Source organism: Zosterops lateralis, assembly GCF_965231275.1.
Source record: "Zosterops lateralis genome assembly, chromosome: 2".
In the NCBI taxonomy this organism is placed as follows: domain Eukaryota; kingdom Metazoa; phylum Chordata; class Aves; order Passeriformes; family Zosteropidae; genus Zosterops; species Zosterops lateralis.
Window position 1 is genome coordinate 90,833,214 of NC_139763.1, and position 205,822 is coordinate 91,039,035.

Below are 205,822 nucleotides of genomic sequence, written 5' to 3' on the forward strand. Positions count from 1 at the left end.
CCTGGATTGGATGTGCACCCAGAGAGCCTGGAGTGCACTATGGGACAGGGACACTGAGCAACTGCACAGGAAATTTCCCACTTCATGCCCAGTGCTCCCAGTAACTCCTAGTTCCCTTCCAGTAACTCCCACTTCACTCCCAGTTGCTTCCCAGTATCTCTCAGTTCCCCCACAGTTCCCTCCCAGTATTTCCCAGTTGGGAGAGAACTGGGAGTTACTGGAAGATACTGGGAATTACTGAGAGGGAACTGGGAGTTACTGGGAGGGAACCGAGAGTTACTGGGAGTTACAGTGTTCATACAAACACACTCCCCTGGAGAGAATCCAGACAATAATATAAACAGGCCCCCTTAGACAGAGAGCAGTCAGGGCAGACAGAATACAACCAAACCCTGGCCAGGAGCTCTCTGTGTTCTGGTGAAGAAATGTGTTCATCACTTGTACCCCATTGGTTCCTTCTTATCCCAACCGAGCCCATTCATGCATTTTGGAGCCTTTCCCTGATTGGTCCCTTTCCCAATTCCTCTCCCCATTGGCCAGGTTGTTGAACCCCACCCCTGCTACCCCATATAAATCCCTCTGCCCTGGGACCAGGGGCTCTCTCCCTGTGGACCTGGTGGAATGGAGAAGCTCTCCTAGAGTTCCAAAAGGCCCCATCTGGCTTCAACTGCTGCGTCACCCGGGGTGGCAAATGCAGCTCTGCTGCTCAGGCAGCCTCACAGAGGGCAAATCCCTGCACTTGTGAGTGCACCTAAAGGTTGATAACTCTGCTAAGGGTGCACAAAGAGCAAATCACTGCACCTGAGAGTGCCTGTGCCTCCATCAATCCAAGTGTCTTTTTAAAGACACTTTTTTAAAAAGGTGCTGCAACGAGGAAGGTCGCAGCACCTTTACCACCAGACCAGACTGCAACAAGTGGTGCCCAGCATGAGGCAAACACCTCAGTTTCCCCTCAAGCAGCGTCTCCAGCTGGCTCTGGCCACTGCACTTCAAGCCACTCTTAGGTAGTCACTTCCCAAAGGGAAACCAACTGGCTTTTAGTTCGTGCTACCCATGGGGTGCCCATCGGCACCCTCGAGACCATCAGATGAGGACCGAGCAGTTTGGGTGAGCACCCCTGGGCAGTCTTCAGTTGACCCAGTCAGCGCCATCAGGCAAAGCAAAATTGTCTCTCCTCTTTTGGGTCTTTTATTTGTTTTTTTCCTTTTACTGCCAAGTGGGGATTGGAGATTTCAGAATGGGGAACGAGCTTAGCAGATCATCCCTCACCCCATCCAAGCAAGATGTTTATATCCGAGTTCAAAATACACTTGTGGTGGGAGATTTTAAGTTTAGTAAAGGGAACCTGAAACATTTCATTCATTGAGTGTTTAAGTTTTTTCCTTAACGCAAACCCTGATTCAGTTCTTTCTGACTCCTTTTGGGACAATGTGGGAAAGCAGTTGAATGTCATGCCATTTAATGGGGATCTTTCTGTTGCTAAATTTTCCCCGTTGTTTCAGTTAATTGTTAAAGCTTTTGAAAAAGAGGGAATCAGTTCTGGGAAAAGTTTGGAAGTTTTAGGGAGTGTTAATGGGCCCCTCTTAAAACCTCTTCCCCTCTCCCTCTTCCCGTGTCCCTAAACCCTTTTCCCTGCCTGAGAGTGGGTTAGCAGGCAGTTACACCCGGGTTGCCACCATCTCCTGGATGTCTCCCAATCCCTTTTCTCCCCTTGCAAGGACGGCACTGGCCATGCTGCTCTGGATTCTCCCCTTTCCCCGTTTCTGATGCCCACCTACCTGGTTTTCCCCATTTTGCAAAATGGCAGCAGCCACATGGCCAAATTTCTTCGTGCCGAAAACTCAAAATGGTGCCGACCACGTGGTTGATTTTTTGCGCCAAAATTTCACAAAATGATGCCAATATTTTTCCTTCTTCCCCAAATTTTCCCACTGCTATGCCTCACCCCTCCTCTTCCCCTGTGTTGTTGGGTGTAACTACCACGTGCCACTCCCCCTGGGAGGGTTTCCTGGGAACACCCCACCCTGATGTTGAGAAAACCCCTTTTGTCCTGGGTTTCACCCTCTGGACCTCCCCTTTGGTCGACTCTGCCCCTGAAGGTCAACCCACTTCCGATTACCACAACATCAGAACTGAAATTGGGGGTGGTAGAAACCGGAAGGAGGCAATTTAGGTCTTCACTGCCAATATCAGGCATCCCCAGTATGCTCCAAGCAGCCTCACCCTGTGAGCAGGCATCCTCAGTCCTCCTCGGAGGATGAGAGCAGTGACTCCTCTAGCTCTGGTTCTGAGCGTAATGATCATTGGGCTAAGACCTTAAGGAAAGCCACACAGGAAGGAAACTAGGAATTGGCTGATAAAATCACTGCCTTTCCTGTCAGATTTAAAAGGAGGAGAAGGACAGGGACACGTGCCACCTGGGCACTAGTCTCATATGGGCAATTAAAGGAGCTGTGCAAAGCAGCAAAGGAACATGAGCGGGGATCTCATTTCTTTGAAAACCTTTTGGAAGCTACCTTCTCTGTGCACACACTAATTCCACATGATATTAAAAACATAATTAGTTGCCTGCTTTCCCCAGTAGAATACATGTTGTGGGAGAGACAATGGAAAAAACATCTTACTACACTGCTAACCACCTATGCAAATGATCCAAATAGGCAACATTCAACCTTAGAACAAATAGCCAGAGAAGGTAACTCTCAAACCCAACGATCAGACAAATATCCCAGAGGCTGCGCTTTTAGTTATTTCCATAGCTGCAGAAACATCACTTCACCTTACTCCAGATGATTCAGTTCCAACTCAAAGCTTTACTGCCATCAGGCAAGGGGTTGATGACAGCTTTATCAAATTTATTGACTGTCTAAGGTAGCCCTTGAGAAGCAAATAGAAAGGAAAGAAGCAAGAAAAGGGATGTTAACAAAGTTGACTCTTAAGAATGCCAACACAGAAAACAAAACAATATTGTGGTCTTTGCCCCTTGAACCTGAGCCCACCATTGATCAGATGGTAGAAGCATGTGTTAAACATTCCTCTACAGAAAACATGGTGGCTCAGGCTGTTGCTAAAGGTATAGCTGAAGGAGTTTCAGGTGCATTTGCTGTAGCAGCAACCAAAGAAAATCAAAGGTGCTTTAACTTTGGTGCTTTAACTTAACAAAGGTAGTGAAATTGGACATTTTATAAAGGATTGCCCAGAACACTTGCCTGGGATTCAAGACAATAGGCATGACCATCAGTGGCTGGGTGCCAACCCCAATGCAGGATGGCAGCAGGACAGCCTTGCATGATGACACCAAATGCTTGGCTGTCCCATTTTGCTCGTCCCATCAGTACCTCGAGCAAGGGGAAAAATGATCAGTTTCCCCACGGGCCCCAGATTCCATCTCCCAAGGTGCCCATTGAAATGAAACAGACCCATTTTACACTGAGGTACAGGTGGGAACCCACCATCAATTGGTAAGCAATCTATCTGGTCAATTTGAAAAAGATGGAGTTTATAAAATTCTGATGGGGAAACGCACTGCCACTAATGGTCCATTCAATATCCTCCTTACTGCAGACCCCCTTAACAAGCCCTCAGAAATTTCTGTTTTCCCAGAAGTTATTACCCCTGAACCCAGGAAAGAAATCTTTATTTCTGTCTATTGTGTCGGTCCTCAATATTTTCTACCAGCAGGTATCCCCTGTGCTCAAGCCCTTTTATTGCCCAAAGACTTGCCTCAACAAGTGCCTCCAGACCTGACTGTCACATGAGTCCAGTGGATGGGGGCAAACAAACCTGTTGTAAAACGTAACTTGTTCTCAAAAGAGAAAAGGATATGGAGGTTCTGTATGCTGGACACAGGGGTGGACATGGCCATTATCACCCTCTCCGAGTGGCCAGCAGACTGAGAATTAGAACCAGTTTCTGGACTTATACCAGGCATCAGGAGAGTGGTGACCTTGCGGAGGTCCAAAAAGAACATCGTCATCGGAGGGCCAAAAGGAAAAATGGCAACTGTGAGGCCTTTTGTCATGAGGGTTCTGATCACGTTGTGAGGCTGGGACGTGCTAGTGTAATGGGGAGCCTCCTTGCAGATCAGCTGCTGGGATTTCTAGTCAGAGCCACCAAGGAGCGCACAATTGACACCATACGACTCAGCTGGAAACAAGACCATCCAGTTTGGGTTGACCAGTTGCCTCTTCCAGAAGAGAAACTGCATGCCCTAGAAGCAGCTTTCCAAAGAACATATCATTCTGACAAACAGCCCATGGAACACCCCAGATTTTGTAATCAAGAAACCGGGAAAAGACAAATGGAGGCTCCTCCAAGATTTGCGCAAAGTGAATGATGTAATTGAGGAGTTCAGCCTTTTACGATCAGGAATGCCCTCACCAGCCATGTTTCCCAGACATTGGCCACTGGCCAACATTGACATTAAAGATTGTTTCTTTAATATGCCATTACACCCCCACCATGCCCCCTGCATTGCCTTCTCTGTTCCCTCATTAAACCGCCAGGCCCCTTTTCGTCATTACCACTGGCTGGTCCTGCCTCAGGGCATGAGGAACAGCCCAACCATATGTCAGTGGTCCATCACACAACTTTTGTAACCAATTCGAGAACAATTTCCGGACTTTTACATTTTGTACTAGATGGATGATAACCTTGTTTGTGCTGAGAATTCTACCAATGTAGACTGTGTCCTGAAGAAGACCATTGGAGCAATTGAGAGCGCTGGCTTCGAAATCTGAGAGGACAAGATTCAGCTTTCTGCTGTTAAAATTTGTTTATACCAGGTTTGAGTGTTATTCAGTCTGTTATTATGGCTTTTACTGGTCAGTTGTTCAGTGTTCTCTTTTTTATGCATTCTGATACCCATGGGTTGTGGCCGTACAGGCTGTGCAGTACGCAGAACTGTTTGGGCTTTTCTGTGTTTTCTAGGAGTTCTTTAGGCCTCTTGATATCTTTGAGCTTGAGTGGAAGGTGGAAGTTTTTGGGGACCTTAGTCCAAGTGGTGGATGGACTCTATGTCTTTTTTCTTTGTGGAATGGTGTTGTCCATCCTTGCTGTGGGATGCTGTGTGTCTTCTCAGCTTTGGATTGGGTTTGTCAGTGCAGTCTCTTTTTGTTTCCATCCTGTTTTTCAGATTCCAACTCATTTGGTGAAGGAGCTCATAATTTTACTTCCCTTTTTGTTTCATTTTACAGTTATAAACATCTGAATCTTTGGAATATATTACCTCAAACTTTTCAGATAGTTGCAACTGATATATATTTTAGGAGAGGGAGTTAGGAAGTCACAGACCTCAGCCCTGATAAGTCACAGCTGTGTTATGAGAATGATAAAAGAAAGGGTTAGCTAATCAGAGGAAGATCCTGAGGAAGAAGGAATTGAAGGTATTGCAGGGGCAGTTTGGGAAGACTAGAGGACTGACCAAATGGGAGAGACACTGCTGTGAGAATGCGGAAGATCAAGAATGGGACATCCCACTATGATTAATATGATCAAAGTGAGCTGTTTATTGCAAAACTATACTCTCTTTTATACAGTTTTTACCCTTAATCACGCGTTACATGCTACTTCACAATTGGTTGCACTTTAGAAGTACACGTTAGCCTTTTAGCCCTTATTAGTTGATTGTTCTTGCATACACAGCAGATTACACAGTCTTTTTCTGGTTCTCATCTAGTTTTCACATCCTGGAGTTGTTTTACCGTCTTTTATTTTACCTTGTACGTGACTTCTGCATCTTGTTCTGCTTCGTACGTGACTTCTGCATCTTTTGTTCTTCCTTGTACATGACTTTTGCTGCCCTTAACATGGTTACAGGCCTGTTCTTGCAGATAAACTGGATTGGTCACATGTCCCCATTTTTGGAAGAACTCATCTTCTACATGAGGAATCTGCTATGAGATCAGTCTGGGTCTGTAGTGGGACCCTGTAGTAGGACTTTTGCAGTCATAGTGAAGAGCTAGGTAAAGGCTACAGTCAGAAGTAGCAAGGAAATACCATATTCTACTGTCATAGTCCTACTAGAATACAGTCATGTTCTAGTAAGAAATAACCAGCAGTCAGAGTCTGCAAAAGGAACCCTACAGTGGGAGTTTACTGCAGTCAAAAGTCAGTGAATAGTCAGGATCAGGATGGCTGAATTATAGAAAAGAATAAACCAGAACCTTTTCACATTTTTGGACAAGAGTCTGTAGTTTGACCATTTCTATCTCAAACGTGAGGTCTGAATACTAATTGTATGGTGTGAACTTACTGATATGATGATAGGCATTATTCATAAGTTGATATTATTGTGTTATAGCCAGCTTCTTAGAAAACACATGTTGTTTCAAGATTTTATTTATTTTTTTCTTTAATTGCCTTAAGTATTTCATAACTGCTATTGTTAAGGATCTTGTTTTAAAAATGTGTTAAATTGTTCTCTAGCTGCTTATGCTAGTTTCTCCACTAGCTCAGTGGTTTGACCAAGTGCTGTCTCATAATTTTTAAGCATTTTTCAGTGTTCCAAGAAACGATATCTGGACTTCGTTGAAAACCTCCTTTGACCTGACAATACTGTGTTCTTGTTACAGAAGCACTATGACAGTTTGCTGTGTTTAAGGCATCCCTATCCTGAGTGAATTTCAGAGGAGACCAGTTATTAGATGGTTCAGTTAGGCTTTCACACTAAGATTTTTAAGGGCCTGTTTTGAAATATGTCTAGGGAATTCTCTTCCAGTTAGAGCTCAGGCAGTGGCCAGGCTTAGCTCTATGTGGATGGGAAATTTGCCAACACACCCAGGTGTTTTCTGCCTTAAAACAATATTCAGGTCGCCTTGACTTGGCAAATTGACCCTATGGATATGACAGCTGGACCTATCTTTGACAAGAGCTTGGAGAATCATTATCCAGAGAATGATTGTCCAAATCTTCACTGATTTGTGGTTTATCAGCTGTTGCAGACTCCGGGATGATGGTACAGTATTTCAGAGATTGCTAATTACCTAATTTCACATGTGTGTATTATCTGAAATATTCCTAATTGTTGTACCTGACTTATTCCTGATTGCTGTCAGTTTCTTATTTCACTACATATATCATTTTGTTTTGTTATTCCCTTCATGTTCTTAGCAAGAGCTACGCATGCTGTTTTTCACACAAAAAAACCAAAAACAAACAGAAAAAAAGGGAGGGAATTAGTGCCTTAAGAAGGTTGAATAATGCAAGATGTCCATCAGAACTTTAGACAACAGATGATTTTGAATAATGCAAAAGTCATACCAGAAAGTTGGAAAAAGAGTTATCAAATCTAAATTTCAATTTTGAGCTCATATCACATCTGCAGAGGCTCTATGTGTTCAGATCTACCAAGTTTTGGTTGTAATCTACATGCAGTTAGAAAACAAGTAAATGAAAAAACACATTGTAACCTAGCTGCATGAAGTTTCCCAAAAGAGTTTCCAGGCTTTTAAGTGAAAATCCACTTTATCAATATAGCAAATTTTTTTCAAAATATTTTTTCCAATTGACTCATTTCCTTAAAGAGGTGCATGTGCTTTTATCATCAACAGGTGATCTATAGGTAGTCATCTATTCATTTGATCAGATATCAATTGCTGCTGAGAAAATGAGGCCCAGTGAGAAGAGAAATGACCTGACCACCAGCCAACCTTCATAGCCACAAAAGAGCAAAAGTAGGACTGCCAGAGCAGGGCTGTGTCTGGAGAATTACTGAGGAACTTGTCAACAAAAGCCTTATGTCATCATGATGGTATAGTGTTCCTACTAACCTTCTTCAGCCTGTTCCAGGCTCCCAAAAAGACATTCAGTGATGTCAAAGATCAACATTTTCAGCTAATGGACTTTCTCCTGTCTCAACTATTTGGGCTTTAAAACAATGGTCATTTATCTCAATTTCCCCTAGAGACACTGGACTTTATTTTTCTCATACTGCAAGACTCTGTGACATAATTTGATTTAATAAGTTTTGCTGATTGTGATCAGTTTTTTATGTATCTTGTGCCGTATTTAATAGATAATTGGTAACAGCCTTAATAAGATGCAAATTGTTTTAACATCAGAATATATGAGCTTTTTTAAATTAATAAAAAAGGAGAGATGTTGTGACAGGCGGATGAATTATAAAAGAAAGACCCCATAAAATCAGGCCAGCTCTATTCAAATTAATAGCTAGCCTGTCATCTCTTCTAACTGTAGGTAAGCAATTTGCAAATTCCCATGCAAAAACAATCTTGGTAGGAAAAGTTCCTTAACACAACCACCTATTCTTCGGTTGAAAAAGAAATGCATCTGTGTAAACAATAAGATCTGTTCCATGAGAACCTATAAAGAAAAAATGTAAACAATGTAAATCTTAGCATGTACACACAAATCACCTTCTGACCAAAAAATGAAGTAGTAAGAAAACTACCAGCCAATAGGTGTTGCACACCTGTGAAAAACTGTATAAAATAAGTGATGTTAATAAAAAATTGGTTTTACCCCATGAAGGAAATGGAGTCACAGAGAACTTATTGCAATAATATTGAACACCTTTGCTCAAAGCCCCAGCCTGCCTACCAGTGGAATTCAATCAAAACAATGTTGGTAAATTCTCCGTTGTGCTCTGGATTTCTGGGCTCAGGATGCACATGGGCACTGCCCAGACTGAGTCACAGATCTCCTTTCCTGTCATTTTTGCCTCCCTTTTGCAGGCTGTGCTCTCTGGGTTTAGCCCTTTGCTAGTAAATGCCAAATAGACCTGCCCCTGTATGTGTTTTCACACACATGGACCCTCAGCAGGAAAGAGCAGGTACCAGAGAGGGAAGGCCATGGATGACCTATGAAACTGCCTGAGGCTGTGCAGAGGGACACTGTTTGAGCTGCAGGGATGCTCCCCTTCATCTGTTTTCATTTGCCTTGCTGAGTTTCTGAGCTGCCATGAGAACTGTGTGAAATGTCGTGTCAAGGTAATCATGGAAGTTCCTCAATCCCCATGTGCTGTGGTGTGTACACAGGATATGGCTTTGTCAGAACATCAGATTAGAGCCTGTGAAGGCCCCTCACCAGTGTGGGAGGTGCCTTGTGCAGGAGGAAGGTTGTGTTTGTGTGTCTGTGGCCACGCTGGTAACGGGCACCCTTGGAGAAGAGTGATCTTCTTGTACGGATGATGGATGACCAAAGGAGAGTCAGTCCTGGAACTGCAGGTAACCCCCAAACCTTCTTTCCTTTCTGTCCTCCTGTTCAAGGAGCTGGGGGAAACACAGGGCTGGCATGGATCCTGGGCATGGTGTGGTGGCCTCCTACCAGGACATGGGGCTTAGGACAGGAGCAAAGCAAGAGATGAGGGAAGTGGACAGTGGCCAGGCTGACAGAATGACCTTTTTCCTAGAGCCAGGGGGAATGGAAGTCCAGGCAGACCATGCCCTGCTATTCCCTTCAGTGGTTTGTGTGTAAACAGTGGGGCTGAAGGCTGCTGTCCTTCTGTCATTCCCCTGGTGCAGCTCTCTGCATCACACTCAGCACAAGTCCCTGCTCCCATCTCTGGTGTCTCGAAGGACAACCCAGCCTGGGCTCCCCCAAGAGTTCCCAAGTGCCTTTTCCCCTGTGGAAGCAATCCCTTCTGTGTGTCTGGCTGTGCACAGCCTCAGCTGGGCTGTCACTCCTTTGGGGGACTGTGCCATTGCAGAAAGGGGCTCAGGGCACAGAGGCAAAATACAGGGAGTGAGGGAAAGAAGCTCTAAAGAGAGAGGAAGAGCAGGGAGATCCAGAAAGAGCATTCAGGGACAGACAGGAGTAATGGAAGGCAACAAGGAAGATGTGTTGAGGAGAAAGGAGGTCTGACAGGACAAAGAGGGAGGGAGGTTTGGGCAGAAGACAGGCAGGCAAGCAGGGAAGTAATAAAGCAGCCTCAGGGCAGGCCCTGTGTTACTGCACTCTGTGGGTCTGAGCCCCTGCTAGTGACAGGCAGCAGGACCTGCTTCCAGCACCTCTGGGGCTCCCTAATCCTTGCAACAAGGGACCAGCAGGGTGTTGGGGTACAGAGCCCCCTGGGTTATCCCATCCCCAACTCTGGGCTGGGAAATGCTCACTCTTGTTTTGTGTTTTTCAGCCCCAGCAGAAAAGAGAAGCTGCCCCTGGCTCAACATCTGGCTCTTCCTCATTATTGCCCTTGCAATCAAAGCTGCATTTATGACCATCTGCCTTGGTGAGTTCCAGCGTCTCTCAATACCTTTAGGATGAAGGGCTCCGGTGACTGCCTTTGGTCAGGTGGAAATCCCATATCCTTGTCCCTCTGCCAGCAGGCAAATGCCCTTCACCAAAACACAGGTCAGGGATCCTTCTGAAGCAGGCTCATGTTCTGTGAGACTGTATCTGTAGCTTTTAATCCACCATTTGAGTCTCTGGGCAGAAGGCAGGTCTCTTGGCTAAGCTGGCTGTGCAAGGAGCTGCCTGTGGTGGCAGCAAGGCTGTCAGAGCAGTTTGCTCTCAGTCTCTCAGTCTGCAGGAGCTCAGAGCTTGGACAACCCTGCTCTGATGGAAGTGTTTCCAGAGGACCGGGAGCCAATGATTTCCTCTCCTGCTTCCTCAGGAAGGCTGAGCCACTGACAGTGTCTTTCAGCAAACAGAGCTTTCATGGCTGACTGAGAAAGACACTGACCCCTTTTGATCCCTGCAGGGATGAACAGTTCCACAGCAGCTCAAATCCCTCCGCTGAATTAAACCAAGAGTCATCTCTCTTCCCATCCTTTCTCTTTGTGTAGGGAGAAGGTCACCTTTATTGGCAATGGGGGTGCTCAGCCAGGCACTGCCCTTGCCCATCTCCTCTGAGCCTTCCTCCATTACAGCAATTCACTAACCAGGCACTGGAGCCACTATGAGTGCTCTGCTCAGAAGTAAAAAGATTTCCAAATTAAATGATCAATGAAAATAGACATCTGGATTGTCAAGCACACCCTGATCAGCTTCTAATCCATACTCCTGAGTGTCTGAGTTACTAGTTAGTCCTTAGGATTGTGGCTGGGGCCTGTCACAAACAATGCATTATTCCCCACAAACTGGGAGCTGGAATGTCCCAAGAGTTTATGCTGCACCCTAGTTTCAGCAGCTCCAGCTGTATGGGATTACCTTCCCCTGGACTGTGTGTTGCTGATGGAACAGGCCCAGCTGATGGGGACTCCTCCAAATGCCTGGTGATGTGGAGTTTAGGAAGAGCCCCCCTGTGCCAGTGGGAGGCTGCTCTGTAGACTGGCAGCTGGGCTGTAGGTGTGTGCAGGGCAGAGTGCAGATTGCCTGGCTGGGATCAATCCTGCCCTGTGTGCCATGTGCTTCCAGGGCTCCTTCTGCTGTAGGACTTGGAAGAGGGTCTCCTTCTGCCTGGGAAGGAGCTGTGCCCCTGCTTTGGGCCAGGAGAGGTGACAGCTGGGACAGTGCTGGGTGGGGAAATGGTGGAAGGAGAGTCAAGGGGCCAGAGATGCTGTGTGGGGAGCTGGGAGGAAAGGGGTAATCCTGCTGCCTTTCCTCTCCCTTGGCAGTGGTTCCCTTCCGCCACTGCAGTGACCAGCCCACAGCCCTGCAGCAGCAGCAGCAGCAGCAGTTCTCCAGGTGGGAGTGTGACTCAGTGGATCCACAAGGGACAGGTCAGTACTGGCAATGTCCCCTCTTCCCTGGGCTAAAGGCCTCAAGGGGGCTGTACCAGGACCAGTCAAACCCCATCACCCAAAGAACTTTCACCAGACCTGAGATCCCCTTCCAAGGATTACCACAGCTCAGGGTACACAAAGCTCACTGGTCATACCCCAAAACAGTGGGGAAAAAAGTCTGTACTATCCCTGTCTTTTCAAGCACATTCTCTCAGGAAAAGGCACTAAGGAGGACATGAGCACTGCCCCTGGAAATATGGGATCTTTGCAGTCACCATCTCTTGTTAGTGGCCTTCATCTCTCTGTTCTCTCCCTGCACAGACCGAGGCTGGACGTGCTGCCCAAAGAGCTGGAGAAGGTTTCAAAGAAGCTGCTATTTCCTCTCCCTTGATATGATGAACTGGGCTGAGAGTGAGCAGAACTGCACTGGGATGGGCTCCCAGCTGGTGGTGATCAACAGCAAGGCAGAGCAGGTGGGTGCTCAGGGCTGAGAGAGGGACCCAGCAGGCAGAGACACAGGGCTGGGCCCTGGAGGGGACTCTGAGCCCCTCCTGGTCCTGCAGGGAGGGGGAATGTCCTGTCTGCACCTCTGCAGCACCAGCCCCTCCCTCTGCCACCAGCCCCAACCCCACAGGGACTTCCGTTGCCTCCCTGTGCTCAGTCCTGCCCCTCATGGATGTTGCACTCTCTCTGATTGCCAGGTTTTCCTCTCTGAGCAAATAAAAAAACCTCCTAAAAGAGACAATTTCTACATTGGTCTGTTTGCAGAGAAGGTGGGCCAGTGGCAGTGGGTGGACAAGACTCCATATAATGGGACAGCAGCGTGAGTATCTCTGGATGAAGAGGGTTTGATGTGACTCCTGGTTAGGAAAGAAAGTAGGAGAGATGTGAGAAGTTCAGCTGGTTCATGAGAGGGGGCTGTCACCCAATCTGTGAGAGATTGCTTCCTTGTGAGAGATGAAAGATACAGCAGGAGAGGGCTGTGTAGGACACCAGGTTCACATGGCCCCATCTGTGCTGGTTATTGGTTATGAATTAACTCCCTGTGACTTGGAAGTCAATGATGGAGGCACAGAAAAAGCTTCAACTTGCTGGCAGCAAGAGCCCTTCATAACCCTGATGGACCAGCCTAGCCTGACCTCCATTCACTGCCCTTGTATGCACAAAATGGCCTCTGGTGAACTGCAGGGAAGGAGATGGGGCACAGGGAGAGAGCACCAGGACTGTCCTTGCTGTGTCTTCTTCTGGAGAACACACTTGCCCTGGAGGCCAACACGGGCCTCTGCTGGGTGTGAGGTGCATGGGGTGAGTGCTGGTGATCAGGTCTCCAGCAGGATGGAGCAGGGCCTGTTGTGCTGGAAGGCTGCGGGAGGGAGTCAGGTTTCCATGTGACACTGGTGCCAGTGGGATGTGGAGTGGGAGCAAGGGCACTGCCTCTGTCCATCAATCAGCATTGGGAATTTCTGTCTCTTCCCTTCAAGTCTTGCATCCTGCTGTGTTCTTTTCCAGCAGTGGTATTTGGGAGATGCTGGGGAGTAACAAGCCTGTCTCTGTCCCAGGTTCTGGCGAGGAAGAGAACCAAATTATCTCTATGGTGAAAACTGCACTGTAATGCACGTGGTTGAACAAAGTCTCAGCAACTGGAATGACGTCAGATCACATTTGGAGCATCATCGGATTTGTGAAGCTGCAGCAGTCACTGTGTGATGGAAATATCCCTGTCCTGAGTCAAGCTGGGAGCTGAGCAGTGACCTGGGAACTGGGCTGGCTGGGCTGGGAGGGGTGGGGAGCCCTGACACATCTTCACTGTGTGGGGTGGGACCATGTGTGTGGAAATGAAATGAGCTTTGTCCAGCATTCCCAGTGCATGTGGTGGCTCAGGGAACACAGGAAGGCTCTGGCTCATCAAAGCAGGTCCTGTGTTCCTGTGTCCTCTTCTCTCTGACTGGGTCCAGGAGCCTCTGGCTGGAAAGAGATGGACTTGTCCAGGAGGAAGACACAGGAATGGAAGACAGATATCCAGAGATTCAATGTCCTTTGTCTCCTTGGGCAGAGCTGTTTGCTGTTTGTTGAGTCACACACAAAATGTCCCCTAGCTGTACTGGTTTTGCTGAACAAATTCTGAAAACTTAGACAAGAGAAAATACAACATTACACCAATAGGAAAGAAAAAAAAAAAAACCAAAACTGTGCTCTGTGTGCATTTCTCTCTTTCCTTTTGCATCCCTAAACTGTGGTTGTATAATCTGCAAATCATGCAATGGTTTGTGTATGGAACCATTTATGGATAGTCTAGTTTCAAGCCCCCTTGGTCATAGGCATGGACACCTTCCACTAGACTAGGTTGTTCACATCCCATCCAGGCAGGCCTTGAACATTTCAGGGATGGCACGTGGCTCCTATGGGCAACTGATTCCAGTGCTTCACCTACCTCACAGTAATGTATTCCTTCCTAATACTTAATTGAAACCTGCCCTCTGTCAGTTTAAAGCCATTCCCCTTTGTCCTATCTCTACATTCTTGTGTAAGTCTCTCTCAACACAGCTATTTTCCCTGCTGTTGTATTGACCCTTGTAGGGATTTGACTTCATTCCACAGGACACAATCAATAACACAAGCAGATGTGAAGAAGTGTCCCAGGCAGCTGTGAGAAAGCATCACAGACATCATCAGCAGACTCGTTGTGGTATCAAGGAACTGGAGCAATGCAATGCTTCAAATATCCTCCCTTCTCTTTCCTGGTGTCCCAGTCCTCTCCAGCTTCACAGTGCAGATGTGTATCTGATGCAGAACTAATTCCTTCTCTGATGCCACTTGAGTTAATGTTCCTTGGTGTCCCAGGGTGGGAACATGACCACTATGCTCTTCTCAGCCTCTTTGCAGCTGAGATGCTTCTCCCCTCTTCCATTGCTTTTTTCCCTGTTTCAAGTCTCACCTTTCCTCACAACTCCTACTTCACCTACTTCTTTACACCATTTTTCTCTCTGCCTCAGCCTCCTTCCATTCACTGTTGGTTCTTTGTAAGCCCAGTGCTCTGGCTGTGAGCACAACAGCACAATTTCCTTCTGTCCCCCTAAGTCACACATGTAGACCCAGAGTCAATGTGCCTCCCCTGGAGACCCACTGCCAGACAGGTCTTCTGTTTTAGGGAGTTTCTTGGGTATCAAGCTCGTCCCTGCAAAGCAGCATTCTAACCACTTCCCTCAGAGTTTCTTTTTGTAAGTATTATTTTCATTTTCACGGTGACTTACTTCTCCACTGTATATTTGCCCACATCTGCCTTCCAAGGATTTAGTCTTTTCTGGTTTTGAGTTAATTTCTCTAGATCCCAGATCACTTGTCGTCCCGGCTTGTCTCCTGGTCTCTTGGCTTGTCCCTTCAAGTTTTCATGGTAATTTCTGCTCTTTGACCGGCTGTTAACTTTTCCTCCCCATAAGGCTGTCCTTGCCTTAGTGGAATGAAACAGTCCATGCTTTGCCTCCTTCTGAACACATCCTGAAAAACAGGATAGGGAGCAAAAGAAATGCAATGGTGCTCCAACTTGGTGATCCAACTGTGTCCTCTCACTTCATAGAATGGCTCTCCATCTTCCGTGAGAGTTCTTCCTGCACAGGAGACCTGGGGTGAGACTTTCTTCCTGAAACATGCAGGAGATGATCCTTCACAGAGCTGGCTCCTGCCTGGCCTACCATGCTGTCATTTCAAGAAAGGGTAGTAGTGCCAGCACATCCTCCTGGCCCTGCAACAGAGGGCCTCTCCATCTGTAGCCTAAAAACTGTGCTCTGCAGTGCACAGCTTCTCCCAACACCAGCCTGGGATGCTGGCCTTGGGTCTGCCCTGAGACCTCCTTGGGACTTCCTTGTCCAGGGACTTTACCACCATTCCCACGGGTTTCTGGCTTTTGCCATGCAGGACTCCTCTTTAGGCCTCCCCTCTGCAAGAACTCTTAGCACACAAGCAGGACAAGGAACACATTTCCTCTCTCCCCTCCTCCAGACAAGAGCCATCCCAGCACAGGAAGGTTATGCCTGCACTGGAGAAGCCCAGCTGGAGGTGCATAGCCCCTGAAGGACAGAGCTGACCAGCAGCTTCCTCTCCTGGGTGTCCACTCCTGGGCTCAGCCTGCAGTCAGCAGCAGCCCCTGCTGGGTCTGGACACGGCCCCCTTGCCTGGGCTGTAGGAAGAAGGCAGGATTCCATGTAGGATTGCTGCCCTAGGCACAGAGCAGGAGGAGAACAAGGGTGATTCATCCTGGGAGTTTGGGATGAATTAAGATCTGGAAGAGTCTCTGTCCATGTCCCTCGGAGGCCTGAAACCCCAGGTCCTGGAGCTCATCACTCCCTGCAAGGCTTGACAACATCCTGATGACCAACATCTCCGAATCACTGCAGAAAAAGTGGACCTGAGCCTCTACATCCCCATCAGTTCTGCCTCATGGGTGAGAGTGAGAGCCACCAGAGTCCATCTCATCCTTGAGTCCTCCACAACCACTCTCAGGAATCTCCATGATGAGGAACCTCCAGCGTTCTCCTGGATTGTTTCTACTTTAGTGCTGAAGACACATCTCAGAAACTGCAGCACAAGTTGCAGAGCCTGACAGCTGCCTCTGTGTGCTGCCCTCACACACTGCTGGGGCTCAGGGCTCTGGGGCTGCTTTCCAGGCTGTGGGAGGGCAAAGCAACCAGGCACAGAGGGAACAACTTGCTCTGGCATTCATTCTCTATTCCTGGATTGTCCCTGCTGCTGGCACTTCTCCTGTGTTTTCTGCCTTCCGCTTTGTTAGGATTTCCTTACAGGCTACTTGCCTTTATGTCATTGCTGCAGAAAAGTCTTGCCCTGCAAATCATTTGGAATTCAAGGAAACTGGAGAGCAGGACTGTTCAGGGGATTCAGGTTGATGGAGAAACTGCCATCAACCACTGGGAATGGGACAACTTCCTCCACCAAGTTAATTTCTGAACAAAAGCACACTTGCTGTTCTTTGTACCTGGAACCCTCTCCAGCCTCACCCATTGCACTCCAGGTTGGTCAGATGGCCTGGACAGCAGCAAGTGATAAAAAGCTCACTCAAGGCACTGAGGGGGGCAGCAGGCCCAGAGCCACAGCTCTGCAGTGTGACAACATCACCCTGTGGTTTGACCTGTGCTGCACAGGCTGCTGGCAGAGGTGTGCATACACACAAACCCCACATCTCCAGTGGGAAGTGTGTGAGACCTGGGGAACCCCTGCTTCCACAAAGGGGATGTGTTCTTGCAGCTGCACTTCATGGGGGGCTGGTGGGAGGCTGGAGCTTGCACAAGTCCTGTGAATGTGTTTTTATGTGGGCTGAGACCTTGTGAACATTAGTTGACACAAAGCTGTTTAGAAATGTAGGATCTGACCCTGCCTGCAGCCTGTTGCGCACAAAATGACAGAATCACAGGATCTCTTCTACACTGAGCTTAGGCTTGTCCTCACTTGAAAGCACTTCTGTGCCCTGATCTGCTGCTGCTTCAGCTGCAATGCCTGTGCTATTGCTATGAGCTCTCTCACTCCTGTGTCTCTGCATCCATGCATTCCTCTCCACAGGGAAAAACCCTGTGATGGAACAGGACCAAAGGCTGTGTTCCCATCTCTGTTCCACCTCTGTCTGCAGCTTTTGCAGTCACAACTAAGTGAGACTTCATGATCTGTCCTGCACACAGACTCTGGCACTGCCCAGTGATCCTTTTGCCCCCCAATACCTCGTATTGAATCCCTTTGCTCAAAGTCCCAGCCTGCCTACCAATGGAATTCAATCAAAACAATGTTGGTAAATTCTCTGTTGTGCTCCGGATTTCTGGGCTCAGGATGTACATGGGCACTGCTCAGACTGAGTCACAGATCTCCTTTCCTGTCATTTTTGCCTCCCTTTTGCAGGCTGTGCTCTCTGGGTTTAGCCCTTTGCTAGTAAATGCCAAATAGATCTGCCCCTGTATGAATTTTCACACACATGGACCCTGAGCAGGAAAGAGCAGGCACCAGAGAGGGAAGGCCATGGATGACCTATGAAACTGCCTGAGGCTGTGCAGAGGGACACTGTTTGAGCTGCAGAGATGCTCCCCTTCATCTGTTTTCATTTGCCTCAGTGCAATAAGTCTTGGGTGAAATGTCATGTTCAAGTTAAGATGGAAGTTCCTCAAACTCCTGGTGCTATGGGGTACACCCAGGATATGGCTTTGTCAGAACATCAGATTAGAGCCTGTGAAGGCCCCTCACCAGTGTGGGAGGTGCCCTGTGCAGGAGGAAGGCTGTGTCTGTGTGTCTGTGGCCACGCTGGTAACGGGCACCCTTGGAGAAGAGTGATCTTCTTGTACGGATGATGAATGTCCAAAGGAGAGTCAGTCCTGGAACTGCAGGTAACCCACAAACCTTGTTTCCTTTCTGTCCTCCTGTTCAAGGAGCTGGGTGAAAGACAGGGCTGGCATGGATCCTGGGCATGGTGCGGTGGCCTCCTACCAGGATATGGGGCATAGGACAGGAGCAAAGCAAGAGATGAGGGAAGTGGGCAGTGGCCAGGCTGACAGAATGACCTTTTTCCTAGAGCCAGGGGGAATGGAAGTCCAGGCAGACCGTGCCCTGCTATTCCCTTCAGTGGTTTGTGTGTAAACAGTGGGGCTGAAGGCTGCTGTCCTTCTGTCATTCCCCTGGAACAGCTCTCTGCATCACACTGAGCACAAGTCCCTGCTCCCATCTCTGGTGTCTCGAAGGACAACCCAGCCTGGGCTCCCCCAAGAGCTCCCAAGTGCCTTTTCCCCTGTGGAAAGCATCCCCTCTGTGTGTCTGGCTGTGCACAGCCTCAGCTGGGCAGTCACTCCTTTGGGGGACTGTGCCATTGCAGAAAGGGGCTCAGGGCACAGAGGCAAAATACAGGGAGTGAGGGAAAGAAGCTCTAAAGAGAGAGGAAGAGGAGGGAGATCCAGAAAGAGCGTTCAGGGAGAGACAGGGGTAATGGAAGGCAACAAGGAAGATGTGTTGAGGAGAAAGGAGGTCTGACAGGACAACAAGGGAGGGAGGTTTGGGCAGAAGACAAGCAGGTCTTGTGATAAACAGGGATATAAGAAAGCAGCCTGTCTTGGTTTGAAAGACAGGTATCCACTTGGCAGGGGTAGGGCTTCCCTAGAAATGCAGAATTTAAATCCCCTCCCTCTATTTTATTATAATTTAGAAAATTAAAGGGGCTTTCAGACAGAGGTATGGGAATAGGAATAACAGTTTTTTACTTGTATATATAACAAGGCAAACAAACAACAAGTACAGGCATTAATAATAAGCAGAACCAGGAAGCTCAAGGGGCTTTGTTTCACAGAGGCAGGGGCAGTGTGATCTCTTAGAACTCTGAGAGTACCAAGCTGGAATGGTGGAAAATCCCAGGCTGGTGGAAGAGATCAGAAGCTCTGTTGGTGGTACCTAGAACGGTGGATATGTCCGGGCAGGGCAGTGCAGTGCAGGGCCACAGAGTAGCAAAAAGTCTCAAAGCATTGCCGAAGAAAGGGTGGTGGTGGGACAGGGCCGGCCCAGCAGGACAGGGGGAGGCGAGCACAGAATTCCTGTGCCCACAAGCAGATGATGGTAAATTTCCCACTATCAGACCCAGGGGCGACAGTGAACTCATCTTGCAGCAAGCAGCAGCCTGCCCGTCCTCCTCCCAATGCTGAGAGCAAGAAAAGCAAAGCTGCCCCCAGCCCTTTGCTTTTTCTGCCCCAAAACTCACATTTTCTCCCTCTCCCAACTTTTGGCCACCTCTGTTTTGGTCAGCACCCATAAGCACCCAGTTCTTAGTCTCCTAGCAACCTATGGAAGAAAATTCTGTAAGTAAAAAAGGAACAAACCTAACCCCCACCACAGCCTCAGGGCAGGCCCTGTGTTACTGTACTCTGTGGGTCTGAGCCCCTGCTAGTGACAGGCAGCAGGACCTGCTTCCAGCATCTCTGGGGCTCCCCAATCCCTGGAACAAGGGACCAGCAGGGTGTTGGGGTACAGAGCCCCCTGGGTTATCCTGTCCTCAACTCTGGGCTGGGGCAGGCTCACTCTTGCTTTGTGTTTTTCAGCCCCAGCAGAAGAGAGAAGCTGCCCCTGGCTCAACATCTGGCTCTTCCTCATTATTGCTCTTACATTCAAAGCTGCCTTTATGACCATCTGCCTTGGTGAGTTCCAGCGTCTCTCAATACCTTTAGGATGAAGGGCTCAGGTGACTGCCTTTGGTCAGGTGGAAATCCCATATTCTTGTCCCTCTGCCAGCAGGCAAATGCCCTTCACCAAAACACAGGTCAGGGATCCCTTCTGAAGCAGGCTCATGTTCTGTGAGACTGTATCTGTAGCTTTTAATCCACCATTTGAGTCTCTGGGCAGAAGGCAGGTCTCTTGGCTAAGCTGGCTGTGCAAGGAGCTGCCTGTGGTGGCAGCAAGGCTGTCAGAGCAGTTTGCTCTCAGTCCCTCAGTCTGCAGGAGCTCAGAGCTTGGACAACCCTGCTCTGATGGAAGAGTTTCCAGAGGACCGGGAGCCAATGATTTCCTCTCCTGCTTCCTCAGGAAGGCTGAGCCACTGACAGTGTCTCTCAGCAAACAGAGCTTTCATGGCTGACTGAGAAAGACACTGACCCCTTTTGATCCCTGCAGGGATGAACAGTTCCACATCAGCTCAAATCCCTCCACTGAACTAAACCAAGAGTCATCTCTCTTCCCATCCTTTCTCTTTGTGTAGGGAGAAGGTCACCTTTATTGGCAATGGGGGTGCTCAGCCAGGCACTGCCCTTGCCCATCTCCTCTGAGCCTTCCTCCATTACAGCAATTCACTAACCAGGCACTGGAGCCACTATGAGTGCTCTGCTCAGAAGTAAAATGATTTCCAAATTAAATGATCAATGAAAATAGACATCTGGATTGTCAAGCACACCCTGATCAGCTCCTAATCCATACTCCTGAGTGTCTGAGTTACTAGTTAGTCCTTAGGATTGTGGCTGGGGCCTGTCACAAACAATGCATTATTCCCCACAAACTGGGAGCTGGAATGTCCCAAGAGTTTATGCTGCACCCTGGCTTCAGCAGCTCCAGATGTATGGGATTACCTTCCCCTGGACTGTGTGTTGCTGATGGAACAGGCCCAGCTGATGGGGACTCCTCCAAATGCCTGGTGATGTGGAGTTTAGGAAGAGCCCCCCTGTGCCAGTGGGAGGCTGCTCTGTAGACTGGCAGCTGGGCTGTAGGTGTGTGCAGGGCAGAGTGCAGAGTGCCTGGCTGGGATCAATCCTGCCCTGTGTGCCATGTGCTTCCAGGGCTCCTTCTGCTGTGGGACTTGGAAGAGGGTCTCTTTCTGCCTGGGAAGGAGCTGTGCCCCTGCTTTGGGCCAGGAGAGGTGACAGCTGGGACAGTGCTGGGTGGGGAAATGCTGAAAGGAGAGTCAAGGGGCCAGAGATGCTGTGTGGGGAGCTGGGAGGAAAGGGGTAATCCTGCTGCCTTTCCTCTCCCTTGGCAGTGGTTCCCTTCCGCCACTGCAGTGACCAGCCCTCAGCCCTGCAGCAGCAGCAGCAGCAGCAGTTCTCCAGGTGGGAGTGTGACTCAGTGGATCCACAAGGGACAGGTCAGTACTGGCACTGTCCCCTCTTCCCTGGGATAATGGCCTCAAGCAGGCTGTACCAGGACAAGTCAAACCACATCACCCAAAGAACTTTCTCCACACCTGAGATCCCCTTCCAAGGATTACCACAGCTCGGGGTACACAAAGCTCACTGGTCATACCCCAAAACAGTGCGAAGAAAAGTCTGTACTTTCCCTGTCTTTTCAAGCACATTCTCTCAGGAAAAGGCACCAAGGAGCACATGAGCACTGCCCCTGGAAATATGGGATCTTTGCAGTCACCATCTCTTGTTAGTGGCCTTCATCTCTCTGTCCTCTCCCTGCACAGACCGAGGCTGGACGTGCTGCCCAAAGGGCTGGAGAAGGTTTCAAAGAAGCTGCTATTTCCTCTCCCTTGATAAGATGAACTGTGCTGAGAGTGTGAAGAACTGCACTGGGATGGGCTCCCAGCTGGTGGTGATCAACAGCAAGGCAGAGCAGGTGGGTGCTCAGGGCTGAGAGAGGGATCCAGCAGGCAGAGACACAGGGCTGGGCCCTGGAGGGGACTCTGAGCCCCTCCTGGTCCTGCAGGGAGGGGGAATGTCCTGTCTGCACCTCTGCAGCACCAGCCCGTCCCTCTGCCACCAGCCCCACCCCACAGGGCCTCCTGATGCCTCCCTGTTCTCAGTCCTGCCCCTCATGGATGTTACACTCTCTCTGATTGCCAGGTTTTCCTCTCTGAGCAAATAAAACAGTCTCCTGCAAAAGAGAATTTCTACATTGGTCTGTTTGCAGAGAAGGTGGGCCAGTGGCAGTGGGTGGACAAGACTCCATATAATGGGACAGCAGCGTGAGTATCTCTGGATGAAGATTGTTTGATGTGACTCCTGGTTAGGAAAGAAAGTAGGAGAGATGTGACAGGTTCAGCTGGTTCGTGAGAGGGGGCTGTCACCCAATCTGTGAGAGACTGTTTCCTTGTGAGAGATGAAAGATACAGCAGGAGAGGGCTGTGTAGGACACCAGGTTCACATGGCCCCATCTGTGCTGGTTATTGGTTATGAATTAACTCCCTGTGACTTGGAAATCAATGATAGAGGCACAGAAAAAGCTTCAACTCGCTGGCAGCAAGAGCCCTTCAGAACCCTGATGGACCAGCCTAGCCTGACCTCCATTCACTGCCCTTGCCTGCACAAAATGGCCTCTGGTGAACTGCAGGGAAGGAGATGGGGCACAGGGAGAGAGCACCAGGACTGTCCTTGCTGTGTCTTCTTCTGGAGAACACACTTGCCCTGGAGGCCGACACGGGCCTCTGCTGGGTGTGAGGTGCATGGGGTGAGTGCTGGTGATCAGGTCCCCAGGAGGATGGAGCAGGGCCCTGCTGTGCTGGAAGGCTGTAGCAGGGAGGCAGGTTTCCATGTGACACTGGTGCCAGTGGGATGTGGAGTGGGAGCAAGGGCACTGCTTCTGTCCATCAATCAGCAGTGGGAATTTCTGTCTCTTCCCTTCAATTCTTGCATCCTACTATGTTCTTTTCCAGCAGTGGTATATGGGAGATGCTGGGGAGTAACAAGCCTGTCTCTGTCCCAGGTTCTGGCGAGGAGGAGAACCAAGTGATATCCTTGATGAGAACTGCACTGTAATGGGTGCGTTTGAACAGAGTATCAACAACTGGAATGACGTCAGATCAGATCTGGAGCATCATCGGATTTGTGAAGCTGCAGCAGTAACTGTGTGATGGAAATATCCCTGTCCTGAGTCAAGCTGGGAGCTGAGCAGTGACCTGGGACCTGGGCTGGCTGGGCTGGGAGGGGTGGGGAGCCCTGACACGTCTTCACTGTGTGGGGTGGGACCATGTGTGTGGAAATGAAATGAACTTTGTCCAGCATCCCCAGTGCATGTGGTGGCTCAGGGAACACAGGAAGGCTCAGGCTCATCAAAGCAGGTCCTGTGTTCTTGTGTCCTCTTCTCTCTGACTGGGTCCAGGAGCCTCTGGCTGAAAAGAGATGGACTTTTCCAGGAGGAAGACACAGGAATGGAAGACAGATATCCAGAGATTCAATGTCCTTTGTCTCCTTGGGCAGAGCTGTTTGCTGTTCGTTGAGTCACACACAAAATGTCCTCTAGCTGTACTGGTTTTGCTGAACAAATTCTGAAAACTTAGACAAGAGAAAATACAACATTACACCAATGGAGAAAGGCTCTGTGCTGTGTCTCTGTATCTCTTTTTCTCCCATATGTAAGCTGGAGAGGTATAGCCCTAGAAGCATGGAATGGTTTGCGTTGTATGGAACCTTTAAGGATCATGTTTTCAGCCTCTAGGTCTTGAGCAATGCCCCCTTACACTAGACCAGGTTGCTCAAAGCCCCATGCAGCCTGGCCTTGAGCACTTCCAGGGATGACCTACACACAGCTTCTGTGGGCAACCTGTGCCAGTGTCTCACAACCCTTACTGAAAATAATTCTAAATAATTTCTAAACATACCCTCTGTCAGTTTAAAGCCATTCCCCTTTGCCTTATCACTACATGCCCTCGAAAAAAGTCCCTCTCCAGCCTTATTGGAATCCTCTTGAAAGCCTGCTATAAGACCAGCTTGGAATTTCCTATTTCCCATGCTGAACAATCCCAATTCTTTTCGACTGTGCTCCAATCCTCTGTCTCTATCCTTATTGCCTTCATCTTTGTGGCCCTCCCTTTGGACTTGCTGCCATATCCGAAACAATCCACACTGGGCCTTCAGAGCCACCTGGAGTAAAATGTCCTCTTCCTGACCCAGAGCTGAGCCCAGGCTCCCCTGCAGCAGCAGCATTCCTGCAAAGCCCAATCCTCAGTGGTGCCTGTAATGGCATGGCCTGTCCAGGCCACATCATGCTGCAGAAGAGGCTGAAGAGACAGGGCTCCTGCTGCATGTGACATCCCATCCAAACATCCCTGCCTATTGAATTGCCTTCATGCTGCTGTAGACCATTGGACACCATGGATCTTCCTTTACTCCATCTCCTCCCACTTCCTGCCTCCTGTGTCCTCACTTCTCTTTTCTCAGGAAACACCAAGTGCCTGAGCTGCCCTGACCAAACAGTGCCAGCTGCCCACAGGGACTGCAGTTGGGTGCACAACTCCTGTCTGTGCACCTCTGTCCTACCTATGAAAGTGAATCCACTCCCTGTGTCCCAGAGATAGGGGAAATCCTACTGGAGACAAGGTGCCCAGGAGATTTGGCTTCCTAATCCAGTGGGAGCAGTTGGATGAACAGCAGTGTGTGGTGGCTGCAGGTGCACATGCACAGCTGGAGGCAGCAGTGAGACACAACATGTATGGACAGTAGGTTTGTATCTAGGGACATATGGATGAAAGAGGACATAGACATGCAAAAAGCCAATCAGCACAGGCAGAAAGCACTGAGCACAACTCCAACAGCTGCCTGCTCCTGTTCCCCTCCCTGGATGCAGCAGGATCAAATCCTTCTGGCAGAACAAATGTCTGTTTACACTTATACAATGTGACACTGCAAGTGAGGGTCTCTCCACCTACGCCTAGAAACCAGGCTCTGCAGTGCACAGCTTCTCCCAACACCAGCCTGGGATGCTGGGCTTGGAAGTGGCTGGAAAGGCCTGACATGTCTGGGGTCCTTAGCACCATTCCCATGGGTTTCTGTTTTTTGCCATGCAGGACTCCTCTTTAGGCCTCCCCTCTACAAGAACTCTCAGCACACAAGCAGGACAAGGAACACATTTCCTGTCTCCCCTCCTCCAGACAAGAACCATCCCAACACAGGAAGGTTATGCCTGCACTGGAGAAGCCCGGCTGGAGGTGCACAGCCCCTGAAGGACAGAGCTGACCAGCAGCTTCCTCTCCTGGGTGTCCACTCCTGGGCTCAGCCTGCAGTCAGCAGCAGCCCCTGCTGGGTCTGGACACGGCCCCCTTGCCTGGGCTGTAGGAAGAAGGCAGGATTCCATGTAGGATTGCTGCCCCTAGGAACAGAGCAGGAGGAGAACAAGGGTGATTCATCCTGGGAGTTTGGGATGAATCAAGATCTGGAAGAGTCTCTGTCCATGTCCCTCGGAGCCCTGAAACCCCAGGTCCTGGAGCTCATCACTCCCTGCAAGGCTTGACAACATCCTGATGACCAACATCTCCGAATCACTGCAGAAAAAGTGGACCTGAGCCTCTACATCCCCATCAGTTCTGCCTCGTTGGTGAGAGTGAGAGCCACCAGAGTCCATCTCATCCTTGAGTCCTCCACAACCACTCTCAGGAAGCTCCATGATGAGGAACCTCCAGCGTTCTCCTGGATTGTTTCTACTTTAGTGCTGAAGACACATCTCGGAAACTGCAGCACAAGTTGCAGAGCCTGACAGCTGCCTCTGTGTGCTGCCCTCACACTCTGCTGGGGCTCAGGGCTCTGGGGCTGCTCTCCAGGCTGTGGGAGGGCAAAGCAACCAGGCACGAAGGGAACAACTTGCTCTGGCATTAATTCTCTATTCCTGGATTGTCCCTGCTGCTGGCACTTCTCCTGTGTTTTCTGCCTTCTACTTTGTTAGGATTTCCTTACAGGCTACTTGCCTTTATGTCACTGTTGCAGAAAAGTCTTGCCCTGCAAATCATTTGGAATTCAAGGAAACTGGAGAGCAGGACTGTTCAGGGGATTCAGGTTCATGGAGAAACTGCCATCAACCACTGGGAAAGGGACAACTTCCTCCACCAAGTTAATTTCTGAACACAAGCACACTTGCTGTTCTTTGTACCTGGAACCCTCTCCAGCCTCACCCATTGCACTCCAGGTTGGTCAGATGGCCTGGACAGCAGCAAGTGATAAAAAGGAGGGTGAATGCAAGCAGCTGTGTCAATTGAATAGCTGCAACTATTGGAGGGGGCATTTGCCCCCAAACCACTGCTGTTAAAGAAGAATATGACCACCAACTTAACAGTAACCAGGGCATGAGGGAAAGGCTTCTGGGGCACAGAAGAAACAGTCTGAAAACAAAGATTAGAAGAAGCAAGAAGAGTTAAAGAGGGAGAGAAGAGAGAAGTGGGAAAAGAAGTGGCCATCGAGCTCAGGGTGCTCTGCAACTCGGCCACCTCTGTCTGTAAGGAACTCCTGGCAGCTGAGTGCTGTGGGTGACCCCACTCAAGGCACTGAGGGGGGCAGCAGGCCCAGAGCCACAGCTCTGCAGTGTGACAACATCACCCTGTGGTTTGACCTGTGCTGCACAGGCTGCTGGCAGAGGTGTGCATACACACAAACCCCACATCTCCAGTGGGAAGTGTGTGAGACCTGGGGAACCCCTGCTTCCACAAAGGGGATGTTTTCTTGCACCTGCACTTCCTGAGGGGCTGGTGGGAGGCTGGAGATTAAACAAGTCCTGTGAATGTGTTTTTATGTGGGCTGAGAGCTTGTGAACATTAGTTGACACAAAGATGTTTAGAAATCTATGGTCTGACCCTGCCTGCAGCCTGTTGCGCACAAAATGACAGAATCACAGGATCTCTTCTACACTGAGCTTAGGCTTGTCCTAACTTGGAAGCACTTCTGTGCCCTGATCTTCTGCTGCTTCAGCTGCAATGCCTGTGCTATTGCTATGTCCCATTCCTGTGACACTGCATCCATGCATTCCTCTCCACAGGGAGGAACCCTGTGATGGAACAGGACCAAAGGCTGTGTTCCCATCTCTGTTCCACGTCTGTCTGCAGCTTTTGCAGTCACAACTAAGTGAGACTTCATGATCTGTCATGCACACAGACTCTGGCACTGCCCAGTGATCCTTCTGCCCCACAGTGCCAGGTCATACTGTGTTGTGACAGGTAGAAGAATTATAAAAGAAAGACCTCATAAAATTAGGCAAAATTATATTCAAAATTATAGCTAACTTGTCATCTCATCTAAGTGTAGGTAAGCAATTTGCAAGTTCCCATGCAAAACCAATCCTGGTATGAAAGGTTCCTTAACGCAACAACCTATTCCTGGGTTGAAAAACAAGTGCATCTGTGTAAATTGTAATATCTGTTATATGAGAACCCATAAAGGAAAAATGTAAACAACTTGAATCTTAGCATGTATACACTAACCACCTTCTGACCAAAAACTGAAGTAGTAAGAAAACTACCAGCCAACAGGTGTTGCACACGAGGTCTGTGAAAACTGCATCAAAGAAGTGACGTGAATAAAGAATTGGCTTTTCTCGCATGAAGAAAATGGAGTCTCGATGAACTTCTGACAATATCTGATGAGCTGAGGCAACGTCAGGAGACAGCGGCCAAGGCCACCTCAAAACAGGAAACGGACCAAGGTGAGCTGGGAGTCAAGAGACAGAATCCACCTGTTCTGGGTTGACGGTGCCTCCTATCCTATCCAATGTAGTATTGTGAACTACATTGTTATGTCTAACAGCTGCCCCCCTTTTGGCGGGCTGGTTTGCCACGGCGAGGCTGCCTCTCTCCTGCTGCCTCTGTTGCTGCCTCTCTGCTGCTGCTGCCTCTCTCCTGCTGCCTCTCTGCTGCTTCTTTCACTGCTTCTGGGTTTTTTTTCTTTTTTTTTTTTTTTCCCTTTTCTTTTCCCCCTCCCCCCTGAAGATTTGGACTGGCTCCGGACCTGACCTGAGAAGTCTGGAGATCTCCGGGGCCCGCGAAAGAAGCTCTGCGCCCTCCCTTCACAGTAACTTGAGTATTGTTTTCCTTTTCCCTTGTGTTGGGGAGTGTTTTTCATTTGTCAATAAACCGGATTTTTCCACTATACCTCCAAGGAATTCCTTCCCAAACCCAGGGCTGGGGGGAGGAGTGGTGGAGGTTTGATTTTTAGGGGACTCCTTTTGGATGTTCTCCCCTAATTTATCCTAAACCAGGACACCACCAAGTGGCGAACGCACAGCCCGCAGCGAAAGGCAATTCAGGCAGAAAATGCACAAAATAGCGAAAGGCTGCACCTCAAGGCGGTCACGGGACAGCCCCAAAGGCACAAAGCCAAGCAACGGAGCAAGAGGAGAGCGGGCAGTGCCCGGGGCCATGGAAGGTGCAAAAAGCAACAAGAGCTGGTGGGAAGGCGGCGCATGGAGCGAAAAATGCACTGCGGGAACTGAGACGAGGGGAGGGAGAGGGTATGTTGTGTGTGTGATAGCAGAAGTTTCGCGCCGCGGAATATGAAAATCCGCGCCTGGAGCATTTACGCACCAAAGTCTGCATGCCTGAGGAGGCGCGGCCGCGGGGCAGCGTCCAGAGTGGGAGGTTAAAAAAGAGGGAAAAGACGGAGAATCCTAAAGCCACAAATTTCAGCTGACGAAAAAGCCAGAATATGTGTGTGGGCACGGATTCTGTGCAAATGGAATAAAACAGGAGAAAAGGAAATTGCGAAGTTTATTGCTATGACATAGAGAACAACGGGAGAGTAGATGGATGAAATGCCTCTTTTAGCGAAAGGTGAGATGAGTCGGGGCAGTTTTTGTGGGCAGCGGCCATAGGGCAAGAGATAGCAGCCACAAAATCGTTACCTACGTGGTCTTTTCTTAGAAATTCGTCCCAAAAATCACAATTTGCTGAAGGGATCGCAGCTGCTGCGGCAACCTCCCCCCCCCCCGTGGGCTCCAGAGACCTCTCGGCCAGCACCTCCCGTGTCTGGAGGTCCTTTTCTGTTCCCTCTACCCACAAACGATGGAAACGTTTGGAATTCCGTTTTTCATCTTGAAAAGCCCATTAAAAATGTTCTGGCCACTTGGAAACTGCTTTCAACCCAAGGCACATGCAGACGCCGGCAGCACAGGGAACCCAACAAAAAGCCGGGATCTGTGTGCCCACGCCTGTGTCCAGTGGCTCCGGTGGGACACACACAGTCTCCGCAGGGGCAATGCGGCCCGGCGGCTCCGCTCCCCAGGAAGCCGTGGTGCCGGGCAGGCAGTGGCTCTGCGCAGGTGACTTGGATGCTCCTGAAAACCCCGAGCCCCAGGCACTGCTCGCTCCGCAGCTCCCGAGGGAACGTGCCAGCTCTGCAGAGGGCAGGAGCCAGAGCACATTTCCTGCTCCCAGCTCCTCCCCACACTTCCAAGGCTGGTCCCTCCCGAGCTCTGTGCGGCATTTTCACAGAATCACAGAATGTGTAGGTTGGAAGAGACCTTCAAGATCATCGAGTCCAACCCAGCCTTAACACCTCAACTAGGTCATGGTATCAAGTGCCACATCCAGTTTCCTTTTCAACACATCCAGGGATGGTGACTCCACCACCTCCCCGAACAGAATATTCCAATATTTAATCACTCTTTCTGTGAAAACTTCTTCCTAATATCCAACCTATATTTCCCTTGACAAAGCTTGAAACTGTGTCCTCTCGTTCTGTCAGTTGCTGCCTGGAAAAAGAGACCAAGCCCCAGTTGTCTACAACTACCCTTCAGGAAGTTGTAGAGAGTGATAAGGTCACCTCTGAGTCTCCTTTTCTCCAGGCTAAACAACCCCAGCTCCCTCAGTCGTTCTTCATATGGTTTGTTTTCCAATCCCTTCACCAGCCTTGTTGCCCTTCTCTGGACACGTTCAAGCATCTCAACGTCCTTCCTAAACTGAGGGGCCCAGAACTGCACACAATACTCAAGGTGTGGCCTCACCAGTGCCCAGTACAGGGGAAGAATGACCTCTCTGCTCCTGCTGGCCACACCATTCCTGATACAGGCCAGGATGCCATTGGTCCTCTTGGCCACCAGGGCACACTGCTGGCTCATGTTCAGCCGGCTGCTGACCAGAACCCCCAGGTTTTCAACAGCCCCGGTGGCCCTGCTGGGCCCAGCCCTGCACCGGCAGGAGCCACAAGCGCTTTGAGCCTTTTTAACTTTTTCTCTATTTGTTTGCGGTGCTTTTCCCCTTTTTGCTACATACGGCCTTTAGAGGGTTTTTTCCCCCAGCTCTGGTGGTGTCTCGAAGGACAGTAACTCCCAGTTCCCTCCCAGTAACCCCCATTAAGTCCCAGTTCCCTCCCAGTCCCCTCCCAGTTGCCTCTCAGTAACTCCTAGTAAACTCCCCGTTCCCTCCCAGTAACTCCGAGTTTCTCCCAGTTCAGTCCCTGTAAATCCCAGTTCCCTCCCAGTAACTCCCAGTAACTCCCAGTTCCCTTCCAGTAAGTCCCAGTTCTGTCCCAGTAACTCCCAGTTCCTCTCAGTTCCCTCCCAGAATGGGAGTTACTGGGAGACAACTTGGGACTTACTGGGAGTTACTAGGAGGGAACTGGGAGGAGACTGGGAGTTATTGGGAGGGAACTGGGAGGAGACTGGGAGTTATTGGGAGGGAACTGGGAGGGGACTGGAAGTTACTGAGAGTTACTGGGAGGGAACTGGGAGTTATTGGGAGGGAACTGAGAGATGCTGGGAGGAAACTGGGAGTTGCTGGGATTGAACTCCCTGAACTTCCAGTTACCCCCAGTTCCCTCCCGGTAACTCCCAGTCCCTCCCAGTGCTCCCAGTTCATTCTGAATTCATTCCCAGTAACTCCCAGTTCATTCCCAGTCCCTTCCAGTGCTCCCAGTCCCTGCTTGTTCATTCCCAGTCCATTCTCCATCCCTCCCCGTCCATTGCTCACCCCGGGGCTGTTTCCTTGCCCGGCGCAGTGCCGCGGACCCTCCAGCAGGTGGCAGCACTCGCCTCTGTGCACAAGCCCCATCCTTTCTCTCTTTCCCCAGCAAGCAAAGCTGCTACTGCCCCAACTTTCCTGCCTTTTCCAGCACTGGATGAGATTCTGCTATAGTTTGAGTTGTCCATGTCTACAGCAGCAAGAGCAAAGGCGTTGCTGGCTCGTTGCTACTTTTCCAGGTCAGAGCTGTCAGGAACTCAAAGCTCCATTCTGCAGAAAGAACACTGCTTGCTGCTGGGAAGCAGAAAGCCCTGGAGATACTGGAGCATGTGCAGAGAAGGACAAGAGAGCTGGAGAAGAATGTGTAGGACAAACCCAGTGAGGAGGTGCTGAGGGAGCTTTACCCAGAAAAACTGCAAGCTCATTGAGGGACCTTCAGACAGACTCGCAGAAATTCCTAAATGTCCTTGAATGGTGAAAAAATAGGTTCACTTTCTTAGAAAAAAAATTAAGTTCAATTAAAAAAATAGAAAAAACAACTAGGAGACAGAAATAAAGCAAGAAGTTCTCAGCCGAGGGTGCCTGGTGAAACTCCAGAGGGCACCTTGCCCCTTCAGACCCTTTGTGTTTAAGGATCTGTATGTTACATATTCAATAGACCCTAATGCAGTATTCAGACATTCCTTTGAGTTCAGATGTTCTTTTGGTTTTGCCCCCCCGCAACCTGTTCCATTTCACCAAATTAACATTTTATTACTCCTTGTAGATAAAGTTCTTGTTGGCACCTTTTGGTTGTCCTGTGTCCCATTGTTGTGATACCAGGAGGTCAATCAATTCCTTCCTGTAACTTTGGTTCACCCCTATCTTCATCTGGTTAATTCAGGAATGTGAGAGGATCTCCTCTACCTTCTGCTCTGGCCTTTACTTTTAACACTGTGTTACAACCCCAAAAATATACATATTCATCACATCACTATTTCTAAACCCTGTTTAAAAGAAACTAGAGACAGAAAAAAAAAAAAAAAAAAAAAAAAAAAAAAAAAAAAAAAAAAAAAAAGCTTCTCCCATTATACGTCTAGCATTCATTTCGATATTTGCCAAAAGCCAACTTTATAATATGCATTAATAACAGGATAAACTGAGTTCCCTTTCCTCTCCACCTTTGCCTCCTGGCTTAGTGTGGTGTTTATCCTCAGCACACTGGGATGCCTGTTGCTATGTCAGTCCCAGATCACAGTAACCCCTTGCCTGGGCTGTGACAGTGGTGTACATACAACATACAAAAAGCAAGTGGGTTTGCTTTCTGCGTGTCCCTCAGGGTCCTGAAGTGATCCCATAATCACACTCGAGGTGCTGCTAAAACCTGGAAATTCCAGCACAATGGAAAACTCCCTTAGTGCTAATGGGTGGGAGAGGTGCACCTTATGGTCTGTTCACACGGGGTTGATTCCGCACTTTTCTGATGCCTTTGGAGAAGGAAACAGCAGCAATTCGTACAGAGCGGCTCCCACGGGTCCCTCCCGCCCCTTTTCACCTGGCCGTTCACAGCTGCCCTTGTCTAGTGACTTTTATAGCCAGCACTGAATTTTCCATGCTTCTATGCCGATTGGAGCAGCTTCCCACCCCCGTAAACCATCTGCTGTTTTTCACACCCGCGGCATTTCCAGCGGGGCTGTTGCACTTAATGGGCAGATTAAAGGTGATTCCGAGCTTATTGTGGAAACCAAACCCTCAGCTTGACAGTTTTTAGATGGTTTCTGTCCCTTTAGCTCACGGATGACTCAGAGTCATAAAACCTAAACAGTTCTTGTCAGGACTCAGTCTGCACGTTTGGAAAACGTGCAGTCATTTTCAGAAATTATTTGGCTCAGTGAAGTGTGAATGTGCCTCCAGAGCACTTGCAAAGCAGAAAGGATATTTTGGCACTGTACATCTTATTGTGTATATTTTTCCCTTGAAAGTCTTTGCTTTAAATCTTATTTTTTTACCCAAGTCTTGCAAATCTCAGTGGCAAGAGAGACCTGCATTGTTCTGCACAGATCCTGCATTTTCCAGTGAGTCTGGAGTTGTGACAATTTACCAGTTTTGTTTATAATTGAGACATGTGAAAATGTAATGTGACAGTGAAAAAAACCAAAACATTGAAATGCTCAGGATACTCACTGCTACTGAGATGTTTCCTTGCTTAATTCTAAGATGCAAAAAACTCCATTAAACCAGCTGAGCTGCATTTGGTTTAGGCAGTGATAAACACTGGCCTGCCCTAGTTAAGGTGGACACAATGCTTTCCTCTGGAAGGTGGCCAGGGAGGCAGTCTGTGCATGTCATAACTGTGCATTTTATCATCCCTCCCCACTGCAGAATTAAAAGTTCCGATAAAAGGTTTGTTGTCTTGTTTTAAGCCATCTTCCACCATCTGCAGGCTCAAAAAGGGGAGTCTCCTTAGAGAAGTGTCTTAGTGTAATTAGGAGGGTCATTATTCACCTCAGCATGGCCTAGGGCATTACAGTGGTAGAGCTGTAGGTAAAACTGAGCTGTGGTGCTCAGGCACTCCTTGGCCACTGGTACTCTGACAGACCCTGTGTTCTCTCAGTGGCACTGCCATCAGATGTCTTAAGTCTGACCATGGACAGGTGACTCACAGTGTCTGGGCTTTCCTCTTCTCATTTGCCCAGGCTGAGTTTGGAGCAATTGCCAAGGCAGTGACAGATAAAATTCCTGGTGGCTGCTGCTCTTGTTGTGTGTTGTGTTGATTTCCTAACTGGATGCTGTTGGGAAGTGGCAAGAAGTTGTGGATGAAGTAGTCAGAATGTCTACAGGCCTTTGAGCAGGGGTGAATTGATAGAGTCACAGAACAGTTTGGGTTGGAAGGGACCTGAAAGGTCATCCAGTTCCATCTCCCCTGCCATGGGCAGGGACACCTTTCACTAGACCAGTTGCTCAAAGCTCCATCCAACCTGGCCTTGAACACTTCCAAGGATGGGGCATCCACAGCTTCTCTGGACAGCCTGTCCTTGTGCCTTGTTTGCCATGTACACTTGAACCTGAACTTTTTCCTGTTTATTTTCCTGTGCTCTCTTGCTCACAAAATCTGAGGATGAAAACAGAGCTTCTGAGTTTCGTGGACATCTCTTCCTCAGTGGTTCCCTGTTTTTCCTACTGCAGAGGCCTCTGTTGCCTCAACTTTGCAGTGAACGAGCCCTTCTCCCCAGCCTGTTCCTGAGCACCCCTGTGGCTGCAGTGCTGCACAGGATTAGCATCCTGCTGCTGAGAACACACACTCCATGTGAAATTAATTTAGATGGTTCTGTTGTTCAGGAAGCTGATACCAGCCCTTCTCCCCTGTCAAACTGAAAAACAAGAGCAAAAGGAGTTATCCCCTTTCCTTGGCCCCTCTGGGATAAATCTCCTGTTACATTTGTGACCAAGCAACCAGCTAGTCCTGGTCTGAAACTTGTTTGCACCTCTAAGTGTAATACAGGAATTCCTGACTATGTTGATCCTGGCTAAATAGGAACTGATCCCAGTGACTTCTGTTAGCAAGTGCAGTCTTGGGAGAGTAAGGGAATTGTTTCAGCTGTATTTGGGGAAGAGGGCAAGAAGAAAACTACCTGGAACAATTCAATTTGTGATCCTCCAGTGCCAGGGAACTAACACCAATATATTACCAGTACTCCTACAGCAACTGGCCCACTGGATTATCTTCAGCCTCCCCAGGAAAGAAATCAGAGGGATGAACAACTGAGTACAGAGACCACCAATGTGCAGTGTCCAGCCTCAGCACTAGGCCAAGGTGAGGATGTGGGTGAGCTAAAGTAGCCCTGAGCCATACTGGACATACTGGAGCATGTAGAGGCAAGCAAACCTGCTGTAGGTGCTGTATCCTTCCAAAGTGAAATGAGAGGAAGATGTTTCATGCCTCAGTATTGCCTTACAGAGCCTTCTTTGCTCATATGCTTAAAATTAAAGCAGTGTGTGAGGTGGTGGGGAGGGTGTTCCTCTCTGGTTCCAGAGCTGATACAGCTCCTTCCTCCAGGAGAAGGAGGGAGAGTGCTGTGTAAAGGTTAAGGACTGCAGGGATTAAAATGCTGCAGCCGTGAGCCCTCTGCAGCATGGCCTCTGCCTCTTGGAGCACCAGGTGGATTTCTGATAAGCAGTCTACTACTTGAATCTACAATCCCCCTGAAATGTTTTAAGCAGCAAAACCACTCTCAATATGTATAACTGAAAAAATGCCAAGATTCCTAATGCAATTTAGACATAGCTATGGAGGAGGTGGCTTTGCTTGGAAGGACATTATGTACAGAAACGAGGGGAAGGGGATTGTATCAGATGATCCACAGCAGCCTGTCTGCCAGCACAGCATCTGTTTTTAATCGCTCCATCAGATCCTGTTTGAAGCCTTTCTCAGCTGTGCTTCCCTTGAAAACCAGATTCCTCATCCAGATGTGGCAGGACTGCTTGCCATTACAGTGTGGTTAGCACAAGAGCAGCAAAACTCAGAATGTTACTGCATGCTCAACACTTTCACCAAGCTGTTAGGAGAAGTCCTTGCTCCAGGGAAGATGTAGGTACCAGAGCCTCTTCTTCATTCCTCCCATCATTGTTTATTCCTCTCCTATTCTTAAGGAATAAACAAGGAAGGTTCCTAAATTCCTAACTTCGTGCTGTGGAAGGTGCCAAAAAGAGTTCAGTGTCCTCTGATACTGATGCTTCTGAGTGGAGCTGGTTTTGGGAGCAGGATCTGGCTTTGTATCCAGGTAGCCAGTAATGGCAGGAGTGCCCTGGGTACAGGGACTACAGAAATGCTCAGGATAGACAGTTCCTGGACTAGAACCAGTTCTGCACTCTGTCAGTCACTGTGGTCCTGACACATCTCAGCCTGGTACCTGCAGCTCATTTGCTGCCTGCACAGCAGTGCAGAGCTTTTACAGTGATTTTCAGATCCATCCACTAAGGAAGCTGTGGGCAAATATGATGGGCTTAATCTCAGTCCATTGGGATGGTCCAGTAACTCACTGAGAACTGACATGAATGGCAAACAGAGGAAAGGCTCAGCATGATGATTCGCTCCTGTTGCATTGTTATTTTTCAGAAAGCAAAAGCAATTTTTAAGTAGTTGATAAGAAAAATCAATTGTTGATGTTTTAATGAAGCACTGGAGTGATGTACTCAACACCTCTGCTGGGACCAACTGTGTGGCCTGTCACAGAGCAGTAGGAGTCCTGTGTTTTCCATCTTTTCCCAAAAATCTCCCATGTACTTGGTACCTTCAGGAATGGGGATTCTGGGTATGACTGAGGAATGCTTTGGGTGATAGGATCCTCATGATTGCCACAAACCTGAGCTGCTGTCCAAGCTGCAGTCCTGGCCTGGCACATGGATACTGCATTGTCAGAGGCCTGTAGAGCTACTTTATCAACAGGAGCATTCTCAATTGAGTCTTGTTTGTAGGTTTGGTTTCTAGCATGACACCATAAGACAATGCTGCACGGGAGCAGACAGAAATATTGCTATGTGCGTGTCCTACCCTCAGGGTAGGTGCTCATCCCACAGAACAGGCCCAGTGTCCTCCATCAGTTTATTGTGCTTGTTTCAGTGAGAGAGATGTTTACAAACCCTGGTTCTCATTCTCACCAGAACGCTTGTGCAGCAAGGAGCTCGTAACTCCTGTGGTTTAAAGGTTTAATAGCAGCACCTGGCTGTTGTCACAGCTTGGACACACTTAGGCATTGCTAATGGTTTGGCTGGAAAAGCCATTTTTACATCATCTGAACAGGTTTACTTATTTACAAGCAAGATGTTACCCTGTCTGCCCAGAAAGGACATTTCAAAGGTGGTTTTGCTTATTGAAGACTAACACTAATGGACATCTCCACAAGAACCAGGAAGGTGAAAAATGGCCCCATGACTGAATTAATAGTGGCAGTAAGGGAAAGGCCTGGCTGGGGTACATTATCTCTGCTAGTTCTCTGGCTCACTGATCCATTGGCATCCTCTTTGTGGGATGAAAAGGGTGCAGTTTGGGGCAGGTGAACCCACAGCACTGGGAACCTGTTCTCTTCAGTAGCAGCCAGCAGCAAGAATGAGTGAAGCATAATGCAACTGCTCTCAGAGGAGTGTACATCCTATGTGGATTTAGGAGTTCCTCAAAGTTTTTGGACCACCTCCTCAGCAAGCTGCAAGGTCCTAGAGGTGAACTAGTAATGGGAGATCCCAAAAGAGAGTCAATGACCCAGCCTGGCAAGTGCTGACCTGAGCACAGAAGAGTGGAGTAAGAAACTGCACATGCTGAGGTCACTTGAACCTGATGTAAAGCCTCATCAATCCAGCCCATCCAACCCTTGGAGTCTGCCAGCAAGGGGAAAACAGAGAAAACTGCTGGGCATGACTGAAAATCCCTGACAGTGCTCTGCATTGCAGGCCAGGAGCAATCCCTCTGTTTTGGTCCCAGTGGATTTCAGAGGGTTCTTCCAAAGGTGCTGAAGTACATTTCAGTAAGGTGAGCCTCTCTGATTTGTTATGAAAACACATACAGCAGCTTGCACACACTGTCAGTAGGAAAGTGGTAAGAGGCTGCTGAGCAGAGACCAGCTAATGGTCAATATCATGGTCTGAATGATAACATTGAACAAGATTTTTTCTAAGGCCAGAGCCATAAAGGAGAGAGCACTAAGCAGAAGAGCTGTTCTTTATGAGACCAGACAAGAGCATGTGAAAAATGCAGACATATTTTATGGTAATGGTGGGATAGCTTCTTTTGGCAGATCCCAATGAAGTACTTGCATTGAAGGGAAATGCTCCATGTCCTGTTGTGGTGCCTTTGTTTGCACTTGAGCATCTCTTTGAACTGAACTCTATTAAGCAGTACACCAAAACATATTTGAGGGGCTGATCCAAGAATTTAGAAAATAATAATAACAAAATATGAAACCCTCAGAACTCACAACCTTGAAGAAGAAAATGCAGAAATGTTCTGCTGCCTGGCTGGTGCAGTAGCAGCCATCAGTGGGACCTGCTGATGTGCCAGCTCAGGACAGCAGAGCCCAGGGGTGTGGGATGGGTGCTTTGGCCACCAGAGCATACTGAGACACAAAAGAAATGGTGGAGCAGGTGGAGTTTTTGCAGATGGAGTGGCCATAAATAAAGATGCCTTTTTAGACATTTTCAGAGCCACTGGTGCAGTTAGGCAAATTCTCTTCTGCTGCATCACATTTAAATGTCTCTGTGCATTGTGATCATCACTGCTACCATTAGCCAGCAAAACTGGTTACACAGTCATTACAGAAGCCACAGCACAGAAATAATTCATAATCAGCAATGAACTTTCAAAGTGAGTTACTAAAAATAGACGTTGGGGCTGCCTCCCTGCAAAACCCATTGCTCCCTCCTGCCCCATCTTCCAGTGGCCTGCTTCCAAGGGGCTCAAAATGCAACACTTTTTCAGCAAGTGGTTTGGAAAGGCCTGACACTGTTTGCTGATGGATGTAAGTTATTTTATTGATTCAGAGTGGTAGCAAGCTGTAAAACTAGGAATAGTCCTTACACCTGTGGAAAACACACTGCAGGCAGCAGCAAGGTTTTCTGATGCAGGACTGCTTCCTTAGGCTGGCCTTGCAATACTCCTCAGCCTGAGGGAATTCACCACAACCCTGGAGCAACCAGCAAGGATGACAGGAGCAGCAAGCAGTTCGTGTCCCCCCACCCACAGCTCACTGCAGTTTTAAACCATCAATGTTGAATCAAACATGCTGACTCCAGACACTTCTTGAGGGCTCTCAGCTGGGGTTTTTGGGGTGAGGAAGAAGAAAGCCGTTTAGGAGCCCCCTGGATGCTCCACCTGTTCTTTGATGCATCACGGCACCTGTGACTGGAGCGTGTGCCTGCACCTAGGCACTGCTGGGGAGGTCAGTGCCGTGCCCATGGCTGCTCTGCACAGCTGGCAGCTCGTGCTGCTCCCAGCCCTCCATCTCCAGCTGCCAGCACCCCATGCAGTCTAAACAGCACAGAGCTTGCTGTGTCTGAAAAATCCCAAGAGCAGAGCAGCTGCAGCCACTCCAGGACAGCGGCGAAGGGACGTGCACATGAATCCAGAGAGAATTATTCTTCTCTCCTGGCACTACAGCAAGCCCTAACAAGAAGCAGCCGTCACAAGCTTTTGAAGAATGAACTCACCAGGAGACTCCTCTGCTCTGATCAGCCTCCAACCCTCTCATCTGCTCAGGAGAAATAATAAACTGGGACATACGAGTTGTTTTCATATGCACAGTGGAGTAACCTCACATGGGGAGGACTGGCAGGGAGGATGGGGGCAGTGTTGGAGTTGCTCTCCCAGGGATCAGGCAATGCAACAATAAGCAGAGCCCACAGAAGCCTCTCAGTCCCCTTGGAAAGATGCAGGAGGGGCTCAGGAGAATGAGATGCTCTGTTTCTTAAGGCCAAAAGAGCTGTTGTTTTTAACCTGGGCTCAGCTCTGGTTCATGCAGGCCGATTGCCCCAGGACAAATACACAGTGTGGCCAGGCACATCACAGGTCCTGGACATCTTGTGACTGCCCAGAAAAAGAGACAGAAAGAACAGAGTTGTCTTCAACCAAAGAATAAACTTTGAGGATATTATTTGATGGCCCAAACTGTGTTACTGATGATGATTTCCTTTTTTTTTTTTAATTTTAAATATTTCACTTTTTTAAATCTTATTATTTTTCCTCCAGCACTTGCTTTCCATTGGTACACCATTTTTTGAAAGGTCACATCCGTTTAACTTCCATCCATCATACTCTTACTACTTTCCAAGCCACATAATGAGTAATTAACGTTTTATTCTGGGAAACAAATTTATAAATAAAATTACAGGGGTGGCCCTGAGCCCAGCTGCACACAAATGCATGCAACTGAAATTGCCTCTTTTTTCCAAGACCAAGGGCAGCAATGCAGCTGTCTCCCTTTTCCCCCACAAAGTTTTAGCAACTAAAGCTTCGTTCATATTTTGCAAAAGCTCCTCAGCTGAGAAAAGACAGTGATCCAACAGGCACAAGCTTTTCCAAAGAAAATTTCAATCCTTCCCAAAAGATAATTCATGTCAGCTAAGCTGAAGTGTCCTCCCCAGGTAGAAAAGGGGCTCTTCCTATGGAGTCAATCAGCCCTTTGCTAATGCAGACAAAGTTAAGGGGTGACAGTCTCTTGTGATTTCCAAAAGGTCACAGGCAATTTGTGGCTCTGGTGAATTTGAGGTGGTGTAGAGCTTTTGCTTTCTGGTATATAAAACTCCCACGGTAGACAAAAAGGGGCTTGGGTTTGTTTTGGTGTTTTTTTTAATAGAGATTTTAAAATATATATTCGTTGTTTAATCCTGAATTGAGCTTTCCTTGCACGCTCTGCTTACACCAAGATCTCCTGTCTCACTCCTGTTTCCTGCAGGAAGATGGTCAGATAAAGATAAACAGAGATGGAAACCTTGTCCATTGCTAGCTGAAGCAGTGACCACTTTTTGAATTTTCACATAAAGTGCTTCTTGTGACCACTTGCCAGATATCTGAAGACAAACAGCTGCTAAAAGTAACCAACATAAAACATAGATGTTTTGAATTGTTTGTTTGACTAAAATATTTTTGAGCCTCTTGGTTGTTCTTGTTTTTTCCCCTTGCTTGAATTGTGTCAAAAGTCTTCCAGGAAAATGAGAACAATCAAGATCTAATTTCCTAAATGTAATAAAATTAAAATTAAAAAAAAAAAAAAAAAAAAAAGAAATAAGAAATAAGAAAAAAAAAAAAAAAAAACAAGTCTGCCAAAGTTGCAGGTATTTGTATCTGCTTCTAAAGAAACAAACATCCAAAACCATCCCCCAAACACAGCAACCACCCTCCCTCCTTCCTCTCACAAGACGGACTAGAACTTCAATTCTCTTTTCCGGTTTAATGCCACTTTTTCAAGAGAAAAGAAGTTTCCAAGTTAGAGACAGAATGAAATGGGCTCATTTATGCCAGCAATTTGTGCTGAGATTTCCAAAAGCTTGCCCACCAGCTTACAGAACTGTAGAACCATAGGGCTTAAACCCCTACCTGGCAAATCTCCAAAGGGAAAAGATAAAGGATAAGCAAAGACACATTTAGAAAATTCATAAACCCGCTGACTGCAGCCTGGAACGCCTGCTGCAGAGCAAATGCCATCATCCCACAAATTCAACAGAATGGTCAGCTGAGTCAGCCAAAAATTGACTAAAAAAACCCCCAAAAACACCCTGGTTTGGACTTTTGGAGGTTTTTAACAAGGTCTTTTCTAAAGTAATCTGCAGATACAGTGTATGGATATAGGCTTGTAAGTATTTTTTCTTTCTATCTATTCTGCCTTGTGGTATTTAGCTTTAAGATCATTAAAGGAGATATCAGAACCTTCCTTGCTGGTGCCAGGCCATATGGACCTGTTGGCTCCTATGCTGTATGTTTAAGAAGTAGTGAAGACCAGAGAGTCCTGCCTGCTGTGGTAAAAGGGGAGAAGTTCTGCTTTGGAAACCAGAAAAAAAGGGGAGAAATGGACACAAATACTTGATCAGGTTTCCAGGGCAGTGACTGAGATTAGGGAGCCTAAAGATGAGGTTGATTTGGTTTGAGGCTGGCAATGAGCGTGGCTGGATGGACACTTCCCTGAAAGCACCACACACAGTTTCTCTTCCACCACACCACAGGGTCTCCCATGCTTCCATAACTGGACTAACCATTTCCTGCCTGGGAACAGCAAACAGCAGCTCACTAAACCCAATTCTTTATTGATTTTGGCCCACTTTAACTGATTGTCCTAAATGTCAGGGTCAGCAGCACCTGCCCCAGCAGCCTCCCCAGCAGGTTCTGCCACAGGAGCAATGCCTGACAACACTGGCAGAGCCAAAGCACCCATCCTGGGAACTGCAGGCACAGCTCGAGATGCCAGTGCCCAGAAGAGGGCTTAGTGCCATCACTGCTTCCCTGGGACACAGCTTCTGCAGCATCTCAAAACATGCTGTGACTCTGGAGCTGCAGCACAATCTCAGGGATTTTTTCCCTTTTCTGAGATAAATTCCCAAGTCACACAGGTCTGGGGGTGCAGGTTGGGGCAGCGAGCACTGCAAGCAGCTGGAAGCTCCCACCCAGGGCCTCTCCAGAAGGGCTGTGGCTGGGACAAGGGTCTCATCTTGGCATGGAGCCTCACCTCACTGCTTCCTCAAGGCCTTTTTGGGATCTTTTCCTGCAGGACAAAATGTCAACAACCTGGCGCACAGCTGATGTTTAGTCTGACCTCACTGTGGTGTCTCCAGTGTGCTGCCGCCTCGCAGGGATCGCTGGCTCTCAGGCATTTTGCACTGCAGAGCTCTCAGAGAGTGACTGAGCAACGGAGTTACAGCAGCTCCTCAGCACCAGTGAGGGGTGCAAAGCTGAGGGGCAGCCAGGAACACTGGGCACTGAGACCCAAGATGGAACAAAGTGGACAAGAGGCTCATCCAGCACCATGAACTCCATGAGATGCACCACATCTGCCACCCACAGCTGCCAAACTCCATGAAAAGCTCTGACTTGCCTTCAAAGAGTCCTTTCCTGTTGCAAAACACAGGTATTGGCCAAGGAACAAGTTATTCATTCTATCCTTGTGCTCTGTCACTAAGACATGGGAGCACAAACCCTTCTGGCATCCCAGGGACCATTTGATAAGGATCACACATTCCCAAAGGAACAAGCACCTCTGGGGACCACACACTGATTTTTCAGATCAGTTACTGAGGTGGACTATGAATAGCTCAGAACCTTCCTAAGCTGGGGACCAGGTTCACCCAGACATTGCTCCTCCAGGGTAGATGGGAACATCCCCACCCTGACACTCAGCAGCCTCAGGCTCCCCAGGATGGGATGGGGATGAGCACAGGAGCTCATGCTGGGGGTGGCACTGGGCACTCATAGGACTGGACTCAGGGCTGGGAAGCAGCACTAAGGAGCTGTGCACGGAGCAGGTGCTGTATGAGCCACAGACCTCATTGCTGGGCACCACTCCAGTGCCATGTGCTCAGCTTGTGCTGGGATCCTGGTCCATCAATGGGCTGAGCCAGGGAAACAGCAGCACAAACAGGATTTTGTTGGTGTGTGACATTTTACTTGCAAGTCACCCCCAGCTCTTCCCCAAGAGCTGGGGGTTTGAAAGCATCATACAACACCTCTGCTTAGAGACCCTCACCCAACTCAGTCAGGCTGCCTGAGTATGGATCAATATGCCTGTGTTGAACACTGCAGGTCACCACACTTACAGGGACGGATGGAGGTGGAGTAGAGTTCTCTGCTATGGGCTCCATGGTGGCCATGGCCTCCACCTACCTACTGGTGCTCAGGTCAGAGCACAAAAGCAGGGGCAGGAGTGGGGTGTAGGAGTGCAGGAGAGCAGAGGGACAAATTCCTTTTCTCAGGTGCAGAGAGGAAGCTTCAGTTGCCATGCTGTCTACTGGCAAGAGGGGAGAAGAGGAGGAAGATGGGGACCAAAGCATCTTGCAGAAATCCACAGGGCTCACTCGTTCAGACACCCAGGAAAAACCTGCTTTAGGCACTTGGCTGAAAGTCTAAGTGCATGGGCAGGAGGATGCAGGAGGTTTCTCTCTCCTTTTATTATCATTAGCAGCACCTGGGACACTATAAAAGCTTTCATGCTGCACCTGGCCCTCCAACCTCATCCCATTTTAGCTGCCATGTCCTCTCACAAAGCTGCTGTTTTGAGTCAGAAAAGGCTATTGAGAGAACAGCTATTTCCAGCCACAAGCCCTGCTGCACCTCCACCCAGGGTCAAAAGCAGCCAGCACAGATGATGAAGCAGGTCAGGAGAGGATGATCCAGCTTCACAGGATGCTGACAGCCCCCAGGTGTCCTGGCTTTACCATAACCTTTCCCTTGTGGCTCTAAGCCAAGCATATGCAATATCTTCAACAGAAAGGGTCTTCTCCTGGGACTGCTGATGTTCTGGTGGTCCCAACATGAGCACAAGCCAGCTTTTGCCTAGATGCAGCCCTAAGAGAGCTCTAAGCCTGGCCCTGGGTTCGAAGCTTTCCTTTTCTGTTTTCTCAGGCCATGAGTGACACACAGGTAACTCATCCCAAGCCATGCCCAAACCCACAGGGAGCTACAGGTGGCTCTCCTCATGCAGAGCCATGTCTGGGACAGCCCAGGAACAGGAGCCCATCTCTTCCAGCAGCTCTCTGGGGCTCAGAGAAACAATAATGTATTGGTGGGAAACACAAGCATAACTCCCTATTAACCCCATGTTAGCTCAGAAAGCCAAACCCCACCCAGGAGGGGATGTATTTCTCTGCTTCACTTTGCCATAGTGTAGGTCTTGTCCTCAGGCAGAGGTGAAGAAACACACACTGCTGGGCAGTGGCAACCTTCCCCATAACATCTTCCAGAGACTGAGAGAGACTGAAGCCACTCTGGCCCATGTCATGCCCCACCAATCCAACCTTTCCCCTCCATGAAAGCTGTGGCCAGACCTGTCAGAGAGGCCAAGAAGAGGGGTACAGCCCCTCAACTCCTGGCTCTTGAGCTAGCTCCAAAGCTGCTCTGAACTGCCAGCTGGGATCATGCTTGGCTGTTTCTGTAGCAGCAGCAGAGGCAGCAGTGGAGATGGGGAGGAGGTGGGGGCTCTGCCAGAGGTGAGGGATTTGCATGGCACTGGACACACTGCCACGCAGGGCACGGTAAGGCTCCTGCCCTGCATAGCAACAAGGCTGCCTGTGACAGGCTGTTCTGCTGTCTGAAGTCTAAATTTGGCCCTGTGGCCAGCACCAGCTTCACTGCTGAGAAGCCAAGGTAAGGGGAAGTGAAAGCCACAGGGGCTGTGACACCTGTTCTGCCTCGCTCTTTGGCTTGTGTCACTCTCGGGAGACCTTGGGTTGCTATATTTGAGCACTGATTACGTCCCAGCTCTGCTCTTATCCTTGTTTGTGAAGTTTGACTGAGTTCACACACTCTTGTGTACACAATGTGCCACCCTCTGGCTGCCAAGGAGCACTCACAGCTGGCTGGGGTTCCCCCCCTCCACCACAGGGACAGGGGCTTCTGAGGAGGATGGAAATGCTGTCCCCAGGCCTTCTGCACCACCAGCATCCCAGTGCACATGGGAAAGCAGAGGGAAACCAGAGGGGAGGTGCTGAGAGCCCAGGCTGAGTGTGGGCCTGTGATTTGATCCCCCATGGCAAGAGATGGTGGCTACTGCTCCTTGTCCTGCAGAGCAGAGCACCCTCTGGAAAAGCCAGGACAGCTGCTACAGACATGGGGGAGTCTGCCTTTAAAGAGGGAGAAGATGGGGACCTTTTTATTCCTGAGGGTGAAGATAATGATTCTTCCAGTCGAGGAGAGCTGCCAGCCTGGGTCACACTGTTCCACAGTATGACCCCTCTTCCCTTCAATTCCATCCCATGGCAGCTTTTCATTTCCATCTCTTCTTCTACTGTTGAAGGAACCTTTCATTCTCCTGGGAGTCAAAGACCACTCAAAACAATTCAGACTTTCAAGCCAACCCCCAAAACTCTTCACCCTTCTTTTTCCCAGCCAGAGGGCACACACTGGAAGGAGGCAGCTGAGTCCTCTGTGACTGGGGGCACTAGCACAGCAGGGCACATACTCCAGTCAGAGCTTTCTCAGGCAGACCAAGAAAAGCCATCTGTGTATTCTAACTCCTTCCTTCCACTGGCATTTCCCTGGTCAGGCTGATCCAGGCATGACCTCCCTCTCCTTAGTTAGACACTCTCCTTGTGATATTTTCTTTCACACATTGCTATCACACTCTTCCATGCAAACATCTGCAGAAGAACCCATACAGCATGGCCTACCCATTTCTTTTCTACCACATGTCAAGGGGATTAGAAGTTACTAGTTAAAATCCTGCCCAAACTGTGCTGCAAGATTCATAATGTAGTCTCAGGCCCCAGAGCAAACAGTCTGAAACAAGGTAGGGAGCTCACACTGCAACATAGAAGAAAAAGGAGGAATCTACTGCTCAAAACGAACATCCAGGTAACTTAACAATTCAAAACTGAACATCCACTGCCTTTTGAGGGCTCTCAGCTGGCTGGAAAGAAGTCTCTCATGGTTTTGATCAGCATCCACTGAGTGTAAGGTGGGAGCTGAGGTGGGAAAGCTCTTCTCACATTTGTTCTATCATAGTCCTAGACTTGAGTTATCTCTTCTGTGCAGCTGTCTGCTAAAGAAGATTTGCCTGGAGACTGTTTGTTTGTGCTTTTTGAGAAAGAAGCAAAGAAACCCTTGTGAGCCCATGCTGCAAGAGAAACTGCTTCACGGGAAGTGTAGAGGTGAGCCTGAATGGACACAGAATAGCAAGATCCAAAAAAAAGGGGAACTTCCTGTGTGACTATTTCCATTTTCTATTCTTTCCTTCTCTTTTCAGCTATCTTTCAAATAAAACTCAGTTTAGAATAGTTTCTCTTCTTGTGCTGAAAGGCAAATTAATTGGTCCTTATGAGACCCTGAGAGCGAAAGGATTACATATAACAGAATTAACAATTTGTGGCTATGGAACTGCTACATATATACCATAGCTGTGAGCATCATGGAATATCCTGAGTTGGTAGGAAGCCACAAGGATCATTGAGTTGCTGGCTGCACAGCATTTGTACAGGTGACAGGTCCAAGAAAAGCCCTGAGAAGATTGGACATGAGGCTCCATCTGGAGCTGAAGAAAGAAGCTATCTTCTGAAAGACTGGTGGGAATAGCTCCTGGAAAACAGGCTCTCCCTCTAGAGCCTTCCATTCACACCAGGATCTCATGGAACATCCATCTCCTTGTCGCTTAACCACCCCCACAGCTTCTTTGCCTCATTTTTTGGAGATTTCTCCATCAAACGAGGGAGCTCCTAAAAGAGTTAACAAGCTCTCTTAATTAAAGGTTGTGTGCAAGACCCAGACATCCTACACACACAAACACACGCATATATATCCCCCAGACCCGTCCGTGTGACCGCGGCAGCCTCGGGGGGCCCTGCCGGTGTCCCGGGCTGTCCGGGCGCTGTCCGCGGTGCTGAGCGCTCCGCGCTGCTCCGCGGGGCTCCAGGGCCACAGGGACGTGTCTGCTGCTGGCTGACAGGGGAAAAAACCCAACCGGCCAACAACAAGGAAAAACAAAATTAAAAACCTAAACTAGAATTTAACACTGGAAAATGAGTTTGATGCATGTCTTTCTCCACTCTCTACCAGTTCAGGGGTGTCATCATCTTCCAGTCTCATTGAGTTTCATTATGGTGGCTTTTAGATGAAGCTCGTCTCTCTTGCACACACAGCTTTGTCTATCTAACACAGTCCTCCTAAAGAACTTTTCCCATTTAATTTTTTTTCCTATCCATCTTCCTCAGAATTTCCTCCTGTTGAGATATTAGAGATACATCACAATATACCAAACCACTGGTAGGAATACTCTGTTTCCTATCCTAAAAGTTCTCATTTGGATACTCCAAAACTAGCTTCCAGACCCGTGAATGCCTCCCAGCTGAACCAGTCTCAGGTGTGTGGTCACCAGCAGAGACTCAGAACTGACTGGTTTTCTAATTCTGGCTCCTAAATGGTTCATAGCCATTTTCATTTGGAAATGAGGGAGTTCATGGAGCTGACAGTAACTTTATCCAGCCAAAGATAACTGGAGAAAAATGGTTAAGAGCATGGACTGGACTTGCTTTAAAGATGTGAATTGTTCTGTGATAAAGCTCTGGCCTCTGAGTCACACTTTTCCCCTGAATCTCAGTTCCTGCCATGGCAGCAGCACTTCCTGCCACATTCAGACACAGAGCTAGGACAAGTGGGTCAGTCAGCTTCACGTGAAAAGATGCAAAGACTCCTTACCCCTGCAGGAGACATCTCCACCCTGACCCCTGCAGACCTTCGGGTGAAAGAATCGCTACCACCCAGCCTGACAGGGAGCAGAGCAGCCTGCAAGAGCAGACCCACGTCATTATCTCAGAGCCACAAGAAAGGGTGACATATCTCCACCGGGCTTGAAAGAGAATTCCTGGTATTTTTTGTCGTATTTCTGGCAGTTTGGGATAAGAAGAAATGATGTAAAGGTTAACCAGAGGCTGAGTTCAGATCCCAGATAACCCAAAGCCAAAGTGCCAAGGAGCAGAAAAGCCCCAGACAGGTTTTGCAGCCAGGCACTGACACCAGGGGCTGCCTTGACTCACAGGAACCCCTGGCACAGGACACAACGCTGTGAAATGCCAAAGCAGCTTATTTTAGGTGGCTGTAAGTCAGGAACCCTCAGCCAAAATAAACCCCTAGGCACCCTTCAATGCATCTCTTTAAAGAAAAGAATTTACATAAATACTCTTTTGTGAAAGAAAAATACTGTTGTGAGTCAGTACAATATTTTAAGAGGGTTTTGGGTTTTTTTTAATTATCTTCACTTTGGAGCATAAGAAGTAAAACATTAGCCTGAATAACAGTAATACCTACATTTTGCTGTTCTTATCATCTGTGACAGGAATCTCCATGTGATATCTGGGAGCCAGGCTACAACCAGCATCTACCTGAAGAAAAATGAAAATGGCAACTATTTAATGAAAGTAAGATTTTAGCTCTTCAAAGGTATAATAAGTGCCTAACAAAAAATAAAACAAGTAATAGGGGTCCTCTGTACATTAAAACACACTCTTTAAATATTTGTTTACAACATTTATAGAGCAGTTACACCTTGTTTACTCAGTGCTTGTGTTCTCTGTTCACTCAAGACTGCGAGAATAAGGATTTGCCTAAAGTCTAGGTAAACTGCCAGCACTCTGGCATGTCTGGATTCCTAAGAATCCATTCCTACGGAAATAAAAAGGAAATTAAACCACATGAAAAATTTAAAAAGTATGTTAGGTTTCTATGGAGTCTGATTGAATTTGGGGGCAAAGTTTAACTTGCCACTTAATTCACATCATTAGGAGGTAAGGTTTAATTGACACTTACTTCACATCATTATGCAGTGACTGTGGCAGGGCACTGAAGGCTCCTGGGCTGCTGCTCAGTGCTGAGCAGCACCCCAGGCCCTCTCTAAAATGCCCCATGCACAGAAATCCTCTCCTCAAGAGGCACTGTGGGCACCACTGCCTATCAGACAGCTCTGACCACATGAACACTAAACACCTTTCTGCAGTTTGTCAGTCCTCTGATACAATTTTTAAAAGTAGTGTCATTTCAATGGATATAAAATTCAGCCACTCACACTGTTTCAAGCAGTACCATGAGCCAGTGCTATTACAGCAGCCTATTTGTGATGTATTACAATGCAATGTGTATAGAAATGAACCTCCTCCTCTGAGATGGACCCTCTCACAAATTAAACATGACTTGCAATCTACTAAGCTTGCCTGCAACAGCCTGAAGAACAGTCAACATTTAAAAAAAAAAAAAAAAAAACAACAACAACCAAACTAAAGAAAATACAACCCCAACAAACAGCTCTGAATTGTTTTTTCTGCAGTTTTTCTCTTATTCAAGTCTAGACCACTATAGTGCATTGTAACAGCACTTTTCCATAAGATCTGGGATCTGGACCTTTTGGATGTAGTAGACATAAATTCCCTGATGATGATCTGGTATTATAATACTGCAAATCAGTCAAATGATCCCTGATATGATCTAGAGACCCTTTCACCATTCATCTATTCTTTATTAGCAGTAAGTAAAACCAGCAATCAGATAGCAAACACCAGCAAACACTTTTCAAAGTAAAAGCTTCTGTTTTGGACTTAAAAGTCATAACTTCACAAGCAGTTTAACAAGACACTTATAGTCAAGTATCACATTGGTAGTAAATGAACTCTTATTCATGAAAGAAATTTCCTTCTTTAAAAAAACTAAATGTTCTCACCTGGTACTTCAATTAAAACAAAAATTCAAGTTCTGGTCAACTGAAACTTGTAACTGTAGTTGCAATTATACATGCAGAAATCTTTTATTTCTAACTACTCAACAAAGTCTAGCTGAGCATTCTGAAGGTCACAGTTCACACCAAAGGTGCCCATGTTCACACCACGTGTAACCCATGATAACAGAAGAGCACAGTTTATGTTGCAATTGAGTATTGCAAAAAGTTACAAATTGTAGAGCATCCTAAGCATGGGGATAACACAGCCCCACTGCAAGTTCTGCTGGCACGCTGCTGCACTTTGAAATCAGACCTGCTTGTAAGAAGATGGAACACCTCCCTGTCAGCTTCCTGGTTCATCTCTGTGGTGGTTTTTTTTTTTTTTTTTTTTTTTTTTTTTTTTTTTTTTTTTTTTTTTTTTTTTTTTAACCTGAATCCTTCTATTTGATTTCTGAAATGTCCCAATACCATCCAGCCTCCGTTTCCCTTCCTGCCCCATCAACAGCAGGGCTTCCACTGTTCCAAAATATCCACTCCTGGCCCTGCCAGCAGATCCCTCTGTCATCAGATGTAAAATGTGCTTTTTTCCTCTCTTCAGAGCCTATGGTCTGGGAAACAGTATTAAACAGGAATCCTCCTTCTACCAGAGAAGTGCTGCAAGGAAGGAGGCCAACCACCAATTTGAGGCATGCACATCTTTAGCTGGAACATTACTCCACATTCAAATTTTCCTCTGCTCCAAAGCAGACGCTGGGAGTATTTTTTCCTGTGAGCAGAATTTCTCTGGAGTAGCTTCATGAATTTGATGCCGGAGGCTGAGCTCCATCTGCACATGTTGCTTCCAGTGATCAAGCAGGGCTGGAGAAGCACAGCCCAGTACAGCTGGGCAGCAGGACAGCTGTAACACAGGAGCCTGTGTCACTCAGGTCTGCCAGGCTGTTAGCAAATCCCTCACAGCACTGGAAAAACTCCCACTGGTGTCACAGGGAATCTGGACTGTGCCTATGGCAGGCTCTCAGCCCCAAAATAACTCACTTTGTCCCAGCCTTAAGAAAAGTTGGCCAGGAGGACAGAGTGGAAGGGAACTCATAGGGGTTGAGAGATTTACATCAGTCCTGGCAATTAGTCAGGGCTGTACAACACTTGGGGAGCCCCACACGAGCAGCAAGAGAGGCAGATGACTGTGATGAGTTACAGATGTGATGGCAAGAGCAGAAACATGGAGCTCTTAGCTCTTCACTTCAGTTGTGCCAAACCAAAGACCCTTTGACTACTCATCTATTCCTTATTAATAGTAAGTAAAATCAGTAATTAGATAGTCAGCCTCAAGGACACTTGTAACTGCAGAGTTTTAGATGTGAGGGTGCAGAGGGAAGGACTGAGGAGGTGCTGTTAAGCACTGACAGAATATGAGCTTTCTTTGCTGTCTCTACTCTGTATTTGCAGAGCAAATAAAAACTCCCAAAATAACCTGTGTCCAGTACCTCTGTGGACTTTGTGCTGACACTGGTTTTAAACCACCTGCAGGTTTCAAAGTGCCCACAACCACGTCATGTGCTCTTCAGTATGCAAGAACAATGCAAAACTGTGAGAACCACGCAAGACTGAAAACAGCATGGTAGTAAACAATGAAGATGAGTTACTCTGTCCATCCACTTTGTGAGAATTTGCCCATAGAATTCAGACAAAATGTTTTTCTAATACTCCCAAGTACAAAGTACTACATCTGGAAACCAGGAGCACAGATGTTGTTGATAGCAGATGGTAGAGGCTGCCTCAGAAAGCAGCAGATGGAATTTGAAATCATTGTGGATAACTGACTCAGCACAAGACCTGGCACACCATAATGCCATGGTAAAAATGGCAGGCAGAGGTTGTGGACACAAACATCAAGAGGTTGAAAAGCAATCTGAGCACCATTTTTTGGGCTAACAGCTGGTGCTGGGTCACAAGAAACAGGAACAATGAAGCTACAGAAGAAAACGTTTCCAACTCCCAACTCCAATGTATACAACATAAAGCTTCAAGTGCCCATTTCCTCAGTTCATCCAAGAACTGAAGAGATTAGTGGATAGCAGGAGACTGTCTGGAACTTCTCAGCCTGGTTGGTAAGGATGCAGCAATCCACAGGCTGAAGATGAAGTTCAAAGCTCAATGTGAACATGCAATTGAAATTCTCAGTAATGACCACAATAAATATTAGAACAGGTTCTCCCAATACACAGTGAATTGCCACTATCTTTAGGGCAAGCTTAGGGCACTAACTTTCAGGGGGGAACATTCAGATATAGCTTTCAGAGTAAGTTTTTCAGATAAGCAATAGAGAGGGGGCTGGGAAGGGAATTGCTGCAGGTGGACAGTCAGTTCTGAAGCAAGAAGGGCACCCACAAAGGCACCAGTCTGTGGGTGTAATTCACATTTCCCGTATCTGGCACACTCAGGTTTGCCTTGCTGCATGGGGGCAGTGACTAAATTAGAATTCTCACATTTCCACCCTTCTCTTTCAAGAAGGGACATTTTTCTCTTTGCTTGAGGTGCAATCAAGTCTTGGGAGTCTCCTGAACTATGCAGGAGCTTCTGCAGAGGTTTCTCAGTGACAAAAGGTTATTGACACAGACTAGACCAGCCAGTCTTGGCCAGACTTCTTCCAGAGTTTGCATTACTCCATTCTCCAAGCAGTGGGGTGACATGGACTGTCCTCTAATCTACTTACCAGTGACAAAAACAGCCCAGCATTTTGCAGCACAGCCCAGGCAACTCATTCCTGCTAGTTAATTAGCCAAGAGTCAATGGGATAACACTAACAAATGGATAGGATTCCTTAATGGACACACAAACTGCCAGCTTAGGCTCTAGCAGCTGCTTTGCACAATTTTTGTCAAGACTCACTTTTTCCAGCATGATGACTCAACCCTTTCCTAGGAGGAAAATCACTAAGATTTGGCAGTGTAAATACTCCCTTGGCTGGGCAGTCTTGCCTATAGATGTGGAACTGGTTGAGATGAAGCAGAGCAGATCTCAGCACTGCTGCTGCAGCAGAACATGACTGCTATGTTTGATACCCATATTCAAGTGGTATGTGCTGGATAAATAAAAATGTTATTTTATTGCTGAAAATGGCAACTGGAGGTACTTAATGTATTGATGAACTGAATACATTAATATGTAATAAGCAATATTAAATAAGCAGGAATTAACATTTTTCCCCTCTCATAGGGCCAATTATTGTCACTCTAGGGGAGCTTTGAATAATCTGATTTCAAAAATATTAATTATTCCATCACAGAAGAAAGGAGAAAATAAGTACACCTGACAGAATAATGACAATAATACAGAATACCATGTGTCTAATTCCTCACAGCCCATGACAACACTGAGCTCACCTTGCACAGCATGGAGAAGGCAGAGTTCTAGCAGATACACCAGAACAGAACATTTATTTTCACTAAATATACAACTGCAATAGAGAAAAACCATCTTTCTTTAGCTCCTTGAATGTTTACCATTATATAAGCTCTACATGGAACATACAGAGTACTCTGGCATCACTTGCCTAAGCACAGATATTTCATTGTTTCACTATCTGGCCCTGCAAAGCCAAGCTTGGTATTCTAAAAATGTAAGGGTCATAACCAAAATAACTCAGAAGTTTTCATGGTGTGACAAACAGGAGTTAAGGTAAGAGAGCTTCAGGTGACAAGCAGATGGTTTGTGTTGCCCAGCTGCATTATCAGTTCTCTATTTAAGTTCATAGGCAAGCAATCAGATTTGGAAACAGGACTACACAAGGCTCACGATTGCTTCCATGGGATCACACTGCCTCTGAATTCCACAGAAGTTTCCACTGCAGGTGTTACAAGGTCCTGGAGACTGGAATTTCTCCAGCAATACTTAACTGAGGCTAGAGTTTGTCTGAGCTCTGGAGGAGATTAGAAGCAAGCACAGTTTTTAAGAACATTTATTCTTTATTCTAGAGCAGAAGCAGCAAGTGGACTGCCATACAACCCAAGCTTGTACTTAGCTTTGACCTGCTCAATTCTCACTGACCATTGGTTAATAGTAGCATCAGCATTTAGGACAGTGTGAAAGCAAAGGCTTTCAACAATTGTAAATTACCTGAAGAACAACTGCTGTCTTTGTTTCTTGCCCCCTTGGGTTGTGAGTTGAAGTTCACAGTAGCACATAAAATGGAGTGTGTCACAGAACAGACTGGCTCAGACCGGACCCTACCTAGCAGGTGCAGGTCTGTGTTTCACCATGTCTTAAAGTTGAGACCAGATGATGGTCAGACAGGGAAAAATGGTTCTCTAGAAGCTGTCTCTATAATGAAAATGAAGGATTAACCATGCCTCACTTAACTGACTCATCTTCAATAAGTTGAGGTAGATATAAAAAAAATGTACCTTGAATAACATCTAAAGCAAGCATGACTGTGTACCCCACACTCACAAGTGCACCTGCACAGCCATTGGACAATAAGCTCCACAGATACTTTGTCAGCATTACTGAGATGCAAAAATAGCTTGAGGCAAGGGTTGTTTAGAGTAAGTTTATTTGCACAAGAATTTCAGCATCATTAAGGTCCAAACCCCAGTTTCCAAGGATGACAAGTGAATACCACAGTGCAGAACAGTAGACAAAGTTACTGTGACCAATCTCACATTTGGGCTCATCACAAATTCAAATATTTCTAGTTCCCTGTTTTGCCAGCTAAAAAAAGAGGGAGGGGGAGAAAAAAAAAAAAAAAAAAAAAAAAAAAAAAAACCAAAAAAAAAAACACCCCAACAACTCACTTCTTCCAAAGAGGTGAAATACAGGTTTTCCGAGAGCTGACTTCTTTTAATAGTAAAAAAAAGAGATAAACATAGGGAAAAAGACCTTTTAAATTTCAATGGGAAGTGCAGTTTTATTCAGAGAGACAAGCCCAATCCAGACATTTAAGTGAGAAAAACCAGAGTGCTCCAACCATTCCCCCCAAAGTATCTATTATAGACCAGTATCCCACTCTATATCTAGCTTCACGGAAAATAAACAACATTTATGAAATACACTTAACTGTATTCAAGAAACAAGTGAGTAATAACTTTGATGTGAGGGCTAGAAGTTTTATGTTAATTTGGCTCTTCCAGTGCCCAAATTAGACCAAGCTGTTGGTGGCTGTGGTCAACTTACTTCTTATTCCTGTGCCTAACAATTACAGAATCCTGACAGCTGAGTGAGAGGACTAGGAAACAAATACCATCAGTACACTGACAGTTTAGAATTAAGGCAATTTGTCCAGGTTCTCTTCTAAGAGGCCTTTTTCCAAATGCTCATCTAGTGACAAGCAGAGATCACTACCAACATCGGTGGTTATTCTAGGAATCAGGAACCTACAAAGCCTAGGCACAAAGCAAATGCTTAACCCCAGAACTCAAGTCCAAAATAGGAATCTTGAAGTTTTAATAAAAAGCTTTAGGTATTCGGACTAGATTTCAATGCTACCTACTGCTTTGTAAAGGGGGTGATTAATGTGAAAGCATGAGGATCTCTTGAAAAATGGTTACTCAGAAGCAAGCAGTAGTCTTAAACTCCCAGCTTAGTGGTTGACTGACTGAGATGAGGACAAACACAGCAATAATTAAATCTTTAGCAGAGTAAGCACAAACTACACTTTAGCTTGTCACAGTGACCATGGATCAGCACAGGGATTTTACCAAAGTGACTAAAACACAGTCTTCTACCAGGTCTCCTTGGTAGCATCTCTATCAAATAAAAAAGTCTATCTTACAGTGAGGAAGTCACAACAATAAACTGTAAGTCAAGAGGAACTTGGCAGTAAATATTGTCAGTAGGTGCTTAACCTCAGACTGGCTTTGTCCAGCAGTGGTTATAAGCCACACAAAGAAATCAGCTGTTTTACTACAGCCCAGTTAGTAGAAGCTTGATCCTGAGGAATGATGCACTGACTGTTCCTGCAGCTTTGTTTTAATGCCACAGCCCAGAGGGAATGTATCAGGTAAGAGTCTGAAGTACAGTAGTGTCTCTCTAACCGCCACATGGCGCACAAGAGGTTAGAACAGGTTTGCAGAGGCATTATTAGTGCTGAGGGGTGACTGAATCAAGCAGGCATCCTAGACTTGGCTTAGGATCATCACTTTTACTTGGTGCTCATTCTCAAGTTACCCCTTGCTATAGGGGTCACCATAAACCTGAACTCAAAGCAGCTAACCCACAGCAATTTAAGCCACTGCCACCTGCACCATCAAGCTGCCAGGACAACCCAGAACAGAAAAGGGTAGGCTGCTTGCAGCACAGTGATGAAAAGCTACTAAGTACCCCAGCTCTACCTGCCAAGCCAGGATTATTTCAAAGGCAATGGGACAAGCAGAGCCTCAGCAATCCCTGGTACTGCCAGGTCAATGCAGCAGGTAGTGTGCAGCTTCAGGACACAATTTAACCATCCAGAGTTTAGTATCTAAGAGCCAGACTACAAAGCATCAGTATTTCCCATGTGCCAGAGCACCTTAACCAGACAGGGAACACAAGAATCCTGCAATGCTCAAACCCAGGCACTCAGCTGTTCAGAGAGCAGCAATTCAACCTGCAGCTTTCTCAGAGGCCTCAGCATAAAGTTATTGTGCTTTTGCTGATGTACTTGTGGCAGGAAACTTACCTTCTCCATAGCTCTATCTCACTAGGAGTCCAACTCAGCCTTTTTTCCTTCTCTAGCATTTCCTTTTCCAGGAGATGCACCTGGCCTACGTTCAGCAGCCAAGGCATTAAAGACTAGTAAAACGAGTCTGTGTTTCCAGCTTGCCAGGACTCCTCCCAAGCATCTCGCCTCTTCTTCCACATGAGCCAATGTACAAAAACAGCTCCTAAAGATCAGCCATGATATTACAGAAGGCAGATACCCAGGTCTAAGCCCCTCTAGGCAACAGTTCACCCCTGCAATGGCTATAGCATAGGTTGGCTCCAAGCACATCTAAGCAAGAGATGACAGCAATTACAAATTACCCTTAAGTCTTCTTTCTAGTGACACTCTATACTAGGCCAAGTATTGCTTTGCATGCAGGAGTTATTCTTGCCTAGGATTGCGTTCCAGCAGTGAGCTTGCACTATGTTTAACACATACAACAACACTGGCATCATGTTAGTTTTTAAAAAGTCAAACTCTTGGATGACAGATGTCTTGTCTGTAAACCACACCAAATCCAAGCCACAGTTAATGAAAAAAGCTGGGTTTGCTTTCAAGTTTAGCTCCTTTGGCTGGCCAATCAGGAAGCCTTTAATGAAAAAAACCCACAATATAATCCACCAAACTATTTGTGTTTTTGCTACCGACATTACTATCAAAATTGTTCAGGAAATTAAGCTAAAGTCTGCTTGGCCACGTACAGTCCACTTTGTAAATTGCATCTTTCCCTGCCTTCCTAAGCTAAATGAAGCCTGAACAGAGAAGTAGCCTCACTGCTCTGTTGAGAAAGTCTTTATGAAGCACTTATGAAAAGTGGAAAAAACTTGGTCTTATGAAGAGCAGGAAACTTTTACTGTCATTTTAAGCACAGCACTGCTGCTGTTTTCCACCTTGAATAGCAACCAATACATTGGTGTTCCACCTGCTTTCTGCTTTACCTTCTAAGCCTTAATCATTTGTTGGATCAGGCACTTTGGTCTTACAAGCTTGCAGAAACAACAATAAATAGTTATAGAAGTAATAAAAAAAAGATTCAATGAACAAGCATTCTTGAACATTGCACCAGCACATAATAAATAGCTCTAAGATTTGCCTTTCTAGTCTACATCTCTGGTTAAACAAAAGGAACTCAAGACCATTGCTATATGTATTTTACTATTATAATTCAGGGAAAATCATCTGGTTAATAACACCACTATATAAATAACTACCTTCCTTATAAAGCCCAGGAGTTTCAAAGCAGCAAGTTCATCCCCCTGTACCTCCAAAGGAGTGTACACTGTTCCAGAGACTATTCTGAACTCAGGCCCAGACCTTCAACTCATACAGCTTCTCTGAGAGAAGAGAGGAGAGCTCTGCTTAGGGCTTGTACACCTCTTCAAGTGAGGTTTAAGAGTGGCAAAAAAGAAGAATTTTACCCCAATCACTCAAAATTCTGTCTCATGCAGTGACCAGGTGATAGTGATAACCCAGTAAGCTCAACCCTTCAGTGGTGACAGAAAGGCAAACCTTCAGGACCTGCCTGAAGTTGTACACTAAGAAATTCATTTCAGGAGGCACTTTCAGAATTTCAGTACCGTGGCAGGAGTGCACATAATCCTGCAATTTACAGTGGCCTGGGATTTTTGTTGGTTTTGCTGTGGACCTGTGAGGAAGAAAATCTGGTCAAATCCCAAAGTAAGAGCTGTGCTACTTCCCAACTGTGCCAAAACTGTTTTGAAAGACAGTCAGAAAGGCTTTAGCTTGATGCTGGACTCAAGAATATTTTTCCAAGTTAAGTGTTCAAACTGTGGCTCCAATTCTATTTAAAGCTTCAATTCCTCATTTCAAGGGCTTTTCACATTACCAAGTTTAAGATTGTGTTTTGGTGTGCTTTTAGAAATGCCACCTTCCAAGCTTTTGTCGTCAAGAAAAACTTAACCAGCTTATGCTTTATGAATAGACTTACTAAACTATCTTCAACTTCCAAGAAATGAATCTTGAACTCAAGGCAGGACCATATATCCATAGGGACTACAGGAAACATTTATGTCCTCTACAAGGCAGACAGTATCCATAGCAGCTCTACACAGACACAAAGTAAAAGAGACCCAAGCATAACATGAGCCCAGTCTTGGCACAATTCGTTCAAGAGAAATGTGGCCAGAACTTGGACTGAGGAAGAGTAGTGAGGTTAGGGAACAGAAAGCAAAGTTTTGCTGCTGCTCCAGGAGCAGCTTTTGCTTAAGGCATTTTACAGTCAATTAGCCAACCCAGTTTACTGAATACTTCACTTAGATCACATGTTGACTGCCACTTCCAGAGCTAGTACAAAGTTTCTTAACTGGTCCTCTCAACGTTTAGCTGCTGGTTCTCTTCTCCCAACGAAGAGGTAATAAGGCTTTTTGGCATTTGTAGAGATACACTGAAAGGTTCATAGCAGGTCACCTGGCTGCATAATCCCGCTGCACACCAGGAAATGGACAGTCTGATACAGTCACTTTTCCATTAGAGAACATCCAACTGACAGTTATTACTTGTCTATATTTACACTCAGCCTCCTGGCTTTCAGTAGCCTCCACCCTGGGGCACTCAAGGGAAGCAATCAATTGCAAGGCAACCAAGTGGGGTAGGACTGGCTGTACAGCACAGGGGCACTTGCAAGGTAGTAGTTGCTGAAGTTTGCATCACTGACATAAGGTGCTGGCTGGTAGTAACAGGTTACATTAGTGGTATTAGGGATGACGTTCTGTTCTGCCAGCACCTTGAGCGCCAGCAGAGAAATCAAATTGAGAGTCTGCCTTCGCTCATGTCCCATGAGGCAGACGGTGCTCTCATTGACCACCCTGCGCAGGATCATGAGGTAGTCGTACTTGCTCCTCTCTTCTTTGGAGAAGTGGTTCTGGAGGTAGGTCTCCAGCTTGCGCTGCTGATCCAGGATGTCTGGGAAGTCTATGAAGAATCGGGAGCACATGTAGCGCTCCAAAGTTTTGATCTCGTCCTTATCCATGGGCCTGAAGTCTCGTACTAAGAGGTTACTGTACTTCAGTAGCCCACCACCTCGGATCTCTTCAGGGTTTTTGGTGGCTATCAGCTTGTTCTGGAGATGATCAAAAGCTGCTTCAAAGTCTCCGTACATGCTCTCCCCAATCACGGTTGGATGGAAGTGCTCCGACATGGGCGTTTCTGAGTAGTCATAGTAAAAGAGCAGGGAGTCCAGAATGATCTGGAACGAGTCCACGCTGAACTCAAACTGCCGTCGTATGCAGTCCACAAACTTCAGCTCCACGTTTTTGCCGTGCTTGTTGGAAAGCGATATCAAGCTCCAACGGTCAGTCTCCGTGTACACTTTGACCAGCTTCTGGATGTAGGCTTCCTTCAGCGTTACGGGACTGATCTTCAGCTTGCTCACTCCTTCCGGCAGGAAATTCAAGAGCGATCTCAAGACCACGTCTCGAACCAACTGAAACTCTGCCTCGCTTAGAAGAGAAACTTGGAAGATGAGATCCAGGTCTTTGCATCCCAGCCCGTTATCCTTGACCAGGACATGACCAGCCGCAGAACCATTCAGCCGGACATCGTGGACCACAATGCCCGCTTCGCTCAGCCGGCCCCGAACCGTCTGGACAATGTCCTTCAGGGTTATCTTCAGTGTCGGGAAGTTCCCGCGCCCGTGGATGGGAACCACCTCCGTCAGAACCTCATGCAGACGGCTGACCTGATCCCAGTTCAGTACACTGCAGGACATGGAGTCTGCTCTGCCACTTCCTTTGCCTGCCATCTCAGGGCTTCTCTTCTCCAAAGAAACTGTATGGAGGTAAAATATGAAAAGAAAAAGACAAGTCAGAGATTCTGTTTGTGCTTCCTAGGCTCTGTTCTTTTGTCCATCCACAGAGACACAAACTAGAAAGAAATAACTATGTATCAGCAACCCTTTCACCTGAAATGAAACACAGCTTTTTCTATTGGTGCAGGCAAAAAAAAAAAAAAAAAAAAAAAAAAAAAAAAAAAAAAAAAAAAAAAAAAAAAAGATTTGCTGTCATTATTCTTTTTTTTTTTTGGTGAGGTAGAGTTACTTCAGAAGAGTCGTTTGTGTCAAATAGAAATTACCAAAGATGGCACAAGGTTTACCCAAGGCTAAAGTCATCAGCAACACCAGCTGAAGTGAGATGAGCTGCAAAGCACTTCTGAAAGTTAGGTTTTGATGTTGTTTCATGATGCATATAAAGCTCAAACTGCTGTCTCCAGCTAACACAACCATAGAAGACCCTCAGGTGTTAGTTTCAGGGTTAGACATCCAGTCCACTGACAGTTCTTAAATGACACCAGAGATACAAGATTTCTTCATTTTCATAGAACTCCTTCCATTCTGAATGATCCAGTATCTATCACTCACAAAATAAAGGCCAAGTACATCTTGCTTCTGCAAAAAACTGCAGCTCTGCAACATCCTGGGCAGAATTTCAGCTGCAAAGTCAGGTAACAGCATTCAATGGGTAAGCAACTCTTTACCCTTCTTCAGAGACACTGCCTAACCAAACTACCTTTCTGGAAATATTCATACTTTCCCAAGTTCTGCTCATTTGTGAAAGGCAAACAAGCTTGTAAGATCTGGAATAAATTCAGATGATGCATATCAAGTTCATGTTATTCTTTTAACACCCAGAATCTCACTAACCAGACTTGGTCACAGCCTTGTCTGAACATTTTAAGCACAAGAGAATGATCTGATTAGCTGTGACAAGACTTCTTAAGTCACTTGTCTTTTGTAGCATGTAGATACTTACAGATGTTCTACAGTCATGCAACTCAAACTGATGTTAATAACCCTTTTCTTTTTTTAAGTGTTCCAGGTTTCTGTGGAGCCAGGTGCTTCCTGACAGCTACAGACTAATTGAGGCCTCACCTTCTCCTGCCCCAAGTACTCCTGAAGACTGCAGCTGCCAGGATCAGACTAGTCAAACTTCAGCAAAATAACTCTTTCCTACCAAGAATGAAAAAACAAACCCTATAGTTTCCTAGTGTGCAACAGCACAGTGCATGGAACATTTTTAAGCAAGTTTCAAAGAACAGCTATTGTCATCTCAGACCTCCTCTTTTCCAGCTTTTCATTTTTGAGCAACTTATTTGACCTGCCACCTCTTTAGATGAAGAGAGCCAAATCCTAGAGCAAGTACACAGCGAGGTGAAAATGCTTCTGGGGAAGTAGCTTCTGTCCTTGGGCATTATAAACTTGCTGCATTACAAACTGTGCTGCCATAGATCACATCAGCACCAGCAGGCACGAAACAAACCTGTGATCTGCAAGATGATCAATCTAGGACAAATCAAGAGGTTCTTCAAGCTCAATCCTTAATGCTCCAACACAGCATAAACACAAAAGCATCAAGCCTGCCAGCAGTTGCTCCCAGGCAGTTGGAGCACATTAAAGTATATTTCCTTCATAAACTCACTGTATTTCCATTAAACCCTCCAGACCACTAAAGAACACAGGTGACTTCTAACTGAAGTTAGAAGTGCTTTCAGCTACTATCTGTGAAACTATTTCCTCTCCTCCTTCCTTGTAGCCTTCCCTTGCAGCCAAGGCAACACACACAGCTCACTCACCCGGTGACCAGAAAGGACTTGGACCAGTGCTCCCAGCCCCAGCACACACACTTGGTTCTGCTTGGTGACCCTCACCTAGGAGAATAATGCACATTGCTGCCCTCGGGGGGAGGAAGACGAAGTATTTAATTTCCAGTTCAGTGGAGAGCTTAATTCTCAGGCTGTCAACCTCCAAAGCCTCCCACCCCCAAACCACCTGTGTTTGCTTACTCGGTGAGGTTTGTGTTAATGACGACAGATTCCTAGCCACTCCAGTGTATTTGGGATGCTAACAGCTCACAAGCCTCTTGCTTCACTGCCAGCCATTCCCTTCACAGGATCTGACACCTGAAGATGCTCCCTCCTTGGGAAGAAAACCACTACGGAGGCAGGAGACACTACCTATATCTTTAACACCGAGCGTAAAGAGCATTGAACACAACACTCAAACCAGAGGCAAAAAAGAGCGAGGGCTGCACACCTTCACCTCGGTCACGCCGAGGCGCGTTGTCCTGCAGCACCAACTTTCTCCTATAAGAGATATAATTTGACACAACGCCCAGGAAAGCTCCAGGGGCCCGTCCCCGCGGGGCCCGGCGCTGTGAGGGCGGCGGGTCCGGCTCCTTCATCGCCTCAGCCGGCGGGGAACTCGCCCTCCGACACCCCCAACACCCACAGCCCTGACAGAAGCGCTGCCCCAGGAGAGCCCGCCCGCCCCGGGGAAGGGAAAGGAGCCCCGGGGAGGGGAGAGGAGCCCCGGCCCCACCGCTCACCTCAGCCCCGCCGCTCACCCCGAGCAACCGCGCCAGCCCCGCTGCTGCCCGCGGCCGCCCTTTATGGCCCTGCCCGCCCGCCCCGCCCCGCCCCGCCCCGCCAGGCCCGGCCCGGCCCTCCCGCCTCAGCGGGGGCGGCTCTGGCCGCCGGTGCGGGCCCGGGCGCGCTGCCCGCGGAGCCCCGCCGTGCTCGGGGCCGGCAGCGGACGGGGGCGGCCTCCTGGGCCTAGGATCCCCCGCCCGGCCCGGGGACTCGCCCCGAGCTCCACAGGCCGCGCCCCGGCGGCCGCTCCCCCCGCCCGTGTAAATATAAACTCCTCAAAGGGCCCCTCAGTTCGGGAAGGACGTTGAGGGGCTGGACATTGAGAGGTTCCGAAGAAGGGCGACGGAGTTGGTGAAGGATCTGGAGTGCAAGTGCCATGATGAGCGGCTGGAGGAGCTGGGGTTGTTTAGTTTGGAGAAAAGGAGGCTCAGAACCAGAATCAGAATCATTAGATTGGAAGAGACCACCAGGATCCAACCCCAACCTCAACTCAACCATGGCACCAAGTTCCACGTCTGCTCTTTTATTAAACACATCCAGGGATGGTGAATCCACCACCTTCCCAAGTAGATAATTCAAATACTTTATTACTCTCTCTGTAAAAAAACTTTTTCCTGATGTATAGCCTGTATTTCCCTTGGCACAGCCTGAGACTGTGTCCTCTCGTTCCGTCAGTTGCTGCCTGGCCACAGCCACCTTTCAGGAAGCTGCAGAGTGTGATAAGGTCACCTCTGAGGCTTCTCCAGGCTAAACAACCCCAGCTCCCTCAGTCATTCCTCAGGGAAGAGACCTTATTGTTCTCTACAGCTGCCTGAAAGGAGGATGTAGCCAGGTGGGGATCAGTCTCTTCTACGCAACAAGTGACAGGAGACAACACAGTCTTAAGCTGTGGCAGGTTCAGGTTGGACATTAGGAAGAAATTCATCACTGAAAGGGAGATTGGACATTGGAATGGACTGCCCAGGGAGATGATGGAGTCACCATCTCTGGAGTTGTTTAAAGGAAGACTGGATGTGGCACTCAGTGCCATTATCTAGTTTGGTCATAGGTTGGACTCGATGATCTCAAAGGTCTTTTCCTAACTAGTCTTTCCTAATTGGTTCTGTGATTCTGTGAATCTCTGGGTTACGATGAGGAGCTGACTGAAATACAACAGGGCTTTTCCGAAGGCACCTTGTCCCAGACAGAGCAGCTGTCAGCAGAGATCCCAGACATCCAGCTCTGCCAAAGAGTTCTCCGTGGTGCCCGAGTGCAAAGAGCCAAGCAGGCTCTCATCCAGAACCTACAAGGATGGGCTCACGAGGATGTTACAGCAGTGCTGAAACAGCGTGCTACTGGAAACTGTGGCTGATGGGCTGTGGGAGGCTCTGCACACACGGACAGGATGATGGAATGACTGGACAGGAATCAACTTGGAGATGCAGTGTCATAAAAATCAGCTGGTGGTTAATAGTGCAGTGTGCTAGATTGTGCGTTCTGGGGGCAAAAGGTACAATTTCTGCTGAGAACACAACATTTCATGAAATACAGGGATATCTGCCTTTTGTTAGGATAATCAGGACTCAGTAGAAGGGGAGGGGGAGGAAATCAACACAACCTAGGACAGGCCAGCTGACATAATCCTAGCTGAAGTAAAAAAAGTACTTATAAAGCATTGGAAAAAAAAAATTCACCACTACATCTGTTATACTGTTTGGCCATACACAGTCAAGAAAGATGAATTAAAACCTGCACACATATGGAGAAGAGCTGGCCTTGAACGAGGAAACTGGAAAGCTCCTTTTTGCCCAGGAAACACAACAGACCTGCCATGCTTCACCAACAAAGCCAAAGATGAGCAGGAATAGGGATGGGTTAGATAATTATTTATTTTATTCCAATATTACCTCGCTGAGATAAATAACAGGAAACAAAATAACTTATTTAAATTATAGGATAACATTGACACAAGAATCAGATTTGAGGCAAGTTACTATCTTGTTGTCCAAATCATGATTTCAGAGCCTTGCAGGAGGGAAGGACATAAAATTAGGTTTAAGATGAAGCTAGAACAGAAAATATGTAATATGAATTCCTGTGGTGGTATGGAGCTGGACATGAGGATCCAGATCTCTCTCAACACTTTTTCCCTATGTTTCTAAAATTAGAAAGAAATAGGGAACTCAAAGAGAAGGAATAGCACAAATGAGAGAAGCATAACCACTTGTAAGGAAATGTCTCACTTGGAGATTAAAACAGTGAATGATCTCACCTCCTAAGAATATTTCTTTAGCAAGATTTCTGTCTCAAATAATATTGCCTTTTGACAATAACTGATAATTTTGGGCAGCATATTTTCTGTTGCAATGTGGGAAACAATTAAAGTGCTTAAAGTACTTACTTAAAAGAAATATTTTCTATTGGGAATATTTTTTAGATACCAATATAGGCAAAGATAAGCTGCAGCACATACTGCTATTACAGATGTTAAACTATTAATCAAAGGTTCATCACTTTACATTGTTTGTTTAAAAGTTCTTTTTTCACAAAAACATTTGTAAGCACAAAGATGTATCTCAACTCTGTTTTGGGGTGTTTTCTTTATCCTGCCACTTGCAGACCTTGGGTATTTGTCAGGGGAACAGTACACTGCACAGTATTCTCTGCAGTGAACTTAGACCTTCTGACAATAAACTCGTTCTATTTAATTGCTTTTTAGGGGTGCCACACAAAGGGTCCTTGGGATGGGAATTGGAAATGCTATTAAAGCCGGCTGGACCTGGCTCCTAAGTAAACTGCAGGAATAATGAGCAATGCATCTTTGAGTAATAAACGAGCCCATTTACCCCCAAGGAGAAGCTGCCTTCTGCTACCCATCCACCTGTGTCTGTGCAGTGGATTATGGTGACATGAGGATAGAAAACATGGAAATATACAGCCCACTGCTGAGACAAGAGATCAAAAACCATGGGCTACTGCTCAGGTGCTGTGGCTGCTGATGTGGCTGACACAGGCCCAGACACAGCTCCAGGGTACAATCTTAATGTTTAGCAGTTATTTAGGACTCTCCTGCTGCCAGCTCTAATTCTGAGTCTAGGGAGAAGTAATGGGTGCTCCCAATCTTTGCAAACTTTCTCCAAGAGTGACTGGGATCAAGCTAAAATCCTGCCACAAGACATTGAGTACTGGCAGCCACCTTGCCCCTCTGCTCTTGGACAGCTGTAATTTCCCCCTTCTCCCACAGCTGCTCCATCCCTCATCTCTGCCTGTTGCTGCAGTGATTCCTCCCAGCTTCCTCCCTCCTCCCCTCTCCTGGGGTGTACCCTTCTTCAGGATACACCACACTGGACGTGTTTCAAAGGGTTTTCAGACAGAGGATGGAGAATGAAGAAGGATCAGCTGGCTCCTGGGAAGGCAGTGTGACAACGGGAAAAGAGTCTGTGAGCTGCCAAAACAGCAGCAAGTATGAAGTTATATTAAAAGAGTGCAAGTTGTTCATTTTTATCCAGTAAATAGGGCAGCAAATCTGGCAGAAGAAACTCACTTAAAAGCCTTTAAGTCAGCTCAGTGACCTGGCACTGTCAGATTAGTTTCCTTATGTGATGCATTGCTGAACGTAATGTGTCATCATAAATCTTGGGTGCTACAGCTGTTAAAGCCATAAAATGAAGCAGAGTTATTAATACCCAGTAGTAGTAGCTGTCGGGCTCCATTCTGTAATTGAGCATCAGATCTGCAGTTGGAAAACTCTTCTTTTTTGTCTGACATGTGGAGTAACTGTGTGTCTGCAGATGCTGAGAGTGGAGACAGGTAGGAACATCCCACCCACGCAGGGCTATGATGAAATCCTCCTGCAGAGTATCAAGAGTGAGCCTCTTTCTCTGTTTTTTTTTCTCTAGCTGCCTCTGCAAGTCTGAGGTTTCCTGCTGGGAGATTAGGCAATTCTTCCTCCTGATACATGGATAAAGGTAAACATGTGAATATAGACACACAGTGTAGTTATGCAGGGAATAGCAGCCTTTCAAAAATCAGAAGTTAAATTTGCTGCTAGAAGCACTGTGACTGCTGTAAAGTCCCTGCTCTAAGGAATGGGATCCTACCAAGGACTTCCCAACTCCCACAGAATTCTGAGCTCAGCAAAACACCCTTTCTCCAAGAGGCAAGAAATGGTACCAGGCCCTTTCACCAGCAGGACAAAGTAAGTTCCTGCTGCATTTAGGTGTGAGGAAGACACAGAAATCCAGAGCTGCTGTCTCTCACGTATGGCTTTTTGAAGATGTCCCCACTACTTTGCTGTGTGACACCCCTGGCAACCCGGGCTGTGGGCTGCAGACTCTTCTCACAAATCCTCTGATGTACAGGCCCCAAACTACCCAAAAGCCTGAAGGAACAGAGCCACCCCGCTGTGTGATGAAAGATGCAGACAAATTCTTCTAGGAGGGAAGAGGGTGTTATGCCTCTGCCCAGGCCTCAGTGTTTTTGCTCCCACAGCAGGAAAATCAGTTTTGTCAATCTGGTTGTGCTGTGAGGATGCAGAGCAGGCAGCCCAGAGAGGCCTGGCATTTTCCTTTCCCTTAGGAAGCAGCAGGGCAGACACACACAGAGATGGAATGCACTTGCTGGAACGAGTGGGCAGCGGCCCATCATCTGACCGGCTCTTTCTTTGCACCTGAGCTCACCCCAACTGCTTAATTAGTCACATGGTTTCCTGGAACCTGGGGGAGAACATCACAGTTTTCGGTGGTAGAGGAGAAGATGATGGGGGGAGGCGGAGGTGGGGGGAGAACAAGGGTTTGCAAATCAGACTGAAAAAAAAAATATTTACTCTAATTTGGGAGTCATGAGCAAATTCAGGACACATCGTCCCAGGCTGCAGGTGGCAAACATAGCAAAGGAGGGGTGCAGGGGAACAGTGAGGTTTAGGGAGTGCAGTTTTGGCTGTGTGAGGCCATTAGGTACCGAGCTGTCAGTGGGCTCTGCCCCAAGGACTTTGTACTTACCCCACTATAGCTTTTCAGTTTGAAATCACATCTTTTTCACATTCCCTCATTATCCACAGATTTAGAAAGCAGCAGAGAGGACTGTAGTGCTAACACTACCACTAGACCAACCTCTTGGGATCCTGCATCAAGCCCTGCCTGGTTTTGGTTGCAGACAGTACTGCTTGCCCCTGCATATTCACAGATTTGAAGGTTAACAGATATTATTAACCACCCCTTAGTATTCACATAATACCTGGATAATATAACCCTGCTGTAAAACTCATAGCCCCTTCAGTCACTTGCAGTTGTCTGCAGACGTTTTCAGATCACTCAAGAAATGAATAATCTGGTTTTTCCCCATGGTAGTTTGCTACAATTGTTATCTGCTTTCACAAGTAAAGGTCCATATACAGTTTTATCTGGTTTTAATTTCCACCTGTCTTTGTTTTCAGTATGCTTTTTTCCCCCTGCTGTTACTGGAAAGTTGTCTGTATTTTTAAATGCTTTTTCAGTAAACATTTAATTTCTTGCTGGTGTCAATGGAAGAGGACATTTTGCACACTTATGTAGCTTAAAATAATCTAAATGAGAGCTGTCAGAGGCTCCCCATACTCAGATACACAGGCACACTCTCTGGGTCACGTTTATGCGATTTAGAACTGATCCATCCAAAGAGGTGATCTGCCTTTCCCTGGAGCAGCTTGCCAGCTGGACTGCTGCACAATCACACAATCACACATGCACCAGGGCAAGCACAGGAGGTGAGGCAGGATGGCAGCGAACTTTAAGCAGTGGCCTTGCACCCTTGGGGCCTATCTCAACTACAAAGAGTTGTCTCAGTCTGCTCAGTGGGCCACCAGCAGCACATGGAAACTCCAGAGCTCTGGAAGCTGCTGTTCCACTGCCCATCTCCCAGCAAGACTGGCAAGTGGTGCCTGCTGTCTGCTGGCACTGGTGGGCAAGTGTCTCATGGGCAGCATCCTCAGCAGCATCTCTGTGGTGGCCCATCCCTCCTGCAGCACGACAGCTGCTCCACACTACCCCAGCTCCATCCGCCTCTCCTGCGGGAAAGGGATAACAATCTCACTTCGCACCCGGGTTCAGTCTCACCTTATCAGGTCTGAGGTGGCTGCCAGTGTCACCTCCTCCGTGCCTTGTCAGCATCCTGCAAAGATGCCCGAGGCCCCTGCAGATGTTTTTGCAGCAGTTTTGCCTACAGCTGTCTCACACTAGAACAATTCCCCCCAGTGACAGTAATTAGGGCCTTTAAGCTCTTCTATCCCATATAGTGGAGACAGGGTAAGGTACTGTGTCTTAGCCATGGAGAGAGCCTTAGCACGGGTCTTTATAATGAAATTTGGCAGTTTGCCATGATAAAAAAGGTGTAAGGAGGGAGGAGAGGGGACCAAGAAGATGGAGCCAGGCTCTTCTCACTGGTGCCAGCCACCAGGACACAGGCAGAAACCGATGCACACAAAGTTCCTCCTGAACATGAGGAAGAACTTTACTGCAAGGGTGACTGTGGACTGGAACAAGTTGTCTGGAGAGGTTGTGGAGTGAGACAGAAAACAGCTGGCAAACAAACTTTCCAACACAATTTAAAGTATTCGAAAGCAGGGATTCTTTATTATGAGCATGCTGGACACCCAGAAGATATCTTCTGTAGTTTAGGTGTATCCAGAGTGAAATTCCATCATGACCATACATATTCATTGCAGTGTGCTTTCTAGCTAATACAGAAACATCGCCTTTCCTAGAACTAATTTGTATGCATCCACCTCCTGGAAGTCCTTTATGGTCTTAGAAGGTCATCTAAAGGGTTCTCTGGTGGTCATACTCACCGAGTGCCCCTGAGAGGAAAGCTAATATCTTCACAAACAATGTGATGGGTGAAGGTGTGGGTGTTAATGTCTTTGAAATGGATCTTAATGCGTCTGCTTAATTTGGGCAGCAGGTTTGTTGCAGCGCCCAGACAGGCTCCTGAAACAAACAAGTGGGTCTGCATAAGCCTGAACTTCTAAACTTTGGGGTAAAATAGCAGGTTTAAGTGGGGAATATGTGGTAGGTGGTTCGGGAAAGCTGTACCTTCCCTGTACCTCAGCAAAGGAAAGGAAGAGGGCAACGTCCAGCCGGGAGTTCAGGATAAAAGGAGGCTGCGCCCTCTGAAACCTCGAGGGAGAAAACCCCGCGGGTGTGTGCCCCAGGGGACTCTCTCCCTTTATCCGAATAAAGTTGCAGGACTCCTGTCTCCTATATGGACGTAAACCTCCGGCGTTTGTGGATTTTCCTGACACCCTCAATGCTGCAGATGACCTTGGTTTGCACTTCTCTTAGGGCATGCACTGCTGCTTCTTGTTACGTGGCTTCTGCCACAAAAGCCATTACATTCCTCATCATCTGTTTATTCACTGGTTGCAGCTACATTTAGCATGCTGTCTGTCTACTTTTATACTCTTTTATCTATTTTGCTAGTTAGTATTTAAGCTCTATTTAGCAGCTTCAAGGAGAGCTGAATATTTCTATTCTCTGTGTTGCCTGTCAGGAGTCTCCCTCGCTGGAGATACTCCAGAACGGTCTGGACACAATCCTGTGCCATGTGCTGTGCCAGCCTGAGGAGGGAGAAGGAACTAAATCACCCACTGTGGTCCCTTCCAAGCGGACCGATCCTGTGATATTTGTTTGCTGAGCATTTGTAAGGACACAGAAAGGTGTGGGAGGGGAAGAGGCGAGTTCAGACAGACACTCGTGGGCGCAGCGAGGAGAGAACGGCACCGGGACGCGCAGCGGCGTGACCATCACCGCAGAAATCCTTCCTTCCTTCCTTCCTTCCTTCCTTCCTTCCTTCCTTCCTTCCTTCCTTCCTTCCTTCCTTCCTTCCTTCCTCCCTCCCTCCCTCCCTCCCTCCCTGCTCCAAGGGAAGCGGAAAGCGGGGCCGTGCCGGGGGCGGCGCTTCCCCCGCCGCCTCCCTCAGCCATGGCGGCCCCCGGCGGGCCGGTGCCGGTGCTGCCGGGGCTCTACCTGGGCGCCGCGGGGTCCTGCTCGTCCCCGGAGGCGCTGGCGGCGGCGGGCGTGGTGGCCGTGCTGACGGTGGACGCGGAGGAGCCGCCGGCCGTGCCGGGGCTGCGGGCCATGCACGTCCGGGCGCTGGACGAGCCCGGCGCCGACCTGCTGAGCCGCCTGGACGAGTGCGCGGCCTTCCTGGGCGCGGCCCGGGCGGGCGGCGGCGCCGCGCTGGTCCGATGGTGAGCCCGGGGCCGTGGCGGGGCCCGGCGCTCCTCCGCCGGTGAGCCCGGGGCCGCCGCTGACGGGCCACCCTTGCCTTGCAGCCACGCCGGGGTGAGCCGCAGCGTGGCCGTGGTCGCCGCCTACCTGATGAAGACTCAGGGGTTGGGCTGGGGAGAGGCGCTGGCCGCCGTCAGGGCCGCCAAGCCGGACGCGCAGTGAGTGCCTGGCCCGCGGCCCCCGCGCCCCTCAGCCCGGTCCCCTCAGCCCCCGTGTCCCCTCAGCCCCCGTGTCCCCTCAGCCCCCGTGTCCCCTCAGCCCCCGCGCCCCTCAGCCCGGTCCCCTCAGCCCCCGTGTCCCCTCAGCCCCCGTGTCCCCTCAGCCCCCGTGTCCTCTCGCCCCCTCAGCCCCTGTGTCCCCTCAGCCCCTGTGTCCCCTCAGCCCCTGTGTCCTCTCAGCCCCCGTGTCCTCTCACCCCCCTCAGCCCCTGTGTCCCCTCAGCCCCTGTGTCCCCTCAGCCCCTGTGTCCTCTCGCCCCCGGCGCAGGGTGAACCCCGGCTTCCAGCGGCAGCTGGAGCTCTACGAGGCGATGGGCTGCGCCGTGGACACCGGCAGCGTCCTCTACAAGCGGTACCGGCTGGAGATGCTCAGCGAGAGGCTCTCCGGTGAGTGGGAACATGGCATGGTAATTAAGTACATTTTTCTCTTCCCAAGGAGGGGAACGGGCTGTCCTGGAATGAGCGCGGAAAGCCCTGGCAAAGGGGGTTGACTTCCAGTGTTGCCCTCAAAGCAGCCTGGCCTGGGCTTGGCCAGGGCAAGCATTCCCATTATGCCAGCCCTAGAGAATCCCAGCTCATCAGTGGGGGAAAAAATGTGTCTTTGAGAGATGTGATCTGTAAGCAACTGTGCTCTTTAGCAAAGTGCAAAAAAGGGTAAGGTCAATTTGATACTCGTCGTGATTTTTACATCCCTGGCAAAGCAAACAGCATCCTCAGAAAGGATGGCAATGTGATGAAAAAAGTAACATGCAAAACTTGAGATACAGCTGAAATTCAGGTAATTTCGTACTTTAATTTGCAAAAGATACGTGTGCATCAGTGGAATTTTATAATAAAATAATGATCTGTAGCTTTTCTTGCAAGATCTCAGTGTTGCATACTCAACATGACAGTACTGTTGCCCTTTATCTGTCACTGTCCTTAGCAGTTCTCTTTTGTAGGCTGACTTTCTGTATTTTGGACACTGAAACATTGGCACAACTGCTCAGAAACCTCCTCTGCCTTTACTTTCTAAGTAAGAACATAAAGCAAAATATAATTATTTTACCATGGTTGAGGCCATAGTCTAGGTAATGCAGTTCCTTGCATTAAGCAGATCCCAGTCTTAAGCATGGCAGGATGAGGCTCTTTTGTTTTTAGCTTAATCTATTGGAATTGGTGAGAGAGCAAATGAAAGGAAAGAAGGTGGCTCCTGCAGGCTGTGGCTGGGGCAGAGGCGCAGTCCTGTCTCATTCCCAGGAATGCAGCGTGGCTGAGCTGATCCGATTCACAACATGGTCCTGACCCCTCTGCAGAACCTCAAGACTTGCCCCGAGAAGTCTTTGCCGTTGATCCTACCACTGTATGTCAAACTGTGAACACAGAGGTTCTCTACAGATGCAGGAAATGCAGGTACTTTATATATATATATATATATATATATATATATATATATATATAATATGTATTTTTACATATTTATAAAATACTTTATATTTCTCCTTAAAACATCATTGTGAGATACACTCAAGAGAATAATATCCAGTATAAATCAATGGGTGTGCCATTGTCAGGTCAGGGGTCAGGGATGAACTGTTCCCTGGAGTGGTGCTTGTGAACCTTCTAGACTAATCAAAAAATGTAGAATTTGCACTCCTCTTTATTTAGAGTCAGGAGACCCACATCCCTATTTTCTATTGTCTGTAGGTTTGTCCAGGTTAAAAAAAAATAGTTTTACTTCCTTTTTTCCCATGTCCCGGGGGGCAGACGCGCTCTGTTCCGCAGCTCCAGCATTTTGTCCCACACGGAAGGGATGGGCCCGACAGCCTTTGCCCACAAGAGGATAACAGACTCTGCACGGCTCTCTGGGAATGGCCAGGAAAAGTGCACCTCCTACTTCATTGAGCCCGTGCAGTGGATGGAGCCAGCACTGCTTGGAGTAATGGAAGGACAGGTGAAGCTTTAGTCTTTGAATTTTTGGGGTTTTTTTTGTTGCAAAGGCAGAATTTTGTTTCTTCCCTGAAAGGAAAACCCTCACAGCAAAGTGTAAATTTTGCAGCTTATGGGCAGGTTCTTAAATGTAAAATAGTCTTTCACAAGGAGATGAGCTGGTGCTCTGCTTGAGCTAACACCAGCCAGGATGTTGGACAGGGTTTATTTGCTGTTTGTTTCTTAGGAGAAAGATTTGTGGGACTTCAGAAGCCTGTTGTGATCTCAGGCTGACCAAGTCTTTTGGGCCCTGGTAAAACTGTCTTGGAATCCCACCAGATCCCAGCAGCTGCATTTTCACACCCTCCCTTCTGCCAGCACAGCTGCCTGCTACACCCCAGGGCTAAAGAGCCCTTCCAGTTTAGCTTTTTGGCCTGTTTTTAACTAAATCCACATGAAACGTCTTAGACTGAGTCTTGGGTTTTTCTTGCAGCTTCTGTGTCCCAAATGCTCGTGGAAGCTGGGATCCTTCAGCTGGAGGGGGGACCAGTGCTCCTGTGGCCGCTGGGTGACACCGGCCTTCCAGATCCACAAAAGTCGAGTGGATGAAGTGAGGACACTGCCACTTGGGAACTTCCAGACTGCCAAAACCTGAACTCGTTGCTTCACTTGATGGATTTCTTAACATCTTCCAAGAACTACTAGACCATAGTTGTCAGGAAAGGAGCTTATGACTTCCACCCCTTTGTGAGGTGGTGGAATTACTTGGAACACCTTCAGCTTGCTGTATCTATTAATATATTCTATGAAATATCAGAACACTTTCTTCAAAGAGGTGTTAACAGAGTGGTCAAATCTACAAAATGGGCCAAATGTGATATTTTTAGTGTATTCTTCATTTACGTGTTGCTGTTTACAGAAGGTCTCAACTCCTTATTCAAAAGGAGTTGCTGTGGCCAGCAGTGCTGCTCAGCTTCTAATCCAAAGTGCCCTAAAATGGTACAAGAACAGTTGTTTTGCATGCATGGCAGCAAAAGGCAAACTTAGTTACACTGTTATTGTATTAAAAGCAATCCTAAAAATACCTGCCCTAAGAGTATTTACTACTTTGTAACTTTCACATGTGTGAGGAGATGTGCAAGCTGTAATAGAATGGGAGAACTTAAGTAAAGAGTCCATGCCAAATTACTGCATACAGGTTTTAAAGAAATCCCTAAAGTAAGTGATGTAATAATTTTTTTTAAGCAAGCTGTGACCTTTCATTATGGGCTGCTGTGTACAGCACTGTGGCATAGGTTTGGTTTGGCATGAAAAAATAGGACAGATAAAACCTAATTTAAATCAATTTTATTTTCATTGACTTGAACAATTTTTTTAATTTATTTTTTTACACAATTTCCAGCAACATACATTATGAAATATATAAGATAAAGTAGGTGGTGGGGTTCTGCCCATGTTGTAATTCCTCCCACAGCTGTGGAAGGAAGACTTGCAGGACACAGTGAACATCAGAATCTCAACACTGAAAACAGACACAAAACAAAAAGGACAAAAATATATATGAAACTTTGAACTGGTCACACTTCAGGGCCAGGTACAGCACAATAAATATTAGAACTGCATTATCTTAGACATCTTCTGTAAAGTGTATAACATCCTCTATTTAAAGAGATAAGAACATCTGTTTTTTAGCATGAAATGCTACATTGTACAGTGGTGAAGGGTACAAACGATGAGCCCAGCAAGGGCTTGGATGGTGACTACTCATTCACACATGCTCATTGATAAAACAAGCAGCATACACCAAAAGTTTAGTGAGCTGTAAACTTAAGCGTTCACTACCAGAATATCAGCTGGAGGAGCAGTTTCTTTTCGGGAGAACCAAAAATAGTCAATCCCTCTAAAGTTTCAGCTGGGCTCTCCCCTGACAAACAGTGGGTTGATACCATAATGGAAGTGGCAGCATTTGGTCCGTAGCACAAGATCCCTTTGCATCACTACTGTTCAAAGCTGGCGCCGGTGGAAATGCTTCAGTGCAGAATTAACGCTCACGTAGGCACGGTGTCACCAACAACAGGTGCTGTCTCAGGACTAACAAAGCAGTAGATGGCAGCTGGAGCCCAGCTGGGCACAGGATGCCACCTGTCACAATCAAGAGGGAGAGACTGGAGAGGATGCCAGCATCTCTCTCTTGCACTCTGGAACAATGGGATGAGTGCTGGTCTCGGGGAGTTTGACAGGAAGGCTGCGCTCTGCTCATTCCTCATCTCAGTCTAGTTTTACCAATAAAAAAGCCCAAGAGACAGCAGTTTCAGCTGCTTGACAGAGTGCTTCCAGAGCACAGAGCAGAACACCAGAGCCACTGGTTTCTCTAGCATCGTAATCAACAAGGTAGGAGTAAATACATTTTGTACTCGTCAGCCTTCCCCATTCATCCCCCGCCCCCAGCTGAGCATCATACATTCCTCTTACACAGGAACTGGGGACCTTCTGTGCCACCACCCAACAGGCCATGTGGGCACAGGTGGAGGAAGGAGGCTAAGCACGTGCTTTCCTTTCCTTGGCATAACCTGGGCATTGCACTGGGGGCAACTGCACTGGCAGAGCACCACCAAGGAAGGACCACGCTGTGGTCAGCACATGTGGGATCACTGTACCTTGCCAACCATGTGCAGTACATGGCAGCAGTCACAAGCTTCACAAAGTAAAGCAGCTTAGTGTCAGGAAATTTTACAAGATGAATGGGAGCCAAGAAGGTAAAATTCTGCTGGAAGCTGAGCACCTATGGCTTTGATTTTAGCTGATGCTGAGTCCAACAGTCCTATCTGTATTAAACAGGAAGATAAAATTGTGTTTCTCCAGTGTACAAAATTATACCAGTCGCTTGTATATGCTCATCTTCTAGTTAGTCCTTTCTTGGAGAGGACCAAAACTACCACATTTCAATACCAAAAGACTCAGCTGAGAGACTCAGAAATGACAGAGTAGTGAAGAATTTTTGGTTGTATCAACATGTCATCAGAATATGGTCAAAAATTCTGTTTGAGAACAGGGAGTTCTACGTCTGATAGTCACTTAGCAAAGTACCAGGTGTAAATGCCCTTCCCACTGCCAGCTCGCAATGTACCGCATGACTGCATGAAGACCTACACCTCCTCTGCCACTGCAGCTCAACTGATTACACCCCGAGGTGAAAGACTGGTTACCAGGAGAGCTGGGAGAGGAAAGGTAAAACTTTTCCCACCCTAGAAGTGTACAACAGCATTTCCTCACTCAGCCAGGCCCATTCACACATCACTCACCACTTCAGACGCACAAAGCAATGCCAAATACAAACTAAGAGGAATGTTTTTTGTAAAGACACTCTCTGAGTATGAACAGGGGAAACATACAGTTATTTATCAACTCAAGTACTGTTGCATCATTCTTGTAAGGTAGGGAAGCAGAGGAGCTGAGATGAGGAACTGAGAGGACAAACTGGAGTGGTCACAGAGGTCGAGTCTAGTCTTCCAGACTGCGAAATGCATTCTGCATATCCTCAAACAGCTGAGCATAGTCCGCCTTGATTTTTGTTTCACCATCTTTAACGGGGTCCTGATAAAACACAGCAAGTAAAAAGATCCATCAGGAAAAGCCCATGGGACTTAAGTCAGCCCTGGTTTGCCACTGCTGTAACCTCTTGACCTCGGGATTAACACTTGCCAACTGCAGAGCAGGCAGTGTAGCTCTGTCTTCGCATCCTGTCTCACCAACAGCCGGAGGGTTTAAATCTCATTCTTTTCTCACATTAGTGAGCAGGCAGAATGGGTATTGGAAAGAGGGTTTTTTTCATAAGCAGTGGTTACTGCACTGAAAAGCAACTGATTTGGAAAGCAATCAAAAATACTGAGGGTCTTGGTTAATGCTGTGTGATTTAAGAGCTGCAGTGATTAATACCAGCTGCTATCCCTACACCAAATGCAGTGCATCCCCAGTAAGTGGAAGAGTTACTCTGCCATTAGTTAGAGGTTGTTTAGTTAAAATTAAAATACATTGTGTAATCATAAAAGTCTCAAAAAAATTTTGGTACAGCTTCATTTTCTCAGAATACTTTTCATGAAAGACAAAGGCAAAAAATGTAACTATCAGCTTTGCTCTGAGGCTGCAAGGTTTTCTCTGCAAGATGCATTAACTGTCAGGCTGTGAAATCTGTTCAATGTTTTCACCATTCTCCTCTAAGTGCTAAGATCCTCTGGGTCAGTGCAACTCTTGGTAAACACAGAGGCCTTACATGTGTGGACTGCTTCTTACATTGTCCTTCCAAAGTACCCAAACTGCAGGATGCAGGACATCTGAATCCTATCACCTGTCTCACTGCTATCTGGGGAATACAATTTTCCTTTCATAACTATTAGAGATCCAGCTCCACCTAACACATATTCACACTCCGGATTCCCTTTTTCAGCCATGCTGTCCCTCTGCTCTGCTAAACTGCAAGTACCTGCTGGTGGGCCAGGGTTTGTAGGGAGTGTTTTAACTATCCTGTCTCTACATAACCAGCTCTCAAAGAAGCTCATGTCCCCAAGGGCATCTTGTTATGTTCTTGATGCTTTGAGAATACATACCAGGAACCCACTTACTGCATAAACAAGCCAGTACGCTGCAGGAACAGAATACATTGGCATGGCAGAACATTAAATTCTAAACATATTTGATCCAATGCTACTTGTTCTCCGAAGATTTGCCAGTACTGACTTACGTGAGTTTTAACAGAGAAAGCATTATATTTTATACAGGATATCAATCAGTATCACAGGTTACTACTGTCCTACCAGTAACTGCTACACCAGCATGCTCTGATGAGTTAGTAAAGCTGTACCCTAAAATGACAGCTACTGAGGTTACCCAGAGCAGGTGCTCCAATCCACTTGTTTTGTCTTAAGCCTATGCTGAAGTTACTCCTCCCTTCCTCTCCCCACTTCCAGCAATCTCTTTTATATTAGAGAAAGGCATAAGCAGCCTGAAGTTTAAATCCAGGAAAAACTGAATGATAGAAATGTTAACTGAGCTATTTTAAACAGAAGTTAAGGAAAGAAATGTTCCTTTAATAATATATAATGTATCCCATGTTTGACTTCAGGCTGCTTCTCTCTAATAATAGTCTCCTTAGAACATGTTATAATATTTTTACAGAATTTTATCACGAAACCCCCAAAGCAAACAGGAAAAGGTGCTTGTACTGTTGCCATGATTATATGTAACACAAAAGAGACTGCTGAAGGTTGGGTTGCCAAGGCTGTGCTGTCAGCATTACCTGACTGGATTTCTCCACTGACCATTCCTGTGCTCACCATCCGATTCTTTACTGTCTTCAAAATGATGGCAAAGAGTCTCTGTTCACAGACCTTCATCAAAGGTCTTTCAGAGGCCCTGGAAGCTCACAGGAAGCAGGACAACCCACTTCCTTACAAACATACCTTGAACTTCATGGAGGTAAGTCTGTAGAGGATTTCACTCATGTTCTCTCGGATGATGGACCACGTGATCTTATTGTCACTCTGAGCTGTGGTTTCTACAGCACGGCGTGCCATGTCATAAAATGCAATCATGTTGGAAAGCATTCCCACTGTTTTATAGAAAGGGCAGAACCTGATGGAATAGAAGAGGACCTGTCAGGCATCTTGCAACAATTAACAGCATTCTCCCCTGACAGAAAAAATGCCAGCCTGCTTTACTCTAGAGATTTTTAATGTATACTGCCAAAGGAGAGGGGCTGCCTCAAATAGGTCCTGCATTTTTAAATAGTCAGATTGCAGACCAAGACAATCATCCTGAAGCTGATTGAAGTTGAGGTTTCTGAAGCAATACCCAAACATTCAGGCAAAACAGGAGCGAACAGGAACTGCTGCTCTGCAAGTCTCACATTTCAATCTGTGCCAATGCTAACAAGTGAAGGAAAACAATGAGCAGCCAACAGAATTCCTCCTTCCTGTTTTGTCCATCAAGGGAACAGGCTTCCTTTCCTCCTAAGAGCCTGGGATGACAGCTCTGCAAGTTTCTTTGCTCACAGGAAAGGGAGTTACTCTGTGACAAGAGCACTTCATACAGTTCCATTTTCAATGGGTAGGTGAGTGCCATAAAAGGTACCTCATTATTATTTATGTGCTACTTCCTGGGCTTCCTATAGCATACACACATACCTGCCCTAGTAACCTGATCAAAGGCACATCCTGTTACAAAATGATGGATGTCTACATTTTTAGTGATGAAGTACGAGACTCCCTCATCTACCTGGGCTGGGGAGTGAGATCAAGTACAAAAAGGCCCCTTGTCAGGCTGTTAAAACACAAGGATAGCATGGAAAGAGGAAAAGCAGAGTTCACTGGGGAGAAAAAGAGAGTAAGGTTTTTTTTGATGGATCAAACTTACTCAAGAATTATGCAATAGTAACTGAAAGCAGATTCTTGCAGTCCCCTGTGTATTGATGGAATAAACAGGAAGACTTTGGATGTTGTCTGTGAAAATAAAGCAGTCCTGTCCTCCTCCTCAAACATGCTACAGTGCAGAAACATTGGCTAACAGAACAATAGAGGAGGACCTGGGAACCCTGAAGGGTTCTGCTTTCAAAAGGGGTCTGCAACCTTTGGTAAGACAATGTGAATGCATTGAATTAGGTAGCCCAATGTTGAATGGGCTACCTAAGCACAGTTCTCTCACTTCTTTAGGGACAGTAACATTAATTTCTGGTCAGCTTCCATGTAAAATAACTGTAACAATCCAGACTGCACAGGACTAAGAGGGCAGAGTGGCCAGTCAGATCTCACCTGTCATAAGGCGTGTAACCATTCTGCTGCAAGAAGTCATCTTTTATCAGCTTAGCAACCTCCAAGGTAATTTTATCTGTTTCTGCCAAGGAAGCCTAGAAAAGTAAGGTAAACAGTTAGTTTAGTACTCAAGTCCATGAAGACACAGTGTGTCCTGGCCAAGAACAGCTGTCTTTGAATACCTGTCTTCTTCCTACCCTCCTAAGACAGCATCAAGTAAAACTCTGTCTTTTGGGTATTTCTCACTCTGTGCTACAGAACAGCCAATTTAACTGATTGCCAGATTAAGATGGGCCAAACAGTAAGTCTGCTTTAGGTCTATCTGATGATGAAGGGAACTTCCTTCCCATTGTTTAAAACCATGGAAAAGCCATCAGACACTGAAAATGCACATGGCTTTGCTATGAGATACATTGAAATGTCACCTTCCTACATAAAGAGAAATTCATTTTTACCTTCCTCAATCCTTATGGAAGAAAGACTAGATCTCAGCATGCTAGATCAAGAAGCAAGCCAAAGGATTTGATACTAGTCTGCACTGTTACCAATGTCCTTTTCCCACTTGGCATCCAAGAAAAGAAAAGGAGTTGATGACAATGCCTGTCATACTCCACAGGACAGCCACAACCCTGCTGCACACTGCTGCTCTTGGCACCACAGGTTGCTCTTCTCCACCTTCATCATCCTTTTGCCAAAGGGGCCTGATTGAGCTTTAAGTAGCCCAACTTGCTTTCTAGACAGGAAGTTTGGACCTTCTTTCATGAGGAGACTAACAGAATTCAGAGCTAAAAAAGAAAAACATACACTGACTGTACTTCCACAATTCTCCCTTTCTAAAGGTTTGTTGCAGTTGTTAGCCAAGCCCAGTCAGAAAGGAACTGTCAAAGCTAACATCTCTGAGAAAAAAAAATCACCAGTTCCAGTACTTCTATCATGAGAACAATGCCTAGTCACAAGTACTGGCTCATCAATATCTCTTCCACACCAAGAAGCCAATCCTATCCTGCTTTGCAAACCAGTCCTTTAGAAGATGGTCTTGTAAATAGAGAACTGCAGAAAGTCCTATGACCCCCTTTCCTTTTCTTCAAAGACACATCAAGAGAAGAGAGCTCTACTAGGCAAGATCTGATGAAAGGTCTCATGTTGGTTGGACTAGAACATCAGTGAAGAGCACTGTGAACAAACTTTCTTCAAGTAACTATATTTAATACATATTACTACATACTACTACAGCTCTGTAAATCAAAATAGCTCATCTGAACATCAAAAAATTAAACTACTATCAAGTATGTGCCAGGAACCTGCCAATTATTATATTTATGTGCTAAGCTGAAACACAGTTCTCACTAGGTCCTTTCTGAGAGCTTTCAATGGAAATTTTCCTGTCCAAGTTTAGCTTTCTCTTCAAAACATTGAAGTGAAAAAAGGAAATTAAAGAATGCCTGCAAAATGGAGCCATATGTCACAGGTTTCTAAGGAAAAAACAGACAATCACAAGTTTTTTGTAAAGCACACTTCACTTTGCTTCTACAGGCCAACTTGTAAATGCCAACACCTCTGTCCTGCAGCTGGCAACATGGTTTCTAATAAACTGTAACCCTTCTGATGACTTCAACAGCAAAGATGGGTTTGCATAATTTCTCTACAAAGACTGCTTCCAGTGGAACAGTACTTTGAGTAGCAGCAAAAGGCATTTCAGCAATACTAGAACACTGAAGCAAATGAACTTTAAAGCAAGCAGTAGATGTCCCACAATCTCATTTACATGAGGAAAGTAGCACCAAGCCAAGGTTTAGCAAATCTGAAAAACTATTTGTCATTAAAAGTCAAACAACATGTAGGAAAGTTGGAATAAAACACAGTTTGAGGTGAGAGAGTCTGACATCTCCCAGTGATCTTTCATGTGCAATGCAGTATCTATCGGGTCTGCTCTAAGACATGGTCAAAAGCCTGCACTAACCATAAGGAATTGGAGGATGGCTCAATGACACCACATCTCCTCACTCACCTTCCCCACAAGCTGCACAATCTCTGCAAGGTCCTCTTCCTCCTGTAGGATCTCTTTGGCCTTTGTCCTGAGAGGGACAAACTCTGTGAAATGCTTGTCGTAGTACTCGTCCAGGGCTCGTGTGTATTTGCTGTAGCTGATCAGCCAGTTTACAGATGGGAAGTGCTTGCGCTGTGCCAGCTTCTTATCCAGGCCCCAGAAAACCTGCCAGAAGTCAGAAAGGTCAATCAGCTCTCCAAATCAGAAGTGAACTAAAATAATTGAAGGTTATTAAAAAAAAAATACAGAGAGCAAGTCGAGCAAGTTGGAGTTAATGCAGCATGGCAAAGGCTTTACAAATGGGAGCCTGTTAACTATAGCAGTGACATTCAAATAACACTTCTCAAAAAATGATGCAACTTTTAAGCTGAGTTCAGGTTTATTCAGCTTGAGGCTGCTCATAAGGGAGCAGTCAGCTATAGCAATATCAATATTGGAGTCTAAGTAAAGTGGAGACTGAATAGATGCAACTGCTTTTCCCAAAACTGCAAACAGCTGCAAGACACTCCTAATCAACTTCTCTGAGGATTTTTTGTGGTTTCAATGCACCTGATTAAAGAGTAGTCTGGTTTCCATCTCAGCTGGAACACATACATTTGCAATGCAGCTCAACAGGCAGCACTTAGAAAGCACACAGATAATCCCTGAGCAGGCAGTGTTGGAAGGAATTGCTGCCTTCACTCCCTCTTCCAAAGGGATCTCAAACACATCAGTTTGAGACCATCTCACAAGGTCACCTTTTACAGTGTTAGAACATTTTCCAAAACAACTACAACACTGTCTGTGTCAAAGCTCTCTCACCCTAGCCACTGGCACAAATGTGCTGAAGTACAACCATCTGGAGACTAACAAAGTGGACAGGAGAGCTGCAATTTTGTGGGACGTACCTGAACAATGCCCAGAGTAGCAGATGTGACAGGATCAGAGAAGTCACCACCTGGGGGAGAGACACTGAGCAGGAAGAGATAGGGAAAAGTTATCAGAGTTGCTTTCACAGTTCAAACTGAAGTACTGAACATATAACTGGCTGCACAGCTAAGTGCAGAGAAACCAGAAAAATCAACATGATTTCAAGTAAATAACAGATTGCAATATGTTTGCAGAAAGTGCTTGATTACCCACACAGGGGTAATATCAAGCATAGCATAAAATAGTTACATCAGTGACTGATTGACAGTATTAAGGTGTAATTTCAGTCACATTAGCTCCAGGTAGTAACTCCAGCTTGGATCAAACCTGTCTCAACTGGAACAGATTCAGCAAGAGTGCTGATAGAACATCATGAATACATAGTGCAGTGATTTTACAGGAATTTGAAATTATTTTTGATATTCACCTATACAGTAACTACTTCATTTGTGCTTGACACTCCAATACATGCCTTTCCAGAGGAAAGAAACAATAGTCTTCCAATCTCAAAAGCAGAAAGCCCTTATATACACATGTTGTGAACAGCAGAGCTAAGCAGAGCGAAAAATCAGCTCTGGATGTTCTTGCAGATGCCCTCCTGAAAATACAGGGAATCCACTTTGCCCAGGGTCTGATACACAAACCAGTATCACCTAGGAGAATGCCTGCGGACAACATGCTTTTCACAGCACATCACAGCCAGAGATAAGCTGCTGCATGGAAGTCTACTCTATTTGAGCATGAGAGTCATGATTCATTATGCCCCCAAGTGCACACACTGCTGCTCTAGCTGCCCCTTCTTTCCTGCTCTGAGCATGGTTTGACATACTTTTCAGAGAGCTCCAATGACCTTCTCCCTGAGCCACTTGATCTGATTGCTGTGCCTGTGATTCCACACATCGCAGAACTACCTGTCCACATTGATTCCTTCTGCCCCTATGAACAATTTAGCAGCAGTTCTGGGTGAAACAGACACTAAATATCTACCTCCTCATTCCCATGTTTTTATGTTCTGCAGCTGCACAGAGCAATGAGACCTTTTTGTCTGGAAAAAAAAGTTACTGTGTCATACAAAACCAGCGATGAAGAACTGCAGCCAGCGCAGAGGCAAAGCAAGGCAACACTCACGCTCCAACAATGCTGACGCTGCCTTCCCTCTCAGGATTCCCCAGACACTTCACCCTCCCGGCTCGCTCATAGAAAGAGGCCAGACGGGCACCGAGGTAGGCTGGATAACCACTGTCTGCAAACACCAACACAGGGATTCAGTCAAAGGCTCAGACTTGGAAGGGCTGCAGTTACAAGACTGGACTGAGAAAAGACTACTCACCAGCTGGCATTTCAGCCAGTCGCCCTGAGATTTCCCTGAGGGCCTCGGCCCATCGGGAAGTGGAGTCTGCCATCATACTGACGTGGTAGCCCATATCCCGGAAATACTCGGACAGGGTGATTCCTGTAACAGAGACAACAGCGTGCTGCAGGACACAGTTCAGAAAGGAATTCTATGCTCATATGTTGTCAGAAAGATGCAAATGAACCAAATTATTTGAGTTTACATTTTGATGGAAACGGACAATGGAAGTTACTCTTTCTTCCTGCTTATGTCCCCACTGTCTTTTTTTTTTTGCTGTTGCTATTTATTTTTTCTCACTCTCCTCATTTTTGTTTATGAACCACACAGACTCATCTTACATTCACGTGTATTTCTTTGAAGAGACACTGCAATGTCACTGATGCTACTCTTTCCCTCACTGAAACCATGAACAAAGACACTTCTTACTGTAAAATGTCTCCTTCCCTTTCAAACCACGAGAATACAGGAGTGAGAAAAGGTCATGATTTATCTGAATTTTCTGACAACTGTTCATAAAAAAGAACTTTAAAAAAGCCTTTAAGAGGCTGCAAAGGAATGAGTAGTCTGCCAACTCAGAGAATACTATTCCTGTCCATTAAGTGGCTGTACCTGTCAGCAAAAAGCTAGTCAAAACCTAAAGCTTACAGAATTAACACATGCAGAAAACCTACACAAGTGCTAGCACAGGATTTTCACCTTATAAACAAAATCTACTCAATATTCAGAAATGGCAATTATATGCAAGCAAGTCAGACTCAGTTAAGATCCTAAGACTTGGTGCAGGCAAGGTCTGAAAGGGTTTACTTCTGAAACTAGACAGGCTTTTTGATATGGCCATCTTAGGAACTGAAAATACTAGAGCATGACAACTTGCTTTATACACAACTTTCTCTATCCTCTTGTCAATCTTACCAGTATAGATGGAAGCTTCTCTGGCAGCCACAGGCATGTTGGAAGTATTTGCTACCAGAGCTGTTCTCTTCATGATACTTTCTACCTTGCCATCAACTTCCATTGTTAACTAAAATGCAAGAAAAGGAAAAACACCCAAACTGTAACAGTAGCAACTTTTTTGTTAATTTTTCACTGCTTGGTCTTTTTACTGTTCTACTTGCCTTATATCGGGAAACTCTCCTCACAGCTATTCTACCAAGAGCAGAAATGAAATTCAAAATTTTAGGATATCTTGGTTTGTCTTTCGGACTGCACACAGCTTAACTTTTTAATGCACATGCTTCAGCCTCACCTCATCTTCTGCAACTGCCAAATCCCTGTTGACCTCATTTAAATAAGTAACAGCAAACCCACTGCACAAGGAAGCACATTGTCCTCTCTCAGATTTCCAGGCTGAAAGAGCTAAAAATTCTTATACTCCTGTCATAAGTCCATTAGGAATCAGAGCTTTTTCCCCTATCTACAAGAAGCCAAGTTAGTATTTGACAACTGGTAATAAACCCACATTTTTAACCTCAGTGAAGCCTTACAAACAACTGAACAACAGAATGCACATCCTGACACTTGTCTAGAATTCCACTTAGGAATTCCCTGGGATTTACCTTCTTCAAGGCCATCTCAGCTTGATTTTCCCACCTTGTCACCAATCAACACACTCAACCCTTCTTTCTGACAGTGAAGTTTCCACCTGACAGTTCATATTACCTGACCCCGGCACAACAACTTCAGTAAAACATAGTAACAAGGATTGGTAAATATGTTGCTTGGTTGTTGCAGTTTGCTTTAATTAAAAGGTATTTTTCTAGTTCATTCAAAAGGTATTCCAAAGCTTAATATGTCAAAATAATATTTGGTACCTGTATCAGCACCCTGCAACTTGTAAATGGATGCTGCATTTCCTATGTATGGTCGAGTTAGAGACATGACTAGTGACAGGTAAAATGTTTGTAACTGTGCTATATTCTTCTCTGACATCCATTCTGGCCTTATTTTAAACAACTTAGAAGGTACACTCAAAAAACTAGTCCAGATGTTTATTGAAATAATTCTTGAACAAGCCAAAAGGGATGTTTGCCAGAGCTTCGAGGCAGGCAAGATGATTTTTTGAAATCACTCTACCAACACGATATTTTACTCAATTACAACACCAGTATGATAGCAAATCTTCCAGGAAGGTTTACTCTCCATGAAATCTCCATACTAACCTCAGGGAAATCTCTCAGTACTTCAGACATTTCATTTCCTCGTTCTCCACAGCCTACATAAATGATGACATCACTGTTGGAGTACTTTGAAAGAGACTGTGAGATCACTGTCTTTCCACAACCAAATGCCCCAGGAATCGCTGTTGTACCCCCTTGTACACACCTGTGTGAAGAAAAAGGACTGATTTGCAAGGAACTAAAAAACAGTTCTTTCCCATTTTAGAACATATTTTCCACTAGAACTCCCTCATCAAAAGCAGAATGACAGGAGTCATATTCAATGTTCTGGGTGAGAAACACAGAGGTAATTTCACTAAATCAAAACATCAAGGGATTAAACCATCCTTTTCTTCTCCTGTCCTTGAGGTATGTGACTTATGCTGATACAACAGCATGACTTCTGGGCTTGAAACATAGCAGTTTTCACAGCTGGAAGCAGCAATGGAATGTAAATGTTAAGAAAAGAACAACTGTACTTAGCTGTGCCTTATAGAATAAGCAGCACAACATTTTAGGACCAAAATACTGAATTCAGTGTCTTAAAACTTAGCTGCTAAAATAAGCAGTTTGTGTTACAGTTAAGTGCAACAGTTTTCCTAAGTGGCAACCTCAAAATCATTGGAAACTACACATCCTCAAGACCATGGAAAGATATCCTACTCATGCATTCAAATGAAGATAGCAAGCTTCAAAGTTCTAGCTTTTCTGCAGATGTGACATGGTTATCTTAAGTTTATGCATGTCCAGTCTTTTCAAAATTAATGCGCTGGAACAGTTTGTTAAGCTTTCTCTTTCCACCAGTGGGTTCCCCTGCCAAATATAGATGAGAAGTTCAGCTAAATATTTTTTATGATTATGCTGTGACACATAATGAAAGCTTACCCTTAAAAAACCCTAAGGCTTTAAAGCCTCCTGCCTCTGTTCCACCCTAAGAAAGTAAATAAAATAAAAATTTAGTAGAAAATAAAGGAGGCACTTACGGGAAGAGGGCATCCAGGACTCGCTGGCCAGTTAATAAAGGATGATTGGCTGGTAACTTCTCGGTGACAGGACGGACTTGACGTACAGGCCACACCTGCACCATGGTGAACTTCTCCTTCACACCTTCAAACTCCAGCTCTAACACAACATCCTAACAGAGACAGGTGAAATAAGCAAACAGCTGCACGCTGCACCAGCACACAAATTCTCAGTTTAACTATTCTGCACAGGCCTTTGGTAACACCACAGAGCTCTTAGAACCTTAACATGCAATCATCACCTCCCAAGGGAAGGCTCTTTCCCATATTTACAAGCCACTGGGGGAAAACAGTGCATACATTAAAAATATGCTTTTGAAGAGCAACTGAATTTTACATATTCATAAGATACTGTAGATCCCCACAGAGGTCATCAAACATGGCATAGTGAAATGCCATTGGGAAGCCACATACATAGAAAGTAGCTGCACAAAGTAATAATGCAACCCCTGCAGGCAGGGTAGCAGAAGTGATCATTAACTCAGACACCTTGTTGCATGAAACACTTTAGCTGGCCTCATGCAGAACAGAAAGAGTACACCAACTTTATAAAAGAGACATGGAATATACCAGCAACTGCTGTTTGGGAGACTTACTGAAGTGTCATAGTTTCCTGGAGGAGCAATGTATGTAACTGTACCCCTATTCCGTGGGGGCAGCATGATTTTGTGTTTGATCAGGGAGTTTTCATTCACCACACCATAAATATCTCCACCAGTGATGTGGCTGCCAACCTAAAATCAGAACAGGTCTATTAGTCATAACTTTTAAAAAAGAATCTTGACAAACTGTAAAAAATACTACAGCTATTAAGTCTAGCACTGTGATTACCCCTTTTAAAAATTCCTTGTTACAGCACAGTAGCTCATTTACATAACTCATTACTCCAAGATCATTGCTAGCAACACTACCTGTGCTCAAGTGCCTTTCAAGGCTCAGACAGGAGCAATTACTGACAGACAAAAGGAATTTTCCTCGTTTCTTTTCCACCTCTCAACCTAATGTGCTAAGAAGAGAAAGGATAGCATATGCTAAGCTGCAGGGTTGGAAAAAGACACTGCAAAGGGCTAAAGCCATGACATTTTCCATCTCTAAGGCTACCTTCACCATTTGCAAAATGTGTGCTGCAGTCATTCTTTTTTGCTTAGGTAACACCTGCTCCTGCTAATGCTTACTGCAATTCCACCAGTTTCTCATGGTTTGATAAATACATTAAAACTCTCTAAATTTCTCATATGCAGCAGCAACACACCATAAATCATATCAAGTAAGTTTTGGTGATCCCCATTCAGTCTCATACATCACTACCACCTCCTAGCACTCCTTTTTGCAAACTTCAATAAATGCAGCATTAACCACAAGTCCCAGCAGTCACTCCCTTAGCACACTGCTCCAGGTCTGAGTTCTGGGGCTGGAGGAGCAAGAGGGGAATGCAGGATTGTCAGAACCTACCCGCAGATTTTTGGAAGGTGTGAAGTCCCATTTGATATCTCGGCTCAAAGCTGACACGTTGACACCTCTAGGGATATAGATACTTTTGGTCAGAGTGCTGATGTCTGAGAGAGGTCTCTGGATACCATCAAAAATGGCTCCCATAATGCCAGGCCCCAGTTCCACTGATAGGGGCTTCCCAGTACGGAGCACAGGATCTCCTACAGAGACACCAGCTAAAGATGTGCTGAGGAAAAGTTCATCCAGAGCGACGGAAAAACCAGGCAGAAGTCATCAGGTTCATAAGAGCATACTCTCAAATCCCTTTTCTGACTTTAAGGTAATACTATTCCTATATTACACATCGCAATTTGAGAAGCATGTAGGCTTTACTCTAAATTCTGAATTTGATCAAACAGCAAACTTCACCATCCTCTAGAGAGCCAAAGGAGTGACAAATATTCTGCTTTACAATAATTTGTTCAAGTCAACTGTTGTTGGCAACTAATGTCAACTGATATGGATGAGTTCACTGGAGTGCCAGGCAGTGGGATGACAAAACATCACATTTTTCTTACTTCTCCAAACCTAGAAAACAGATTAGGCTGTTTAAGTCAGATAATGTTATGAAATATGGAATTTTTCATTTCAGAATTTGTTTAGACACCACAACTGTTTTGATCTGTTGAAAAAAGCCCTACACAGCTTTTTTCAACAGCAGCCTAATTTTAAAAGGAGTTTGTCTAAGGCCAGCACTATTGCCCTCCCATCTTGTATCAACTTGTCAGGTCTATACACTACCTAAGCTCCAAAGATGCACAATGGGACTTTTCTCTGTAAAGGGTCAGCACCTTGGCAGAAGGGCCTGCCAGAACACAAAAGAAATTTCCAGAACTTATACAAAACTCAAAAAATTAAATACAAATTGACTTTAGAGAGGCCTGACTTTCCGCTCAACAGGAAATTAAAAGTAAACTATACTCAAACTTTTTCCATGTACTGATGGAAAGCTACTTGATACTGTAACAATGATGCCATCTAGAATGATAAATTATTAGGCAGAGACAGCAGTTTATCAGCAAGCTCCTCAGAACCAAGGTTTGGGAGCCAGCACAGCCTTTTTCCTAGGCTCTACAGATACATATAGCCTCCTTGGGAGGGGGAAAGAGGCCTGGCTTCAAGTTTTAGGACTTTTTTTCTAACATTCTCTCATATATATACATATACATGTAATAAAAATATGTTTTAAGTAACCTAAATTTTAGAATATATGCTGCATCATAGTTGGACCAAGATGCTGTAAGCTCACTGCAGAAGAAAGTGTAATCTATTATGCTTGGCAAAATACTCTGTCCAGAAGGCATTGTGCCCACCTTACATTTCTTATTTAAGCATTATACAAGCACAGTTATCAAAAGCAAAGAAAAAGATACAACAAATATTGCTTAGTTTTGCCATTTATGATTGACACTTGTCAACTGCCTTAACAAAGAAGCATTAAAATGCACTTGAAATCTAAGGTACACTTTGACTTCCAGTTAAAAAAAGTTTCCTCTCCACACAGCCACAAAAGGTAAGATTCACCTCAAAACCATCAGCATTTACAAAATGCAGAACAGATGTCCTGCCAGAACCCAAAGTATGGAGGGTTTATTTGTATCCTCTTTACCCTAACCACCAGCACTCTGGAGCCTGTGGTGTGGCAGCCCAGAGGGAGCAGCGAAAAGGATACATGTTTCTTCATAAACCTGCACAGTTGCCAGATCACCTTCCAGGCGGATGATCTCCCCCACCAGCTCACTGTGTCCCACTCGCACCAGCTCGTACATGGCAGCACCTGCCATGTTGCAGGCTGTCACCACTGCAAAAGACAGGAATATAGAACAGTTATTTTTCCTGCAGATCAGGAAATTTAGCCATCACAAGCCAATAAGAACTGCACAGCATAAACCTGGTATTCACCCATATCAGACACACACTGACTTCACGAAAGGATGCCACAACTCCTGGTGTTTCTAGTTTAAAAGTCAAAAGAGAAAGTTTGCCTCCAGTTTTCACTCTGTCCTTTATCCAGAATAAGAGGATACTAGGAGAATGTAGTCATTCACAGGACAATTCAGGCAATTTCTCTTATCTTCCTTGACAGATTGCAAACGTTCAGGGTGTGAGATGCTGTGAACTTTGACAAACAAGTTCTGTAGGCACTTCTCCCTTGCAGTGAGCTGGGCCACATTCTCATCTGACTAAACTAAAACACGTAAGAAAATGGCAAATAGTTACATAAACCTGTGGTTGGGGGCCAGCATTTTCAAGTCACTTAAACTTCTGTTTACCTTGGTAGCATCTGGATGCTGACATAAGCATGGATAGATCAAGCCAAAGCACCTGCTAAATACCCTTGAGATGCCTAGAAAGCTTTTAAGAAAACACTATTTTTGCTTTATTTTGTAGAAAAGCGAGATCTATGTTAGGGCACTTAAATAACTTTCAACAGATGAAGACTGTTGTGCAGCATGTTCTGGGTCTGAAACTTCCTGCTGCTTTGAGTTAAGATTTCAGGAGGTCATGTATAGAGCCCTGCCTGCTTTAGAACAAAATGTATTATGTCTTGTATATTATGATCACAGAAATGCACACAGGATTCACATATTTACACAAAAACACCCACTTCTTGGGAAAGAAAGCTGTGTCGGTTGAAAATTGTTTCTAAGAACCACTTCTGCAGTTGCAGAATTTGCAGTTAAAAAACTTTTGCCTATTTAAATAGGGAATTTCTTATTCATCAAATACATTGCATTAACAAAAATACTTGCTAATCTTTTGGTCTCACATTCCCATCCTTGCCTTCAGCTCTTGAAGAGAATGCAGAAGGGAGCAGAAAAGCCAGCAGAGTCTGCATGTATTCAAAAGCTGTTGCTATCAGAGCCTAAACTATTTCAGCTGATAAAGATGAAGGAAGAGTCCTCCTTCTCCCAGCTGCACTATCACTACATTCTACCACCTTCCCTGACTCTTGTGGCTCCTTGCTGAGCTCCCCCAGCCCACGGTGCAATAAACAGAACAACTTGACACTGACAGGTAATGAGGATCTCAGAGAGCACAGGGGCAAACTTTCAGTGAGAATGGACTGTATATTTCATACCCTTTTAGAGAAGCTTAGCACACTAGGCCCTGCAGATTTCTCACCAAGGGGCTTTATCTCACACAGAAAACTTTCCTTTTGTTATTATTATTGTTGTTTTTTTTAACTGCCTGCTTCTGCTCATTACATTTTTAAACAAGGTTAATTAATAGTAACACCTTGTTAGCAATTTTTAATAGTTTATCAGACTATAAGTTAGAAATCCTTCTTGAAGTCCCCCACCCAAAAAAAAAAGGATGAAAACCACCACCTAGAGCTCTTTTATACTTCTCTGCTTTCAAGTGAAGATTAACAAGATCCTAGATAAAACAAAATTTATTACTTCCTTTACAAAGTAATACCTACCAGGTCCTGAGACTCCATAAACATAACCAACAAAAGCCTCTCTGTCCTCATCGCGGATTTTGGGGAGTTTGGAGAAGTCCATTTTGCCTGTTCAACTGAACAAAAAAAAATAAGAGTCAGTCCTGAAGAACACACACATGTAGTAAGTTCCTCTTCTTCCTTCTGCTTTCTTCTTATTTCCAGTAAAAAAGAATTTTGAACTCATAGCCTGAAGAACCTTAACCACTATGCTGTTAAAGCTGTAAAAAGTGAAAAACTGATTTAAACAAACAAAAGATCTGAGACTCCTTATTGCAGAAACACAGTGGTAGAACATCACTTCATAGTATGCTCCACAGAATGCCAGTGAATGAAAAAGACGCAGTGCAACAATGCCCCAATACTGTTGCACTGTTTTAAGCTTGGTAATAGGATATCTAAACAACAGAAAATCTCTTTTGTATTCCACATCTCACTACCCTCCTTCAAAATATGGAGTTTTCCACGATTCTGAGTGAGCAAGAGAATGTTCTGGGTCTGCTTTACTGCCACCAGTCTCTAAAATGCAATATTACAAATATTAATTGTATTCAAATTCAATTTCTGTTATCTTAAGGTGCTGAATCACAGTATTTAGAGGAAGAAACACAGATTTTCAGAAGTACCAGCACACAAACACATGAGTTTTTTCTATATGTCTCACAGCTACATATTACACAGTCTTTGCTCTCAGTGAAACCCACGGAACATTACACAAGAATTGTGCTGAATAATGGCCAAAACCCCCAATTTGCAACAGTTAAACAACAGGCTGTCATCTCTTGCCAGTAACTGTTTAGCAAATTTAAACAAGTGGCGCTGGAAAAGCTGTTTTATCACCAGACTTCCTCCATCCACGTTTGTCCTGTGGCCGACAGTTGGGCTGTCCTGCTTCCGGTGCGGATCAGAGGATTTAATGGTTTTGCTTTGTGAGCCCTTATCGTGCCGTGTGTTACCTTGGAAACTGATGGGTGTTAGAGAACTGTGAGGCCACACTCTTCCCACTTCTCCTGCACAGACACACTAAGGACACAGCACTGGGGAAGGGTGCACTATGGCAGCCACAGCACAGAGGGGCTAATCTACAGCAAGGCCCCTGGTTTGGTGACATGAACTGGGAAGCCTCTGTTGACACTCACATTCAGTCTTTGAGAGAAGCCAAATCTAACCCAGCATCTTCCACAAGGCAGCAAATACAAAGTCATACTCGGGCTTAAAAACCTGCCCCATGTACAATAAGCAAGACAACATTCCACTGCCACCCTTTCCAGCACAATTAAAGGATACATTTTTGCCCATTCTTTGGGAGCAGTAGCTGACTTCTGCTATTCTTCTGAAATCCTACAGCTGTTTTCCAGCTTTTTAATACAACAATACAAGTCCTCTGCCCCTCTTTACTGATCTGTAAGTTTTAAATTGGTGGCACTGTCTGTAAGAGAAAGATCTCCCACAATTCCAAACCCCTGCTCATCCTGAAGGAACAGCTTCTTCCAGGCTCCATGTCTCTGTGGACTGTACTGTCTATCATGGCTGCCACTGATTTATTCCACAGCAGCCACCACAACAGTGGATCAGACACCACCAGCTTGGAGCAGACCTGCTAATGGGTCTTGAGCCCAAAGGCTAAGCCAGATATCCATTAGATCCCTGTAGCCTCCTCAGCCATAGGTTACCTTTCACACTTCCCCATGTTTAGACCCAGGAGACAATTTTAATTTCAGTTTTTTTGTCAAATGTCTCCTCTGACAAATGGCAGAGGGGAGGTCCTCGCAAAGCAATCTGCAGTTCCTGAGCAGCTGGTATGAGCTGGTTCTGATCTGACTAACACAACTATCTCATCTTTTTTGCTTTTAACAGCTAAAGACATTGCAAAACTCAAGCAAGGCCAATTGTTGTTCGTACCGAAAGAAGCAGCTGGTCTTATAAATCCAAATTAAACATTTACTTCAATAAACCATACAGAACAACGTCCAATGTCCTACTACCATCATCTTCTCTAAAAGCACCATAGAGTTAAACCACGTTCTCATAACAGAATTAGTGACACACCTGGGCAATTAGACAATGTACCTTATAGAAGAGTCAAATTACAAAGGCAAGGAAAAGCAGAAACACTGGGCCAGTTTCAATTTAAATTAATTTTCTTCATAATCAAAACCTGCTTGAACAGACTGTTTATCTTTTAGGGAGGCAAGTAAGAACCTCAGAACAGCCATTCTGCACTTAAATGACAATATCCTGACAGCCAGCACCTGCCTCTCTTGCTCCTGTGGCTGCTCTGCTCCCTCTCTCCTCCTACAGCCACCTTTCCAAATTACTGGCCAAGCCAAGTAAAAGAGCAGGAGATTCCTCCACTAGACCACCTAGCAACACACTAATAAACCCTGTACTTACCATGATCTCTACCATCTGCATCAACAGCTTTTAAACACATACCTATTAATTATTTCAAGTGAAAAGGTGTGAATTCTTTCTCACCTTTGTTTCACTTCTGCTATACCTCCAAAGTACAGTCTACACAAAGCCCACCCAGCCAGCCTGACCTCTTTTTTAAGGGGCTACATACCTCTTAACACTGAATACAAATGAGGAAAAAAAAAAAAAAAAAGGCGAGCAAGCTGTTCTTTATTTCTGCATCATTTTCTTGTGCTTGTGTACTAGCAGTACAGATTTTCAATTTATATGGAAAAATCCTTGAGGGTCAAAATGCTGCCTTACCTTCCTACTCTGTTAGATTTTTCATTGCCAGTACTCAAAGAAAATGAAATTCCCTAAAGCATGTATGCACCCCAGAAACCACGGTGGCTGACCATTTTATAAATCTTCAGAGCTCCTGAGGCCTTCAAAAGGCCTCTTGCCAACACAGGATATTAGGCACTGTATGTGATTCCCTCCTACAAAAGTCCACTGGCACACCAACATAGGATATTAGCTAAATTTCAATTCCCTTATGAGTGAAGATGCACCTTGTATCCTTCACAATTTATATCTTCCTTACCTAAAACAGTTCACCAATTGATTTCAAACGTGCTCTTAAGCTCTAGCAGTCATATTCTGATTAATAGTGCCAGATATCAAAGTATTACTTGCAGCAGAATCTTCTCTGACTAAAAGGTGATTTATTACACTGATTTTAAAGTCCTAATGAAACAAGAAAGAGCCCATAACCTCAGCTTTCTATCTCGTTTTCTCCCCAGCACAGTAATCTGGTTACACAGTAGCCCCAAAAACGTAATTGCCCTGCTTTCAATGTTGGAAAAACCCATTTTTCTTCACTGTTTCTGGGCTTTGCATCTAACATTTGATCAGATGCAGAATTTACACAATGAACTGCCTTAACACAAAGATATTTTCGAAATCCAGACTCCGGTGAGATTTTTAGAAGGAGCCTTCTTGCAGCAAGGAAGAAGATCTATGACACATTTTGTCACATAAACACAGATCCTTACCTTATTTTGCAGAAGCAGGGAGTACCAAAAACCCACAGGCCCAATTCCAAAGCTAGAATTCAGCAGTGAAGCATCACTGCTGGGGAAATAATCGTCCTTCTGGTGCCCCTCCACAGAGGGATGAGAGAGGCTGCTGCAGAGGGGAAAGAGATTTCTGACACACAGCAGAGGCACAACCACCTGACTTGATGAGTCATCAGTCTCTCCCTCTCTCTCCCACCAGCGCCGAGGAATGCCGCAATAGCAATTCCAGCCACCTCGAGCCCAGCTGAACTCCCATCTGTGCCCTCCCTACTGCACAGCACCGAGCAGAATAAATCAAAAAGCTTTGGCGTTAAGGGCCTCCTACAAAGCCGGGAATCCCAATGTCCCGAGTGGTGCACACAACTACTGGAAAATCCCTGAAAGAGGTGCGTGTTTTCTGCTGGAATCCGTTCACCTGCCAGCCCCCCGGTGTAATACAGCCATGTCAGTGTGTGCTGTGCTCTGGAAGAGCTTAACAGAACAACTGTTTAACAACAGACTGCACAGGGAGGCGCTGAACGCACTGCAATACTAATTGCTGGAGCATGATGAACAATATTGATTGCCTCCAGGAGTCTTGTGGGGCTTCCCTATGCCCAGAAGCCCTTCCCTGTGCTGGAGGAACCATGAATGCAATTGCATGACACCCAGCACCTCAACAAAGCAGAGAGCCGTGCCACCCTGAGTGACAGCTGCTGGAATCTGTTTTCAGAGATCGACAGGAGCTGTGTGATCCCTCCCTAAGAACCTGCATGAAGCTGAAGAGTTCCCTGCAGTCTTCACAACTTCTCAAACCTATCTTTGCAAGTTCTAGGATTACCAACATTTCAAATGTTGTATCAGTAATTTGGAAGCAGCAGTGTTACATCAGTAAGTCACCAGTGCTAGGATTCATTCTGTGGGAATAACTTTTAACTTGAAGGTCATAGATTTTAGTGTATCTGAAACAGACTAATGTGTTTTGATTTCCAAGGGTAGAAAAATGGAGTCAGAATATAAGCCCTTACATACGATATCCAGGAAAGCTTAATAGGCACCAACAGTAAAATGTAGCCAAAGGAAATAACCCTCCTCTTAGTAAAAACCTGGACATGGCAGGATAGTAAAGATCACCACCCACACTGGACAATCAGCTTAGTGTCACATTGGAGTGATGCTTCAGATTCAAGACTGCCAACATTTACTGTGTTCACCTGAGCGGACTCTGGCACAGTGCATAAATCCCAGTGTCCAGCTGCCTGAAGATCTGTTGCAAGGGCCTCATAAACAACAGGATAATCACTGCTACAGATTTCCTCTAACAAGGACAGCTTATACTTCCCCTTCTAACAGATGATATCTTTAAGAGGAAGTATTAAAAAAAAAATACAGTGCCTGAATTACTAGAAAATGCAGAAGTTTGGCAGCATTTTCGTATCTAAAATTTGGGATATTGTCCCACAAAAAACAACATGCCCAGAACTCTAACACAGGTCACTGGGAAAGGAAGCCCCATAGTATTCTCAGGAACCTTGCTCCTTCCTACTATGCAGTTATAATTTTACTCTAACACAGCAGGGAAATGATTACTCCAGAGTTCTCAGTCAATAAACAACTGAATTGCTGAGGTTGGAAGGCACCTCTTGCAATCATCTACTTCCAACGCCCTGCTCCACACAAGCTGATGTAGGCTGCTCAGGGTCACAGCCAGATGCATTTTGATTACCTCCAAGGATGAAGACACCACAACTCCCTGGGCAACCTGTTCCAGTGTTCAGACACCCTTGCAGTAAAAAATGTTTTCCTGTGTTTAAAGGGAATTCCCTGTATTTCTGTTTGTCCCCATTGTGTCATGTTACTTCAGCAGGTATCAATGAGAAGAGTCTGGCTCCATCCTCTTTGCTCCCTCCCATTAGGTGTTTATATACTTTACAATAAGATTCTCAGAGCCTTCTCTTCCTGAGGCTATATAATCCCAGCTCTCTCATCTGCTTTTCCTACCTCCAAATACTTATCAGTCTTTGTGGCCCTTTTCTGGATGCACACCACCAAGCTATATCTTTCTTCCACCGGAGAACCCAGAACCAGACACTCTAGATGTGGTTTCCATCAAGTTTAACCCAGGTGAAAAAACACCTCCATGAGCCTGTTGGTGGGATTCTTCCAAACACAGCCCAGGAAGGTGCTGCCTTTGGCATAAGGGCACATTGCCAGCTGATGTTCAGCTTGGGGACCCTCAGTTCCTTTCAGCACTCAGTCAGTCCTCAGCCTGCAGCAGGGTATGTGGTTATTGTGCCTCAGGTGCAGGACTTGGCATTTCCCTTTGTCAAACCTCATAGGATTCCTGTCAGCCAATTTGTCCAGGTCCCTCTGTATGGCAGCACAATCCTCTGCTATATCCAACATCTTCCAGCTGCATCATCTGCACTCTACTGAAACCAGACAGGGGTCACAGCCTGTGCTCAACACAGCCATGTGGCTCAGTCTTCTCATGACACAGACATTGTGAAGAGAACAGCACCAACCTTCCTGCCATAAGCTCTGAGCTAGAATGGTTATTTCTCAACTCAACAATATGGATATTTTTCCATTTAGTTATTCATACAATTTCAGTTGTCACAGAGTACTTTGAGCAGAGATAAATCCAGAACCTGCTTAAGTGATGCTCAGCTACATACTGTGGACTCATCTGCAACCCTACAAGACCATTTGTCTTTCACATAACTTGTTCCTTGGATTCCTACAATCCCCTTCCTCTCACATGAGGCTTGCTTTGCTCAGCACAGGTACACATAAACCCATCTCTATCCAAGGGAAGAGATAGGAAAGAGAATTATGCTGTCACTGTCACTGCAGCACAAGATGGCTACAAAGTGAGACCATGTGACACTGAATTCATTAAGTTCACCATAAGCTCCTACTGTCCTCATCCTAAAAACAGATGGGGGCTTACCTGTGGGCATGCCAATACATACAAGTCTGATACTTCAAACAAACATCATGCCTTGCATCCAAGCTAAAGACATAACAATATATTTATATTTGATACATCTATACAAAAAGTTTATATTCCTAAAGCGAGGGTGTGAAGTCTGTTTATGCAAGATGTACCACCACCACAAGTTGTTACTCAACCACCCAAGCTTTTATTCAGCAGCTTGGGAAATTCCTGCAGTTAGCCCAGAACAATACTAGAACAAAGCTGTTTGAACATGACCAAGAAGTCAGCAGCAAAAATAAAACTAGGTAGAAATAACTGCTTTGACCCACTGAAGATCTGCTCAGCTCAGTAGATAAGCTGATCCAACATCAAACACAGCTATCATGCTGTATCTAGAATTGATAAAGATCCTAGCTAAATCCATTAAAATACTCCTGTGACTAGAGAAAACCACATTGTCCTTGTGAAAAAATGTTCATCAACTGACTCATATGCTACAGTTTTCCATAATAGGGTTTTCTATAGCAATTCTTTCCTCTCAGCTGAGGCTTCTCCAGAGGACAAAATTGATGAGCCTCTTCTTAGTTCTTACTTGCTACACTGCTTCACAATTTTATTACTGTGAAAAATTTGACATTCCTTTCAGCCTGCTACACATTCTGCCCTTTCTTTGGCTTGATAGACTTCCACACAGAAGAAAGATCTAATGCAACTGAAATCCAAACCATAATACAGAACACTAATACAAAATTCATTTCTGTGTTCTACAGTGACCTTCTTTTCTTATCCTGATCCTGTCATCTAGCTGCTAGGGCTGAAAAGTTCTGCAGCCATCTGCTCAGTGCAATGCTCAGTCATTTCCTCTAGATGAACAGTTTTCATTAACCTCACTAACATTACTCCCAGACTAAATCCCACCCTAGCTTTTATTAAGTAAAAGTCAATCAATTTTCAGGTGTATTTGGCACTGTTACTTGAAATACTTTTTGTTGCTCTAACCTTTAAGATGACAAACATGAAAATAAAATTAATACACAGCTGTAAGCAACCATACCAGCAAACTTTACTACAGTTCAGCAGAGGCACTTCTGAAGAGCTGAAGATCTTACCTCAACAGACAAAAGGTATGCAATTTTACAAAACAACTGCTGCTAGATTTTTAAGTCAGGCTCAGTTTTAAGTGCAGAATCACACGACTTGTTTGGGCTCATTAAAACACACTGTCTCCCCTTTAAGTCTCGCTAACCCCTTCTCCCCAAGTGTAATGGCTAAATACTGAGCATGAGTTTGGAATAAGCATTTCATCATTAGACTTAAGTTTCAGGTCACCTTTAAAGTTAGGATATTATGGAATCTTCAGTTTATTATACAAGGTATTTGACACCTAATCTGAAGAGCTGAACTAGGAGTGAGTCTTCATGAAACTCTTTGAGAAAGATCCAACATCCCTAGCAGATAGAAGTACTCTTTTACAGCACCTCTGGTATAATGAAACACCTGGTTGGAACCACAGCACACCTATTGGCACTGGATTCCAGTAAAAGGAAATTAAGTTGAGGTTAACTTTTCCTGTAATGGAAAACTGCATCTTTATGTTTTAAAGCAAGTTGAGCTACAATTGGAAATTTTATGTTCAATTACCTGAAGTATTTACAGCTTCTTTAGAACAGCCAGAGGCCTTCCAACATATTAAATTTTAACATTGTTTAAACTACAAATTGTGGTGGTTGTCTGAATATCTACCAGCTCATGCAAATTTATCTTGTGATAACAAAACCCTCAAAATCTCAAGGATCTACAGGCAATTCACATAATAGACTTGCCTATTTAGACATCTTTATCAATATAGTCTGCAGTTAGTCTGAAATACCATCTTAAGGTTTTTTCTGAAGAGCTGCTTTTCAAGGTCTTACTTTCAGAGTGGAAATAAAGTAATGATACAGTGTAACAAGAACAAGGACCAAATGTTTGTCCCGCCAACTGAAATTCTTGGAAGATGCAATTTCTTTGCTGGGATATTTAAAAACTGTCAAGTCATTCTTCAGGCTCTTACACAAAACTTGCATAACTGAAAGTTTTTGTCCAGCTATAAGTCATTCCCATAAAGGCACAGCTCTCTCTCTATGAAGTCCATGGCTTTTCCCATATCCTCTCTACACCTCCTCACACCCAACCATCCCAACCATAACAGGACTGCTCCTCTTGCTTAGGGCACAGAACACAGACCAGGATCACAGACATCCAAACCACCCCTCTCTTACATGAACCACCACAAACCACTTCAGTAAGCAAGCACAGCTTACAGCAGCCTTAAGATGGGACACAGCATCCTCAGAGCACCCATCCTGGCATTTTTCAGGGGATGCTGTCTGGCAGAAATACAGTCGGGCAGACTGGTCAGCTGAAACTCACCAGAGCACCAACATGTCAGCTTGGCTGTGAGAATCCTTACAACACAAGGACTTTTCAGTTGATTAGGAAGGACAAAGATAAGGCTTTTCTATTACAGAGACCCTGCAGAACACCACTTCTCTCAAGCATTTGCATCTGCAATGGGTCTGTTTCCAGCAGGCTGTTTAGTTCATTCACCTGTTCAGCATAATGAGTTTTGGTTAACTGGGGCAGCTTCCCATACTAGTTTTGGTTCTTGCTGATTACTTCTGATTTGAACATAACAAACTCCCCAAAATGGTGTAAACTATGACAAAATTTTAAAAAAAGGGGCCACTGTCAGATAAATTATTTCTGAACAGAGTGAGCACTGACACTGAATTTTACCATTACACAAGCTCAGAGGAGTGGCCAAGCTGATGAAGGGAGCAAATAAATTCAGCAGCTAAAACTGGTCTTTATCTGCCATTTGGTGAAGTGATAGTAACAAGGTCTTTCAGGATCTATCCATATACATCCTACTGGTTTTCAAGTAAGTATCATTTCAGTAAAGCCAAGGCTTGGAAGACAAAGTCTGTTAGAACAGCCATATAACATATATATATGGCCACCTAAAAGGATGGCAGCAAATGGTCAATGTTTCTGAAGTATGGGGCTGTTGAACTTGAGAGCTTGACAAACACAAGAGAAGTAAATGCTTGGATGAAATAAAGCAAAACCAAAAAATATTGATGAGAGTGCAGAACTTGGTGCCATGAGAGATCACCAAAGCCAAGAATGTGGTATAAGCTCAGCTGTCCACTCCCAAAGGGAAGAATGGAGTGAGCAAATCAAAGACAAGCAAAAAGCTTTTTATACCATAAAAGAAGATGCAACAATGACAAACAGAAGATCCAGTCAAAACCAGTTTTGCACGTTGGAAATTTAGGTGAGCATTGGCTTATTCTGTACAGGAAAAAAAAAAAAAGGCTGAAAAGTTTAAATTAATTCTGCTTTTTCTGCTAGAGTAGGACCCTGTTCCTCTCTGCCCAGCTGGAAGGATAAAAAAGTCACATGATTTAAAATGTCAAGCAAGAATGAATGAGTGTGATATTCCAGTTGACTACATGGTCTGTCTTCCTTGGTAAAATTCCAGCCTAAAAAAAAAATCATGCGGATACTATTGTTCAACAATGTCTCAACATTTCCAAGTCTGAAATCCCCCACTTTTTTAACCAATGAAACAAGCACGGAGAGAAGAATATATTTCAGGCAACATAGCATTGGGTTGATGCAAGGTTTGTGTTTTGCAGGGTTTTCTTAAAAAGACAGAGACAAAAAAAAGAGGGATAACTACTTGGTTATCAGTGGCTTTCAACATTTTATGGTCACCATCAAAGTAACCAAAGACCCCAGCTAGGTTATCCTGTAATCCTTTTACTCCTCCTACAAGAGTAATTAGGAACACAGCCACAGCTCACAAACATGCAATTTAAAAGCACGAGGGAAACCCATGAGTAGGAACTTTCAGAACTTGAGAACCCAAAGACAAACCATTATGGCATCAAAACAAAAGGGGGCCTGGGAGCCCAAAGACACACTATTATGGCATGGAAACACAAGGGAGAATGCACAGTGCCTCTAAAAGGATCTTCAAGGGAATCATCTGGAAACCTGCTGGTCTCTAGCAGCTTTGGATGACAATGTGTAACGCCAGCACCCATGCAAGTCTGGAAGATAAATGCATGAAGTCATACTGGGAAAAAATTTTAGGCAACGAGGTCACTTCACGCCCACAGACTTTAAATCAGGGTCAATGAGGCATAAAATGGTTAATATATACCCAGAGTAAAATAAATGCTGAATTGAAGCTAATGCTCTATAAAAATGAAGCAACACTAATCACTCATGGCTCAACATCTATTAGCACTACCTGTAGAAAATAATTCTTGATTTGGAGAATGACAAGGCAGCATTTACAGGAAACAGAGATCTTGTGTTACTATTGCAACACAAAACTACAACCCCCCTTTGAACAGTCAGCTGATGCCAGCAGCCATTTTCCACTGCTGCCTTCATTCCTCCTTCCCTGTTCTCTCAAGCTGATGTCCATGGTGATTTAGTATTTCTGAATGTCAGACTTTGCCACCTGATCACAATTAAGACTCATTTTTTCCCCAGATAAAAGCATAAAGCTTTCCCAGAGGACTTTGCCTTACAGACTGACAGGCACAGCAAAAATAATCTGCAGTACTTTTGGTAATTCAAAGACCTGTAGATTCTCATCTCACTTTACATATTCTTAGATAGAAAATAATAAAATGTACATATTATTAAATATTTATATTTGCTGGTCATTGAAAAGGCCTTTGAAAGTAACACACAGAGAAGGCAAGCATCCAGCTGCTGCAGATCTGCACAGGGCAGAAGTCAGCACAAATACAGCACAACTTACAACACACTGAAGATCTGCCTCAGTTACTCAAACTTCCACTTGCAAATACCAGTCTGTATTTGCCGTGTTCTTGCTAATAAATCACTTCTAGCAGTCTGTCAGCAGGTTTTCCTATTTTTCCACCCCCTCTGCACTTCATCAAGTAGAATTAGCATTTGAAATACCATGCTAGATCAAATAGCCAGTGTACTTTGCTGAAGTATTGCATTACAATGAATAAAACGATCACTAAATTGCTTTTATGCAAATTCTCTGAGAGAAGACAGTAAAATCTTAGGAAGAAAGACTTTACTTTCTCCCTAAGAAAGTAAATCACTTTGGGCAACTGCATGGAATGGATGGACCTTGACACATATGTGTCACATACTCCAATCTCACAGCTACCTGTAACACGAACAATATCATCCAGAATCCAGTCGTGCAAGAGTTATTTCTTGCCTTTAAGTGAACGCCAAGGGTGATGACTGGAACACCTCATCTAAGGTAGAATTTTGTCACTGGCTACATGAATAGGAAGCACATTTGATGTGCCACCAGGATATTCAACTGCAAAACAACAGGGGGGCTCTTCTGCCAGGGATGGGCTGCAGTGAGAAGCCCGCAGCACATTCCTCTGCCATACCCCTGCTGCTCGCTCTCTGCCGGGCTGCGGTCAAGGCACTGAGAGATCCAGATCCACCCACTCAAGATGGTGGGATGACCCGGCACTAAAACCCAGCCGCTATCGCCCCATTCCTTTTCTGCAGGAAATTCTGGCATAACCCTAAAGCATCTCATTGGGCGTCTTCGAGGAGCACTCAGCAGGTTTTTCATTCAGGGGCTGCTTCGCTTTCCAGGTCTCTCCTCCCTAGGAGCAGAGCGAGGAGGCGCAGGGCCGCCTCCAGCGGGCTGTCCTGCCGGGACACCGGGACACGGGCCGGTGAAGGTCGGCTGCCCGGGGCCCGGCGACACCCGCTCGGCAGAGCCGGGGCCGCGCTGCCTCTGGGGGCGGCTCCGCGGGGAGAGCGCGTCCTCCCTCCCGGGCAGGGTCCGAGCGGGGCGGGGAGTGGCGAGAGAGAGCCGAGTCCCCTTCACCGCCGGGGAGGGCAACCCCCGTGCGCAGCTCGGGAGAGGCGGAGGCGGCGGCGGTGCGCGGCGGGGGCGGAGGGGGCAGCGCGTCTCACCTGGGACGGCCCGGCGCGCCCGAATCCGCCCGAGTCGCTCCGGCGGCGGCGGCAAAGGAGGCGCTGGATCAGCTGACGCCGGGCCCCGCGCGCATGCGCCGTGCCGCACACCGGAAGCGCCGGGCGCGAGCCGTGCCCAATTCCGGGCGGAGCTTCGCTCCGCCCCGCCCGGGCCGCTTCCGCGCGGGAGCGCGCCGGGAGCAGCGAGGCGCGCTGATTGGTCGTTTTGCGTCACGTGGCGGAAGCGACGCCCCGCCCCCGAGGCGCGCGGGCCCCCTCCATCCTCCCCCCGGCCCGCGGGGCGCGTGCGCGTGCGCGGCGGGGGCGCGCGGGGGGGGCGGGGCGGGGCGGGGCGGGCGGGTCATGGCGGGCGGGGCGGGGGCGCGCGCGCGGCGTGAGGTGAGGGGTCACGGGGCGGGGCGGGGCGGGCGGAGGCCCATGTGGAGCGGGAGCGGGATCAAGATCAAGATCGGGATCGGGAGCGGGATCGGCAGGAGAGCGAGCCGCCCGTGCTGAGCACGGGGAGGCCGGAGCCGCACCCGCACCGCCGGGTCCCGGACGCAGCCGGCGCGGAGGCCGGGCAGGCCGCGCACGCACCATGAAGGGGTGAGTGCGGGGCTCGGCCCGCGCCGGGGCCGCCCGCAGGGGAGCGGGGAGCGGGGCGGGCCCGGCGGCGCGGCGGGCGGGAGGCGGAGAGGGCCGAGCGGTGCCGCCGCCTCCGAGCTCGGCGGGTGTTGCCGCGTCCCTCCCGCCCTCCGGGACGGGCGGTGCGTGCCGGGGAGTCCCTCCGGGCGAGACCAGCCGGCGGTGCCGCCGCGGGCGCCCTTCGGGCTTTTGGGAAGCTCCCGCCCCGTCACGTCGGAGCGGGGACTCCCCGCGCTCAGCTCCGCGCCGGAGCGGGCGGGACCGGCGGCTCCTCGGGCTCGGGGGATCCCGATCCCATCGGCAGGGCGGGCGGGGATGCCGGCCCCGCTGTCGTCCCCTTCTGCTCCTTACCTGGCGGTGGCAATGAAGCGCCGCTCGCTCCGTGCGAAAAATCTGCCGGCCTCGGATGTGTGTGGTTTCGCGGTGCTATTGTGTGTAACGTCCTCTTAGCACTTTTGTTGGTTTTCTAAGTCTCTAATTGCTGCGCGGAGGCTGCACAGCGTGGATGGATGGCAAACGAGCTGTGTTCTGTGTCGTGTTTCTGTAGCACACCCGCTGCTTTGGGCCTGACATCGCTTCTCTCTATCTCCTGAAAACTAGAGATTTCAAATCTGGTTGGCTGCAAACACTGATTTCCTGCTCAGTGGAGGCAGTGAGGTGCAGGTTTTGCACAGGAGAGTGGAGGCCTTTACACTCACAGTTGTGCTTTGGTGTCAAATGACCTGCCTGACCTTGTCCGGGTCACTTTGGGACAGTTTTTTCAATGTTGGCTAAACCACCTAATGTTTATTAATTTCAGCATCACTTGTGCTCCACAAAACGTGCTCGTTCCAGTTCTGTGCCTCAGTTTCTTCACGGGCACAAAGGAAGCTTTGCCCAGCTGTTTCTCACAAGAGCATTAAACCAAGTGCCCTTGGAACTGGTGTTATGCAATGATGGGTATTATTATTCCAGTTTGGCAGCTTAAGGCAGGGTGAATGGAAGCTGAATCACTTAAGCTTTTACTAAGAAATGGTAAGGGGTTTAGCTTATTAGCAATAGGGGTGAGGTCATACAAGACTGCTCGATAACAGACTCTTAGCTGGCTCTTACAGCATGTAAGCAGCTTCAGGCATGAAGGGCTGGCTGGCAGGTGTCTGTAGAAAGAGCTTCAGGAGTGATTGCAAATAAACAAAGTCTCAGGTGACACAAAATGGGTGTGTTTGGGGTATTGGACCACCCTTTATCCACTTGCACCACCCTACATAACAAAACAGGGCACCCCCAGTTTTCGTCACCCTGTAACGAGTACGGCGGAGTTTGCGGGAGGAGCAGCGGCAGGATCAGCCAGGATGAGGTGGCAGTTGATGGGATCCTCGTTCCGCAGCGCTCCCGACAGAACTGGGTTTCCTTTTATCCTTTGTTGACCGCTCTGCTGTTGGCTCCAGCTTAGCCTTGCCTTGGTTGTGTGTCAGGCGTGGGATGGGGTTACTGGACCTGGATGTGTGAGTGGGAGAGTGGCCCAGCAGTGCCGGGCTGGAGCTGTGGGGATCTCCTGGCAGGGCACGGAGCCGTGCCCAGTGCTCCCCAAGGGACTGAGCTGCCTTTGCTTGCTCTGATCAGGAGTTCTCATTTCATGGACTTTTTTTACTTCTCGTAACTTTTTTTTTTTTTGAATAAAAAGCTATGGAGAAAAAACCTGCATTCCACTCTTCTGCTTCCAGAGCACCAAACTTCATTTCTGTTACTTTACTTTTACTTACAGGTTGCTTTATTTCTGGTTCAACTTCAGGGCTTACTGTTTTGGGTTCTGTACTTGGTATTTCTGCTCTTCTGGTACACTTTCATCTCTTTGAAGAAGAGCATATTCCTGTCTTGCCAAAACACTGTTAGCACTACACAGCAAGTTCTGGTGCAGAATAAATTCATATTCCTATGCAGATTCTCATATTGAATCCAGGTGTTCTCTGGAAATTCAGATGGAGGCAAATATGCCGACAGAGCTCAGATTGAAAAATAACCCCATTTAGATACAATGTGACTCAAAGGACTAGAGAATAGTTCAAAAGGAATGTGTAAATTACACAGGACTACTTTGGAGCAAATCCAAATTGTTTTTTTAAGTTACAAAGATCGGTGAAGATCCCTAAAGTACAAGTAGTGTCAAAAGATGGATCCAAAACCAGATCTAAAGCCTCAGCTCCCGGCATACAGAAACTTGAAGGGATTTGGTTTGTCTTCAGTATCGAATCCAAACTTGTGGACAAATCCTTCTGAACAATCTGACTCCATCTGACTGATTTTTCTGGGGATATATGCACTGCATTGTAACACACACCACAAAATGCAGAGGTGATTTTGGAAGCGCTTAGAGCAGCTGATGTTTTATCAGCTGTCATTATGAAGAGTCTACTTTGGCAGAGAAAGAATTAAAAAAGAAACTATCCAGATCATTGGCATAAAATTTCAGATCTAAAAGGCTGTGTAGTCAACGTATGTTGCTTGCAGCCTTCTTTCTTAGCTCTGTGAATTCAAAATAGCACATAGATGTGTGTTGTAATGCAGAGCAGGTTGTAGTGTCTCTGTCATCAGGGTGTCTGAGGTTAGGTGGCCTCTTCTACCTAAGACCTCTGGTTTCAGAAATAGCTGAAGATTTTTGTGCTTTCTCAGGTGCTTGCAATTTTGTGGGTTATCTCTTATTTGATGAGTTAAACACCATCTTCTGAACTGGGAACTGCTGTTAGCTTCCACCTGGTTTTGTGAGACTTGGCTTTATGTTCACTCTATCCTCACCTTCTGAATAATTTTAATAGATTAGAGTCACATTGTGTTTCCCTTTTTTCTTAAATGTGACTTGAAAACTGAGGTAATTCACTGTTGTGTTAGTGATCCTTGTGATTCTCTAGAGAATAATTTTTCCTTTATTATATATTATTATTGTTAGTTCTGGAATTTAAAAATCTGTTTTAGAACTGTGTTTACATGAGGAAAAATACCAGTGGAAGGAACTCTGGTTCCACTGTCTGTAGTAATCTGGCTGTTTTTATGGAGCAGATGTAAATAATACTCCCTGCACTTTGCTGTTTTCATGGTGTTGATTCACTTGTTGCTCAGTGGTTTTGTGTTTTCGTTACTGGTTTTAAGGAGAGAAAACTGAAAGTCTTTCATTGATTCTTGAGCATTTGCTGATTGCTATCTTTGACATATGATATTTTAAAGTAAGGGCGCATTTCTGACTTGCTTCAGTTCAGATGAAACCTATAAAATAAGGCATCCAGCCTTTCCCTGATGGCCTTCCCTAAAAACCACATTACATGAGGCTGTTGCAGGACCTGCTGCTCCCTCGTGTGCGTGTTCCTGCTGTGTGACCAGGACTGTCACATCCATGGCCCTGGTGCTGCATGTTACAAACAGGGTCCAGTGCCTGTGATCCTGTGCCTGTGTTATTTTGTCACATTGACCAAATCTCTCTCCAGTTTTGATGGGGAACACCTGGGAGATTGTCATGCAGCAGCACATCTTGAGCCATGTGGTGGAAAACTGACTGAAACAGGGAGTAAGTAGAGTGCTCTGTGTTAAACCAGCCTTAGAAAGAAGCGTGCACTGCCTTTGGGTAAGACACCCCTAGGAGGTTGCCTCTCTACTTTGTCGTGTTTGCAGCTGAGCTTCAGGTTTTGTAGTTCCCCAGGGTCCTCCTGACTTGCTGTGGAAGAGTCTTACAGGCTCCACAAGAGAGAACTTCCTAACCCTGAGACTTTCCTTGTGCTGCTCTGGCTGCCTCTGTAGGAGAGACATCACAGCTGGGGGGAACTGAACAGCAGAAAAGTAACCATATTGTTTCTGAAGTGTGGGGAGTCATTATGGGTAAGCTCTGATACCTCTGCTTGTTTTACCCAGATTGAAGGAGGAAACCTTTCAAGGTCCTGATGCTGATCATGTTTCTGAGGAGAACAGGGAGGGATTTTTCTCTCCTGATTTAGTGTGACAGAGTTTGTGCCGAGCTGCTGAATTGTTTCCGTTTGCTCGGCACAGTGCTAAGCTTAACATATATGGGAGGAAGTTCCAAGTTTATGAGAAAACTGCTGAATGGTCCTATGCACTGGAGGCAGGACAAAAAAGGTAATTGAGCTTGAAAATCACTTTATTTTTAGGCCTTTTCTGAACCTAGAAATGTCCAAGTGTGAGCTACAGTCTGCATTTATTTTCATGGATGGTAAATTTAGACTTTGCCTATATGCAAGCTTACAAACGGCTTAACAGCTTCTAAATGAGTTTATAAAAAACTCAGTGCAGTTTATTATAGGTACTTTAACCTGATTTATAACTCTGACCATTTTGAGTTTAATTCCATAACCAGATTAAGACATTCCACGAAGTAAGGAAGGATTGGGAGGGTGGGAAGGTAGCAGAGGGGTTGTAGCCATTTTACTGCAGCACTTTAGAACCCAGTCTTGTGTTTTGAGTATTGTTTGACCATTCAGTTCTTTCTGCACGTGGATGTGGCTTGGAAGTTTGGGACATTTCTGTGAAAAATGTAGTAACATTAGTTAATCACCAAATGCCACAGACTCTGCTGCCATCTCCTGAGGACAAGAAATGATGCATCCTCCTTTGCCACACTAAATCTCTTTTAAAATGGGGAATAATGGGTGATGGTTCAGCCAGAAAAAGACTTTAATCCAAGTGGAAATCACTCAGAACTTGAAGACCCTGCCCATTTGGCAAGCATTAGAAGTGTTCAGACCAATAATCTGAGAAGGCAGTAGATATTTTTATCCAGAAGAGGAAAGAACATAAGGAGTTGAATGTTTATATTTGTTTGGGAATTGATAAAGAGAGGAGTGCAGTACATCCTTGCATCCCTTCTGCTCTAAGTCAGGCAGGCAATGTCAGGATTACTTTCTACTCCTGGCTGGAAAAGGGAAGAAGTGACCCTTGTGGGAGTTAGTTGTAAAGCAGCAGAAGTTTGTCAGGAGGGAGTTTGAGGTGGGAAAGGCAGGGAGGGGTAGGAGAGGGTCTGTGCACAGAAGAATGAATCCCTGGTTGTTTGGAGACTCTTGGCCTTGAAGACCTGAGAGCGGAGAAGCCCAGCACTGAAATGGGGTAACTGTGTATTTGTGTCAAAAGTGTTGAATTAATTCATTATGAGAAGGAAATTATCCTTTAGGCTTTATTGAAAATAGACCAAAACCATTTCCACTGTCACTAGTGACTATGATTAAGATATTTGACTTCTCCTGGGGGCAGAGTATTTCTTTCTTTAATTAATTGAAAATACTGTACTTGATAGTAAGATCTTTGTGCATGAAGTACTTCCTGAGCTCACTTGGCCTTTCTTCTCCCTCTCCCTGTTCTTTTCCAGGCTCCATGTGATTTTTGGCCCTTAGCAGACTAGAATCAATAACAATCAATAACCCTGAAAAAAATTCTGATTTCCACTATCTGAGCGTTGTATTTATGTTCTCTTGAGAGTATGTGATGAGACCCAGGCAGCAGCTGAAGGCTTGTGAAAGTTTTCTCTACGTGGCACTTGGAATTGTCAGCAAAAATCACAAATTAGGTTGAAAATTACAGTTAAAGGAGATTTATTTGTTTTTAGATCTTTGGCACAAATTTTTATTTGAGAACAATTCATTCTTAGTGAAAATTAGGAAAAGGACAGAGGAAAATGATTGTTGCCTTAGAAGTGTTTTTAAGGTAAGCACATAAAAGTGCTAGCACATTCAGTTAATTTTGCACAGTATGTTATTAATACAATGTGTGATTTGAACACCTTGCAAAACCCAACTCTGGGACTGAAGTCCAAAGTATAGGTAGGAAACCCACAATGAACTGACTTTTTTTTTTTTTTTTTTTTTTTTTTTTTTTTTTTTTTTTTTCTAATGGACAAAGGCATTTGTAAAGAAATATATTTTCAGTGACCTATAGAAATAGTTTGTGTAAGGCAGAAAAATTATTTTCTCCTGATATGTCAGTTCTGTAGTTTGTTACCTGTGTACATACAAGAAGTGCCCTCAAGCTGTATTTAGGTAAATAAGGTGCTTTGTAAGCATAACTTGTATTTTGAATTTGAAGGGAAGCCTCTGTTCTTACCTGATGATTATCAGGTACTTCATGAACACTGATTAGCAAAGGGTCATGATCTTCTACAGGCAAGTGATTGTTAGATCTGGGGACACTGAGGGTGTGGAAAGGAGCAGTGATCTATAAGGTGTCTCAGGATATAATTAGTTGAGGCACAAAACTAATTTTGAGGGAAGCTGTTTCAAAATAGTGAAGTACTTTTGTCTAGCAATCATGGATCAAAATCAATGTTCTTGTAAGCTTACTTGACCAATAAGGAAAAGTGGTTAGAGCAGCAAGGAAGAGCTGGGATTTCTGGCAGCTCTTTATTTGCTGTATGATTGCAGACAAGTTGTTTCATTTGATACTGATGTACCTGGGATAGGCTGATGAAATATTTAGGCCTTAAGCTTGTGAGGTGCTCTGGAGCAGCAGAATTTTCTGGACAGGTAAGTGATGTCTGCCTTTCTGTTCTAGCTGCATTTATTTTTGCTATTTTAGAGTTTAAAAATTCTGTCAGCTGGGCATGATGATTCCTGCTCTTTGTATCCATCTGCAGAATGGGATAGCTTACAATTTTCTTAGGAAAGTTTATTTTTCACTTGAAGATTTAAGACCTAGACATGTTTCAGCTGGAAAAACTGTGAGGCTATTGGAGCATAACTTTGCTTCTTGCATGTAAAGACTAGCCAGTCTTTTGTATGTGGTCAGGTTTTCTAGGTTGAAGCAGAGTAAATTATATGATATCCAGGTATAATGAAGAAACATGGCTGTTATGTGCTGTGACTTTTTTTTTCCTTTTTTTTTTGTGATAAAGGGAGAGGCAGCTTGGATCTGATGTATGTCTTGGGAAATTGTGATGCATGAAACCTATTCACAGTGAGATCCAGTAGGCTTGCAGGTCTTGAATGAAGTCTTTTGTTAATTCTGATTCTAAAATTGCTTCGTACCTCCAGCAGGGTATCAGGTGTCATGCAATACATGTTTTCAGTAGAAAGCAGGACTAAAGAAGATCAGGAGTCTCAGAGCAAATTTTAAGACTTTCTGCATGCTGGGTTTGTACTTATCCTCCTGTTTTTCTGACAAGCAAAGCAGGATAGATGTGCAGCCCACAGATCTTTGAGATAATTGAAAACATTCTGGTCTACCCACAAGAAGTAGACTAACTTGTGTGTGTAACAAGGCAGCTCATCTATTAAAAACAAAACAAAAAAAAACCACCTAAACAAAAACAAACCAATCAAAAAACCCCACAAGAATCCCAACAACTCCAGACCCCAAAACACCGGAGAGGCTCTTTTGGCCTTGGAGTAGTATCTAAGCAGAGCCACACCCTTCAGGTCTACAGCCTTCATAGTTCTGGTTTGGTTTTATTTTATGAGTGGATTATCCTGTCTAGACTCCTGCTTTGACTTGGAAGCCAAAATAGAAGCAATAAAGCTAACTGACCGCTTAGCAGGTGACAAACCTTCTCTGAAGTCCTCTTAATTTGTTAGGGCCCATTTCTCCGTGCTGCCTCTCCTGACTTACTCCTCAGTAAGTTTTGCAAGTTTCAGATACAGCTCTGCTAAATTTAGCCTACCAGATGCCTTCAATAAGCCTGAGCCCAGCTATCAGTTACATGGAGATCTGTTTCAGTCAGGCACATCCCTCTGGGGAGAGACTTGCACTATTTAAAGTTGAATGAGACTGAGATTCTTACAGCATTAAGAAAACTCAAAATTTGCCCTTTTTCTCCCTGATGTTGGTTCTAAACTAGTGTTCGGCACTTGGCATTCCCAGGAAGCGAATTCGTGTTTCCTCTTGAACTGTAGCTGGAAATTGGCTGCCTCTTGAGCTGCCATTCTATACAGCAGGTCTCCTTCAGTGTATGTTGAGCAGTGAAAGGCAGTCCTGGCATAAGTAACACTAATGCCTGTGTAGCCTGTGTTACTTCCACCAGTATCAATGTAAGACATTGTAGGAAAAACAGACTGTTCCAATCACGGCCCTGGAAGCTGCAGTGCAACCCCAGCAGGACTAACTAGGTTGCATTTGGTCCTACAAAATGTGTGAGGATCTTAGGACACTGGCATGCAAGAGCAGGAGTGTTAATGCCAATGTTCTGGGCACACATCCAGTTTCAGGAACTGATGCCTGTCACCTCACTGAAGTCACACTTCTTTTCAGATTTGGTGGATCACTCTTCACTTCCGCTCTTACATCGCTGGGCAGTGTTGCTGTGCACTTTTCACAGATAGCAGCCTGTGCCCCAGGAACCAATTCCCTTTACCAGTGAAATCTCCAAGTATTTTTTCGCCCAGTGACCAAGCCATGGAATGTAGCAGTTGTGAGAAATGCACATGTAGTCCTAGGATATGTCAGGAAAATGTTTCCAGTAGTGACAGGAAAAACTTACTGCCATTGGACAAGACAATAGTGTTTGGGCTGCTGTAAGCAGTTTTGGTTAGGCATGTTTAAGGAAAATCAACTTCAATTGGAAGGAATGTAAGGAAGAGCTAGTATGACAATAGTAGGAATTAAGAGCCAGTCTTACAGGAAGAGACCAGGAGCTTGGCTTTAGTTAGAAGAAAGATATGAAGAGATCATGATTAACTCTCTGAAAAGGCCTGTGCATTAGTACCCATCATCTCCAGACAGCATAGAGGTACATTTGAGTACACTGGAATAACTAAGGAGCATAATGGTAGCTTGGGAACAATGGAAGATGTTTAAGTGGTTGGTATTTCATTGAGGAAAGTGTATGGATCTGTAGAACACTGTAGTAGTAAGAGGCATGACCTGATAAGCTGGGAGTCCCTCACTCCTCTGTGCTACAAACAATTGCTTGGGACGGGGTGATTGGCTTGTCCCAGAAGCTTTGACATCTAAGATGGAGTACAGCTGGCTATTGCATCCTCCATGGAGTGCCATTTGAGCTGTAGGGTGCCAGCAGTAAGTGTGGATCTTCTTGGGAATATTACTGGCATCACAGAGTCAAATAATTTGTTAAAGAAGGGCATGTGCCTTCTGGGCACTTCGGGTTCTTTACATGGGTTCTTTATGTTCTCTCATATGCTAATTTGAGCTTGTAATTTAATTTTTTTCTTTGCAACAGCAGAGGGTGTTTCTGGTACACCTTCTACTAAGCTGGAATGCACAGGACTGGCCTAGTCAGATTTTAGCTGACAAAGTAGTAAACTTACTTAAGTTATTGATTTGGTTGAGACTTCACTTGAAGAAGCACTCTAGTTGTAAACAGCTGTTAAAAACAAACAAACTAACAAAGAAAAAGACTCCACAAAGCTGCTTGCTTTAGTGTGGTGAAAAGAAGGGAGTGATAATTTTAAGTCCTTTGTTACAGGTGCTTTGTCTTGGCTATTTGGAGTAGTTTTTTTAAGTCCTTAGGATCAAAGTGCACGTTGTTCCATGAATGATAAAGTGTAGCCGAATATCTCTGGACTGTGTTCACAGATGTACTGGATAATCCACATCCCTGTCCTCCTCTCGAACAGTACTTCCAGTTTAAACCGAGGTGAGCTGGCACTTCTGCTCAAGAACCAATTAGTTCTGCCTTTGACAACCTTTTTTCTCTTCTTTGTGCTAGCAGAGGACTTGTGTGGTGAACCCAGTCAGGGGACTGATGTGGGTTAAAATTAAACTTTTCTTTTTTTTGTCCAGGTTAGTTTTAATGTGTGTTGGTTTGCCACATTGTTGCACAAACGTTTGTGCCAGCAAGAGGATGGAAGTGAGTGGCTTGGGGACAGCAAGACTGCTGCTTGAAAGCTTTCCCCTGCTTTTACTCAAAGCTCTTTTGCCACACTGTCCTCAGGAAAAATGATGAATTCTCATTCTGTGGGTCTTCCTTTCCATGTTCTTATTTAATTTATGTATTAAATGGTTTTGTGCATAATAGATGTGGTGCTGATTTAATCAGCCAGTGCTATACATTAAAGTAATTTATGGTTTGAGTCCACGCTATTTAAACAGATCTATTTAGCCTATTGATTTATGCTTCCTACAGTGCTTCTCACACCTCTTTCATATTATTCTCCAGGATAAGATACTGTCCCTGGTGCAATTCTTGTGAGGACAAACCAGATAGTGACAGAGCACAGGAGACAAGCAGCAGGAGATGGCAGGAGGCAGCAGTGAATGTGGCAAGTGGTGAGAGATAGAGGGGGGAAGTCCAGGGGCTTGAGGAAATGTGTCACCAAGTGCCTTTTAGCCATCTACTAACAGAGCTCATTTCTCTGGCCTGATGCCAGCCTCAGAGGTGATGTCTTGGCCCAGCAGCTCCCAGCCTTAGACTCTGCTTCTGCATTTATTTATTTGTTCTCTGAAACCTTGGTGAAGATCCATTTTCTGGCCACGTTCCCTTTCTTAACCATCTTGTCCTGGCTGCCTGTGGTCATATATCTTTGTCCTGTTGCACTGTCATCATAAATATTTCAGAGTTAATGTCTTCTAATGCCTGGTTTGTTTGATTAGTAACTAATCAATCTTAAAATAATATTAGAAAACACTACGTGGTAATGGTCTGTGTCAGGAATTTTTGCTCAAAAGTAGATGTGGTGTATAGCAACTTTGTGAGTTCAGCAGTGCTAGTACATTGCTGATGTACTGAAGCTTGAAACTACTGATACTTTTTGTATCACTAAGGTTATTTATAGAGTGTTATTTGGAGAAGAGGTCTGGGCTTTCAGTAACTGAGTATGAATGAAGAGGTTTCTTCCCTTACTGACCTCCTGCACTGCAGCTCATCTGACCTAGCTGGGCAGTCGAGACCTGCTCCCTTTGGTTTCTATTCTCATGCAACTGCAGCAAAAGGGGCTCTTCAGTCTTCTCTTCCCTCCTAGAAGGAGATTACTGAGGTGCCCCACTCCAGCAAAACTCTTTCACAGACACAGGTGTACCCAGGAACCCACACGGCACAGTTTGACCCCTGCCCTTTGTGAGGAAAAGGCAGCAGCACTGCTGGCTGCAATCAGAACTTGCCTTCTGTGAGCCTGAGGACACCCTGCTGTGCTGGGCTGAGCAGTTGTGCCAAGCTGGGCATAAAACAAGTACTACAGTTTCTCCACCATCTAATAACTTTGATTGCATGCTTGTTTACACTGGGAGTACTTGTGTAATGTGAGAACATCATCCTTCTTAGCTCGGGACTTACTTTGTGTTGGAATATAATTCTCAAAGGGACTTGTGCAAATGGCCATACATGAAGAAAGGAATCTTGAGAGCAAACAGTGTCTTTACTGCTGTTTGGGCAGAAAACAATCTGCTTGCCCATATCTATTCAGTAAAACAGGGCTGATATGAGCCTAGAATTGTGTGCTTTTCTAATTCCATGTGCATTGGCTTTGTACCTTCCTACATATTCTGCTGACTGTTTGGGAAAAGATTTTATTATCTTGGTCTTTTTATTTTTCATTCTTGTAATCCTTGTTAAAACTGCTTGCAATCACCCAAGGGTAACTACTGTCTTTCTTTCTTTATTTTTTTTAATTGTCTTCTGTGTGTGGATTGTTTCTGTCAGGAAGTTAGTATTAGAAAAGAGAGAAGCTTGGTCTGTTTCTTCTCAGTGTAATTCAGTGTATTTTAAGGTTGTGGTTCTGCTCTCAGCAGGAAGACAGATTTCAGTGATGATCAAAGTAGATGCAGATACCACCTGGAGAAGGGCACACTTGCATATTAACAGGCATAATATATTTGTTGCACACAGTACTGTTGGTTTTTAGAGACAGATGTCTAGTAATGACTTTGTCTAAGCAAAAGCTTCATATTGATAGGTAGTAAAATCGAGGCTGGCTTTGAAGCATGGATAAGGACTTCATTTCCTTGGTCTCTGTTCTAGCTTCCTGTTTTTCCTATATTTTCTTTGGTGTTTTTGTGGATTTTTTTTCTTGTGATCTTGATGATTAGAGGGGAAATGATTGGGATAATTTTAAAGCTAATACTTCTACAGAGATCCATGTTCTTCTGTCTCCCAGCCAGTAAAACCATAAAAATAAAATAATTACTCTTAGGTGTCCTTAACGCTGTTGCAGTATGTCAGATGTTAAGCATGTTTTGATTTGTTCCAGTAGCCGGATCGAGCTGGGAGATGTGACGCCACACAACATTAAGCAGCTGAAGAGGCTAAACCAGGTCATTTTTCCTGTCAGCTACAATGACAAGTTCTACAAGGATGTACTGGAGGTTGGCGAACTTGCCAAACTAGGTACAAACGTTCTTGCCAGTAATTGTGGGCTGTGGTGGCAGAAGTGGTCATCATTGCTATCCATAGTGGTTTTAAATAGCAGCTCCTTCTATTTAGTTTTATATCATGACAAGTAACTGTTTAACAACCTCAAAGAAGCCACAGAGGGTCTATGTTCTAAGTAGATGACGTCCCACTGGGAATAGGCATGTTTTCTATTCTAGAAGAAAACAGCTGTGCTTTGCCATTTTACCTCCTGATGTCATTGCTGGCTGGTGTGAACGGTGATAAGCAACCACTGTGTCAAAACAGCACTGGTGACTTCATTCCATGTATGGGTCTGCAATGTGTGTTATTTTATCTGGATAGGAGAATTAGCAAGAGGGGAGGGAGGGAAGAAGGAAGATACAGGGTGTAATGGAAGAGCTGTACGTGTAGTTTGAGACTTGTTACTGATGAGCCTTTGTTTCCCTCCCTGGCAGCCTATTTCAATGATATTGCAGTGGGAGCAGTGTGCTGTAGGGTGGATCACTCCCAGAACCAGAAGAGACTGTACATCATGACACTTGGATGCCTGGCACCCTACCGAAGGCTAGGAATAGGTAAGGAGGGCCTTCTTTTCTATCTGAGGCATCAAAGAAAACAGATTGCTGCCCAGCTTTCTAAATGCTCTTTCAGATTTTTAACCAAGTTAGTGCACTTGGGACTACAGATTCCTTTCCTCTTTTGGGGGAAAGAGTATGATTTATCGTGCGCTCATTCTTCTCTGCCTTTCAGAAATGAACCTTTTGTAGAAACTTTTAATTTAGAATGTCAGATTATATTAATCTTAATCATACTGTGATGTAGATACTCTGCTTCTATGGATGTGAAAATTGTTGCAGAGAGAAATGAAATAATTTGTCAGAGATATGTAGCCAGCATGCAACTCATATCTAAGTAGAACACAACATTCCTTCATTGGCTTCTCCCTTCACTCTTCTAAATGTATGGGCTTTCTATTTATTTTGTCTTTGTCACTACTGATTATTGCTGCTCAGGTGTAGTACCTGTTTTTTGTGTATACTTTATTTAGTTCTACATTGCAAACCTACAGGACAGATTAATGAAGACCTATAGTAACCTGTTTGCTTTGGCAAACTGGATTGAAAAGATAACTTTATCTTAAATTATTTCACTAGGTCCCTAGTAGAAAAGCTTACCAGTGCCCTCACTGTTTTATGCAGTGTTTTGGCTGTATTTTGAGCTGAGTTTGAGGCCTTGAAACTAGCATTAAAATAAGCTGATTTATACATATGTTTCTGGGCTGCTGTGATTTTTATTTCTTCTTCAAAGAAACAATGAATTAAGGTTTATGAGCAGTCAGAGAGTGAAATACCTGCACATCATGTTTTATTTGCCTTTCCTAGTTTTCACACTCTATCATTTTAGTCTATAGTTTACCTTCCTCTCCTCAGGGAAGCACCTGGCTAAGTACAGATTTAATGGTACCCTTCTAGTTTTCTTAAGTATCTCTTTATCTTTTGGCAGGAACTAAAATGTTGAATCATGTCTTAAACATCTGTGAAAAAGATGGCACTTTCGACAACATCTATCTGTAAGTAAATGAGTTACATTTGTGCATTTTTTGAGAGATGATAGAGGCAGATATGGGAGCAAAGGGATGAAGATCTAACTGTGGATTTAGTGTATATTTTAGTGGGATCATGGAACATCTTGTAAGTGCTATCAGGAAAGCCACAGGTCATATTTTGGGCTTGTTGTGTAATGCTGAGAAAACTAAAAGTGCTCTTGCTTTAGAAAGTTCTGCAGATTTGCTGAATTTGAAAATAATTTAGTTACAAAATTATGTTCTAGAGCAAAATTCCACTTTAGGACAAAAAAACCTTTTTAGAAAGGATCTTATTTTTATCATACAAGGTCATCTTCAGAATGGAAGATACTGCAAGTTTTGATGCATTTGGTTTCTGTCTTTTATGACAGCACTCTGTGGGTTAGAATATCAGAGATGTTTGCAAACACTCAAAGTTTACATTCAGTATTAAGACCCAACTGCTATTCCCATTCTTGCACACTGCCAGGTCAGCTTTTTGTGCAGCAACACAATAAACTAGATCAGTGCCCTGACCCAGCTGGGGAAGCTGTTGTCAGTTTTGTTCCTGGGTGTTGTTTTTTCGTTCTAGTGTTTTTGTGTTTTGGGAGTGGTTTTCTTGTGCTTTGTTTTGTTGCTGTTTTTTTTTTTTTTTTTTTTTTTTTTTTTATCAACTGCATATCTGCATAAGCACTTGTCATGATGCCGACAAGAGAAGAGCCTTGTAGAAGGGGTAGAGGACAGTCACCCCAATAGTTCCCTGGAAACAGAGTCCGAAATCCATAAATGCCAAAACTATGCTTTTCTTTTGCTGCTGGTTTCACACTTGTGCTTTTTCCTGTGCATTGGTGTCTGTGGTACCAAGTGAGCTGATGCAGTTTTTGGCCTGATCACTTCTCTGAGCCAACTCCTGCTTGTCCCTCACTGCCGTGGCTGTCACACCAGGGCAGGCACAATGCACTGCTGGGGATAGGCCCACAGCAGGTACAGCTTGGATGAACTTCTGCCACAGAACTACACCCTGAGTACTTGCCAGGACTGTGGAAGATGCTTTGTGAGGAGCATTTCATACCCTGATATCACTGTAAATGGAGTGACTTTCTCCTCAAACTTAGTCCACTTCTGGCATAGAGGTGTGGACTCTTCCATGTACTCTACTGTTGTTGCTTTGTGCCATCTCTGTAAGAGGAATGTGTTTAAAGAGGTGTCTGAGTAAAACTGCTTTTGGCTCATTATTCCTGCTTTCCTGCCTCAGAAGGAGTGGTCATGGACTCTCTGAGATGCCTGCTAATGGGACAGGGGATTTCCTTTTTACTTTTGCACATTACTGTGTACACAGTGAAGAAACTGTTTGCTGGTTCTAATGCAAAAAAACCCCCAAATCCTTCATAATCCTTCTTTACACTTCCCAGACTAAGGATTCTGGCATGACAATAAATAGCCCCCAAAACTGGGCTAAAGTTCTTTTAGGGGCCCATTGATTGTATTACTGTGTCTATTGCTTGTGCCTCTTCTAGATGAATGAATTATGCAGTTTAGCACCAAATTTGGTATCAGTGCCCAAATTCATCCTTATTATAAAGTTCCCTTTTAGCTTTTTGGTACTTATTGGACTTAACACTAAGATCTTTTGTTTTGTTCTGATGTTGCTTCCACAGTTACTTTGGTTCCATGGTCATGCAATATGTTGTCATGACAAAGTGATTCATGAACTTCTGCAGCGTCCACTGAATTTTGGGAGTGTTTAATGAATGCCTTTTGTTGAGCCAAACATTTTTCTTTCTCGCTTTCTTTTTTTTTTTTTTTTTTAATGAAACTTGTGCAAATAAATGTCCTAGTCACTTAGGATAAAGAACAGTGAAACTCTGTTACATACTTCCACTAAATATCTGCATGTTGCTTTATTGAGATGAAGAAAAATTGAAATTACTGAGGTAGCAATGCTTCAGAATCTCTGCTATTTTGTGTTCCTTGAAAGAGTTTTACTAAGGGGAAACATTTACTACTACTGACAACCATGGGCCATCCAGGAGCTGAGTGTTAGCCCAGAATTGAATTGGGAAGACCAACACTTCCAGTCTTGGATTTAACATCACTGTTCCTGACTCTGTCTAGACAGCTTGTCTTTGTCCATTTTCTTGTCTTTGACCATTCTGAGTAGAGAGGCAGAATACTGACCCCCGTCTCTCTGTGCCCTTCTCTGCCCCAGGCATGTCCAGATCAGCAACGAATCTGCAATTGACTTCTACAGAAAGTTTGGCTTTGAGATCATTGAGACGAAGAAGAACTACTACAAGAGGATAGAGCCCGCAGACGCTCACGTGCTGCAGAAAAACCTCAAAGCCCCTTGTCTTGGCCAGAACGCAGATGTGCAAAAGACCGACAACTGAACAAAACCCCAGCGGACACTTTCTTGCACTTGCTTGTCGCCAAATAAGGAAAGAGAGGCCTCTTTTTTTTTTTTTTCTTTTTTTTTTTTTTTCTTTTTTTTGGTTGGTTGGTTGATTGTTTTGTTTTGTTTTGTTTTACTACACCCCTACATCTTATTTTTTTTTTTCTTGACCTCTCTCCAACAAAATGTAATGCTTCTTCCAAGGATTGTCCAATCACATTTGGGGTCGGGTTTTGGTTGGTTTTGGATTTTTTCTGTTTTTTTGTTGTTGGTTTTTTTTGGTTTTTTTTTTTTTTTTTTTAGCTCTCATTTCTAGTGTTTTGTTTTGTTTTGTTTTGAGGGTGGGGGGGCTGGTTTTTTGTTGACTTTTTTTTTTTTTTTTCTGTTGGGGTGGGAAAAGGTGTGCAGATCTCTTTTAAGTTTGAGGTGTGGAGGGCTTGAGCAGGTTATCCTGATGACAAGTTTCCTTCAGAATTATTCTTTCAGTAAGCAGAATGTAAACCCAATGGGGGGGAAAAGGCAAAGCAATATCTTGTCCTTTGACTCCTACATTATTGTGTTTTTTATAACCTACAGGGTACTTTACTCTCCCCAACCTTTGAATGTTACTTCAGTACTTCCCACTCTTCCTCTTAATCCTCCCACCTCAAAAAAGTATATTTAGTTCTTCCCAATATTTTTGAGTATGGCTTTTTCCTCCATCTTTTGCTGAGAAGGTTGGGCTACTTTACCATACCTTTTCACTCTGCCTGGGCTGATCTTTTTGAATGCTTTTTTTAAATACTCCTCACCCAAGCTGGTGCTACACTTCTTAACTGACTGAGAGGAGGATCTAGAGTGGTCTTAGTTTTCTCTTATTTTCATTTACCCAACTCCCAGCAGACTTTTGCCAGACTAAGAGCTAGATCTGGTGTTGGCAAGAATAACCTTGTAAACATATGAATCCTGAGGTAACACCCTTGCTTTAAAAATGGGTGAAATTCTGCAGGGCTCATTGCAAGAGTTAAGTTTTATCTGTGTTGTTGGGATGGAAAAAGTGACTGTGACCACCTGACCAGGTTTGAGAAATAAGGCAAGCACCTGTCTCCAGATGACTTTGTTACAGCTACTGAATCTGTGGTGACAGATGTAAGGGTTGAGGAAACCAGGCAGCAAGGCTAAGAAGGCAGACATGAATCTGACCCTAATTACCTAGCTTTGCAGGGTCTCCTGGATTTGCTTGGGATTGGCTTGACTTGCTGTGTTTATGAGCTCCTTTGGAAGGAGGTGGTGAAGAACTGCGCGGTTTTGCTCCTTTGAAGATGATTTTCCCCTTCCTCCGTTCAGTAGTAATAATGCAGTTCTCCTCTGGTGAGAAGGTGTTGGTGGAGCACCGGAGAAAGCAGCGTATATTAGAGCATTTTATGGGTTCAGAAAATAGGCTGGCTGGCTTCTTCCTAGTACTGTAACTTTGAGGCTACAGTAAGCTGTACTAAGCTCTGCTTTGCATCCTTTCATGCTTTGTTTGCGTGAATACCAGTGCTCCTTTCTAGGCACTGTTGCCAGCAATTTTATGTATGCCAATATAAATACCAACTTGAGCTTGGACTCTTCTCCAAGCATCTGGGAAAGTGCACTGAGCTGAGACAACACCAACCTGCCCCATTCCCCATGTAGATGCTGAACTGTATTCTTTTCCTGTTTTTTAAAGTTTAGATCTGCATCTTGAATTCTTCCGCTCTGAAAGCCTCCAACCTGCAGTGTGCATTGCAGCATACATCTGGTTAGTAGGTGCTGTCTAGTCATTAGAGGGTAACTTGAGAACCAAGGATTCCAAAACGGGAATTGTGGTGAGGCAAGGGATGGCACCCCTCGCTGCACGTTATGTGGTCTTTGATACCCCAGGGGTGACTATAGGAGCTGCTACACAATTACTCTTGCTTTGACAGAGGTGTGTAGCATTTGTTGGAGTGCATCTCGACAGATCTGCACTGGAAAACGGCTTCTTCATTTGCTGAGTTTGCACTAATGGAGTCATGGAGATGGGCAGGCGGCCAACACCAGCCTGTCTGCATGGCCTGAGCACCTGTGTTTGCAACACTCGGTGGCAGACTCTGGCTAGAAAGATGCAAACGGTTCCCTTGGCCAGAGGCAGCCTAGTTTGGACAAAAGCTTATTTTCAGTACAGCTAGGACCTGCTCGTGGTGGTTATGTTGGCAGTCCGGCATCTTTCTAGAAGAGGATGCATCGAAGCACAATTAGCTTGTCATATGCTAACATAGTTTCCCTGGCCATCTGTAGACCAAACCAAGAGAAGTATGTGGAGGGAGTGAGAGAGATAGTGTTGTATTTGAGGATGTTCGTGCAGCACAGCTGTAACTCAGACCATAGCTGCCTCTGGTGCCAAGCAAAGTGCTCTTCATTCTTCTAGAACTAAGTGGTAAGTGTTTGGGTTGGGTAGATGGGTGTGGGGATATGAACTCTTAGGATTTGCTGTTGTCGTAGGCTTCCACAAATCAGTGTGTTTCACAGACAGTTTTTCTTCAGGTTTAAAAGTACAAGTCTGATGTCTGAACTTACTTGGATTAACCTTTGTTTCTGTCTCTTTTTTGCTTTGGGCTGCCATCATTCTATGAATGTATCCATGAGAACAATTCTTAAAGCTCCTATTCCACAGCAGACCTGCCTCATTGTAACTTCTGATAAAATGTTTCATAGGAGGTGGAAGAGAGAATAAATCTAAGACTCTTTTTTTCCAGGCTATTAATCCTGGAAAACAGTTGTTGAATCTTGAATACAAGGTTTAATCTGAATCTTAAGAAAACTTCCCTGTACATGGATAAGGGCAAGTGAAGCTCAGTAGGTCTGGATGACAAACAGTTGTATTTTATTAGTCTATCAGTTGTGTTGAGTGAGGGAGGAGATGCTGTATCTTAGTGCTGTTCCCCAGAGACACTGAACTTGTATGAAGTATGGGCTTACTGCAGAAAACTTCAGTTACTTTGATTGTTGCTGCAGGAGGACATCCTTCTAGCGTGAAAATAACAGCTTGTGAACAACTAAATTTTTCCAAAGTTGGGAGTTTCAGTGGGGGTAAAAAAACCCACTAGCACCTCCTGTTCTGGATGAAGATCTAGCAAGAAAAATGTATGTGACTAACAGCTTTAGAGTGTAAATTGTGTATATACGAGTTATTCCTGAATCTCTGCAACTGGCTTTGTCATACATTGGTTGAAGTATGAAGGTATTACCTACAAAAAGACTCCTGCTTGAGGAAACCATGGTACAGGAGGAAAAGAATCATCCAGAAGAGAGATCCCTCATTTTTGGGAGGGGGAAGGGAGAGAATGTATTTAGTGTATACAGGCTGAGTTTACATGATGCAGCTAATGGTTAAACCTGCCAACTAAATATGACATACTTTTATAATTGAAACAAACTTACGTGATATTCTGTTAAATCTTGATGGTGCCCTGTGTCTAGTAAAGATTTGATCCCCCAAATTGTTTTATTCTCCCCCATGTTGTAATCCAGGGTCAGCTGCTATGCACAATGTCTGTGTTTTGTAAAGTGTTTGCTGACTTGGATGTTTCTTTTGAATCTGCAACTGCTTCCTGATTAATTTGGCAAAGACCACCCCTGGTCTCTTGAGTTAAGATTTAGTGAAAGGTATGCTGTATGCAGTTTACAGATGCATTCTCAATGTTACAAGTTAAGTTGCAGGGGGAGCAAATTCTTTACAATAAGATGGTCCATTTTTAATCTATATCATTGCCCTTGTTGTACATCAGGAGCATGTTTTTGTTTTTCTCAAACTCTTTAGAAATACCGTTCAGAATAAACGTGCACTATTTGAGTTACGTCATTTACAACTTGTCCTGTGCATTTTTTTGCTGTCCAGCTGTTTCCGTCTGAAATTTGATATAGACTATTCCTCAGATGTTTCCTAAACTGTAACTCAGAAGATTTCTAACATGAACTGTGTGTTGGGCTGCTGTGATGAATGCCAAGGGTGTCTGACAGCTTTGCAGAGTGAGGTCTGTTTGTTTGTTTTCCCTGAAGTTATGAGCCTTTCCTCAGAAATCCTCTGTCTCAGGTAGGAGGAAGAAGAGGCAGAGCAACTGTTCTGTAACAATTTTGCACAGATTAGTGAGCAGGTCTGGAAACAAACAGACCAGGTGTCAAGAACTCTGGTTTGGGCTTTATAGGTTAAAAAGTTTAAAGTATTCAAATTAGCTGCTAGTTATTGCAAATCTTGACCACAGTCTTTGAAAAGCTGTGGTCCATACTTGTCAAAGTGACTGGTCTTAACATGCAGCACTACTCTTTCATACTGACTTTTCTCAGGAAGGTATTTAAGTAAAACTCAACTCTCTTCTTAACAATTCCAGTCTCTTCTGTTAAAGCCATTTTTGTCTGTAATTTCACTGTGCTGCTCTCTTGCTTTGAAGTTCCATTTATGAAGTGATGAAGTTGCACCGTGGCCCAGGTTCTGGAGGAAAAGAGGTGTTTCCCTAAATATTCTATAGTGTATTCTATTCACTTATTTAAGTTCCTCTGGAAACTGCTTTATCAACAGATGGACTTGCTGCATTCATTAGAATAACGTGCAAAAGCAAAGCTCAGGCTCTGAAACTTGTCTGTAGTCCTGAGTGGCTGCTTCCAGCTGTCTTCCCTGACCTCTGCTGGAGGGCCTGGAAGGCACAGCTGGAAGTGAACTGCTACCAGAAGTGCAGCCTTCATCACTCCAGCCTCACCAGCAGCTGCAGAGACTGGAAAACCTTTGCTGTATTTAAATTGCTGCAGCTGTTCTCCAAACCACTGGGCTTTTATTGTTTTGTGTTTCTTTCCTTCTTCCCTGTTCCAGTTGCCTCTTAGAACAACCTGTACAATACTAGACAACTGAATTATCCTCTACTGGGAAACTTGCAGGTATTCCTGATCATTTATGTTGCCCTTTCCCAAAGCAGTGCTGGTTCTACAGGCACACCCATTCCCCTCACTGCATTCAAAACTTGGATATTTATGGCGCCTCTGTAATCACTCAAGGTGTGCTGTTATCTCTTATTTGTTACAGGTACAACTGCATGAAGAACAGTTACCACACCAGGATGAATGGTCAGTCATTTACTTCATGTGGAACACTGGGATTGCTCTGTCTTTTAATCAGTTCTCTGCCCCTGTGAGGACATTATCCTCTGATCCTGCAGTATCTTAGATTACTTTACTTTAAAAAGTCCCTGTCCAAAAGCTCTTATGTGAAGTGCTTTTGAGAATCTACCAAATCAATCTTGTCAGGTGAGCACTGTGATCTGTTTCTGGCAGTATTACTTTCCATAGGGGTTCTCTAAATCTATTCAGCCCATTTAATCCAGATGCTTTGAAAGGGACAAATGACTTGCCTTGTGTTCTCTTCTCTTGTCCCTAAAGAGGGATCAATTCAAACAGATAATGAAAAGGTTACTCTATCCTTCTCACTTCATTCTGCCTTCTTTCCTCCTCCCCAGTGCTTTAACACTGTAAAAGCATTCAGCTTTGCTACCATTCTGCCTGAAGGCATTGTGGCACCACCAGCTGAAGCTCTCTAAACTGCTGAGTTGCCAGCTTTCTTTCACTCCCTTGAATGTACATGACCCATAGTCCAAGAGACTCCTGCACTGGGAAAGATGCACTGACCTGTGTTCTGATTGCCTGTCAGCTGCTCTATCACATCATACAAACTTAGGCAGTACTGTTCACTGAATTACTGAACCCAAACCTGCACTACAGCAAAAAAAAAAAAAAAAAAAAAAAAAAAAAAAAAACCACCCCTCAAATTCTTGCTTAAGACTGTCTGCAATAAAGCTGCAAAACTTCTTGTCAAAAGAACAGCAAATGCAATGTAAAGCTTTTCTTCCAAGTACTTGTACAAAAGCCGTTTGTATTCTTTTAACCATCTTGCCATACAATTGTAAATTTATATTCTCCAAGAGAAACAGGCTACTGTTCCTGTACAGGCAGGTTCCTGTTGTATGTGATTTCACATGTGGATTTTTGCCACAGTATTTCAGATACTTAACCCTGCACTGGTATTGACCATTTATGAACTCAAACACACTAGAGAGCACAACAAGAGTGTCAGAAGGTAAACTTGTTTTGCTGCTTTAGATGGGGGGGGGGTGCATATTTACTGAAAATCTTCACCTAAAAAAGCACACTACCCTTTAGAAAAGAAATCTCCTTCCTCAGTTTATTTTGGAATAAACTGATGGAGCAGTGGTATTTCAGATTTCGCTTGTCTTCTAATTTGGTTGTATCATACCAGAACCAAAGATGATGAAAAGTGAAAAAGTACATTTACATTCCTTCTTTACACTTTCAAGCTGGTATTTATAGTAACATTAGAATTCCTCTGCAAAACCAGCTAGGGCCTCAATTTTCTTCATAGCTCGCAAATGGGCTTTTCACTTCATGTCAGCTTGCAAGGTTATTTTGCAATTGGCAGCTACTCAAAATAAAAAGGTTTGGGTTATTTAACATCTGATTGCTGCTATGACTCATTTCAGCAGCAGAAGAGTTCTTGGACACTGCTTCAGAAACTTGTCCCTGCTCTATTATATTGTAAGAAGGCATATGGATACAAGATGCTTTCTCAGGGAAGCAGTTGAGGCTCTAACTGGGAACTGGCTTATTATGGATGATAATTGAATTCGGCATTAGCAGGCAGTAAAAAATGAGGTGTAATGGGGAGTTATTAATGATCCACAGCCCCTCACTTCGTGCATAAAACAACACTTTTCCTAAACTCTGTTTAACTCATGAGGAAGACGGATGGAGTGCCTTCTTCGCCAGAACTAAGAGTGAGGAAGTTAAGGAAAAACGTCTATTAAACATCAGTCACAGCACAGAAGAGTCACAGGACGCGGCTGGGCTCCTCGCGAACAGCTCCATGTGGCAAATCTTTCGCCAGCCTTTCCCTGTGCTCTCCGTTCCGTTGCAGAGCGCTGAGTGCCGCGGGCAGGGCAGCAGAGCAGTGCCCGAACGCCGCTCTGCACTGCCGAGGTCTCACATGCCCCGCGGGTCAGGTCGGCCAAGGGCAGCGCTCGGGTGATTCTTGTTTCACCTGACAGCAGCACACACCAGACAATGCGCGGTCCTTTCTCACACACGCTCCTTTCCCCATCCCCGCGCAGAACGGACCCAACACCACATCCCTCCCGTCCTAGCGCGGCCGCTGCCCCTTTAAGAGCAGCCGACCGCCCCTCCGCGCGCCTCTTCCCGCTGCGCTCATTGGCCGCTCGGGACGCCGCTCCCCGCCAGTTCCTGTTTCGGCCACCTTACCTTGTTGACGCCAGTCTCTGCCTCTCTGCCCTCTGATTGGCCCGCGCTGCCAATGTTTGTGGCGACGATTGGTCCGCGCCCGCTCCGCCCCGCCCGGTTGAGGGCGAGCGACGCCTTCTCCGGTTTGACCCTTGTTGATTGGCCGCGAGGGCTCGCCCCGCGCGCGGCGATTGGCTGCGGCGCGAACAGCAGGGTGGGCTGCGCGGGCGGGCAGCGGCGCGGAGGCGGCGGCGGGGCTGGCGCGGGGTGTCCGCCCGGCGGAGGATGGTCCCGGCGCTGGGGCCGCCGCGCAGCGCGCCCGGCCCGACCGTGAGTGCCGGCGGCGGGACCGGGGACGGGAGCGGCAGCGGGAGGACGGGGACCCGCAGCGGCCGCGGCAGCGGGGCCGGGGCGGTGCGCTGGGCCGGGGCCGCGCTCACCCCGAGCTGCCGGTGGGGCCGGTGCCCCTTTGTCCGGCCCAGGTGTGCCCGGCCCGGCCCGGGCAGGGGCTGAGGGGCCAGACGGGCCGGGGCGCTGCTGCGGAGCGCGGGCGGCCCTTGGTGCGGCCCGGGGCGGTCGTGGCCGGGCTCTGCTCTGCTCTGCAGGGGCTGCGCGGCCCCGGGGGCTGCGGTGAGCTAAAGTCGGGGGAAGGTTCCGAGAGCGGCGTGTTTGGACGCTTTGCGGACTCGGTGCTGGGAGACAGCCCACAGGGGGTCAGCTTGCCTCAGAGCGTGGTGTGCCTGCAGGGACAGCTTTGTAAATCGGGGTCCGGGCACTCGTCGGTAGCGTTTCTAGCTGGGCGTGTTATAAGCTTGGTCTCCTAAGGAAGTCTGAGGGATGTGTCAGTCTGTTCCTTCTCTGCCTGCGAATTTCAGCTCTCTGGTCAGTTCCAGTCAAATTTGGAAGCAGCGGAGGCTTTAAAGAGTTGGAAGGTTTCAGTTTCGTGGAAATCAACATTGACAAGCAGGGAAGGGCTTGTAACTCGCAGTTAGTGCTGGCACTGAGGGCAGGGCACAGATGAACTGTCCCGGTGACAGCACAGATGAACTGAGCCCATTGACAGCTGTGGTTAGACACACCTGTGGCACATGAGGCCCGTTGTCCAGGGAGGTCTGCAGGGAAAAATTGGAAGCAAGGCAAAGAAAAAGGGAATAGTGATGTGTTGAATTTCTGCCCATAAGTACAAAAATCACAAAACTGTATTTTTGCTTTTCGCATAAATAGCTTGGACTTCTATTAGACTTCATGTGGACGTGCAGTTATTAAGTACTTGTGGCAGAGATAATGATGGCACAGTTAAGCATCCAGAAGTCAGGTAATGTAACAGCTTGTTTTAGAGGCATGGTTTTAGCTTTACTTTTAATATACAGGTCATTGGGACTATCTCATTGGTATGATTGTGTTATGTAGCACTTTAACCAACTGCAGAGCCTTGTTTGTTGCTCCTGAATTGTGTGCAGTAATCAGACAAATGGGAAGAAACTTCCCATGAGTAAATGCTTATTATTCTAAAGATTTAAAACTTCCAATTTTTAATTTTCAATTAGTGCCATAACAATAAATCATAGGTACATTTTGGGGTTAAATACATTTGAAAACTGAAAATTTGTTTGCCACTGAATGGGAAATAAGCTTAGAAAAATGATCGTGTGATAAGCATGATTTTTAAGGTGCTTGTATTCAAAATACCGTGTCAGGTATGTGAAACAGTACAAGAACATTGCAAATTTTGAAGTGTTTGGAAATTACTTATTCCCTTAGGTTATGGATACACAGGAAGATTTTAATGGAGTAGATGAAAAGTGGTGGTGGATCCTGGAGGAATCTGACAGCTGCAAAAAGATAATTAGGATGTAAGTTTTTGATAGTGGCTTTGCTGCTTTGATGCCTGGTGTTTCCAGTAGTGTTCTGAGGAGCTGGCCAGGGACAGAGTGAGGTGACTGTCACTTGAGTGGCCCTGGGACACGTGCCTGGCCCACACCTGCTCTGTGCATTGCAGACTCCCATTTGTAGCTGAAGTTTAGCTGTGTTCTGAAATGTCAAAGACATCTCGGGAACAAGAAGGCAAAGGTTCTGTGAATATGTTCTGCTGGCTGAGCTGATCCAGCTGTTTTTCACCTCAGCTCTTCTTAGGTGAATGTAGGGGATGCTCCTGACTCTTTTTAGGCAGCAGAGTTACAGAGGTAATTTTTTGAGCATCATTTGGTTGTTGATGGTTTCTCCCCATGTGCCGAAGTTGTAAGAACACCTTTGGCTTGCACATATCGAAGTATAATAAATTAGGCTACAGAGAGATTGGGGATGGTGCATTCCAAAGATTTAAGCATGCTTTTAATTTGCAAAATGCCTTGATACAAAGTGTGACATTTTAACCAATCATGTCCCACTTAGATCTCAATTAATACAATGTATGAGTTGAAGCTGGATGTTGTAGAAAGGAGGAAGTCAAGGGCTGGATGACATGCTGGATTTGACAAGAGCCATTCTGTAGTTTAATTTTTGTACAGTAGTGCTTTTTCAGGTCTTAAAAATAACTTTGTAAGTGACATCTGGCTGGGGGGAGGTATAAGAAGCATTTAACATGAGGGGTTTCCCAATGAATCATGGTTTGTTGTGTCACAAGAACTTGTGAAAAGTACCACAAAGTCTGTGCTACTTTGAAGGACAGTGATACCTTTCAAAATAGGAAAACGTGTTCCTGAGGGATTTCATTTGATTAAAGGAATCACAAACACAACTGAGATGAAGAATTATAAAATGACTAGCAATACTGTGGATGGACAATCCATCAGGCTGGAGGCAAATACACTTCTTCAGAGCCCTGAGGTTTATAACTGGAGTTGTTATGAAAAGATCAGGAAGATTAAAGCTGTTAGATGGTATGCATGCACACATTTACACATCCATTTTAATTTAAAAAACTGTGTTGTATGCACAGCTTCACTGGCATTTTCATTAGGGACGTGGCTCAGTTGTGTTATTGAATTGAAAACTGTCTCATCTGAAGCTCTGGGCTGTGATGTGTGTTCAGTTTTAATGACAGGGAGTGTTCAAGTAGAGTTTGAGTTATTTCAGATTACAGTAAAGCGTGTAAAGGTCTCAACTCCTTGATTAGGAGTGTTGTGCAGTGCCCAGTTTATGTAATGCTGACTTAACTTGCTGTTTAAAATACAATTCCAGCTTTTATGTGTGGATATAATGTGTCCAAAGTGTACTTTGGTTTGCTGCCTTACCAGTGCAGTGCTGTTGTCATGCTTAGAGTAAGCATTGCATTGGTAAGGTAGCAAACCAAAGTACAAAGACAAAACAAAGCACTTAGAATAAGTGGTTCTGCTGTGTGCACAAGATTGACAAATTGTGTGTAAGCTGGGTTTGTTTCCTGTATGAGAAGCTATGGCTTTAGTCCTCTAAGGTGAATGAGTTACTTTTGCAACCATGACTTATGATAGCAATCTCTTACATCAGCCACGCTGGGTGCCTTTGTGATTCAGATAAAAAGAAAGCACTAGGCTGCTAAAAATGTTCCATACTTCCTGGTAACAAGTGCTTTTCTCACTCAGTTACCTGAACTTCTGTTGAGTTACCTGACCAACGTGAAAACCATGAATTGAAATCAATTCCATCTAAAAGCGCGTCTCAGTCATGCTGATATTCTGATACCTGAATGGGTTCCTTGTGGTCCATCTCTAGTGAGGCTGGAATGATCCAAATATGGAGCTATTAACTTTTAGGTCTAAATCCAGGTTCCTCAGAACCTATTTCCATTTTCCCACCTTTTGGTGTGATGGGCAGTGCCATGAAAGGATTATAGAAAATATTGTCCATTAGCCTGCTGACACACTTAATAGCAGTGTAAGGGTTTTATGGGGAGAGGAGATCTTAAAGATTTGTTTATTCTTCAAGTAACTGAAGTTTAAGTGAAAATAATATTGTCTATTTGGGGTGTCTGCCTACATCTGTAGTCTGTAATGTGGTTGGCTTCAGGAACACTTAATTCATGCCAGCCTTCAGCCTTTGAAGCTGGACTCTGCTTTGCTTTCATGCATCAGTGAAGCTGTTAGCTAGAAATTGAATGCAGTTCTTGTACAAAGCTTCATGCTACACCTCTTCTTGCTCATTTACTCCAGTAGTAAAAGGGTGCTCCAAATCAGCAACAAGAAACATAATTTTTTCACTATTAGAGTATCCCTAATATTCAGAGATGCTTTAATTCAGAAATATGCAAATATTAGGCATCTATAGCTTAAATCCCTCCTTCTTCCATGTAAGTCTCTCACCTGCTGGAAATTCTGGGACTTCTTGTGTAATTGGTGAAGCTTAACTAGTTTTGGCATCGTCTTGGGTCATAGTTTCAGAAATATTAAGCCAGCACTGCCACCATGAGAAGCAATCTTGTTGTTTCAGTGTACTTATTTGGGAGTGTGGGGTGTCTCTGTGATCCTTTTGCAGAGTAAATTTTAAGTTGAAGTAGTGTTCTCATCTGGACTCCTGGGTGAGGAGTGCCAGTGAATCAGGGGAGAGGCTGCATCTCTCAGTTTTATTTTGAAGGAGTTGAGACAGTAGGGGAAGATAACCATCTCAAGGATTTTCCCATCATTGCTAGGAGAAATGGGCTGACAGGGATTTCGTGCAGTTCAACAAGGGCAAAATCCTGCACTTGGGGAAGAACAAATCACTCCACCAATATGTAGAGGGGGCTGTGCAGCTGGAAAGCACCTTGGCAGAAAAGGACCTGGTGGACGCCAAGCTGAACATGAACCAACAAAGTGTCCCTGTGGCAAAGGCAGTGAATGGGCTCCATATGACACAGGAGTGCCAGCGGGATGAGGGAAGTGATCCTTCCCCTGCACTTGGCACTGGGGAGGCTGCTCCTGGCATCTTGTGTTGAGTTTTAGGTTCCCCAGTTCAAGAAAGACATGGATGTTCCATAGAGAGTCCACTGAAAGGCCACAAAGACAATTAAGGTACAGGAGCATCTTTTGTCTTGAGAGACCAAGGGAGCTGTGATTGTTCAGCCTCGAGAAGAGAAGGCTCAGGGAGAAGCCCACCTGTAAACTGTCTCAAGAGGCTTTACTTAGTGTTTTTTCTCTTTTGTTCTGGGCAGGAATGGGAAGACCCTGTGTTTCCTAGCGTGGAAATACTATATGTGTGAGCTTTCCCTTGCTAAGGAATTCAGTAGAATTCTCCCACTCCTAGTTTCACTTAAAGGTAATTTTGCCAAGTCAGTCTTAGGTGGCAATAGAGAGATGATTTCACACAGTTATAGAAGAAGATAGAGTAGAGATAAGGCATCCATTCCTTTCAGACCTATGCAAAGTAGTAATATGGAAATCTGGTTTTAGTTTCTTCTCCATTGCCAGCACTAAATTTCTATTGGAGTCTTATTTGCTTTTCCTAATGATTTCAGAACCACTTATTCACCCTGGATAGCTCATAGGCAGTAATTCTCCTAAGCTAAATAAGTAGTTTCTAAAGTGGTGGAATCATGGAATTCATGTTTTCTATGGATTTGCACCTAGTAGTTGCATTTTCTTGTGTCTAACGTGCATTGATTTTGATTTTAAATTTCCTCTTTGAAAGTTTTAACAAAGTGTGCTTGCTTTCTCTGGTCATCTGGACTCAGATAACTTTAGTTTGGATCTCTCTGTTAAATATAATTAAAATAATAATTGGCAGGTTTATCCCTGCCAATACTATTCAAAACTGTAAAACATCCAGATTGCAAGGTAAGTCCTTTATTCCTGGATCTTAAGTAATTGCCCAGTGCACCCACTTCATGGGTCTAAGAAAAAAACTTTGAAAAGCAAAGGTGTAATTGCATTAAGGTTGTGAAAGAGAATGAGCCACCCTCTGTCCACTAAAACTTTTTTATCTGCCTATAAAATGTACATTGCAAAGTTGTGGAGGTTTTGTTTGGTTTTCCTGGGTTTGGAGGCAGAGTGTGTGTGTGCTTGTTTTTGAAAGCACATGGAAGTGTAATTAGTGAGTTTGTTTGATGAGCTTATACATTAAAACTGAAATTCTGTTTTATGGTACCTTCTACCTCAGTCATTTTTGCCTTTAGCCCCATTAAGATTCATAGGGAAATCCCTTGGCTCTGGAAGGAAAGTGTTTGTAGCAGGATCTCAGGATTGATCTCTTCTGTGTGTTGTAGTGGAACTCTGTAGTGCAGGCCCATAGAATATTGCTTCCTATATTATCAACCCTTGATGAGTTCTTAGTTTGTGTCAGATTTCTCAAACCCCAAGCCTATAAAATATTTAAGAACTTGTCTGTGTAATCCTTTGTACTGAATGACTCATATCTACAAAGATGAATTAAAAAATTTGACACATAAACTCTCTGGGTGCCCTGAATATTTTGGTTCTAGGATATTTTGCACTACTTGTTAGTTAGGGTCCTCAGGAGAGAGCAGCAAAGAAGTTTGGCAAGTGTCAGAAAATGCCTTGATACCTCCTTGAGACTGTATGTGGTTTTATAAACAGACTATGTGAGGATCCTTTGTAGTTGCAGAACAAAAAGAGCACAGCTTAAAACCAAAACAGTGAGGCAAAGAATATTGCTCTGGCTAAATCATTGTAGCCAAAATGAATGTTTTAATGTAATTCTAAATTGATTATCAGGCTCTGTGACAAGGTACTGCTCTTTGGATAGACATTGCATTTGTGGATAAGGTCACATGAGAAAGCAGAGTTGGTTCTTGCTGGCACAGGTTGCCCAGGGAAGCTGCAGATGCAGCTTCCATCTTTGGAAGTGTTCAAGGCAAGGCTGGATGAGGTTCTCAGCAACCTGGTCTAGTGGGAGGTGTCCTGCCTATGGCAGGGACGTTGGAATGAGATGGTTTTTAAGGTTTCTTCCAACCCAAGCCATTTTGTGATTCTATGACTTACAATTTCTACATTTATCCACTCAGTATTCAGTGTTTCAAATACATATACTTATATGGATGTATTCCCGAGTTATAAATAACCATCTTGGTCACAGCATTTGGAGATCATGATGACTTGTTCAAAAGTCATCAAAAACAGAATTACTTGTTCTTTAGGCAACATGCTGCTGCAGGGCTGGGCTCACCGACAGCTGCTCTTGCCCAGGAGTGAGTGGGAGAGCACTCAGCCTCAGCCTGGTGCAGGCAATCTTTGCCATCTGATACAGGTAACCTAACCCTAACCCACACACAGGTGATGACCTGACTTAGGAGGAACTTGCCTGCAATTCACTTTGTAGCCACTTAAGCTTTCACCATCAAAACACACTTGTGGCTCCTTTGTCAAGTGCAGCATAATTACATGTCTATCTTAGAAAATCATTTTGTTTTGAAGTGCACCACAGATCATTGGGCATTGGAAGCCAGGGAGAGGAGCACTGAGATTTGCAACATAGAGATATTTATCACACTTCTTCACTTCCTTAGTGAAATTGGTATGTGGTTACTTGTGAATTTCAGCACAATACATGGAGAACAGGGGATCAGGAAGATTTCCCTGGTCATTTCTTTTTGATTTCCTAAAGAAAAGAGTAATATTCCCCTTACCTCGATCTAAAGTAGCTGAAGACATGCTTTAAGGTGAGAGCTCTGGTCTTTGTGATTCTGGCTTGTGCACTGGTTGCATAATTACAGCTCTTTGGCTCCCAAATTCTTGCTTTCCTATAACAAAACCACAGGAGATAGTTCCCATCTTCCTTTACTTGCACTGTGTGCACTTCAGTTTGTTTGTAGTACCAAGATCATCTGCACAATGTGTGAGGGTGGCAGCAGCTCATCTGGGTGCAAAATGTCCAGAGATACCTCTCCTCAAATATTTTGCAGTGAGTAAGAGACTTGGTTCTGTGGCCATGAGCTCTCTCTCTGCCCCTCCTCTAAGGTGTGAAAAGAAATGATGCTGTACTTAGGTAGACTTGGGAGGGAACAACAGTAGACAAAGAAGAATAAATGTGAGAAATAAATCTTCAGGTGATTAACAGGAAAGTTTTTTGTTTGTTTAGGGGGGGTTTTGTTTGTTTGTTTGTTTGTTTGTTTTTGTGGATTTGTTTGTTTGTTGTGGGTTTTTTGGGGGGTTTTATGGGTGGTTGTTTTTTTGTTTTTTGGGTTGTTTGTTTGAGGTTTTTTGGTTTGGTTTTTTTTGGTTTTTTGTGTGGGTTTTTTTTTGTTTTGTTTTTTTTTGTGTGTGTGGTTTTTTTTTTTTTGTTTTTGTTTTTTTTTTTTGTTTTTTTTTTTTTTTTTTTTTTGTTTTTGTTTTTGTTTTTGTTTTTGTTTTTTTTCTTAGGAAGTTTTCTTAAGCAGATCTGGTCAGGATTTCTCAGAATGAACTTTACACCTATGCTGTCCTGAAGCTGTATGTTACTAAATGATCGGTACTTTTGCCATTGATATTTTGAAAATTACAAATGGAAACAAAACTAACATAGACTTAAGGGAATATCACTTGAGTAATTACCCTTTCTCTTCCTCCAATGCTATTACCAAAAAAATTCTTTCTAGTTCTCTTGCATGTTCTTATATAAGAGCCTTACTAAAACTTTATTGCTTTAAGTCAGCAGGAGGAAAATTGCTAATGTATTTGAGTTTAGATAATACAAACAAAAGAGGCAGAGTAAAAATATCTGAAAGCAGTGAAGTTTTTTTTCTATCTGTTATTTGCAAGCACCTTAAAAATAAAATAAGTTGCCCCATGTAACAAGTTTTAGCTTATTTGCTTTGGTTTTCTTTCCTCAACTTTTGCAGAAGCTCTGGGAACAGTTTGGTTGGTCTGGGAAACTCTCAGGTGGTTTGCATCAGGAATATCTTCCTCAGCACAAGGTGGCAGTGCCCATCTGAGCCAGCTGGTCAGCCAGCACATCCCTGCTGCAGAGCTGCTCACAGACCCAGCTGTGTCCAGTCCCTTACCTGACCTCACTCCTCCTCTGCTCATTCCCAGGTTTTTGTAAACATCTGGGAACTTCATCTCTTTGATAGGTTGCAGTTAGGTCACTGAGTGGGCCCAGCTGTTGTGAGAGAGTAGATTAAGGGACACAGTAACAGGGAGGTTTCAGTTTTTTCTGAAACCAAACTGATAGATTTATTGTTTTTCCTCCTATCAGGAGAAATAGTATTTTTCATTTTCCTATATGATAGTCTTACCAGGTTGCTTTGAGAGGCCACAGCAGTTAATACACACAGGTAACAATCACAAAGGTAAGCTTTGAGTTACGTTTCCTGCAGTCGTTTCATTAGGCAAATAAAATTAGAATAGAACCATTCCAAGAAGGAATAAAGAAAGTGCAGTAAATTGTGTCTCTTGATCTCAAGGGCACGTTGCTTGTCATTAAAAGCTTGGATTAAGTCCCTGATTAAAGCTAGCCTTGTTCTAAAACGTGCTTGGAAGATGGGAGAAGTGAGCTCCAGCAGTTGCTTGGATGAAGAAGACACTCTGTCTCAGGAAAAAAAAGCATTTGAGTAGTTCTTATCTATGCCTTGGAACTGATCTTAGCTTTACATTAAGGCTAACTACATGAGGTGTACAAAACAAGTAAGAACTCTGAGGTTGCAGCAGTGTAACAGCATAAGCTTGCTCAAGGATATTAAAGAAAGATTTGCACTGCTGGTAGGTTTGCCAAATATGTCATTTCATATAAAAAAGATTGTTTCTGCCTGATGCAGAAGAATGGAATGGCTTTACTAATTTGAGGAAGATTGTCCTGTACAGCCAAAGATAACAGATTGGAATAATTACTTTCTTTTTTAAAATGAATATTAAGTTTGGAAACAATTCCTAAATAAGGAGTGAAAAATAATACCAAATAAAATAATCTAAATTAATTTTTTCCTATGTTTGCTGAGTGCATGTTTTGAAGAAGTGATTTCATAAAATTTGCTGCATAATATCTGGAAAGATGGGTGGTAGACAAAATATGTTTAAATAAACTTGTTTTAAGTTTTATACCTTATATTTCAGAGAAGAGATTAAATGATGTTAAACTTAAATCTTCAGAACACAAAGTATCCTTTAATTTCTGAGGATGACATTGCATTTAAATTAAAATCAGTATTTTGGGTTGACATTGTGAAAGCTGTTGCCTACATAAAGCTTGAGGGAAGCTTGGTACTAAATAAATATAAATGATGAGTTGCTGCTTTTCCATCTGTTTTAAGAATTTGGATTTTGCTTCATTTTCTCTGCAGATGACATTCAGCTGAGTTAAGTGAGCATATTTCATGAGTGAACTTAAAATACATTTATCTCTGAGCTTATGGGGCAAATACATGTCTTCTGCTTTAGAGAATCCGTGAAGGGATCTTGCCATGAAGAAGCAATACCCTATGTGGAAGAAGTAAAGGGAACCCCACTGTCAAAGCTCTGCTCATACAACAGCTGAGGGGGAGAAATGGAGACAGTGTCAACTTTCATCAGCCCTCAGAAATCTCCACCTAGGCAGTATTTTTATTTCCTTTTTAATTCACAAAGCCCATATTTTCAGCAGCCCTTAAGAAACCTCCTCCCCAGTATTGCCAGCTTGAGCTGTTTCGTGGAGTGTCAAGTAAAATGCAAAGGTTTCTTATTCTGTCCTTACAGAATAAGAATGGGAAAAAACAACTTCAGTTCACCATATTTCTCATGGTAAAATCTATCAGTAGAAAGCCCAGAGTTTTATATAAGGGTTGTTTAACAAATTTAGCCACCTCTTTTCAGTGAAGCTCAAAATAAACTAATTGGTTAATTAGATAGTGTACAGCCTTGCTTTTTCTTATTGGGACCATGAAAGTGGGAGCATTGGTTGAGTGGTAAACTGATAAACTTCACCTGAAGTAATTCCACAGTAAAGTGAAATTAGGATAACAGTCACAGCATTCATGTGCCATTTCATATAGCCTCCTCTATGAAATGGACTGCAGATCCCAGTGGAACTGAAGCATATCAAGTACAGCCTTTAAGTTTACATTTGTGAGGCTTATACACTCAGTGTGGCAGCAAATGGCTTGAAATATGCAGGGAACAGCATCACTTGGAAGAGGCTTACTGACATGATTTTTAAAAAATGGCAGAGGAGGAAGAGAGAAGCGGGGTCTTTGACATGTAATAAAGATCTTCTGTTCTTTTTCAGATCAAAAAGTGGTTAGAAATTGTATTAATAAATTACAGCACAATTTTTCACTAAGGCCTTTTCTATCTATCTTCCAGAATCTTATATACAATGAATTGCTGAATCATTTCGGCATCTGCTCAGCATGAAGAGATAAGGCAATTGGAGTGTTGTATATAGCATGACTCTGGGAGATGGGGATGGCTGCTGTTAAGAAAAAGAACTTTGCTGAGTGGACACAGAAGAAGCCAAAAAACAGGAATACGGAGAACTCGTGTCAGGAGGGAGAAGCGGATGCTCTGACTTAGGGCAGGGGGAGGATGGGGTTGTGAGTGTGTTCTGGACTGTGCAGCTGGAGTCAGAACAGTTGTGTCTCTTCTGGGGAAGGGGATGGGTGGATGCTTTTTTACACCCTTACCCTCACACAGTTGAGCTTTTATGTACAGCCCTGCATGGTAGCTGGCCATCTAAATCCACATTAATGCTGTGTTAAATACACTGCAATACAGAAATAGTCCTTTGGGTCTCAAGCCGTATAAATTTGCAAGATTAAAAAAATACGGTTGCTTGGTGAATACATTCGTCTTTCAAAAATGTTAAGTTCACCAAAACTAAGACCTCTTTTATCTTTTTGCTCTGATATCCAGCATATTTGCTATGGTCTCATAATGCCCAATAACAGACACAGAAGCTCTGTCTTTATAGGTGGTGCAGAAATCAAGAAACAGGGGGTGTGACTGCCACACGATACAATCCAGCATCTTCCTTTTACTAAGCATGTTTGAGAGCTTTGCTTTACCAGAACTATGCCCATGTGCTCACATCCTCACTGAACAGGAACAGTACTGTACTAAATTGCTGTACACTAAATTAAATTACTTCTTTGCCCCCTTGAGTAGTTATTTCACTGCTACACAAGGTGCTGCCTCAGTGATGGATGTAAGAGTGTAGTGTCACCACGCAGCTGCTCTGCTTCTGTCTCTGCTGGTAGCCCTAATGAATACAGATTCTGCTGGGCTGCTTTGGCACCCTGGAAACTCTGCTGAAAGGAGGTGTGCCTCAGTCACTCCGTGTTCACCTGAACATCTCTGGTTGCCAACAGCATCCAAGATGGCTGGGCTCTAACCAGGTTTTATTTTTTTTTTTATAATCAGAATCGCTCATCTGCTAAAGTCTCCCAGCTAACCCCTTCAGCATCACCTGGTACAGTGAATGCAGCTAGAAGCAGTGAGTAAGTACTACTGACCATCAGCTGTATGCAGGAGGGATAAGTTATAGATGCCTTGGGTGGGAAACTGGCTTTCCTGGCTTTCAGAGTTTGAGTTTTTACTAACTTGGACAACCTGGGATAACAACTGGGTTGATCTTACTACATATAGATTCAAATAAATTTGTTAGTGAAGTAAGCTAATTGGATTCAAAGGAGAAGAAATCCTGTTTTTAAGATGAGATAATTTGTAAGAGCATGCATAGAAGTGCTGAAGTTGCACCAATGCTTTCTCCCACAGTAAAAGACTCTTAACTCTGTCAGGTGTTTTCATAACTTATGCAGGGGATGGTCAGTGAGCACGGAGAAAGCAAAGTGTGTGGAGGGATATAAATAGAAAGTGATGTGCTCCCTTTGCTGGGCTGGAGAGGACTGGTGGCTGTGTTTAGGTAGGCTGTGTGTAATGCCCTGTGAGGGAATGAATGCTGTAACTCATCTCAGAGAGGATTGTGTCCAGTTCTGTAATGGTGTGAACACTGTTATGTAGGTGGAGTTGAATTATGTTCCTGAAATCTTCAGGCACTTTGAGTTTCCTGAGTTGGATCTATTCTTAGATTGTTTCTTGTTTGCCTTGTTATGGTTTGCCAACATCTCCCAAGTCTTCCCTGGAACAGAGAAAGTACTTTAAGATTAGAGTGGTAAACAGCGTCAGCCCTAATGTTTCTCCACCTCTAATCTTTACTGAATGCACTACATTCAATTAACTTCTAGAGTATAAATGCTAAAAAGCAGTATCTGAATTCAGTTCTGGTACAATACAGATTATTTCTGTTAGTTTGACGCACACATACACACAGGTGTGTGCACAGAGCACTCTGTGAAGCGTGTGTGCTTCAGTGCTTTGGGAGCTCCATAGGCATCTGGCTTTCTGGTTTGTAAGGATATTATTTTGGGGGTTTGTTTTTGATGTCAGTGCAGTAGTGGTAGACTCAGTTTACATTAAGAACTGCTCTGTGTTTAAAGTTATATTATAAACTACCCCCACTTCCTTGCAGTCCAAACAAACAGACAAAAAAATACCCTAAAGACATGCAGCCTGTTGAAAGAAGCCAGTGAGCTTTCCAGGAGGAGCCAGGGAAAGTTGAAGCCACAAGGAGTTTTGAGGGCCCATGGGAAGAGTTGCAGAACAGGCTGGTTGGTGAGAGAGAGCACGGAACTGTGAAAGTAAATACGGAGCTCAGACACATCAAAAAGCAGATCTATCTTTTCCTGTTGTCATCTACAGTATACTTATGTCACTTGCTCTCTAAAACTCATTTCTCTGGTAGATAGGTGTTCAACCATCATTGACTTAATCTCATCTTTTGTGTATTTTATAATTTTTTTTGTTTGTCTAAATACAGGCTACCAATCTATTCAAGATGAGGACAAGTTAGGCACAATTTATTAGGCTGTTATGTATAATTCATTTCATAACTTTAATTTTAACTGAATTTTACATATCTGAGAATCTAGGGGTGTCATTTTGGGTCACTTTAATCTGTACAGTAATATAATAGCAAGTAAGTTTTGTAATCTGCTGCATTAAGAGCACTCTAAATTTGTAGTTAATGAAATGTCCTCTTTGTAGCTTGTTCTTTGCTTAGCAGTCATGCTTTATTTCAAACTAGAGATTGAGTGCAGATTCAGTGAGGAAGAGCTGGTAAGAGAGGATTCAGCTGTTCCTGCTCTCATTTGAAAAGCAGTCATATACTCTTCTTTTCTTGTTTGCTTAAAGTAGTTGGGATTGTAATAATTCTTATATTTAAATGAGGAAATGGAAACCAGTCCATTACAGACAGGTTTTGCAAAACATCCCAATAGGTAACATACTTGATTTTTAATGTCACAAAATCAACTGCTCTGGTTCAAGGGGATGGACTTGTGCCTACACTGTAGTGGAGCCCCGTCCTTGTGCTCCAAGGCAAAACCATGTAAATGTTGTGGGCTAAGAAATCAGAAAAGTGAAGGAGTTGTTAATTCCTTCCATGATTTTTCCTCAGGCTCTTTTCTCCGAAACCATGCCAGAGATGACAGAGAATGAGACACCTACTAAGAAGCAACATCGGTGAGTTTCTGTGAGAAAATGACTGTTTCATACTTCCGTGGTCTGTGGTCATGTTGCAGTTATGAAGTTTCTAGTTAGAAGTTTGGCAATAAGGGTATGGACAAGAAGTTCTGTGTGTTCATCAGGGTTGATTCAAAAGTTTCTCTCTTGCTCTGTCTATGCCAAACTATTTGTTAAAGATGTATCCACCAGGGTCACCTGGGCAAAAGAAAATCTTTAATTACTTCACTGACTGTTCTGATGTGTGTAAAACTGCGTTGCTGCCTTGGTTAGAGCACAGCCTCTATTTTTGTGCAGGCTCCTTGTAGATATTGGGGGGTAACTATAGTAATTTTTACAGGGTAATTTAATTTAGATCTTTTCCTCAACTCCCAGTGGAATCTGGATCTTAAATCTCTGCTGGAACTCAAAGTAGACCTTCAGATTGTACAGTAACACTATGACCAAAATGTGTAACAAAGTGACTCAGCACTCACTAGAACTTTTCCAGAGTTTTGTTCCTTTGTATTAACATGGGTGATCTAATTCCTGATTGGCAGGGGAGTTCTTCACTTCTTATACTTATTCATCTTATACTAGGTAACCATGTAGGATATGAGTTATGATCAAGAAAAGCTCAGAGAGAACACTGATTTGTCCTACGGAAAGTTATTCAGTCTTTGCAAATTTCGTGACTCTTTCTTGCCTGACTAATAGAGTATTTTGTGTTCTATAATGGTAATGTCAAGCAAAGGACAGCTGGGTCTCTCCAGTCCTTATATTCTTGGGCTTATTTAGTATTAATGATCATCTTTAAGCATTATTTCTGCCTCTGGTCTGACCTGCAACGTTAACATTCCTGTCTCCTAATCCTTGTCTAAGTTACTCTAGGTGCAGATTATCTTTAGTGAGTTTAGTGAGTTACCAGAAATAAGGATCAACTCAAAGCATAAAGGATATACTGTGCCTCATAGTAATCACACCTCTTCCACATGTATCCTGCATTCTTACCTCAGATTCCTTGTTATATCTGGACTGTTCTGTAACAGACAAAAAGGACAGCAGAAGATGCTGCTCTGCTTTTTGCATACCCGAGCAGACATCTAGACTGAGAGTGTGCTGCTGGACAGAAGTTTTTGGAAATTGTTTTTTGCTGGAATCTTGCTTTTTCCAGAAAACACATGCTTTGCTTTATTGTACTTCCTGGAAGTATTTGTCTTAGTGCATGTGTATAGTACATCTTATTTATATATGTAGAGTATATATTTGAAACTTATTGACTGCCAGTAAAGCAATGTGGGGCATTGCACAATGATTGTAGCTGTCAGTCCAGTAGTCCCAGGTGAACACCTGAAACCAAATACAGCCCTCACATGCCCAAATCACACCTGTTGAGAATTTTGAGACAGTAAAGAACAGCAGCTGCAGAGGATCAGTATTTTTGGTTTCTCTCACAAAGGAAAGCCTCTTTGACACCAGAAGCTATGATGTTTGAAGGCAATGTGGCCGGAAAATCAACTTGCATGGTAAAGTTTTCTCCTGTTTCAGTGATCCAGTGAATGTAAAAGCAACATTTCAGAAAAATACTTAACTGTCTTGTTCCTCAGAAACAAAACTAGTTTTTTTTAAATCTTTGGTTTTTTTGAGCACTGCATAGTGTAACAGGAACATAAAACCCCAGCTTTCCAGTATAAAAATATGTACCAATAATCAAGTGGAATATTACACTGTGCCTTGTTACATTGCAATTGATTTAAGTCTGAACAGCAACAAATTTTTGTTAGAAACGGTTTAATACCAGTTTCTAAGAACATCTGATTGTGACTTCTGCTGTTCTAGTTCACAGAATGCACTATAATATTGAGTATTTTTATCTGTAAATATTAAAAGAAGTATTTATTTGTATGCAGATCTTTAACCTTCAGCTTCACATGAGTCTTTTTCCCTTTATCTTTCACAGAAAGAAAAACCGGGAGACACATAATGCAGGTAGGAACATCATGCTTTGCTGTTGGGTCTAGAAATTAGCACAAATACTTTGGAGTAATAAAACATACTTTGCACAGTGAAGGTTCCTCCATAGGAGTTTAATACACTGAAAAAGCCTCACTCTATCAAACACTCAAACATCTTTGTGTCCTTGCAAAAAATATCTGTGCAAAACCTAGATTATTTCTAGTTTGCTGTTTTCCACAGTACAAAAGCTAGTAAATAAAGAAGTAAACTATTTCAGCTGTGTTCAATTCCATAGGAAAACAACTGCACAGGCATTCACATGTAGTTAATATCAACCTCTGTCAAAACAGACAGGTGCCCTACCTGAGAGCTTTAGAGGCTCCTTGGATTAGAAGTATTTCTCTAGCCTATTCCTAAGGCACCCACTAGGATGTTGGCACCCCAGAAATTCTGTGCAAATGTTGACTGTGTTGCAGGAGTCTCATCCCTTGGGCAGCACCCAGTCAGTGTGTAGTGCCAATGGCATCTTCTACAAGTAGGAACAGAAAGATGGACTAGCGAAGAGTCTTGGCAGGCTTTCGCCTGGTTTATCTAAAGAAATTGATTACAGTTCTTTTACTGAACAGCAGTATCATGTGGTCTTCACAAACTCAGCTGGAAAAACCCCAGAGCAGTTTCCATGTGAAGCCTGTGCAGTGTTGTGCTTGTTGAGTGCTCTCAGGGTGTGGCCAATTTCTTAAGAATTCAGAAGAATCAGGAAACAGTCTTATCAAGTTTACTTCTAAGATTGCTGGCCTCATTGGAATTCGCAGTTCCTGTTTCATTTGTTGACAGCTTTCCAAAATCTTTATCACCTGGGCTGAACTCTGCAGTATGTGGGGACCAGCTCCTTCCAAGCCTATACTTGTCATTAATACCTGGAAAAGCTGAGGAGAGTGTTGCAATTATTACCAAAACAGAAGACTAGCTCATCTGCAGGTCCCAGTTTGTTTCTGTGTGCCACCAAAAGCAGAGCAACTGCACAAATCAAAAGGTTCATTCAGCACCATGAACGAACAATACAATGGTTTGAGTCCTGACAATGCCATGACAGAACTTTTTCCATTTTTTTTAAAGACATCTAATAGTTTTAGGTTTGCATAGAACATGAAAATATTTCAGTTAAAAAAAATAGCTACATGAGAATTCATTGTATTTGAAAGAGGCTGCCTGTAGTGGATAGAAAAGAGATACTGTCTGTAAAAAACATGCCCAGAGGTATTTACTCTCCTAGACTTAGAGTGTAGACCCTTTCTGCCAATATTCAGACATACTGAAGAGGTAAATGCTATCACTAGAAGAGTATAAATGAAACATTTTTTGACCTTCTCTAAAATAGGTAAATTCATTGGAACTTCTTTCCATTCAGTATTTCTTTACTCTGAGTCAGTTAGACCTTATGGAATAGTTAAACCATTGGACATAGAAAAGAATAACTGATAGTCCATATACCTAGAGCTTCAGCTATGTTCAGTGTTGGCTGACAGCTCTGTCAATATAAATTTAAAATTAAGCCTGAAGACTGATAAAATCTACATTATTTCTCTTTTGGTGCTAAATTTGACGTTAGAATTTAAGAGGCATGGGTTTCCTTCCCAAATCTGAAATTGATTCTTTCCATAATCTTTGTTCATTTGCTTTCTGTATGCCCAAATTTAATCAATCTGTCTTATGAAGAAAGTGTTGTAAAACTGTGTTAGAAAGCAGTTTCAAAACCTGAATTTTGAGTTGTAGGAACTTGACTTTTCATGAAGGGGTCAAAAATATCCCCACCTTTTAAAGGTATAGCTATTTATGTTACAGCTCTTTGATTCCATTGAGTATTAATTTGATAACTGAGGTTTATTTTAGAGGAACTTTTTTCCTCACTCAAGTTACTCCAGGTTCCAATGTGTAAGGAAATAATGTATTTATGAGCCATTACACTGCTATAGTTGTGCTGCTGTTGTGCTGACTTGCCCAACCAGATGACACAGTACATATTATTTTTGCTTAGTGGAGAGACATCGAAAGAAGAAGATTAATGCTGGGATAAACAGAATTGGAGAACTTATTCCCTGCTCTCCAGCACTTAAGCAGGTGAGTGCCCATCCAGAGCTGCACACAAGTTTCCTTTCAAGTGTTCAAATGTTTCTTTGTCTGTAGAGATATACTTATTTTACTATTTGTATTAGCAAGGAGGCAAAACTGTCTGAATTAATATACTCGAAAATATCACTAGATATTGGTATTTTAAAAACTACTTGTAATAGAATCCTATTTGGAAGTGCAGGGTAACATGAATGTAGTTAGATTTTGAGCATTTTATCTGGAAGTGTTGCAGCTGACTGCTTATTTTTGTCATCCTTCATATAGTGGCTTGAAAGCAATTCAGAGACTGAAATTATAATAATAGTAATTTAAGACACTCTCCTTGCAAAAGATGAAGCAAGACAAATGCTCTGAGGTTGATGCACGGAAGCATCTTTTTCAAGATAGAGGAATCCCCAGCAGAGACTGTTCCTACTGAGCAGTAGAAGAAATTAACAAGTGAACAAAGGTTTTGCAGGCAGAATAAGCATAGTTTCATAAAATATGATTGTGGATGGGTTATTTTCCCATATTCCCCAGTATACTTTCAAAGGAAAAGTAGTATACTACTTTCAAAATTATGCATATATCTCCCTGGATAGTTGTTCCATGTTTATTTCCTTCCTAATAAAATATTTACAAGGCAGTATCCTGGAAATTTCATGTGATGTGTATGTTTATTAGTGAACATGAATTTTAGGCTGATCAGCAGGAAAGGATGCTGGCTGTTCAGGATCTACCTCTGGGCATCAGAAAGTATCAGCTCCAGCACTGAAAATGTTATTCTGTAAAATTTTATGGCATTTTATGGTCAGTATCACTCACAAAACCTGTAGTTTCATCTTAAAAAAGCAACCAAACCAAAAAACAACCTCAAAAAAACCCAACCCAAACCAAAAGAAAACAAACCCTACCCAGAGATATTCAGAGCATGTTTTTAAAGACCTCTTGGAGTAAGTGCAGCCTCATCACTAATGGATTTTACAATTCTAGACCTTTCTGCTAATTTTATGTGTGTTTTCTTTTACAGAGCAAGAACATGATCCTGGACCAGGCCTTTAAGTATATAACAGAAATGAAAAGACAGAATGATGAACTTCTATTAAATGGAGGGAATAATGAGCAGGGTAAGTACAGATGCTGCTGGAGGCTCTGTAGTTTCTGTCCCTCACTTCTGCTGTGTCTCTGTACTAACAACAAAGCCTGGAACCACAAAGAGGAATCCCAAGAAATTATGCACATACAGGAAAAATACAGCTGCTTAGAATATCTTGAAACAGAAAGCCAACAGAATGCCCAAGTGAGTGTTCTGGCAGGTAGCTATGAGATAATGAAGCAATTGCATTGTGATGTAAACTAATTACAGAGCTTTTAAGTGATGTGGCATCATCTGGTAAATTCTGCCCCAGTTTGTTCTACTGTAGTGACCAGAATGATTTCTGACAAACTTCAGTTAGATTTTTTTTTCATTGAAAAGATGAAGTTTTCTTCATTCAAAAAGCCTTTTTTTTTTTCTTTGAAAACCTGTAAAAGTTATAACAGCTCATTTTATAAAAATATAATGCATCATATAAAATTTACTTGAATCGGTGTGTAAAAATGCAGTAATGGAAGTATGACAGAAAAAAATCTCAGAGCTAATGTTGTGGTTTGTGATTTTTATTTCTGCTTTATTGTGATTTTCCCAGTTTGGTGACCCATGCATTGCCAGTTTTTGTGGCTTTACATGAGTGCTTTCTATTTCATTTTGCCTGTAATTTTTAGATGCAATGAAACTTAATTCTTCTGGAAAGCTGTAAGATTATCAATTAAAACAGTTTTGGTGTTTGCAAAAGAGCAGGAAAAATAAAAAGATTAATGTGCTTTCCTTCCAGAATGAAAAAATTTAGATTAATTCAGTTTCATCTGAGTTAGTCCTAATGTTTTTTCTGAAGTAATTTGATATATCCTGCTGTTGGTAATGGAATAGTCTGTGAAATTCATTCACTTTCCCATTCAGTAGAGAGACTTACCAGGATAAGAGCACAAAGGTTGTGCTAACCATTTGAAAAGAACATACATTATTAACAATTTATTCAATTTATTTCTACAAATTATTTCATTATTACACAGTGTTTACTCTCTAGATCATGTGGTAACATTATTTCATTATTTGCTCTGGTGCTGATGTAATGGAGTGCTCTCCCTTTTTGTAGCTGAAGAGATAAAAAAACTCCGGAAACAGTTGGATGAACTGCAAAAGGAAAATGGGAGATACATCGAGCTACTGAAAGCAAATGATATTTGCTTGTATGATGACCCTACAATCCACTGGAAAGGAAACCTCAAAAATGCCAAGGTCTCAGTTGTTATTCCCAGTGATCAGGTTCAAAAGAACATCATTGTCTATTCAAATGGGACTCAACCCAATGGAAATAACCAGGGAGCATCTGTGCAGGGAATAACATTTAATGTTGGTCATAATTTGCAAAAGCAAACAGCCAATGTTGTGCCAGTTCAGAGAACTTGTAACCTAGTGACTCCTGTGACAATTGCTGGTATTTATCCCACAGAAAATAAGCCATGGTCACAACCTACAGTTTCTCCACTGGCATCTGCTCAGACAGCTCCAGCAGGGAATGTTCTTGAGCTCTCCACCCCAGAGAATGAGCGAGGTGTGCCCACCACTGCTCCTCCCAGCTCACAGAGCACACCTCGACCTGCAGCAGAACAGGAACTACAGTGTTCTTCAAGTAATCCACCACAGAATGAGCAAAATCCCCTCAAAAGTAAAAATGATGAGGAAGGCACTAAATCAACAAAGAAAACACTCCCACAAGGAACCAGCCTTCCTTCCAGTGCCTCCGTGGAAGCCTCCCAAGTTCAACAGGGGAATGCAACTTGCTCAAACACACACAATTCCAGGAGTGACCCCCAGGAGAGCTGTGCCATTTCAACCACGGACACAGCTTGTGTGCCTACTGTGCGACTGTCTACTGCAGAGAGCTGCTCTTCTGCAAATGTCCTCAAAAGTACGGACGTGGTCAGCAGTGCTGGGACACCCGTGACGTCTGCAGCAGAAGGAGTTAAGGCTGTGACAGCAATAAGCACTCTGGCTACCAGTCCTCTGGAGAACTGCTGGTCTTTTTCAGGCTCTTCAGGTGTTGGCACTTCAGACTTGAAAAACATGAGTAGCCTTACCCGGATGCCTTCAGCTGGGAACACACAGACCACGTGGACGACTTTGCAGCTGGCAGGAAACACTGTTCAGCCGCTGAGCCAGACGCCATCTGGGATCATGACTGCCCTCCTCAACGAGCCAGTCAATGGTGCTGGCACTGTGTCTTCTGCCCACAGCAGGCCTTTGACTACAAGTATCAGTTTGCATGCTTCTCTGCCTGGGGATGGCCAGGCAGCTGAACAGATTGTAGTTACCTTGCCCTCGTGCCCACCCGTACCTATACAGCCTTTAATCAGCCAGCCACAGGTTAAAGCTCAGGCTGCAGGAAATATCCTTCCATTAAACTCAGCTATGCAGGTGATTCAGATGGCTCAGCCAGTTGCCTCAGCTGTGACAGGAGCAGCAGCTAACCAGAATGTCATCATTCTCCAGCCTCCAAACCCTGCTCCGTGCCCACCCATTGTGAGAGCAGAAGTTCCCAGCCAAAATGTTAGTCAGCAAATTGTAATTATACAAGCTGCAAATCAGAATCCTCTTCCCCTCCTCTCTGCTCAGCCTTCTGCTTCTGTAAGAGTTCCTGTGAATGGGCCGACTGCAGTTGCCAACTCCAGTGGCTCCATGCAAAATGCCTCTCTTCCACAGACTTTTGGAGGGAAACACCTTGTCCATATATTACCAAGGCCATCTTCTTTGCCATCTTCTAGCTCTACACAGACATTTTCAGTGACAATGTCCAGTCAACAGCACCCTCAGACTATCTCATTAAATGGGCAGCTTTTTGCATTGCAGCCTGTGATGTCTTCATCTGGAGCTTCAAACCAAGCCCCTATGCAAATTATTCAGCCCACCACCAGCGAAGATCCAAATACCAACGTTGCCCTCAATACATTTGGTGCTTTAGCTAACCTCAATCAAAGCATATCGCAAATGGCTGGACAGAGCTGCTTGCACTTGTCTCTCAGCCACCCCACCAATCCTGCAACTGTCAATAACCAGATTGCCACAGTCAACTGTGTGTCATTGCCAACTTCTGTGGCATCTTCAGTGCCTGCAGAGGTTTCGGTATTAACCACTGCATCTAATTCCATAAACGCTTCCCCGCAAAAAGCAGCTGCTGGCTTACCCTCCAGTGCAAAGTCAAAAAGGACAAACAAAAAGCCAAGCACAAAGAAACATCAAGCAGTCAATAATAAAGTGTCCTGCCCAGCAGTTCCTTCCAAAGATGCAGGGAAGGTGGACTGTGCTCCTGTGGAAAAGGTGGCAAAGCCTTCAAATGGTGAAGGGCCACCGGAAAACGCCCCGGCAGTGCCACAGGCTGTAACCACATCGCAGGCGGGCGGCGCGGCTGCACTGAGTGCTGTCAGCATTTCTGACTCTCCTTCCAAAGAGGCTGTGAGCTCTGAGCAGGCAGTGAAAACCCCCTCTGCTGCAGAGCCCAGCTCGGCAGAGGCTCCTGCTTCCTCACCTCTGGAGTCTGCAGTGTCAGAGCAGCTGCTGCTCCCTCCAGCACCGGCCAAAGATGCTGCCCCTCGCCAGCAGGCCCAGGGATCTCAGAGCCACCCACCAACTGCCTCTGTCTTGTCAGAGTCTCCCAAACCCTGCAAACCCCCTGACACCTTAACATCCTCTCGTAAAGAAGCACAGGTGACACATTTGCAGGTTGCAAAGGGGACCTCAGCAGTACAGAGCAACACAGCAGGTCATACTTCCAAGGCAACAATGATTTCGGAGTCCTGCAACGTCACGCAGGATTCCTCAGTGGTAATGCAAGGTGCAGACTTGTTAGAAGGACAGGGTCTAACCAAAATGCTGTCTGATCTCACAAAAGAAAGAACAGCCGTGGAAAAACCCTCTTCATTTACTGTTCAGGGGGAGCATTCTAATTTTCCTATGGAAAACTCTAAATCAGCAGAATCAAATGTTGATTTGCCTGAGAAGCAGGAACTCTTGCTGATGAACACGGAAAGTGACGCTCTCTCCCAGCCTCACTCCTGCATCTCTGATCAGGAAGTAGTCAGTGCTTCCCTTATCACTAGCAGGCAGGCAGACTCCCCCATGTCAACCAGCTCTGGCAGCAGTCGAGGCTTCTCAGTTGCGTCTATGTTGCCAGATACCACCAGAGAAGACATCACAAGCAGCACCTCAACCAGTACCTGTAACAGCTGCACATTTTCAGAACAGACTGACATTGTAGCTCTTGCAGCAAGAGCTATTTTTGACCAGGAAAGCCTTGAGAAAGGTGGAGGGGGAATACAGGTTAACACGAGGGATGCAATCTCTAAGTCTGAGGTTGCACCTTTGGAGAGAGAGCAACAGCCTTTTAAACCTCAGTCAGTGAAAGAAAACAACACAGGGCCGCTGGAAGCACCACTGAACAAATTCAGTGCTCGTGAAACAGTACAGACAAATGTCGACAGGCAGGTTGAGAAGCCAAGCTGCTCTGTAGGAGGTGTGGAAACATCAAACACTCCTTTGCAGATTTCCACTTCCCAGACACCCAGCATAACCAGTCTAAGTGTGAATAATCTGATACACCAGAGCCGCATTGTCCATCCCCTGGTGAGTTGCTCGGGTTTATCCCAGTCTTCAGAGCCTGCAAGTGTCCCTGCAACTGTGAGCCTCTCCCTTCCATCCAGCACGTACATCAGTCCATCTCCAGGACCTGCTCTGATGAGTGAATTTGCTCAGGAACAACTGAATGCAATCAGGGCAAGCACCATGCAGGCTCCCCAGCTGCAGGAATCACACTTAAAACAGCAAAACCATGAAGGTCGCAAAGACTCTGCCAAGAGGGCCGTTCAGGATGACCTTCTGCTTTCCACAGCAAAGAGGCAAAAGCAGTGCCAGACAGCACCCATAAGGCTTGAGGGGATGGCGCTGATGAACCGACCTCCAGAGGGTATTGCTGATCAAACACAGATGCTGGTTAGTCAGATTCCTCCTAATTCAGCCAATCCAGTGGCACCAGTGAGCAATCAAGGGCACGCTGATGGCCTCAGTAGGTTATTCCCACCCAACAGCAATTTCATAACACCGGCTTTGAGACAAACTGAAGTTCAGTGTGGTTCTCAGCCACCGCTCTCAGAGCAGCCGGGCCAGGGAGGGCAGCACTTGCAGCCAATTCAACATGTCCCTGCCCAAGGCATCTCTCACCTTCACAGTAATCACCCGTACTTGAAGCAGCAGCAGGCTGGGCAGTTGAGAGAGAGGCACCACTTGTACCAGCTGCAGCACCACGTCACTCATGGGGAAAACTCAGTCCACTCTCAACCCCACAGTGTTCACCAACAGCGAACGATACAGCAGGAGGTGCAGATGCAAAAGAAACGAAATCTCATCCAGGGAACACAAGCCACACAGCTTTCTCTACAGCAAAAACACCATGGAAGTGATCAAACACGGCAAAAAGGTGGTCAGCCTCATCCTCACCACCAACAAATGCAGCAGCAGATGCAGCAGCACTTTGGAGCTTCCCAGCCTGAAAAGAACTGTGAAAATCCTGCAACAAGCAGAAACCACCATAACCACCCTCAGAGCCATATCAATCAGGATATTATGCATCAACAGCAACAGGATGTTGGCAGCAGACAGCAAGGTTCCACTTCAGAACACGTGTCAGGGCACAATCAGATGCAAAGACTTATGACCTCAAGGGGCTTAGAGCAGCAAATGGTGTCCCAGGCCAGTATCGTAACCAGACCGTCAGATATGACCTGCACCCCTCACAGGCAGGAAAGAAACAGAGTTTCCAGCTACTCTGCTGAGGCTCTCATTGGGAAGACACCCTCTAATTCGGAGCAGAGAATAGGGCTATCTCTTCAAGGCCCTAGGGTTTCTGACCAGCTTGAAATGAGAAGTTATCTTGATGTTTCTAGAAGTAAAGGGTTGGCGATTCATAATATGCAGGCCCGCTTGTCGGTCGACCACACAGTTGGCTCAGATGTGCAGCGTCTTTCTGATTGCCAAACATTTAAGCCCTCTGGACCCAATCAACAACCAACAGGCAATTTTGATGTGCAGGCTTCAAGAAATAGTGAAATTGGCAATTCTGTGTCATCCCTCCGGGGCATGCAGTCACAAGCGTTCCGAATCGGTCAGAATGCTGCGCCGTCCATAGAGAGGCAGAAGAGACTGCCCTACCAGCCATTACAGGGTATTCCAACAGGGAATACCCTGCCATCAAGGGAAAATGAAAACACATGCCACCAAAGTTTCATGCAGAGTTTGCTCGCCCCTCACCTTGGAGATCAAGTCAGTGGAAGCCAAAGATCAATCCCAGAACATCAAAGGAACACGCAGTGCGGTGCCTCCTCCACAATCGAGTACAACTGTCCCCCAGCACGCGAGAGCGTCCACATCCGAAGGGATGGTGATGGCCAGAGCAGGGAAAGCTGTGACATGTCCATTGGAGCAATTAACACAAGGAACACTTCATTGACTATTCCTTTTTCGAGTTCTTCTTCCTCAGGAGACATTCAGGGTCGCAATACAAGCCCAAACATCTCTGTGCAGAAGTCCAACCCCATGAGGATGACGGACAGTCATGGAACTAAGAACCATATGAATACACCCGTTTCCAGCAATATGCATGGAGTTGTGAGGCCAACTCACCCTCACCCCGCAGTTTCTCATGGAAATGGCGAGCAAGGGCAGCCTTCTGTTCGTCAACCAAATTCTTCGGTCACTCAGCGCTCAAGGCATCCTCTGCAAGACAATGGAGGTTCTAAAATACGTCAGCCCGAAAGGAATCGATCGGGAAATCAGAGACATGGAAATGTCTTTGACCCCAGTCTTCCCCATCTTCCTCTGTCCACCAGTGGCAGCATGATCCTTGGGCGCCAACAGTCCACGATAGAAAAAAGAGGAAGCATTGTCCGATTTATGTCTGATGGCCCTCAAGTGTCCAACGATAATGCGGCCCCTGACCAACACACTCTCTCGCAGAATTTTGGATTCCCTTTCATTCCGGAAGGTGGCATGAATCCACCGATAAACGCTAATGCTTCTTTCATCCCACCGGTCACTCAGCCTAGTGCCACTCGGACACCAGCTCTAATCCCAGTTGATCCTCAGAATACACTGCCATCCTTCTATCCACCTTACTCTCCTGCCCACCCTACCCTCTCCAATGACATTTCTATCCCTTACTTTCCCAATCAGATGTTTCCGAACCCAAGCACGGAGAAGCCGAGCGGTGGAGGTTTAAACAATCGATTTGGATCCATTTTGTCTCCTCCCAGGCCTGTTGGTTTTGCTCAGCCAAGTTTTCCTTTGCTTCCAGATATGCCACCAATGCACATGACCAACACATCTCACTTATCCAATTTTAATTTAACTTCTTTGTTTCCAGAAATAGCCACAGCTCTTCCTCCAGATGGCTCAGCGATGTCGCCTTTGCTTTCCATTGCAAACACATCTGCCGCAGATTCTTCCAAGCAGCCCTCAAACCGCCCTGCCCACAATATAAGCCATATTTTAGGTCATGACTGCAGCTCAGCTGTATGAAAACTGGCAGACTGACTTCTGGTCTGATCTGATCTGTTGTTTATATATTTAAGAAGAAGGAAATGGATCTTAGTGGCACCCCTGGAGAGACCATTTATAGCATCACTGTTTATTTGCCTAAATGTATGTATATGGTACTTTCCATATTTAAATGTAAGTCATATTTCCACCCACCTTACTAACTCTAAAGCACCAGTGCCTATAGCAATGCTTACTTACTAGGAAAATGGTAAGGATGCAACATTGAGAGCTGTGCAAATATTGGTTGTTGATTTTCCAACAATCAAGTTTGATGTCCCATTGTCCCAAGGTAAGGGCTGCCCTCAGTTACCCATGGAGTGAGAGCATCTGTATGGGAGATAGGAAACAAGTGCTACAGGTGTTGGTTTGTTCCTGATCTGTTTACCTGAAACTGCATAGGAGCTTGGAATGGTTTGGGTTTCTCTTTTTCCTTTGTAAAATATCTTCAGGAGCTTCAACACAAGTCAAGTCTGTGTTAACCCAGTGCTAATTGGAAAAGGCATTTTTTGTACAGCTTCGGTCTGTCTCAAGCTTGCCACATACATTTGACTAAGGCTGACTTTACCTGGTGAAAATTGCTGTGTGCTCCCATGGTCAGCAGTTAAAAATACTGTTTTAGAAAATTTAGATCTCCTTAACCCATGACTTTCTGTTTCTTAGAATCTTCTTTGGATCTGTTTCAACAGTGGCTTCAGTTACTGCTGAACTCAGTCAATGTTTCAGTGTAGCTCATGACTCTTAGTGCAGTCAGCAGAGACAGCAGATGTGTTTGTTGCCATGTCATTGTTGATTGCTGCAAGTTACCTCAGGGTGGGTTTTGTACCTTGTTTAGCACCTTCTTTATGTCTTTTTTTTTTTCCCTCTCTACTTACCTTTGGCCCATGCTCTAACACCAGCTTTCTGCTTTCTGTGAGTGGCAGCCCTTTGTTGTACCAGGCAGCACATGGGAGAGGACTGAGCCTGTTGCATCCCACAAAATGAATGGAGATTTCTGGGGGCACAGTTTTTACTTGATATTGCTGATAGGATTGAGCCTGAGTTAATATCAGTACTCTGCACTTGAATGCACCTTTTAATCTAAACCTGTGTGATTGTGGCTGAAGGAGGAACATGGATGGGTTGAGGGTGAAACACACAGGAAGACATTGGGATTTGAGGAAGGATGATGTGTTTGTAGATGCATGAGAGATGGAGTGAATGTGTGTGTGCTGGCTGAGTCTCCAGTACTTTCACAAATTTTGGTCCTAATTCTTTTAAAGGAAAGGGAAGAATTAGGTCAATTTTATTTATTTAATGTCTCTGCAGTGTGCTTTTTCTTCTAACATGGCAGAAATACTTGTCTTTTATGTGTTTGGAAGTACCATTCTGGGTTTAATTCTTCAAACAACATAACTTTAGGTTCCCAGGGGTGCAGTCATCCTGTGCTTGTGTGTTGCTCACCAGTGCATCATCTTGTTGTTCCTGGGACCTGTCAGAAGCTCCTGGTGAGGACATGGGCAGGAGCAGGCTCCCTGGGATTTTTTGTTTTGTTTCTTTTTCTTTGAAAGGGGGAAAGGAAGATATTCCTCCATGTTCAAAAACAGGACCCACACAGAGGGACCTAGAACAGTTTTCCACAACTTGACTGCCCAGACTTTGGTTTTACTAAGCCCTATCAGTGTAAAACTGATCCAGGAAAGTAAGGAGGCTTTAACATGAAAAATAATCGGGCTGTGTCTGTTGTTTGTCCTCACAATGTCTTTTCTCTTGTAACCTGCAGTCTGGTGTTTTCCTGCAGGTGAAGTAAAACAGTTCTGATCCTGGTTGGAAATCACAGAATGAACTAGGTTGGAAAAAACCTTTGAGATCATCAAGTCCACCCTATGACCTAACCTAACACTTCCTCATCAATTAAACCATGGCGCTGAGTGCCACATCCAGTCTTTTTTTAAGCATGTCCACGGATGGTGACTCCACCACCTCCCTGGGCAGACAGTTTCATTGCCCCGTCAATCTTTCAGTGAATATTTTTTTTCTGATGTCTAACCTGAACTTCCCCTGGCACAGCTTAAGTCTGTGTCTCTCATTCTGTCAGTTGCTGCCTGGAGAAAGAGACCAAACCCCACCTGGCTACAGCCCCCTTTCAAGAAGTTGTAGAGAGTCATAAGGTTACTTTTGAGTCTCCTTTTCTCCAGGCTAAACAACCCCAGCTCCCTCAGTCGTTCCTCACAGGGTTTGTGTTCCAAGACCCTCACCAGCCTTGTTGCTTCCTCTGGACACGCTCAAGCATCTCAATGTCCTTCCTAAACTGAGGGCCCAGAACTGGACACAGCACTCAAGGTGTGGCCTCACCAGTGCCCAGGACAGAGGAAGAATGACCTCCCTGCTCCTGCTGGCCACACCACTCCAGACACAGGCCAGGATGCCATTGGCCTTCTTGGCCACCAGGGCACACTGCTGGCTCATGTTCAATCAGCTGTCAGGTCAGCCCAGGTCCCTTTCTGCCTGGAATCATGATTTAATTCAGGTATAGCTTATCTTAAGACACTAAATCTAAGTGGTGCATCAGTTCTCTGTTTCTTCTAAGCAATTGAGTATTTCAGTTCACAGCAAGGCAGTTTCTCTCTGCCACAGAGCAGTCACCACATGCAGGGGTCAGGAATGAGTCAGTTCTCAGCCTCAAACCAACTAAGCCAACTGCAGGACTGGGTGTGCCCTGGTGGGACTGTTGACCAAAGGGGTGTCTGTAGTGCAGTAGGTCTCAAAGGGTCTGCCTCAGGTGGTGAGGTGAGTTCCACAACAGTGACTGTTCCATGGGTTCTGGATGGTAAGGATGGGGATTGAAGCAGCAGCTACTCTGTGCATTCCACACTTGTCTGGTCTTTGAGGAGGGAAGCAAATGCCCCCACTCTTGCTCTCTTTAAATGAGATTGTGTGTGCAGCAATGGGGTTGGCTTTCAAGACAAGCTAGTGAAAAAATACGCCCTGGCTTCTGGGACTTTATATAAGGATACTAATCCTGCTCATCATTCCAGACATTCACAGAAAACCATATCAGTTTCCTCTGCTGGGAAAATGACACTACTTTATGATGTTTATGAAAACTGGAGAGAGCTTATAAACTTAACACTATTTGGAATGCTTGAATATCCACAGATCCACTTGGCCAGATAGGATTAATCTCAGAGTACTGGAGGAGCAAGCAGGACTCCACTCGATCATCTACAGAAGACCTGGGAGTGTGGACAGGTCCCTGCTGACAGGAATGTAGCCAGTGTTGTTCCAATCTACAGAAAGGGCACAAGGGAAGAACACAGGGAACTACAGACTGTGAGAGTCTAGGTTCCTGGAAAAACTGTATACTGAATATTATACTGGGTACTGTTGAAATGAGTTTAAGGAATAATGCAGCCATCAGACGCAGGCAACATGGGTTCACAAAGTTAAAGTCCTGTAATTTTATACTCTTCTGTGATAAGGTCACCCACCCAGTGGGTGAAGGGAGGGCAGTGGATGTAATTTTTCTGCATTTCAGTAATGCATTGGATACTGTCCCTCATAGCATCCATCTGGACAAGCTGTTGAGCTGTGGGATTAATAAGTTCATGGTGTTTTAGGTGAAGAATTGGCTGAAGGGCAGAGCTCAAAGGATTTAGAGTGAATGGGGCTACATCTGGGTGGCACCTGGTCACCAGCAGTGTTGCTTGGGGCTCAGTTCCAGGGCCAGTACAGGAGTTGAACACGCCATTGGCAAGTTTGCTGATGGTACCAAACTTGGAGGTGCAGTTGACAGATGCTTTGGAGAGGGATCTGGATAGACAGTCAACCTCCTTGCTCTCTGCAACTCCCTAACAGGGGAAATGCAGAAGGAGGTGCGCTGATCTCTGCTCACTGGAATCCACTGACAGGACACATGGGAATGGCTCAAAGGGGCACTTAGGGAGCTTCAGATTGGACATTAGGAAACATTTCTTTACCAGGAGAGTGGTCAGACATTGGAGCAGGCTTGCTAGAAATAGAAAGGTGGTTGATGTCTCAAGCATGTTTAAGAGGCATTTGGACAACATGCTCAGTCCTGAAGTGGATGGAGGCACTCCAGGCAGCTGGAGTGGATGATCACTATAGGTCCTTTTCAACTGAAATACCTGTTCTATTTTCTTATTCCTCCATTTTTACTGCTGTTGTCTCAAGGTTAAATGCAGTCCTGAATATTCACGATAGAGTATGTCAGCTGTGATTTTATTTGGGTTTTTTTTATGCTGCACATCATTTTCTGAAGAGGCAGTAACTGTCACATCCTCCCTTTCTGTTCACAAAGACAACCAAAACCAGCTCCTCCTTGCTCACCGGATGCCTGCAGTGCAGGGAATCACAGCACAGGCATTTCAGCCATACAAAGACTGTTGGGATTTTGCAGGAAATGCACAATTTTGCAAGACCTGCACGATTTTGCAGTGTGTGGCTGAAAAGTACTTAGTGTCTGACCCTTGATCTTCTCTGGAGGTTGTATTTTGTTGTGACAGGGCACTTTGTCGTCCTTCTCAGGCCTCTTTCTGAAATCTGACAAGACCAGGATGGAGAAATATAATTTCATTCCCCTCCCTGAACATGGCAATTTCTGTTGAAGCTCTGTGTGAATCTCTTTACATGCTCTAAGTGATGCTAAATGGTCCTGTGGTGTTGGTGTGGGTTCAGGAGATTGCTGTGACAACAAAGGTAGGCAGACTTCTCTGTGAGGGCCTCATATCAACACATTTATCCAAATTCTGATATTTACACTGCTGACTGGCCTCTAGGTAACTTTAATTTAAAAAAATTGGATGGTTTGTAGCCTTTTGGTGTAATTGACTGCCCAAAGATGGGCTTTGAATGTTGAACCTGGCCTGGTCCTCTGGTCTGAGAGCAGCTTGTGGGTTTCAGCTTCTCTCATGTTCATGCTGTTTTGCCTTTAGGAGGAACAGTGAGGGACTGGATATTTCACATCAAAAGGGAGGAAATTAGGTGTTAAATTTCTGTTAGTTTTTGATTATTAAATTGTTGGTGTTTTCCTTGTCACTGTAAACCAATCCCCCCTGCTGTTCCACAGCCACCAGGCTTCTTGCACTTAGTTTTGTAGGTCAGTTGTGGCACTGCCATGTTGGTGTCTCAGTCCTTCCCCAGGGCCTCAGGCTCTGCTCTCAGGAAAAGGAGAAAATGCAACATCTTAGGAGTCCTTCTTTTCTTCAGTTTTCCTTTCCCCTCCCATTGAACCATTGTTGTACTTAGCTGTCAGGTTGATAAGGCTCACCTTACCTTGATCTGTGCTTGGAATGGGCATTTTGAAAAAGGAGCTTCTGCAGATGGAATGATTCTGGTTTACTTGTTATGAAAACCATTTGACAAGCAAATATTTTTTCTTCAGCAAGCATCAACGACATCCATTTTCTTTTTCTCCTGAGGACTACCCGGCAATTAACAGTTCTTTGTGTTTCAAGATATACTTGGAAAAGATTTTGTGGGTTTAGCTGCGGTTTGTTAGCTTGAGAATGGCATTTTCTCTTCCATAATACTTTTTTTGACGGTTACTTACATGGGGTTTTTATTGGCTTTGAAGGAAGGAAAAATTACCCAGTACTGCTTAATTTAGAAAAACCAGCAGTGGAAGGGAAAGGTTGGGCACTAACTGGGGTGGGACTGCCACAGCTGACAGGCATTGCATGGCTGTGGGTTCCAGCTTGGTCTAAATGACTTCAACAAACACTAAATAATATTGGGCTGGATTGCATGTATGTCAGTGTAGTCCATTTTAATCCCTTAAACAGCCTAGGAGAGTAGGAGCAGACAGAGACTAATTAGAAAGCAGGCAATAAAATAGGAATGTGTTAATATTTATATACCTTTTTCTTGAGAGAAAGGATCTCACTTAGGAACAGTTAAAGAAAACAAGAACTGAAGTGATTTGAGCTGGGGGCTGAGCCTTACTGGAATGGGTTTTCCAGCTCATACTTCCAGCTTGTCACTGTGCTGATGCCCCGCTGGGAGAGCACCTCTTGGAAAAAAAAAAAACAAAAACCAAGCGCAGTGCTAGTCCCGAGCCTCTGGAACTTTGCACAGATTTCCTACTGCACTTTAAAGCTGTGCTGCTGCTGCTACTGTGGTTGGTGTCTGTAGTGCTGTTGCAGGAAACAAGTACTGTGGCAGGGCAACTTGCAGAGGGCATGGCTGGAGAAGAGGGGCCATTTAATTATTTCTGGTCTCCTGTTGTCTTTTCACCCTTTCTGAGGTACTTGTGCAGTCCTGGCTCAAGGACTCAGTCAAACTCCTGCTGTTTCTGGATGACTGAGTGTGCTAAGAGCTGTCATCTTTTGCTGCTCCTGTATTAAGTTTCATGCTCCTCACTTTAATAATGATCCGACTTATCCTGGCAAAACAGAGTAGCACTAATCTGTTTATACCAGATCAGTCATTTTTGTTTTGTTTTCTGATACAGTGCTGTAAGTAGATCCATTCTTTGCTATCACCTGACCTGTTACCACATACTGCTGTTCCCTTCTCCCACTGCCATGGTACAGCTTGGATAGTAGACACAGGTTTGTGTAAGAGTGTTTTCAGTCTCCTACTGCTTCTGTAATGTGTAAATTGGAAACCTCAGAGCACCAAGGCTTTATTTATTCCCATTGAGAGAAGGTTACTCTGGGTCCTGACAATACAAATTCATACTCTGCAAGCAAGCCCCGCTTGGTTACACAGACACCAGTTATTATTTGCTGATACCAGTTCTTCTGAGATTTTTTTTTTTAAAGGGGGGGTTTTCTGCCTCACCAGAAGTATCTTTTATGAGAAGGTTTCCAAGTTTGCAATATGTGCTGCTGTTCTGGCAATCACAAGTGTGAAACAACAGAGTTCATGGGGGGTTGCACCCTGTTCCTGCCTGCTCACTGTGAGAAGGGAAGCAAGTATGGATTTTGCCACAGGAGATTAGTCAAAGATGCTGTTGCCCTCCACAATGTAAATTATTTATATTCAGGCCAGAGTATTCTGCTGTGCTTCTGTTTTATACAGCTGTAAATGACTTGGATACAGTCCCAGTGGAAAGTCCTTACTATTTTGTAATGGAAAATAGGAACTCTGCAGTAGAAATCTATAATGAATGAACAGGAACATCATCTTCCAATTGTAAATAAGATCTTGCTCTGTTTATTTTGACATCTTTTTACAAATGTGTTGCATTCAGGTGTAAATATCCCAAACCATGATCTTGTTCAGAGTTCTGAGATTTCTATTGTTAAATGTAATACTTTGTTTAATAGTTGTAATAATTATTTGTATAGATATGAACATGATAGTATTTTATTAAAAAAAGGAGAAAAACACTCTGACGATTGTGTTCTTGTTGGTACAGCTTCTTTCCCCACAGAAAGCTATGCCATTCACTCTTAAGTAGAGGTAAAAATAAAAGCTTTGCACTCAGTGTTTCCCACTGATGGACATTCTCTGCTTATACCAGAGTAATGCACCGTATTAGTTGGAAATATAAAACTATGTAATTCAAAAGAAATAATACTGATTGTGTAGTATCTAAAAATTTCATGGCAGGTGCTGTCTCTGCCCCAGTGACAGTGATCACTGTTGAGATACAACTTCATTTTTTAAAATGCTTCTCTCTCATCACAGTCCCCTGGTGTTGGTTTGGAAGTGGTCTAAGACAGTTGTTTTGTCACAGTTTGAAGCTAAGCAATGTGGTTTGGATGAGAGTATAGAGACCCTGCAAGGTAAGTAAAGGCTTTTTTGGGAAATTGCATGATACTGAAGTTGACAGAATTACTAAGAAACAATTCTTCTCGGGAGCTTCAGAAAACGTGGTTTGTAAACCTTAAAATTCTTGTAAGCATGGAAGTTGCCTTTAGGGAAGGTCTTAATTTAAAAAAAGGCTGAAGTTTAGTATTAAGACAGAGGGGCTTCTGTTCCTTCAGTGACAGCCTGTGTACAGTTCAGTCACAGCAGAAGGGAGGGGAAACAGGACACTACTGCCTTCCTCTTTCACATTGCAGTGCATTGCCCCTGCCTTGGCCCTTCTGCCAGTCCAGAGGCTCGAGGGGGAGCTGTAACAGCTCGCATGACTCTGGTAGTTTTCCTTACCTCTGAGGGGATATTGGTATTGTACAGAAGCTGTTTCCTTCTCCTTTCAGTTGTACTGGGCAGAACAACTTTACCTACATTTCCTGAGAAAACAGGGACTATACAGAATGTAAGGAGGAAGTTTTACATGAGAATGGTAAACACTAGAACAGATTGTCCAGAGAGGTGGTGGATGCACCATCTTTAGAAAGGCCTGGTTGGATGGGGGTTTGAGCAACTTGTTCTGGTAGGAGGTGTCCCTGCGTGTGGCACTGTTTGTTTCCCTTTCAGGAGTTGTGACAGCAGCTTATCCCAAGCATGGGCACAGCAGGGGGAAGCAGGGACTCCACTACCAGCCCGTGGGCAGCAGAAAGGCCCCCTCACCTCCCAACACAATTCCATGGTGCTGCTCTGCTGTTACCCCTACACATCACCCTCTGTGAGCAGAGAAAGGAAACACCACCACAACCCCTGCAAATCAGGGCATGACAGTCCCCAGCAAGCTGCTCTTCCTGCCCCAGGGCAGGGGCCTGGAGAAGGACAGCAGCACTCAAGACAAGCTGCATATCTGGGGCAAGGACTGCAGAGCCAAGCGTGCCTGGGACAGCTGGGAGCACAGAGTGCCCAGCCAGATCCCCAGCAGCCACAGCCATGGAGGGGTCAGGCAGCCACTAGGTGGGAGAGCTGAAGCACAAACCAGAGCCCAGCAGGCAGGGCAAGGCTAAGAGGAAATTTTAAAAATTGATGCAGCAAGCTGGAAGCACAGAAGCAGCAGGGAGATGATTCCAACCCTTCCTCCCATTTCTTAGGCTTGAGGTGCCTTTCCTTGTATTTAATTGAATTCTCTCATGGTTTTCTGTTTGTTCTGTGCTGTTCTCCAGCCTCCCTCTCCCTCCCTGCTACCACCTTACCATTCCATACTGTGCTCATCTCTGCTCAGCCCAGCAAGCCCATATGCTGTTCTACCTCCTACACTGAGCCTTCCAACTGGTGTTCAGCATTATTTTTTCCTCACTTTTCAATTTAGAGAAGATAACCAGCTTCCTGTCTAGAAATAAACACAAGCTTGGAACAAGGCCTGAGACTACAGATTATGAAAACACAGGGAGAACATACATTATATAAAAATGTGCCCCCAGAACTGGAGAAATTTGGGGGCACAGAGTCCTCCTTCAGTCTGGCACAGCTATCCTGACACTCTCCAGAGCAGCACAGCTCTGCTTGGGAAGATAAAGGCTGCCAGCCTCTTGTGTCATTCCTCCTCCAGCCCTCTCCTTACCCTGCCCAAGGGACTACAAAGACAAACAAGTGTCTGTTCTTTACTCTGTGTAGCCTCACAAAGGCAATTTGGTTTAATAGAACAAGCAGGTCATGCACACCTATGCTCCAGAAATGCCTGTGACAGTCCCAAGGATGACAGCAGCCATGTGACACCACTGGGCACCCCTCTGCCCTGCCTGCTGTCTCTGCTGCTGCTGCTGAGAGCAGGAGCAAGAAGCATTCAGATCAACCTGCAGAGCAGGGAACCAGGAACATCCATTTTATTGATCATCTCGACAAACTCCAACTTAGAAAAAATAAAAACCAGCTGCTGGCAAAACTCTTTAAGGAGATACAGACTCTTGAAGTAAAACATCACCACAGTCACCTGCTTTAGTAGGCAGAAGTGGAATGAAACCTTTGCATCACTGGCTACATTCACATACACCAAGGTAAAAATGCTCAGGCAGACAAGAATAAGGACAGCAGGCCTCAAAGAACAATTTTTAATTGCAAATTAGCAAAACAGGTCCCACTTCAGATGCAAGGCCTGAAATAATTCACACCTTATTCTTGTTTTTTTTTTTAATAACTAAGAAACTGGAACAAATGCAGAAGCCATTAAAAACCTCATTTCAGATTCAGACAAGTTGGAGAAGAAAATTTGGTCCACATCTTCAGCTAAAGAGCTCAACACCAACTGCCCCAAAATCTCCTTCACCCTCCCAGCCCATAAGGTTATGGCTGGCCAAGGTTATCCAAGGCAAGCTCATGAGAGGAGAAAGTCTGAGACTGCTGGAAAACGTCCCTGTTCCACCCTGCCCCTTTGGCAAGGCACACAGCAGGAGCCAAGGGCTGCCACATGAGGCTGTGGCTTTGCTGTGTGGTCTCTCTCAGGGTTACCTGAGGAGAGCACTTGTGGTGCTGTGACAGCAGCAAACTGCCAAGTGCCAGCACCAGAGCTGCCAGGGGAGTGTGGCTGTTCAACAGGAGAGGCTGCAAGAGAGCAAGGTAGGAGGCTCTGAGGCTGGCAGAGCCCTCACATGCAGCTCTAGTTCACCACCTCCCACCAACGCTGCAGCCTTGGTACTGTGGCTCCCCACCAGCTATCGAAGGAGTCTCTCCAACAAAGAGGAAAAATGAAAACACAGTCCCCCCCCTGCCACCTCAGTTTGGAGTCTTTTGCTCCTTTGGCTGCTGCAGTACAGGAACCAAATGCTCTCCCTGTGCTGCTGAAGGGACTCTCAGAGGGCAGCAGACTGCAGGGTGCAGGCATTAGCTCCCTGTGCAGGAAAACTTGCATGGCACTTCTCAAGCCTGCTCACCAGAGAGAGAGTGGAGCACATCAGCAGGAAGGAAGGGAAGCAAAGGTCTCTAACATGCCTCCCTCCTGTTTCCTCCCCCCTCACTGGCTCCAGCACCCACTGCACCCACAAGCCAGAGGGCTGTGCACTGGCCTGGGCCTCTGGATCAAGCCTGCCCCAGAGCATGCGGCGGGAAAGGAGTAACATCGTCTTCCCTCCTGGTCCCACCTCAGCTCCCACAGCGCCCCTTCATGCGGGATCTGGTTCCCCTGCTCCCACTGGGCTGCTGGCCATGGAAGCAGGCTCATTCTCCACAGGCACCAGCGGCCCAGTGCCTTTGGCTGAGCAGGTTGGGACACCTCTATGCCCCTGTCCCCGGGGATTCAGAACACTGGGATCTTGTCCCTGCGCACCGTATCCAGGTCATCATCCAGGGTCAGCAGGACCTGAGGAGGAAAGTGCAAGCCAGATTCAGCTCTTGCTGGCCAGGGAGGTCTTCCTTTCAGACCCTCAGGCCTTGCCTTTATGGGAGGTATTCACAAATCCATGAGTCATTGGTCACAGCATCAGCCCCTCAGCTTCTCCAACAACTGTGTGACCCACAGCCCCAGAGGGAATTGGAGGCCAGGAGGCATTGGGAGAGAAATAAAGTAAAGGAGAAAGCCTGATCTCTGATCCCACTGACAAGGAGCATCCCACTGTGAAGGATGTCTGAAGGTAGAGCCAAGGTGAGGAGTTGGGGCACTTCTGTGGAGTTCTGGAGCAGTCACAGCTCCATGTGGATAGAGGTGAGCAAGGTGAGAGGAGAGGGTGAGGCCATCCAGCAGAGTGGGAGGCTCAGCAGGACTCACCAGGAAGGAGAAGAATAAGGCAGCTGCTGAGAGGAAGTGCCAGACATCGTGGTCATCAAAGAATCCCAGCAGGATGCATGGCCGGTTCTTTTCCCGGGACTCTGCTGGAGTCTCCTAGGAAGGCAGGCAGAGGGTCAGGACCTGAGATCCACTCCTTCTGGGCCCTTGCTACACCCTACAGGGATCACCCTGTCTTAACCCTCCAAGCAGGATCCAGGCCAGAAATGTGGCAAGGGCAGGCCAGAAACAACATTATACTTGGACCTCAAAATGGATCTGGGACCACAACCCACATGCAAGGGGAACCCTCTGTCTCCACATCTGAGGTCCTGCACAGTGCAAGTTGCACAGCCTCCACCAGACCACTCTGCAGCAAGCCCCTCACTTCCATGGAGATGGATCCTGTTAGAAGGCACTCAGTCAGGATTTAATGGCCTCCCAGGTCACCAAGAGCCCTAACAAGCCCAGTAAAGTTGACCTGGTTGACCCCAAGTGGCCACTAGCTTCAGGGATGTCTTCCACCAGCACTGGTCAGGATTTTCCCAGTTTTCCTTCCAGATCTCCAGCTCCTCCTTTGTCCCTTAGGAAGGACCAGTCACGTCCATATCACCTGGTTATAAACAGCCTCTACACTGCTATAGTCATTTTTGGCTCAGCACAGCTTCCCATGCCCCCTTCACAAGTCTGCTGAATGAGTTGAACCCTTTCAAACTCCCCATGAGCAGCCCAAGACTCTTCTCCAGAGTCTTTTTTTTTGTGCAAAACAAACACCAGGAAGTAAAGTTGATGAGAAAGAGATGGACAGAACACCAGTAAAAGGGAAATTTACCTCCCAGCTGCTGAGGGTCTGGAAGAAGAAGTAGAGGGCAGCTGCCCACACCACTGCTGTGGCCACGATGCAGAACATGGGGATGGGCAGGAGCTTCTCAGAGCTGCGGAGCTGCAGACAGGAACACACCTTGAGTTCTTCCCAGGGGACAGAGGCTCACACACCAGCCTGTACCATCTGCATCTGTGAAGGGCTGCCCACCCCGCCAAAGACACAGCCCAGCCACTCCCTGAAATGGCTACACACCATCCATTCCAAACACCCTGTCCCACCCAGAGCCCCACAAAGGTCCCTCCACATCCTTCTGCAGCACCACAGGAACCCAAACTGCAGCCAGAAAAAAGACCCATCCCTTTCCCCTTTGGAGACAGGGGCCTCAAAGACAGCTATAGCTGCCTCCTGTTACCTTCATGATGATGTAGAAGGCCAGATACAGCAGCAGGTTACAGATGAAGATTCCCAGTATGTAGGAGGCAAAGTCTCTGGGCCGATACACCAGCCCAAAGATAGCACTGGGAGAGAGGACAGAAGGGACATCAGGCAGCTTCTCTCACTGGGGACAGGACCACCCCCAAACTGACATCCACACACAGTTCTAGTCCCTGACAGGACTGCAGGACACAGCACCAGTGCCACGGCTTCCCAATTCCCTGGAGAAAATGCACTGTTTGCCTCTGCTCCCAGCCAAGGAAATTTAGCCATGGTCAACTGCTGAAGCAACTGGAGACCCCAGAGGACAGGCAAGGACCCTGGACTGCTTCCACTCCGTGGCCAAACACATCTCACTTGGTAGATTCTGGCCCTGGGCCTGTGCCTTTGGTAGAAGGCATGTCCCTGAGAAGCAGCTTTAGTGAAAAGCAAGAGCCTGGGGCAATAATTTCATCCAAGAGCTGATCCCTCCCATGCAGTTACTGCTCAGCCAGGCTCTGTGACTGAGTGTCTGCCAGGTCTCCTTGCGCCTTGGCTGTGCCAGAGGTCTCCCAGCTCTGTGGGAAGCACAACACAGCAGCACAGTACCAGGCCACCCTGCACAAGCTCCCTCAAACTCAAGCCATGAGACACCCCCAGCTGAAATGCTGCACCTGCATCCCATGGATCTGCCTACCACCCTCAGATCAACCTGCCTGCCAAAACATGTCAGAAGAGCCCCAGCACAGGATTACTGCACAGACACTGATGTATCTCCCCATCACTCCAGACCACCCGTGTCCCAGTACCAAATCCTGCTGCCCACATGCACAAACACACAAAGCACCAACATGCCAGTACTTACAAGGACCAGTTGACCAGGTTGCCAACAATGAGCAGCACCATCCTGTCCTGGAGAAAAGACACTGATGATCATATGAAATGAAAAGAGTATGCAAAAAGGCCTTTGCCTCAGAAATTCAGGAGAGCATTATGTGAGGATTTGGAGTCTGGTTTCTGCAAGCACACATGCACCTGGCTCTGTGGGAGCTTTTATCAGATGGAAACTGCCCTGACCTTCAAAAATTTTAAGAAATGTTGCAAGGAGACAAAACATCTAAAAAAAGGACAAGCTCAGCACTTAAGGGATCAACCTCAGGAGGTTCTGCGAATCCTTTGACTGCTTCTGCTGTTTTTCTAGTTAGATTCCTTCCCTCCCACTGTTTTACAAAAGAATTACTGCAGAGAGCAAGGACATGCTTGAAAGTTGTAGCAGGGGAAGCTTTGTACAGTATCCTGCATATATTCAGGAAGCCTTTTTTGTCTTGCCACCTCACCATTAGCTGGGGAAGCGCTGAAACAACAGCAGGCAGAAGGATTATATCTGTGGGGCATGTGCATTTATGCTTACAACTGCTTTCATGATGTAGCTGTTTCAGGCTGGCCAGGCTTACCTAATGCCTGAGTGGACTAAGTTTGCTTACTCAGAAATGGGAGAATAAATAAAAAATTAAGAAGAAGAATGCTCATGGATAAAAACTCCATGTGGCTTCAAGTCCTAATTAGCACTCTTTGCTATGGAGAAAGCAATCAGTGGGACACAAGGTAACAGCCACCTCTTCTTAACTTTTTGCTATCTGCCCTGAGATGCTGCAGAAATGGCAATTTGCTTTTGCTTAAGCCACAGACTCAAAATAGCTGCAGCCTTCCCCAGAGAGGCTGCACTGTACAGAGCCTCATAGCTGTTTCTCTGAATGGATGCTCCCAGAGAGCAAGTGCAAAGGCAAATCCTGTCATGCTTGTATCACCTTTGCCCTGATGTTTTATTCACCAAGGCTGAGATCAGGAGAGGCCTGGAGGTAACCACTCCAGCAGAGACCTACACTTACCCAGCCATTTTGGGGAAAGGAGAACAAGGGAAGCCAGGACCATCACTTTTTCAAACAGCCCCACCTCTTTCCTCTGCACATTACCTAAGGAAGTGAGGACTTGCTGAGAGGTGCTGGGGTGGGAAGTCACCTACCATGTACATTGGTCGGCTGCACTGCTGGATGCAGTCCGTGTACAGCACCATCACTGCTCGCCGAAACATGCCCACATCTGTCAAAGGAGAGGATAAAAAGCCAGAACAGCCAGCACAGTGAGCTCTAAAATGCCTATGAGGAAGAAGCTGACACCCACAAGCTGACAATAGAGAACCCAAGGTGTCAGTGGATTCATGCCTTGCCCTCTGGAAGCAATCTGTGCTGTGGAAGGGCATCCACCACAGGATGTAGATGTCAGTTGGCCAGAACAACAGGTTAGGACAAAAATAAATTTAAAAATCTCCTCTACACCAGCACTGCCCAGAAGTCACACAGGCCCTGCCTGTATGTGTAAAGAGGCTGAAACCCCATGTCTGGAAGAAAGGTGTGTGTATGTAGGAGGGGGAAAAAGCACCTTCCATGGAACAAGTTGCCAGAGCAGGGAAACAGCAGAAACAGGTCCCACAGGCTTTAGAGAGTCCTAGAGGGCAGAAACACCCAAGATACTCCTGCTCTCAAAATCACTGCAGAAGCTTCACTGCAGAGCCGTCAGTGGCAGTGGGGATGGACAAAATACACACGTTCCCCTTTAGCCACAACACAGAGCTCGAAAAGACTCCTGCATCAAGATCCGAGCTCTCCTGTGCTGGATCACTCCCTCCCTTCCAAGGAACAGGACTGCCAATGCTGTTGGCAAACTGGTTTCACTTCCCAAAAGCTGACCCCAGGTGGCACACGATCCTGCCTCCCCACACACATCCAGGCAATCCCTGGCTGCTACACCTCAGCACAATCAGTTCAGCAAGGAAAAAGGAAAGCTGTGGACAGTTACCTGAGTCAGGGCCCTCTGAAGCAGACGGGGGCAGAAGAGGAAGAAGAAATAGTTTTATAAGCAGAGCACAAGAGCCAGGCTCCCCAGCAGACCCTGTTCCCCCTCATCCCATGACAGGGTGTAGGTCACCCCTCTGAGCACAGCACTGGGGGGAACTGCAGCTGAAGGGCAGCTCCCTCAGAGCCCAGCAGAGCACACAGCTCCTGCTGATTCCCACTGCTCCAGGAAGCAGCAGCACAAGGACTTCAGAGGCCAGGAAAGCATGAGAGGGGTGAGAGGACAGGGTAGCCCAGAAAAGGGGCCACAGGACTGTGCTGCACAGGCAGGTGAGGACAGGACACACCCGGGAGGAGATGGCTGGGTCACAGCACTCACCAATCTTGAAACGACCCATGTAGTAGATCTGGGTGCTGAGAGCCAGCGAGGCCAAAACGTGGATCATTGAGAAAATAACCCAGAACCACATGTCATTTTTCCCAAACACCTGAAAGCAAAGACATTTTTAAAGTAAACTGAACCTTCTTTCAGCAGGTCAATCCTTTCCTGTCCTCAATCACCATGGGACATTAGCCTCCCTGAACACAAAAAAATAAACCCTAAATCTTCCAACCAGAAAACAGACCTATAAATTCAAAACAAAGTCCAGAGAAGCAAGAGGAGCTCAGCATCCTGGAGAGGAGACCATTCTTTCTGAATGCCCCCTTTAGACGAGACTGGATGGACAGCTAGCCCAGAGAGCAGAAATGCAGGGACTCCAAGGCCAGGCAAACTCTCTCTGTTGAGCTGGGTAGCAGCTCTCTGGCCAGGAGGTGGATTTTTACAAAGGCAGCCAGGGATCCAACCATTACTTTAACAGCTCTACTGAAGTAGACCAAAAAGGACAGAACTGCTCTGCAGGCAATTGCTCTTACTGTGCATTTTCATTTTATTTAAGGACGGGAAGTAACCTGCAAGCAAAGGTTAATGCTACATTAAAATCATAATTTTTCATTCATACACTAAGGAGTCCAGAAACTCTGATCTGCCATCAGGCTGTGACCACTTCCCTACCCTGAGGCAAAGCACTCGCCTGAAATTTTCACTTTGTGTGGACAGAGAAAAAAACCCACACACCAAAAAACAGGCAGAAAAGCCACCTCTCTATGAATGGAACAAGGGAGACATGCTGCTTTCAAGCTGCACTGAACAGCTTCAAAGCATCCCACAAAAGAAGACAGAGCAATCCATAATGAAGTCTCAGTGTTTTGAACCTTGTCAAGATCAACCACACCTATCAAGAGATTCCTGGGAAATCCCAAGGTCAGCAGCTCCTCCTGCATGCCTTATCCCACAGACAGTCTTGTACAGAGAGATCTCTGCATTATGTGGTAGTGATAAGCTAACAGCCCCCTGGGATCTAGCTGCTAGTTCAGAGCAAGAATTCCATGGATTTTGCCTGGTTACTGTTGAATGAAAACGAGTCCTTCAAAAGAAGAGAAGCAGACACCTCCAAGGTAGCTTCTTGTAGCTTCTGCTCCAGTGCCTTTCCACAGGCAGGTACACCAGGAATTTTCCTGAGAGCCCCCCAGATATTATCCTAGCCCTGCTCCTCTCCAGAGATATGAAAATCAACTGCAAGAGTTGTGACAAACAACATGGTGTATTCCAAAGCAGAGAAATAGGCACAAGCAACTAGGTGTAAGATACCTGTCTTGGAAGCCCAACCTGCCTCACCCCTCTTTCCTCCAGCGTGAATCACGCCACAGGAAGACCATCTGTGTGCCTGGACATGTACATCTGCATGCATGAATTTCTCCTCTTGAGAAGGATGACAAAAAGCCCCCCAAAAAAGCCCACCTAGAGGCAACTGTTCTGCTCTTCTACCTGAAAGCTCAGGGGAAGGAAGGAGGAAAGCCCAGCAGAACTAAGTCAAATGCTAACAGCTGCTTAACACATTCTTATCGTACTCTGCTGCTTTCCCCAGACATTTTCACACCTTAACCATGTTCCCAGCCATGCCACCTCCTTCCCAGAGAAGCAGCTGAGTAAGAGGGAGCCATACCACTCCAAGGACAGCCAGGGAGATGACCACAGCAAACGAGGCATAGGCGGAGTAAGCACTGGCATTGATGTCTGGGTGCCGCGTCTGGTAGAGCTTGAGCATGCACAGTCCCGCGATCATGTACATGAACGAGGTGTCTGTGGGGGGACACAACAGAAACACTGCAAACAGCTACTGCCAGTGGCCCCAGAAAGCTGCTCCAAGGGCACACAAAGCATCAGGGATCTGTGCCTGCCTGCCTTGGGTTTGGCCCTGCAGTTGCACTACACAGTGCAGCACTTTGTGCTTTGCCACCTTGCAGCAGCACATCCTCCATGCTCTGGGGCAACAAAAACTAAAGGGGATCAGAAAATAAGTGCCCATGGGGCATCACAACCTCCTGATTGAGCTTTGAAACAGGCAGGCTCCAGGGAGACTTGCAAGGGTAGAGAGGTGGGAAACATCAGCAACTCAGCAAGAGACAGAACATGGCAAATCCTAACTCCAGCTCAAAAGGAGAAAGGAAACTCAGCTTACCAAACTGGAAATTGGAGTAATTAGGGCAGACGTGGTAACAGGCACTGAGCACCCCTTCCATCATCAGAGCAATGCCCATAGCATAAAAGAGACCAAAATGCTTTGGGATCCCATAGTCCTGGAAGAGAGCAGAGCTGTATAGTGAGTGCCCTCAGTGTCCTGATCATAGGAAAGCTTCCATTCTCCATCACTTCATCCCTCCTAACTCCTAGACAAGTCCTCCAGTCACCAGTGCAGCACAGTGTCCTGTGTGCAACCACACGCTCTGGATTTAGACACATGGCATAGCTTGTGAATCCACAGGCACCAAACCTAAGCTAATCATGCTGGAAGTTCTGATCTGAAGACCTCAATGTCTTTGGTACTGACAAGATGAGACTGCAAATCTCTGTCCTGCGCCCCATACCATGCCATGTCCTGCCCAAAACTGAGAGAGAACTGACCAGAATTGCTCTTGTGGTCAGTAGGGCCTTAGAAGCACCTGAACAGAGTCAGCCAATGTGAGAAGGCATTTCCATCACAATTCCAAGATTTCACCTGAAAACCACAAGCAGCACACCCTTACAACTGCTAATGCCTTTACCTGCTACCAAGCCCATGAGAACAGAGCTGTTCATCTCCAGAAACCACCATCACCTCTGCCCACAGGGTTGCAGATTTCTCCACCCTCTCCCACAAAAGACTACAGAAGCTCTGGCTACAAGAAGCTCTGCCTCAGAGACTGAAGCAGTCAAATTCTTCTGAGTTACCATAAGCAGCTCTTGTGTAAGACAAATCAAACTTCACTGTAAAGAGAAGCATCTTGGGACACTCCTGCTGTCCCAGTTCCTCCACAGCAAGTGCTGCAGGAAAAGCCAGAGCCATGGGGGTCCTTCCTCTATTAATCTCCTTTGTCTTCAGAGGCCCAGGCTAGGTCAGTGAAGTATGGACATACTGTAAGCAGTAAAGCTCTGGGGTGTGCAGGAATATAAGCATCCCACCTTGACCCTTTTGCACAGGAGGAAAAAAGGAGGATTCAACCCTCCAGCAAGGAAGACAAGGGGAAACTCATTGTGTATCACTCTGGTTTTTGAGTTCACTCCATCTTCCCTGCCTCCACTCAGCCCCAGGCAATCATGCTTCCTACCAGGGTGTAGATATCTTTCATCTCCATGGCCCTGCGGTGGAGGATGTCCCTGCGCAACACAATGAGGAGGAAAAGAAAGCCCAGCATCATGTGGCCCACGTTGCTGAGGATGTTGTTGAAGGCACTGCAGGAAAGAAGAAGGTTTAACACAAAGGCAGCACAGCAGCAGGAGGCTGAACCCTGTGTTGTGATCAGCTGAATCCATTTTCCTCCCCCCCTCCACCACCTTCCACCTCAGCAGCTGCAGAACTGCAATTTTACTCTCTAGATGACAATTTCAGTTTGAATAGTTCACCTGCCCCAGTTAATTTAACACTTCTTCTGTGAGATTCCCAATTCCAGGCTTTCTTTGCACTCACACATTAATTTAGAGAAATGCTACCCTGGAAGGACTGATCTGAACTTCTTTGTTGGAGACAAGTGGCACACCTCATTGCTGTGCCAATGATTTGCAAGGGGCACTCAGGTGCCACAAGTTCCAGGGTGCACATGTCTCACTGCAACAGAGCATCACTGCTGAGCAAGACACAGAGTCCTAAACTCCCAGGGATCTTATCAACATTGCTACTGTGAGCCTGGCAAGCATAAAATCCTGACCTGGGCACAGCACAAACACTCAGGAGGCAGGAGACAAACATGGAGTGACAGAAGGCTTCACTCACCTCAGCACTCCAAGGGGATGAGCACACAGGAAGTTGTAGTAGCAGATGTCCTGATTGCCTGTCACATTCACTACCTGGAGAGAGAGCAGTTGGGAGGCCTGGCATCAGCAAATCCTCCTTGCCCTGTGGGGCTTGCCCCATGCAAACATCACACAAACACAAGGTGTACCAGGACACAGCCTGGCTCTAGCACTGGCACAGGGCAGTAGTGACCCTGCAAGCAAAGCTTTTAGGGTGGGACACAGTGCTGTCACGGGTCACAAACTTGATAACAGTCCTCAGAAGAAACATTGTGTGCTCTCAAACACCACCCCCAATAGACCTGCTTGCAGATATCTGCATAACAGCAGGATAGCAAAGACTGGAGAAGGGAGGAAAAAATCACAGCTAACACTATTTGCTCTTAGAGATAACATCAAATTCCTCCTGTCTCTGAAATGAAACAGGACCCAAATGAGACATCAGTTGAGCAGGAAAACAGCAGCACTCCCAGTTCCCAAGCAGAAAAAGCAGAAGTGAAAGCCTAATGAGCCAAGCTCACTGTAACGTCAACACAGTGCAGTGAAAGTAGTTAAGGTAAACTGCTCCTCACACAGAGCAGAACTCCTGGGTGATCCCAGATTCACTGTGACTGTCATCTTTGCACAACACAACCACAGGGCAAGTTTAAAGCAAGAGGGGACAGCCACAGAGCCAAACGCACCGTCTGGTAAGTGATGACGAGCTGGATGACCGGCAGGGCATAGAACACCGCGATGGTGATGATGTTCCTGCAGAGGGGAGACAGCAGCAGCTGTTACACACACACCAAAACCAGGGCTGCACACCCAGAAGAAAGCCCCACAGTGCTCGTGGAGGAATGTGCACACTTCACTGCTCTGGGGTTATGATCTCATTGTGACCCCGTGAAGCAGAGTAGCACATGTGCTTGCGCACATGGGAGGCAAACAAGAGGCAAATGCTATGGGCACAGGAGAAGTCGAGATGTTGGCCACAAGCTTATGTGTTTGAGTGCCAGTTTCTCCCCCTTCCCATCACGTTCCAGTGCACTGGTTGTTACCATGTTTAAAAGCAATGATGCAAAACAGAATCCATTGCCAGGATCATGCGTGCTCTGGTACACAAATATCCTTACTTGAGGTATGTGGGATCTGCAGTTACTGATTGGAATAGGGTCAGAATGGGTAACAGAATAGTTCAGAAGTAGTTCAGAAGAAGGGCATGCATTCAGACTCCACAACCAGAGACTCTGAATCCAGAGTTTGGGCCTTACCAGTTTGCCTCCTCCTTACCAGAAATAGATTTTATATTTTTTGCTGACAATCCTTCGGTCTTTCCTGGACAAGTCGGATAGATAGAGGAACACCTAAAACATTAGTGGGTGGGGAAAGAGGGGAGAAAACATAAAAGAACCAATGTAGATTACAGATGCCAGTAGAAGATCTTGACATTTGCAGCTTGGTGGTATTTGGATTGGTTTTACAAAGTGAACTCAGTGTGTTCCTTGATTCTATGGGAGTGAGTTCTGCAAAATCCTCTGACCTCCAGGAATGGCTCCAACCACACAGAGCAGTGCAGGATGACAAAAGGAGGCCGTTTGAGAGCTGCTGGCTTAAAACCCCTCTGTACATACACAGTAGTCACACTAAATAGCCACCTACTGTTGCAGATTATTTTCTCCCTATCTTCACATCTCCTTGAACTTTCTGGGGCACTCTCTGGGCATTTTCCTCCTTTCTCAATATTCCCCAATACATTCTGATTTTCCATATTAAAGCACCCACTTCAGCAGCACACTTATCACAGCGGGAAAACGTTCAGTGACTGAAAAAAAAAAGACTAAGAAACACACTTGGCTGTATTAGGTGAAATCCACCCTGGAACAGGATTTCTGAGATTTTGCTCAAGTGACCAGTTCTGGTCCTGGCCCAGCAGGAGGACCACAGCTGCAGGAGCAGCCATACCTTGGTGCGGATGATGTTCTTGTCGCTCTCGATCTCCGGCATGGTGTCGAAGTCACTCTCCTCCTCCACGGAGCTGTCCGTGTCTGACCCGGCCGGGGGCCGGCGCTCCGGGCTCGACAGCTGGCGTCCACCACTGGAGCTGGACTCGTCTGGGCCAGAGCAGGGAGAGGGAGACAGGCAGGGTAAAGGCTCAGCCCCTCTGTGCACTGCAAGAATAAAGCTGCCCCAGGTGCTCTGGTGCTTTGATAAGTTGATATGGCCAGATCAGGGAAAAAAATTTTCCATGATCCCAAACCTTCCTTAAAGTTTTAGGTGATCAGCTAAAAGCAGTTTGAAGGACCATTATCTTCCCCTCTCTGCAGTATTTTAGTTTTCACTCTGCTTTTATTCTATTACTTTTCATCTCTTTCATCTCTTATATTTTTTTTCCCTCTCTACTAACCTGGGCTCTGAAATCTGGAACTCTGAGGTAAGACAAATACCTCTAGAGAAAGAAGCAGACTGCTAGGGTTCAAAAACACACTCACCTAGTTAACCTTCAGATTTTATGGAAGCTTTATATATATCTAAGCTTTTTTAAAAATACTGTAGAACAAAAGACAAAGAAGAAAGTCGATTTTTCAAAGCAGGCAGAGTACCAGCTTTGTTCCCTTTGCATCCCAGTACTGGTCACATACAAGTCAGCAGGACCTGCCTGCACTTCCCACAGGCTGGACAACTCCTAGCTCACTGCCCACATCGACATGGGCAGAACACAGGCTTCTTCCTCATTTCCCAAATGCTTTTAAAAGATTTCTTTGGAAAAAGGGGAAGGGGGGGTAACATGGTCATTAAGCCCTCAGGAAGTTTTTTTCTCCTCTGCTGCCAGGGCATGATTTGCCTGCTGGCAGTATGACATTATTTCTTCCCTAGTGAAACCCCTGGAGGCAAGAAACCTTGATTGTGGTCTTGCCTTATGGCACACAACCCTTCAGCCTCCCAGGGATAGGCATGCTTTAGTTTAAAGGCAGGCTGTGAGATAATAGCAGGCTCCTAGAAGCCTTCTAAGCAAGGGACTTTCGTCAGTCACTAGTAAATATCCTGTCTGAAGCAGCATTGTCACCCACAGCTCTTAGGTGACTGTAGCTTTGTCTCAGACACATTTCCAAGGACAGTCTCTTGGGGCACCTCTTTCTGATTTGCCACTTTTATTATGTAGATGCTTTTCCCTAAAGTGCAAACCTGAACCTGACAAACTGCAATTTGGTTGTTTGAGTTAGTTTTTTAATAGTTGCAAAATGCTCCTAAAGTAGCTTGCAGCTTTATTCTCCTCTGGTGTTTAATCACCCTAAAAGTGCCTTCCTCCACTCCAGGGAGAAGCCTGCCTCCCTGTGCCCCAGTTCTGGAATATACTGTACCAATAGCACCGTAGCTGCTTCCCTCAGGAGTGCTGGCTGAGATGGGGTGTGAAGAAGTCATCATCCCGGATCCTGCCATGGAAACAGACCCAGGAGGGACAGTTAGTTTCATGACAGTGAAACATTCATGTCATTCAAAACATTTCTGAGGTGAATCCAAACAGCTTGAAGAGCTGAAGGGGCTCGTGAAAAGGAGCATTTCTCTAAACAGATGGCAGCCTCCCTCTAGAGCATACTGTGCAATAGGGAAACCCTTGTTTTGCAGTGTGAAGGAAACCCATTCCCTTCAGCCTTCCCACACAGGGTGCCAGTGAGACTGGCAGCATGAGCCCCCCTCCAGCACCCTGCACAGATCCCACTGTGGGGCTGCAGGACTTGGTAAATTTTAGAGCAAGTCTCATGATGTTCTTAGCAGCCTTCTGAATTTCTACTTCTTTTCTTTCTCCATCTCATGCAACTCTTCAAATCTCTTCAAATACTGCTAGCTTCAGCTATCCCTAGAAGAGTCACAGACTTTGGCAGGACAGCTGCTACATAATTTTAACTAATCAAGGAGAAACAAAAGAACAACAACAAAAAAAAGCTTTATGCAAAAAGTATAATGATCTCGTGCTGATGACAAGAAGGGCAAGCCTTTGAAGGCTAGGAACATCCTGCCCACATATATGAAGCAAGGAGGAGTGCTCTCCTGTCTCCACGTTCCATCCTTTTGCTTCCAATGGTGGAGCTCAGCATCTGACCTGCATGGCAGGAAACAAAGCCAGCTGAACCCCTTCACTGAGAGGTCAATCACAAAAGGGAGGGAAGCAAGGGCAGCAGGAGCAGGACCATGTTTTCCAGTAGTGACAAACTGTGAGACAGGTTAAGTTGCTTTAAAGCTTCACCCCTGCAACAATATCATGTAGTCGTCAGCAGCAAAGCAATGCAGAACATGGCATAGTATTGAAAGGCTTACTGCAGCCTGGGAATGGCCTGGCTTCTCAAGCTGCATCTCTGGCTTCCCAGTACATGACTGGTTTTAAACTGACAGGCACAGGCAGAGTGCTCTTTCCAACTGGAAATTCTGGGCATTTCCTTTACATCTTGCATAGGGTTTTATACCATTTTTGTTAACCACAAATGTGTAGAGATCTAAAACTTGTCCCTGACTGACCCAAAGTCAGGGAAACACCCATAAGGCAATGATATTTGATACTTCAAGTCTCAGTTAATGCTTTTTCTTTGGCATGTCTTCTGTGCTTGTTGGGCTGGGGGCTAAGACTTGGTCTCAGATTTCAGCTCCTTTAAGCTTCTGCCCCATCCCTCTAACAGAGAAAACAAACGGCTCAAAGGAGCACCAGAACATGGCATGGACTGAACACCAGAGGCAGGGCTCTGGCACACTGCAGCCCCCAGGTGACAGCCCTTGAGCCCTGAGCTGAGATTGGCAGGATATTGCTGTTGGAAAAAGATGCTGCTTCTACTCACCACCTCCAATCCAATCTCCCTCTCTCATGGAAGCTTTTCCTGTTGCTTTAAAAGTCATTTGGAAATCCAGATCACTGGGAAGAGGGCAAAAGCATTTCCCTATGTTCACAGCAGCAAGCCACAAGCACAATTCTTAGGGCTGTCAGTCCTGTTCCACAAGGATACTCCCTCCTAATTTTAGACCAGGCTTTATTCTCTCAAGTGACCTGTCAACCTTCTCTCCCAAGTTACCGAAGATTTAAATCCAGACAAAAGCAGCCAAGCCAAGGAGAAAAGGCACTCTGTCCTGTCTCTAACAGCCACTTTGGACCCAGCTCACCCACTAATTTCCATCCCACTTCCCACTGTGAGAGTGAGTCAGCAAAGTAAATGTACCACACCAGGCATGGTTCCTCCAGCTACTACCTCCACCAGATAGTGAGGATGTGGAAGGGAAGGTGTGCCATGGGATTAAAAAAAAAAAAAAAATGAACCACAAAAGCCAGAAATAAGATGGATAACAAGAGCAAAGAGGCACATGGAGTGGCAGGACATTCCAAGACCAATGGCAGACACATTGCTGAGCACTTCCATCCAGTTCCCTGGTGGGGGAAAGGAATGGGGAGTAATGAAGCAGGCAAGATCCAGGGGTACTTGGGAGGGAAAGAAATTCCAAAGGGTGGGAAGGGGAGAAAAAAAAACCCCAAACCCAGAAAATGATAGTGTGTCCACTGATGTGGAAGACAGGGAAGATGCTAATCACCATTTTGTAAGCATCAGTCAGACACACCCTGAAGAGACTAAAGATGAAGAAACAGCGCGTGGGTAGGACATGATTCCTCCCCAGAGGAAAGGATGTGGCTGCAACATGCCGTGCCAGGTATATGCAAGTGGCAATGGATTGCAACGGAGAGGACAGGTCACAGAACCAGTAGGTGCCTCTGGGAGGAAAGCTGTGAAGGAACTGTGCTCCTCTCTCCCTTCACAGGAATACTGTTCAGTAGTCCCCCCTGCTTAGCAACCCAGTTCTCCACTCTCCAGGTCCATACTAAGTCCAGCATCTGTGCCTTGCAGCTTCTTTGGGAACTTTCCAAACAGCAGATTTTAACTTCCCCTTCTAAGCTGCCTTTAGCACATTAAACCTCAGCTGCAGCAGCACTCCCTGGGACTTGTGGTCTCACCTGGCTGAGACTGTGCCTCCTTGTATTAGACAGTGATTCCTTGTCAGCACCCTGGAGCTCTTCCACAGCCTTGGAGAGATCCCTTCAGCTTACCCAATCTCCCCCACACACAGGCCTTTCCCATTTCTCCAGTCCTTAAGACCTGCTCTTGTTTTACAGCAGGATCCATCCCAAATGATATAAAATTAGAATATATTAATGGACATCTTTACAATTCCCCTGTTCAAAAAAAACCCTTTCACACATATTCCAAATACAGGGATACATGTGGGTCTTGGTGGCTGACAAAGCAAGTCTAAGAATTCAAATGGTTCTCAGCAGAAATATTTAGCCAATTAATGCCAATCAGAGTGAAGTTCCACTGCTGATCCTTTAAAACACAGCTCAGTTATGCCACCATGCTTATCTGATGGTATGTAGTGGACCAGAGAGACTGAAAATGCTCGGCATCAGAAAAAGACTAACATCAAGAACCTTTCACTGCCGCCAAAGCAATGTCCTCCCTTCCTCCAGGAGAGAGGTACAAATGACCTCAGCACCACCACTTTGAACTACTTTGCAGGCACTAAATATTTAATCAAAATTAAAAGACTCCCACACTTCAACAGAAAGCAGGAACTCCCAGTGCCCCCCATCCACATGACAAAAATTCCATCTTTCACTGGTGGCTTCTTAGATGCAGCTCTGTTTTTATAAGGCAGAAGGCTGCAGCTTGTAGAAATGTGGGTGCAGCACAAAGTAAACTGAATCCAATGCCAACACAAATATCATAAACACCACTACCTAACTCTGTTAGTCATTCATTCACCTGGCTTCCAGTGAAAAACAATTTAACATTTAAATTCAATTAAGACATTTAAAGACCCCCATGCTTAAACCAGGCAGAGGAATTCTTAAAGTGTAAGAGCTGACAAAAGTGCCTTGTTTAAAAATCAACAGACCTGGCATCAGGAACATTAGCCTGTAGCCAGGTCTAGGCAAGACTTGGCCTTCCTCCACCCCTTTAAAAGGCAGCTCCTAGGGGTAGGAGTCAAGACCAGGTTCAGGGCAGAGAGGAAGCTCACATCTTTCCTCAGCACCAGAGACTATGTGAGCTACCAGGGAAGACAGCTCCAGGACAGAAGGTACTTGATTGAGAGCCTGTCCTTTGCCTGGCCTAGGGCCTGTGCTGTTCACTCAAAGCTGTCACACAACAGGGAAGAGACCTTACCATGCTCAGGACTCAATCTCCCAGCTGAAGCCTTCCTCTGAACCCTGCAAAGCAACAGACAGCACTCAGGAGACAGCCAACAAATCTCATCACCTGCCAGCCATGGCAGGATTATCTAGGACACTAATAGGAAATATGGTGCAACTCTAAAAAACCAAATAAAACCAATAAAAATAAGCACAAAAGAGAAGAGAAAAAAGAATACTGTTTGGACTAGACACAACTCAGCCATGACTGCCTGCTGTCCACCTCTCTAACTTCCAAAGCAACAGAGGGGTTTTTTACCCCCTCAGCTATCCACCAGAGGCAGGACAACCATTTTGCATTTCCATGACTTATCTCATCCTTCGCTGCTCAGTATGTTGGGAGAGACCCTCACACCACCTTTCCAAACCCATCTTCCGTGCTCAGGGGACCAAGCACCTATGAATCTACTGAAGGGGCAGCAAGATCTAGAGGCGCTCCTTAGCATGATGCTTAAGAAGGCCACATCACCTCTGTCAATGCAGATGTCAAGCAGAAGATGGTAAAAAAAAACAACAACAACAAACTAACCCCCCCCAACATATTCCCACAACACAGAAAAATACCAGCAAATAAGAGCACACACTTAAATAATTTCATTGAATTATTCCAATGAAATGTATTTTCATTGATGTGTCTTGAAGTTAAGCCATGCCCATGCAGACATTCTTCAACATTCTGCTTCAACACAAGCCCAGACACTGGCCACACAATGTTTGGGGCAGGGGAGGCAAAGAAGGAGACCAGCACTCTTGGGACTCCAAGGCCCTATTTGTGTCACTGCCACTTATTGCAGTACTCAGTCCAGCATGCTCTCAACACTCCATACCCCAGACTGGTCTCCTCACAACTCCCACCTGCTGCCCCAGTGTCCTTACACAAGAAAACACAGGGCTGGGGCACAAGATCTAGTGGGAAGCCCCTTGGATGTTCATCCTTCCCATGGTCCCCACAGCAAAAGAAGTATTTTCTGGCTGATGGTCAGTAGGAGCCTACTGAGTCGTCATGGACTTCTTCAGCTGCTCTGCTTAGAAGCTTGCCATCCCTTCATCCCAAATTTTCTGCAGAGTGTGGTGTCCCTGATGCTAGAAAACAGAAAGGCTGTTCTTTTATAACCCCTAGACTCACCTAATGTAGTGCACAAAAGCAACAATCACTGAGCCCAGGTAAAAGGAGAGGAAACCCAGGAAGCTGAAGAACATGGCCTGGACATAAACAGACTCTGAGGAAAGAGAAGGGATCAGTCAGCTCACAGAGCAGGAACAGCACCTCTCAGGGTCAGCATTCTTCCCAATACCACCTTGTAAAAATGCCCAGCCCCAAACAGCCCTTCCAAACCCATTTGCTTTCTTCAAAAGGAATTGACAGAACCTGTTCAGCACCATCTCTCCCCACTTCTTTACCCCCAGTGCTAGCTGGTGTTCCACAAAGCCCTTCCTGGAAGGGAGCGGTCTCCAAGGGGCTCTGTCTCCTCTGCTGGTGCTTTCTGCACCATTCCTTCAGAGGCTGCTGGCCCAGTCATACCCCTCTATTCAGAAGTGTAAAGTTGCACTGCTCTGCCCAAAGACACTGACTTTTAATGGAGGGCACAATCGTCACTTGAAGGTTCTTTGTCCGCTGCAGGTTCCAGGTACGGTTGACGTTCCCTGTGAGATGCACAGTGTACAGAAAATATAAAAACAATCATTAATGATTTCTGGCACTGGTCTTGGTTCTCTGAACTTGCAGAAACAACAGGGTCTGGCTTTTCACTGAAATGTGTGGGTGGATTTTCTTTAAACTGTTCTCTGATCTGTCAATACACAGCCTTTCCCAAATGTTTCCCCTTTCATCCCTGTTCACCTGTTTTCAGACTAGAAATCCCTGCTTCAGCCTTCTGCATATTGCTTAAGTCTGGATGTCTGAATCCCAAAGGCATCTCATCTCCTATTCATTTGATCCTCAAAGGAGAGATTCTCTCATTAGAGGTAGTGGGAGGCCACTTTTACCTTTGGCCAAATCTCTGTGAGTAAAACACTTCTGTGCAGGATGTCACTCTAGAAACTCGCTCTGTTTCTGCAGGGCTTAGCACACCTGGGCTGTACAGCTCTGCTGACAGCATTGGGATGAGAGAATGACACCCCAAAGGGCACAGTTCTTTTTTGGGGGGGGAAAATTGCAGCAGAAAGGTGGCAGGGGAGTAGTAAAAAGCTGTTGAGGGAGCCAAATCTATCTGTTGTTGCAGTCTTGCTTCTTTTACAGGGAGGAAAATGTGAGGCTTTGAGAATAGGAATGTTCCCACTCGAGTTACAGCCACCACATGACTTGTGGAGATTTTGCTTTTACCACTGCCCAGCATGTGGACACCTTGTCTCCCAGTTCAAAAAGACACTAGAACAAGCCTTTTATAAAATTATTCTCCCAAAATTACCAATTTTTCCTCTTCTCTCAAGTTCAGAGCTGTCCAAGATCCCAAGATAGCAGTAGGAGAAGATGCTCTCTGCAGGAACTGAGACTCCATGGAGTCAAGGGGATAATACACAACAGGGAGCAGAGGTGAGAACCAAACAAAAAGCTGTAGGAAGCATTGCCTGGGTGTCTCTAGTGTCTCCCAAGGCATCAGTGGAGCTGCTGAGAAGCACACAACACCAGTGTGCCAGGCACTGTACTACCCAACCACCTCCTGCATTTATCAAGATTTTTAACCTGCCCAACAATATCAAATTGATACTTCACTCTTCCTCACAACTACCTGGATAAGATGGAGCTACATAATCTCCTGGTGGCATCCCACAGGAAGGTCCCAAAAGACACCCACTGCTCCATCATTCAGATGCAGCAATCAAATCCACCTCCCAGAACAACTTACCATGAATTGAAGAAGGCACAGAACCCCCACAGGCATAATCCTCTGGCTTGATGACGAACACAACGAAGAACTGCTCACCTGGGAAATCTTTTCTCTGCACAGAAGGATGCAAGAAGACAGAAAATCCATGAGACACAAAGCCTCCCTACTCCAATAGGCCAGAGATCAGGTTTGAATTGCTACACAGACACCAGAAAACACTGGGACACAAATCAGCATCTCACCTGCACTGTTATGGCTGCCTGTTTTGTCATAGACTGATAAACTCCATTGAACTCCACGTTATGGTCCAGGTCATACACTGGGCACTAAAACAGACAACTAAGAGTTAAACCAGGGACAACATCCAAATTATTTTCAAAATAAGCCAGCTGGAAAACACAGCACAGAACAGCAAAAAAGGGTCCCAGTTGGAGTATCCAAGGGAACAGAATATCCTGCATCTCTGTCTGTTCCTACACTGCAGGACCCTGCATCATTCAGGGAGGTGGGAAAAGAAAATTACTATGGGGCTATTTCCTAGCTGCAAGCAACAGCCAACCTCCATGACAGGGAACACCCCAGGAAAGAGGAAGAAATCTATAGAAAGGAAATTGAACTGGAAAGGAAGGAAGACATCATATCTGAAATAGAAATTCCCAAAGCTTCCTTGAGTCAGGGGAGAGTCAAGTGAGCAGCACTGTTCCCTCCCTGAGCCACCAACATTCCTCCCAACACCCTCCATGGAGAGACAGATCCATATCATGGGGCAGCAGAGAACCTCACAAGGGAGACATAAATCCCCTATGTGGAACATGTTCCCTATGGATAGGCTAGAAAGGAGCAGCTTGTTCACCTATTCACAACAAAAGTCTCTGTATGAGCTGCTTGAACTCAGCATCTCTGTCTTGGCCTCCTTCCTACAGAATTTTAGTTCCTTTTTCAGGGGCTCCCTTCACCACCACCAGGGCAAGTCCTGCCTTGGGCCTTTCCCTCTGCAGGGCACAGACCCCTCACAGCAGGACACAGCTCCAGCAGGCAGCTCCTCACCCTTCTCTGCTCACTTACCACAATATCCTGGACAGAGACAACTGAGCATGGGTAGGCTGCATCAGACACCACATTAATAATGACTGAATCGACATCCTGAGGAAATCTGTACAGAAAATACTGCAGAGAAAGCAGAGCACAAGAGTCATGATCCAGAAATCATCCTTGACAGTATCTTCAACACCTTCCTAAGCTACTTGAACAGCCCTACAAGGGCTTTGGGGTTAGATGTGGATGGCTTTCATAAAAAAAATCAGATTTCAAATATTAAGACCTTACACTACAGAAGAGCAGATTAAATATATACAAGCAACTGTCCCCCTTGCACAGTATGCTGTTAGACACAAACATCTTCAACATGCAAAATACAGCAGAGCTTCTGCTCCCTTAAGCTTTTTTCCACCTGATGAAGCTAAAGTGACTTCATTTTACACCCCATTCCATTTTATGTTGATATGAGCAATTTCCAAATGTTTCCATACTGCTGGCTGTACTTTTATATATGGAAAACATCACAGAACTTTCTCAAATTGGTTGCCTCACAGACAGACCATGAATAGTATTAGGTCAAATGGCTGAAACTCTGTCAAGAGTTCCATAAATAAATGGTTAATATTAGTTGTAGGATTTAGGGCTGTTTGTTTGCTTTGATGGCAAAGCATAATGCAAGTTTCGCTTTGCACTTCAGCTTTGAAAATAATTCAGCTGTGACTCTAAAAAAATTTGTGAGACATTAATATCTGGAAATATTCCTACTTTTCCTGCTAGGGGAAGGAATGGCATCTCCTTCTTTGAGCAGGCCCACAGGACAGTTTGTGGGGTTAGAAAAAGCTGGGGTTTTTTTTCAGGTCTGGGTAAAATATGTCCCAGGCAATATCATTATTTGTATATCTGTCCAGTAAAAATTTTGATGCACTACGCCAGCCAGCTGCTGGAGAAGTGGGGTTCCTGTGCCTGCCCCAGCTTGTTGCAAGGGCTCCCATCATCCCACCTGGAGGCCAGAGAGCTCAGGCTCCATGCCATAGCTACCATGAGGGGCTGATGGGCACCTCACACCCCCTCAGAGGGACACAAGGCTGAGGAGTGCCACCAGCCACCCTCCTCCCTTCCATACGGTCACCAGGCAGCCACTGCTGCCATGCTGGGAGCTGCCACCACCCCTGCTCCAAAACCATCACCTGAGACTTCCCCAACTGTAGAGCTCCCTTTCTGGCACATCAATTTTAGTGCTGAGCAAGGGCCAGCTGTTTCCTATTTCTCTTACCCCATGCCATTCCCAGGAATTATGGCCCCCAAGTAGGAGGGCAGGGATAAGCAGGAAATCACCCAAACCTTTTCCAAGTTGCCCATTTTTACTAAAGCATTTATTCCCATCACCCCTCTCCAAGCAGGGTCCCTTCCCTGCTGAAGGAGTGCTGGCTCCAACCACCAGTCCCTAGAAAATGCAAACTCACCAAGCCAGTTTTGTCTGCAGCAAGCAAGGACACGGGCAAGACTGAGCTCCTTGGTTTCCCAGGGGCACTTTTTCCCCTTGGAAAGTTTTAGCTGCATGAGGACTCTTCTATAATTTCCTCAAAGCCTCGCTTGCACCAGGGTACAGAAATAACACAAGGGCATTGAGGCCAGCAGTCCTCTGCTGCACACACTTCAAGTTTTATAAACACATCCAGCCAACATTTCTCACCTATATAAGCATATCCAATTTCTGCTACTGCCCTCAGGCACAAGCTAGGTTCCAGACAACATCTCCTTCAGTAATGTCTTTTTACAACACCCATCTAGATTTTAAATCATCTTTTTTTCTTCCCCCTGTAGACTGCTTAATACTCCGATTTACAAAAACCTCAACATTATACCAATCAAGAAGCAGTCTTCTACTCCATACATCTGGTTATTAATTAAAAGTCATAGGATTCTATTATTAATTGTGACAAAAAAAAAATCAGACCACAGTCACATATCCTAAACACTCTATATTCGAATTACAAAATCCTAAGTAATGAGCGCTTATTAAGAGTCACCCTATCATTCCCTATGCTTCTATAGTATAAAATACTGCATGAAACTGCAAACCAGATTAAGCCATCTGACAGCAAAAAAGGATTAGCTAGGATGCCTGGTAATACAAAACCTAAAATTAATCGTGTTATTAACAGTGAAAGCAACAACAAAAACAGAGTTCTCAGATAGCCTGGGTAAATCACACACCTTCCTAGCTCTACAAGTTCCTGTATCTCTACAGTTGCTGCCAACAGCATTTTCATTCAAGAGAGGATTGGTATCTGCAGGGCTCTAAGCAGAGCTGTTCAGCTGGAGATGCTGCCAATATGTGCTTCCTTCTGAACAAACAGACATACTGATACCTTAAGTTTTAGCTTTCATATTTTCTAGATTTTGTACTGCATTAGCATATAACTCTGAACTTCACATAAAATATTAGCAAGTTCTCCTCACAGTTCAGTTAGACAAAACAATCCTTTTTCAGCCCAAGAACCAAGGACACCATTGCAGTTCCAGGCCCAAAAATATAAACAACAGCAAATTGAGGAGACCAGATGGGAGGATGGGACTTCATAACCTGCAGCTGTAACTGCACAATTAATCCCAATATGCAAATGGACCAAAACTTCTAAAAATGTGAAAACTGGTGATCCATCATCCATCTTGGGTGTAATCTTGACCAGGCTCTTGTACTGCCTGTGATGCGTCTTGTAAAGGCCTTTTAATAAATACAATAAATACCTACTTTATCCCTTTAACACTGTCCAGCCTCTGTTCCAGGTAGCCTCTCAAGGCATTAACATCAGGCATTTCCTTTATCACCTTTCAGGCTGACCTGCTGCCCCAAGCAAGGAATAGCAGTCTGAGTTCTGCTGTCCCCTTGGCAGCTTTACAGCTTTGCAGACCTTTACAGCTTCTTTACTTCTGTGTTTACTTCTTCCAGTAAAGACTGCATCTTGACAAGTTATGCTCAGACAAGTAAGCCAGAACTGGCAGGAATACAACACTGATGTGTATCACCTCACAGATGTGCAGCAGTCCAATGGCCTCTGGACTTCTGGATTTCCTGAAGTACCAGTACCATTCACTTCCTCTGCTCATGGGTTTTGGGAGGACCCAAATGTGTCACTAGAGTGACTGAAGCACTGTTACCTCTTCACTGTACCCACAGAAAATTCAACAGTATGGAAGTTTCCCTGCATCCTAAGAGGGAAACTACCTAGTCATAAAAGACTTGCTATCTCTAACAAAAGATCACATCAATCACCTGGATGTGGTAAGACATACAAGCAATCTACAAAGGATTCCTCCTTACCTGGGGCTGGGAAGGGCTGGCAGTGAAGTTAAAGGCTTTGTTGGTCCTAGAAAACAAATGCCAGAATGTTGAAGTCTAAAACTTTCAGAGCTGGAATGCACACAAAGTACCCTCAGATTAAACAAAATAATTTAATTTTTTTTCCCCTAGGAAAGAAAAAATAAGGGTAAGGCAGGCAGACGGACCAAATCCCTTAAGTGATGTTCAAGTGATACATGAAAAAGTTGCATTTGTGTTCTCACATCCCAGCTTACTCAAGTTGGAAGTTCTCCAGCCTGGTGACTAGCAGCTCATATGCGATATTGAATGGTGCCATGGAAGCGACGTCCACAAATATAATCTGGTCAGAGGGTCTTGTTTCAGGGGTTGGCTCAGTGGGACAGAGGGTCCGACTCACTTCTTGGTAATTATAGGTCCTCTGATAGCTACAACAGCCAGGAGAAGGAGGGAAGAGAAAGTTGGATGGGAAAGAGAGAGAGAGCAGTTAAGAAGTTTTTCAGCGTTACTAAGAACGGTATCATTTTTCCCCTGCTTGCATAACTGAAATTCTCATCTGAAAGGCCAGGAGCATTCACTCTTTTATTCAGCATTCAAGCTCCACCTCTGTTGCCTGTTGCAATTTGCACAAGGGACTGGTCATCCTCAACATTTCACTTCCCTGGGGGATGCCCACAACAGCTGTGGATCTCTAACATCTGCCATTTAGTGGAGGCAAAGAGAACACTGACAGCCACTGCTGTACCCATTGTCTGCATCAGGCAAAACACTGCAGGATATCTGCTGCTGGCACCAGATCCAGTCACAGAATGAAGCTTCACATCTTAATTATCTAAGGTGCCTGAAAATTCTCTATTTGCAGCCCAGTGAGTTCTGGGGTTAAAGAAGATACAAAGCAGCATTGCTTTCATAAAGAAACAGCCCCAAAACAACCACTCCCTAGAGTAAACTTAACTTAGATATTCCTGAGGTGAGAAACAAGCTCTTTTTCCCCAAATGCACTGTTACACAGAAGTTACAGTGCTTTTTCAAGAGCCTGCCCCAAACCAGAGCCCAGGAACTACCTGCACACATGGTAGCAACTGTGGTAGATTCAGTGACTGGTGCCACAGGCAGATCTCCTGCACACAAGCCTCCTGGTACTCTGTGCACATATATGAGAAGATAAGAGCCAAGAGCAGGCTGCCAAGTAAGAGGTTACCCATCAAATCCTGGTCTTCCTACACCCAGCTGGCCGTGAGCAAGAACTCTCTGCAACCAAGCCCTGCAGTCTACACAGGTGAGAAGATGTAGCAGGTGAGGGAGGCTGCTGATGAACACAGCTGGTAGAGGAGTGTGCCACAAAGAAGAGACTCCAGTACTTACAGTCCTCGAAAAATCAGTGGGACCTGCCATGAGAGCACTCCCTTCTGCTGGCGAACTACAAACAGCACGGGGTACTGGAGGTTCTCAGAGCTGCTGTTCACGTACACCCGCACTGCATCCACCTGTGGGAAAAGAGAGTGTAAGCTGAAGGTAGAGAGCAAGGCAGCTCCAAATCTAGGTGGGAGAAGCCTTTCCCCCTTCCTCAATCTGACCTAGGTGCTGACAATATGCACAGGGAGAGCAGCAGTGTTTATCACTAGACTAATTATTCAGGTCCAGAAGTCATTTACAAAAGTGCCTCTCTGCTGATGCTGCAGTCCAGAATCACAGCCCTGTGCCCAGATCAGAGGTGACTGTCAGACAAGATACAGTGGACAAATGCAGAATATGTAAGAGTTCAGTAGCTTCTGTTGGGAGCAGCCTACATAACTTACCTTACAAAAATTAAGCAAACAGATGTGGACACATAAGACAAAGACCCAAAGCTACAACTAAGAATTTTCTTGCTGGGACTCTTACATACCCAACTCAATCAATGCTACTGGGAAAGTCACAAAGATGGTATCAATAGCCAAGGATGAAAAAGCATATTAGCAATTGGTTCTCATGTAAACAATTCCAATATAACCATAATCCCACCTAACAGAACAGAAATACACTGCTGACTGCCCTCAAGTGGACAAGAAAGGCTGCTTGTGAGAAAGGGTTTTAATGCAGCCCACCACACCAACAACTGAAATTTCTCCTTACATTATCACTGGCCAGCAAATGGTTGCAGAGGTAGGACATCTCAGTGTAAAACACCCTCAGTTCACTGTTTGAGAAGCAAGAAGTTTGTCTCCACCACATGGAAATGTCACCATTTCCATCTGAAAACAGCATCCCTTCAGCTCCCTCTCCAGAACTGTGGACACTGATCAAGAATACAAAATACAAGAGTGCATAACTCATCACATGATAAAACAGTCCATCTCAATTAGAGGCCTTGAAATAATGAAAGCATAATAAGTAGATAATATATACACATTTTAAACCTGCCACATCCTGAAAGATCATAGTGGACTCTCACTAGATCAGTAAAAGACTTTTCACAGATATTCTGACTTTATACCCTCCAAGAAGAGTAAAGGTACAAAGAGGTAGCACCTTCTGAAAAGAATATACAAAATTAGCAAGGTAGAAGAAGGAGAGTTATCAGAAATGCAGCTTATTCTTACCCTGAGGACACTGGTTTCAGAGAAATTACTTACATTTGCAATTCCAAGTCAAAGAAAATTTCCTACTTATTCTTTTTTTGGTGATCCCAGGCTCACATGGGACTTGAGTCTAGTAAAACAAAGCACCTTCCTGAAAGCCATAATAATTATCAGTTTTCCTGACATTATCACCATAATACAGAGGCGACAGCCACCAATTCCTAAAAAATTAGGTCTTCAACACAAAAAACCCGAAAAACCAAAAAAAACCCCAAACACCCAAATAATTTAATTAAAACCCCCTTGAAATAGAAGGGCAAAAATTAGAATCTTTTCCCATCACCTCCTGCCTTCTAAAACTTTGCAAAGCTCTTCTGGCCTGCTTTCCAGTTTTTTCCTTCCAGTCACAAAAACTACATATGCAATTTTGTTTCCAAGTATATTTCACTGTAAGGTGCTAAAACAAAGTTAAGAAAAAGAAAAAACAGCAGCACAAAGCAAAACACAAGGAGCACCTGAAGGCTGCTACCACAGGCAGCTCTGGAAGGTAACTCAGTGGCTTCCTTAGTCCCTGTAGCAGCCCTGAGGAAGCAGAGCCAGCACACATTGGTATAACTTGGAAACCCAGGGACTGGGCTGAACAAGCTTGTTTGTTGGTGTTTGCTGTGACAAGGAATGAGGACATGAATGAAGCAACTGGAACTGAACAAGAGAACAAATCTAAGAAGCATGAAGACACAATGGTCAAGCCAGTCTCCTGTGAGGAGAGGGAACAATTCTCCACCCATGGGAAAAATAACTATCACTGCAGAAAGGACACAGTTCAGCTACCTGTCCAGCAGCTTTTTGCCCATGAAACAGTTCAAACAAGCCCACCTCCACAGGGGAAGTGATTCTCACTTGCCTCAGGTTGGACACAGCTATGTGAACCCTCCAGGGCACAGCACATCAGCTCAATGCAATGGGGAGCTCACATCAAACTCACAGCAAATAGCAGCACTGGCTTATGCATCCTCAACTACCCATAAATACAAGCCAGAGATTGGGAAATTCTCTTCTCTGTTGATTTCACGAATGCAGACCATAACCCAGGACATGAATTATGCACATACTGCAGACAGTCAGGTTTTCTTAATTGTACATGAGTATGTGTGCATTAAACGAGTACAATTCATTCCCAGCTCTCAGCCTCTCCTTATAGGACATGTATTCCAGTGCCTTCATGGGTTTTGTGGCTCTGCACTGGACTCACTCCAGTAAGTCCACACCTTCCTTATTCTGGGGAGACCAGAACTAAACACAAGCAGGATCACCTTGAGAGCCAGCTGACCATGGATGGACACTCCACAACCTCTCTGGGAGACCTGTTATGATGATTGACCGTCCTCAGTAATGAAAGAAAGTTTCCCATCTATCCTAGAGAAGGACAAGGGAAGGGAAACAGAAGCACTAGTGATTAATGCTCTGATAGAGAAAAGCCTGAGAAGTGGGAGAAAGTCCTTTTCTTCTGCTGTGATCCAGCAACCAGACACCTCATTTTGTTTCCCTCTCTCCACAAAACTAAGCTGATTATACACCACCTACAACATTTATTCAGCTTTGCTGCTAATTCCATTATCTTATAATACGTCTAGGAAATAGGAATATCAGGAGAGGCAGGTAATAGTCTCAAGAATCAATACTCTTTTAAATCTAAGCACTTATTCACATAAAAACTGGTATATGCCATATTACTACCATAATTACTTCTCTGCATCCTTACTGTGCTCAGCACTCTGTATTTGCTCTCAGTAACAGCTGGTTATAGTTCCTTTACCCTGCTCCCCTAAAAGTCCATATTCAGGTGCTTTGGGCTCTTTTTTGGTCTGGTAATATCTGGGGCAACATCCATCTGCATCAAGGCAGGATCATCTATGGCCTAAGTATGGGCTCATAGATGGGATCCCACTACACCTCTTTCCCCCCTCTCACCTTTCTCTCTGCACTCTATACAGGCAAAGCTGCTTCCCAGGCCACATTCAAACAGGGTGCCTCAAACAGAGAGGAACATCAGAAAGTCAGAAGCAACAGTTACAGAGCAGCTCATTAAGAAGATCCCAGTGCACTTTAAATTTCATCTCAATATACCAACAATTCACTTGCAATGAATACCTCTGTTCCTCCTACATTTGCACATACCCAGATCAATCAGGAGCATCACACTGCCTTACCCCATCAACATCTTTATTATAAAGCCCAGAAAACAAATAGGGTGACTAAGAAGCTGGACAGATGGCAATTGAGGTTCCAGTCCATCTAGTTATTTATCCTGCTGCCATCACCACAGCAACACAGGGCCTCTTGTGGGCAGATCCTGCACTTCCGGTGGAGGGGCCAGATCCCAATCCTAAGGTGCATCTCTGCTCTCCCCTCACAGGATCTCAGAGACACAGCAGCAGCTCCCAACAGCTTTGGCTGATGGGCATCTTTCTTATACAACAGCTATTTCTGCCAAACACTGCAATAAAACAGGTGGGATTTGCCTGCTGGCCAAATCTGCACAGGAAGTTCCCAATTAATGGTTGAAGACTTGGAAATAAGCTTGGGCGTAAGTCCAGCAAAATGTAGGTGCAATTATGAGAAAGCTTGGAAAAGTGCAGAAAGAATTACTATTTAACTGAAACCAGGGCATCTGTTGTCACTCACTCTCCAATTTAGTGCTACAGATTAGAAGGAACTCTAATTAAAGTCTCGGAAAAAGACATTTTCCTCAGCAGGATGAACTGTCTAGCAGGAACATCATAAGGGACCGGGACAAAAATGTAACACTTATGAATGAATGTTCATACTTTTTTTTAGGCCTTCTTCTATCTGACCTACCTTAAACTTTTAATCCATGCTTTGCTTCTAGATTCTCTTGCCTTGATATAGACAATATACACCCTTTCATGCTACAGATTTAATGAATTCGCTATTGGGCCAATGCTAGTAATCCCATCCTTCCCTTTGAAAATCAGTATTTGGCATTTGTCTTCAGCAAAATATTTTTAGAAGAGTGAAAAAAACAGGAGGTAAAAAAAAAAGGTGATTTATTTATTTCAAACATGCTTCCCCCTCCACATCTTTCCAAAGGTTATTTCATTTTAAAAACAAGCAGTTCTAACTCAAGAACCCTTCCCTGCTACAGAACTACTGCTCCCCTCACACATACTTTTTTCCTTCCAACACAAAATTTTACGTAGAGACAAGAGGAACTCCAGTGAAAAAGCAGTGCTTTAATTTAAAATTATAATCATTGCAAAGACTATGTGCCTTCTCTGCATCCATCCCCACTCACTCAGCACTGGTGAGATGAGGAGGAAGTTTTGCTTGGACAGTAACAGGCCAACCAGGCTGCTGTCACTCCTACATTGCCAGCACTGCTGAGGGACTTCATTTTGGAGCAGCTCATCACCAGCCTCACAGAAAACTAGTTGCACCTTCCCCTTCCTTGTACATTCACGGCAGGAGGTTGGCTATATCGGTATTATAATACACTGCTAGATTTCATCTGCACCCTCCAAGCTGAAACCCTCATCTTGGGAAACAAACTTGTGGACCAAAGGCTCCCTTTGACAAGGCAGGCCCTGCACAAATATTTGTCAGCAATAACCATACTGCTTGCCTTTTGTGCTGTGGGCTGAGGCAGGGTCAGGACTGCTCCAGAGACTTCTGCTCCTCACATTCCCAGAGCCAAGGCTCTGCCATGTGCAGGGGCTACTCACCACCCACTCTCATGACGTTCTGTTTCTCAGATGACCGACCTTGAAGTTTCTCCTGTGTTTCAAGGTGGACAGAGCAATAAGACAGCTGAATAAAGAGAGAGCTCTCAGCACTGTATAAAAACGTGTTAGACCAGGAAAGACAAATATTTGTACTTCAGTTCCACCACCACCATGGAGATAGGGGGAGGGAAGAAAAGAAAGGAAAAGAGTACAACTGAATTCCATTCTCTAGATGGGAACAGGCAGAAGGAGCTGGCCCCAAATTCACGCGGCTGAACAGAACCAACATAGCTGCAAACCTTAAGCAAAATAAACCAGGCTCTTGTTGACATGAAAGAATCCTTGGACTGATTGTTAAATCTGCATTTCCCACAGAGATTACACATCATCCTAAGACTGTGGGGATGTGAATTTCAGGGCAAGGCGGGAGGTTGCAACAACAGTTTGTGCTGTAAGCAAAGGTTTTCAAGGGCTTTACCATGGATCCCTTCCCAAAAGCTCTAGCCAAGCAAAGCCTTTGAGTCACACCAGGGCTCCACCGCGCTCCCCACCGCACCCACACGCCAGCCGCTCCTTGGAAGCCTCTTGGGATTACCAGCCCGGGTTGCAACAGCGCTTGGTCGTGGGCCTGCCAAGGCACCGGGCCAAGCCCGTGGGCAGGGAACACATCCGGCAGGCAAACACACAGACTCTGCTGCTGCTCACACTGAAAGGTCTCGGCGCAGGATACGTGTACAAAACACACTGAACTGCTGCTGCTGGCTGTTGCACCAGAAAGAGGTGTTTCGCTTTATATAAACCCTGAAATTAAGTGAATCAAGATTGAGCCAGGTGGACTAGAGCAATCGAGGCAGTGAATGAATATCCCATCAGCACTGAACTCTGCTCATCTTCCCACTGACAAGGCAATAGGGGAAGCTGAGACCTGGAAGGACAATAGTTGAGACAGTGACAGGTTTTAGAGAACCTCTCTTCTGCCATCTCATGAGAAGTGAGCACAGCTCCTGGCTGACAACAAAACAAGTGGAGCTCAGAGGATCATTCCCTTTCAGCCTTTTTCTGTGTCTGCGCTCCAACGTCAATAAGTGTTAACTGCCAAAAGCAATCTGTCAAATAACCTCGGCCCACAGTTTTCTTCCAGCATTTCTGCCAGGAGTATTAAACACCCGAAGCAGCATAAAAAAGAGACAGACTCTGGGTATGGCAAGAACAGCCTTGGACACATTAATATAATTGCTCCAGGATTAGTATTTTTCATTTTAAACGTTTCACTCTGTGCAAATGTGCTGTGTGGACTTACAGCCTGCCATGGGCTTTCCCATGAGTTTACTTGTTTGCAACAGTAGCTGTGAAGCATAAATGGAAGTAAGACAAATATAAAACACGATAATATTTATCTTTTTCCATTTTTGAAATGTTGTCCTCTAACCAATGTCACTAGGGAGTCTCTAGGACAGCCAGAAAGAGAAACTGGGAGTTGTCATGCTGGATGAAGTAGGTACATGTTTCAGAACACTGTCAGACTTCAGGAAGATGTTAAAATAAAAGAGCCTATTTTGAACAGTAAGTTAAGGAACAAACTACTCTGCAATAATTCCATCTTCCTAAACCACAGCAACTGGAACTCTGGGCCAGGGCACCCTTTGAACAAAAAGCTTTATAATCTTTCCAAATTATAACCACCTAACTCTGAGCTCCTGGTAGTAACTCCAGCGATTGCTGTCAGAACATAGATACCTCACTCTTTCTTGGCTCCCAAGTTCTTCACTTCAGTAACACTTCAGATATGGATTGAACTATGTCTTGTAATGCATGATGTCTTTTTTTTTTTAAACCATTTCCCATTTATTTTAAACTACACTGAAGTAGCTATTTCTATGCTCAAAGAAAAACATCAGTGTAAAAAAGTAAGGAAGGCTGTTTCTGAAATCCTCTGTGGTTCTCCAAGTATACACAGCACAAAATTATGTTTGCTTATGCAAATGTACTGAACTATATTCTCAAACTGAGCAGATGGCACACCCTTCCAATATACCTTTTACAGTCTGCACTTTGATTCTTTAAATAGCCCCTGAAACAGCACATGAGGTCCATACAGAAAAAGCTTACCTCCCTACCAACAACTTCTGCACAAGTTATTTGAGGACATTTCAGCCTCTACTTACAATGCAAATGTATAATAAATTGCTGCACTGTTCTTGGAAAGAGTTCAAACTGAGCAGAGGCATTTTGATGAAGTTCCTCTTATTCAGAATTTGTTTTCTTTTTTAATTTAAACATCTTGGGGCTGGGAAGGGAACAACAAAACCTGATCAGCTTTGATTTTAAACATGACAGCCCAACAAGAAAAGAATTACTAAGATTTAGAATAACATTCAAATTCAAAAGAGATGCTTTAGTTCAAGGACAAGTTATCATGCTTGACAGCATTAGCTTACACATTAGAAATGAAAATAAAATTCTTGCCAGCACCGCAGTCACCATCTGAAGGTCCGTGGGCTACTCTGCAAGAAACCAGAGCAGCTTTCATTTTCTTCCCCTAAAGCCTGCAAACTGATAGCCCCTGTCAAGACATACTCTCTTTTTGCTTCCTAGGCAGAGAAACCCACAAAGTGCAAAATCCTAGAAAGATAAAAAATAATTTAAGGTGAGGAGACCTCGGTTGCTTCTATCTTCAGCCCAAAGCAAAGCCACGTCGCACTCCATTCTTTCACCTAAGATACCCCACTTTTGTCAGAGTTTTCAAGACTGATTTTCAAGACTATTTTCGGATGCAAAAAACAACAGTCAAGTTTGAGTTTTTAGTAGATCTCCATCCATTTTCTCTCATAGTTTACTTTTGTTTTCCTCTGTAAGCAAAAGCTCCTTGTGTGACCCTAGACAGGGGAAGGAGTGTTCAAGAGAACCCACTGAGAAGCAGCAAGCACATTCCAAGAGCTGTGTGCTCTACACTGCCTACGCTGTCACCTCCCAGGGCTGGCTGTTTTCTTTAAGAAATATAAATTATATACACAAGTTACTCCAAAGGGATTATGTTGAACCCTGCTTGGCTTCAGATATCACATACTATAATTTGCTTTGATGTTTTTTTGGATTTGACATTGTGCCTGCATTCCTGTCACATAAGGCATTTTACTATTAGGTTCCAGAAATGGTGTGCTGAGGCTCTTCCAGTGTCCTGTGGTGAACAGACTGGAGTCAGCAACCAAGAGCAACAGTGTTCAGGCCCTGGAGATCCTGCAATAACAGCAGCTCTACTGAATCAGGAAATCTTCTCATGCAAGCATTTGTAAACTTCCCAATTTCTTTGATTTTTTACCTGCGTCTTTGTGGCTAAACTGGTGGGCTTCCACTCAGCATTAAGGAAAGACAGAAGTTAACCTGTTGTCCTCACTATAGCTCAGGCTCAGCCTTCTCCAAACAGTAGACTGAAGTTTTATTGCATGCATGGTGTAGCTGCAGACTGAAAGCTGGGCTGGAGCCAAGATTAACATTACAGAGAACATGTGCAGGACACCATGGGAATACCTCGAGGTAGTTTAGTTCCAGCCTGAAGGGTCCTACATGTGAAATCCAAAGCCAGCTCAGAAACAAGAGGTGAAAAAATTGCTCTTAGAGTTGTTAAAATAGACATAGGTGCTGCTGGAGTGAGACCTACACTAGCATGTCAAAAAGCAGAGAACAGCAAACACAGATTTGATCACTGCCACTTATTAAACCAGGTTGCCCTGCGTAGTAGATCAAGGAGTTTTCCTGCAGCTAGGACAGATGGCTTTGGTCTGAGCAAGTGACTCATCACACAATTCCAGAGGAACATATGGGTGAATGAATTCCCATTCTGGCTGCCTGCCTAAAGGAAAGCAAGTGCAACTACCATGCACACCTAGGAAATGAAACCCATTCACTAGAGGTCAGAGAACACTGAGGAATGCATCTTGCTCTTTGGCTGCAAAAGGGCACTTTTGGTCACAAGATTTAAGGCATGTAATTGGAAGACTTCTGATCTCCTTGCTAGCGTTGATACTGCACTTCCTTTAGGACAGTCAACTTTTTTCTATCTGCAACTCTGAAAAAAATTAAGGGTAATGATGGTAGCAACCCTCCCTGGTGGCACATGGCCTCTCACAGACTGAAGGTAATTTTTTTACCCATCACTCCTCAGAGAGATTTCACAGACAAGACACTCATTCCAGGGCTACACATCCTCACACTGCACAACTGCTCAGCAGAGAAGCCACAGCTTAATCAACTGTCAATCACAATTTATGGTAAGTTGGGCCATATGGGAATTGAGACTGGGGCTCTGTTCCTAGTCCTGGCAAGGGAGGAGGAGGGAAATAGCACCCACTCTTTCTCTTAAAATAGGTGCAGCCCACTGCTCAGCCTTGGAGCTCATCACAATCAACATGTACTGCATGAATGTCCAAGAACTGTGTCTAGATTGCAGCAGCTTTGCCTACAAGCGGAAAGTTGGAAACTTGTTCTCTTCAGAGATACTTGGTTTTCTAAATATAGTCCAAGTATTTCCCAAATCATACATTCAGCTGACCTGAGTTCCAGTGAGGAAAAAGAACTTCTGTTGTCCTCTTCCTCATGATATTCTCCTGGACCACTTACAATTTGGTACAAGACATACCAACCTGCACAATATGAGTGTAATTTATGCTTTCAGCAGATTAACCATTAACAACTGCCAGATCTTACAGTGGTGGAAAGTCTCATTCACTTTGAATTCCATCAGTACTCATACACACACTTCTTTTTGAAAACCCTGGTATTACTGCAAACATAGAACTTAAGCAGGTTCTCTTACTTGTCACATAAACTTTTCTGCGGTTCATGGTAAGTCCAGCAGAAACATTCTACAGCACTTTCAGTCTTCTGAGCAGGAACACACTGCACATGCAGCTCCAGCAAATCAGCAAAGGTCTCCTTCCTTTCTCGCTCCCAAGTAGGGACATGTTGAACATGTGGATGTTTTTTTTTTACCCCCATCCTTGATGTCTCCAGTGTAAATGATCCTAAAATAAAATAACCCTGTTTGTCCAACTAATTGTTCACCAGCCTTCTATCAGTGCACATCTGCCTTTGCTGTTAGAGCATGAGGGCATAGCAACAAGTGACACAGTTGGGTTTATTACTATATTTTTTTACACCTAGAGTTAAAAATAAAACAAACAGCTGTACAGGGGAGGAAAATTTCAAAGAGCAGAAAGAAGGGAAAAAAGGCAATTCAAGGAGCAGTAAGACTACTACACCACAAATCAAGAGTTTCCACCATGAAGAAGGAGTTTGCCATGTCCCTTTGCTCACAGGCCAACTCTTGAAGACCTTTGCAGCAGAGGTGGCTGTGCTTCTCCTCAGCACAGCTTTACTTTCATAGTCCTACCTCAGCAATTAAGGCCTAAATCCTAGTACATAAAAGACTGTCAGCTCTCCTGCTCAAGACAAGTGTTTATGCACAGCACATGGGAAGGCTTTTCTCCCTCCACAGACAGAGAGAAGAGACCTGGCAATGTATTTACAGACAGAAGTTTCAGCTAGGTGATTTGGTTCACATATAAGTATCATCATTTTCATTTACCCACAGATTGTACAGAGAGGAAGCCACATCCTCAAAGCAGCTCTGCTGCAGAGCCCTGAATTGTGGTTTCTTCACCTTGTATATATCTGCTTGTGAATATTCTCATGGGACTCGCTTTTTCCCTCCTGTCTTGCAGGCATTCCAGTTCCCCAAGGAGTAAGAATGATGATATGAATGAAGAACATCCTCTGATATCAGGCAAGCACAACACTTTTCAGAAAGCAGCAAGTCTCTAAAGCACCAAACAGGAGAAAAGGTCTTGTTCCCTCCTTTCTCTCATCCATCATTCAAGCACTGCTCTATTCAGCTGCATTTTCAGATGTGCCTGTGCAGCCATAGCCCATCAGTAACCAGAAAATTCACAGAGGGTTCACAAGCCAGCTCTCACATTTTGTCCTTGTCCCCAAATTTTCCCTTGCTTTATAGGCCTGACCTCATGAGAAAGAGCAGCAGAGGGAAAATAGCAGAATTTACAGCACCCTGAAAAACAATTCCTGTTTTCAGAGACAGATGGCTCCAGACCTGACTTTGTTTCACAGGGGAAAGCAATTAAACTCATCCACTGCAGCCCTTCCATGTGGGGAATGCTCTTTTTATTGAATTAACTTTTCTGTAACTAAGGTTAATCACCCATGTGATATCTGCCTTGAGTTATCAGAGGCTTCTGGCTAAACTGCAATCAGTACAGAGACAGGAAAAGACCAAAAAGACCAGGAAGAGCAGAGAGCTCACAAGTGGCAGGCAACTGGCAAACACTGGCTGGTATTCCCTCACTAGGAGCTCAAGATTTTAGACTGTAGCAAAAAGCAATGACTAACACATAGAGTTTTTGCAGGACTTGAATTCCTTCACAAGCACCAGCACCAAGCAGACAGCATGTCCCTAAACATCTTCCCCACTTTTGCATAAGAAAACCCTGCCCACAAGAACTTGGAGATTAAAGCCGAGATTTCCACTAACAAGCTTCTAAATCTTCAGCAATTCTCAACAACAGGGAGACACAGGAACACCAAAACAGCTCAACCCTTGACCGTGTCAGCAAGAGGAGATCCAGTCATGTTTGCCTCTCACAGGTTCAGGGCAGCAGCTGGGAAAGGGGCTGCACATAGCCACAGCCAATCACCCCAGCCAGGTCAGCCACCTTCTTGCCAGCTTCCACTGCTTCATCTCAGAAATGACATCTGCAGAGCTCAGTGAAGAATCACAGAATTGGAAGATCATCTTCAGAGATTATCTAGTCCAAACACCCTGCCATGGGCAAGGAGCTATCTTCACTAGATCAGGTTGCTCAAAGCCCCATCCAACCCAACTATGAACACTCCCAACAACATATATCCACAACTTCTCTGGACAACATGTTCCAGTGCCTCACCACAAAAAAATTCTTCCTTATGTGCTACCCAAATTTCTTTCAGTTCAAAATTGTTGCTCCATGTCCTGTCATTACACTGTAGAAAGCTTTTCTTGATCATTTTGTAAGCTTTTTTATGCTGAAAGGCCATAATAAAGTCTCGCTGGAGCCTTCTCTACCATCAGAACCTGTTCTAGGCATTCCTCATCAGAAGACTTCCTAGGAAAGTCCACTTTTATTTAAAGAATTTTTGTCTCCCAAATATTTTTCCTAGCAGCAGCTTGTTGCATGGCCCTCTAAGCATATTCATAGTGGTGCTTGGTGAGTTCTGCACTGAAAAAAATATTAAATCTCAAACCTGAATTTTCCCTTCTTGGACACACTCTTGACTCTATCTGTGCAGAGACTTCATGTTCCAGCATACAGGACCATGGAGATTAGTCCATTAAAGCTCCTGCTTAAGTAAGGCAGTAGTCTGTACTGAGCAGTCTGTACTTCATAGCCACAGGAACAGCTTATTAGTGTCCAGAAGTAGCCTAGAAGTCGCCTTTAGGTACCTGCAAACACCACTGAGCAGCCATGTGCTTCCTCCCTGCCTCCTCCCACTGTGCTTTCACTGTAGCTCTCCAGGAGAGAAAGCTTTTTTTTCAGGTGTCCAGCAAAAAAATACACGGCTTCAAAGAGCACATTAAATTCAAGGAACCAGATCAATTTTAGCTGAAGTCAGTACTCATGCTGTCTCCGCTAACAAGCCATGGACAACATCTGGACTGCCACTAGGCCTTCATCATAATACCCAGTATTTGAAACACCTGAAGGAACCTAACTTATAACTTAACTACACCTCGACCAGCTTCCAAAAAGAGGCTCAAGCCCAAAGTGTGTTTTTGGCCTCCTAAGATCATTGCTGACACCCAACAGTTAAGTAAGGCTGGGTCAGTTGCACCATAGCCCAGACACCCAGCTGCTGGCCCATAAATACCAGGTGCATTTTATTACATAGTACACAGTATGGGGAAAAGCCATGGTTTCCATTTTGTATTGCTCTGTGCAACTGGGGACAGGAGGGCAGATTCATCTATCCAGTTCATCATCTTTTGGTACATCAGATCATCTTACTCAGCAATTAACACCCAATCCAAACAACGGGGGCAGAGTTTCCAAGGTACCACTTAGCTACGTGAGATAAATAAGACACAAAAAGTGGGGAGGGGGGAACCCGCAATAACTGGGTATATACATAAATTACAGGGTTCTTTCCACCATCAAACAGCCCTGAATGGCCCTGGCCAGGCTGCCCTGCAGCCTCCTCACGACAAACCTCACCTGCACAGCTCTGCCTCACCTCCTGTGCTACCAGGGGAGAGCATCCTGATATTAAGAAAATGCACAGTGGGGGAAATGGTATTTAAGAAGGTTTATGAAGTGCACCCACACTTTTTTTTTTTTTTTTTTTTGGTGGTGGTGGTGGTGGTAATGGTGGTTTGGATTTTTTGGTTGTGTTTTTTTTTTTTTTGGGTGGGTTTTGTGTTGTTTTCTCAAAATAATTTTTAATGCAGTACTATTATCCTCACAACTCCCTTCCAGACTTCCAACGCATCCTGCTGCTAGAACTGCGGGATATCCCCTTTGGGAGCGGGGGGCACCAAACCACCTGCCCAGCCCGCAGTTTCTGGGACACAGGCACGCTCCCAGCCCGCAGCCCCGGGGAAGGCGGAAAGACTCCCGCAGGTGCACTGCGGCGGCGGGAGGATGCGGGCAGGACAGCCGAGAGCCCGGCCCGCTCCCGCACAGCGGCGCCGGCACCTCCCTGGCTGGGACACGCTCCCGACCCCGGAGGGCGAGGGGGACGCGGGGAACCCGGCGCTGCGGGGCTCGCTCCTACCTGCCCGGGCTGGCTGCGGTAGGCGAAGGCGTAGACCCGCTCGGCGCTGATGTTCACGGCGCCCCGGTAGACGTGGCCGAAGGCGCCGGGCGCCGGGCTGTCCCCCGCTGCCGCCCAGAGCAGGGCGCAGAGCAGAGCCCCGCCGGCCGGCGCTGCCCTCCCGGCCATGGGCTCCTTCCTGCCCACCCCGCGTGTCCCCGGCAGGGCGGGTGGCCAGGCGCGTTCTCTGCGATTTAAATGAATATCTCGGCGACACGGCGGAGAGGCGGAGGGGGCAGCGCCGCACGCCCCCGGCCCTCGCCCCGGGGACGCCGAGCAACTTTCCCCGGGGAAGGGAAAGGACCCTCCGCCGGGCGGGCGGCGGGGCGGGGAGCGGAGGGGAGGGGAAGGGAGGCAGGCCGGCGGGCTGGCCAGCCCAGCCCAGGGGAGGAGGGTCTCCTCTCCGTGACCGGCCCCAAATTGTGAGCCCGGCTTAGCCGCCGACTGTCAGCGAGCTT

The 205,822-nt window shown here is 45.3% G+C and overlaps 8 protein-coding genes across 15 annotated transcripts; 5 read left to right on the forward strand and 3 right to left on the reverse strand.

The window, feature by feature from the left end:
- The first annotated feature begins 9,109 nt into the window (after nucleotides 1-9,109).
- LOC310906487 (C-type lectin domain family 4 member D-like) lies at nucleotides 9,110-13,882 on the forward strand. The gene is made up of 6 exons (XM_083855808.1): nucleotides 9,110-9,185; nucleotides 10,091-10,186; nucleotides 11,514-11,618; nucleotides 11,943-12,094; nucleotides 12,323-12,444; nucleotides 13,181-13,882. The coding sequence occupies exons 1-6, from the start codon at nucleotides 9,146-9,148 to the stop codon at nucleotides 13,326-13,328; spliced, it is 663 nt and encodes a 220-aa protein (XP_083711934.1). The 5' UTR covers nucleotides 9,110-9,145; the 3' UTR covers nucleotides 13,329-13,882.
- A 4,076-nt stretch (nucleotides 13,883-17,958) lies between these two features.
- LOC310906488 (C-type lectin domain family 4 member D-like) lies at nucleotides 17,959-23,366 on the forward strand (the record flags this gene model as incomplete). Its single annotated transcript, XM_083855809.1, has 6 exons — nucleotides 17,959-17,998; nucleotides 19,691-19,786; nucleotides 21,115-21,219; nucleotides 21,544-21,695; nucleotides 21,923-22,044; nucleotides 22,782-23,366. 6 exons carry the CDS (start codon nucleotides 17,959-17,961, stop codon nucleotides 22,927-22,929), a joined length of 663 nt encoding a protein of 220 aa, XP_083711935.1. The 3' UTR covers nucleotides 22,930-23,366.
- Nucleotides 23,367-54,139: 30,773 nt separating this feature from the next.
- TENT5C (terminal nucleotidyltransferase 5C) lies at nucleotides 54,140-62,658 on the reverse strand. Its single transcript, XM_083855726.1, has 2 exons — nucleotides 62,610-62,658; nucleotides 54,140-60,057 (listed from the first exon to the last, which is right to left on the reverse strand). Exon 2 carries the CDS (start codon nucleotides 60,029-60,031, stop codon nucleotides 58,856-58,858), a length of 1,176 nt encoding a protein of 391 aa, XP_083711852.1. The 5' UTR covers nucleotides 60,032-60,057; nucleotides 62,610-62,658; the 3' UTR covers nucleotides 54,140-58,855.
- Nucleotides 62,659-70,586: 7,928 nt separating this feature from the next.
- DUSP12 (dual specificity phosphatase 12) lies at nucleotides 70,587-76,526 on the forward strand (the record flags this gene model as incomplete). The annotated part of the gene is made up of 6 exons (XM_083855266.1): nucleotides 70,587-70,855; nucleotides 70,940-71,053; nucleotides 71,382-71,500; nucleotides 72,409-72,505; nucleotides 72,860-73,046; nucleotides 73,515-76,526. The coding sequence occupies 6 exons, from the start codon at nucleotides 70,587-70,589 to the stop codon at nucleotides 73,674-73,676; spliced, it is 948 nt and encodes a 315-aa protein (XP_083711392.1). The 3' UTR covers nucleotides 73,677-76,526.
- On the reverse strand, nucleotides 74,354-104,716 carry ATP6V1A (ATPase H+ transporting V1 subunit A). 2 transcript variants are annotated; one of them, XM_083855300.1, is made up of 15 exons: nucleotides 104,630-104,716; nucleotides 92,231-92,325; nucleotides 90,476-90,604; nucleotides 88,765-88,979; nucleotides 87,909-88,046; nucleotides 87,274-87,425; nucleotides 86,294-86,456; nucleotides 85,047-85,155; nucleotides 84,111-84,233; nucleotides 83,909-84,023; nucleotides 82,759-82,822; nucleotides 81,833-82,036; nucleotides 79,825-79,919; nucleotides 78,478-78,649; nucleotides 74,354-76,615 (listed from the first exon to the last, which is right to left on the reverse strand). In XM_083855300.1, the coding sequence occupies exons 2-15, from the start codon at nucleotides 92,310-92,312 to the stop codon at nucleotides 76,523-76,525; spliced, it is 1,854 nt and encodes a 617-aa protein (XP_083711426.1). In that variant the 5' UTR covers nucleotides 92,313-92,325; nucleotides 104,630-104,716; the 3' UTR covers nucleotides 74,354-76,522. The 2 variants fall into 2 exon arrangements, with proteins under 2 accessions (XP_083711426.1, XP_083711427.1); XM_083855301.1 differs by lacking the exon at nucleotides 104,630-104,716 and adding an exon at nucleotides 95,698-95,845.
- Nucleotides 104,717-105,048: 332 nt separating this feature from the next.
- On the forward strand, nucleotides 105,049-125,321 carry NAA50 (N-alpha-acetyltransferase 50, NatE catalytic subunit; the record flags this gene model as incomplete). 3 transcript variants are annotated; one of them, XM_083883604.1, is made up of 5 exons in its annotated part: nucleotides 105,049-105,235; nucleotides 117,379-117,515; nucleotides 117,977-118,096; nucleotides 119,025-119,091; nucleotides 121,295-125,321. In XM_083883604.1, 5 exons carry the CDS (start codon nucleotides 105,228-105,230, stop codon nucleotides 121,473-121,475), a joined length of 513 nt encoding a protein of 170 aa, XP_083739730.1. In that variant the 3' UTR covers nucleotides 121,476-125,321. The 3 variants fall into 3 exon arrangements, with proteins under 3 accessions (XP_083739730.1, XP_083739731.1, XP_083739729.1); XM_083883605.1 differs by having other exon boundaries at nucleotides 117,382-117,515; XM_083883603.1 differs by lacking the exon at nucleotides 105,049-105,235 and having other exon boundaries at nucleotides 117,344-117,515.
- Nucleotides 125,322-129,040: 3,719 nt separating this feature from the next.
- Nucleotides 129,041-162,629, forward strand: USF3 (upstream transcription factor family member 3; the record flags this gene model as incomplete). 5 transcript variants are annotated; one of them, XM_083855296.1, is made up of 7 exons in its annotated part: nucleotides 130,520-130,608; nucleotides 140,971-141,047; nucleotides 143,066-143,130; nucleotides 145,070-145,098; nucleotides 147,101-147,183; nucleotides 148,205-148,301; nucleotides 149,370-162,629. In XM_083855296.1, 5 exons carry the CDS (start codon nucleotides 143,084-143,086, stop codon nucleotides 155,837-155,839), a joined length of 6,726 nt encoding a protein of 2,241 aa, XP_083711422.1. In that variant the 3' UTR covers nucleotides 155,840-162,629. The 5 variants fall into 5 exon arrangements, with proteins under 5 accessions (XP_083711420.1, XP_083711422.1, XP_083711423.1 ...); XM_083855294.1 differs by lacking the exons at nucleotides 130,520-130,608; nucleotides 140,971-141,047 and adding an exon at nucleotides 129,041-129,085; XM_083855297.1 differs by lacking the exon at nucleotides 140,971-141,047 and having other exon boundaries at nucleotides 130,592-130,608.
- On the reverse strand, nucleotides 162,627-205,589 carry SIDT1 (SID1 transmembrane family member 1). Its single transcript, XM_083855299.1, has 25 exons — nucleotides 205,326-205,589; nucleotides 191,567-191,688; nucleotides 190,459-190,629; nucleotides 190,205-190,250; nucleotides 186,907-187,008; nucleotides 186,084-186,167; nucleotides 185,860-185,953; nucleotides 184,586-184,657; nucleotides 184,140-184,233; nucleotides 182,988-183,031; nucleotides 179,151-179,222; nucleotides 177,754-177,902; nucleotides 177,082-177,155; nucleotides 176,493-176,559; nucleotides 175,790-175,863; nucleotides 175,128-175,251; nucleotides 174,002-174,119; nucleotides 173,486-173,622; nucleotides 171,820-171,928; nucleotides 170,612-170,688; nucleotides 169,454-169,500; nucleotides 168,587-168,692; nucleotides 168,181-168,291; nucleotides 167,352-167,465; nucleotides 162,627-166,946 (listed from the first exon to the last, which is right to left on the reverse strand). Exons 1-25 carry the CDS (start codon nucleotides 205,491-205,493, stop codon nucleotides 166,884-166,886), a joined length of 2,439 nt encoding a protein of 812 aa, XP_083711425.1. The 5' UTR covers nucleotides 205,494-205,589; the 3' UTR covers nucleotides 162,627-166,883.
- Nucleotides 205,590-205,822: the final 233 nt, after the last annotated feature.

What these genes read in the sequence shown, in the direction of transcription:
- TENT5C (XM_083855726.1), bottom strand. Translation starts at nt 60,031, where the DNA reads ATGGCAGGCAAAGGAAGTGGCAGAGCAGACTCCATGTCCTGCAGTGTA.
- ATP6V1A (XM_083855300.1), bottom strand. Translation starts at nt 92,312, where the DNA reads ATGGACTTCTCCAAACTCCCCAAAATCCGCGATGAGGACAGAGAGGCT. An exon ending in AGAAGCTTCCATCTATACTG is followed by an intron (nt 84,234 to 85,046) that starts GTAAGATTGACA and finishes TCTCTGTTACAG; the next exon opens with GAATCACCCTGTCCGAGTAT. An exon ending in GGTTACACGCCTTATGACAG is followed by an intron (nt 78,650 to 79,824) that starts GTGAGATCTGAC and finishes CTATTCCATCAG; the next exon opens with GTTCTGCCCTTTCTATAAAA.
- SIDT1 (XM_083855299.1), bottom strand. Translation starts at nt 205,493, where the DNA reads ATGGCCGGGAGGGCAGCGCCGGCCGGCGGGGCTCTGCTCTGCGCCCTG. An exon ending in CTGGAGAACTTCCAACTTGA is followed by an intron (nt 190,251 to 190,458) that starts GTAAGCTGGGAT and finishes TTTGTTTTCTAG; the next exon opens with GACCAACAAAGCCTTTAACT. An exon ending in GCTTTTGTGCACTACATTAG is followed by an intron (nt 183,032 to 184,139) that starts GTGAGTCTAGGG and finishes GTTGCTTTGCAG; the next exon opens with GGTTCAGAGGAAGGCTTCAG.
- LOC310906487 (XM_083855808.1), top strand. Translation starts at nt 9,146, where the DNA reads ATGATGGATGACCAAAGGAGAGTCAGTCCTGGAACTGCAG. An exon ending in AGTGGATCCACAAGGGACAG is followed by an intron (nt 11,619 to 11,942) that starts GTCAGTACTGGC and finishes CTCCCTGCACAG; the next exon opens with ACCGAGGCTGGACGTGCTGC. An exon ending in CCATATAATGGGACAGCAGC is followed by an intron (nt 12,445 to 13,180) that starts GTGAGTATCTCT and finishes TCTCTGTCCCAG; the next exon opens with GTTCTGGCGAGGAAGAGAAC.